Source organism: Echeneis naucrates, chromosome 24 (genome assembly GCF_900963305.1).
Source record: "Echeneis naucrates chromosome 24, fEcheNa1.1, whole genome shotgun sequence".
Lineage (NCBI taxonomy): Eukaryota > Metazoa > Chordata > Actinopteri > Carangiformes > Echeneidae > Echeneis > Echeneis naucrates.
The window spans coordinates 10,491,525-10,774,911 of NC_042534.1; the positions used below are offsets into that span (position 1 = coordinate 10,491,525).

A 283,387-nucleotide genomic window follows, 5' to 3' on the forward strand; every position below is an offset into this window, starting at 1 on the left:
CACAGCAATTAGGTGCAATTGGAGAAACTGTAGTAAGGGCAGTGGCACATAATTAAAGCAGCATGTATTCAGCAGCTTGACGGAAAAAAATCGCTGCACTTGGCTGTATACAGTAAGAGAATTATATAACCCTCCATGTTAAAGATGAAACTAAATACTGCAGATATTTAGGCATGCTCTTGAATGCACGTGCAGTGTGCACAGATTATTTGGTCATCGCACACCTGCTCTAAGAACACAGAGAAACCATTGAGAAAAGTAAGGACATATACACCCTCTGAGAACCAAATCTCTCTAAGCCTGTAATTTCCTTGCCGCACGTGCTGAAACACAGACTGGCCTCGAGACGACATCTTGACTGAGTTATTCCTATCTGCACCGCTGTGCTAACACAGTGTAAGAAACTAAACAAATCTCTGGCAATGGTATGTCACGTTTTCTATATACAAAGTTGCACATTTTAATAACTCTACTGCAGTTTTAATAAAAGCCCCATGTAAAAGAAATTACCCCCGGTGAATGTTTTGTGGTATTTCCCAATAGACTTTTTTTTTTTTTTTTTTTCAAAGCTGTGAGCTGCTCCAGAGGTATGTGGAAAATGGTTCGTCCCAGGTGGTTGGCTGTGAATGTGCCCTGCAGAAGGAAATTTCCCAAACAGAGGTTTTGGAGGTTTGTGTGCAGCATCTTCCAGCAAAAGCTGCAAGAAAATTTATCTCCGATTGAATGCTTTGGGGACTAGAAAACAGATGGCTACAGCACATTCTCTTTGGAAGCCGTTAAATGTATACCTGCTTGAAAATGGGATTGTCAGATGTAAAATGAAATATGAAGACTATAAATAATGATAAAGTAAGTAACAGAGAGTAACATTAAAATCCCCAAAGGTGCACTACATAGAAACATTGTGAATTTAAAAGAAGGAAAGAGAACCTGAACAAGAATAACAATTTAGATTTAAAAAAAAAAGCTCAGACAAAGAAAACAGGAAGTTCAGACACTAGCACGTGACACTTAAACTTTACTATTAAGCCACTTTGATGCGAACAGACCAAAGCGCTCATCAGATACTGAAAGAGGCAGTAGAAGAAGCATTAGCTGGCTTTGTTGTAACTACCACTTTATTAAGTCTGTAAATGTTGCCAGTTCTTTTTACCATGAGAATCAAAACTCTGTGGTAATACAACACACATGCTTCCCTAATGGTAGTATTGAAAACGGATGCAGCGCTTGTTTGCCTTTAAACAATTCAAATGAAACAGTGTCCCTGGTGCACTTCCCTTTAATGAAGGGACTTTACATTCAGCTTAGCCTTGTCTACTCTTTCTATGTCTCGTCAAACTAATCCTAACATTAGTATTTACTTTTAGTTTCTGGTTTGTTTGGGTTTTTTTTTTTTTTTTTGGCCATTCTATTCACTCTGAATTGCTAAACTTGTCCTCTCTGGTTCATGATGTTTTCTTTTGTCTACATAAAGATCTGGAATTATGAGTTTACAAATGATACTAGATCTTTACTTTTCAATAACTTGAAATATGTCAAGAACGTTATGCCAACACCACAAACTGAACAGCCACAACTCAGCAGGATTCTGGTAAGAGCAGTGCCTCTTTACGCAGAAAATCTGCCTTTCTGTAATAAAACAAGAGTTGTTAGTGGACTATTCCCTGCTGTTCTAATATTAAATGCATTTATTCAGCATGCAATACACAACCAGTCCAATTGTCCAGGCTATACTCCTGTGGTTGGTGGAAATACCGACCAGTAGTTATGATATTTTCTTATTATAGGGCCTCTAGGCTGACTCCTTAGAGTTCTGCATATTTCACATTGTTATAAGTAAAATCAGCCACCTAGGATTAGCTCCAGATAAGCAGCTGAAAATAAAATAAAAACTGTGTAAAACCGAAGTGGTAAAAGGCCCAAATAGATATAAAAAGTGTGAATAAGAGGAGAAGTGTCCAGTCCGACAGGTAAATCTCATAACACTGTGTGCTCAACATCAGTATACAGAAGGCTGCAAACTCTCACCACGGAGGAGCTGGGTGGTCATGGTCAGACCAGATCTACACATGCCAACTTGCACCATCTAAAGGATGGAAAAGTAACACCAGAAGTGGGTTGACCAGCAGGTACAGACCCGCTAACGTCACACACATAACTGATGTACAGGCTGCATTTGGCCTGTGTATTGCACATGCTAACGTCTTTAAATTAAAATAAGTTCTGTTCTAAATAAGAACAGACTGCAGGAAGGTCTTGTGCCATTTGAAGTCAGCGAGGTTCATTCGTAAACACAGAGATTATCAGCCAACAGAAACTGCATCTATGAGACAGCCTGAATTCTTCCTTGATGCCAAATCAAAACGCTTCCTTGCTCATCCTCAGGCAGGAATGGCGAGGACACTTATGGGGCGGTCAATTACAGAAATGAAAGGTTTTCCATTGCCTGAACAAATAACTACAAGTACCATAATTACAGTGCAATTACAGTCATGAAATGAACCATCAAGAAGAATGGAGAAAAAATGATGAGGAGAAATGTTTCTCCTACATTTTTGCAGTGTGCAAATAGAAATTGCTTTTACTTTTTCGTAACTTTATTGATGCTGAATTAGGAGACTTGATGTCTTTCAGCCGTTCGTAGCATTTATAAACTGAGAATACATATGTGAGCTTTCATGTGTAATATATCTGTTTTGCATCAGTGAAAATATGATATCACACTGTATGTTCAGGTTATTGGTGCCATGCTCACAGTCTGTAATCTCTGAAATATACCAGTGTCTTGTCTTGCTTTATTTTTTTAAATATTATATTTATGTGATTTGGTTTAATGCACGTGTCCATGTACCGAATTACATTTAGTCCTCAGCAGGATTCATGGGATTGATTTATGCCTCAGATTTGTGGGGAAATTAGAAAAATGTGCTCTCTAAATCACCAGTACATCTTCTTATACACACAGAGACACAACAGAGACACAACACAAACATGCAGGTTAGAGCCTTCCAGCTGGATCTTTCACTGTGCCAAATGGAAAAAGCAAAATAACAGAGCAAATCCATAAACATCACTGACAAAGGGGAAACTGAGGGGCTTTTTTCAAACAAACCCGTGGCTTAAAGATGTGACACTAAATCTTGCTGATAAACTGACTGATAAAAGTGAACACCACACATGAGCCTCAGGGATCTACGCCTACACACAGTGTTTGGCTGTGCCAAATAACAGTAATGCACTGACAGTGACATATTGCAAAACGAACAGGGCGAATTAGAAATGACATATCTCAGCTGTGCTATGTGGCTTCAAGAATGTTTTCTGCAGGAAAGCGTGTATTTACAGACAACAGGTGACTTCGGGCCCCAACCACAGCTCGACAGCGCCATCTGGTGGGAGAGCCCAGGCAGGGACCCCAAGATCCTCAGAGCGGTTCCCCGCAGAGACAAAGTGGATGGACGTCTCGGGGCGACTGCGGGCCAAAGTGTGTGCCACTGTCAGCCGAAACTGGAATCGCTCAATGGTGTATGCGTCCCGTGCACGCAAGGATATTGAACAACGAGGATGAGCATGGGAAATAACGGGCACGAGCTCCCAGGAGCGCGCGCACGAGGCACGAGAGGGAAGTCCCGCATGCGCAAAAAAAAGCCGCCGGCTGCTCTGCGCTCAGGAGGTTGGAGGAAGATGATGCGGCTGAGCGTGCACGGACCGGGTGCATAACTGGCCCAACCTTAGTCATAGATTCCCGTTTGCCTTGTGCAGTTTATTGCCAAATTGTTATTTAATGTCGAACTACAGCCGGAGCGGCGTGGAGACTGCTTAAGTGGTGACGGAAGAAGAAGGAGAAGGAGGAGGAGGAGAAGAAGAAGAAGAGGAGGAGGAGGAGGAGGAGGAGGACGAAGGAGAAGAGCAGCGGAGCAGCAGCTGAGAGGAGCGGGGCATCAGATTGCACCGGATGTCATTACACGCTCTTAAATATCAAGGAAGTGAGTAGCTGCGTCCTTTTCCAGCACTGACTGTGTCACCAAGGCCTTATTTCTTAGCAACACTTGAAATCACCTGTGTTATAGTTTGCTGTTTAATCTGATCCCTGCCCAGTGCAGCAGCCCACCTGTTCAGCCATGGCTGCAGCCAAATATTTTATCGGCCGTTAAATATTTTAAAGCGGAGCTTTTCTGTGAAGTGTTTTTCATTTATTATCTGGTGGCTTGTGAAAATAACAGAAAGTGCTGTTCCTGCAGCGTGGCGGGTTTATTCTCATGCACTCGCCGTGAACGGGGGCTTTTTTGTATCGCGCCACAGATAACCATCACACGGGCTTGTGGGTCGTAGGGCATTTGTACTTACAGGCCTCCATCTAAGCTCGTTGATCAATTGAATTTAAGCCTCTTGAGCGATCCGAGCGAAACCTGCTGACACACGCGCCCCTGTGTTTTTGTGTGCGCACAAACCCGGTTAACCCTCCTCGGCCGAGCTCCCTCTGCAACTCCAAACTGCGCTTCTCGTATTATAAGAAGGGCCTGCAAAATAAATCAGTGGAATGCAAATACATGCTTCACTGTCGTTACTGCGTGCACGGCTGGTAAATATTTGAAAGGGCAGTTGATCTGACGCATCGGATTAATTATAGATTAATATGGAGACACAAGCTCTCAGGTGGTTAAGAAGTTTTGTTAGGTAACTGTGTGCGCACATTTCTATCTCTTGGTTTGCAACATACTAACTTAAAGCTTTTTTTCCCCCCAGTAACTATCTATCTGTGTAAAAAAAAAAAAAAAAAAGATGCCTAATATCATCCATACCATTTTCTCTAATTATGTCAGACTGTTGTAAAGGCCCAGCTATCGTAACAATGAATAACGTTACCATACTGTTCCAAAGAGGGCCGTGACAAAAGGCCGAGTGTGCTCAGTGAGGATGTTCATAGCCTGCTGGAAAGCTTTGTCCGTGCATTTATTATGCACAGAGTGTGACAAAGCATCATGCAAGCCCCAGAACTAAATGGCTCTTACTCTCTGTTCTTAATATTCTGTCTGCCAAGAGGAAATAAACCTAACAGGTCATTAACCCTTTAATGTCCTCACTAAGAAAAAAGCAAAGGAAAATGTATTTCTTAGCATTTTTTATTTCCTTTGGGAAATAATAGCATCAAAATAAAAAATAAAAAAAATTACGTTTTTAAAATATAGACCTCTAACCAATGGTTGAGATGACACCTCATGGTAAATGTATTAAAATACATACAAACACCAAAATGTGCTCTTCCAAACAGTTGAGCAGGACGTTAAAGGGTTAAAATGCCTGAGGTTTTCATCCATTTCATCATTGAACAGTATTTGGGCGGAGTAATGGATATAGAGTGCACAAAAATACTAAGAAGTGACACTCCTCATCCAATTTGCTGCGCCTGTCATTTCATTTGGGTGGTCCTGACTGACATAGACTCTCCTGTCGTCTGCCTCTCTCTCCCTTTGCACCGCAGTATAATCAAGACCAAAGCAGAGCCATGGAAGCTGTAACACATTTTGTGAATGACACTGCAGAATTTTACAAATGGAGCCTTACTATAGCAGGTAAGACCTTGACAGTCACTTCACTCTAAAGTACACGAGCGTACCACTTCAGATGGATGTCGGTCGCAGACTAAGACATCTCTCTTTAACACTGGTTGCATAATGTCCATCATTTTATTGCCTTTAATCCAAAACTTTGGATTTAACAAGAACTTTTTGTTAAACTGTCTAACTTATCTGGTATATAGCTCACCTGGTACAGTTGCGTTGCAATACTGTGCGGGGGAGTTGATTTTGGTTGTATGTTGTGTAGATGTGAGGTTAAATGCTGGCGGTTAGCTTTAAACTGTCGTACAGTTGTTACTGTATACTCTTTACAGTTCTGTTGCTTTCAGCTTGCTTCTGTAATTTTTCCCCGCTGACATTAACCTGTCCTTCCTCCAGACAAGAGGGTGCAGAACTGGCCGATGATGGCATCTCCCCTCCCTACACTGGCCATCAGCTGCCTGTACCTGCTCTTCCTGTGGGCGGGGCCTAGATACATGCAGGACCGCCAGCCCTACACACTGAGGAGGACCCTCATAGTCTACAACTTCAGTATGGTGGTCCTCAACTTCTACATCGCCAAAGAGGTTAGTTCCACTGTGAGCAATGACTGGTTACAGACTGCAACTGCCTATAAGACTTAACTTCAGCTTCCCTGTCACACTGCACTGAAATAATAACATCTGCCAAACAATTCAGTAGATGTTAGATTCAGTCCTTGCCAAAATTCTTTTTAGCAAACTGCATGTTGAAAGAACCTCAGCCCATTGCTCTGTGATTTTGCTCGCCATACTGCGATGCACTAAATAAAGATTCGAACAATGATCTCTGATCCTGTGAAAGTTCAATACAGATGGACATTTTACATGATATAACTTGCTTAGTCATGGTGTCAACATGCATATTTGGAAGGAGATGAGTGAGCAGGTATGAGTTGTGTTTGGGGTAAATTGCAATTGGGGTAAATTCTCTCAACCATTTCACAACGCTGTGGCTTCTCATCAGCTCCTAATAGCCACGAGAGCAGCTGGGTACAGCTACCTCTGTCAGCCTGTCAACTACTCCAATGATGTCAATGAAGTCAGGGTAAGCCATCCACACACACACGCACACGTACACACGCGCACACACGCGCACACGCACACTAGCAGACCAGGATCCAACATCTCATGCCAGAACACATGCTTATTGTGGAAATGTAGCATACTGTTGACGTTAAAATCTATTTTTTCCCCAGTGTATTTAGTCAGTGTGTTGTTAGTCACTAAAGGAAAAAAATAAACTGAGGGCGGATTTAGAGGTAAAAGTTTATATCCAGGACACAGTGGGTGGAGCTTTACACTCAGGGAGGCAGGAGTAATCAGTCTCCCCACTCTTAAGCTCCGCCTCCAGATCAGGCCATCTTCTCACATGATTTGGAGATCAATAAACTGGCATCTTATCATGTGATATTTGTCCGTAACAACAATATTGATAAGGCATTGGATTTGTTTCATTGGTTGTTACTTCATTATACTTCTTATGTTATTTTCTTTGCTATTATGCCTTATTCACAGCTGTAATTACGAAAAAAGCTCTCTGAAGCAGGATAAATATTAGCAGTCTGGAAAGAGATCAATGGGACCTTAACTAAATTGAACAGTGTCTACAGAAATTTCTCTAAATTGTATCCAGATACTTAAGTTGTCATCCATTAAAGATGCCATCAGACACAGCAGTTTTGTTGACGAACATCACCACCACAGTGACTCACTCTGCTCTGGTTTATGTCTTCAGATAGCATCTGCTCTTTGGTGGTACTACATTTCCAAAGGAGTGGAGTTCTTGGATACAGTCTTTTTCATCCTGAGGAAGAAGTTCAACCAGGTCAGCTTCCTCCACGTCTACCATCACTGCACCATGTTCATCCTCTGGTGGATTGGCATCAAGTGGGTCCCTGGTGGACAAGGTGAAAGATCTCTTTTTTCTTCTTCTTCTTCTTCTTCTTCTTCTTTTTGATAACCAGCTGTTAAATGAGCTAAATCAATCTTGTTTTTGATCCTAAATCTTCCTACTTCAGGTTTATGAAGAGCTACCCTGTATTGCATGCTAACCATTTATAAACATGACTGCCATCACATCTGACACAAATTTAACACTTTCCACAGCATTTTTTGGTGCAACCATCAACTCTTCCATCCACGTCGTCATGTACGGTTACTATGGCCTCGCAGCCTTGGGACCTCAGATGCAGAAGTACCTCTGGTGGAAGAAATACCTCACCATTATTCAGATGGTGGGTATCTTTATGGATTTATTATTATTGCATTTTGGGGGCATTCTAAAAACTGGCAGATGCGCATTTTTGTACTTTGTCTTTGTACTGTAGATAAGCTTTTGGAACAATTTGAAGCATTAGAAGAAGTGAAATGAATTGGATCGTACTAAAGGTTATTGTTTGGTTCGTCTTAAGAATACACAAATGTAACTGTTAAGATTATGGGACCCTTTTTAAGTTGCCACTGATTTTTTGCTCATATAAATGGTAAATTATACACAATATCTTTTCAAAAACAAAATACCCACCGGAGAAAATTGAAGGATAAACTAACATGAAATGAAACACTTCATAGCACCAGAACAGCTTCAGAGCTTCTCTGTATTCATTCTACAAATCTATGATCTAGTGACTGTGTGATTCACATTTCCATCCTCATTTATTTATCATTGACCTATGGATGACGCCACCGTTATCCTGGGAGAGACCACTCCCATCAGGATAGAAATGTTTAATCTATGTGATCGCTTGGAACAACATTCTCCACGGGATCAAACCATGCCAGCAAATCCTTTCCACAGATCCCCTCACTGCACGGGTCAAGCATTCAGACCCGTGCCAGTCCATGCATATCGCATCAGATCTAATAGCCCTATTAACTGACGTCTTTCCCACAGGTCCAAATGCAGATGTCATTCATTCACTGTTCCTATGGAAACACAATCCAGTTTTGCGCTCTTTTCTTACTCAAGCTCTTTCCCAACAATTAACCCTCTTTCAGAGATCTCCTCTTGCCATACGGACTCTAAATTAGAATAAACTGGGCCTGATCAGCATTTTTATTCCACAGAGCGTGACTGGACACATTGTCCTTTAACTTGTCCCTCTGACTGTGTTTTCATTAACACATGGTCACACCAAAACTTTGATGTCATTCATGTGGTGTATTCTGCCAGTTTATTGTATATTAACGGCGTTTTAGATATTTGCAAAATCAAACTTAGATGTCTCCTTTTTGTCTGTTACACAGATCCAGTTCCACGTGACCATCGGCCATGCTGGTCACTCCCTCTACACTGGCTGCCCGTTCCCCTGCTGGATGCAGTGGGCTCTGATCGGCTACGCTGTCACCTTCATCATCCTCTTCGCTAACTTCTACTACCACGCTTACCGTGGCAAACCTTCCTCCTCACATAAAGGAGGCAAGCATGTCACAAACGGCACTTCTGTGGTCACTAACGGTCATAGCAAATTGGAGGAAGTAGAGGATAATGGAAAAAGGCAAAGGAAAGGACGAGCAAAAAGGGAGTAAAGAAGGAAATAGGGGCTTGCTTGGTAAGACACAGAGCAGTTGTTTTAAGGGCCAGAGAAGGAAAGGAATAAACAGAGAGGTCAATCCAGACGACCATCCCAGCAAATTATGTAGACAGATGGGTTTTGTCACCAACTTCAGAGGGTGAATGAGTAGCAGTGTGTATCTGTGGGTGTGTCTGTAATTCTGGGTTCTGGGTTTGAAGGAATAGAGGGGTGTTGGTTTTCTCCATAACTTTTTTTTTTTTTAATAAATAAATAAAAAAAAAAAACGCTGACCATGTAGGCTCTGTGCTCTTCTGCCCAACTGTGGACCATAATAGGACCAAAATATTAAAGCACTTAACCTACTCAGCATCCAGTATCAACCAAAATTCACCTCCGACTTTTTGTACTCTGGATAACAGTGAGATTTTAACTGAAAGCTTCAATAGTCTTTTAACATACTGATTTATTTTCTAGTGCTCTTAAAGAGTTTTGATGGTTTTAACTATCTCCAAAAAAAAAAAAAATGCTGCGGTTTATACCAAAGGCTTTCCTCCCGGTTACAGGTGAAATTTTTGTTTACGATTAGTTAGTTAGTTAAGATTAGCAAATTCCAAATAAATAAATATCCCCTTATAATTTTTTTCACATCTGCCATCTGCTGGATTCCATTACTTCTACCAGTCCAACATGTTATGGACTTTCATTTCATTGCTGTCAAACTGATACAACTGTGCTGCATTTACGTATTGACAAGCTATTTTCTTTGTGTTCACTGTGGATTAAAAATGGTTTAATTTGGGGAAGGGAGTTGATTATAGTTTATTTTAGAATTTATGCACATTTGTTGGTATCTTTGTTATAATACATATTTTTTGTGGGTCCCCTTGATTTATTCTATTTTTGCTGTGCAATGTAGCAGAGGTGCAAGAATAAGAGCTTGAAGTCCAGCTCAGTATTATGTCACTGCCACGTAGGACTGAAGGGAAAATCATCCTGATACTGTTTTTAAGAAAAACAAATGGTAATTATATTGTCTTATCAAAAACCAAAGCAAAACAGCTACTGGCTGCACATAACTGAAATAAAGACCAGCACCCCATAAATTATGTTTGAGTGTTTTTGTTAGTTTTTGGTGTGAGCAAGTGTGAGCAAATCTGCGAATCACTTGTAAATCAACTACCTCACAGCAAAAGCAGTGACATATATAGCATGTAAAATCAAGATATAACTCATGAAGCATCTAATCTCAAACCAAGTTATTTCCATTTTCTCTCCTCGTTCTTTCTTCCATCCTGGGGCTCTGCAGGATGTAAAGATCTATCATAGGTGTGAGTGTGTGAGAGAGAGGCAGAAATAAGGCTGTGCCTTTGCCTTGTCCAGACAGATCTGCCCTAATCTTTGGGGGTAAATTGGCTTTAGCTCCAAAAGAGCTTATTTCCACGTCACCCCATGAGTTACTCGGGAAAGCAGGTCACTGGAAGAGAAGCCTCCACTAATCTGCCATCAGGTTGGTACTGCTCTCAAACTGTATGGATTACTTAACATTTGGCCTTTGTGGAGTGCTGATTTACTTTACTGTACAATAAGTGTACTTCCATTTGATAAAAGTGGGGAAAAATGTCCTGAAGATTCTGGCTGTTAATATCAGTAAATGTGAGACAGTCTTCTGTGCAAGAAGCAACTGTCCCACTTTCCCAAAACAGTTTTTTTCCACAATTGCCACCTTCAGTTGCCTATGACAAACATATCTATATATGTGTGTACAGAACTTTGTGCTTTGAAGATTATCTGCTTTTTCTCCTCAGTTCCTCAGCTGACACACATTCCTCACCTTCCACTCTCCATCCTCCTATACACGCACTACTTCATATGCCTCTGTCTTACCCTGGTGCACCACCACCTGTCTCCTTCCACCCATGACATTACAACAGAGATGGAGGGGGGAGATGTGAATGATTGACTGGGTAATATGAGGTGTATTTGTCCTCCTGAGGGACACTGGGGGATCTAAGCCAGGGAGTAAGAGGATTGCAAAAGGCTGAGGCTTTTCTATCAAAGACGTTTGGCACAGGTCACAATAACCTGCATCCCTGCAGCTGCTGCTGGAACGTGTACACACAAACCTCGGACACACTGACCGTGGACTTTGTTTTATTTAACTTGTGGGTGTATTTTGACACTGAATTGCATTCCAATGTATTATTTTTTGCACTAAAACAAAATCTGCCCGGTCTTTGGAGCGGGCCAGCCTGTTGGCGGGTGAAGGGTCAGTTTGCAGGGGTTAAATCCTTGCAAACCCAACCCGTCACTTACTCATCTCATTAGCAATTATATGACTAAGGAGCTCATTCTAGCCTAACAGAGTGGAATCAGTCAGCGTTTTAATGGCTCTCCGTCTGTGTGGGACAGATTGACTTCAGAGCTTGTGCTGAGGCTGCTCTTATGTGTGGAGGCCTCCCTCTGCTGGGCCTGAATTTACTCCCTGTAGGGGTTACACAGAATGTGATGTATGCATAAGGTGGGGGAGCTATGGACTTGGGAGCTTTAAACAATATTATCAATAAACAGGACATTTACTCCTCAAATTTTAAACATTATAAAAGCTTGGACAATTGACTTTGGATGTCTCTGAAAAAAAAAAAAACGTAACTGTTTGGTTAAAAAAACAAATGAAAGCTAAAAGTTGAGGCTAAAGGCTTCAGTAACTTTAGGAATACTCTTTTACTACCATTGTGCTTTTTGTTATCTTCTCAGATGATCAGAACAAAATAAAGCGGCCAGAAAAAGAGACGAATGAGGCTATTATCAGATTTTAAAATAAACTACACGTCACAGTAAAAAATAACAGACCCAGTGTGTCAGTGATCAGTGCAGAAAGTCAGAAAGTAGAATGAATTAAATCCTCCGCCCCGGTTGGATGGGGGGGGGGGTACTTCCTAGTATGACGTACATCCAACGTCATATGGCCTGTGTGCCCTGCAGTGCCTGGTGGTTCCCTGTGTCAGCGACTCTCCACAGGGATGCGGTAAGGAATCGCCCTTTGCGGGGAAAACTGTCTGTCAAAACGCACTTTCCTGTTTTTGGACTTTGCATATTTCCGTATGCTCTTTTAAAATGCAGTCTTAACGGCAAAACAAGTAAACCTGCACCCCTCTGCTGAAGTCCACAAAGTCCTGGAGGAAAGCGGCATCTAGTGGCTGAGCTCCTACAAAGTAAAGTTTTTGTTTTCTTTGGGAATATTTCAAGTCGGCCGAGGCTCTAATGTTTAGAAAAAATGGCGCTTTTTACAGAAGGTTAATATATATATATGTATATATATTACTTTGCATTCAAAACTGTGTGTTTGGAGTCCATCGCGATGGACCAGAGGATTAAATCAGCCGCCAGTGGCGCTGCAGATCCTCCACCATCATCACCATCATCATCATCATCATCATCCTCCTCCTCAGCAGCAGCAGCAGCAGCAGCAGCAGGGAGGAGGAGGCAGAACCGGCCTCTCTCATCGGCCAGAGCTCAGGAAGGGACCAGCAGGCGAGCTCCGAGACCGCCGGGCAGGTGCAGGTCTCCGCTCCCCGCAGGAAGGAGCAGGACCGCCGGCGTCAGGGAGAGGGAGCCCGAGAGCCGCGGCGGAGCGACCGTCCACCCGGACGGTGCTGAGGCTGGGACCGATCCCGGCAGAGCCAACAGGGCGGATGCTGTCGGGGAACATCCGACACATCCATCAGCACCGCCGCGTCGCTCCACATCGCGCTTGCCCTGCTTCAACCATCGCCTGCTGCCCGGCAGGAGCTCATCTGCCTCTTCGGTGAAAGTGAAAGAAAAGACACCGGAGGAGGAGCGCAGATACGGGGAGCGGAGCGGAGCGGGCCTCGGTTTGGGTCTGTGCAGAGGGGGATGCTTACAGACTGAGCTGATCCACTTCCATCTGCAGAGGAGACTCAGGAGAAGCGCTGCAAAGATGCAAACCGAGACGACCGACGCGGAGAGAGAGGAGGCCGCTCGGGGGGAGCCGGAGCCGGCTGCAGAGGCGGGGTCCGTGACACAGCAGGACCAGGCCTTTGAGGACGAGATGGAGAGGCTGCTGGAGGAAAACGAAGACCTCAAGGTGCGATGCATTTTTGGTTTCACCCCACACGGGTATTATTCGTTTACTATTTGCAGGGAATAAAGATGCAACGTGTCACCTCACAAGAGGTGAGGCAGAACATTTTTGGATTTATTCTTGTATTTTAGGCGAACTGAAAGACACAAATACACAGCAGCTGATCGGTGTGAATATAAAGCCCAGGCTAAAACTGAAAATAGGTTAGATCCATAGGCTGATAACTAATTGGACCATTGATCTGGTATGTTTAACGATATATAGTGTCCAGAAGGGATTTGCATTGAATGTATGTGTCACTGACAGGAAATTGTAGAGCTTGCTGTACATTCTGACAAAAAATAAATAAATAAATAAATCAGACATCTACAGTTAATCGTTCAACTCATGTCCCAAACACCCTTTGCTCCATATGTAGAGTTAAAATACAGATTTAAATGCAAAAACTGTGAAGATGGTCCACAGATATCCATCACATATAGGTCCGACACACACAGTAACATCTGCTGTGATTCCTACAGTGTGAGATTGAAGAGATGAGGACCGAGATGGACGAGATGCGGGACACCTTCTATGAAGAAGACACCTGTCAGCTTCAGGAGATGAGGCGTGAGCTAGAGCGGGCCAATAAAAACTGCCGAATCCTGCAGTACAGACTGAGGAAGGCTGAGAGGAAGAGGCTGCGCTATGCTCAGGCAGGAGAGATCGATGAGGAGCTGCTCAGGAGTCTGGAGCAGGACCTGAAGGTGCAGATGGGAGGGGAAGCTGCTGGATTGTGTTTGTTTTGATGCAATTCAGAAAGCATTTGTATTTGTAGGTGGGAAGGTTTGAAATGGCTAATGTTTTAGGGTTGTAACATAAATAGCTATAGTACATAAATGCAGCTTCTCAGTGAGATCACATAATACCAACTGCAGGTAGCAAAGGATGTGTCTGTGAGGCTGCACCATGAGCTGGAAAAAGTGGAGGAGAAACGCACAAAGACAGAAGAGGAGAATGAAAAACTACGGCAAAAACTTATTGAGGTGGAGGTGACCAAGCAAGCTCTGCAAAATGAACTGGACAAAACCAAAGAGGTAAGTAAACACACACACAATTTTTTGTCTAAAAAGGCTATAAACCCTCCAAAAAAATCTCACTTTAAAAATGAACCAGAAATTCAAATGTTCTTTCAATTTACTGCCCTCCAATAGTCTCAAAAGAGGAGAGGAAGCAAGGACATCCAGAAGACAGATAAGAAAGCAGCACAGACTCCGACTGAGGTGAGATATAAAAATTGTTTTGTTTTTTTTTTTGCTCTTTTTCTCAGATTTTCTGAAGAAACTGGAAGAATCGTTATCTTATTACATCTCAAATCACATTTGTGAAGCATTGTGAAGGATGTGTATACATTTGATCTAACAAAATACACGTTTAGCTCACATCCTGGTGTAATACACTTAGGTTAGATATTTTGTTGTCGGCTTAAAGTCATTTGAAAGAAAAGAGTATGTCACTGAAAAGACAACTTCATCTCCGGCAGTAACTTTGCGTCAAACATCCTCTTAGTCCCATGGTAGATAACGTTTGAGTCTGAATCTCTCTGGTACAAAATCTTCTCTCTAATCTTAAATCTCTCCGTCTTTATGTCTTATTGCTGAGAGGAACTTGCTGAACTTTAGGATTACGTTTTACCCTTTACTGCTTAAAAGCACATTTGTATTTACGCTCTGCACTACAGGAAGATAATGAAGACCTTAAGTGCCAGCTAGCATTTATCAAAGAGGAAGCTGTGCTTATGAGAAAGAAGACAGCCAAGATTGACAAAGAGAAGGACCGCCTAGAACAAGAGCTGCAGAAGTATCGCTCCTTCTACGGAGAGCTGGACAGCACCCATCCCAAAGGGGAGGCTGGGGGGCCACCCACCACCCGCGAGTCTGAGCTAAAGCTGCGTCTCCGCCTGGTAGAAGAGGAAGCCAACATACTGGGAAGGAAGATAGTTGAGTTGGAGGTAAGAAGGGCTGACTGTCTTACATAAATACATGGATGTGATGTGATTTTTGAGCTGTAATCCATCTTTCCCACAGGTTGAGAACCGAGGCCTGAGGGCCGAGCTCGATGACCTCCGTGGCGAAGGAGAAGGAGCTGGAAGCTCTGGCTCTGGAGCGATGGGCGGGGCAGGAACAGGGCGAGGCCTGGGGGACGATCTGACGGAGCTCCGGCAGCAGTTGCAGCTGGTGGAGGATGAGGCAGAGCTTCTGAGGAGGAACCTTGCTGATGCCGAAGAACAGAACAAGAGGGTGACCGCAGAGCTGAACAAGTTACGGTTCAAAGCCGGCACCCACGAGGGAGGCGCCCGGCATGGAGGCCCGGGGACAGGAGGTGCAGGGATAGATGGAGCAAAGGCAGAAGCCCTGCAGGAGGAGCTGAAGGCGGCAAGGCTACAGATCAATGACCTAAGTGGAAAGGTGTGCAAAAATCACAGAATATATTGACTGATTTAATCATTTTGTTTTGATAGTGAGCTAACAGTGAGGAAAATATTCTGCACTAAATACATAGAAACCTAAATCTGAGGCTCTGGGAATCTCATTAGTTTTGCACGTTCTTATAAACTGAAGTATTAAGCAAGTTTAAGATTTGGCCAGATGACTGTGGAGTTCATCCTTTGGGGAGCATAAATGAATGTATAAAAAAAACAAAACATACATGCAAAGAGAAAAGTGCCAGAGAGGTGGACCGGAAAAATACGAAAAAATACACATCTTCTGCTTTGTAAAATTCTTTTTACAAAATGTTGTTTCTGTACTTCCTTTCTTTATTTAGGTGATGCAGCTGCAGTACGAGAACCGTGTGCTCCTCTCCAACATGCAGCGTTATGACCTGGCCTCCCACCTGTCCCTGCGGCCCAGTCCCCGGGACAGTGACGCGGAGAGCGATGCTGGGGGTGCGACAAGCGGCCGTCGTGAGAGCGACGAAGACTCCACTTCTTCCCGCCTGCTCCCACCTCACCGAAAGCGCGAGGGCCCAGTAGGTGGGGAAAGTGACTCCGATGAAGTCAGAAACAATAATGGCAGCAGTCATTGCCTGACCCCCACGCGAGGCCTCTATACCCCAACTGGACCAGAAGGCGCCGCCTCCTCCGCACTGTCCCGCCTGCTGCCCAGTGGCCGATGCAGCCTCCGCGAAAGGCAGCAAATGATTGACATCCGCGTGGAAGCGGAGAGGCTTGTTCGGACCATCGACCGGCTCATCGCTGACACAGCCACCATCATCTCAGAGGCAAGGGTCTTCGTTTCCAACGGTGAACTGATGCTCGGGAGAGGAGGGGAGGATGGCGGAGAGGATGATGGAAGCAGGATCAGGGAACATGAGCTGCTGTATCGCATTAACGCCCAGATGAAGGCCTTCAGAAAAGAGCTGCAGGCCTTTATAGACAGACTGGAAGTGCCAAGGCTGGAGGACAGAGATACCGAGGAGCCGCTGTCGGTGAGAAACAGATCAGAAATGTGGATGAGGTTCATGGTGGCGTATGACATGTCTGATAATGCTAACTCTGTCTTCCTTTTTCTCACTCAACCCCATTTTCTCTCATCCGTTATGGGTTGGTCGGTCACCAGATGTTCCAGCCCATAATTTTGCTCATCCTCATTCTTGTGTTATTCTCATCCCTCTCCTATGCCACCATCTTTAAACTAGTCTTTCTCTTTACTCTTTTCTTTGTTCTGTGATGTACGCTTCCCTTAATTACATTATCCCTCGTCTATTTTTCTTTTTTTGCTCTCTTCACCCACCCTCCGCCCCACATCATTTGTTGCCAGGGTAACCAAAAGCACAGAAGAAAACTCAGCACTTGCCATTGCTGCACGACCTGTGGCTGGATTCAACACTGGAGTCTTCATTACCCATAACACATCACTGTCTGCGTCAGTCTCTGGAGAAGGTGATGAGCACTAAAGTCCAAAAGACCCTAGTTCTAAAAATGTTTTAGTTTTTTTCTGCTACATTTTAACAGATAAACAAAAAAAAGTACATCTGATTGGTTAAGTGATGTTAAAGCCCGCCTGGTCGCTGAGGACAGCTTATGTCAAGCAACAAACACAAAGAACTAAGTGCTTAAACTTTACACATACTACACTACATATAGTTCACTCAGATAGATTCTCCACAATTCACTGTTCAGTTCACTTTTGCTACAATCATCACTCAATAACTGATTAAAATCAGATTGTTAGACATAAATAAGCAAGAAATGGCCATTAGTCCCTACCCTTCAAATGTGAAGTCTGGTTGTCTTCCTCAATTATTTGTAGATCATTGGTCTGAGCTGAGCTGTGAATGCTGCTGTTTGAAATCCACTGCAGACACTTGGCCACCAACATCATCTTTTTTAATTCTTTTGGAGGCTCTACAAACTTCTGGGTGACATATCGCCACCTTCAGTCAGATTGGATATATATCAGCATATCAGATAGATTAAAGTGAATATTATGAAGACTAATCCTCTATGATGTGCAAAATTTTTTCAGATTCTGTGGTTAACAGAGAAAGAAAACTAATTGGTGAACTTTTATATTGAGGCATTGTGTTTATACACTGCATACTCTAATACATGTGTTTCATAATGAAAAATAAAGTCAACTAAAAATAATGTGATCAGAAAAGCTGCAGTATGAAAAATAAACAGTTTAAAACGGGAGGTCATGCTGGGTTTATATGGAGTTGAATGTTGAAGGGTGTAGTGGAGGAAACCTAAATCTCCTCACCGTTCTGCTTTATGCTGCTTTACGTCCTGGTTTAACCTTGCTTCTAAATATATTTTCTCTTGTAACAGGTTTTAACAGCGTTTCTGACCTCTTCATTATCCCCTGTGCTATCTGTGCTGTGGTCCCCTCAAGGTAGGTAAGGACAGCATTTGTTTTTATCCCTGTCCCCAAATCCTGAAGGATTTTGACATTTACTGAGAAACACAACAGGTGTGGAAAAGATGGTGATGATCCAAGCGCTTCAAACAGGAAGAAATCAAGTTGAGTGCCAGATCATGTACAGGGGCTGCAAAATTCCCAGCAGGGCCTGTGATTTGGTACAGCAATTAGTAATTAATGGTGTGACAGATGAACAGTAGCAACTGTTTTCAGATGTCACTGCAGCAGAAGGCCTCCAGAACAGTCACAGGTTAAGGTTACTCCCGAACATTTGGTGAAATGTAACATATTTACAATAAACAAAGCCTGTGTTGATTGTAACACTAGAGTATCCTTTTCAATTTAAAATTAAAAAATAAAATTAAACAAAACCTGTGACCACATAAAATTTACCACAAATAAATAAATAAATAAAAACGGAAAAATGAAAAGCAGCTAAACAATTTTTGCCAGTCAAGCCAGGCCTCCAATCAGCTGCCTCTTTATTATTCCTTTTTTTATGACCATCTTCAATAAAGATATTATTTACCAGGACACATTATTACACACTGTGTCACCCACACCCATTTGGTATCCCACGGAAAAATAATTTACATCAGAGGCATGGTCACAAGACAGAATCTGCCCAAGCATCCTAAAGCAGAGTAGCAACAGAGAAGCCCATTGGCCAAGAGATGGCAACAGCTGAAATAGCTATGTAAACACTTTCCCTCTCTGTGTGAAATCCAGTAATTATAGCCAGGATGCTGGTGACGACAGTTGTCCCATCGAGACTTCAAATGCTGGAACAAATTTGACATTATGATATTTGATCCCAGCTCCAAAGGCGTACCCACGTAAACACTAGGGAGGAGTATAAAGCCTGGGGAACCTGGCTGGAGGCTGTTTACCCTTTAGCCTGACGCTCTGGACTTAACCTCGAGGAAGGGGGGGGGGGCGTGACCAGCAGAAAGGGCCCCTTTAAATCCAGTCAGTGGGGTTTTACGTAACACAGTGGAGGAAAAAGCGAGAGGGAAGCGCTGAGGTGACAGGACTGTATCTGTTAGACTGAGGCACACAGGAGCGCCTGAACTAGACCGGGCTGAGGATTTATACTGGAGGAAAGGGAAAGCATCTGTGTAGATAAAGGTAAGATGATGTTAGGTCTTAGTGGCAGCTGGAATATCAGTGTGATGCCATATAGGATGATATCATTATCAAATTAATAGTCTAGACCTTAAAAATTATAAGTAGGGCAGCATGAATAGAAAGCATATCTAAATAAACTGTTGTCATGTTTAAGTGCATTTTTTCTCCTCATATTTTTAACTGAGCTTTTATTTAAGGCGTAATGTACATATATTTTATTCATCTTTGCGTCTGACATACATTCATTCGTTCTGTCTGTGTCACAACCACACAGACAGTCCAGCCATGTTACTATGCATAGTTACAAGATTATTAATATATCCACTCTTACATCACAGGTGGCAGGGAAGTGACTGGTGCACTTTCAACCAGCGTACTTGTCATATTTAATGAGAACAACAACAACATACCTGGCTTTCTGAGGTTTAGTCGATTAGAAGTGCAACAATCCCAGTTAGGGAAAGATTATGGAGAAGATGATAAATGTTTGACTGTGTATTTTCAACAAATGTTGCCAACGGTCAAATAGGCGGCAAAAAAAAAAAAAAAAAAAAAGTAGATGTTCCATTTTAAATCAATGGTCAGGAGCCACAAAGCCAAAACGTAGGCCTGAAATTTTGGTTGTAAATAGTATCATATAGCTGCAGCACCATGCCTTCATGCAAATCCAGCTGAGGCCATGTGCACACTACTGGGTCAGGTTCCAAGAAGATGACCACCTCTGTGCATGCTTGACATTTTTTTTGTTGTACGTGTGTGTGTTTGTCGCAAGGCCCAATACTCGAAACACTTACAGTGCCGTCATGCAACACTCTTGTCCACACGTGCATATAGGTAGGCTTACATGCCTGTGAATTTTAGACAAGAATGTGAAAGGAGAGGGCCATAAATATCTGACCTCTGTGACAGCAGAAAGTTTCCAACATTACAAGCCATTCAAGCAGTTGAGACAAGACAAAACAATTCAATATAAAATGGTTTCCCATGCTCTGGTTTAACCTCAGGTCGGATTCGTTTTTCACTTATAAAACCTAATGGCTATTTTTTCTTTTATCTCTATTCTTCCCTGTTTTCTTTTTTTAGTTTATCAAGGTCATCGTTCCTTCTGTCCCTCACTGCGAACAGTATAGTGACCTCTGATAGAAAAGCAAAAGGAGAAATTGCCATTTCAAAGGGCCTCTGGGAACTGAGCGGCCTGCGTCATGGCAGCCATTGATCTGGAACGCGGGCTGGAGCACAGCGGCCGGGGCTGGGGGCAAGAGAGGCCAGAGCTAATGGACAACTTTGACTCGGAGATGCAGGAGTGGGAGGACCAGCTACAGGACATCCAGAGGAAAATCGAAGAGGTAAAGATGGAAATCTCAATCAGCCATTTGCCCTAAAATCTCTGCCGACACACATTGTACTGGAATGATGACACAAAAGATGGAGCGATACAGTGGACAGTTTTTTTTGTTGTTTTTTTTTTTTTAAATAAATGTTTTGAGCAGTAGGTCGTCGTCCCACCGTGTCTCTAATCCTGAACATCATTCTGTCATCTGCGATACAATGCTGTACATACTGAAATAGAAATAGAGCGGTAAAATTCTGTAGCCTGTTGTCACAGTTATAATGGTCTCCATCTTTAACTACAGAATGAAATTATTTTCATCTTTACCAAAACGATGAAGAAATTCAGTTGCATAGACTATTTGACTTAATTTGATTCAACACAGATCCTCAAATGTGACACACTTGTCTCACATATGCGATGTGGGTGAACATGCTAACGGATATGCTGTTTCCGCAATACTTAGAGTTTGTGCTACTTTGTATAATTAGTGTACATGTATTGTGTGCGTGAGTGAGTGAGTGAGCATGTGAGTGTGTGCTTGTGCTCCATAATAAACTTCTGGCAGCACTTGGACTCGCATAACCTCATGGCCTTCTCTGAGCGATGATACAGACAAATGTTAACAAACTAATTAACATGTGATGTGCGGACGGATATGTTGATCACACATACAGTGTCCCCCTCGCTCAAGACAGACACACACACACAGTCTGAAAGTGGATACTAAATGCAGTATAAAACGTTGTTATGGGAAGCAGATGCTTGTGCAAAGCAGAACAGCATGTGCTGAACATAAATATAGTTAGGTTGGGTTGTGTAATGGTTTTGTGATAATTATAAGACCTGTTTGCTGTGTAAACACAGTTTGTCTCGTTGCTCATGTTTCCTTCTGTTTTCTTTTTCCAGTTGTACAATGAAGTTCAGGCCCGCAGAGGAACAAACGATATCACTGCTGACAACCAGAAAAATGGCGGCGAGATTGAGTGTGGCCTGAGACACCATGGCAGTGGGCTTTTTGCGCCCAGCCATCACAGCAAGAATCACCCTGGAGCCATAACTGTACCACATCACTATAGAAATGGCTGTAAATATAACCCCAATGGGTACAGCAACCCTATGAGTCATCAGAATGGCTACGGATACTGCCACACCAACGGCGTCTCAGAGATTGGAGACCTATTGCAGGATTATTTGGGACAGGGGAAACCAATGAGCCGGAAGAACAATGGCGCTCGCCACGTGGTGAGTAAGAAAAACGTTTTTCTGATCATTTCCCTGTCTTGCGCTTCATTCAGTTGGCATTTGCACATCTCAGGAAACCAGATAGGAGACATGATATGACTCAAAGCTGGAGCTCAGTCAGGAACATATTGATTACAGTAAGATCATTCCCTAAAGTGACTGACAGTTTACCACACAGGAGTTAGTTTCACATACTTTCACCCAACTTCTGCACTTCTCTAGTAGCTACTTGAGCAATCCACTAGAAAGCCAAGATATTAAAGTGCTGGTCCACGTGAAACACCACATGTTCTGGCAATATTAAAATACAGCAGATGAGAATAGTTTTGGATGCGCTATATCCAGCAATGATGAATGGTCAGTTGAGTTTCAGTTTTGGTAAGGTACAGAGAGGGGAACCCTGCCAATGATGTGGAACTAGCACACTCTAAATTAAAGCTATCAAAAATAGTACACAGTGATTAATGTGAACCTTTTTAATAAACATTTTTTCCATCTGTGTTAGCACTTCAGTGACACAATCAAGGTGAGCCAGGACGACCCAGCATACCAGGATGAGATCAGAGGAAGAATTGGAGATGACAGGTATGAGGTGACCTACTTGAGTCATCTAAAAAAAATAATACACCTCAAGCTTATTTTGTCTCTGTCTGATTTGCTTTAACATCTATCTTTGGCTAGGCTCGGTCAAGATCCGTTTCTGAAGAGCTTCGAGGGGACTGAAAACTGGAAAAACAGACTGTCTCATATGAAGAGCTCCCCCCACAGAGAGAGTTCTCCCAACAAAGAAAACACAGGTACCAAGCCTCCTCTCGGACAAAGAGATGCTCCTGCTGTACAGCCACGCTCCCAGCTTGCAGTGACAGCCGGGGAATCTCCCGCTCTGGACAGGAAATCCTTCAGTTCAGGCGTCTTGGGAGATAGGAAGTGCAGCAGCCCTTCTGTGCTCAGGAAGTTTGGGGCCATGCTGCAGGAAAATGAGGGCAAAACGCTGACAGAATCTGGAGTTGTGACCCATCAGGGACTGGCCCCAGAGCCAAAATGCCCCACTCCCATCTGTCAGCGCAGAGCTCTGGGAGCCAGCGTGGCCGCCAGCAAGGCACCTGTGCGGGTGTCTGCCCAGAAATGCCTAGCAGATTCCGACGTGATGACAGCAGAGATAGCTCCAGGCCAAGAGTGGGTGTTAGGATCAGACTCAGCCAGACAGAACCACAGGGATCAAAGAGGAGGCTACAGTGGTTCTAAAGGGTCTCAGCCCAGTCCCCAGCAGTCCCAGAGGCGATCACATGTGGTGGGCAGCCCAAAGGTTAGACCAAGGGCGAACAGCGAGGCAGACAGAGATGGAGGAAGGAAGTCTGCACCACAACATGTGGAGCCTAAAATGGACTATAGGGTGTCAAGTGCTTCCTCTGGAACTCAGAGGATTCATAGAGGTGGCTTATTGGGACAGGAGTCACCTAACTGTGGCCGGGTGAGGGATGAAGGACTTATTGAGCTGCTGGACATGCTGGACATCCAGCATGAGTACAACTCCAGTCCCAGAACAGGACACACGGCTTACAGACAAGAGCCACAGCAGGTAGGACCTGTTCTGCTTCATGGTTTCATCAAGTCCAATATCAGGAGCTTCATTTCTCCAGTTTGTACAAACAGGTGAAGAACATAAATGCTGACATGTGTCTCTCCAGGTAAACCCAGCTGAGCTGTCTCCAGTGAAGTCTAAGAGAAGCTTCTCTCGTCCTGCACGGCCAGCAAACCAGCGACCCCCATCCAGATGGGCCAGCCACACCCCGACTGCCAGGATCACTGCCCCGTCAGGCCCAATGTACCGCCCTCCAAGCCCCCTCACCCGCCCCCCAAGCCCCATGACCAGAACCCCAAGTCCAGCCCTGAAGCCCCGGCCTCCCGTCTCCTACTCTCTTCAGACTGAGACGGTCATTATGTGATAGTTTCCCACTTCAATAAAGCTTGATCCCTTCTCAGGAGGAACCCCTGAGTGGTTGCCAAACACCCTTTTTCTGTAAATAGTAAGGACTGCTCTGGTTAAGTGCTTCACGAGAGTTGCTCAGAAATGCTTCATTTCATCTCAACGCCTTGTTGAGCATAAAACCCATCCACCACATTCTCCAGTGTTGCCGTGGCTTTTTGCTTCTTCTGTGCCTGACACTCGCCAATGAATCAACTCATTGCTTTGTTGCTGACGCCCCGACAGCCTCATAATCCCCTTCCCCCTCTTTTGTATTGAATTTCAGGTGTTTTCTGTATAAAGAGATTTAGCATGCAGCCCTAGTCGGAGGGTGCATGCTCATGTGTTTAATCCTCATGGTTGCCATCTTGAATCAAATTCACCATGGCTGCCAGTGAGAGTGGATTAAGTTGCAACTGTGCTCTCAGCAGCAAACTGCTAACTGTCAACAACAGTGTGTTTTACTGTATCATATTGTCAAAGTAATATATTTAAGATGTTCAAACAACAGCTGTGACAAATGACTATAATATGCCTTTAATGTATTTTTTTTTCTTGATAATAAATATGACAGTGCTTTGACATAAAGACTCTGTTTCTCTCTCGGAGCTTTGTTTCATTAACAATGTTGATTTACTGCATCTTCTTTCTATGGACATCTGATACCGGCAGGTCTCTGCATGCCAGTGTAATGGCAGCTTAAGGAGCACTGGTTGCTAACTGTCCACCGACTTGTACACATCAACTGCTGCAAACTGAGCTGGGGAGCAATATGCATGATAAAATGTGACAGCCTACAGATTATACAGAATAATAAAATGATATATTTTATTATTTATTTATAATAATTCTATGTATGCTGTAGTCTTTGAGGTGCAGGTCCTGGACATGCAGTGTGTAGCTCAGACGCATAGATTACGTACAATGAGAGATCAGTTTTCATACTCGCTGTTTCTCGCCTGCACCAACAGGCTTTGGATTCCCCGACACCTCTTTCTCTGAGGAAGGTGAGGAAACACGTTCACACACTCTCAGGTTCTCTCACACACACACACACACACACACACACACACGCACAAAGAATTAAAGTTCAGCTAGACTAGAATAGCCCCCCCCCAACAGAGTAAACAATTTCTGAGCACATGTGCGCGCACACACACAAACATACACTCCTGGCAAAGGTAGTTAAATTGTGAAATGTCACAAAGATTGGACAGCAGTGCGGAAGTCCCTTGGCCCATAATGCCTCAGCCCTGTCACCCAACCTCTCAGTGCTATGTTGCACCTCAAACAGAAATAGCAAGCGTGACGTATGTTTTGGTGCCAGAAATCTTAGCCTGCTGTCTTTGGGGGTATAAATAAAGAGAGGGAGGTGGTCATTGGTTCATCTCTCTTTCTCTGTAGGTCTGTTTCTGTTATCTTCCTCCTGGACGTTTCTGCCTCCCACTCCAAATGTGCAATGAGAAACACAAGGTTTCAAATTAGGGATTTAAGGTGGCCACTCAAGAAGACAACATCGTCCTACCTGCATCTCCTATCTATGAGCTTTTTTCTTAAACTTTTTATTTTTGTGTCAAAGCATGGCCCCCCCCCCCATTTTTACACCTACTCTCACTAGATTCTCACAGTTCCATTCCCTATTTGTTACCACAATGTGTCTACTCTCGGTCTGTGTCCGTATGTGTGTGTGTAAATGAGAGCCCATCTTACAGGTTGGCACCTCTTTGGCAGCATGAGGGTATTTTAACAAGGCATTCTGTTGGCCATCACTCCTCTGTCCTCATTAGCTCTCTCACCCCCCCTCCACTCTTAGAAAGCTCCTTCCTGTATCATCTAACTCTTCTAGCACACATCCACTGTATAAAGTGAAAGATACCGCTCTATGCTTCCCTGTTCAACTGAGGACACTCCCAGCAGACAGGCACAACATGGTAGACCTCGGCACGGTATGTACTCCGCTGGGCAGGCTATTCATGAGAGCGGGGACAGACAGATGACAGAGACAGAAAGACAGGGAACACAGGAGCAGACAGCTGGACTGTAGTCATGGCTGTAGTCATGGCTCCCCTGACGTCAGAAGTCATCACACCCATCAAAAAATTGTTTTGCTTTTCAGCAGGAGGGTTTTCCGACACTTACTACATGCTTTTGTCGTGGTATGTTTTAGATAATTATTCAGCACAAATATACACTCAAACATGTCCTCTATGAAAATAAAGCATCATCTGTATATACTGCTGTAGCCTCTGCACTCATAGCTTTGGTCGTGCTAACAGTGCCCTTATGACCATGTTTAGATGGTGTGCATATAAATGTGTATGAACATGTCTGAGTGTGTATTCACATCATTTACAGAACAGTTTGCAGCATAACTGCGTGTGTGTTTCCCATGAAGTCAGCAAAGACTCCAACCAATAAAAGAGATGTTCATCTCATCAGTTATTGATTTTTACTATCGAGACACCGAAGTACAACAGGCATGAATCCCTGAACAGTATTACATGTCAGCACACAGTGCCGATTATGTATTATGCAGCAGATTTTTATGCACAGTGACTGCACACAATTTTAGAAAATTGGGGGGAAAAAAACAAAAACAGCTCTTTGTCTGTTAAGAGTTGACATAGTACTCACTTAATAAAGCTTAACATTGTATGAAACCAGCTCCAAATTCATGATATCTTTGACTCTAAATGACAAGCTAGAGGCTCCCATGAACAGATTTTCTGACTTGGCTGGTGAAAACTACCATATAACATATATAAAATACATGAAGTGAATGTAGCATTACTGGGAGTCAAAGTTTTTGTTTGTTTTTGTTGGCCCTGTTGGACCTGATATATAAATATGGGCAATTTAAGCATTAACAAATAAATGCGCCCAAAAATAAACATGTATTTTTCTGTAAATGAATTGATATTTAACAGAAATCTGTTCAAAATCACTTCACAAAATTTAGCAAATGCTTCTCTCCGGTGATCTGATCTGACAGATCATATATGAAAACCTCTGATATCATAAGATCAGATCAAGTATGTTTCAGAGGAGAAGAAAAGTCTGGTCATTCCCATTTTCATTAAATTACCTTCATCAGCTTTTCCATAAACACCCTCAGGTAGATATCACTGTGATAAAATTGTGTGTTTCGTAAAAGAAAATATTAACATTGTGTATAACGGATGCTCTAGAGTGTTTTAAAATTCTCTTAATAACTAATTCAGTTTCATTTGAATGAGGCATGAGTATTATCATCAATATTTCATCGCATGTGAATATAGGCTTTATTCTGACAGCGAACGTTTCTTTGATGGAGACAGACTGTCTGCTCTGGTGGCTTGGCATATACTGTGTCGTCCATACATGCGTGATTATGGGTTTAACATGCATCTCAATGGGCCTCTGGTGGCTGACATAATGTCTTCATGGCTGTTTTGAGCACGTGGGAATCTCACACTCTTTCCTGCTTACACACCTCTTCCACGCACCTGTCCCCTATCCTGCGCCCTCTGCCCTCTGCGATCCATCTCAGCCTCGCAAAGTCTTTCATTCATTGGAGTGGGGCACCGGGGTCCACACTGACATCCTCAGCATGTGTCAGTGACAGAACTCAAAAATAGATGGTTCACAGCCACTTGCCTGAGTGTGTGTGTGTGTGATCGTGTCTTACAAAAATGTGAATGGAAGAGTGGCAGGACCACCCTGTTTGTGGGCGTTAAACATAAGCTGAGATGTTTTATAGTTGTTTTACAGGATTCTCAAAACACTCTCTGAGCACTATACATTACGCTTTCTCTTGTTAAAGTCTGACGGAAAAAATACATTTGCATATCTCAAACGACATGCATTTCAATGCATTGTCAAGCTCTCCGGTGTTTACATTTTTGCTCCTCTTTACAAGGATGTCCCCTTGTTGGCATCCACCTGCAGCACGTGAGAGCACGTGGCTTGACAAACGAGCTGGAGAGGTGGACACCTGTTTTCCAGTCATACTGTGATCTTTGAGTGTTGAATGGACTTTTTGTACTTTTAGAAGCTAAGGACACAGCTGTGATGCAGATGAAGAACATTTAAAGTCATCTCAGACACCATGGAAATTGTGTGCGGTACAGTCTTTTGATATGTAAGGTATTCAGTACATTTTTGACAGTTAGTGACCTGCGACAATCACACAGTTTCAGTAGTTGCTGAGTCTATTCCTCCTAAATGTCTTATATCAATAACATGCATAAGATGGATAAGCTGTTGTGCATCTCCAGGAGCTCATAACATTTGAATTATGAATTCAGGGGTCAACTGTTAAACTGTAGGTGTAATTTCAAATCCCACCACTCTACACTACATTTTTCACCCACTTTATCAACAAAGAGCAAAATGTCCCATGTGCTGGACTGGAGGCAGTGTCACAATCAAAGCCGACTCTGTCTTCGTCCACCTGTCCGAACTGTCAGTGTGTCTGCAGCCGTCCATTGAAACTACCATCTCAACTGCCCAACGATGAGTGTGGTACAAGGACCCAAAAGAGTTCTTGAGGATTTAAGGCCTCTCCATTAAAATAGAATGGGGCCCATATATCTTCCCTTTGAAAGACAACCCATGAGGCTCACCTTTCAAAACAAGAGGGGTGCTGTCGTAGGATTTAGCTGGTGTTGCCCGGCAGAGGTGACTATAGTGGACTACTTATCTTGTGGCGAATGACCAATTTGAATTAGTATTGAATGGAATAGTCAGCTCGGAGCGAGTGTAGGCCTAGTGTTGGTTCTGTCACACACACTGGCAAGAAAATGAACTGCATTAAATAAGAGACTGGAGCCAAGCTAAGAGCTCTGCGAGGCAACATCAGCATCAGCAATACATTGACAACGACCCACCCACACACTTAATTATATTTGATGGTCAAAGACAAAAAGGCACTCTTTCTGTATTTAATGCTCAGTACATGAGGTAAAAGATAAACTGAAGCAGTCTGTGGTATGCTCACGGTTGAAAACGGGGGACCAACATACAAATACTTCTACATTGTCCTCACTCTACATGAAGGACTGGCCGAGCGCTGTTCTGTTTACTATGTTTAGTAAACTTGCTAAAAATCTTGCACTCTAACAGCTCTGCCATGAATCACACTATTAAGGATAATGCTGTAGTTCTGCATGATGCTGCATATCATGTCATTTCTTAATATTGTAATAAACACTTAATATTATAAACATTTGTGTAACTATCGACCATGCCCTTGATATTGCATTTGTAGTCTCTCTTTCTTCTAAATGATGCAGCCATATCCTAAAATAACATTATGTACATATTAGTATTCACTGGATGGCAAGAATGACAGAATACACCCCCCTCTCAAAAAAAGAAAGAGAGACTACACAATGATATGCTACTGCATTTAGAAATAGAGAATGTCCAGAATACAAACTTTATGATTTCAGAAGTCATCATAGTAATGACATGATGCGTCGCTCTTATAAATGGTTCAGTAGCACCAGGCTTAGCAAGGCATGTCACTTGATAGGCTCTAATGGTGTTAGGTCGATGATGGTTATAGTAGGAGTGAGGTCATTCTGGCTCCTGTATGAGTGAGATACCCTGTCTGTGAATCTTAGTGTTATGCTCAGAAATTGTGATGACATACTGTAGATAAACGTGTAAACACAACATGCACAATCAGTACGATTCAACCCAAATACTCAGATTTTAAAACAATGCCACACTTTCTTACACAGTAAACTCTTTGCATTTTAAAAATAGGTTTATGAGAACGCCTTCAGATGATGGACACCACCAGTTAAACTTGTTCAACGAAAACAAGGTCATAAATAATCCACATGAGAACAATGCTCTTCTGTGGGCCTCGGGGGTGGCGAGAGATGTGGGTTTGACTGGACTATTTGTGGAGGGATTGGAGACGGTGTGTGTATTTTCTGTCGTGTGAAGAGTTAAGCTACAGAAGACATTTGAGCAGGCTAAGAAAACATGTATGAGGGAGCTGAAGTGCAACTATGTGAGTGAAATCATATAGAAGTGTTGTCTCCTGTCTGTCTGCCTGCCTGCCAGCGTGACAGTGTGGATGATATGTCTGGCCCTATCGTATAGAGGATGCTCAGACCACAAGTTGTCATGCCCTGTTATGGAGAATGGGAAAAGAAACTCAGTTCTTTCCAGTAGAAAATTTCATTGTTCTCTTGTCAACATCATCTTCTCCACAGTATGTGTGAACTCTTTTGTTGTCTTTCGCGCCAGCACTGTCTTTTGTCTCTGTGTGTCCTCTACAAGAAGCCGATACAACCATGTTCAGTATAAAAACAGTGTGTTTCCACACAATCTCTATTATAGCACCAACTAAGGCCATGAGCTACACCATATATAACATATTCCTGATGTATCTGTGGCCAGCGTAGCATGCAAACACTGCCGCTGAATATCATAACAGAAAAAGATCTCTCTCACACACAGAAAATAAAGCCAGAAGCTATGCTGCTATTTTAGACAACACTGAAATGAGTGATTGCTTAACACATCGATGAAAATAAAGCATACGTTTGAACTAAATTGATACCATCACCATAACTTTGTTTGCCAGGCTACGGGGGGGGGGGGGGTATTGTATTAAAGGATTTTATAAAAGTCTTTTACCAGTCCATATCTTTGATTTTTCAGTTCTATGAAAGCTCTGAAAAGACACCAGCCAAAGTTTGGCTCATTAAACGTTGTTTCTAATTCAAGTCACAGTCAGATTGCACACAATGATCCTGTGGTTTCCTTCAGTTGGCAGATGCTGCTGCTCAGCTGCATTGGACGCAGGGGTCTTGTTATTCGTAACATTTCATCATCACACTAACCAGAAACAAACTAGCACATTCAGAAGTGCATACACCAACGTGCAATGATCCCTGTGCAGCAAGGAGCCAGATCGTACCATGACTCAGGAAAGGTTAAGACAAAAGTAACGCCCAAAGACTGTTTAAAAAAATAAAGAAAAGTTGTTTAAAGAAGTAACTGACTTCCATATATTGTTACAAAATTACATTATCTAGTTAGTTTGAACAATTAAATGTATAATGGAGACGTTTACCCTCAGCCTTTGTTACTGATACTGTTTTATATGTACTGCAAACATAACCAAGTCATTCCTATCAAGTGCAGTTACAATCACAACTGTTGTGATCTTAAAAAAATGGGAATATAAAATCTGGCTAAAATGGCTAAATGAACAAACGTGAGCACAGTTGGCATAATACAAATAAAGAATATATTCCGATGTATGCAAATTTGTGTGCATTTACAGCAGTCAGATCAACACACAAACCAACCAACTGGTCAAGACAAATGATATAGTTTGTTTGGGCCACACAATTCATTCCTTTCCACCTTTTATGATTGTATGTCTTTGTGTTGAATTATGTAAAAGAGGAAAAACAACATCAAAAACAATTATTAAATAGATTAGAATAGAATAGACTTTAAATTGACACGTTATATTAAGGGTTACTTAGGACAACAACAGCCTCTTTGACTTGAGCTCACAGGTTTCTTTGGGGCATTTTTACAGCTGCTTAACCTCTCTGGACCTTCTCAAATGGTCCTCAAAAACAGCTTAGCTAAGTGCCATTTAATTTGTGTAACAGCTCCATCCTGTGGACTGCATTTGGACTAAAAGCCTTTAGAAATGTTGCAAACAAGCCTGTTGTCAAGTGCTATTTCTGTTTTCAGCCCCCCCAAAGAAATCATTGATATATCCCACTTGATATTATAAGAAAATCAGTAAACATGTGATTTAAATCATACATCAACACTTTAATAACTTGACAAAAACACCACTGGGGTTACACCACACACAGACACACAGATAATTTGGACAATATACTAACTTTGAAAAGTCAACAGTTAAAATAGCAGCTGGAGCAAAAGGATGGGGGGGGGGGGGTGCAACTCATCGAAGTACATGTCAATAGCAGCGCTTTGATAGTAGCACTATGACAAGAAATAGAAACACAAATGTCTCTCTACATAGACAGCCTCATACTTTCCAGTGGTTCTGCCAGTACCTTTTCAGCACCCAACATCACAAATAGACATCATTAATAAAACAAGACTATCACACTAAAACAAAGAATACACAAGGTCTCACACCCTTTGTAAATTTACACACACACACACACACACACTGTAGTTTAAAATGATTAGGTCCTGACTGAAACTTCAACACCTCAAAAAAACCTAATCAACAAAGCTGTGAGAGAATTTTTAGCCATCAGTAACTGGTGTACAAGGTGCTACATTTAAGCTTGATTTTACACTCCAAATGGTAATAAAAAAATGAACCATGACCTCAAAAATGAGAAAATAAAGATTTGGATGGATTTGTTTATTTTCATTGATGTTGTATTGCACTGTCACAGACTGATGTAGGGGCGGTGACAGATTGTTGGTTTTTTGACAGCATTGCTCAAAAGTTGCCACAGATCATCAAAGCATTTATATGGCCTGGCGGTTGGTGAGAGTGATGAGGATTACCATTGCTTCACATTGTTGGCTAGACTAGCTGTAGAAGTCTAAAAGAAGACATGTTAAAGGTCCCCTGAAATGGATTTCATATTTTGACAGTTTTCTGGATGAAGCACAACATTTGGTGGACGGCTCTGTCAGGCAGAGGACAGTAAAGAAAACCACGGGCATTTTCTTTGCTACTACTGCCAGGTATCTGTCTGGACCTGCAGGCTTCGGAAAAAAGTTTACAATCAACTGGATATAGAGCTTTAGTCTAAAAAAATAAATAGTGCATTAGAATCACATTGGGCACATGACCAAAGGCAGGGGACATTCATCCAATAACAGCTCAATAAAGGGATTTATCATTTCGTGGGACCTTTAAATGATGCATACACTTTTTTGCTGAACTGATAATAATTTAAAGACCTGTCATCTGGAGGAGAGACGCTACTGTCACACTTCGGTCACAGTGCACTGCCCATCAGGACTACGTGAGCGGAGGGTGAGTGCTGAGTCGAAGCGCCTGCCACTTGGAGACATTCTGGCTGACTGGCTCTCTCGTTGTGGCCTTGGTCTGTGCCTTCTCTGCGGCATCGATTCTGCTCTCACTCTCTCTGTCTCCTTTTCCTCCTCACTCTCACTGTTGCCTGATGTGTACTCATACATCTGGAGTTCATCGTCTCCTTCCACTTCTCCCCCTTCTGGCTGGCTGATGACAAGCTGGGAGAAAGATTCCTCCAGGGTTGAGGGTGAAGGAGACAAAGGACTGGCAAGATGTCGCCCCAGGATTATTGGAGGTCTAATTGGGGGAAGAGACACTATCCCAAATGACGAAGGCTGCGACTGGCCTGCAGTGTCTGCTCCATCAGCTGAGTTGACACGTTCTATTGCAGATGAGGGTGCCACTGACAAAGCAGGGGTGGCTGCAGGTTCAGGGTCTAGCCTCAGTCCTGCCACTCCCTTCTTGGGGATATCTACAGCGTCCCGCTTTATCTTGCGTCTGCGGCCATGCTCATTCCGGCGATATTGCACTAAATTTTCCAGGTCGGCCACATAAAGAAATCCTGCAATAAGCATCTCTGTGCTTTTCCTGCCCTTGGCAAAGGCCTCCTCCAGCTCATGGCTGGTCCTCTCATCATACTGCCACCAGCCGTTACGCCCCTCATAGTACCATGCATAGTCTCCCCAGGTACCACCCGACGTCCCTCCACTTCGGCTCACCCCTGCAGCCGCTGCCTTCAGTTCTTCAAGTGAGAGGAGGACTGGCCGCTCAAGGAAGTCCTCTGGGACCTCTTGTCGGCACAGAGCGCAGCGCTTGCTGTGCCAGGAAGCCCCTTTCACGCACAGGAAACAGAAGACATGGCAGCACGGGAGCCGCACAGGGTGGATGCAGCTCTGCAGGCAGATGGCACACTCCAGGGTGGCGGTGGAGCTCACGTCTGAGGCACAATGATCTCCAACCTCTTCCATCAGCTTGGAGGGAGTGAGCTCAGTCAGGGAGCGGTCCACTTCTCTACAGCCTGCCATGCTGCACAGACAAACAGCGGGGTCAGAGGGGTGGGGCTGACAACACGTGGGGTGCTGGATTAGACTGTCAGACATCAGTGCACCCTCATTCACTTCCTGTCCGGGTGAAAACAACAGGAGCAGCTTTCGGTGCCGCCCCTCCTTCAACATGCGCTGCTCTGTTGACAGTTTCAGACACGCCCTCGTTTATAAAGCACAAAGTTGTTGCTGTTGTTTTGCTTATATGGTGAAATAAATATTACAGATTACTCGATTAAATATCTGAAACCGACCAACAGAGGTATAATGTAGCAAACAGTATGTACCCCCCCACCTCCTGTCCGACAGGTCATGTTATCCACCTAACTGATAGCTAACGCTAACGTTAGCTCCTTCGGTAACCTGCTAGCAGCAGTAGCTGTTATTTTATTTTACTTTAAGTCTCCTCTCCTCACACTAACCTTTTCAGCTGGCCTGGTGACAGTCAGTCTGTGGTTCGTACATTTCACAGCTCAGGTCGAGCCTTCTGCTAATGTTTTACTACAGCTGTGTAGCTAGCCTGTTAGCGCGTCCTGTGCATTTCCCCTCTCCGGTAATAAACTCACCCGAGCTTTGGGCGCCTCTATAAGCTCTTTTTGCAGAGATGCAGACGCGGATCTCGACCGAGCTGCATTTAAATGCAGTTACAAAGTTGCGCAGGCCGAGAAATGACCGCGTTGCAGCTGGAGCTCAGCTCCGGCCAAGCCCGTCAGACTTCACTGCGCCTGGAGCGGCGTCACGTCGCTCCCACCGCCGATCTACATGATCTGTAGATCTCCGGCGTAAAAAAAAAAAAGCTCAGAGGGACGACAGAGTTTCTGAATAAATCACAGCCCCATTGTATAGTTTTATATTTTCTCTACGTCATAAACTTATCCGATCAACGCATGCAAGCTCACACATATTAGTATTGCATTAGTTTTTAATTTCTAAATTTCTTTCTCTGAATTAAATTGTTTTTACGTTCAAGGGTGTCGACCTGCATTACAGGTAAGCTTTCACTTAACTGCAGACGAATGACATTATTAGTGTTGTTTATTTACTGTGTGGGTTGTGGGACTGATTCCAGCACACAAGACCTGTTATATGACATGCACAGGTGTTCCTAATAACATTAGCGATGGCTCCCAGTGGGCCATGACAGTGTGAGGGGGAAATCAACATGCTCTGTGCCAGGGCCTCGAAACGAAATCAGCTAAATGGAATTCAGCTATTATAAATTTCAATTATTTTCACATGTGGTTTTCTTTCTGAAAAATGCCAAAATGTCTCCGGTGCAAATAATAATAATAAAAAAAAAAAAACTTAACTTTATTGCTCCATACTTGTGTAACTGTTGTCTATAGCTTAAAAAAAAACCAAAACAAACAAACAGGATTTCATGACCCAAACATTTTTTCTTAAGTTTTATTGCAAGCAAAATAACACTGCAGAGGAGTTGTGGAAATGAGACACAAAATGAGTCGCAGTCACATGAGGAAACTATCAAAATGTAAAAACAAAGAAGTACCTTTACTACGATTGGACGTATGATTGCAATTTATATTAATGTCCCTCATTCAGCAAATGTCCAAATAAGGCTGGGTGTTGAATTTATAGCCCCAAAGGATCTGTATCAAAGATCCTCATACACATCCCACTCATTAATTTATTGCGAACAGTTTTGCACTTTTGCGTTTGTACAATTTACAATAAATTCCTCCCTGTAATTACCAGCCAGTAAGACATGCAATGCTCTCAGCTCACTACAGCATTCTTCGATTCTGTCTCTTTTTAATCATACACCTCCTGAACTCTGAGACATGTGGACAGGGGTCACCAGAGACACTAGGGGACTGCAGAACTTGTCTGGTACGCGTCTCCTCGCCCTTCCTGCAGGCCCGCATACTCCTTTTCTGACAGCATGGACCCCATTCACTCCATTCCCCAACCTTACAGTGCACTAGAGATCAGCAGCAGCAGATAATTAATACAAGGTAGGAGGAAAGAGAATATAAAAATCAGAAGTGCATGGTGGACGGTAGAGAAAGGGAATACCTCTCACCTTGGAGGATGCACTGCATGTGCTGTACGTCAGGCTCAAATCCACGTGGGCAAACGGGATGGCACTGGCCGTGGAGAGAGTATAAATCTGCCCTACACTTCACACACATGTTCCTCCTCACACACAACTCACAGCCCAGAGGGCACTCTGAGATAGAGGGACAAACATTTTACAATGTGCTGATATCAAGAAAAAGCCGTTACACGGGTATCACATGAACGACATGCAGCGGTGATGGTGTCTCACCTGTGCATTCTCGCAGTGCTGTGTTCGCCATCAGCCCATCTGGACATCTATTGTCACATTTACCTTGTAATAGAAAGTGGCCCTTATGGCAACGCGTGCAGAAATTTTCATTGAAGCAGAAAGCGCAGTCCTTGTTGCACCCTGCAATGGGAGTGAACCTCAGTCAGTGCAGAGCGGCCAGTGTCAGGACATCAAGAGATGTTGCTCTTTGCTTAGTCAGAGCTTCAAGCTTCCGAGAGTTCTGAACCAAATCAGCCAGCCAGCTGTTAGCAAACTGTGGCATCAATAACCAGGATCCCCACCAATGGTTCAATAAAATAATTTAATTGAGTCTTGTCTCCCTCAAGCTTTAGCAAATATTATTTAAAACATCCTTGCACCACTCCTACATGTGTGCACTGGTACCTACTGGTACAGGTGTTGAAGTGTGGTGAACGCACGCCATAGTGACCCCGTGGACAGGAGGACAAACAGGTGCCCCACTGCCTCATCCCATCCAACTCCAGGTGGAAGAAGAGGCGAGGTTTACAGGACAGACAACCATTCAGGGCTGAGCATGATGCACAGCCTGATGGACAGAGTCTGCTCACCGGAGAGCTACCTGCCAGAGGTAAATAAAGACATGAAGTGTGTGTGTGTGTGTGTGTGTGTGTGTGTGTGCGCGCGCGCAAGCATGTGCATGGGGGAGTCTGGCTACAGTGGAGCTGAGTGAATTTTATATTGTTCTTATTGTTGTGCAAATGAAATACTTCATATTCCATCTAAACAACAGACAGAGCCAATTAAATTTGAAGTGCACAAGTGGGTAAAATAAACTGAAATCTATGACCACATTGTTCCCGAAAGGAACACACTGATTGTCTCCACATGGAGCGTCTGTCTAGTGTAAGGCATATTTACAATAATCACATCAATACGTTGTAGTGTAGAAGTGGAGAAGACAAGTTCTGCTTGAATACTTACGCCTGCGTCGTAGATTGTTGGTGTTGTCTAGGCCTAATGGAAGATTCACAAAGTGTAGAATCCAAATTAATAATGGCATCCTCATTTTCCTTCACTGTCAGTATAACATTGATTGAGTCAGCAGGGACACCGTGCATCACATTCCAAATCCCCTGAAGTATATATTTTTTTAAATAAATAAATGAATATGAACTTCTCCACAAAGCTCATTCAGCTGGACCCATGTAGAGACTCCACTCCTGGTGAGACAGCAGTTGGGCGCACAAATATTCTCTCGAGAAAAAACCCCATGTGCATTCCATGAGATCACTCAAGCCGGCAGAACGCCACGAAGAATGCAAACAGAGGAGAAACCATCATGACAGTCGACACAGAAAACTGACATAAAGTTTGTTTGGGGAGCTGCTGTGAGATTGTCCGCTTCCACACTGACAAACACTCCCACGCTCCTCTTCTTTCTTGACCCTCCTCCTCATCCATTATCACATCCAGTCTCTTGCTCTTCACCAGCACACAGATTAGAAACTGACATGCGACTGATATGACACATTGAATTTTCCACGATGATATGATTGATTGAAAACCATGTAGTTTTTATCTAAAATTGAATCTTATAATTTTGTCCTTTATTAAAGGATGTCGCCACTGAAAGTTTTCAAAGAGTGAGCAACAGATGTACTTTTAAGAGTTGACTGAGTGACTGCACTTGACTGATATAAAAATTAGACTGTAAATTAAAATTCTCAAAAAGAAATCAAATTTTTTTGTTAAAAACATTCATTAATTTTTCATGCTTTGAGGATTTTTTTTTACTATTCAATACATTCCTTACTTTACACAATCTTCAGTGTCATCCACTGAAATGAAACAATCTGCCACAACAACAAGTGGTTGGTTCATAGTTCATATTTGAGGTGAGAACAGAACATTGCGCAAACCCCTCGCATCCTGGCACGGCCCAGAGGGCAAGTGTGTGACTGTGAAAACAAAATTTCTCATTTTTTCCAAAAAAAAAAAGAAAAAAGGAAAAAAAAAAAATGACTGAGCTTTTAAACCATGAAATCACAACATCAACTTTTTAGAATCTTGTCACACAAGTGGGATGAAATCCCAATGATGGAATATCTTAATAGAGCATCCAGTAAAGAAAAACTGAAACTTCCATGTACAATCACTTTCCCAGTTTAGTTTAAGATTCAAATTTGAATGTTTTCAATTAACACGAGTTCATGAAATGAAAACCAAAAATATCGAGGGATTTCACCACCCCTGAAGCAAGAAACAAAATTGGGGGCCTAGATGTGTCAGAAAGAGTCAATGATTCCAAAAAAACCACCACAAGGTGTTGAAAGCTTAAGTTCTCCAGAGGATTTGTTGTTTGGCATCCTGCTGCGCACTACCGCCTGTTATGGGAACTTTCTGGTTCTTCATCCGTTTCTCCAAAAACACATTTGAACTCTACAGTGTCCCCCCTTTTCATGCTGAAAACTTTTCCTGGAATTGGTTTTCCACTGCGATTCATGAACCTGTGGTCCAAAAGGTTTTCAGATTCAATCAGCTCTTATAGCATCAAAGATTCCTCGATTGGCAAAAGGGCCAAATTTAGTGATATTTCTGCAGCTCCCTTCTAAATGACTTTTCTGTAGAAAGAAATGAACAGACACAATAGCGCACACTTGAAACCGAAGAAACCATGTGCTCCTTATTATGAGAGGCACAGTGAGCTAACAAAATACCATCTCTGCCAAAGTGGACAGCCGTGCTTTCTTATTTCTTGGCTTGTCTGGAAAAATGTCAAAAGAGAAGTCAGCAGGAGATTTGCAGTGGGATAGGATTTTGCACTGGAGCTGATTTATCTGAGAGAGTCAGAGTTAGAAGGCACAATGTCAGACAAAGGAGTTGGACAGGCCCGCGCAGGCTGGTTTAAATTGTCAACAGGTGCTGTATAAGCGCACAAAGACTGAGCGGACGAAGCTAAGTGAAGAAGAGTTTTTCTCGTATACCTCAAAAACAAGAGTAAACCTAGGAGGGTAAAGAAACACCTCAGAGGAGCATTTGGACATGTAACTGTTGAAGAACAATATCTTCCATCAATCAACACCCAACAGATTTATAGATAAGATTGTGCCAGCAAAACACTTATCTTCAATGGGGGAGTGTGAAAAAGTTTAACTCTCTCCTCACTGAAAAGGACCACCTGGTATCTAGAGGGGAAACAGTTCAAACTTTGAGATTTTAAAGTATATGAAGAAGCATTATGAAATGTTAGAAGGCTCAATGATAACAACCCCCCCCCCCCAAAAAAAAGCCCCGAGTAGAGAATAGCTGGATAAAGTGTGATGAGAAAGGTGTGGGCAGGTCAGAATGGGGAAGGGCTCCACAGATCCAGTAACAGCCCCACAATCTGACTGCAAACATTAATATAGAAGCTCAGTTGCTAGGGGGCCAGATTAGATTCTTGACAAAAACAACATTAGAGATTATAGAATGTCTTTTCTGCCAAAAGGAAAGAGAAAATGTAAAACGAAACAGCAAAGTAAGCAAAGAACATAAGAGAATAGCAAGCAATGTGACCATGTATCTGTAATTGCATTCACATGAAACCATCTGAAAATTCTAATTCAACCACTGAAATCATACATTTTTGTATTAAAACATTTAATTGGCTGTTTCCTTTACAGATCACTCATATGTAAGTTGACTATAATACAAACCAGAAAGCAAGTCTTAACCAAGATCATAAAAATTTTGCACACTGTGTCACAAGGAAATTTAATAATCTCAATTATATCTTTCACATCTCACAAAAAAAGGCAAAATTCTTGCTGTGAAGAATCGAGTAGTGATGAGGAACGTTACTGAGAGTTCTTATGTTACCAACAACAACAACAACAGAAACAGATAACGCATGCAGAGGACTGAATGCAAGGATGACAGCAGAACCGACAGCGACAGACATAGTAAGCTGCAGTTTATATGATTGAAAGGGAAACTGTCTCTGTGCTCCTCATGGCCCTAATCACTGTATTTTAACTGCCAAGCCACCTCTTATATGTTCACAAGTCATAAGGCATGAATAGGATAGCATCAGAGTGCGCAGAAAATCTATGTAGTATTAAAAAAATGTGGAATTTGAAAGGAGACTAAGCCCACACTCAGCGAAGAAGCCCCCAGAGTATGCAGCTCAGAAAACTGAGCATGATGGATGACGAATTGAAATGGGATATCAAGAGATCTGAAAGTAGTAATGTTCTGTGAAACAGAACATTACACTTCAGAGCTTAAAATTCTCAAGATATGATAAATGTCTGCCTTTTTTTTGTTTTATGGTAAAAGTTCTTTCATCCAGTCTCAGATCCACAGAGGTTTTTCATGTCAGCTTTACGATGGCGGCAGCAGCCATGATTGTTTTAGTATGAGACAGAATTTCAAGTAAGTCTGATGCATTATAAGACTGATTATAAGTTTCTGAAGAATTTAATGAAGAACAGAGAGCAATTATGACGGGAAAAGACAGAAGCTGAGTATTTCCTTGCACGAGGAAAACAAGAACAAACAGGTAAATTTAGTAAAAAAAAAAAAAAATGCTGCTGGTGTCAGTAAGAATAATGTTCATACAAACGACAATGTTTAACTTCATTGTCTTCATCCTCTGGCTTTTTTCAGCACTTTCTATAAAAAAAGAAAGGGGGGGGCTTTTAGAAATTCCATTCCTTTTCAAAGTTGTAAGAACCAATAAGACATTTTATACTGATACTTATTTATACTTTTAAAATATAAATGTGAAATTAACCTGTACTTTATTTTAATTGAAAAAGAGGACCAGGGCCTGAATAAGCATCTCTAGCAAACAACATGAGGACTCAACTTCACTACTTTTCACCAGGATCTAATAATCTAATTAATACACCCTCTAAATTTATAGAGAAGAATTTGTGAGCACAGTTTGTTTCAGCACTCACTGATTACTTGAAAAAGAAAAATATACATGTTGGCTGCCGGTGGCATTTGCCTACAGGATATAATTCCCAGATATTTCCCATTTCTCTCATACACATCTAGCAGACTTTCCCAAGAACACTGTCAATTTATCAAGGAGGCATGAGCATGTCAAAGGATAGAAACGGTATGATAGTGGTATGCCTCAGTTAGTTGTAACAAAAGATCAGCAGAAACCTCTGGACTGAAATAACCACTGCGAAACACAGCAGTATAGTCAGTTCATCCAAAGGTTTTAGCTACTTAAATGAAACCCTTTGGATAGCTCACCGAACAAAATGAGCACATTATTGATCAAAGATCGTTGAGATATTTACCACCATGACCGATTTTTCAGCACACGCCAATAAAATATATTGGAATCAGGTGGTAATTTGTGGTTTTCTTAAGATACACCTGAGACATTTGACGCAACGTATTCGAGTTGTTTAACTCCAACCCGAAATGAATAACAACACAGTTAATTCGAGCCGCCTGTGAACTAACCTTGGAGACTGCTCTCACATGCTGAGCTCTGATCGTTGCAGACTTTTCTTCAAAAGCTTTGGCCTTCGCCTCCTCTGCCAGGCTGTTCAGAAACAATAATGTCAGCAGCTCAAGCTGTGGAAAAACACAGTCGACCCGATTGTTATTAAAAGTGACTAGCTTAGCAGCATTATGCGTAACCACGGTACTCAAATTCTTTGGGACGGTTTCTTACCATCGCTTCCGACGGCGATCCCACATTCATGTTCCTCTTCGTTTTGGTTTTCACGATACGTTTCAACTTCGGTGCCTTGTTCAACATTTTTGGCAGCTCCTCGGCACCTTCTTCTCTTCCCGGGAGACCAAAAAGTGTGTTTAGGTTTTCCAATTTCCCGCTTCTATGACTTCCGGTGTTTCTTCTTCGAGGCTTTTCTTTTCGCCTACGTCACCGCTTGTTGCGTTGCTGCCATCTGGAGTCGTTCTTATTTACCTGCTGTTGGTGAAGAAATTGTGCTGTGGCGTCCACGCCGATGACAAAATAATGTCCAGAAAATTTTTACTTCCACGAACAAATAAAAAAACTAGCTAAGAAAAATCTACCAAGGAGTATTTCAGCGGTGTGTCTCTGGGGGTGGTGTTTATAGTGTCCCCGAGCGGCCGGGGGCGGTATTACAGCGGCGGCGGACTGTAATGGCGACCTCGGTGAAGGCTGCAGCCGGTAACAGCAACATGCTGAAATTCATGAAACTAATCGGCCAACTTAAAGTAAGATCGGTTTCCTTCGGTTTCACACATCAAATTACGAATTAACTCTGGACCTTGACGGAATTCAGTTTGCCATCACAAAAGAAAAGGAAGAGTAAATGTTTCGGATTGTTTGTTGTGTGTTTTTTCACCTGCAGAGGGTCCCACGGACCGGCTGGGTGTACAACAACGTGAAGAAACCAGAGAGTGTGTCAGACCACATGTACCGCATGGCCATGATGTCGCTGACCATCACCGACCCCACAGTGGACAAAGACAGGTGAGTCACACCACTGTGTTATTTCATTTAACAACGTCTGAGGGAAGCTATTAAGTGCATAATCACAAAGAAGTTATTACCTACTGATATCATCTACCTCCCACTGAGCAAACGGTTGTTTAGCCGCTCCCTGTGTAATTATTAACATCCTTGAAGCCCTGACACTCTGTCTATGTACATCTTTAATCTCAGGTGTATAAGGATGGCCCTGGTTCACGACATGGCAGAGTGCATTGTGGGAGATATTGCGCCATCAGACAATGTACCGAAGGCAGAGAAGCATAGAAGGGAAGAGGTAAGAGACCAGCAGCACTGGTTATATCTACAGTCTTCTATGTTAACTTCATGAGTAAATTCAGCAATGCGTGTGATACATCTAATGTATTTCTGTATTTTTGTTTGGTGAATTAAACCTAAACATGGTCAAGAGTAACCATAACCATGTGTGAACAATGATGAAGGGGAAACAAATGCAGGAGATGGTTTATAGAAAAAAGACATTGCTGTGTTTAACCCTCTCACACCTTCTCTTTTAGGAAGCGATGACACATCTAACAAGTCAGCTGCCAGAGGAGCTCAAACAGGAGATTTTTGGGCTGTGGGAGGTAACAAGTTAAACTAATCTAACAGCAAAACTGAGATGAATTCAATTGAATGTTCTTGTATAACACACATGTATTGTATTTGTAGGAATATGAAACCCAGAGCAGTCCAGAGGCCAGGTTAGTGAAACAGTTTGACCTTCTTGAGATGGTCCTGCAGGCTTATGAGTATGAGGAGTTGGAGGGAACGCCTGGAAGACTTCAGGAGTTCTTTGACTCCACCAACGGTAAGTCTGTGGCCTGTCGCGTTTTTTCTTCTTAAATCAGCTTCTTTCATCTTCTCCATTTGTTCAATTGACATTTTAGTCATGACTTAAAGCTATGCAACTGTACTTACTCATTCTCAGGCCATTTCCATCACCCAGACGTGCTCCAGCTGGTGAGCTCTTTGAATGAAGAAAGGGGACGACACATGAATAAAACTGAAAACGTAAAAAATTCTGGGAACTCGCAAACAACTGGTGCAACATCTGTGCACACATTGCAACAGTAGCACACACATGCATACACACACTATAAGTCAGTGGATGGACAAGGATAATGGACTGGAGGGCCGCAGGGTCATGTGACCTGACAAGTGAGTGGATATGGGGCTTTGATTGTTGTCTGCAGTCGTTTTGTTTTTCTGGTTCACCTCAGTGTGTGCGTTAGATAAGTTCAGTGCTAATGGAGATGTAAGTACATTGTCCTGAGGTTTAATCAATGTTGTCCTGGAAAGTACAGTATCACTATCTACCATCATCTGCGCTGAAGACGCTGACAGTAACTAATGTAAAAACGGACTGATAGAGTACCAAGATAATACTGTTAAATGTTTCTAAAATGGACTGCAAATGAAGTCAAACCTTTCCAGATAAGTCTAACATATAATCACATCAGGATTAGTAATTAATGAACTATGCCATCATTTTCTATACATAAATCTTTATTGAATGTTTAAAATCCACTGACAAACATGAATTATATGGCCAGTATTACATGCAGGGGTTATCCACCAAAAAACTTTGCTGCTGCACCATCAGACCTTACTGTAGGAGCATTGTCCTACTTCCAATAGTGTCAGTCATTTTTTCCCATGCCATCTTATTGTACAGCATGTAAGAAATATCAATTGTTGATGGTGGTAAAAAAAAAAATGGCATTCTCAACTCACAGCTGCTGCTGAGAAAATGCCCAACATTATTATAAGTCATTTTTAAACCACAATTTCAAGACGTTTGACGTTCAGTTGTGTATTATTACTGTACTGTTTCAGTGGATCAGGATCTGTGATAGTTTTTTCATTATATAAACATCACTTCAGTTTTAATGTATTTTATATTGATACATTGGCCATACGTGATTTATAATGCTGTGTAATTAACTGTATGAATGCAGGTGAACCTGGGAAACAGTTATTTTATTTGAATGTCACAGTTTATTGTTTTGTTAGTTTGAGTAAAAGCTTTTGTGGTAAATACAATTTGATTTAAAGCCAACATGTATAAAGCCGAAACATGAACAAATATATTTTCCAATGGCAGACCATTTATTCAGCATTTGCTCTGAGCTGACGGTGTTTTCTTGCAAAATCTTTCAGTTATTTGACTGTCAAGATGAAAATACATTTCAAGGACAAACTAAATTAAACAAGTAGTGATCTAGGTTACCCTCTTTCACTGAATCGAGGTCATCTAGTTCTTGTCGCAGTTGTCTTATTGTCTGCAGAGAAAAGTGTGTACAACTGTATTTCTTTTTTCTATTTCCAGCATCAGATTGTTATTAGGTAGACAGTAACAAGGAAAATTTCATTACATTTATACAAAATGTTGGTTTGGACACAGAGCACCTTTTACACACTAGTTCCATATTGTGAATGTACTGACTGAAAATAATTGCCATTTGTGTAATCCAACATTATTTTAGCTTTTCAAAACCTGCAGACTCCCAGTTAGAGCAAGATGTCCTGTCTTTGTGTAAAATCATTTAAACAATTATTTCACTCAGGAGATAAGATTGGGTTTTCAACATCATGCCATGTTTAAACAAGTAAGAGGTTGAGTATGTAACGAAAAAATTATCAAACATGTTTCTAATAACATAAAATTGTAGTTTTGTAATTTTTGGTATGAAAGTTAAGAGTAACAGTGTGACACTATGGCTTGGATTACTGTAAAATGAGTTGAACATCTACCAAGTTTCCACATCCTAAGAATTTGCAAAGTGAAAGAAGGAATCAATAACCTGTTTTCTGTATGAGAGATTCCAGCTGGGTCTTTCTCTTGTGATGACAGGAAAGCAACACAAGCCAACACTCATCACAAGTGACAGAGATATAGAGCAGAAACAATGGGGATTGGTTCTTCCTGCCTCCTGGACCTGATTTTAAATATTTTCAATCCTGCTTTCATGCAATTATTTTTTGACTAAGACTTTGCTGATTGTCCACTCAAACCTTTTCTGATCAACAGTGGTGTGGTCTGTGGTGCCAAAGGATGGCAGGTGACATTTGTCTGTCTTGAAAATCCACTAAGATATGAGCAGAGCCCTTCAGTAACAGAAATAAACCAGCTATAAACATGGCATGGTTTTCATCATCTAGGATTAAGATTTTAGGGGTTATAGGAAATCTCATCAATGTGTTAGTAATTTTGATAGTATATTTAGAATCGTTTGCAAAACATGTCTCCACAATTTCAAATAAAAGTATTCTGTAACAGTTTCAGGTGGGTATATGACAAGTCACTGTAATACAGCAGTGATAGAGGTCCCGTTTCTCAGTCCTGCCTTGTCGTCCGGATACAACTAACACGGTCTCTCAGATGTGTCCATCAAGTTGTTTGTGGGCATGTCCTGAGAGCTGGCATTCGCTGCAGATGAGAGGACTTCTTCAAAGCTGCCGCTGCTCGCTGTATTTCCAACTTTTGTCTGATAGAACATAAAAAATAAAAAAAATAAAAAGTAGCACAACAATCTCAAATCACTTTCATCACCAACAAATGTGTCATTATCCTGGCTGCACCACCATTATGCTGAGAAAAGACTCAAGGTGGCAGAGTTTTATAGACCAACACTGTCAGGCATACACACAAACAGATATATACTGTTTACCTTGATAGTGGACACTGTGTTCTCTACTTTCTCCTCAAAAGATTTGAAGCTGGGTGAGTTTCTGTGGAGGGAAAAAAACAAAAACAAAACTTTACTATTTAAGAACCTTTCACTTACTTTCTAAAACACACAGATCAACAACATGTGCCAGGCATTTTAATTCTCATTGTTTTATCAGTGTCAAGAGAGCCACATGATTACAATTTAATAAAAAGCCAGTCATTAAATAAACATTAACAAAAACAGCACATTAATCTATACAAGCAATGTCATTTAAGTTGATGTGGATTCATATTAAACTTGATGTATTGTATAAAAAAAACAGCATTGCACATGGAAAAGCATTCAAAGTCGCAGATATACACACAGTACGACACACAGGAAACACATGCTGGTTACCTCATGGTGGGCATACTCATAGAGTGTCTCACAGAGTAGCTGTTCCCAGAGAGTGCAGTAAGAGAGGAGTTAATGATTAGCACAATGATGGAATGAGAGACAAAGCTAAAGAGGAAGGACAAAGCAGCAGGTACAAACTAGTTGTGTGAGGAATCTGAGTGTAGCTAACAAACTGGTTCTGTGAGGAATCTGACTGTATCAGCTTCAACACTGACCCAGACATTACGATGCTACATCTTTGGTATGATACAAAACAGAAACTAACAGTTCATTTCAATCAGCTTCATCAGTCTCAAGTATCAAGGAATGAGTTGTTTAAAAAAAAAAATAAAAAAAAAATCAGTTAAGACTATTAACTTAGCTAATGGAATTTCCAACTTAAGGAAAGTTTAATGACACCTTGTTCACATGATTAACTGAGACTATTTATTTTTCTGACGTTACACAGACCAAAATCTATTCGTAATGTAATTCTGTGCTGACTGAGTACTGCAGTTGAGCACGACAGCAACACCTACTCAGCAGGACTCAGCTGACTGATCTACACTGCACCAACCACTTAGAAATCTACTGAGATAAGGAACAACTAATCAGACATAATCAGCTGTGAGTCTTACCCTATGGAGGTAGACCTTGGAAAGCATGGAGGAAGATGGTAAACAATTCAATTCACTTTCAATTCATTCATGCCATTTCTGTTAGTAATACTAACTTAATTGCCACTGATACGAATGCAACTTATACAGTTTATCAGTATAGGTCACCACAGGGAAGAAGCCCCATCTGTTAGAGGAAGTAAACTCGAAAAAGGGAACAACAATACTATGATCCTGGCTGTAATCATTTTACTGAACACCACCACACAAAAACAAAAAAAAAAATCTTCCTTCACATTTCAGGAAAACTCTAAACTGCGCGCACACACACACACACACAGCAAAGATGAAGAAAAGATGAAGTTGTTGCAATAAAATAAATTACACAAATTAACACAACACAAACACTGTTGGGAAACACAGCGGCATAGTGGCACTGTTGCCCCACTGTTGCCCCACAACAAGAGGGTCACGGGTTCGGTTCCCAGGGCTGGGGCTTTTCTGTGTGGAGTTTGCATGTTCTCCCCGTGCATGCGTGGGCTTCCTACAACTACTCCCACTGTCCAAATACATGGATTTTTGGGTTAATTGTTGACTATAAATTGTCTGCAGGTCTGAGTGTGAGTTGTTGTTTGTCTCTGCATTTTGGCCCTTTGATGGACTGGCGTTCTTTCCAGGGTGTAAACCGCCCTCATCCAATGCTTGCTGGGATTGGCGCCAGCACCCCCCGTGATCCGGAATCAGATAAGCGTTATAAGATGAATGAATGAGAAACACTGTTTCAGATTTTTCACTGCAAAATGATGACAATATTTCATCTTTATGGTTACTTTGTGCATGAAAAATTTGTCAAATGAGTCGGATATTTATAAATTGTTGCACAAATAATGCGATTATTATCATGAATTGTTCACTGATAATAAAACCAAAATATATAGCAGGATAGTGGAATAAAGACATGTTTAGGCAGTCTGCTACTGTTTCCTTTGAGAATCAAACTTGAGACAAAATCAAAATGGTTCAGCGGTTCAATATTGGAAACAGTTACTGATGAAAAAATATCACATGCAAGAATACACTGCAAGCATATCCACAGAAGGAATTTCAAACATGTTCACTGTATACAAACCAAGCACACATACCTTCGTGGGAACAGTAACTCTAGACCAACCATGCTGGAACACATCAAAGATAATGCATTGTGCTTCCTCACCATTATCCACATACCAAAAAAACACAATAAGCCATAGTTTATCAGGAATTGTCAAGGCACATTTCATCTTTTAAAATAAACCCAACATCGAACCAGTCACAGTCTTTCTAGGTCAATGCTGAAAGCAGCACTGTCACTATAAATAACAGCCTTGAAGTAATTATAAAAATGATGTGCGATTTTAAACACAACAGAAAAAGATGAGCTAGCATTCCCTGTATGTTTCTCCCCTCAGCTTTGTTCCCAGACCTCTCCTGCACATGCTGGACACACACTGCCACGTGCAGGGCCAATTTGACACATAACAAGTCACTTGCGCCCACATTGTGCTGCTTTCTCTTGTCACCAAACACACAAATGCTCTTTTCATCTCACACAGAACAATACAGACACGTGCCCAATTTGTTTTGTCAGTGTCTCCAAGAGAAAACACAGAACATTAGAGAGTGAGATGGTGACAGGGGAGGTATTCTTTGCCACAGAAAGAGGCTTTAAGTGGTCATGCATAATCTGGAGACTATCTGGAGAGAGTCAAGAGTCAAAACTCAAGGGTGGACGGCACAAATTAAAAATGTCTGTGTGCTGGATAAAAAAAAAACAAAAAAAAAAAAAAAACGGGCTTCCAAAAGTGTTCGGTGGGTGGATTGTCTTGAACTGGTTTGGCAGATAAGTTGGAAAAGGAAAATTCACAGCCAGAGTTTCAAACACATGTGCGGGGTTAAATGATGTTTGAAAGACTCTGGGACTCTGGCCACAAGGGCACAGATGATAATTAAGAGATTCAAGAAGCATTTATAGTATGCGTGTGAAGGAAAAGAGTCAAAAACAGAAGCAATTAGTGCGTTACGGAAATTGAGGTTTGCTTTAGATTAATTATCCTAAAAAATCTAAAATAATCTTGTTAATGTAACGCAACACAGACGGACTGCTGACATTAGTAAAAAGGTCAATCTGTGAGGAAATGATGATATTTTGCACCTCATGTCTCCGAACTTCCTGGTGATGGCGGTGCCCAGGGTGCTGAAGGCTGCTGAGGTTTTCTGTCCTGCTGTGGACAGTGTCTCTGATGTCTTCTTGTATCTGACGAAGACAAACAAAGGTGCATTACGCATTACGCAGTTAACCTGCTCTAATTCAGCATTAGAGCAGTATGTGTGCAGATGCACATGAATGGCACAAACAAACAAACCTACAATATTTTTTGCCTCAGCAAAAATCTGTGTAAATTTGGGTGAGTTGCTGCACAATTGCATTTCTTTGTTAACCATCACTCTCATTAGAGATGATTAAGCCCAAGCAACTTGTTTCATCTCTTATGATCACTCTGCATCAAATTTGATGGTTTCATCAGCTTTTCAACTATACGTCGTTAATACTAATATATTACAGAAAGTCACATTTCAAGAAAAAAATCTATTCTTCTGTTTTACTAAACATGATGCCTGATTTACCTTTATCACTAGTATCATTATTATTTTTACACCTAAAAATATAATCCCCTGTCCCTTCAACACTTTGCATCTGGGTCATAAACTGCAACTTTAGCCAATGATGACTCTGTATCACTCCAGCTTCTTGCTCTCCTGTGGTCACACTGGTTCATTATAGATGAGGATGGAGGCTGAGTGTGTAAAAAGATCTTCAGGCTCAAGTGTAACAGGATAAGAAAGGAGGCGTGCAGAGACGATCCTCTTGCTCTTCTCTCGTCTCTGTGTCAGGACAAGAGCTCAGTACTGACTGCCAATTCAGACAATTTTATTATTTATCTTTCTAGATTAAAACATATTAACTCTTCAAATAAGTCCCATCCTGAAATATGCCTCTGTAATGTAATGCAATACATCACAATAATAGATGTCCAATTTTATGTAGTTCTTTTGAATTTAGCATGAAAAAGTGAAGCTGTTCAATAACTTGTTGGTCTGCTTGGTTTCAAAATGAAAATGTAGAGAGAGGACTGGGGACAGCATGTGAAGCTAATTATGCTGTCAGGCCAAAAGTAGCCTTTAGCGTTGTTTGGTATGTTTTTAATCAGATTCATGGTGTCTGTTACAGTAAACAACACAGTGATAACAACTTGCTTCTGTGCTGCTTATGCCTTTTTAATTGGATTTTCTGTCTCTGTTCCTCGGTTTGTACAACAATTTTATAGATAAATAAAATACTTTACTTTCTGCGAGTCCTTTCAAAGGGCATCTAGGTTGACTACAACTGCTGCTGCTTTTACCAGCACTCCCGTACCAATGGACACAAATGCACAATTTGTCCTTTTCACTTAAAGCCTGGAGACTCATCTTTTGTCTTGAAGCTGTGTCATGCAGGTCCACTCTCATTTTCTCACACAAACTCGCACGCAGTTACTTACGCCGTGGAGCTCTGCATGTCCTGCCAGCCTCTGCTGAAGTTGCTTTTCAGCTCACTCAGAGGAGTGATGCCCAGTTTCTGCCTGAGTTCTATGTGCTGCTTCTCTTTGGATGACAAAACCTGCTTCAGTGTGTTGATCTCCTCTTCTAGCTGGACACACACGGGAAAAACACAGAGCTTCTCAAGTGGCACTTATCCTTTTTATGCCTTTGTACTGTGTGAATGTGTTAGTGTGTATTCATACTTTAGCCAGTTCTTGCTGGATTGCTTCTCTCTCTTCCTCTGTCATGATGGGGTTGTTTAGGTTGACCTCTGACGCCAAATCCTCTTCGGCTTCTTGCAGTGGCTCAGAGTCCAGAAAACCTGCACAAAATATTTACACACAAGTTGAGATATTCATTAAAGTACACGTGAAGGAATGGGGGACACTGACATAAAAAGAACCTGGATGAAAACGATCATTTGATGTGGAAAAAAAAAAAGGTTTTTGGTTTTTATTGAGATGTCCTTGATACAGATTTCATGTTTACAGAGAGGGATGGTTGTACAGTCAAATGCTTCTCCTCCAACGAGCATCTACATCAGTAAAGTGGCACTTCAGAGAAAAGATTTATTTTCTTTTCTGATAGTCCCTGTATTTCTTGTGTGTGTGTGTGTGTGTGTGTGTGTGTGTGTGTGTGTGAGTGAGAGAGAGACTGCTTCTGTTGACACTTATGTAATCTGTGGCTGCAGCCTGTAGGGCTCTAATCTGGATTAACTGATGTGGATTATCTTGCTTTAACTCTACTGACTGACACTACACACAGCCACACACATACACACTAACTCACAAACACAAATAAAGAAAGATGCTTTCCGATGTCTGACAGCAGTGTAGAATTAGTTTTTGCAGTAATTGATTTTAGTGGTTTTCTTGGGAATAAAGGGAACTTCAAGGGAAATGGAGGCTGTTACGTAAAACTAGAGTTTGTTTTCATGTAGAGTCTGAAGATTTAGGAAATCAAAGATCCAATTTATGCAAATTAACATATACAAATGAAATAAATCCAGTCAGCATCAGAAATTCTTGTAAAACATGTTTTATGAAAAAAGAAAGCTTTAGAAAAGAAATCTTAAGAAATAGCTTGTTGTTGCCTCTTACAGAAAGTTTGTGTGAATTACACTCTATACTTAAATCTCCTACATTCAATATCTCTCACACAAATTACACTACCATACCCACAAACACAGCCCACATTAATTTGCTGTTGATCCACCATTACAAACCCAATTCAAACAGAGATAATCCAAGTGTCTCTATGAATGAAAGTGAACCCTGACGCTTGTATACTGTCAGCTGCCTCTCATACATGATGCAGTAGATGCATGCAGAAGCTGTCATAGAGATTATTAGAACACCTACAGACTGAATAATGATCCACCAGCACACACCAGTGAGATAGGACTGAAACCAAAACAATAACATGAAGGCAACTCATCTTCTATGTGATTAGCCTGATGTTTTCGTCAGACAGGCACCACATAAACCGGGAAATGCAAATACATGAAGCCCATAATGTCAGCGTAGTTGCAGTGGACCTGTAAAAGTCTTTGCATGCTACATAAATTATCCCACAACACTCATAAGAGATATGAACATCTACTGTACCTGCTGTGAACCGTCCCCTATCTTGATGAGGCCGCATTATAAGACGGGAGAGGACAGAGGAAGGTTAGCAAAGACAATTTGGTAATATCAAAGCAGACACTAGTTTGGAATCTAAGGTTAAAAGAGGCTCAGCAGCACCACATGTTAAAGACACACAGTCAGCACAACTGCAGTTAATAGCACTTAACCCAAGCACAGCATGCAGCGACACAAGTCAGATCTGTCTATAGCAGGGGGCTACTTCTGCCTGAGCTACACAGCAGCAGCACAATCTGATTTTCTAAACCCCTGCAGCTCAGATGGAAGCTTTTCAAGTCTAAGTGCACTGAGAAATCTGATTATTTGTCCATGTCCACACAGCCATGAGGACCTGAAAAATGTCACGAAGAGCACCGATTTAAATGTTTTCTTCCCCAGTACATTCAGTGTTCAGCCTTCATTGAGTGTCAGACAGAAAGGTTTTTGAGAGTCACATGTGTTATAGTTTGTCATTTTTGGAAACAAAAGGCACACTGTGTGAGTGAACATACAAGAGGTCATGGTTAGTTTTTAAATGTCATTCGCACTCTTATGATGAATAGTGGCCACTTTGATGGTATGAGAAGAATGCTGAACAATAACTTAACCCAATACAGGTCAACTAGATTTTTAAAGAAGGACACAAAGTGAGCCACGGTCCTGAGATTGTGCAACTTTCTGTATCACAAATACATATAACGGCTCTCTACTACACTGCAGGGATGGGGTCAGTCAAAGCTTAATTCTAAAGCACTGCGGAAATCTACAGTTCAGACTCTTACTATTGTACAAAACATCAGGTCTGACACTAGCCACATTGGACTATAATATGCCCACAGTGTGTTTGCAGATTCTTGAACTGCAGTGTTTAATTCCTGCAGGTTGCCAGGAATTGACGTCTGTGTCTTCAGTGGCAGCTGTAGCTGTAATGTGGCTAGAAGTTCCTACAGAAGTCAGTCATGATGTCTGACCAGAGTTATAGATTGTCTACTCTATGGGCTCTATTCTTGTTCCTCTTCACCTGTGCTGTCCAGCTGCATATCCCAAGTAGTGGACATATACCAGTTGTCAGAGTTGGACATTGATGTTTGACCCCAGCGATCCTCCCATGGTGGTGAAGTTTTACCCCATTCTGTGAGGTTTTCCCTGTTTTGGACCTCAGGAGTCGAGTCATTCCCATACGAGTTCCGTTTAACCGACTCCTCATCAGAGGGGAAAAGTATACCCTGATTCAAACCTGAGCATAGTAACAGTTAAATACATTTTCAACAAAATAGAAACAGCTGGCTTCATGATATTTTTCAAGCTAAGAGTTCATGTGAGCTCATGTGAAACTGGATTTACAGCAAATAGGAAGTTTCAGTTAACAGGGAGAGTAAAACCTGGTTGATAGGAGAAAAAGCTCAGCTGCTGGAAATCTGTGGCTGACTTTGTACAAAGAAAAATAAAATCAGCCTCCATCAGTCATTACATAGTAGTCTCCAACATAACAAGCCAATCATATTTATATACCTGACTTTAATCTGCACAAAGCTATTTTTAGGTAGTAAACAAAGTGCAAACACAACACAGCCATACAGTACCAGGTTATCACATTACAGAGTCAATGTGGTGAACATGCAAATTGTTGGTAATTTACGGGCATGCAGCACACAAACACAGCAACAATCAGCAACTTTAACACTGATATTTAGTGTGATATTTAGTGTGATATTAGAGTGATCTAAATGGGTTTCTATATACTTTTGACTGGCTAGTTGTTAACTCATGTCCTATATTTATGAAACACGTGGCCATAAAAACATTTGGTGCTGGTAATGCACACTGGAGGCATCTGGGATTTTTCACTGATGGCAGCGGCTTACTGCAGAGGGAAGCTTGGATGAGAACAGAGAACTTCTTTGTCAGTCAAAGGATGGCAAATATCAATAAAACACCTGCTTTTATGTCACTGCCCGTAATGTGGTCAGCAGCGGTTTTCTGCTTCACACCGTTCAGTGTGGATCTGTAGGTTTTTTTTTTTCCCTGATCTGGGAGTTAGTCTTACCCTGCTCTCCCTTGCGTGTGGTTGAGTTAACCCATTCCTCTCCAGGACCCGTGCTGCCCCAGTCCACCACTGCTTCACTCAGCACACTAGAGTACAACTCTGCAGCAGAGCAAGCCAGCAGGGCAAGAGGAGACAAGAACAGTGGTTATATTATATACTGCCACACGATCTGGAGTTGAGTCACTGTCCACTCCAGCCCTGCCAGTAAATTGAAAATAGTTGAGTCTATTTTTTTCAGGAGTTTTGTCGCAGGCAGCTTCTCCAAGTCTGCACTTCCACAGGAAGAGGAAATCTGATGTTTGACCCTCTGTTGCACTGAACTGAACTTCTTTGAGCTCTTCAAAGATTTTTCAATTCTTGTAAATTAAAAAGCCTGGTAGCAGATTTGTGCATCTCAGCGTTAACAATGAGATCTTTTGTACCTTTAAAGCAACTAAGCAAAAAATATTCAAGGTTATTGAGCAATCTAAATACTTTGGAAACTGATGACATCTCACTATACCATACTGCTGCCCTGCATGAGGAAGCAGACCAGAATCACCCCTGTGTTTTTTCAGCAGTAGTCATTTCCTTCTACTTCCATAACTTCACTTGTGGGGCAGTAAACAGCTTTCAATGTCAAACATGGGCATGAGATCATTAAGTCAATATCATTAAAGTGACAGGTTTGTATATATTCAAGAAACACCATGCCTCAGACTCCATAGCACCTTCACTTTCTTAGGACCTTCAAGGGTTTATTTCTGGGAGACTCTTAAATGACACTCTGGTCTTTTTCTCAGACTGGTTTGCAGTTTACACACTGGAAGGAGGCTTAACAACTATTCTTAATGTCTCAGAAATCCCAGTCTTTTGCTTTCCTTCCTGGGTCTTCCCCTCTTCCTTTTGTCCAGGCTGAAATACCTTAGGTCACAAGATTCCCATTTAGCCCAGTGGTCATGTGGCTATGCTAAATCAGAGGCCTAGGGACTGTCATATGGCTGTAAAATCAATCCGAGCTAAATTGAAGGCGAAGCTGCCTGCAGTATGGCCTAATGGTACGAAAACTGTACATATTATAGAGACACCTTTTTAGATAGTACACTGTTGCTTTTTTTTTTTTTTTAAGAGTTTTTTTGTGCTGCTTCATCACTGGTCTCAAAGCCTCACACCTCCCTGATGGCTATAACAGGTACCCATTCAAGACTTGGAGTGCAAATTGAAGCAATTTACTGCCTGTACAAATATTTTCTTCACTGACTTCACCCATTTAGAGCTACTCGAAACATTTGTAAATAATCATTCTAAGTCAAAAAACATTGGGTGAACCACAGTGCAATAAACTCAAACAAGAATGTCACTGTTCTGAAAATCAAGACAATGCATACAAAATTAGTACCATTTCACAAATAATCTAACTAAATCCAAATCAAGATAAACAGATTACATGTTCATAAAGTCCCTTTACAATTAAAACATTTTTTACAAAGGCAATTGATGAGATATCTTAATCAAATTTGTTCAATGTCCTCGGTGGTTATCAGAGTTTTTAAATCACATTGCATTTTTGTATTTCAGGTACCTTGTTGATGAAATAGTTAGCAATAAATGAACCCCTAAAAAATGGCTACTCCTCAAGAGAAGGCGCAATGAGTATTGTGGTTTAATTGAAACAAAATCAGATACGCAGACTCAGCAAAACTACAGAATTAAGTATGGAAGATCATGGTGGGCTGCATGTTTGTGGGTTCCCAAATCAAACATTCCCAGACCGGTGGATTGGAAGGGATGGCCCGATTCCCTGGCCACCTCATTCACTCCCCTGGACTTCTTTCTGTGGGGTTATGCTAAAGATATCTAAACTGACCTAAAGCAAGAGATCACTGATGGTGTTGACGAGGTGATGTTACAGTGAACATGGCAAGAAATCAAGTGTCGTCTTGATGTGCTTCGTGCAACTAATGGTGCCCATGTAGAGGTGTATTCAAATATGCAAAGAACAACAACAAAATAAACCATTCAAAATCTACTAATTTTGGAATAATTTCCACGTACTTGTCATTGTTCATTTGCTTTTGTAATACATTTTTTAAGTTGTAAAGAGATCTGATGGACGCCCTGTATGACTTAAAGGTCAAGCCTTCTGGCTCCTCATTTAGAAGAACAATGCTTGTGGTAAAGGGAAGCTTTTCATCAATAAAAGACACAAATAGATCACATAGTGTCTGAAGGCTTTAAAGGCAGTGGCCGTGTGTGTGTGTGTGTGTGTGTGTGTGTGTGTGTGTTGAGGGGGGGTTAACTGATTTCTGGGTGTTTGGAAAACTGGAAAACTTTGCTGACACATTAAACCAGCAGGCAGCCCCTGAACCAGGAAACAGTTTCCTCTGTGCTGCCTTCAGTAAAACAGAAAAACACACCAACTACACAAACACCGGCTGTGTTGATGCATGAAACATTAAGGAGGACAACACTTTCAGGTTTAAACGGCTGTAGTCAACACAGACCCTAACAACAACAAATTCTCACCACCAATACGCTTATTTTTCCTCCCAGTATTTAAATTCGTTCGGTCCAGCCTCCGTTTAAATGGAGCCGACACTCAACAGCTCATTATCAGATCAACAGCGGACAGACGAGCCCGGCACCGACCGACTCCTCAGTGGGGAAGCACAAGTTTCCTGTCGGGCGTTGACGGACAGGCACTCACCTGGTCGGCTCTCCATCGGCGGCGGGCAGGTGAGCTTCCCCCTCCGGAGCTCGCGGGACTCAACGGGCTCGGTGGCGCTCGAGGCACCGCTCCTCAGGTCGGTGCGCACTGACCCGGGAGTCCTCCAATGTCACGCGCCCGTCCGGCTCCGTGGGCGGAGCCTACTGAGAGCACGCGCCGGTGAAGCCTGCGCTGTTTGGCGGGCTGATTCGCGTCGTTAACAAACTGGACGTATTTCATGTAAACAGCGGAAAAAGCCTCTCGTAATTCCTTTCCACTGAACTTCAGACAGCAAAAATAAATGTCAGCGGTGGAGGTGAAATGTCTTTTGAACAAAAACGCCATTGGACCACATACGAACAATAAAAGGGACGTTTCAAAAGTTCCGTTTTTCTTTCGCTGATTGGGATTATGCAATAATGAGTATGTATATGTATATATGCAAGGTTTTCATTGTTGAATTTTTTTCCAAGTTTTTTTTTTATATAAAAACGAATTCTCTGTGCTATTTTAATGAATGTGGTGATATCAAAATAATTTACAGGCTGGGTTGGCAATATTCCCAGTCCCCATCAAGTTGATGGGATGGGGGCAGTAATATCAGGTTAATATCAGCAGGGGTCATAAGAGTGCCACAGGAACCAGAAACACACAGACTATCAGCTTGATGGAGACTGGGTTTCTGTGGCACTCTTATGACCCCTGCTGATATCAAACTGTTGTCACAACTGCTGTTGAAGAGAGAAACAGGTTCTCACGCTCTCACACACCAGGAGACATTTGTACAGAACATCACAAGGACTCGGTTTGGCATGTAACCCAGTTGAATTTATTCTCTGTCTGATCCTCAGATGAAGTCATTTTTTGTGGCTAAGTGAACAATGATAATATCAGCAGACATGTCTAACTGTGGCAGCAGGTGGAGTTGTTGGTGCAAACAAATGTAACATTTCTTTGAATAGAAATATCACTGAAAACAAAGCTGCGTGTACATATACATATGCTGCCATTTTCCCAGTGAGTACACATCTAGATAAGGAGCCCTATCCTGATGTTACTCATAATAAACCACAATCAAGCAAACCGAATATCCACAGATCTCCTGGAGTGAAATAACCTATTTGTACCATCCCTAACTATACAATGACACATCCTGTTGGTATACTCACCTTCATCTACAATTGAATAAGTGAGCTTAGTTTGACACAGTGTCAGTTTAACTTCTGAAAAATATTATCTGTATGTATCTAATACAGTATCTGGAATGTACTGAATATACCTAATTGTCGTACTTGTACACTTTAAAATTTGGTTTAATCTTTTAAACTCTACCAAAAACAGAAGTATGGCTCTACTGCCTCCCCTGCGCATTGGGGTAACAGACCCACAGCAGTGGTTCAATATACTTTCCTCCGTGTGTATGGGTTCTATCTTCCAATTTTTATGCTTTGCCTTGGCTTTTCAAAGACATAGGTAGATCAGGGATGCTCTGATTTTACTCCTTCTTGGTGGAGTCACAGAGGGGCCTTGAACCACAGGATGGAAAACCCTGATCTATTGTGGCTGTGAAGGCACCATTGCATATTTTTGCTAGTATCACTGGGAGAGTAATACAAATAAAAAAGGCCAGGAGCATTAGCCAGCCAATACACCACAGCAAAGAAAGATCAATGGTTAAATAACTTTCATATCACAGACTGAGTTAATATGAAACATTTTTTGCATGTAAAGCTTGAACCAAATAGTTTAAGGTTTAGATAAATGTCAGCAATATGCAGTAATGCGGCAGTGAGACAAAGAAGTAATGGCATTTGAAATGTCTTTACATTGCAGCACGTGAATAAAAGGGTAAAATCAGATATTCATGAATAACTGTGACTAACAACACCCCATTAGAAAAGTCATTTAGTAGCTAAACAGATGGAACCGATTCATATTGAGGTTACTATGTCAGAGCCAAATTGTCAAATAAATCTGACTATAAACTTGTGCTTCCAAGAAGCCTCTTGCATAACGCAACCAAACATTAGGTATCTGATGAAAAATGTGAATGATTAATCAATTATCAAAGACATTTGGCAATAATCGAAAGATCAGTCATTTCAGCAGTGATAAACTACACACTACAGGGCAGCTTAATATATTGTTGCAAATATGTGTTCATATCATGGAGAAAAACATCCTGTAGTACATACACCTAAATTCACTCTGCTGATACACTTCTCTTTGCCAAGGACAAATATCCGTCACACTTTTGTCAATAGAGCAGAGAATTAGGCATTCAACATCTCAGTGTAGAACTAGCTGAGCAGTAAGATAAATATGTATGTGATGAAATATTGTCAGTCAACATTGATTTCAAAATTTTTGTTTGGCGCATAAAATACACATTCAATATCCCAGTGTGGATTCATTGACACATATTTTTTCTTCCCAGAGTCAACCCCTCACCTCCACAGAGGGTTTACAGCATAGCTGAGTGAGGCTGGAAAATGCAGACAGCATTTGCAACACTGAGATATTTGGACCTCTTTTGAGACTCCAGTGTCCTTTATTTCCTGGGATTAAACATGGTTGCTAAGCAGCTGTGGGCAAATGTGTCAGGAAGCATTTTGAATCAGCAGTGCTTTTCAGCAATATCTGTGGCACAGCTCATGTAGTAGAAGAGCTCTGGGTACAGTGAAGAGGAAATAAGAGTCCCTGAGAGTGCATTTAAACCCAGATTCAGGACTTCTTATGGCTACTGAAATCAGTGTGTCCTTAAGGAAACTTGTGAGCAGTTGACTGTATTTGACAGTTGTTGTTTAGGTTTTTTTTTATTACTCCAGGTGCAAAAAAAAGTTTCAGATCCCTGGGATAAGGCCAGGCTAATCACTTTGCTCTCCAACATGTCCCACATGCATGAACATCAACATCTTAAATCCTGGATCTAGCAAAGCTTCAGTGATGAAACGTGCCGTGATGAAACCCTCAGTTTATACATTCCACTGGTAAGTGCAATGGATTTAAAAATGCGCTGACATGAACAATCTACAGATGACCCCTTTAAACATTCATTATTCTATCATTCCATATCTTGTCTTCACTCTGCTGTGACATTCCTCATGTGCCGACAAATTGTGCTTTTCCTTATCTTTTTGATTTCCAACAGCCTCACCATGAAAATGTCTTTGCCAATCCTTCATGAAAGAGCAACATAAGAAAAAACAGCTCCATAAGTGGGATGGTAAAACAAAATATCTGTGACTGATGTACTTGACCACAGTGTGCACCACAGATAGCTCTGTGTTATTTTCATAGATCAGAGGCTCATCAAGTCTCGGTGGCTTTTCATGGCTGAGTGGCAATCACTGCTCCTATGGATGTTGTTAGTCCACCTATATTTGAAACTAAATCTTTTTGCACTGTTACTGTCAGCTTCTCCACCTCCGCTCCCAGCTGAGGTCAGAGGGCTGCAAATCCAGTAAATGTAAATGTATTTATGTACATTCCCAGCTAACACAAGATGTTTGAGCAAAGTGAGAGTTCAGAGGATGGAAAAAAGCAACAAATAAAATTGGGGCACGGCAGCTGGGAGGAGAGGATAGAGGGATAAAGCTAGGACAGCGAGCTGGCAGCTGCCAGGTGACGACCTTTAAAGCTCTTGTAAAGCTCCTGTTCCCTGGAACCATGCCAACATGTGTGATTTCTTATGTGCTAGTGTAAATGAGTTGAGAGGGAGTGGCTGTATGCCTGTGTTTAGACCACTATGTCCCTAATATGCAAAGTCTCAAACAGCAAGAAATCTTAATCCAGTAAAAACATAAAACAAAACCAAAATCTTGATAATTCTTGAAAAAATTCACCTTATAACTTAAAGCCAAACCCAATATACCACATATTCAGTGTACAGCAACTGGATGATAAATTCTGAGAAGTTTTTAAAAAGTCTAGCATCATGTTTAGCTTTTTGGCACACCACCACCCACACTACAACAACACGCAAAGTTCAAACTTTTGCTTCTCTGCAGGGACCATTTGCAACACTATGTTCAGTCATCCGAAGTCTTAGCATTTGCATAAGCACTTCTGAGTGGTGTCTAACCGTGCCATGCATAATTATGCCAACAACCTGCATAACCTTTTGCAGACTCCACAGCACAGTGAGAGCACCACCGCCTAACTCACTGCCAAAGGGAACCCCCAATACCAATAACAGAAAATTAACAAAGGATGAAATGTCTGTCCTGCCACACTCATTGTTTTGTTTTGGCACAATTACCCTTCAGCAGTTTTTTTTTTTTTTTTTTGATGATGCAGATATTGGCATACAGTATGTGGCCACAGCAGAGAGGAGGGTGTATGTACATGTGTTTGTGTGTGTGTAAGTGGATGTGCAAGCCACCATCCAGCGACCAGATAGGATGAGGAGGAGCAGTGGGAAGACAGACAAATAGAAGGAGTAGATGGAAAATATCAAACGAAAACAATGAAGGCTCGCTAAGATTATACTGGTGTTTTCCAATATTTCATTCAGAGGTGAGTGCGCTGAGTGTGTGTTCACAAAAGGTCATTGTTAAGACACACTATCCAAGCTTAGAGTCAGCATTAGTCAGGGTAGCCAAGAACAGCATCATCTATCAAGTTCAGTCTGTTCCAAATACACAAATCGCAGTGGAAATTTTCAATATTCGGTGAAAACTGCACTGAATAAAATCGATATCCAGGTCTTGTATCAGTGAGAATTCATTTTCCATCATGGCTTGTTCCCAATGCAGCCTCCATGCTACCTGCAGCATGAGAATGTTTCGCAAACGAGGACAGCTTTATTTCCTCAAATTTCCACACTGTTCACCTGTGAATTCCTCCAGTCAATGTTCCTTGTAAGATTTTTCTGGTATCCAACACTGTCAAATCCTCTTGTCTACAAAATCCAGATGTTGCAGGATCTAACGTGTGGACTCCCAATTTCCTCTCAAATCTGGGTGTAAACAAACTGCGCTAAAATTGGATTATTGGATTAAATATTACACTGCTGATACTTTCTCTAATGCGTCTGAGACAAGGGTGGATCAGTCGGAAAGTCGAGACAGCTGTGAAATGTGGTGAAGTTTCAGGGGGTTCAAACACTCACTATCCATTATGTGAGCAGCACAGTACAAAACAGTGGTTCCATCGGAATTCAGCGGGGGTTCTGTGTCCTTTTCAGCTCAAATGTTCAAGTTGTGTTCATTTCTGATGTTCCTCTCAAACTTTTGTGATGACTCAGTCTGGCACGTCTGTCCCTGAGGAAATGTAGTGCAGAGCGGGTGTCAGATCCACCTTCCAGAGCCCTGAGTGCGCTGCTTCTTCCTTCTCTTACACACATAGTAGACTGGGAAAACTACCAGACCTGCAGAAAAAAAAAAGTGGGAGTGGGAGAGATGGATTAAACCAACATCATTGTATCTGGTGATACTGATTGACTAGGATCTCATGATATCTCTACACTAATTTGAATTGATTATTGCATTTTATAGGACACTGTAAACAAAATTGGCATTTGTGAAACTAATTGAGCTGAAAAGAGAGGATTGGAGGCACTGATGCCATTCGTGATGAAAATAAATATGAATTTGCTATCACGGCATGTTTGTCTGCAGTGGATCATCTGTCAGACATACAGACACAGGAAAGAGATTAACTCTAATTACTGTTCAGCTGAGGTATCAATAGTTCACTATACTGTCTGACGGGCGGTTCAGTGAGTCTGTATTTGGATGATGATACTCGCATATGTAGTTCTAGGAAGTAAAATTCAGTCATCCAAAGAGTGAGAGTCTGCATCTACAGCTTTGTATTTTTCAGTGGCATAGTTTGATTCCCTTTCATATGAAACTCGCAGAGATGCCCACAATGTCACTGAGAGTGCAGCAGATTTGCTGCATGGAAGGAAATATTTGTAATGGAGCCAAACCATTTAGCTGTTATCTGTTTACTGCTCTCCTCTAGAGCTTCACCCTGATTAATGCGCAAGTGTATTCATGTGTATAATTATGTTACCTATCACCAGCGCAAGAGCTCCAAGCACCACGACCAGCAGAATGACCACAGGAGCTATCAGCACCTTAGTAGCTTGAGAGAAACACAGAGAAAAGAAAATCATCCATTATGAATAACTGCTCTTTCAGACAGCCTGACAATAGCATGGTTCAAATTTAATGGTTTGTTCTGTTGCATTGTGAATAAAACTTTAATGCCTCCCTGCAGAAAATTTAAGAGGTTTAGACACCAGCATGTAGTTATGTAAGTTACTTAATGTAGAACAGATTTTACAGAAAATGATCAGCTTTATCAACAGTTAAATGTTTTACATTGAATCCAATTGTTGTTGTGCTAACAGTCCATGGCATGAGAACTGTGATTTGAGCTGTAATGAGTAAATGGCTCCTGTTAAGGGACAAATCAACTCCCAGTCCGACAGGCTCCCTGCTGATATAACTGGTTATAGCTGTCATGGAGAGCAGACTCAAACAAGCCTATTGGAGGGGTCGGACTTCCTGGAGGCAGGCTAATGCACAAGTGTGAATGGATAATTATGGCTAACCCCATCTGATATGTGATGTTTTCACACTTGCAGAGGGATCTGCATAGTCTCTCAGATTTAATAGTCATTCACAACACAGTCAGAAGGTATATCTTTTTTTTTCTTTCAGTCTTTTCAGAGGTGCGTCTCTATGGGCAGGAAATGATTATCTGTGTTAGGGTCTGTCCGCGACTGTCTTCTGCAGCCATCACTTAACTGTTAGCAAGTTAACATGCTGAATGAAGAGAATGAACATATTAAAAATTCTGCTTTGAATCAGCACATTAAAATTGTCATTTAGCTCCAAGGTGTTGCTGTGTCTGAGGGCTCACTGAACTGTTAGCAGACTGTTTTTATCTAACACAGAACAAGGAAAAAAAAAAACTACAATATTGTATGAATATCGTTCACTCGGGCTTTACTTCACAGTCATAATCCTGGTCTGACTGCAAAGTCATTGGTTTTGAGTCATACTGAACAGAACTACATTAAAAAAAACAGAATGAAGAAGGTCATATATCAACAACAGTTTATTGCCACATCAACTACATCAGCTACACTGACTATAGTCCTTTGTCCTAACCCTAAACTACTGCATTTATAAATCTACATTTTAATGACAGCATGCTGAGAGAAAAAAACACAATGAATAGGGATCAGAAACCTCATTGGTGTCTGAAGAAGATTCAACTCTGCTACATATCAACGTACCACAGACGGACCCTCTAATGAGCCGTCTCAGATGAGGTTTATCAGGCAGGTAGCGATACTTGCAGCCAAACACGCTGAGGTTGGAGGTGTGGTCCCCAAAAAATCTGCCAACAGTGAAATAACAGTGAAAGATTAAATCAGAGCTGCAGGAAAACAGACAGCTGCAGAAAAAAAAGCAGAAGATTCTAACCTTAGGTGTCGGTAACGCTCTCCACAGCGGTAACAGAAGTTAGTGTTACACTGTGCACAAGTCATATGGTCACATCCCTCTGTCCGCTGAATGTGGATCTAAAAGCAGGAAGAGGAAAAAACAGAGACATATAACAGTTTTCTGCCACCAAATTCTGTATTCAACACACAGACAAAAGCCTGGGTACATTATCTCAAAAGTCAGACTTCCAATTTGAATGCATCCTTATAATAACCGAGTTCTGCCAGCTAAGTTTATTTTGAAAGAAATACAATTCCACAATGTCAAATTTAAATGCAACACTGGCAGAGGGTTCCCGTCTCTCACATTAAAATCTATAAGAATTCGGTTCAGCATTGAATATTGGCAAAGCAATATGCATTCAGCAGTGCGGTTAATGGATCTTTGCTACTTGGCTGCTGTAGCAGTGAGCAGTCTTCCCATAATGCAGACATTAAGTTCAGCTGCTCTCAGCTTCTTTTCAGGCGAAACACAGCATGACACCAATTTGTTGGCTTCACAGTCAAACGCGATCCTCTCACCCAGTTCCCAGAACAGAATTTCAGAGACACGGAGCAGCAGTGTGACAAACACAGATGGTAAGCATTTGCTGCTGTGAGCAAACATTTCCCATACACCGGTAATTAGCTTAATTTATGTCTTCCTTTAGTCATCTTCTGACAGTCAAATTAGATACTGTGTAGACTAACTTGGTTGCAATGAGACTGACAGATAAGACCTGGCTGGGTTCATGACTGTGAGTGTCTACCAGATTTTGTGCAGCGCACTCATTTTTGCTTTCAATATGTTTACTATGTATGTTTCTCTAATCTGTTGTAACACACATACTTTAAATCTGTGCATCCATCTAGCTTCCCTATAGCTCCCCATCCATCATCCCTCCCTGCTTTAATGCTTCCTTACCTTCATTGATTTATTCTTCTACATTGATTCTACGCTCCATCAGTCAAATCCCTTTCCATTTACCCACACTGGCCTTATAATGTAGCCAAAGCCAGAAATCCTCAGACTTACTAAAGTGCTCTTCAGCCTTTCCCAGTTCTTACCTTGCACTGTGGACATTTCTGGGCATTTCTTTGTCCATGTTCTATGACACTTGCCCAGGTTCGTAGCAGCTTGTCTCCTTTTCTGTAGTCACGGCATTTGAGGCCATTGTGCCAAGGAGCGTGGCATTTAAAGCACCACACAAACTGGCAGTTGCTACACTGGATCTACATTAAGAATCAGAGACAGTACTAATAACTAATGTTTCATTGGTAGTGTATATCAACTGTAAGTGACATTTTATTTAATGTATTTTACTGAATATTGCTGCAAAACATTCTATTTTTTTTCTCAGGTTCTGGTTCACAGGGCAGCAACTGGAGGCTTGTGTAGCCACACTGTCATCTTACCTTGTACTTGTGCTCAGAGTGGTTGGGGTTGTGCTTCTTTAGAGAAGTGAAGTGACTGCATTGTGGGCAGGGCTTGGTGCTGGAATCCAACTGATTCAACTCTAGAAAATACCGATATTTTGCCAGGTCCTCATTGGCCAAATGGGAAATCACCATGCCGTCATCCAGGCTACCACTGCACTCCGGGATTGGACAGCTGATGTAAGGCTTGCCCACTCGCACCTGGGAAACATGGAGAATGACAGTCAATTGTTGAAAAACTTTTTACCGTTTATATGTAAATTAATAGGACACCAGCTAAATGTCTGTGTCTGTATGCTTCAAGCATGCTGTGTGTTTGTGCACACTTGGTTTACTTTTGTGGGGAGCGCCTCTTATACACCAATGGACCACCAATACCAAATCTACATATGGAACATTTGGAAATAGTTAATTGACAACACGCCCGCACATACACACGCACACACGCACTGACAGACACTTAAATCTGAGCACCTGGCAGCCACTTGCCAGTAATATTAAGTGGAACTTATTCACACATTAATTACAATGCCTCATCATCAAGGCAAACGCTTAATTTAAAACACGGGTAGGCAGAAACACACAAGATATAAGGATTAAATTTAGCAACATCAAGGGGTTTGCGCACTTTAGTTCTGGCTTCTCAAGATATGACAGACTCACACATGAAACATGAAACTACATTTGACACAGTGGTTTACATCCTAAAGGCCACGTTGATACATCTATGTATTTATAGTATCAAAAAACCAAAAAAAAAAAAAAAAACTACATACGTATTTGAAAGAACACAGATCTTCTGTGATCTCCAAAGCACTAAAACAAAATCATCTCATCTTACTCTACGTATCAAAGCACTATGATACACTATGCCCTCTCATTTGTTTTCTGCCATTTCATGCCTAATGGTCCTATTTAGTTTTCCATTTGTGCCTCCTTGTCCTGTAGTTCCTCCTCCTTTGCTTCCTTATACCCTTATATTCCTTATATCAAGTCTCTTCCAATACTTACAGTCCATCAAAGCCAGTGAGGCCTATTGTGCCACTGACACAGGATAACTGTATATTTTCAGTGTGTCTGTGAATAGGCGTGTGAAACCACAACAGACACAAAACAAAGAACAATAGCATCAGGCTCTGACAGTGTTACACTTACCATCCCCTGCAGCATGTACACACACAGACTACAAACCTATTACATGATTATGAAAATGTGTTCTCTGCAGGCAAAGAACTGATGTGTTGGGATTGTTGCCACAACACTCACACTGCCCCTGCCTGACTGGTTGGACAGGTTTGGTGCACGGCTGCGGTATTCGTACATATACATGCATGCATGTGTGCAGAGTATTTAAAAGCATGGAGGATTTTCTTCTAAGTTTGTACTGTATGATTTAGGGTAAAACACGATCCAGCATATAGTCATACAAATGATTAAAAGACTACATAAGCATATAAGAAAGTAAATGCAGTCACATTATATTTTGGCACAGTTGTCCAAATTGTAGTGTTGTAGACTTTGATTATATGATCACAAAATAAGTTTACATTTTTGTGACATTGGTGAAATTGTAGAGCTGGACAAGGGGAAAAAACAAAAACACAGAAAGGATCGATGCCGATGTTTACAATATGACCAATAAACTTGAATTAAGATTCTTTTAAAACTAGCGAAGCACGTTAAAAGTCACTGATGAACAATTTAAAGAGTTGGCCAAAGTTTGTGAATAAACAATTTCAGTAGTAAATAATTGGGGGCACTTTCATATAAAAGGTTATTATATGAAATATATACCCAGGCTACATTACCAACAAATAAATGGTACCTGCCTGTACATGTGCCCTGAAGAGAGGTACTGAATCTCCTCAAGGGGTCCTTTCTAAGTGATCTTTTTGACATAATGCTAGCTGTAGCAACTGATGGTTAACACCAAGCCTTTGTTCTTCCCAAAGTGTGCTGTAGATTCATGGAAACAAATTCCAGCCATTCAGGATCGTTTACATGACCCTTATCTCACTCTCAGCTAAATTATCAGTCAGCTTGTGTCCATGGGGTTTATTGTTATTCGTGCCCTGTTAACAAAGAAAGATAACTGTGTGTATAGGGTAGTCGATACAAATGATAACAACTTTTATCAAAACAAATTAAAGCAGATGAAGGCTTCAGTAACAAGGTGCCAAAGATCGTAACTTATCCCCAACTTGCAAAGTATCAGTAAAAGAAGCTGACAAAGTTTTTTTTTTATCAAAGATGGAATTATATTCAGAGGGTTGCTTACTGGCACCAGCTCATGAACAAGGCACTTAAAAGACTTAAAAAAAAAAAAAATCCATCATGAGACACTTTCGCCTTGGCAAGAGGCAGTGCCTATTTCCATGGCAGCTCCACTGTAGAATAATGGAAGTAAATGTTTCACCTATAAATTATTAATTTTCTGGATAAATCAATTTTGAATAACCACCAGGATCAATAAATAAGATCTCTGACCAGACGCTTTACTCTGAATCAATACTCAAAATGTCAAAGAGAAAATCTATGAAGAACACACTGCTGAGACAGTGTCCTCTATAGTGACTCTATTTTGTTTGACCCTTAAGTTGCTTCTGTAAATCTTACAGAATGAAGTGCTGCTAGATAAAAAAAAAAAACTAAACAAAACATCAATGCACAAAGTATGCTATTGTGAAAAAGCAGCGATGCGCAGGTCCCAGTTTTAGTGCCAACTGTGTCAGTGACCCACATTCACATAAAAAAAGCTGTAATCACAAGATGAGGAGACCTGTGGCTGTTGAGATGTGACAATTTTATAATAATTTAATTAGAGAATTTCCTAATTAACTTTAGCCCTAAAGTTCCCTGCTCTTCTCACTTGGGTGGGGGAGATGCCTGAAGACACAAAAAAAGTGTGATGGACAAAATGTTTGTGTGTGTTTGTCTTGCTGATTGGGTTCACTGCTGACTGACCCAGTGACCACCACCCACCAACCTGGGAGCTGACGTAGAACTTCAGACACTCGTCACACACGGCCTTCCTGCAGCAGGGCAGAGGTGCGATGGTTTTGTCTTCCAGGCACACCCGGCAGCTGTGTATCACGCTCTCCGCGCCGTGCTGGTCTCTGTACAGCTGGTGGTAAATATCCCCGAACGGATCCACCAAGTCATCCACGGTGTACAGAGCCGGTTCGGGACTCGAACCCGCTTCCCGTTCGGTTTCCGGGTCCAATTCTGGTGCGTCAGAGGGGACCGCTTCATCGTGGCGGTGCGTGGTCTGTCCGTCCTTCGGACGACTGTCCCCGGCGATGCAGTACACGGTGCAGTAGACGTGCTCCTTGACACCGGAGGACTCGTTACTGTCACTGTCGCACACGCGATGACACTGGGCCACAGGGGCGTCCGGGGACGTTACCCCGTGCAGGGTCGGCTCGTTTTGCGCCGCGGCTTCGTCCGTTTCTCGGCCCCACTCTCGTCCATGGCGGTGAGTAACGTCGCTGTTACGGCGGGTGTCCCGCTCGGCTTGCCGCTGCATCCGGCTGTCCGTGTTCAGGCAGAGAGACGGAGACTTGGTCACCGCCAGGTTCCTCCTCAAAATCTCCACGGCGCTCGCCCTCCTCCTTCTCTCCCCTCCGCCGTTGCAGTTGTTGTTGTTGTTGCCCTCCGCATCCCTCTGCCCCGGCTCCCCGGGCTCCCCCTCTCCTCCGGCCGCCGAGTCGGATCCGGTGACGCGTCGGTTCAAATCTCTGACCGGCCGCTCAACTTTAGCGTCCACGAAGGAAGTTTCCGTCGAGAGGTTGCGGGACAGTTTCGCCTTCCCCTCCTCGAAGCTGCTGATAAACCCCGGCATTTCACAGGCGTCAGTTACCGGTCCGTCATCTTCCATCCCCGGTTTGTCTCTCCCCATCTTCGGGGCGGCTCTCCCTCCTCCGGACGGACGGACCTCCGCCTGACTCAACTCCGGCGACCAAAACAAAACAAAGCGCAGGCCGGCGCTTCCGGGTTCTGACGTCAGCACGCGGGAGAGCAGCGATAGGCCGAGGGGAAGCCCAGCGGTAAGCCCTGTCCAGCTGCCGGACCAGGACCGGGCTGTGACCGGAAGCAGCTGACCCCACAGGACTCCCGGGACCCCCAGATTTAACTGAGAAATTGAAATATCATCTGTGGGAAAAAAACAAAACAAAACAATAAACTAAACAAACAGAGTTCACACTGGAACTCCCATCCATGTGTCACAAGTTCCTAAACAATGTAAACATGTCCTTCATTATTGTGGTGAAACTGCGTGACTACCACCAGGCAGGAAAACTGCTCTCTCTGCACCAGGAGTGACGGAAAGGTGGCAGCAGAGCAGCCCCCTTCTCGTCCCAGCTGGGTCCCTGTAGGTTAATCTGGCTGTTGGTGGGAAGGTGATGATTGTTATTGTCTTCAGTGAAGCAGCTGCTCATTATTCAAATCATCCGTTATTCAACTGTGCAGTAAGCTATTAAGGTGCCACTAAAGGACTTCAACTATAGACCCAAATGCATTCGCACACTGATAACCAGAGACATTCCAATGACTGTGGTTATTAAGGACCGGAGGACAAACAGTGACACATGATGAGCTCTGTACTTATCACAGTATTAAAGTATGAAAATACACCCCACATAGTAATAAGAAAATAAAAATACTTTAACAGGTTTAACTGTCCTCTGATAAAGACCATGACATTGTAAATTCCAATGAGTCATATGAATGAAACACCATTCTCATTTAAGACACTGAATCCATCATGTTTAAATGTGCTGATCTGCTGCAGGGAATGTGTGGAATTGCATTTTGCTTTCATTATTTTCATTTTCAATGTTGTTATACCAAGCGATCCAGCAAGTTAGTCCCCGACTACAGTCTTCGAAATACCCATTATTGTTCCTTGCATCACACATACACACACTATTCCCATCTACAGAAAGCCCCCCTCTAACCAGAACTCATTTCATTTTGATGAGGAAAGTCACAACTGAACACTGAAGAACAAAATTAATTTGGACAGTCATCTTTTTAGTTCAGCACTGTTGGCACAATTTTCAAATAAACCTAGCTGGGGCGCCTGTAAAATGGGTTGTTAGCTCTCTTACAATTCCTCATTAATGCTACACGGCGCAAGTCACAGTAATTAGTTTGCTTGTCCTTGCTGTGCCCAATTGGTTTTAGTGGAGAATGCCAGGAACGTTAAGGAGCTTTTACAAGTGCCAGTCTCAGTTTATTACATAAAGCCAGAAAAGCCATCAGACGTTTTCCAGAGTGCGTAGCCCCTCATTATACAGGTCTAAAGTGGGGACGGAGTGTAGTCCATAAATACATCTTTAAACTACTTCCAACCTTTAGCTCTTACTCCATCAGAAACCCAGCCAAATGCATCTTTAAAACGTGGCTCAACACTCAATAGTGTTTCAGCCTTAATTCAGCACTTTTTTTTCTGTTTTCATTCAACACTCTTTATTTTCAGGACATTTAATTTACCTTAAAGCACTGATGTACTTGCTTCCTGGCAATGAGATTGTGTTTGTGTGTAAGTAAAGGACGATCTGTTGTGAATCGGGGTAGGACAGGATAGGAGAACAGGTCTTGTTTAACCTAGAAATAAACCCTCAACCCTAAAAAAATAACCCAGTCTGTGAATAATTTGTCATTTGAAAGCACCTTGTAGCAGATATACATAATCTGGGTACAAAATAATGTTGAGACTTCTCAGGGAACAGAGGACACATTAGAGACTTCCTTCACTGTCTACTTTATTCCCAAAACCACCAGAAGAGAGGGAGTCAAACCAACATAGATGGTTCTAGTCAGTGGTGAACGTTAACAAATCAACCCAGAGCCACACAGACAGATGGGACATTTTCTTCCCACCTGCAGTGAGTGTCATGTTCCTGCTACTGACTACTACTGACAGTGTGGTGGTTTCTTAATGTAATACAAGTGTGTGTTATTGCACTCTCAGAGCTCCTTTAAATTAATTTCAGATTAAATAATAGCAAAGGCAACTTCAGAGGATTGGACGAATGCATTTTTACTGTCTAAAATATACAGTAACTGGGTGATGGAGGCCCAGCTCCAGGAATGCCGCCTCCCCCGGAAACACGGTAGAAAATGAATGATTATCTCAACGTTCTGTCAAGGGCTCCTATACTTTTCACTTGCCTGGTAATTGATATAATGGTCATTAAAGAAGCTGAGAATTTAGGCTCGTTCACTTAGTGCTCGGGTCCAGAGTTTCAACAAAGTTAAAATAAAATTCATGTTCCAACTGCAAGATTTATCGAGATATGTTGTTTGAACCGTTTGAAGGGGTTGGGCTCACCTGGTACCTCACCTTTGATTGTTTCTCATTCACTTATAATATTTAAGACTTGAATTCTTTTTGAGGCTTTCAACTGTAAAAGCACCATGACACAAGCTATGAAGCCGGCAATGAGGAATTCATTTTAGAAAATGCTCTTTTCTTTTCAGAATTTTTGAAAACTGGCCAGAGACTTTTTTCCATTAAATTCACTCAATACCATACTGATATCCGTAGCTGTATGCTCGTGCCATTAAGCATTAAACATTTCAGAATGGAGTAGTTAGATGGTAGGAAAGATCATGTAGCGCTGCAATGTCTTTATTGACACCACTCACCCATTTTTATTTATTTTTTTTATTATTTTAGCAAGGAAATGCCTTTTTACAACCTACATACAAAAGCTCAGTTGAAAGTTACAAAGTCTAAATGAGATCAAGCAACTCTGGAGATAAATTATCTGCGTGGATTTTGTTTTTATTGTTGTTACTATAATAAAATATATTATAGTTGTCGTTATTGCTGTTTATTAACAATCTTTATTGAGCTCTACCTTTTATTGTGATCTGTGTTCAATTCAGAGCAGGTTGTGGCTTTTGGAGGTTCTGGGTTAAAAGCCATTCAGTTCACCATGACACAAAATACAACATACTGTTGTCTTTCACACAGTATGTGTGAAACACACACTCACACACACACACATATATATATATATATATATATATAGTTATATGTGTGTATATATGTTCGATTCACATTATATATCTGAAATTCTTTCTGTTTCCGTGCATATTTGCCTCACTTTGTTTAATTTGGGATGTAAGTTGACATTGATTCCACACTGCCACATTATATTAAACCAATCCATGAAGACAAATAGACAAATTATTCACTTTCATTTCAAATGGTTTCATTTGCTAAGGACACAACCAATTATGCTTTTAAATTTTGGATATGTGGCTCTTTTCACAGTTTCTGATTTGAATGACCTAAAAGGACCTTTTTATTTGCAATGAATTTAATCCTGAAAACCTGTAAGCAGCTGAAATGTAAATAAAAAATAATGTAAAGTTAATTATGTGCAGAAGTGAAAGTGAATTTCCAGCCTTTACAGAATGTTTAATGAAAGAATTATAGACTATAGTGCAACTAATTTTCTTTCTTCCCATCTCCTCTTACTCTCTCATTTCAAATACACTGTACAATTAGAAGAAATAAAACATAGTAGTCCCACTTGTACACAACATCATACATTAGTAGTCAACTAGAAAAAACAGTAAACACGGCCACGTGATTAAAAAACGTCAAGAAGTTCAAAGTTACATTTCATCGTTTTACATTGTAGTAGCTATTTTTCTCCTTTACTTGGCAGACATTTCAGACTGTGTTATTGATAGAAAAATCACAAAGTTCACATTTAGGAGTTGAGGAGCATTCAACAAACCAAACAGTTCCCATTTTAAGAAGCTAGTTAGTGACACGCAGCATGAGATTAAATATGCAATAGTTTGGAAACACCTCATGCAAACACACAAAATGTTGTCTTTGTCCTCCAGAGTGAGGGTCAGTGGAGCCGTGTGGGGCTGCGACTCTGAACGCAACCACCAGTTTTGTTAAAAAACAAACAAACAGATAAACTGCTGCAGATTACTGGGGTGTGGGTGGGGTTGTAGGTGGACTTTGAACGCAGTTTTTAGAGTGAAACTGTCTGTTAGTCCATCCTATAAAGAGAAGCCACTATTCCCGCGCCAACCTTCCACCTAAAAAATGTTCGATTTACAGGGAAGGCCTCAAGCGTTTGGTCCACAGATAGCAACCAAAGTGTAACATGTTTAGCCACATTTCCAGAAAGAATCAGCTGTTGTTGTTTGTTTTTTGTTTTTTTACATTGAGAAAAATAAAATCTGAAGTCTTGCTGCCAATGGGATTTTTCAATCTAATTGTGATATCTTTGCTATTTTTTCTTACATGGGAACCAGAGAAAAGTAAACCTGAGCCCCATTAGGTTTTGGTCCCAGTCTGTGGCATTCAGAAAACAGGCTTTTACAGCTGTCCATGTGGTGATTCAGTTGGCACTTTCAGCATAAAAATTTAAATAGCGAGGTGTAAGGGGGAAGCTGCTATGTCTCGGGCCTTCCTCTGGTAACATTTTTCTCCTCGTTAGTCTGCAGATGAAGGAGGATGCTTTCAGCACCGGCCTCTCTTTTGTTTTCCTTTTTCTCACCAAGCTATTAGTAGTTTGAGTAGCAACACATAAAGAATAATTCTTTTTAAAAATCAAATAATAGTCGAAATTAAAGGCTTCTCTGTTCCCACACTATTTTTCATCATTTCTTATGATATAAAAATGCCAATCCATGACAAGATTCAGGCCACTTTGACTGTGATTGTCATCTCTTTAAAGGGTCTCTTTTCCCTATGTGTAAGCATTGCCTCGGGAAGATCCGGACTGCTTTTGTATTATTCTTGTTATTAAAAAGAACTAGTTGCTGCAGACGATAAGGCTGATTGGGCTCTTTATCTAGCTTCCAGCATTTTTGCCCTCAATTTAATTTTTTCTTAAAAAAAAAAGAAAAAAAGAAAAAGAAAAAGCTTGCCTGCTGAAAACGATGGCCGTGGTATCTGTTAGAGGACTGAGGTGGATGGGATACTGTTGCCTGACCTCAATCAGTCTTCGGTTATTATCTCTGTCATGTTCTGTCTCTATCTCCCTTTACGTGTCTGTCTTGGATGGAAGACAAAATATTTAGACAGCAAGAGACCAAAGAAACACACCCACAACCAGTGTCTTTCTATATTAATATGGAAGAAAAGTTCCCATGGTCTTTGGGAAGCTGCAGCTAGAAAGTATCTCTTAGGTTTCCTCTCTGTCTCATCGTCTGCCTGTCTGTCTACCTCTTGCACCTGTCAGTCAAGTCTTCAGTCTTCCTGTCTGACATACAGGATTCCTGTTGTAAACATTGTTAAGATTCACATTAATAGTAAAAAAGTTAGGTGGTTGTAGGCCTATTATATGTATGTGTATGTGTGTGTGTGTGTGTGTGTGTGTGCGCGCGCGTGTGCGTATTCACATGTGCATTTCCTAATGACTGCATCTGCTTCCTGTACATATGGAATTATGTAATGATAATATGCAAATCTACACACAACACTGTTATTTAACATTCAGAGGATTTTTTTTTTTTTTTTTTTTTTTTTTTTTATGAAAGAACATGATAAATGTGTAGCATGTACTTGTGTTTCAGTCCCATCTACTTTTATCAGGCCTCCGTCTTTGCTCTTGCTCTTACCCAAACGCAACATAAAGAAATCTTAGAGAAATGAAGTCTGACATTCCTTGATCGGTCGTCTTGATCGGAGATGCTTGGTCAGTTCGGTTAAAGTTGGGTCTCGGTCAGGCACAATGAGCAATAGAGTTCCAGAGACAGTTAAACAGGCTGTATTGTGTACACACAGATGTGTCTCTGGTCTTTGGTCAGGCATATCTGCACTTGAGAGCTTTTTGATACCACAGCACTTGAGAAAGCAACTTATTTTCTGCAGAAATGTGAAGCAACAGGGCTCCGTGTTAACATTTCCCTGATGGCAGGGATCCCCTTTGGTTTGCTTCACAATGTATACACCCAACAGCACAAGTAGAAGAGCGAGTCATTGTCCAGATTGTGTCCTTCGGAGTCAGATAAAAGCATATGTCCTGCAGTTACCAAGTTCAACCACACAAGGCCAGTGTTTCACCAAGAACACACAGAACTGCATTAAAAAAACGACAGACATGCAGACCGGGAAAGCCTTCAAATTGAGTACTGGGGATATTTTTAGGTTGAATATTTTAGTGCCTTCTATCCTGCCAAGTAGTCTGTGTTTCAGTTGTTGTTAGTAAAAAAACAGTTGGAACGGTAAAAGCAGGATGGTAAGCAGTGGTGGTTGGTAAGGCAGCACTCCTGGAGTAAATCCTGGGTTTACTTTGACCTGGAGAGGAGAGAGCAAAGGAGAGGGTTATTCATAATTCTCCCAAAACTACTTTTTTTGTTCATTTAGTAAACAGTGGAACTTGAATGATTAAGTTAACTGGCAGCGTTATTTAAGTGCATGCGGCACAGCGACTTTGAAGAACACAGACTTTATGCGGCACTGTCACACATTAGATTTTAACAACCTTTTTTTATTTAACTACAGAACCACTTCAAAAAAATCGAGCTAGAAGGACAGGAGGTTATTGATAAAATGAAAACAGATCATTTGCTCCACATTGTCACTGATAAAGTAATTCACCGCAAAACATAATATTGCTCGATGAGAACATCAGAGGCACTTGTATGGTGTGCTTTATGAAAGATAATAACACTCAAGAGACAGATTAACACACTCATGGGCATAGTGGCTTTTTGATACACCCTTTTGATACTTTTGTTACACGCGTGACAGGAAAAGAAATCAGGAGAAGCAAGAGAAGATGAGAACAGTTTGTTTGGTTACCAAGACAATTTAAATCAAAAATTGTTGAAACAGTAAAAAAGACAGTTAAAGTTAGACCATTTACCTCTTTAGAGAGGAAACAGCACACTGCCCCTCTTACAAATCAAAGGTATATTCAGAATAAAAGAGATATAGAACACTGTGATGTCTCTTATTTTGATATTTCAGTTTTTTCAGCTCAGTATTTTTTAGTAGTTATGAATTTGCTTCTGAGAATTAGTGGCTGTCGTTTAGCATTTAGCAACTTAACTTCTTTCCTCACGGGCTGCTGTTCAGCAAACATTGCATTTTGTTGTTATAAGGGAACTGAGAGCAATCTATCACTTTTTTCAGTTTAAAGCCCAGATTTCCTCTCTTTATGATATCAAGGTTTTGCTCTTTGAATTAATCAGATAACAATTTAATTAGTTATAGGGATAATACAAATAAAATAACAGTAATAGAATATTTATTGCTGATGCATAATGTTTCCTTGGTGTATCATCATCATTAGTAATAAAAAAATGTATGTTGTGTTATCCTGCTTTTGGAATGAAGCCTAACTGTTGTACTCTCATTACGATGTAACAAATCACCTCATTGGTAAAAAAAAAGATAAATAGTTGTTTTATTTTCCAAAGAGATTTAAAAGTCTGGAGGCGGTAGTTATGATCTTTTATGTGTGTGTGTGGGGGGCAGAAGCAGGGTGTGGGGTTCCTTTGGGGTGGTGCAGCTGATGCTTTTTTTTATTGGTTCCTCTGTCCAGGGCTAATAAACACTAAAGCAAAGGGACAACAGCTGGGGAACAATGATAGCATATTGATGATGTTTGTGCGTGCGTGTGTGCACATTTACATGCGTATACATTAATGTGTATATAAGGACAAGCTGTCCATCAGCACTTTCACTGTGTGTGATGGGATGTTCGTGGGACCGACACACATCTTCAATGTGTATGTGCTCCTAAGTGCTTTTGTGTATGTGTGTGTGTGTGCATAGTGGTGGACTTGCTTGTGTGTGCGTTTTTCTGCGTTTGTGCAGCCATTATCTTGGGGGTCGATGATTTATGATCTGTGTTATGGCTTGCACAAGGGACGTATAAAACTACAGAATGGTCCTTTATTGCATTTCTTCTTTGTTTAGTCCCATGTTTCATCCATCATTGTGTTTCTCATCTTCTTCTTTCTCCCTTTCTCTCTCTCCACCATTCTCTCGCCCATCTTGATCTCAATTCCTCTTTGTCCATCTCTCTCTCTCTCCGTCCATCTGCAGCTCCCTCTAATTCACTCCAGCTCTTCTCTCTAATAAAAACAGTTATTGATAACCTGTCGGCTGCACATCAGTGGAATCACCATTATTCTGCCTTGTTGTTTGTTTAAGTGCTGTAGTTTTTGTTGCATTGCTTGGTTGCTTTCTAGAGGACAAAGTGAGGCCGTAAGACTGATGCAGTGCAGTTGTGTTATTCTATTGGCTCATCGACCAAGGAATAGCTTAAGATCTTGATGAAGCTGATGAAGGTCTGAGAAAAACAATACTCAGTTTCAGGAAATCACCATCATGATATAAAAGAAAAGCTTTCGAAACACCAAAATCCACTTCATAACACAACAATAATGCTTAAGACGACCTTTCCCGTTCGCTGAGGATAAATGGCTGACAGGCAATTATGAAAATCAGTGTCAGCGTGAATGACATGAAGGATAAGATGGCTTTCATCACATGCCTCACCTTTATTGGCAACATGTGAGGTGGGTGATGAAAGCGCTACGGCAGTGACAACTGATGAGACCTTGTGCTGATAAATGATAAGACCTTATGCTGATGCAGCAGGGATGTGCTTATATCATTCCATGCAGACCTCAAGATATCAAACACAGATGAAGATTACTCCATAACACAGCTTGCTGTTGACAGCAGGGCTGGATTTAAGACTGTGAGACCTGTCAGCCTCCAAGTTGCAAACTAAAACATTTCCTAGCTTTTAGAAAGATTTAAGAAAGAGAGGAATACAAACTGTTTTTTTGTTTTTCGTAATGTTGAGCAAAACACAACTATATTTATATCTACATGTTGTGTATGTGTGTGTGTGTATTAAAAACCCCTTAAAGTAACTATACTTACATGTACATGGGCTGTAGTTGAAGGTGGGAGGTCTTCTGAGGCCCCTGGTAACCATATGAGTCAAATCCTCCTATAAAATCAACTGCAGAAAAAAAAAAAAAAAAATACAAATCACCAATTAGACGAAGAGTATACCCAATAGGGAACCTTCCCACCACAGATGATTCATTTCATTAACTTCTCGCCACCCTAGATTCCTCAACAGCACATTTTGCTCAAGAAACACTGTGACTGTCAATGTTTTTACTGCTAATCAGAGTTGTAGGAATAAAACTGTTTCGATTGAAGTTTTGCTCTAAACTGTATAAAAATCCTGCAATGCAAATGTAGATCTATTTATAGGGAGAGGACTGAGACGTATGCAGCAATATATATTTATGCCTTGAGAATACTCTTAACGCCTAAATTATCTAGGATAGCTGCACAGATTCACAGAGTGAGGCGCTGCCAGCAGGTGGTTGCTTTCCTCAGACTGAGGCAGAGTGCATGGACTTTTCACGAGGGGGAGCCATGATATTTTTTTTTTACTTTGATGTTGGAGAGCTCATAAAAGGGTCTTCCTTGCCTTGATCAGCAGCATACTTCCTTATTTATTCAGAGAGCTTTCCAAATATTAAGCACAATGTGGAATCTGGCTGTTGCTGCAGAGATGAAAGAAGCTCAAAGTTTACCTTCAGTCTGCAATAAGGAGGGATATACAGAAAGTCCAACTATCATGCTCGAGCCAATAAGGTCAGTTGCGTTTGATTTCCAGCGAATATACAGACTACTGCAGCTGACCTGGATGTCAAAAAGCTGTAAAGCTTTGATTGTTGCCATGGTAATTGAAATCCAAATCTTTATTCAATGTATGAAAGCGGCTTTTTTGGCTGTTTGTTTTTGAATTAACGATTCTTATATATCTTATGTACATTACCACAAAAATCACATATAGTTCAAGGACGAAATAGTAATCAAACATTACTCAGAACAATCAGCATTAATTGCCATTGGTCGCTCTCAAACAAGGACATTTTATAGTAATCAACTTTGTGCATTATAGTTCTTGTCTAACAGATCCTGTATCAAGTATCACATGACCATGTGACAGGCCAACATATCACAACATTCCCATGATGTAAAAAGCCAAGAACCTGAAATAAATTTGAACTTTGTAAGGATGACAAAAAAAAAAAGTAGAAAGCCAAAATAAACAGGCCCATCACATCAGTTGATGACAACTTTGGCAGATCAGCTGAAAACTCTAGTGACCACTTTAGCCATAAGGAAGAAGGTTTGGATACCCTTTCCTGTTCCAATGAAAAGGAAAGGATGTCCAAATCTTTTGACTGGTAACATATTTCTGCATATCTGTAAAGGTGCCTGTCCTCACCTTCCTCTCTTCTTTTAATTCTGTCTGATTTTTTGAAACGCAATTATTACAAGTCACCACATCTTTCTCACACCTTTCCCTTAATCCCCTCAATGTATGCATGTGAAATTTTGATTATACCACGCAATGGGGCAACAGATGATCTTCTTTGTCTATCAGCAGTTTCCCAGGATTGCAGCAATATGGTGATGTTTTATGATCATTCAGGTCATTACTGTCGTTCCCTCAGACAATGCAGAGCCATCGCCTGCGCCTCATGCGCCATTTCTTTGTGTGGATCCTTTTGTGGAAGAATAGCCTGGTGTGAACGCTAAGGTTTTCCTGCTGATTCATGCTGCAGTCAAATAGTCTCAGCAGAGCTTGTGCCGTGCAAGACCTTTTGAACACAAGAGGAAATGGAGCCCCTAACCTTGTCAGTGTGCTGCCTATCAGGTGGTAGTACACACATGAACATGAAGTCTCTTGTAAGGACAGATTTTCTAAATTTTTACAATCAAACTGATTTACTTTATCGTGACATTCCGTTATTTTATTTCTTTTTTTTTTTTTTTTTAGAAATGTTTGGAATTGGCTTAAGATCCATATCTTACACAAAGGCGGATTATACAACTGCTTCAGTAATCTTAATGTGTGTGTGTGTGTGTGTGTTACTCCTGTGCGTTTCATAAGAATCTGTCACACACACATTTGAGTAGCTGTGAGACAACTAAGACCGACTATAATGATTAATCTCCTCTCTCACTCACACACACACACACACACACACACACAGAATAATTATCAGAGTAATTAGCTTTCTCAGCAACTCAAAATCTTCATTGGTCCTCTGTGAGTATTAGTGTCTTCACCCAAGGCGCTTTTCCCTACTAAGCTCCCTGATTATAGTTTAGTCTTCCAGAATGCATTATTGTGCAGCTACATTCAGGACTTAAGGCTCAGCAACATGATTATTACAATGGATACCAGAATTATTGTGGAGAAAATGATCTTTTCCTTATGTGAAAACGTAGTATTTGACATGGCGTTGCCATCCATGCATATTCATTAGGCCTTATTAGTGGCCTGAAACCTCAATTTGAGTCCTGATTCCTTCTGATAACATTTATCCCATGAGAGGCAATTTGAAGAAAGACTCATGTAGCTTATTATCGCTCATCTGTGTAGTGTGAATGTCAGCCACTTGTCTGTGTGGGTTCCTGTTTCTTCCCACTGTCCAAAGACTCACAATTTAGTCAGAGGGCATCTCTGTGTTACACATACGTGTTGATGAAAATGTGAATGTGTCGGTCAGTGTGTCCTTCTTGTAAGATATTGTAAGCACAAAACCATCTCTAAGAAGCATTTTAAAAAATGATGAACAGATGGTCAGCATATATTGTACAGAGCTGAAAATTTTCCTGAATTCGTTAAAGCCACTGATAACTTTTTCTAAAACCTTAAATATTCATGACTAATTAAGAAAACAATGTAGCAGAAGAGAAAAGTTCTCAGCATTGTTTGTGACGTCTGACGGTGCCAACAAACACAACTGCCCCAAAACTGCCACTGCGTCTGACTCAATTGTTGCTGCACTGATTGGTGCATGGAAATACTGTACATTGAGTCATAATCGTCCAAAAACTTCAATTTATATTAGTGAAAAAGAAACTTGGGAAAAAGCGGTGAAGTAGTTTCCTGCCATCACAAAAAAATTCACAAAACTAAAATTATTTGTTACCAAATCATATCACAAAATAAACCCAGAAACTTAATTATTCTCCATAAAATGGGACTCTGAACTGCTCTTCAACGTTAAGCAACAGATGATTCAATATTTAACGGTGACCTCAATGAACACAGGGTGTTTATCACTGCAGAAACACTGGCAGGCATTGAGGCAAGGCTCACCTAGAGTTATACGTTTTCTGCTGTTTTGGAAAAAAAAAAAAAAAAAAAAAAACACAAGACAAAACATAAAAATAAAATAATAATAAACATCCTCCGCCAATCTCAATCTTCAGCTTGCTTAAGGCAAGAAGGCAAGCAGGCCAACCTGTCTGCACTCAGGTCTTCAAACTCCACTGTTCCAGCCTGCATTTATTGCCTATCAATATTTATGTTGTAGCAAACGGCTTCCTCAGTCCAGTGTTGAATAAGACATGCTTGGGTACTGATCCTTCAGCAAAACAGCTGCATCTGCTTTAATAGAATAATAAAAATGATTGGCTCAGGTAAATGGGCTAATTCAGCTTAATGCTCACAGAAAGATGTTGCACTTAAAATACAACAATCATTGAATTAACATGCTGATTGGCTTTATTTTTCTTGCTCTTACCACCGTCACACCAGCTATTTTATCTGTCAAAATGATGTCACTTTAGCCTTGTACTGTACAAATTGCGCACTTCCCAATCAACATAGTTGTGCTGATGAACTGCTGTAAATTTAAAAGGCTGAATAGAGAAGAAGATGTTTTAATGAACGGGTTCATGCTTTTTCTTGCTCCCTGAGTATCTAGTCTTCGTCTTGACTCGTGACTGTTTGGTGATGGTGCCTGAAAGCGGTAAGTTTGTGGGGAGTCGTAAGAAACACTTTCATCAGCTTGTATCTACATATATCTTTTCTTCGTCAACTCTCTCAGTCTCTCGTTGCTGTGACACCTCAGCATTGATAACTGCCCAATCGTCAGCGAAGCCACCTGCCTTGGATGGCGTAACACATGCCTGTTGCCTTAGTGAGAGGCAGGAATGGGGGATGGAGATAAACAGAAGCATCAGTTTACTTGATTTCTGGACTCAGAAGTACCAGCTGCATGAACTTCAAGCACCAAGACCTACTTATACAAATATATTTCATGTCCCAGACTCACTCACATCCCTTCACTAAGTAGTGACTTTCCAGTTATAAATGGAGCACCTCTGCCAAACTTTGGCTTTCTTCTCATATTGAAAAGGACAGGTGTGCAGGGTGCTGCAGTAAGTGTGCTACAGACATCAGCAGTTTGGAGGGTGGTGAGTTGTTTTAACCTTTTTGAAACTTGGAACACAAGCACAAAAGTACAAAAGTGCAAGATGAAGACAGCATTTTTAGATGTTTCCAACACAATCTGCAACTAACTAATGAAGGCCAAGGAAGAAATTGCTGTAGCTGCTCTAAGTACCTATGTCGAGGGTGAAAGTTATCCAGGTCAACTAAATATATGAGAAATTTTTATCAAAAACTTTACAATGAGACCTTTGTTGTGTACAAGGACTAACTACATTTGCAGGAAAATACTTGTGAATATATGTAAACTTTTTGTATATTACTTGATGTGAGTATATATGTATGGCTGGGTACTTACAGCTATCCTCCTCTTCAGAAATGAGTTTGACCACATAGCAGGCGTAGATAAACCCCACCAACTACAAATAAAGAGAAAATAAAACATGAGTTAAGTGCAGACAGATAAGCAGGCAGGCAACAGAGGTATGGTGTAAGTTGAGCAGAGCACCGCTGTGGTATTTTGCTTCAAAATAGAGCACTTGAATCAGTGGCGCCACACACACACACACACACACACACACTTGTTTCACCAGCTTTGGGTGGAGAGCTAATCAACATAATGTGTACCCTTCACCTTAACCATCACCTCAACCAGTGCCTAAGCCTAACTCCACAGTCCAATTCCACCGGGACCTCAGTTTGTGTTCCCACAGTAACCGTCCCCATGAGTTGGTGACGATAAAAGCAAACACGCAATGAATATCTGGCAGAAATACAAAAATAAAGCACTGTCACAACCTGCGCCTGTTCTCACAGAAGTGAGACAGCGATCATTGAATTTCCATCCCCTCCAATGATTCTGGTTATTCAGTGTCATAGCAGATAGTTCAGTATTTGTCACTTCCGACAAAATGAAAACCTTACACCGCCATCCGCGCTTGAATGGGTGTTGTTGTTAGATGTACCTCAGTTTGTTCTACTTCATCTGTTTGAGGCCGTTCATAAACCTGAAAACATCAAGGGGTTACACAATTATGTTCTTTTCGTGACTGATACAAAACAGGTGTGCGCGCACGTGTGTGTTTTTAAACAGGGATGCAGCAGTCCACATTAACAGAGCATCTTTAATCTGAACTCTCATTGGTCGTCTGTTTCCTAGGCAACCTCTAGGAGGTAGCTCATAGGAGCAAGGATGCAAGAAGTTGCCACACATTAGAGCATAGATGGGCCAACTTAGGGTCAGCATTTCAGTGACCTTACTACCCTGCAAACAAGGAGGAGAGAGAGAAAGAGAAAAGAATTGTGTGACGAGACGAACACACAGACAACAAAAGGTGTAGGTTGAGCTACAATATGTGTTTTTGTGAGGCATTACAATAACATATTAACCCGAATAAGGTAGCCTTATTGTTCAAATAAGGCTTCAAGTCCAAGAAAAATGACATTGACCTTCTTAGTATTCCACTGACTGCATAGACACACACAAACACACACACTCAGACGCACACATGCAGTGATGCACAGGCACGTAAACACACGGCAAGGTGCAAATGTGGGCAACTACATTTGCAATTCAGCGTATATCTCAAGGTCTTGACCTCATTTAGTCTAAATAATGTTTAGCTCCCTAAGCTCCTCTCCTTCATCCGTTTCTCATGCTCTCTCCACACACTCACTATTTCCTTCTCCCCCTTCCTCTCCTTCGCCTTACATCAGTATTTCCTTCCTTGACCCATTCCTTATTTCTCTCCCTTTCTCTCCTCTCCTGCCTTTGACAAGTAAATGAGTCATACATTTACAGTGTTTTGCTCAGTGGGGGAGAAATTTACTTTAAGCTGAGCCAAATGCTGGAAGTAGACAATGCTGCCAGCATCAGCACAGGGATGAACAGTGATGAGAAAATCAATTTGGATAACATGAGGCTGCATGTGGCAGGGTGCCTTGAAAAATCACCACTGCTCAAACACTTGCTGGCTAGAAAATCTGAGTTGCCACTACCACTGACACGAGTTAAGCAGAATACCTTTATGTTAAATTAAGATTGCCTTGGTCAAACCACTGACTGCCTCCCCCGTCTGCTGCCAAAGATTTATTATGACTATTCATTTTAAAGAGGACCTTAAATGCCACAAAGTTAAAATGTTGTTTAAAAGACTTTCAAGAGCTTGGGGATGTTGAGTAAAAGCTGATCTGGAGTCTGTTCCGTCGTCTGAAGGCTCATTGCCTCTGAAAATGACTTGGGTGCAGTTTTGTTTGCACCGCTGCACAGTGAAGAGAGCAGTGCCCACTCAGCAATGGAGAACATTTGATCAGTTTTGACAGACTGTGTTTCTCTGCACATCAATATCCTGTTAATATTCTGGATACTCAAGGATTCTGTTTTGGTGTTGCTGCGTGTAAACATAATATCCTGTTTACAATAACCCTGATTATATCTTCTCCCGGTAACCAGGATGCACCAACATAATCTATGACGGGTTTGCTCCTTATCGCATTTATTACTGGAGTTCGGGGGTCTGTGTTGGGTTTGCATATGTGGTTGAATTTGGACTGTCCAGCTCAGCAAACTTCGAATTCAAGATTTTCGAGTTTTGCAGGATTTTAAAAAAGTTACCAAAAACACATTTTATACCTAGTCGTAGAGAACACACTCTCCAAGAACAGTTGCAGCTCTGACTAATAAGTTAGATCAAAATAAATTCCCACCAACAGTCCACATCTCTTAGCCCACAATGGTGTATTGAGACAACATTGACGTTCTCCTTGAGGGTAACTTCATTTCTTCTTTAGTATATTTTACTCCCAGTGAGTCATACAATATGGTCACAGCGTCCAGATTGTTATGTTGCTGCAAAGCAAAGCGGGAAAACAAGTTTGAATCACTGATTCCGAACTCATGTGCCCTCCTGCTTTCAGAGTTAAGATGTCAGCTTCAGTTGTACACTCCCAGTCAAAAGTTTGGACACATTTGAATGAGAACGTGTATGTTATCTGACGTCACCTTCTTTTAGCCTTTAACTGTTTCAGATGTTGCCCTTATGTGTTATATCAGTGCCTGAACACCTACATTTCGCTTCTATTTGTATATGTTTTGATGTGCTAATGAACTATTAACAGAGAGGTAAAGGTGTCATATTTCTTCCCTGGTTTGCAGCTTCTGTCTGAATTTAGATGCAGCAAATTAAAGTGAGCTGCTTACCAGTTTTCCAACAGAGACACTCCAAATTTTTCATTCTGTCTGTAGAAAAATGAAGGAAGTTGGGTGAGATGAGTGAAAATGAAAACAGCATCACTTCAGAATGGACAGGATCCATGACCTGATAGGCCTAGCAAGCAATAACTTGAACGAATTCACTACTTCACCTCACGGAAGCTTGTACCTCATTTGAACGCAGGAACCATTTCCATGGCATTTTATGTACACGTCGCATGCTATTCCAGGAGGCAGGAAGACAGTCTTTCTTCTATTTCTCAAACGTACTGTGCAGCAGGGGCTTGTTGCCATGGTAAACACAGCAAATGTAGATAGTTATGCAACAGTAAGTCAGCAAAACAAAGTGGCATTATCTTAAAGGAAAGGGAGAGCAATGGTGTGGGTAATAAACTGTCAAATGTACATGTTCCTGCCTCTCCACAATTGTTGACTTTGACATCTTTTACCTTCGGAGCTTGAACAGGCTGTTCCGAATAAGTGTTTTTAATGATGATGACTCAAAAGAGCACTGCATACGCACCCTCTAGTAGCCCACATTTGGCCAATTTCTACTCACGCCTAGTGCCATGGTTTGGATTTTTATCCTTAAGTTTATCTCCAGTTTCTTGGGAAGTGTAATTGTGGCATCAATTCAGTCCTATTATCAGATCTGTCTCTCTAAGTCTGATAATGAAGTGAATTAGTATGAAATGAAAGTGAAACCGGGTCTTCCAGTAGTATGAGCTATTACATCATAGTGCTGTCCTGGGTTTGAACTTGCCTGATAAGGTCTCAAAAGACATTCGAGTTGGCGTCGATGCATTGGTGTGATTGTTAGTGTCAACGGCTGCCTATGTTTATTTGTCTGTTGTGTGGTACACTGCTGGCCCGTCCAGGGTGTACCCTGCCTCTTGCCAAATGGTCAGCAGGAACTTGAAACTCCCTGATCAGGGCACTGTCTGGGGAATACCATCTGCTATTTTGTGCTGAGGATAATTCTTTTCGCCTCTGGGTCATAACGACTGAGCTCCCCAAACAGTGCTTGGCGATGAGTAAGATGGACTGGAAGAAAAGCAAGGTTAGTCAATGTTAGTCACGCGAGTCATGTTAATGTGTTCAGCAGGTTTCAATTTAACCACCGGCACTAAACACACAGTACATCTGAGACTGACGGTAATGTGAAGTTTTGTAGGTATTTGGTAATAAACCAAAGAGCAATGTGGTGGGCTGACAACCATCACCAACATGGTTAGAAAAAACTATGCAAAAAAAAATCTAAATTATTCAAGGTTAAATGGTCACTTTGTATTTGATTTGAGTTTATTGGAAATAATTGAATTTATCAATCAATGCAATAAATACAGTAAGATTTTGATTTATTTATTTACTTACTTATTTTCAGAATAGAAGAAGAATTCAGCCTTAAGTGTCAAGATATTTACATTTCCCAGTTTGGGATCAATAAAGTGTCTATCTATTTTAGTACTAGCATTCATGTATACATTTTTGATTTATTAGTAGATTTCACTGTCATCTGGCAGACACAAAATTTGCCCTCAAACGTTACAAGTAACACTGTAGCTGAAAAGATCAAGAGTCCCATTAATGTGTGGGACCATCATTACTCAAGTGGAAATAAAATATCATTAAACTAGTAAACATAACTGAATCATCATTCTTTCCTACAATAATCTAGTCCTAAATGTTCCCTTAGCAGAGGTTTTGAGAACACCTGCAAGTTTTGAAAGGAGCTCAGGGAGAAATTAGTTGAATGTCAAACAGCTGGTGTTCGATAAGGAAGGCAAAACCTGCACCGTGTTCTGCATAGCACGAGACCAAAAATCCAGGGAAGCATCAGGGGAGGAAACCTTTTAGAAGAGCAAGGACAGATGCCAGGGGAAGACAGCTATAGGTCACTTACTCAGCGATGCAGATTATCCTCCAGCAAGGAGGAAGGTGAGATTTCATTTAGCCAAAACAATCAAAGGTGAGAGTGCTGACGCCGCTAAATCATACCCCTCAAGGTCTGTAAAACTTGTACATCTGAATCAGCTCACAGGCTGATATATGACCAACATTTCAGGAGATGATGGCAATATTGAGTTCCATGATGAATCCTGTCCTTCGGCTCCACAACCTTCCTTGTTGATGAAGCCTCGTTGTCGTCTATGTGTTTGATAATCTTGCTTTGTACTGAATGCATTACTCTGTGATGAAAACGTATTCATCTCAAATGAATGAATTCATGACTGCTGCCCCATCACCCTGCAAATAAACTGTGCTGTGATGAAGGGGTCTCATCTGTTGGATTAAATCAGTTTATGTGCTAATAATGGCTGCTTATACTCAAACCAATGTTTTGCACCAGTGTCTTCCCCAACCGCTCTCTGTAAATCATTTGTGATGAAAATATTGTTCTCGCAGATCAGAGCTGCAATGAGAAATTGTTGTAATACCACAATCGATAATTATGTCTAATCACCTAGATTTGTTTTTGTCATTTGACACTAGTTTAAAATGGTGCACATGTTAGAGCAACAACAAAAACAAATCATGAAGTTTGAGTAAACTACACGATCAACCTTGTACTCTAACAAAGGACGCTTTATCTAACAGCTCTTGTATGGAGCAATTTTGCAGCTGCCACCTACCTTTCTCTTCTGGAAGCTCTTATTTAATTGATTTAAGAATTTCAGTATTACCTGTCTTAGTCGGAAAAAACAAAGGCAAACACAAAAAGGAGAGCTTTTACTTATTCTGCAAATATTCGGATTAGTGCTGCAGAGCACAGCAGTTGCTTTGGTTGACTGACATTCAATTCTAACACCATTGTTCTTTGTCTTCCCTTCCTCTTCACTGATCTTTGAACAACTGCATCTATGAAAACCAATTTGATTCCAGTGTCGCTTCCGTGAATATATTCTGACCCTGACTGGACATCATTGTCTGATGTCAATAACAACAATGTCACATTCATTCAGTCAGTAAAAAATGAAAACAAAAACAACACTTCATGTACTAAACTCTCAATTTCCTGCTTTCCAAATGATGAAAAAGAAACACTAAAAACAGTTTCACTCACTTTTCCATAGAATTCTTTTCATATAAATATATAATACAATACAATATACACACACACACACACACACACACACACACACACACATATATATATATATATATATATATAATGTGTGAACCCAGAGTATGTTTCCTTTTGTTTTGGCCATGGCTGCTATCTTTCTCATCATTGTTACAAAATAGACCTTAGGTTGTCTGTCTTCTATATGAGAACTGGACCTGATAGTTCACATGAGTAATAGTGAGCAGTCAGGATTTCACTTTGTTTTTTTAATGACCTTCCAATGTTGATACTGTCAGCTCGTTCCGTGCTATTTTTACAGAACAACTGCAACAATTTAGATTTTTACATCAGAAATATGTCAAGGACATGAGCCAATTTGGAGCATAGCATACTTGACAATGGCTGTTGATAGTGTTGGGTATTTAGTTTGAAGTGAAGGTAAGTAGTACACATTCGTAGCAGACAGCGGCAGACATTCGTGCTATACTTTTCATCAAGTGAGCTTGATGAAAGGTATAGCATGCAAACAAGCAGGCAGAGCTAATGAAAATATTCTTCATGGGAACAAATAACACATCATAGTCAAGGTCATTTGACTGCGCAGTGGAAGGCTGAGTGCTGAAAACAACAGTTGGTGAATTTGCTTATTAGTTCCTCCACTCTGGCTGAAGATATGTTGATCACTTAAATTACTTGCTGGCATGCACTCTAGACCACTGAGCCAGCAGGAAGCCTCATCTCTGACGTTTTCTTTACTGAAATCATTTAATCACTGCTATCTGTGCTATGAGGCAGGTAGAATAAAACTACATAAAAAAAACTTGGAATCACAGATCTTTTGAACGCTTTCCGCTATTTTGCTAGAGTTTGGCAGTGATGACACCGTCTATACTTCACAAAAGGCGGTCTGGGGTATCCCTGGAGAAGATTAATGCTCAGTTTCAGCTCAGACATTAATACTGTGCACCAAATTGTAAAGAGGTCAGAGTCTGTTAATTCTTAAAAATACCAAGTCATTTGTTCAAACAGTCAGACAGCAAACCAGTCATTTCCCATCTGTTAATCAGTTAACAATTCAACATGTAAACAATAGGCAGTGATGAATGCCTGAAGGAGCTAGATGCGAAAGGCCATTTTCTGCTCGGATAAATGCTCTTCTCTCATGCTGAATAAAAAAGGAATAAATAACTTGGTGAGATTTGGTGTGGAACTTATTCAACATACCAGCTTGTGACTCAGTAAGCCAGAAACAAAATCTGATGGTCAGTGAGCCATTATTCAGTCTGTCATGCGCTGAACTGACAGCCCAGCCAAACAAAAACATTCCCTACCAAAGAGCTTAACAAGAGCGCACGCCTCTGTGGCTGTTCTGACTTTCACACTATTCCGACACATCTTCATTAAAGTTTTCCTTTTTAATCTTGTCCAACACAGAGTGCCTTGATTTGTGGTAAACATCCATCCCACTGGTCAATTGTTCTACTTCTTCTTCAGTCGTACTGTTAACCATCCAGCACATCAGTAAATTATGCACACAACCTTCCCTTTAGTGCCCAGCACGACCATACCCTCGCCTCTCACTTAGTCGGCCAGTCGTTGTGTAACGTCTGTTATTAAGCACCCTGACAGTGTTTCCACCAATTACAGTAAACCAGACAGCCAGTCAGCCAGTAGACCGGTTAGACTGTTGAGTGTGTGCTCATGAAGCATGACAGTTTTCCACACACCAATTACAGCCAGACTGTGGTACAACTGCGTGGTGGCTTGGCACTCAGCCACACTATAAGTACCACTATCGACTGACAGAGACGCAGAGATTGCATGTGGAGAGCGGACCAGAGAGACAGTCATACTAAGTGAGTGAGGAAGATGCTGAATGGAAAATAAAAGAGTGAAGCTCCCAGTCTCTGTCCCTCTCTGTAATAGTGTAATGATGCATGCAGTCTCATTCAAGAGTCAGTTTGTGTATGTGTCTATAATCATATGTATGCGTAGAATTGGGAAAAAAAAAAAAAAAGCCAACAATGGTACAGAGGAGTCTCAGATAAGAGGTGACAGGCCTCCCCCATTCTTGCTCTTGATTTCTCTGTCTGCCGTCTCCTCTGATTCTACTAATTATCACAGTTTGACAGAGCAGAAGAGGAAGAAATACAGAGGGCAAGGATGTGTTAGAGACAGCAAGAAGAAATCAGAAAGAATAATATTGTTTTTGCACCAATGAAATAAGAATGAGACAAAAAATCCTTCGATATGGAGGGAAAGTCTCCAAAACAGCAACCCAGCCCGTTCTTTGTTCATGGGGGTATGTAGTTATTGACTTAACGGGGCCTAGATGTTTTATTTTCCTCTAAAAAAAAAAGGATACCAGAAAGCTGTGGAAGCATTCAGTGACCAAATGCAAACGATAAAGAAGTTGGATTTATTGCAGCACACATTAAACCCAGTGTGCTACTGAGTTTATGTAACTTACATCAGGTTTCATCAACTGTAACACTAACCAGTGGGCTGATGCTCAGAGGGGAAACATTTAAGATCAGCCTGTTGCTCTACATCTCCAACTACCATTGGACTGAGTCATTATTGTTTTCCACCTGCCTTTATTCTTTAAGCGAATTAGAATAAAAACCATGACTCCAGGTTAACTTTAACTGTATCTTATCAGAACAATATACAACTTTCCAAACACATAATTTCTATCTCACACACTCCTTCATTAGTTAGAAGGATAATTAAAGCCATCAACGTAGATGTGACTATTATATTTAGGTGCTTGGGTGTGAAATTGCAGTGCGTGCTGGTACTTATTTAGCTGAAGTACTTACAGCCAGGAGTATCTGCAGCGAGGAGTGAGCCACCTCTATGAACTGAAAATCCATCAGACAGCCAGATATAGATATATATCGGTGGTCTTCGGGTGCCCAGGAAGGGGGAGGGGTGATTGGTGTCACCCTGCACCCTGGGCCATTCTCCATCCACCAGGAGCGATGCATGGATAGGTTGAAAGTCAGCACAAGGTCAGAGTCCTGGCAAGGCAGAGGGGGACAGACAAGAGAGACAGAAAGTGAGCTGAATTACATCATCTAGCAGAAGGCAGACACAGGCTGGGTGTCAGGGCAGACTGGAACCAAGTTTAAATTACAACCACTCTGTCATAGCAGGCAGACGATAGATAGATAGACAGATAGACAGAGAGGTAGACAGACAGACAGATAGATAGACAGACGATAGATAGATAGACAGACGATAGATAGATAGACAGACAGATAGATAGATAGACAGACAGATAGACAGACAGACAGATAGATAGATAGACAGACAGGTAGATAGACAGACGATAGATAGATAGATAGACAGACGGATAGATAGATAGATAGACAGACGATAGCTAGATAGACAGACAGACAGATAGATAGATAGATAGATAGATAGATAGATAGATCGATAGACAGAGAGGTAGACAGACAGACAGATAGATAGATAGACAGACGACAGACAGATATATAGACAGACAGACAGACAGATAGATTGATAGATAGACAGACAGACAGATAGATTGATAGATAGATAGACAGACGATAGATAGATAGATAGACAGACGATAGATAGACAGACAGACAGACAGATAGACAGATAGATAGACAGATAGACAGATAGACAGATAGATAGATAGATAGAAGGGAGGAGAGAGGCTTTGCTCGAGCTAAAAATAGAGCTCAGCTGGATAATTGTGATGATCTGGGCTCGCTCAGAATAGCCGTGTATCATACACATGCAGGGTTAGGATGAGGACAATGTGTGAGGGAGAAAGATGAATGATGGAGGGAGGCCAGAGAGAGAAAAACAAGAAGCTGGGTTTTGATTTAGTGCTTCCTTATGCAAAAAAGTAGCATAAGAGTTGTGGGGTCATGGAAGGGTTAGTAATGAAAGCGATGCTGTTACTTTATGATATTTTAGGCAACATATTTACAATTTGGTCTGAGAACAGTCCTGCAAACCTGAGACATTAAAGCTAAGAGGCAACATTACTGAGAGGTTTATAATACACTAGCAGCAAGTCAGGTAATTTACCACTTTGAAGATTGAGCTTTTTATATCTGAAGAAATACTAGAAGAATTGTTAAGGTAACAAATACTAAATGTATTGTTGATATGTGGTGTAAATACAATGACATTTTGTAAAGTAAATCACTATTCCCAGACAGTGAATTTTTACTTTAATACTTTATTATAATGCTGGCATTGTGTTCAACTCTTCTCCATTAGCTACATAAAGGATTGGCATTAAATATAGCTCAGAAATTCAGGTTCAAAATGATCTGTAATAGTTCTAGTGATCTGCGGACTTGTACTTGGCTCCACATTAAGTACAGACTCTCTCTTTCAGATTCTCTCTTTAATTGCTATGTTTGTCCCCCAGCATGAACAGCCCAATTGCTGAGAGAAATAAAGTAACGCTACTGCTAAAGAATAACACAACTGACATCTAATGAATGAATAAACATTTTCAGTTCCCCACTGATTCAGTTCTACTTCACAGCAGCAGCAAAAAAAGACCACACATCGCAGCAATGGCCCCTGCAGTTACAGTGAGTATCTGCTTTGGTTCCTCTTCAATTCTTCTAAGAGCCTGAGAGTTGCACAATAAATAAGTTATGATAGACATCTCGGTTTGAATAATGCACATATTAACGGCTCCACTTAGTAAGGAGCGACATAGATCATTCATCAGACCATGCAAATGGCCCCAACACACACACATCCACACACCTCCAAATTGGCAAACACACACGCTGGCTCTTTTGCTGCATTGTCATTAGTCAAATGAAATGCTCCTTTAGAGAAGGCTAAAAGCAACTAAATAACAGCTCACTCACTAATTTAACTTTTTTTTTCTCTTTTTGCCAAAAAACTGACTGGAATATGAATTGTGTGATTTACTTGTGTCTGTCCGGCACTGTCCCATTAGTTTTCATTCTTTGAAAGGTGTGTATCCCTGTGGTTACCTTACCGAAATAGTGCTCAACAACAAGAATATCAGCTTTACCCACTACAGCTTATTAAAATGGACAGGACAGTATTCATGTAAAGACAGGGAAACAATATTGTCTTTTTCCACACTGTATATACCCCTTTATCTTGAATGTGACCTGTACCATCCTCACCCACATTCAAACTAAACTGTCACCTCTCTCCACACTCTTAATTAATTTTTTTCCCCTTTCCTCCTTCTCTATTCATTTATATAGTCCTCTCACTTACCTCTCTCCCTGCTTCCCATTTTCTCTCCTCTTTCTTTTCTTTGGCCCCTCTCTATTTCACTGTAATGAGTAAATGCCTCATTAGCACAGAGCTCTGATTAATGCCATTTCCTCTTGTTGTGCTCCTCTTTTTAATGAGTAAAATCTCTTGAAAATTTTCTGTTGCTCACTGTCTGCCACTGTGCTCACTCCATCTGTCTCTTACAAATCTTTCACCATCTCTTCTTCTCTCTTTTGTATACACCTATTCACCACTCTTCTTTATTTCATTTTATTTATTAATTTTTGTGTTTCACTGCTCTAACCCTTTCTTTTTCACTCTTGGGGGAGAGAGAGAGAAATTGGGTTGGGGGTGGCATGATAATTATTTCAGTACAGTCTGTATCAGTACTTTACTAATGAGCCTCTTGAAAACACACACACACACACGCACACAAACACAAAAGTAATTATCAGCGAAAAGCTGAATTTGGAAAAATTGCATCCAAAACCAAGCAGGATAAAATGCGACTAATTCTGCAACTAACATTCTCCCGTTTTATGAAGGCTGTAAAAAAGGGGCATAACATGAGGAAGAACGTGCCTGAATTCAGGAGTTGGCCGTGCTGACCACTTGCAGATTATGCAAAACAGGCATCAGCTGCATAACTCATAAATGTAAACATGGTTTGGATGGAAACAGCACAAAAACAAACAATAAAATTAATGCAAATTTGCCAAAAAAAGAAAATGGAACAGAAAGTAGAAAAAATCAGTTGCGGTTGGCTAGTAAGATTCAATCTGATTCAATTCAATTCATTCATCTTCTACCGCTTATCCATTTCTGGATTACAGGGAGCGGATCCCAGTTCGTACTGGGCAAGGGTGAGATACACGCTGTCAGTCCATCACAGGGCCAACACACAGAGAGACAAAGACCAACAACCACTCACTCAGACCTACAGACAATTACAGTCACTAATTAACCCAAACATGAAGTTTTTGGACGGTGGGAGGAAACCAGAATACCCGGAGGAATCCCACATAGGCACAGGGAGAACATGCAAACTCCACACAGAAAGGCCCCAGGCTGGGAACTGAACACACAAACACATTGTGGGGTAGCAGTGCTAACCACTATGTCGCCGTGCATATTTTTAAAAAATTAAATGAAATAGGAAGCTTGATGTCACTCTAATATCTGTAGTGTTAATATGAAGCTTGAGCCAGAATCTGTTAGCACGCTTAATGTAAAAATGTTAGCCTGGCTCTGTCCAAAGCTATCATAATTCATCTGTGCATGTCACAGCTAAAGTGGCTGTTTTCCAGCCTGAATGCAAATCTAAGGTAGCTGTCTCCTCTGAGTGCCTTTGTGTCTGCGCTGAAGCAACATCAACGTGAATGCCATAACATCTTTGCACTTACATTTTTCAACATCAACACAAAAACATCATATTTAACAAAAAGAGACTTAGAGCAGCAGGGGAGACCTTTGTGTTTTTGTTTTCCATTGCACTGTGTATAAAGATCCTGTGCCAGTGCATGATTCTGAGGTTACAGGGTCAGTAAAATACATTGAAACTAGACTAAAAAAAACCCAAAACACTTCATCCAGCTGCAGTATGCCACCACAAAAGCCTCCCCCTACACTGATGGAGCAAATGTGATATATTTTTATTCAAAATTAAGCTTTTTTTTTTCTGAAGAAAGTATGGTACAAGTGTTTGGAGATAAGGTTTTTATATGAACAAATAATCCAAATATCCTGCACAAAGGATTTAGAGGCAAAATACTCATCTGTGAAATACAGAAAAAATTAATTGCGAGTCCACTGATGAATTTATTTATTGAACATTGTTGTATTAATCCGCTCAGATGAAGCCATAGCTCCAGGATTATTTTGATATTGATCGTCCATGGGATATCACTCTGTGGGGAGAAATAGCCTGTTTGGTGTTGGACCTCAAATGGAAAAATATTGGCTTGACTTGTATTAATATTTCTGTGTGCATGTTAGCACCATTTCTGAAGTCTTAACATATTTTTATTGTGTCTCTCTGCTCTCTTGTTATCCCCCTAACTGCCCCTCACTCACATGCACACACACAGGGTGCTAGTTGAGGATCATGCACTCGTGCTCTCAGGTCTTTGTCTCTGACTGCAGGCTGGTGCTGCTTCAGTGAGCCACATATGTTATTCCTCTGCATTTCTCTACATCCCTCCTTTTGATTCTGCCTCCGCCCTTCTCTCTCCATCTTTCACTCACTGCCTTGATTTTTCCTCAAACCCCCACCTCTCTATTCCTTTGTCTCCCAATTCCAAGAGATGAAGGAATGGAGAGGGAAAAGACCACTTTGAGACCACTTCTTCTAATGGTCTGATAGTCTGCAAGGGTAGTTTAACATTCATTCATTTTCAAACACTTTATCCATTTCTGGGTTGCGGGGCTGCTGGAGCCAATCCCAGCTCACTTTGGGCGAGGGGCACCCTGGACAGGTGTTCCAAAGATAAACAGAGACAAACAACCACTGATGCTCGCATTTACACCTACGGTCAATTTAGAGTCACCAGTTAACACAGACATGCATGTCTTTGGACGGTGGGAGGAAACCCACACAGACCATGCAAACTCCAGACAGAAAGGATCCAAGCCAGGAACCGAACCCACGACCTTCTTATTTGACGTGAGGCACCAGCACTAACCACTACGCCGCCATGCTGCCCACTAGTTTAACAGTTCAAATAAAAACAGGCAATAAAAAAAGGCTTTGCAGACAGTGTGTACATACAGTGTATATTCGTGCTGTCCAGTCCAGTCCTTGGATTGGACTGGATAGTCAGAGCTATTTTGCATAAACATAAATTCTAGCAGGATGGATGGATAGATGGACAGAGTGCCACGACCACATCCATTGATACTCAAGAATCTTTACATACACTGAACTTACAAGCTCCATAGATTCTCCAGTCAGACAGAGGATATACACAATAATGAAGCTGACATTCTGACACAGTCAGTTCAGCCCATCCAGTAAGCAGCCACAAAGACCAGCAGATCATCAAACCAAAGGGCAGAAAATCAGAAATGGGACAATATTAGCTCTATTCTCTCCAAAGTCAATTTTTCACTCTATTTAACTAAACCGCCATCTCTATCTGTGGCTTCGCCTCCTTTTCTATTATTTTCTGTCTGTCTCTCTCTCTCTCTCTCTCGCTATGTCACTCTCTCTGTTATTTCACACCAATATCATCAGTCACGGTGCATCTCACTACATTGTTTTGCTGTGATTTCCCATGGGTGTTAGATGGGGCCTTAACCCATAATGCCTAAGGCACTTTTCTCCTATCAGATTGGTAGGGACTGTTTGGGAATTGTTTGCATGTGTGTGTTTGTGTATGTGGTGTGGGAAGGGTGTTGTGTCAAGAAAGAGTCCAGATCATAACCCTGCCTTAACTATACGAGTCCCATTAGCAAGTCTAAGCAAAGCCCCCACCCACCCATATTAATCCAAACTATAATAAATCAGGGCTAGTGTGAAAACATGTACTTTGCTACTTTGGAAAGTTGACAATAAGAATAGTGGAACTAATGTAGGTTACAACAATCAATATGTGTATGTTAACAATGGATCCTTATTGGACAGTAAAGAAGTCCAATAAGGCAAATAAGGCAAGAGCCATGGCCTGTCAGAAAGTCATAAAAATTTCATGAACCCCCCAGGGTCAGGCAAAAGTAGCCAAAAAATGAAATAAATAAATAATGTGATAGGAAAAAGGCTCTAATGTAAACATCCATCATCTACTTTCTGTTTTTTTAAATCCCTTTCTTTCTCCTTTATGAAGAACCTCATCCAACAAAACTTAAAAACAAGCACTACCAATATCACAGACAGGCTGAATACATTACAATCAAGGCTTAAAATGAAAGCTAGCCACCACCTGAACCCAAGAGAAGGTTTGACTTTAGCAATCATGTCAATCAAATCCATGATGTACTGTGGCGTGTCGTAAAGGCAGTCTCTGCTGAATAAGCTTGTCCCATTAGAACAAGTAAAAAGTAAGCCATTGCACGTGAAACTATTGCGTTAGGATGAATAATCAAAACATATCGCCAGTAGTAATAGCTCAGGGTCCAAATAATAAAAATGGCTGGCGTGAATGTCCCACTAGAGACACACTGGTGTGAAAAAAAAAAAGAAAAAAAAAAGAGGCAATTTCATGCCATGATTTCAACAAATGCATCCATTGATCAAACACAGTCAGAGTTGATGCATTAACTCAGAGAAATAGGGTGGAGGTTTTAACTAGAACGTCTATGATTAAAAGTGTGGGATCCTCTCATTCATCATCTCAATTGGTGGTGAATGAATACTGAGGGAAGTAAAATTAAGTGACTATTAGCATTCAAACTGGCCGAGGCAATCTGTTTCTTCTACTCTCTTTGGGGATAAATTTGGTGGTTTGCAGTCTGATTTATTGTCACATTTCTCCTACAATTCATACTGCAGTAAAACGCTCTCCCTGCACTGACAACAGCAGCTATTGATGTTGATATGAAATGTATACGAGAGGGACATGCTTGATTTTCTTCTGTGAGATAAGTGATCCTATCTTCAGAGGCTTGTTGCTCTAACTTTCTCGTTTCTACTTCTTTTTCCCTTTGCCCCCTCTCGCTGATTCACATGTGGCCTCATTTCATAGCATGTATATAACTCCAATCATACCTTCGCCTGTCTGAACCTCTCTGTCCCTGACTTCTGTGATGCCCATATTCTCTTTTCGGATTTTTTCATTATTCTTTCCTTTGTCCCATTTCTACCTTTCATTCTACCACTTTCCATGCGGCCACTCCTTTTTCCCACCATCATGGCTCCATTGTGTCTTTGTGGATCAAGTGTCTATCCGTCTGGATTTGGTGCACGCGCCTACTCTATGCAAGCGTGTGTGTCTCCCATGTTTTCTTGTGACTCGTATTATGAATGACAGGCACTCCCAATGCTGGCAGAGCAAACAAACACCAACACATGCACACTCGCACACAGCCAGACACACGTTTTCACATGTACAATATGCAAAAATGCATGCGGGATATCCCTCCCACGCAGCACCCCACCTCCTCAGTAAATGACTGACAGCTGAGCACGGTGTGTGTATATATCTGTGTGTCTGTATCTGTGTGCCATCTGACGCCCAGAGGGTGGCTGCAGCTTTTATATGACACAGTGGACGACTGACAGTTAGCTGTCTAAGACTGTGTGTGAGACAACTGATGCAAACATACAAGTGAGTGTGTGTGTGTGTGTGTGTGCGTGCGTGCGTGCGCATGTTTGCAACATAGCGACAGTTCTCTCTCCACAGGCTCCTCTCTAAATCTGTCAGGGATGCCACATCAGAAAATCTTTTTAAAGATTAATTTTATGGCATTGCTGCTATATTAGATAGTGCAGTAGCAAGTGACAGGAAGGATGGGAGTATGACAGACTGATATATGGTATGAATCTTGGGCTTAAACTCAAATTACTGTCAAGACAGGATATACACCTTATCTTGCCTCTGGGGCTCTGCAGGGGCCATATTGGAGGTAAAGATACACATTTGATAGAGAGTTTTATCAAACACACAATCAGTTGAAAAGGCAAATGTGTCAACAAGACTGGTTAAAGGAATGTATTTCATTTTTTCGCTCAGTTGTTGTAAAAGCCAGTCGTACAACATCATCAACTCTATGGGTCAGATGTGTTTATTACCAAACTAGCTCATACAATATGTAGTCTACTTCGAAGGGTGACACTCAAAGGCATGGCGAAACATATTCTTGTTAAAAATCACAATTTGCATCGCACGGTTTTCGGTCCCATCCCTAAATTTTGGCGGTTCAACAAAAAGTCAACTAAGCAGCTGTGTAAAAAGAGAGCCGTTCAAATCCAGCCCGCTTTCACACCTTCGTACACGTAGCCGACCTAAATCTGAAGTGGGCATATTTGTTTTCTTTCAACAAAGTTGCATAGATTTTTCACAGTTGGTCCAAATTAAACCTGAGAAGGTGAATGGTTTCTCTCACGCTGCTCGGCCATCTGCCGAGCATTTCAGTCTAAGTCACTCCTCCACTCCACACTGTATTTTAGGTGTTGAGGAAGGGGTGCTTAGGATATAATTTTGGTCTGTAGACCAAAAGCACCCCTGTGTTAACTCATTTATTGTTATTTGTGATATTCTTCACACCAAAGATTGGCTGTCTGTTGTTTCCAAGATGCTCAATATTTAGTAACAATCACACAATACAACACTCTTATGGTGTGTCTGTTATAGAGGGATTAGACCGTGAAAACGGGGTCATTTTGGAGATAGCATTGCAGACACTGACATTTATGGACAGCCTAAACATCTTTAGCTTTAACTACTCTGTTACTACTGTTTAAACTCTTGAACAATCTGCCAACCTCAAAATAATAATAATAAAAAAAGCAACTCAGAGTCAGAGCCCTCATGTAGGCGTAGGACCATGTCAGCAACTCATCACTGACATCCAACATGCTCTTTGCAATTTCCTGTTACCGCTGTGAGATGACGTCTCATTGAACCCACTTTCGCATTATCTCAACTGTGTGTTCCTCTGACGTCTGTCCAAGCTACCCACCTCCCTTCTGGACTTCAACCTGTGCTGACAAACGCTGGTACAATCCCCCTCCTTGCTGTCTTTCCTACCTTTCCACCCCCTGTCTCAGATTTCCTTTCCTTATTAAGAAGAAATGTCATAGGTGTTTGGCAGACCTTTACAGCCCTAATCTTTCTGACTCCCCTGCCACATGGGATACTTGCTGTTCCTCTGCCCAACATCAACTGGTGTGTGCGGAGACGCCTGCGCTTAAACCGATGCATTGCAACAAAACACAAACATGTCCGTCAAGATGAATTTAAATGGATTTGTTGTCATCGCTTGCAAAATCTCCTGTTTTTCTCTGTGATGAAAACATTATCACGCTCATTTATAGCGTGAGGACAGGCTTATGTATCCACTTATTTCACTGACAGTCTGATCATTCTTGTAATAAACCTACACTTCTGGCACGGAGGATGCACCATCTGGATATTAGGTCTACTCTGGGATAAAACAGGGTGTTAGCACTGTAAAATTACATCAAAGCTGCAGTACAGATCCAAGAGTCACTGCACAGCATGGAATAAATCAAAGTGAGGGTGATTTGCTGTCGCTTTCATACACAGAAAGATGTCTGATCACTTTAATGAAGAAAAATGGAGTCAGTCACAATCACTCTTGTCCTGTGACCCCAAATGTAATGGTCTGAGTGGATAAAGTAACGCATTAAATTGGCACAGTACTGTGTAATATATAAAACCCCATACTATGAATTCATATTGACCATAAATAGCAGTGCGTTCTTGACATGAGCACATTTCCTCAGGTCTTGACATTGAAGTACAGAGGAAAAGAGTGAATGAAACGGAGCCAAGAAGGTGAAGAAGACAAGAGCGGAAGAAGCGGAGGACACATTCACATGGCACTATGCAAAACAACATGAAAAAGACTTGATTATAGGGAGCGCAGAAGGAGAGGAGCAATGAATTACATGGAGATGAAGAGAGTGAGGCACAGGAGGGAGGGAGGGCGAGCGGGTGGAGGGGGACCAAGACAGAGAGAGGCGGCATCAAAAAGCAGACGGAGATTCAGAGATTTTCATTTCTGTAGCAGCATTCTTAAAGCACAGAGCACACCACCGTAATTCTGACCAAATAACAAGAAGGTTTCTGATCTGGAAGGCAAGAAACACAAAAAGAAGTGAAGCTAAGGAGGGAAACATGTCACTGTGGTGTATTCTCATCTTACTTTTTAGTATCTAGCAAAACCATGCATTTCTGACCCCGTTGCAAATCCTAACGCATGGCACCTCTTGTCTTTGACGAACGCAACAGTAAATTATTTGAGCCTATTTCGTTCTCTCTGCGACCTGTTCGGGATGTTCTCCACCTCACAGTGTCTGGGCCTTGTCACCATCTTAGTGCTGCACAGTTGCCATTAAGACAAATATTCTTGTCTACTTTGTGGTTTAGTATTTCCCACTAATAAGGTTTAGCTTGAGGCAAGAAGCTGAAGCATTAGTGCCACTGCTACTAGAAATTAGCCAAATTAACTGAAATGGGCCCCATCTGCATCCATATCCCTCGTTCTCTCAGCTCATGATCTCAGAAATAAATAGCCACCAAATATTCACAACCAAAATGAAGAGACACTATACTAACAGACATAACACAGCAAATTTTGACTTTGAGAGTAAATCTAGTTTTCTCACATTTCGGGGGGCGTGGCAACATTCATTGCCGTACCTGTGTTACATGTGGTCTAGCGTAATAATAGCCCTCAGGTCAGTAAACAAGCCATGGAATGGCATGTGATGGATTCGTATCTCACACAACAGCTGGTGAATCTGGGGAGGAGGGAGTTGGGGGCGTTTGTGGCTCCCTGCTCCCTCAGAAACTGGGTCAAGGTTGAGATGCCCTTGAGCGAGCCACACGAAAACTGGTGTGGTCATGAAAACCGACTGTTTGGCATCTAGCACCTGATTGGTCAGCTGGTAATTTATGAAGGTGTGCTTAATTACATTGCCGCCTTGTTAGAAACTGATGTGTTGAATTGGGTCAGGAAGGCTATGGCCTTGAAAATGTTTTTCTTTCTTTTTTTCTGATAAAATGAGAGTAACATTAGACTTGTATAATTCTGTAATAAACTCTAAATGTGGTGGTATAATGTATTTGATCCAATAATGAACATTTGACCAATTTATATGCTGCTTTTCCAGATGTTCCTGACTCACACTCTAGTCTCCTCGAGCATAAGGGCTTGTGTTTTCAGCATGAAAAACACAAACCCACACAGCAAATCTACAGTAGACGGTGTAACAAGACCTTGGGGGCGATGAAAGATGTAAATATCATTAAAATCAGAGATCAATGGCGATGAAGACAGTAGGGATTGTATACAACTGTTGACTCACTGTACAACTTGTGGCTCTCGAATGGATGGCAAAAAAATTAACAAGGCTCTGGGTATGTGTATGTGTGTGCAGGACACACTGACGAGTGTGACAGGGGGAAACCAGCTGAAGATTATGTATCAATTATGCAGTGGTAAAAAAACTAGCACTATTTTGCGGAATCCCAATAAGGTGAGGATATGGGAGGCTTACTGTGATTTTGTTTGATTTATCAAAGGCATAGCAGACGTGTTCCATAAGTGTCCAATAGAACCGGTAATTTACTGCAAATTGGTAGGAAAAGTAGACGTTAGTCAACACCAACCCACAGGATATAATCAGCCACAATCAGCACGGCCAGTAACTGATTTCTTCCATTTATGGAAACACAGATTGGCCCTAATTAATTTTCAAAGTTGATCATTTGTATTCAAAGTAAAAATTTTACTGCAAAAAACTTTTCCGGAGACTTTAACAACCTCAATTTCATGCTTATGCATATCTTTGTCAGTGTATATCGCCAACAGCAAAACAACCTGACTTGCTCTCCAACACCACTGCAAATCAGCTGCCGAGAATTTATTCCAAACCACTTCATACAACTTAGCCGAATCACACATGGATCTGTATGTGTGAAGTGAAGTGCGAGCGGAAAGGTGGAAAGGAATCGGCCTTTCCAAGGTGCAAACTTAATCTTTACTCCTCTTGTGTGTAATTGCATCTGGAAGGGGTCTGAGGCTGAAGCCAGTAACAAGGCCCTGGCCTTGTGATTATGGGGGTTGACTTTGAGCTAAAATTACACTGAAATTAACTGACCCTGCTTGTCACAAGGGACACGGGGAAAGTCTTCTCTTGGAGTTCAGTGCTTACGGTCTTGGTAGGGATATTGTTCTACAGTCTTTTACAAAGAAACCGTGCAACACACCTTGCACTTCGTATGCGAGATGCTATCTACTTATTTCAGAGAGCTAAGGAGAGGTATGAGGGAGTGCATGTGAAGACATTATCTTCGTTTCTGATGAAGGCTGTTCTCAAAACTACACTGTGCTCCCAATCAACATCTTAAAAAAAAAACAAAAAAAAAAAAACAACAGGTCAGAAAAATATAGCATTAAAGGCCATTTCCGCTGCAGAATAACACACACTGGATGCACTAGTCAGTATTAATGAAAGCAGGATGGTGTATGTGGGATTGACTGAAAATAGACTACAGTTCCCATATATATGGTAATGAGGAACCAAGTCACTCAGAGCAACAGTCCAGCTTATTGGAGTGTTTTTAATAGTTTTTGGACAACAATGGTAGTAATAGGAACAGAGGAGTACGCTATATCAGGCCTTAGTGTCACAGACAGTGCTTGTTAGTAGGAGATGGTCTGCTGCTCTTGGTGTTTCCATGGGATTTGTGGGCTAAAAGGAAAATATAGGACATTATGAGTCTTATTCTTGAGTCTGGACTTTGACAAATACAAACTTAAATGCAATGTTGTTTTGATACTATAATACCCGCTCCAGATATCCAGCTGGTTATTGTTACCCTGGACATGTACGACCAGAGATCTGACAGAGATGCAGAAATATTACAAGAAAATAGTTTCTTACCCTGGACAGATCCCCAACTTCCAGGTAAAAACAGATGATGAAAACATTCCAGGTCATCCACACTACGAGCCAGGCTGCATACTGCCGAGAGATAGAGAGAGAGCGAGACAGGGAAGAAGAGCAAGTGAGAAGCACATAAAACTTGACAGGCCTTTGCTGGAAAATTAAAAAAAAAAAAAAAGCCTGTTTTCTTCTTATATTCAGAGTGAGCAAGAGGGAGTGAAAAGACAAAGGGTAGCTTCACCTTTGATGTTGTTAAGATTTAGTGAAACAAAAACAACAGCAAAGAGAGCAACTGATCACCTGGATCAAACCAGGGAAGGAGAGAAACTGGATGGCAGATCTACCGTTATGTATGTGTGTGTGTGCAAAGGCAGAAGAGAATGAATCTCCAATGGGAGGTAGGAGGGCAGAATTGAAAGCTTGAATCATACTTTCATTCTTTTTTAATTATCTGAATTGTCTCACTGAATATTCTCTCTCTCAGTGTAAGGTCTTTGGTAGGGGGTGGTGGGCTGCATGGAGCCTTGTATCCCCTGTGTGAACCAGACAGTTTCCTGAAATATAAATTATGTTATCGACAGCTACAAGAAAGAGAAAAGCGCAACACATAACTCCACTTGGCATGATATTCTCCCTCCCACACCGTATTGCTCTTTTATCTATCTAACCTATTATTTACCACATACATAATATATTCTAATTGACATTGTCTTTCTTCACACTTGGTCCCAGCAGTCAAAAGAATTGAATAATTAAGGAAGACTGAGTCATGGCCCTTGTAAAGAACTGTTGGCTCTAGCTTTGAATTAATTGTTTTCAACATAGGATAAATTCTTAATCTGTGACGCATCATATTTAACAGTGTGCTGTACACACAGCGCAGTTATGATATAGTTCTCATAGATGAATGCAATGCAATGGAATATAAAAATACCAAATCCCATTCAGATAGATAAGAGGCTATTGCTGAAAGGACATGTTAAGTGGCTTTTTCTACACAGGGTGTTTGTGTGTGTATGAGTAAGCGCAGTCAACCCACCCCGGTAACATATCTCGGCCTGAACTGAATCGTGCCGAACAGGCCCAGGATGACGACGATGATGTGGAGGAAGTTGGTCAGGATGGGAGCCCACTGGTAGCCAAGGAAATCAATCACCTGACGCTCCAGTACACTGACCTGAGAGGAGGAGGGAAAGTTTCAGTACATTTTCAAGCAAAGAGAGAAGATAGGAATATACGACTGTTCTTTCTATTATATCGTAATTTAGGTCACACACAGTCAACTTTTAGAATTAATCTCCCTGAATAACCAGGAGTACTCAATAATCATAACTTCATTACATTAACTCAACATTATTACATCAGTCAGTCTCAGGCAGAACATGAATCTTTGACGGTGGTCTTCATTTTGATTTAAACTACATGCTTCTGACTCACAGGCTGAAAACAATAGCAGCGACGGACCGGTGCTTAACAATGCTGTCGCTGCTGGAAATCACTTTTTATCATACAATATTGAGCTTGTTGTTTGAATCTATTTTACAAAATAGACTATCCATTTAGTCTATTTTACAAAACATAATATTAATTACAGTTCAAATTATGGACACATCTTTTTCATAACAGTGGACTTACTAAACACAGGGTTAAAGGGGATGCATTCACTAAATAATCACAATGAGGTAAACATTAATCAGTTATCTGTGCATTTGTATTCGGTTCCCAGGGCTGTGTGTGTGAGGTTATTGTCATTCAGTCACTGGAGCTTCATGCTGAGATGCGTAGCTAATGAAGTCAGCACAGTGTATGATATGGTTTTGCTACGTTTATTAACACACACACACACACATATACCAACTGAGGGGAAGAGAACAGGAGAGAGGGGGAGGAAAAGATAGACAGATAATTAGTGTTATTTAGAGAAGACGCTGCCATTGACTGCTGTAGACTGTGAATGAGATGTGTTTAAAGACCAACAGCTTCTGTCATGTGAAATCATGAGCTTTATACTCTGTAATTCTCACTACACACATGGCACACACGCACACACACCCACACACACACACACACATTTCTGGATGGCTGAGTTTAGAGTGCCCTAATGTGAGACCATATGGCGACACTACAGCCTATCACAGCCAGAAAACAGGCACACACATAAATACACACCTAATAACACACACATTGACAGTAACCTTGTATTGAATGAATCTATCCAACATTAGTTTTAAATATGAGAACATTTATTGGATGTGAGTTGTACTTCTGTACGAAAGTGTGTAGTGAGCTAACATATGTGCATTCACCCATGTGTGTGTGTGTGTGTGTGTGTGTTTCCATGTCAGGGCAGGTCTGCTTTGCTTGCACTTGACAGCACCTGCTGTTATTAGACGCACTGGGCTCAGCTGGTATCACAATGTGTGAGTGTGAATGTGTGTGCATTACTGTGTGGGAGACATTGTGTTTCTTTGTCTTTTGATAGACTCCATCTCTCGTCATATATGTGTGTGTGCTTGTGTGTCGCTTTGTGTATTAGCTTTGTTTTATTATGTAAAAGTGTGTCCTGCCATTGACAATTATATAGTGCTGCAAATGTGCCTCTCATACTAACGCACACACATAGACACACACAAGCTATTATAAGAAGTCAGAGGCCTCCCAGCCCATTACAGAGGCCCCTGGGGGCCCCTCTTTCATCACCAATAATATAAACAGTCTTCACTCCAGCTGGGACACACAGGCACTCCCCCAAAAAGGCACAAAACAAATCACACAAACAGAAATGGAGGGGGAATATTTGATAGGAAGAACAAAGCATTTGTTATGCCAACATTTGGTTTGTCGTGATTATTACAAGACACATCCTTAACGGTCAATGAGCAAAAACTAACCTTGGTTTTATGGGTCTTTATTGTCCTAAAGTGAGTTAATATAGAAACCAATAAAGAGCAATATTCAAAACCAGACCATCTGTTCTCCCACACAACACCCACCTTTCGATGTCAAATGCTCATTAATTCGGCTCAGCTGCAAAACAACGAACCTTTAAAGACAACGCATGATTACAAGCTCTTGCGGCCTTATTCCCAGCATCCTTTGTATGCGACAGACACTTTGAATATGGCATGAAGTCGCCCAGCTTTCAACAGCTATGACTCTGGGGGGGGGGGGTGCACGGAGCAATATCATATCTTAGCAGATATGGCAGTTTTGTGATATGTGCAGCTGATGAAAGCATCACCATTGTACAGGTGGGGCTTCAAGCTGGCTAGCCAGGTCCTCTGGGATCTGCTGCGACAGGCTTTGATGCTGCCAACAGAGATGTTTATTTCAGCGCGGCTGCTTAAAGCACAGGGGCAGAGGCACGTTCAGATTCAGCTGGTCTGGAGTGGTATATACCACACTGTGAATCCACCTGTTGACCAGCACATTCAGCATTAGTCCAATTTTCAATAGAACTGATCCCCCTGGGGAGAGATTTCTACCTGATTCAGAACCAAGCAAATACTGAAGTTTGCAGTAAATGCCCTTAAACGATTGATGAATGCTGTTCATTATCTATCTGTGTGTGTGTGTGTTTGTGTGTGCTTCATAAAACATAGAAAACAAGTTGCTAGGCAGTCTTCTTTCAATCTGTTTAATACCAGCACGCAAACCCTCAAGGACCAAGAATGTTTATTCCTCCTACTGATCTGTTTGCATAGACTGATGTTGTACTCTTTGCAAAACTAAAGTTTCACAAATGCAGAAGTTATCTGAGCGAGTGAGTAAAAAGCTTCAGTGGATTCATCCCTCTCCAGTTGTGGCACCGAAAAAAAAAAAGAAAAAAGAAAAAGAATTTGCACTGCTCAGTTTAAAGTTTAAATAGGAAATATATTTGAAATTTGTGTTACTTAGGAGAATTTGTTTGCTTTTACATGAAAAATTTCATTTGCTAATCCAAAGGGCTGCCATTTCACCTAATGAACAGTTGTGAACAGGCCTAACAGTTTCTCACCAGCTGCAAGGAAAATGACTCTAGCTTTACCCAGCTATTGCTGATGAACACTGATTCTGTGTGTCTGGTTGGCAAACTCTTTGAATGCTGTAGTCCCACTTGTTAGACAAAAACAGAGTTCAGAAGAACACAGTGGTGGGTTTGCGTCGCATCAGTTTCAGACAGAAAGTGAGTGTGGCGTTGATCGTTTCTATGACACGTTGACTTGTCTCGCAGACATAAATGTGAAATTACATTTTTTAGCACATCATATTGCTAATTACCTTAAAAGCTCTGACTCAAGAGCTCCATAACTCAGTGCTATGAAACAGTAAGCTATAGCTGTCTGTAATCGTTTCCATAACTGTAATGCAACTTCTGATTGGCATAATTCTATTTTAATGTGACTGCATAATGCTAACTATATTACTGATGTAATATTGCTGCAAATTACAATAAATGTAAAAATCTGTGAATTGTACAGAACCCTTGAAAAGTTTACTTAGACACTGAACCTTCTCTGAATGGTTTAAAACTCGGGAGGACTTTAAATGTTTGCTGAAGCTTCCTGGGTTGAATGCAGGTTGGAAGTTTCGAGCTTGATTCTCCCCTAAGCACATCAAGACTGTAGAAAGTGCAGCTATAACCAATGCAAACAGTGATATCACCGCATACTGACACAGCCTGAACTACACGTCTTCATCACTGCACCATGGTGAGATTATAAAGCAGTGGAGCTCAGCAAAAGTACGATTTCTGGTAGGTGGTAAATTTCTTTTTAGCTGAACGGTGAGGGCAGAATTAAAAAGAAAAAAAAAAAGAAAAACTACACCAAGAACAAACTGCCCACAAAGACAGAGAGGCAGATAAAGTGATAGAGAAAGACAGTCAGTCAAACACTTATAGTATGGATCAGCAGTTGAAAAAAAGAGGGGGTGGTGATGAAAGGGATAGTAGGGAGAAGCAGAGAAGACCATTTTCAGTGAGTTTGAGAAAGATTTTGGTCTATTTGATAATGAAAGATAGAATGATATCAAAGAATTATTATTGCCAGGCAGACAGGGAGACAGCTGCACTCCGTGACCATTATGAGACACTGCAGAGTGATAAAAGTCTCTTTTATCTTAACAAAAGAAGAGGACGGAGGAGAGGAGAAGAGAGAGAATAAGACAAGGGGGACAGAGAGAGACAGGTTAAAAAAATTGGATGAGTAGGCCTGAAGGATCAGAGAGGTGATTAAGATCTGACAGAGCCGAAAAAGAGAGTGGGTGAGAAAAGTGAAATTGTCTCGTCTTCTGTCACTCTGTCACTCCATTCCTCCCTCCTCTTCCCTCCACCGCCCACTGTTCCCTAACTCGACTAATCTTCCCTCATATTCTCATTTCCTGCCTACCTCTTTTTTTCTCTCATTGTCGCACCCTGCTCTCAATCCTCTCATTCTTCTCCTACATATTTAATATGCATTCATCTGTTACCAGTTCTGTTGCCATAAAACAGCAAATTACCTCATCTGCCTCTTTTCGTTTGTCTCCTCCCTTCGTTGCTGTAATACCTTCCACTTCCTGTTCCTCTTTTCTTCGCCTTCTCTGCCTCTATTGTATCCATGTGCACCTTCTGTTCCCCCTCCATGTGGTGCTTGCCTCTCTAACTCTCCCTTCCTTTGCTCCCATGACTCTGCCAGCTTGTTATCTCTCCTGCTCGCCGCCGCCCTTCCTCAATCTCACCCTTCCCTCCCTTCTTCCCTTGGCGCTTTGGCTGAGAGTTTTCGCTTGGTTCTGTGACCTTTAAAAAACTGCTGATCAAATTCTGCTGCTCATCCCATTATGGGCGACAGGGAGGGAGGAAGAGGGGGGAAAGGATGAAGTGAAGGAGCCGAGGTCAGACAGGGTAGGATGAGATAGACAGAGAGACATGGTGGGCTGAGCAGGAGTATGGGAAGCTACAAAGGATGGAGGAGAGAAAAACAGTCAGAGGCAAAAAGAAACTATCCAACACCTTGTGAGTCAGACAGCGAGCATCATGACTTGAGTAGCAACATCCAAGAAAATCAGACACACATTGAGGTAAATATACGGCTGTGTTTGTCCCTCATTGGCTTCCATTCTGAAGCCATAACTTTTTTTCTCTGTAATCATCATAAACTTTATTCTCCTAATAAAACTCTGAAGCAATCATGGTTTACTGTTAACTTAATTAAGGCCGCCTGCCTGTGCAGTGTCCCACTGTGTACAGCAAAAGCAATCTCCTATCGATTCAGTTCACACAACGATCAATTCATCTCCATTGGAGGCTATTAGGGACCATTTGTGGCTACTTAGGGCTCAGAGAGAGAGAGGAAAGATGGCAGGGAAGAAGGGGTGAGCAAAGCGAGGGAAGGGGAGAGATAAAACGATGTAGCTAAGTACTGGCAAAGGAAAGAGGAAGAAGAATGGAATGTGGAAAGAAACAACGTTGATCAAAGGTGAAATTCTCCTCATTAAATATCCAGTTCCCCCTTCAGGCCCACTCATTTTCATCATAACTGTTTAGTCATTGCTGATATTGCCTTAACAGCCTCAGTGACACACTATAGACGGTGCAGACTGTGTGCCACTAAACTCTTTATCCCTTTCAAAAGAAAATTTCCAAATACTTGAGGTTCCACCTAAAGTTGCAGTCACAAACAGCTTTCATCACGCAGGTGAATTCGCATTTTCTGACTGATATAAGGTGATGTGCTCCCCTTTCATGACTTGGCTGAATTTTCAGTGCTGTGTTAAGCTCTTTCTGAGCCTTGAGGTGCACCTTTCAAATTTTCCAGTCGTAAGTGTGCCCAATGTCGTTAAAGGACATTATCAATTCAATATATCGTGGACATATATAGTGATAGGATTTCATCATATAGCTCAGAGACTTGCTGAAGTGGGGTTCAGAAAACACCCACACTAATCTGGGTCTTTGAAACATGAGTCTGGGAAAATGCACAAGTTTTGGGGATGGATCTTTAAATTGTGTCAGATGTATTTGATTCAATGACTATTGAAACTATTCCGACAAGAATATCATTTAGCTTTTCTAAAGATGACCTAGGGATAGATGGTTAGTTTAAAGAGAGACACTTTAAAGGTCGAGTTTCCTTTAGTTTAGGAGCAAACAAGTTTTAATTAGGCGATCTGATGTACTGATGTAGAGATGTAGTGGTATAAAGCTGATGGATAGCTCTCATTTGGAAAGAGTGCAGAAAACGATGATAAAACGACTGAATCTAAATTTGACTGGAGGCCAACGCAAAGAGATCAAGATCAGTGTGATATGAGATATTGAAGCACACGGTCGTGTTTGAAAAGGCTGTGCGCTGTCATCCATCCAGCAAAAATGTTTCAGCTATTCTGAAGGGTCATACTGGAAGAGAAGGTGAAAATCTAACCCTCTATCGATGGGTAGGCTTCCATCCAAATGTCAAGAGTTTAAAAAAAGAGAGAAAGTAAAAAGTGAATAAATTACAACCACAAGGCATGAGCAGCATTAAAAATGCATTAATCTCTCATTTCAATCTTTTTTTCTACATTTCTAAGTAAAAAAGTTTGCCGTATATGGACATCTGTCCACTGAGATTAGCAAGTAGTGAACAAACAGTAATAAGAAGAGAACAAACAATTGTTTAGATATGTCCACACAGCTGGCCAATCATTGGATGAAGTGGGTGTGAAGTTCAGATTGTTGGGCTTTGGAAGGTACATATTGACTCAGGGCTTTGTACGACAAGCCACATTCATTCATGCAGTACTTTTCTGTCTATATATATAACTTTTCTATATTCAGCATGTTCCCTATATTGCTCTGTAGAACATTAATCACACACCAATGATATGGGGGTTTTAGGGCTCAGGATTTTGCCCAAGGACATTTCAACATGAACAACTGAAGTACAGGGGCCTGGAACCGAACCACGACCTTTTCCACCTCCTGTTCTCCAGCTGCCTCTGATCAAAAGCTTTCCAGAGGAGTTTTTGATTACTTGTAAACAACCTGGCCCAGAGGTGAAAAGGGATTTATTGTTGTCTAGGCAGGACGCAATAAGCCATTATATTCTTTAGCTGGAAAAAGTAGGGATGAATCAAACCTCACTTCACGTGTTGAGCGGGAGAGCAGTGCGTCCAAGATGAACCCCCATAAAGCAATCACATGTGTAGCAGTTTTTCTCTGGACTGTATGGCAGAAGATCTACAACATCTAAGTCTTCTATGACATCACATTTTTTCTCTATACGTTCATGTTATAAATGAAATGGTAACTGTAATGAACAGTTTAGCTCACAAACTCTCACAAAACCAAACATAGGAGACTAAATAAATGATCAGAAAAAACTCTAGAGGTCAAAATTTGCATGGCATGTTTAACAATGATCTACAAACACAGTTAGGTCAAAATGTGTGGAGGCAACCAAAAGTTCCCCGGACCATTGCAAGAGATTCAAGATGGTGACTTCAGGCGGTTTATGCACAGTTCAAATGCCACTGATTTGGCCCGGCAAAACAAACTAAAGTAGAACTGTACACGCTCCAGGGTTCAGCTCATTTAATGCTCTGTGCTAATCTACCCAGATCGCCATGAAATTCAAACTTGAAAACTTATTTACACTACATGGCCCCATGTGACAGCTGCATATGCTTACTCATCAATCGCTTCAGTGTTTCAGGACACATGATTGCCTCTACATTAGGAGGACTGTTTAAAAATGTCATTTAACAATGCATGCAATTGATACAATATGCATACATATGGAGGACTGTGTGTATGTAGCTGCCAGAGAGGACCATTAGGTATAATAACAGTGCATAATATCTCATATCAAGGTATTGGTCCATCATACTGTATCAGTCTAACGCAACACTTGTCACACCAGATATATAATCTGGACAGGAATCATTTGGATAATCAGTTTGACTATTTTGTAATGTCAGATTTTATACTTCCCACTGCCATGGCTTCTCGACAGATGGAAAGAGAGGACGGAAGCAGTGTTACCCAGTTAGGAACACCCTGTAAGTACCCTGATGTGTCATGTGGAACAACTGAGATGGATCGAGATGGCAGCGAGTTAATGAAGGCTGAGCTGTGGAGATGATGAGCAAAACTGGCCCACAGGCAAAATCCAGTTTGTGGCCTAATTTGCAATAATAACCCTCAGCACCTGAACAAATTGTAACTACAATTTAGATCCCATGGACGTCTGACACGTTTAAACAGAGTGTCAGTGGAAAGGCAGACAGTTAAGACCTTACGTAAGCCTCATTTCTATTACCTCGCCAGAAAGGCCACATAAGGAATTCCCTTTCTTAGCTACTGCGGCTGTTTGTCTTTTTCCCGTCCTTTTGTCAATTTCCCCTCTCAGCTTGAAACTGGAATGCCGCTGCCAAAGCTCTTCAATGCAGGAACATGCTCAGGGTTTTCTCACCTCAAACAACAACAAGCACATCACAGTGCTGCATGCTAAGAAGCAGTTTCAGCCCAGCAGTGGCGATAGAGACATTGTAAGGTAGACAACACGATTTCACCTATTAACTCAATGGACTGTGCTCATGTTCGGCCCATTGATTTAAAAGATGACATTGTCAGAGGTTTCATTTTACACCAGAGATAACCTACTGTACGCGCAGACATTTGCATTCCTACAAGGGATGAAAGCCATTAAATAAATGGTATTTTTTTATGTGTTATCATGGCTGGGTGAACACCACTGGGTTTAGTGGGTCATTAACATATCTGCATCTGTCTCTGATAATAAAGAAGGACAAGACTTATGGCAGAATTATAATAATAATAACTCAGCTAACCATATAAACATACACTAGTTCTGGTTTTTGTGTTATTCTCATTAATATCAATAGCACAGTTTTCTGCCAAAGCTCCCTATGCATTTGTCCTTCACTGCCTCATCCCTCGTCCCAAGAGCACCATAGATCCATTTCACATCTCCTTGTGAATTAACTAAAGTGATTAATATTCCTAGGAAACATTTCTTTATGTAAACGTGGCATTTAAATGTCAGAAACCCCAACTAATCAGTTTGGTATTTCAACAGATCTTCCCTCTCTGTATGTGTCTGTCCATCTGTCTGTCTCTGTATCTTTTTCTGCCAAGGCTCTTTTGTTTTCTGTCAGCTGGATTCTGCTCTCTCTGCCTGGAAACAACAAAGAAAAACAAAAGTTTGGGACGAAGTCTGTTTTTGTAACTGTAAATCTGTTGCTGCTACTAGTGAGCGTTTCTGGTTTTTCGTCCCTGTTACGAGTTGCATTTGATTTTTGATTGATCATTATTAAGTCAAATAGGGCGTGTTGAAAAACAACATTTCAACAAAATGCTTACAGTAGACATTTAAAAGACAGTTACATCATCATCAAGCAAGTGGGAATAAAAGAATTTTACAATGACATTAAAATTTAAAGGGGAACAAAGATACAATGAATGATATGAAGCGGGTCACAAGACAGAATTTTAGTGTTGGAAGTAACTGATCATCACTAGTGAGACAGGGAAGTAATAAAAGCATGTAAAAAGAAGGAAAATGTTTTATCTTTGCCATCGATGATATGTGGAAAAAGATACTGCTAATGAAAGTATTAAATTTTAATGCATTCAAAGGTATCACGTACACTTCTGGCATGTGAATTGAGATTTGGGGAAATAGAAGCACCCAGACAAGAAAACGATCTGAACAGATGATAAAAAATTTTTAATAAACTAAAAACAGCTTAAGAGGAACTGATTATAACTAAGTTTCAGAAAGAACTACAGCTGCATATCACCACCATAGCAGTGATAAGGAACATAGAATTTCCTAAAAACAGGAGTGGCCAAATATAAAATACACAATACTGAACAGTGACTGACAAAAACTGATTACTGCAAACACGGACTATGCGATTTTAGCTGCTACCTTATGTGACTAAAGTATCATTCATGGGATCCAATTATCTGCAGCTTGTCAAAGAAGATTTGAGCAACACCCCAAACTATGAAGCACAATTAATGACATGTCCTCATTTCAATATGCAGACAGAGGGAGGGTTATTTATAGCAGTGGCATCTGAATGGCGTTCACACAATAGCATACCCACACAGATTCACATCTACACAAATCCAAATGTACACGGTTTAGCGCACACTCAAAACAAACCAGGACAACGTAGATACATAGAAAGGCGCACATCCAGAGCTGGAGGACATTCTCTCTGTGCAGACTGTCAATCAGATAACATTAGACTCCCTCGAACAAGAAAACGTGCGTGTGCATGCATGCTGGAGTGTGCATCTGTGCGTGTCTGCCCTTTTTCTCATGCTGAGCTGAATGTGTCATGAGTAATAGGCTATTTACAGTCATTTGGTATGATTGGCCAACTTATTTCGTTTAATATTGCAGATTCTCCAAGAAATGCACCTGTCTTCTTCTCACCGCCTCGTCTCCTTTCTTTCTTTTTTTCTGTTTCTTTGTCTCTGCTACCTTGCTCCCTTCCTTCTGATGCTCGGTCTCTGCCTTATTGCTCACGCGTTGTAGTAACAAATTTCATGTCTTTGATTGGAGGCATGTCCATCTGTTTGTCTGCCTCTATCCGTCAGATTGTGTTTTTATTTATTTTTTTTGCCTGTGATCCGGCCAGCAAAGAAAAACACTGACACTATCACAGGAAAGCAGAAAAAGTGAAATGCCTGGCTTTGTTTCGGTATGTTTTATTTGCTCTGTCGCTTTGATCTAAACTGGACTGATTCTGGCAAATCAGATAAGAAGACAATAGAGGCAGAGAAAACTCACGCAGGCTATTGTTTGGGTTTAGGTTTTTTAAAAATGTCATGTTTCTGATACACAGATGAAAAGCTCATGGGTGATTTTTCTGCTGTTGGAGATCAAATCTTTTCAGGTTGTGGTGTGTACATGCAAGAAATTGTAAATATTGGGAGTTATGCATTTTGTGCAAATGGATTTCTTTTGCCTTTCATTTCGTGGATACTTAATGGCTCCGACTCCCTGCGCTTGTTGCCTTATCTCTTCTTTATCTTTCAACGCTTCCTGTGGCATCCCCTGTCTCTCTTCTTCCCTTTATCAAAAACCTGTCACTTTTCATTTCTCTCTTCTTTTGCTCTCCAGTTCTTTTGGATTTTGTCTTTCTTTCTCCCTTCCTACTTCTTAATTTATTTCTCTCCTCTTGATCTTCAGTTGCTAGGAGCCTTTTTCCTATCTCTGTCTCCTTCGTGTCTTTGCTTCTATTATCTTTCCTTCCCTGTCTCTCCTCCTCTCACCCCATGATTCCATCCTTCCCTTCCGCACTTAATAGGTTTCTGTGTTACTATCCACAACACACACACACACACACTAAAATTATCCCTCCTCAGTCAGTCTGTAAATGAATTATCAGTCCACCAATGGTTTTTTCTTCGTACACTGCTATATCTTAATGGCCGATCTATGCAGGCAGTGCTTTTATGAGAATAAAATGTGTGTGTTTGAGCGCGTATGTGTGTATGCTGGTAAGAAAGGTGGGGGGGTTCAACTGCTGCATGATGAATAGGAAGTATTAGGAAGCACCTCTATTGTACCCAGAGGCTTTTGCTTTGTTTGTGTGTGCATGCGCGTGTTAAGCACATGAGATTGTATAAGGTGTGTCTCTTCATTTATCTGTACACAATTTAATGATTCTGCGTGTGTGTGTTTAGTTTAGTTAGTATTTTGACTCTGTGTGTGTGTGTGTGTGTATGTGCGAAGTAGGGGGATATGTAGAGTGGAAATGACACCAGGCAAACCCACAGATGGACGCCCAGCGGGCTAAGAAACATTAAGATTGCACAAAACACATTAACACACATTAATACACTTAATACACACACACCCACACACACAAATGGTAAGTTGATACTGGCCTCTCCCTCTCTCGGAACAACCCCATGGGAACCAAATGAAATCAACCACATCATTAGTGGTTGTGGTGTGTGCATCTGTATATATATATATATATATATATATATATATATATATATATATATATATATATATATATATATATACACAAGTGATAGGTTCTGCATAATTTGAGCTTTTTGAAAATAAAAAGAACAATTTTGACTCAATAAATGAAATGAAACATGAAAGGGTGTTCTCTCGTTAGTTTATTGTATCTGAGAACTGAGTGCTGCATTAAAACAGTCAGGAAGACTTTTGAAACACAAGCTGTTTCCCAAAATGTTTAGCTTCCTCAGTAAATCAGGAGACAATAACATCAGTGTGGGTTTTTTTTTCTTTCTGGGTCCCAGGCCAAGATTAAATTAACTTTGCGTCCTGGGCTGAAAAGGGAGACATGAAAAGAACCTGTGGTGTCGTGGCTGACAATGAACTGCCGGCCAACTTTGTCACCTTATTTAAATGAGCTTCATTGTGCTCGCAGCGCTCATAGCATCAATGTGCGCTGGGCCCTTTATTTCCTCCTGCTCACTATTATGAAGCAGAAAATGTGGCTATATTTCCATAATATTACTCTCGGTGCTATCGCTGAAGCCACATTGTTGATCAGCCATTCACTGTGAGTGGAGCACATGCAGCCAGCACTTCCTCCCAGTGCATATGGACATGAAGGTTCGCCTGTATGTTTACTACAAAAACGCCCACAAGCAGATTCCACTTAAGCCAATTATGACACTGTGAATCTGGAAGCGTCTGCATCTTTTCCATCAGCATCAATACTTACCTGTCCCCATAGGCCAAACACAAAGGAGTTTCCAATCAGGCCAAACATGTTCTCAATTCAGGGAAAAAAAAAAACAAACAAACAAAATTGCTGGTGATTGAATGAATTAATAAATAAATAATTATGTGTGTTATGTTGCCAGAATGGCTACCCAGAACACTGTTTGTGTGCTCCTCCAAATGCTTTTACTGTAATGTGATTTATCAGCCTCTTCAATACATTAAGTATATTTCTAAGTCTGGAGTGTGTGTGTGTGTGTGTGGGTGTGAGCATCAGTGCCTGTGTCTATCCTCCCAAAGATATTGCAAACACCAAAATCCCAGCTTCAGCATTGCCGGCCACACAAAAGCTCTGCCAATTTCTCTATAGATTCTTTCTTCTCTCTCTACACAGAGGAGAACAGAGGGGCAAGTGTAAGTCAGCATGTGTGCTTTTGTGTCTCGACAAGTTCTTCATTATGATAATGGAATGACAAGCAAACCAGTAATTCAGTGTGGAGGACATTTGGGTGATGTGTTTGTGAACCTATTTAAAATTAACTTAATTATTATTATTCTTTAAATCTTTACTTTTTGGGCAGAGTTTAGCAGAGTCTATGTTGCTACACAGTCTCGCTCCTGCATCACAGTGCCTGCTAACTCAGTTTCCTCGATTAATAACGATAATAAGTTTGAATCACCAATGTATTATTCCGCTAAGCAATTGGGCAAAACGTTTATTAAATGAAAATATCATTAACGCTAAACTGTACGCACACAGAACATAGATCTGAGAGCTATAAAAGGCTCAGAGGAAATCTTGTATGTTCTCCATTAGACTACTTGACTAATCTTTTCCTTTCTGTCGCGAATAAAAATTAGAGCCAATATAAACTCACAGCAGATTTAAATCATGTTAAATTCATTCTAAAGAATGGCAATAAAAAAAACAAGAGTTATCTCAAGTCTGATGATACACATTAGTATTCAGTTAGACAAATCAACTATTGCTTCATAGAAAAAGTGCTTCTGTTTTTACTGACATATACACTGTGACTGACTTGACAAATCACATACAAGACACAGAAATCTTGTACATCTGGATGTCACCCAGACACAGATGGGTACACACAGTGACCAAAGATGAATTTTATCTTGTTAAAGTGTAAAATATGGCTCAAATGTTATTACTGGGCCAGATAAATTCTACTGTGCAATACGCAAACGTTTCCCAAATCACTGAAGATAAAGATAACTGCACTGCAAAGCAAACCATGGCAAACTTACTTTGGTATTGATATTTCATTTCAAGATGCAGTATGGGGTTCTTCATTTGCACTGCGAAAGTTTCAAAGATGCAATTTATTTTCCTGAAAAGTGGAAGTTACAAGCTAGGGAATTCTTTCTGTGGAGCTGCTTGATCCCTGCCACACTAGTTCTGTTAGAAGAAAAGAAAAAAAAGATTGAAAAATGCACTGCTTTGAGTTCGCAAACACAATTTTTTGCAACCATACAGACCTATAATTCATATCGATGCATGGATTTCCTCTGATTGAAAATATTCTTAACACTTCAAAAACGATACTGTTTTGTCAAAGGGATTGACCAAATTCACTTTGGTCCTGCTGATGTTCAGGTAACAAAAATTACCATTGGCCAATAACAAGGTGTCTTTCCAGTGCCAATGTATATATGCTCTGTTTCAGGATACACTGCTCCACCAAACAACAATGGTTGGCAGAGTGTTAATGGGACTGGAGTTAAAGGCACAAGTAAAATTTTTAACAAATTATATCTTTATTCTTCAATTGGTGAACAAGTTAAGCTGACAAGCAAACAAAACTGCCAACTGATTTCTTTTTTTGGACAAAATGCCAGGAGAGAGGAAAGAGAAGCACAGAAAGAAAACTGTTAGAAATTCCTCAGCTACAGCCATGTATTAAATAGCCCACCAGTTATTGTCAATGTCTCACCAATCCCCTAGAAGCAAATATTTCACAGAGACATGCAGATTCATTTCATCGCACCACTTTCTCTTTCAGTTTAATTACCAACAGGAATAAAAAAGCAACACGCCCACGCTTCTGCACCAGCACTCCAGTACAGCAGCGTGGCTTTGTCCCAAGGTTTGAACGTACAGGTGGCTGTACGCTGTATATCATGGCCACCACGCAAGGATCTGGGGAGTCATTGACCTGTCAGTCATACTTACTCACGCACAGATACACATTAGTCAAGTGGCAGCTCACCCATCCTGCTGTGTCCTCTTGACTCTGCTGAAGATCACACACATAAACACACCATCCTCCATTAGCCTGCTGTTTGCCCTGTCACTGACCCTGCATCCGAAACCACAAACACAGAAACATGACCGCACACGTACACACCCTGGAGCCCACACTCATAAACACACAGTGTACACAGTGAAAAAAAACACGCGTTTGCCAAATCCTTGTTGATACAGTAGTGCGCAAACACACACGCGCGCACACACTCGTTTCATTCCTCGCAATTACTTTGAGGTCATAATTAGCATTTTTAATAATAAAAAGGGGACCTAAAATAACTTGTGTGTTTGGGTGTTTGTAAAAACTCAAGCAGTATCTTTCGCACTCTCATTATTCAGAGACAGCTGTAATGACAAACAAGAACAAGGTGAGTACGACTTTTTATTGTTTTTTTTCTTTTTAGAATTTGGACCTTGAATTATTAAATATTAAATATTTTGAAATGAATTTGAAGTTTTAGAGCTATAATAAAAACAGAACTTAGTCAGTGTGTTTTGGTGGGAGCAGAGATCTGTCCTGCTTCAAGAAGTGAATCATTCTGGCTGAGCCACACGATAACACTTTCTTTCCTCTTGGTGGAAACAAAGAAAGTGAAACTGTGCCATGCCATTGTGCTTACTACAGCGTATGTTGACACACTGAGCCATTAGATTAAGAGCTAAAGCAGCTACACTTTTTCACAGAGGTGTCTGTGATTAGAGAAGGCTACTGCAAGGCAGATCAAAGGAGCACCCTGACATTTTGGAAAAATATGTGTATTCGCTTTCTTGTCGAGAGCTATGTGAGAAGATTAAACCCACTCTTATATCTGTCTGTTGCATATGAGGCTGAGGCCATCATCCAGGGCTCTGTGAAAAACTATTTCTCGGATGGGTGAAAAACAGCAGCTTGTTTTTACACTTGTCAGTGATACTGATGTATTAGTTTGTGAGTTTGATAAGAGAGGTGCTGATAAGTAAAGACGTTACTGAAATCTAGCAGCCATAGAAGTGTTGTTGTGGGGGTGGACAGGTACTCAAGCACATTTCAAACAGGTATTCGAAGTAGTTTTGTTGTTATATGGCCACAATCACTCCCCAACCTTAACTATGTCTATTTTATGTTAAAAAAAAAACCCAACTCATTATGTTTACCAAAACCTAACCAATTAGTTTTTATGTCTTGAACGAACCAAACGTTAACCACAATGACATCACATTACTCCTGCATCAACACTGATTTCTGATTGGACTAAGCACAGACAAAGTAGTTTGACAAATTATGTACTTTGTTGTTTGTTGTGACAGTAAACATAGAACTTGATTTCTGGTAATAAAAGCCCAACTTAAAAAAAAAACAAAACAAAACACCAAGACATGAAATTATGTTTTTGTATTTCAGTGGGTGATTTGTTCACTTTTTGCTTGTCAAAACAAGTGGTAACTGCAGCACTTGTACATAATGCATTCACAAAGTTGTTCCACCATCAGCTCCTATCCCAGCTTCTTCCTTCCTGTCTCCATTTGCCCTATTTATTCCCTTCTTCCCCACCTTACTGTGTCTTATCTGTACAACCATCTATACAAAACCCATCTCTCCATCTTTGCTCAAATGTCACAACTTCTCCCTCCGTCCCTCTATTTTGAATCCATCCTTTCCTTCCTTCCTTCCCTCCTTAACCATCGCTTCCTCCTCTTCTCACTACCTTGTCTCTATCTACTGCAGCTTTATGTAACTATCCATCCACCCATCCATCCATCCTCCACATCTTTAATATTTTTCTCAGATTTTGGTGCACATTTATTTTTCTCCCCCTCCGATGCTTCCCCTCAACCCCTCCTCCCTCCATCTATCCCTTTTTTCTACATCCTCACTTGTCCTTCACTGCTTCCCCCCCCTGTTTCAGTCCCACACTGACACCCCTAGCACTCAGATTTCCACAGCAGCACACTAGTACAATCAAATGTGGACAGACTGCACCTTCACCTTTACGCACATACTCTCACACAAATGCATGCAAGCAAGCGGCTGCTCAGCACTGTAATCAACCCCACACATGCAGACTCACACACAGACAACCCTGCTGTAGCTCTCTTGTTCCTGTCTCTCTCTCTCTCTCTCACACACACATGCACGCACACCCTCTCAGATGTAATCACCGTGAGTGCTGAGAGTGCAGTGCAGAGGTGTGAGACTTGAAACTTGACTAAATGCTACTCTGTGCCATCAATCATAAAATCCTTTCTGGGGATTGGACAGCTGACACTGTCGGCATTACGCATCGTCTCCCTTTATTTCAATCAATCATGTCCTCCGCATTGCAAAAGGTCCACAGATTGCAAAATTATATTGGCTTGCTATCATCCGTCTCGCTATTGAGTGATTATGTTGGATTGAGAGGATAGGCTCACTTTTTGTTCATGTTTGTTCAGGCTATGTGTTTGAATTTGAATTTTGTTCGCCAAGTATAATAACAGTAGACAGGTAGAGCCGTCGTGCTGGTATATGGATTTCACTAGTATAGAAAGGATTTGAAAGGTCATACCACAAAGTGCAGCTGCTGATACAGCCAATGTCACTGATAAACCGATAAAAACCAAGCCAGTTTGGCTCTGGCTTGGTTTTAAAACTTAAATGTGCTATTATCTGCAGACTAAAGAGCAACAGTTGTTGCCAGAGGCTGAAACAAGCAACCTCTTCTATACACTCAAAGAAATGTAGCTACAAGCATGAAGTAAATGTAAGAAAGCCACATTAATAAGTATATATAGGCCTTGGGGGTGTTGAAACCAAATTTGAACCTCTTTCAATAACTTAATCTTGCTCATCTCGGCCAGTTAGTTCAGCTAATGCGTTTGTTAATGAGCATCTCCCTTTAAAAAGTAGCAACTTCTGTTCAATCCCATGCCTCCGGCTTGTCCATTAACCTGCTCTCCCTCAATATGAAATTGAGCGCATCATACACTGAGGTTCAACAAGCTTGTATCTGAAATGAAAGCCATGTCCAGCTTTCCGAAATATTTTGACTTCAGTGAAAACGAGACTGAGTACAGCGCTCAAAAGAATAAAGACGCCAGTGCTGCCATAGCAGCAGAGAGATGATAAAAAATCATGGCTGCAGTAAACATAAGCTGGTTCAATGATAATTTTTAAGAATTCGAAGATCTGTTCATTACAAACACACATATCATGAAGAGTGCTGGTAAAAATAAATGAAACGGTCAAAGTTATGCTGTTGATATTAAAATGTATTGACTCAATTCTAAGTGTCAAACGGGTATTGAGAAAAATGCAGGAAAACATTCCACCTTAAAAGCAAGCTTATCTGCATTTTCATCGTGCAGCCAGTTAGCTTGGCTTGACCTCTCTCTGCACTTGTCTGATGCTGTATCATATTCATATTCAACTCATAATGATCAAACTGTTCATATAGTTATTCTCAAATCTTTCAGTATGATCATAGTTGACTGATGGACATTGATGTCATCATCAGTTTGTAGGACCTTCAAAATGGGCCACAACTTAACTGTGAGCATGTGCTGAAGGCATAGGTGCCCTGCAGGTCTTAAACAAATAGCATGACATCACTACAGAAGGGCCACAGTGATTGTACATTAATCATAACAGAATTGAAGGGTTAAAGCAAGCTTGATATTGATTTGAAGGCATATTACTTTGCTTTATGTGTGTGGTTCTTGTTTTGAATGCTGGAGGCAAAATTGGAGTGTGATGTACAACTGCAATTATAGTCAGCTACTTAGTAAGATTTATTTATAGGACAGAAAAACTCCACTGCACTATACTGTACGTGTAATATAATGAATAGTTTCAAATTTGTGGTATTTTTAGTTAGTGTCATAAATGCGTCCAGTTTTCAGCCAAGTGACTACATGCTCAGATACACATACACACACAAATACAGTGCCACATTACTACATTCAGAAACTGTGCTTCTATTTTAGTGCATCGTGCCACCACAGTTTAGCTGATATGCTGATATGGAGCTGAGCTGAAAGCTGAGACTGCATCCGTATCTCACTTTAGCTGCTGTATTCAAAAATACAAGAGATTGCCGGATCTGATTACTGTGTCTGCGTGTGTTTGTGTATGTCTGAGTATGAGAGAGAGCGCAAGTGGAAAAAATAGAAGGCGGTACTTGGTACGTGTGTGTCTATGTGAGAGCCGGAGATAAGAGTAGAGCCAAACCAGAGGGCAGGTGTGTAAGGTAATAAGACTAAATAAATTCATACTGAGAGAGAGGAGAGGAGCGAGGGGCATGAGAGAGGGATGAGTGGTGGAGGAGAAACGATTACAGCTGAAGATGAAAGTGTGATGTTGAACTCTTTCTGCTCTCACACATCAACCAATAACTTCACTGGCCCTTAAAGGGATTCAAAACTGAAACAAAACTCGTCTTCATTGGTGCCTCCAGGGAGCACACAAAGGGAAGAGAATTCTCCGGATTCATTTTGCAAGATATCAGAGCAGGGAGCAGCAGGGCTGCACCTTCATGTCAACACACACACGTCTAACAGTGCAAGGACGTGAATTTTATGATTTCAAGAATATTTATTTGTCATACGTGAACGTACAAGTACACTTGCAATGAAGTGCATAGCAATGGATGCGACTGAGGAGGGAAAGAAAAAAATAAAAGCAAAAATAATAATTTAAAACATCTATAAACATCCAAATCTAAATAAGGTGAGAGAGAAGTCCAGAGTGAGCTATGTACATTATCATGTATAAATATACAAAGATAAGAGTTACACCCCGCCCCCAAAAAAAAAAGAACTTGTACATTACGTAATATTTATGTATGTGACTGAGAGAAAGAGAGACAGAACAAATTTCCAAGTAATATATTTATAGATCAAAATAATGACAGCTTTTGGAGAAGCGACAGGGGACCTTGGCAAGCAGCAGTGAAGGTGTGACCCATCAAAAATGAAAAAGCTCCCGTCAAAACAGACTTTTGTTACTTTTTCAAATGGAGAGGTTAACGGCTATCAGTACTTTAAAATTTTGTGCTTTGTTTTCTGTTTTCAAAATACAGATGAACTCGCCAAAGTAGGGTCCATCTACATGCCTGCTTAATGTCCCCATTAAAACATCTTAGAAATATAAAAAAACAGAAAAACCTTTTGGTACTCTTGTATTTTAGCAGTGGAAAAGGGATTACTGCCATAATAATTAGATGATTATTTAATTTTATTTTATTTTTTTTTAGATTTCTTTCATTTAGGTCAATTAATAAGCAAAACTTATGTCTGTGAAGCCAGTGCCATTAGTGATTATATTGGTTTAGCATAAGGACTTGTAGCTTGGAATCCTGCAAAGTTTAACTGTTAGTCTCTCCAGGATTGTCACTGCACATGGCTGCTGTTAACACGAAAACAAAGCATTTCACTTCCCATGAATTACAACCTGCTCTTTTTAATATTCCTGTCCCCGGTCCTCATGATGAACTAAGCTAATCACCTACTGGCTCCAGATTTATTCATGACACACAGCTATCTAATTGGTATCTTATCTAACTCTCGGGCAAGGAGGAAAATAATAACGGCAATTCCAGTTGTGTTGAAGTGTTTCTGTTAAACCAAGCTACTTATCTACTTGTGTTGGTGAAATACAATCTATTATATTGCACAGGGGAAGGCGTGGTGGACCAAGCAGACACCAGAGGGAAAGTAGTTTAAAAAGGAGAGGATGATGCTAGACTGTGGGTGAAGGGCACGTGGGGAGAAATTGGATTCTAATGCTGCATAAAAGTGTAGAGGAAAAAAACTATGGCGAGTTAAGGATGAGCTGTTTTCCCAGGAAAGGTTCGATATGTAACAATGAAAGGGAAACATGTCTTTCTCTGGATATTTCTGGCAACACATTGAGCAAACCCTTTATTGCGCCAGCAGGCCAAATGTGTTGGGCACAAACAGTCTCTACATCTATCTATAATTCATTCTATAGTCCCACTTGAGGGTCTTTTTGGCCTAAATATGACAAGTTTAGTTGTAAAAACTTGAGCAGTCTATGGGCCAGATGTTTTGAGGTTTGAGCAGTGGTTTTTGGCATAACCTAGCCCAGAAACACTTGACATAAATATCAAAACAGCTGGGAGATTTCAAAGATCTTTTCAGCTATTTAGAAAGACATTTGTGAAGTATTTGTGATGATATCATAAAAATGAAGAAGTTTAAATAAATTAAAACCACCACATTTGTAAAAATCTGCTCGTTTGCATTATGAATTTGTACTAAATCTTTAAAAAAAAAATAAAATTCTCACCGCAGATTCAGCCTAAATGTCCATCCCTGATCTACTGCTGTTACAAATATGATGCAGTCCTGCAGTTTGCAGCCTCAGTAAGAGGGAAAATGCACACAAGTTATCCTGCTAATTATTATAGAAGTGATGATCAGAACTTTTGGAGCATAAATAATTTTCAAAAGATTAGAAGAGGAAATACGGCCAGTGAGTTGGGTATTATCAGATTATTCATTGGTTTACTACTTTCTCCTCTTTCCTCCCACAACAAATTTGAAGTGATATCTTATTTCTTGGAGTGATTATGGAATCTTCCCTCCTGTTGTTGAAGGCATCCAAATGCTTATTACTGCACTTAACAGCACTCATTGTCAAAAGTATTCATCAGGAAATGAATGCGTGTTTGTTTGTTGTATACTCATGAGTTCATGAAATGATTGAGACATTTGCAGAAGGACCGAAAGCTCAGCTTCAGCACAGGATCTGTGCTCCGACAGCTGTAATCAGCCAACTGCAGTTTCTTCTTGTTTCAGTAGTCACAGATGGACAGTGTCAAGGTTCAACAGCAGATCTTTGATCCTTGTGTGAACCAAACCTTGGGATCTGAGAAAGAGACTTTATTGACCAACTGTCAGTAAATCTTTAATAAATAAATCAATTAAGGTCAAACACCATATTGACCAGTAATTTTTCCATTAAAATAACATTTAATCATTGGCCAAGATTAAATGTGTGACAATGTGTGAAAATGTGTCATGAACTCTTTGACATAAATATCTCTGGAAAATCACCACAGATCTCTACAACAAAAGTAAAAGTGCTTTTTTCTTCTTTCTCCCTTTATTTTGTTCTGATGCAGCAGTACCCATTTCATCAATCACTTGAAAAATATAATAGGATAGTGATAAGCATTTTTTTTTCTTTACAATTTTACCATTACAGAAATTTCTCTCAAATTATTCCGTATACAAGTGTGTGACTCAGCGAAACACTTCACCAGCCATATTCACCATGCGTCTGGAGAAATATCAGATAATGAAGAAGATGCAGCTCGATGGAAGAAAAGATAGCAAATGTTATTTTCAATATCCAGTTCCTAAAGAAATGTGCATTTTTAATAAAAGCCCATAATGCAACAATATCAAATCCACATGTGGAGATTAAGACTAGTGGAGTCTGTAAGATAAGATAAAATTGTGTGTGCAACTGTTTGACAAGAATAGCACCAAGAACAGGGAATCTTAGATGGTAGTGGCCATCGTCTTACGTTAGCCCAAACCAAAGCATACCCTTCACCCGCCATAGGTAGGAGGAGCCTGTGAGCCTGTGTCCTGTAGTGGTCTTACTTCCTGGATTTGGTGGTCTGTCTCTTGTAAGAATACAGCAAAGATTTTTTGACCACTGCCATCAAGTCAACACCCAACATATTTGGCTCTCTCCGCTTCCAGCCATCTATGGTCATTACTGATAACTCTGCTGTGTTAACTGACCCCTTTGCCCATTAATCATCTGTTCATCCATACATCTTCGGTATCTATCCATCATCAATCCATCCTCTCTTGTTATCATCTGCCCCTCCTCTTCTTCCCCAACTCATCTTCTCCAGTCCTCTCTCCATTTATTCATACAAATCTCGATCCCTCCATCATAATATCGATCCACACACACATTCATCTATTCTCTAAGAATATATCTATCCAACCGTCCATTCTTCCCTTGCTCCCTTGGCTCCATATCCCAGTTGAAGGGCTTCTACAGCAAGACACGCTCCACTACCTCCGCTGTCCCTGCACGTGAACACACACACACACACACACACACAAAGGCAGCATGCCAACGTAAAGACACACAGACATCGTTTTCACGGCTCTTCACAGCTCCCTGAGCAACTCAAATGGCCCGGGAGTGACTGTGCAGGGTAGCGAAAGAGAGAAGAAAGAACAAGTGAGCCTGAGAGAAAGATTGAAAGATTGAAAAGACGCAGAAAGAAAAATTACAAGGCAACAAGGGCAACAATCACAGGGAAAAGAATGATGGGGTTGTATCAGAAACCAAAGATAATAAAGATGATGAATAGAATGTAACATTGCATCTCAGAAATGCACTGTTTTCTGAGCGTGTTTGTGACTGTTGACAAACTGCTTAGAATACCTAACATGTTATATCATGTTAAAAAAAAAAGGAAAACAGGCTCATAGTTAGTAGAGTACGTCTGTATAAAACAGCTAGATTACATTTTATGACTGCTCGCTCATAAGAACATTATAACGCATATCTCTTACTTTTTCAGCTAAAGCAAATAAAGACTTGATGACTTTATGCTCCTTTCTGAGCATCAGCATCACTCTGAAAATATTGTGGTTCCTCTCCAGATAGGAGGTGCTCATCTGACAACAGTCAAATCTCCATCTCATAATTATGTGTAATGAAGCCTGAGGCATTGCTTTGCAGTCACTCGCCATTATAATTCAAGCACTCCTTTGATGTTATAAGATCAAAACGAGTGTGCAGGCGGAATATCAGGATTCACAGCAACAACAATAGCAACAACTACATCAACAGGATACGAGTTCTCAGAGAACAATAGAGGAGTGTTTCACCTTGAGGGGTAAATAACAACAGCAGGAAGCAACAGAAAGTCAGTGCCACAGCAGTCCCATAGTGTACTAAAATTAAACCTGAATGTGTGTTGGTATGTCTGTCTGTCTGTCCAACTTTTATGCCAGACTGCCTGTTGTGGCCAGGTGTACGTATTGAAGCAACAGTATTTGGGCTTGTCGATCGGCATTGATTACACTCAAGGTCAGCTTCCAGCACTGTTGCTACACATCTTAGAAGCTCAGCCAGCACTTGTGCTCTTTGATATGACCTTTGTTGTGAGTCATCGCCTCACTTTTCTCACACTCTCCACAGCCAAGTGTCAATACAAAGCCGCCAGCGATTCTCAGAGATGGGGTCAGGACTTGGGAATATGATGCAGGAAGATTGAAATTGGTGACTAGATTGCTCTGAAGAAACAAGCCTGTTAGAATCTAAAAGCCTGAAGCAGTTCATTCTGTGCCCTTCACAGATGCAGAGAAAAATAAAAGCTCTTTAAAATTTGGGGGGAAGTGGTGAAGATTTCTTTAAAAATTTAGATCTTTAAAAACACTCAAAAATGACAAAAACCGACGATACCTTTGGGAGCGTCAAAACATTGTTAAGTACAATTTTAAACTTTTTGGTTGTTTGTTTTCCTCCTATTCAAGAAGATCTACACCACACTCCCATGCACATTCCCTCCTCATGAAATGGAAAAAAATAAGAAAATCAAGAGAGGCTGTGGGCACTAATGGTTTATACTTTCAGGTAAGTCTCATTTATTTTCTCACTAGACAATATGAAATTCTCTGTTGACTCATCAGTGAAAAAAATAAATAATTATGGTAGAAAACATCTGGTTCTTTGATAGCAAAGGTTAAATGTACATAAAAAAAACACAATGTGAGTTGTTAACTACAACTCCCCAAGGGGAATGTTCTCTTCTCCTCCTCTTCACTCAACTCTGACGCTAACAGTTCTCTTAGAAAACCTTTTATCTTTCTCAATACTTTATGAGCGAAGAGCAACAGAAAACATGAAATGTTAGATCAACTGTAGCTAAATAAGAACAATTCTTATGGCCAAAACAAAAGGTTCCACTGTTCTCTGGAGCTGATGTCTGTATCCAGACAGAGTTTTATGATAAAAAGAGATAAGGGTGTCTGTCAACTGTCAACTTCTCAACCAACAAAAGGTAGTCAGAAGTCTTTGAGCTTTATTTATCCTTTCTCGATAGCTTTCACTTAGTTCCAAATGTGACTTTAACATTGGAGTTTCATTTTGATAAAAACCTCTGACTAAAAGTGACTTTTCCAGCTGAATAAAGTGTTATAAAGTGTTATAAATTCTGAGATGACTACAGACTTTGCCAAACATGAAAATAATTTAGACTGACAGACTTCTGTGTGCTTCTGCTGAGTGATTGAGGATAACAGTAAAGGGAATTTAGAGCAGAGAAAAACATTTTCAGAATCAAGTGCTTCTCCAGCTTGTAAGATGCAAGCAGAGACTGTGCCAACTGTGGTTTGAATGCAAATCTGGACAAAGAAGCACATACAAAGCCTGGCCTGCCCTAAACCAATGCCTTATCTATATAAACAAATTGAGTATTTACACGTTCACACTATGTATTTGCTGTTAGATAACATTGTATGCGACAAGCCAGTCTTGTGCAGCACATTCACAACAGCAGCCCTGACAGTGGATGTGATTCCACACTGTTTGCATGTATCATTAGGAATATAGAACAAATAGTCCAACTGTCTAAAGGTTTGATTCTCAGCCACTGAGCTCTGGAGGAATATATATTGAGCCAGCTTTTCTGACTTGAATAAAAAGATTTAATTTTCTTACTGATTCCACTTTTTCACAGTTCTAAAGCCTGTTCTTTGATGAAAGCGTGAGTTGATAGCGTATCGCAGTTTTGCACCCTTTCTGTGAGCCTCTGAATGCTTTTAAAGGACGTGTGACAATCTCAACTGGGAGAAATACTTGTTCTGTTTTTACAAAAAAAAAAAAACCATCTACAGTGGAATATTGCAGTTTATGAGAAAGCTCTCCAAAAAAGGGAGGGCCTGCTATTTCTGAACAGGTCTTCTGAGAATAGATTACATCAAAAGGTTCTTCAACTTTGCACCCAACGGAACATTCATATTTTCCAAAGGGGTCAAACTGTATGAAAATACCCTGCATCTGTTGCCTTCCCTGAGTGTGTCACAAGAAATTGTTTGTCCTCTTTTGAGTTCTGCTTATAATTCAAAATAGCCAAAGACGTCCATACAGACAGACATGGGAGCAGAAAAACTAGTCTACAAATATCCTATTTTTAATGCCAGCAGGGTGATGTGATTTTTCATTTTATTTCATGACTGCATACAGCATGTCAATGCAATAGGAAAATGAAGAAATAATAACTGAATTTCATGCTGGATCACAGTATAGGCTGCTCTACCAGATCGGTGGTGACAAAAATACATGAATAAGTGGGTCCTCATGACTATCAGTGGATGACCATAAAATCAGACCTGTAAAATCTTTGATGATCCACTAAAATTTAGCAAGCTGTTATTAGCTGAACAACTGCTGACACAGGCTAGAGAAGGTGGGGGGGACTAATTGACTTAAATATGATACCAGCAGCTAAGAGTTACCTGGACAAATACACACTTCCGTTATTGTAGCTGAGACATCAGAGATCAATCGGTGACGGGTCACATGAAGGAAGCTCTGTCACCTCCAGATATTTAGTGATCCACATCGCCATTCAGCAGCAGCAGCCAAACATCCTGGCTGGGTCACGCTCTACCAGCCTTCTGCTAATCCCTTCAACACAATAAATAAATAGAAACTACACGTCTTAAAAATTATAATGTTCAAAATTGAACATATCCCATTCCCTCCAAGACCCATGCCTAGACCCTTTGTGCACATTTCTTCTGTACTTGTTGCATATTTCTACTTTTCCAGACACTGTATTTTATTGCCAGCTAAAATGCAGCAAAGCGTGATCTCTTATTCATCAAAAATAACCTGAACAATATGAATGCAGCTCATATTCATCTACGAGGAGCTTTATTTGGCACGATGGAACTAGTGCAACTGGAGCAGTGGGTGAACATTTGTTTTGTGTGCACAGGGAATGACTTCAGAGTGAAATCCGTGGCCGAAGTGTGATGGTTTAGTTTCCAAAAGCCAAGACAGGAAGAGAGAGGGCATGGAGACCAATAAAGAAATGGAAAGGACCGAACGGACATACACTGAGTAGGCATACATAAAAAGTCCAGGGGGTAGAGAGACTAATTCGAGACTGAAAAAAAGAAAGGGAGACAGAAAATGTATAGAATCAGAGTGCAGAGATAGTGTGTGGCCCCTGTTGAAAGCAGCAGTGTACAGCAGGAAATCCTTTCTATCTCACAGAGTTGTGGCGATGAGGAAGGTAGTTGAAGGATAATGTTTGCTGCCAGAATACAAGAATTAAAATCACCTTCAACTCAAAAAGACTCTACAAGTGGATTTGTTCAAAATACTAGAATGATAAAAACGCAAGGGGGCTGCATATTTCAGAATACGTGACCGGATTTCACTAAAAAAGGTGATATGGGAGTTGAGCAAGAGCCAGAATCTGAGTCCAACTTCAGAGGTGGAGGGCTTTTTTTTGTTTGTTTTTTAAATATGAAACATATACAAATTCAAATTGTGAATTTATGCCCAGTTGTAAATCACTTCATCCGAAATGATTAAACAAATGTCACCAGTCAATATTTTCTATTTCATTTTAAGTTGTAGAAATTGATGCTTTGCCAATAAAACAGTCAATGTTTTACAATCAGGCAACACCTGCAGAGGTAGCATTTCTGCATTCAAGTTGCCGCTTCCATGTGGTAAATTATTCATTATGTCATTCAGGGGTGGAAATGTCACAGCAATGTGCTGCAACAGGCACAAAAACTGGTTCTCAGATAGCTTATGGTTGCTATATATCTTCCGCCTTGTTGCAGTGCACAATTTTTAAATTTACAACAATTCAGGAAACAAATGTTTCTGAATTTTTGCGGGGAAAAAGGGTACCACAATAATTTTTGCTAAATAATTCTCTGACTGTCCGTCCTATTTTTTGGTGTTTATTTCTTGAAAGATTAATTATTATACTAGATTAGGAATCATCATTTCACTGTGACTGTGTACAGCATTGAATTAGAAAGGTTATAATTCAGCTCCATTCACGCTATTCAATTAACTTACACACCAACAACATAATTAACACTCCATCTACATTCACACCCACCCAGCGTCCGCACAAGACTCTTTTAACTAGCCAATGGAGCGAGGCCACCAGTTTCCATCCTGTTACCTATCACGCCATTGGATGATTTAGTCATCATCTTTGCCTCAGCAGCTGGTGGGTGTTTAGACTGATATAGCAACAAGGACCACAACCATTGCCACAGTAAGTGAGTCACCAGTGGCATATGTGTTTCTGTGTATGTGTGTGTATGCAGGCGTGTTCAAAAGGTGTTGGTAAAAACAACATCTGATCTGCTATAAACTGTTTGCTCTTTTCTGTTCTGTACCATCCAACTTTATAATCCTCCCCTCTGTTCTGCTCACCACACTATGATACCGGCTTCACATGATGCATGTGTTTCATATTTGCATAATAATGAATAATAAACAAATTTGTCATTGTTATTTCCCGACTCAAGTTCAAAATTGTCTGCTTGTTTATCAAGAGTAATGAGATGTCTGTATCAGATCTTTTTCGGTTAATTGTGTAGGACTATTTCTTGGCCAGGCACAGTGATTTGTTGGCATTTCCTGTAGTTGTCTCCTAATTACATGACAGCAGAAAGTGACTGTTATTTGCCAAAAATTAGTGTAGCACACATCTGACTGTAAATCTGTAACATGATGGGTTTGGGTTTTTTTTTTTTTTTCACATTTTTTATCCTCAAGCTTGTTTCAGGGCTTAGAACTAAGATAGCCAGCTACATGCATCTGTATACTGCAGCATACAAATATTAAACAGAGTAACATTGATCTGTTGAAGAAGGCAAATATGTGCATTTGCAGATACATTACCTATATGTATATCTATATGTATAATTAATGATATTTACTTTTATTTGGCCAATAAATCCTCAGGGATGCAGACATTTAAAGTTAAAGTGCCAGAGCTATGTAAATTATCTAAAAAAACACTGCGTTTTCAAGAGATTAATAATGATGTCATTTTTCAAGCAGAAGGACCAGCCTTATGAGGATTGGCTTCTTGAGTTTTGCTTGTGTGGGAGTAAGCTCAATAAGACAAATTTCTTTGCATTGTTTTCCAGACTAAATGAATAGAATCCTAGCCTAAGCTTAAGGAGCATTTGTAATTATTGTCTTGACATATAATATATTCAGTCTTGAAAAGATGAATTGGAAAAGTAATTGGCAGATTAACTAATAATGAGAACAAAGAATTACTTGCTGCTCTAGTTTCAAATGTCAGAAGAACTTTATCCAACACCACTGGCTGTTGAAGGACAGCAGAAAACAATTCTTTTAACCTTATGGATGATGATGGAGCAAGTGCACATGAGCACACCACATTTAGACTGATAAGAACCAGACAATTTTTCACCTGGTGGTACTGACTGCACTTGGTACATGGTGATGTCAGCTGTGAAGTAGACAAATCTCCAATCTGGATCATTGATTGCTACTCAGCTTTAGCGACATTGGCTATCTCAGCAATTAGCGTAGCTAATGAAGCAGGAGAGAAACAGCTGCTAAGAGTTAAATAAGATATCAGTTCCACTACATAAGACACACTGACCAGCATTGTTTCCACCTCTGCGAGGTCAGCCATTAGATGGGCAATCAAATAGCAAATGCAGTTGCATCAGATAGGGGAGGGGGGTCTCAGGCACGAAGAAAGGCTGTCTTTTCATTTGTGGTCAAGTAAGAAGCTTTTAATAATGAGGACTGAGAGCTATGTGGTTTCCAGTGAATAACCCCAGAACGCATCACTACATTCTGGCAGTGCGAGGAGTTTGTGCTTTTTGTGAAAACAAGGATTTCACCATCAAGCTGCTTGCGTCTGAAGGGCTTCAACTATAACTGAGCTAACTATGCATGGCCAAGCTGGAACATGTAGTAATCTTAGACCTCCAGCTCAGCTAGTGGCGGTATCAGTCGGCTTAGCTATTACAACAGTTAGCAGAGCAAAACATGTTGTTGACTATGGCATAGCATTAGTTCCACTGCATTAGACACAATGACTATCACTGTGACAGCATCTCATTCATGAGCACCAGCACACAAGCACACACAGACGCTCCCTCTATTTCACCTACGGAAACACCCATCACCCAGATTTACAGCACAATAGCATGTTTGACACATGTACAGCACAATGTGGCAATCTCTTTGGCATTCTACTGTACACGTGAACTTAAACAGCTGTGCTCCCTTTTCTGAAAGAGAGCAATGCTCATTTTCGCAGCACAATGGGCCTTCTACAACCACTCACTTGCACAAAACTGGTCATCCACGTTGATATCCCACGGTGAATTAGGCACATTTCATACACAGTTTGTACTAAATACAACCGCACACATGCATGTCGAGACACACAGGGTATTATGCCATGAACAGTGCTCGATTCAAGATGGCAATAAGGCTTCAGTCTGCACATCCATGAGCTGATAACACCACAGCAGAAGCACTTCTATTCATGTTTGTGTATCTTTGTACATGCATTCAGTGCTCCATTCTATAATACAATGTGCTTTCAATTTCTACACACACTTCCAGGAAACCTCCACCCTAAAATCCTCTTGCACTGCTATACATCATGAGCCTGTGAGGTTTAAAGAAATTCAGCATATATTTTGAGATGACTGGCACCACTTTGCCCAAACCCCTCTCCTCTGCTTGTTCTTAAGTTAGCTTTTTTTCCTTCATTTCCCAGAGCAGCCTCTGGAGAACGCTGCCTGGACTTATTGCTCGGCTGTAGCTGTCAGTCTCGCTGATACAATGTACATTAATAATGCACCTTTGGTTTTACAAGATGAAGAGCTTTGTAATGATCGCAGTAGTCACAGCAAGCAACCAAATTTGTCAGGAGGGAAATAGTGCAGCCGTGCACCTCAGTCAAAATGTCTTCTGAGTCATCTAATGAGTCTGAGAGTTGCATTTAGTTTTATTAAAGCAGCACAAACAACTGTGTGCCATTGAATTGTTGCAACAAACCAACAACCAAATCTGCACCCATGTCTGCAACCCTCCAATTGTACAAAGTAATTTGGTGCCTCTCAGGCCATTGTCTTAGGCCCACTGTGTTTGTTCCGGTTCACTCTATGATTATGGGTTTCTGCAGTACCATATGGCCATTGAGAGTAAAGACTGGTCATTTAACTGTACATTAACTGGCCTGTATCAAAAATGAATAAGAATGGGTTGGCGAGTTGCCAGTGAGCATTTCAGACCACTTAGGATCTGAGTGCCAAAGTTTAAAAGAGCATAAGCTATTGGAATTAAATTTGGACAGTGAGAAGAAGATAATTCTAAATGAATGCAAATGTTGTTAATGTTCCACACATATGCAAATGCCTGCTAGCAAGTTCGTCCATAAAATTTAAAGACTGTCACTATAACTTTATACCTTCAGAACCCCCCCCCCCCCATACACACACACACACACACACACACACACACACACACACACAAATAATGCTTTTAACTTCTCAAGTTATCTGTGATGGATTGATGATGATGGACTGGTCACAGAATCAAAATGTTTCAAATGAAAATTTCTTTAAAATGCATTGTTCAACAGCTCTCCTTGGAATGTATGGAAATTGCAGAAAATTACCTACATTCTGGTATTTTTTCTGTAGAAATCAAAAGGGAGCCACTAAAGTGCCATTTGGTGCCTCATATCATTGTTACTATTTTTGTGTGAGTCTCCCTTCTATAATTAGGAAATCTCCAAGACAGAACTAATGAAATAATTTGTGTTCCTTCTTGCACATCCTTAGATGAATGTGCACACAGTCATCTACAGACCCATCCCTCTCTCCCTGTTGTCTTGCCTGGCACCAGTTTCCATTGACACAGATGGTGATGGGAGGAAGAAAGATACAAAGAGACAGGCACAGGGAGAGAATAGCAGCAGCTGATACAATGAGTTTGTATCATGTGTAATCCTCCATTTCCACGAATCCATACATTTATCTCCCTAAATTACATACCTGCTCAATACATCTACCTCACTGCCACCCTTCCCTCCTTTTTCTCCAGTCTCAATTTATTACTCCTTATCTCCATCTATCCATTAGCACTCTCAGTACAGTCTTAGAGCTCCTACCAGCAGCTATTCATCCAGCCAGTCCGCCTATTCTTCAGCCCAAAATCCTACCTTGTATCATGGCCTTTTACACACCTATTAACTTCTGAAGCCTCGCCTCTCAATCATCCACCTTTTTCCCCACATCCACCCATTGCTCTACCCAGATATAACTTGATTTTTTTTTGTTGTTGTTGTTGAAATCTTACAAGACCAAATATATATATGTGTGTGTGTTTTCTTCCTTCCGCCTGACTGATCCTCCCATTCAGCCACCATCTCACAGGATCAATAGCAATCTTCACACTTACCAGCTGCATGCCACAGATGAAGGCCAAGGTACATCTGCCACTACAGCAACCCATGGTGTCCGCCTCCCTCTCTCCGCGCTCCACGTGGTGAACCAACTCTGGGTAACTCCCAAATCTTTCGCCGGCCCTTCAAAATCCAAAAGCCCCCCGGAGGGCCGTCTGGCTGGCTGGGAGCCCAGGTAGAGTCGCTCGCTGCTCAGCCTAAGAGAACAGAGCACAGAGCACAGCCCCCTGTACTCACTGGAGCTCAGGGGAATGAAAGGCTACTACTTCATTCAAATTGGGGAGCTGCTGACAGGTTTAAGAGTCTGAAATGTGGTCCCTGGGTTTCCAACACACATGGGGATCAGGGATCAAAGATGGAAGGTGGGCCTTGGTGATGATTCAAGTCCACAAATAGTCCTCGATGTATCCACGGAGCTCGGTCATGTAGGCAAACCCTTCCCAAGCCTCTCCAACTAAAGACAGTTGAGTAGTCCAATAAATCAGATGCTGTGGTGCATTTTTAAAAAACACTGAACGAAGTCCGATTTTTAATAGCGTTGGTCTCAGATGGACCTGACTGGTCTTAAAACAGGATTGAACAAAGGTCATGCAGTTATGTCCAAGAAGGGTCCACTAGTCCAGTCCAAGATCGCCTGGATGGGCAGCATCTTTGGTCCAGTACAGAAGTCCGTGACTGAAAGATTTAAAAAGCAAAACAAAAAAACAAAGCAAACAGAGTGGTGTGATTAGGAGATTAGATGGATATATTCACCACATTAGATGAATCCAGTAAGGACACACTTGGATTGGTCTGACTGAAGTAGCCTGGTTTGTTTAAGGGTGGAGGAAACAAGTGAAAGTGGTCCCAGACCAGCTCCTCTGCTCTCAGGGGAAGTCACGGGCATGTAGCGGCAACATCCTCCACTCCTCCTTCACACCCTCAACAAAACTGCCTCTTTTTTTTTTTTAATCCCCAGATCCAGCCGTTTTTCCTCCCGGATTATCCCCCCCCACCCACCCCCGGCGAGTCAAAACCGATGCGAGGACGCTGCGATATGTCAGCAGCCACCCGGAGCTGCTCTTCGGCGTGTTTGGCTAGGAAGTCCTCCTCCTCCGGTTCATCTCCCCATCAGCCCCACAACACAGCCCCTCCGTCGGCCGTCAGTCGGTCCATTCACCGCCTCCGCCGAAACTGAGAAGAAACATCTACTGTGCTGAGAAAATTGTAAAAAAAAAATAAAAACAAATAACAAATAAAAAACACGAGGGACCGAAAAACACGTCCACGCTTGGATCACAGAGGGACGGAGTGATATTTCAGGTCGAGGGAAGTATCTCAACGTGACCTACAGGCGCCGATGTGGACGGAAGAGAAGGGCCGAGTTTGGTTGTTGTCCTGCGGGCTTGTCTTCGAGCAGTGAGGAGGGGAAGACAATGGGGACCGGGATGGACCGGCGGACCGAGGGGAGAGAGAGGGACTCTCACAGCCGACAGGAGCGTCTCTCCACCGCCATCAGTCAAGGCAAACACCCGGCAGCAACATGCCTGTTCCGGAAGGGACTTCCAAAATAAAAGCGTCGTTCAATCGTCAACAGGGCACGAATAGAAAACTCACTTCAATTTTTTAAAGGTGTTAGATTTTCCAGTTTTAGATCCATTTTCTTTCTTTCTTTTTTTTACTTGAAAAGCCAATTGAATAGCATACTTCAGTTGGCTCCCTTTTTGCTAAATTTGGTCCCTAACATAACAATGTTGTGTTGTTGGTGTTTTGACTCTTCGATTTCTGTGATGAGAGAAATTCATCTATTATCATACATATCATTCATTGTATATATATGATGTTATGTGCTCGTTGGATCAGCCAGGATCAGCTCCTGGGTTGCTGGTTCTGGCAGGACCCAGATCAGCAGATTGAGTTCAGATTTATAGGTCATAGAGATCTGACATGTGCATGTCTGCCATGATGTCTAAAATGTGAGTGGATCCATGTTGACTGACTTCTGTGATGGTATCTTTTCTTTTTATGAGACTATTTGGCCAGATTTATGAATTGTGTTTTATTTTCCTGGCGCTGTTTCAAATTGAGTGTAACAGTTTTCATGTGATTAAAATGTATACAGTCAGTCCCCAAAGTCTGATAAAACTTCTGTAATTTCTTTTTAAGGAACACAACAAAAAGCATGTATTAGTCTCGTGAATGGATCACAAAATTTTGGCTATATTTAGCTGACAAATTTATGATCATTCTTACTTGATTTCCTGGATTAGTAGTTGGACAGAGGCATATTCTGTGCTTTTATTTTGAGGGCAAATGGGCCCAACAGCTATCCTTGTTGCAGCTGCCTCTGGTTGACTTGATGGAGCTGATGTTCCGCTCAGCAGGGGAGCGGCAGGGCTCCTTTCATTCACTGAAACACACAAACAGAGACAGAAGGAAATGTGGCTTTGGTCGGAGAGCAGCTGCTTGAGAACATGGCCTTCAACCACCATCAAGCATTGTGACGAATGACACTCCGCTCTCTCTCCTTCTTGGTGGGGTGTCCTGTCTGAGTTGTCAAGATAGTAATCATTTTTATCCTTATTTCTCATTCACTTAATTGAAGGCTGAAGGGTTTGCTGATAACCTTCTATTAAGGCTGAATATTTAAATCACAAAAGGGTGGGAGGGGAATTGTGTGGGCAGTGTCTTTAAAATTTTCATTTAGCATATTACACTTGCTCACAAATGCTATCCATCACTTATTGGAAGGAGCCTGGGCAAAAACCTCAGAGGGTGATTGTCTCATTTGCGAAAGGCACTTCATTCTGTGGAGGCATCGCAGCAGCAGACTGCTGCCAAATTAAGCAACAAAAAGCTCCTGAAAACAAGCAGCTTCCCTCCAAAGGTGGGGTAATCTGTGATTGTGTGTGTATGTCTTATAGGGTAACTTGTGCCACGCCTATAAAATGGCCAGCAGTTTAAACAGACATAGAGGTGTAGAGGCTATCACTGCTTAAGCTATACAACATAATGGCCTTCCTTCCCCTCACCATCAATCTCTGTCACAGCCTACCCCTCCCATACACACCCAGGAAAACAACACACGCATTCAGATTCACACACGCATCCACAAACAAATGCCCCTGCATGCACACACACACATTCAGAACCACACACAGTGCGACAGGAGTTTAATTATGCCGCTAATCTTGAGTGACAGTGGCGTGTATAATGGCTGATTCCCCGGGGCTGTGTGTCAAAGTACCCACCCATTCATCCATCCATCTCTTCCTCTATTTATCATCTTACCTACTCAGTCATCCATCCATTGCCCTATCTGCCCATCTTTCCACGCAACTTCTTCCTTTTTTCTATCTTGAACATCCTCCACCTTTCTTTTCACTCCCTGCTTAACCCTCTTTTATCAGCCCCCCATTTATGATATCTATGCGCCCTTCTCATACTTGCTCAAAAATTCTGCCCTTTTAATGATGTCCTTTGTGGCACATCATCTGCTTTTTCACAAAGGTCGCTGACAGGGCCAGTTGGTCCTCTGCTTAGGGACCTCTGACCAATTGGACCTTGGACCCTCAGTCTTTGTTCACCTAAAAGAGAGGCCCCTGCTTGGTCAGAGGCTTCTTGGTTTAAAGATGGAGATCACAAAGCTGTTTACAAACAGTAAGTCTGGTGAACTATTGGAAGAGTCTGAAACTCAAAAACAGCTGAAGGTAAGACACATACCTTCTTTTTTTTTTCACAAATTATAAATGGAAGTACATTTAAACCAAACATTTCCTGCTATGTGCTTGCCAAAAATGTTCTTTTCTTTGTTCTCTGTGATCATTAATATCAAATGATCTGGTTGGACAAAACAACAAGCAAATGTCATTGTGACTGTGAGATGTGATTTGAGAAATTGACAAAGAATGAATTTATGCTACAAAGAGTTTTTCACATAAAAAGACTCAAGAGCAGGAATTACAATTAACCTCCTGAGACCCAAACTTTTTTTTTTGGTATGCATGTTGGTGGGAATTGTGGGACATTTTGATTGTACACTGATCACTGTAATGTGCTTTGGCGACCACAAGATGACAGACACACGTGTCCAGAAATGAGGCTCACAGATCTAAGTTAAGCTAAATTAAGTATAGGGGCAAAGAGAACCCAAAATGTAGAGTCTTAGGTGGTTAGTCTCAAAAATATTGACAGTAAAAACTGACTCAAAACTCACCACATGGTCCAATTTAGAGCTCTCATTTTAGAATGAGATCTTCCTCAGTAGATGGAGTTTTCCAGCTTGCTCAAAAATAGAAGATATATGTTCATTAAGTCATTATTGTACAAGTACTTGTTTCACTAGTAAATTGCAGTTAATTATTTAAGAGACCCATGAACATAAAGAAACGTGAGAAAGGGAAGAGGAAAAGACGGCAACTTCGAGAGATATAGGAGAATTAAAACCAGACCACAATGCATTGTTGCTGATTGACTTCTAACTACACGTTAGCGTTCATTCATTGCTATCTACTCACTGACCATATTTGATAGATTGAGCTGCTTTTTTTGTATATGCTGTGTCTTTGCAGTTATGTCATGATTATATAATAAATGATTTTGACAGAGAGAAAAGATGACAAAAAGAGTGAAGGGGTGACAGACAGATAGTTAGATAGACAGACAGAGAGAGAGCGAGAGATACAGGGAGAGTGAGAGATAGAGAGGCTGCACCTCTTTCAAGATAGTGAGATAGCATGTGTTTATTACTTTATCTGTCTGGACCAGATGTCACCAGATGCCTGCTGCTGCTGCTGCCAGCCTATCTCAGCCCACACTTAGACACACACACACACACACACACACACACACAAAGAAAACAGACTCTCTGCCTCTCTGACATGCTATACCTCCTACTCCCTGTCCTACCTGAAAACAATCTAACAGCACAGCAAGATAGTTGAAAATATCCTATATGAATGTGAAATAGCACTTACAGCGACTGAGGCACTGAAGACTTGCGTGCACTATTTACCCCGTGTAAAACTGAAGATGGACAGAATCAAGGTTTGAGTCGACAAAGCGAAGGAGAGGGAGAGCAAGAGACAAAAAGAGATTGTTGGAGTGACAAAATGACAAAAGGGTAAGGAGGGAAAGTAAAGCACAAGGGGATAATGTGCTGTGGAGAAAATGAAAACTCTGTGTTAAAGCTTTTCTTGTGAAATATAGAGGGGAGAATACAGATCATTGCAGCATGAGCATGCACACTGAGTAATGTTAAAGTTTCCTAGGAGTGGACAGATAGCTGCGGTAAAAAGAAAATTATGGCTGTGGCACACATTGCTGCTATTGAGAAACAATTAAAACAATGGTTATACTATCAGTGGTGAGAAGAGCACGTAAAACTAAAATAGAAGTCCTTTGTTTGACTGTTTTACTAACGATTGAAGAAGTGATCAAAGGAACAATTTGTAAGTTTAGCTTTTGCTATTAGCCAATATAAGCATTAACAAATGTTTACAACTTGCCGGTCGTATAATAAGACCGCCGAGATGCGCTGCTCCCTTGGGACTGATTGGATACTACATTGGATCTGTATCAAAAAGGAAGAGGACAGACCAAAAGGGTCAGAGCTACCTGATCAGCATGTGAACTGCAGTATGACAAATGAAGGGATAGAAATAGAAGCAAAACATGCTTTGGTGCTGTGTTGGTACAAAGAACCAATGTTGTGGCTGAAAATGACACTTTGAGAGAAGTGATACTTCACAAAAGGAATAAAGTTGGTTATTTGGAAAACTAAAACATGTAGGTGAAAGAAACTAAAGGGAAACTCCTGGGTGACAATTCACCAAACCACATTCCACAAAAAAATTGTGGTTTAGAGAATTACAGTTACACATCCTGCTGATTTTCTAATTGCACCATAACAACATAACTGTAGGGTACACTATAAGCACTGTGTTTCTATATCTATCTATCTAATTGAGCAAAAAAAACCTCATTAGTTGAAAGTGAAGTTCCTGTTTGAAGAATACTAATAAGAAAAAGGCTACTCAGCGCTATTCATCAAGAAAATGAATAAACATATTTACCAAAATTTGAACCACTCCTTGAAGCGTCACCTGTAGCAACACATTTTTGGAATATTTGAACTTTTTTTTTGGTACACATAGTGACTATTAGTTATTGCTAATGGGAGCATTGTGAGGGCAAGAAAAGCACGGTTGAAAAATCAAGCACACTAGAGTAAAAGGCAACTAAGAATTCAGTGTTTGTAATAAATTTTAGTTTCAGATTATAACCAATTCAAGCATCTGCGTTTGTGTACAGAGAGAAAACATCACATACGAGGGCATGTGTAACTCACACGATTTTTATTTTATTATAATTGAGCCTGGACTAATGGTGGCTGAAGGTAAGATAACGTCCAGCATCTTGACAGACATCTCTTCATTTTTTGATGTACTTGTGCAGCAACAGAGAAGCTTTTAGCTGTTGGCTCAGCACCACCACTCTGTCGGACAGTCACTGACATTGACGGCAGCAGGCACCATAAAGTTCATGTTGCTTTTCAGGAGACAGGCATAAATGATGGTGCCCAAAAAAATCTGTACCCTTGGGATTGAAGATAGTTCAGTGGCTGATTAAGATCCAATTCACATGCTTTATTAGCATTTTAATTTTCAGTGCCGTCAAAGCAACACTTGAAAAGTTCAGGAAAATGCTTTCAAACTGAAAAATGGATTCTTTTTTTCATGCCTGTGCATCTACTAAGACCACACAAAACTATAAATTTAATTATTATAAATCTTTTGCAACAAAATTCACCTGTTCAGGCCTTAAAAATTCAAAACATGTTAATGTTTAAAAAAAAAAATATGTTGTCACACAGTATGAGTAACTGTGACCCCAAAATGAATGAATACATAAACCTGTGCAGTGCAGAAAATGCACAAGTCATCAGTTATCTGAGTCATCAATTTAATTGATTTCTCTTTCTAATGTTCCAATCAATTGCCTTAGTTGTAATTTAATTTAACAATATTTTATCATTTGCAATGAAACAACGCACTGTATAAAATGTATATAAATACATTACTCATCTTTGATTTCCACTTTGTGAAATGTAATCTAATTAACATCCCTTTTAAACCTGATCTTAATGAACAAAATCTTCAGTTATAGTGAAGCAATGTTTCAGGTTATGCAACATGATCGTTATTAGTTTCACCATTGGGATGGTTTTTCTTGCTATTCAGTATATTCCTGATTGAGCCAGCAGCCAGCGTATATTTACACCTCTAATTAGTCCAGCATGGTGATTACAGCAAGGTTCAGCCCACCACTTTTTCTGTTCATGCCCATATTTCCTGTTAGGTCTGAGGTGACAAATTCCATTGACCAAGCAAAATTATCCAACCAAAAGAAATTAGTCTATTTAAAACAGCAGCCCTCTACATTTACTTGGTTTCCCTCTGTGAAGAGGAGGAGTAAAACTGCTTTACAACAACAACTGCACTGAACACTATTAGAAATCTCCTTAAGCAATCCAGTATTCTAAGGTACAGTGCAAATGTAGATGCTGTGCATGTAAGAAAAAAAAAAAAAAGAAAGGCTTCTGGGTCTGTTTTCACTTGTGTCGCCTACTTAAATACTGTATATAAATGTAATATATCTCACGTTAATTCAGTGTTATTTGTCTCTGAAGAAATATTTTACCTTATAAAGCATGTGTGCATGTGTGTGTAGCTGTGAGTGTGTGTAGACGTGTATTCATCCGTGTACTCTATCATGTGTGTGTGCCTGGAGGCAGAACTCTAAATGCCACGAGATGTGGATATTGTAGCTGTAGCTCACAGGAACTCGGTGCAATTCAAAGCGTTTGTCATTTTCATCAAGTGTATGATGTAAATCACAACTAGCTTTAAGTCCTTTTATCAAATCCAGCCCTGGGTCAGTTTCTTCTTAATACATTTAGCTCCACAGATTCCACTTTCTTTTTTTTAACAGCAGAATATATTAATATATTACCTTTGCTCTCCCATCTACATTTGCCATCTCTGTAGCTTCACTTCAAAACAGGAGATGGATAGCCCACCATATATAGTAACAAGAAAGCTACTGCTAAATGTATATTAGTTTTTGCTCAATGAATCAAACGGGTACTTGCACTACAATATGTACATTTGCCTGAATTACACTAAACAAACCCACCTTGCTCGTTGTGTTATGTAGCCTGGGTTTGTTGTCTGCGTCATCTGACGCAGTGTTAAGATTTCAGTCTCAGTATTCAATAGCATTGAATACTGAGACTGAAATCTTGAGTATTGAATAGCATTCAATACATTCTATGGATGACAAAGGTGATTTACTAATCCTCAAATCATTAGTTATATTATTGTGTTAAATCACATTTTGATCACATGAACAAGCCTATTTTTATCACATGAAATTGGACAAAGGAAGACAAACCTATCTGAATATTGGGTGCAGAGGATATATCTTCTTTTGCTGTATTTATTTATTTTTTTGTAACAAAACCAAATTCTTTATACTTTTTGTACTATATCTTAATGGGGCTGGATTGTTGGAGCCACTGAATGCCGACATGTCTATGCACCCAGTCTGGGGTCAGGTCCTTGCTCAGAGGGACCATACTCTTATACTAATTAAGATAAAATGAATCCTGAGAGATAAGTTCCAAAGTTAGTCAAATGTGGAAGGGCATTTACAGACCCAGTCTTTAATGTTAAAATGAAACGGGGCATCAAGACAGTGGGGGAAGACAAGGAGAACACAAAGAGTGATTGGAGCATAAAAAACAAAGACTGAGAGGAAGAGCAGCTGAAGGACAAAAGAGAAGAAGAGACGACTGCTTGGCTAAAGAGAAAGATGATAGAGATGAGACAAATTAATAAACTTCAGCCATTCAAGGAGAAACGGTGACAGGGAGAAAAGAAGAGAAAACAATTACAGTACATAAGCGTGGAAGGACAGGAAGCAAAGGACAGAGACAGAGGCAGAGAGAAATAGAGAGATAGATGGAGGAGGAGAAAGATGTAGAAAAGCGGATATTGATTGGTTAAAAATGCATGAGGTGTCTGGTGCACAGCTCCTCATTTCTAATGCCTTCTGACCAGACAGTCTGAAGCTAAAACATTCTTTCCTTCAGCGAATTCATTTAATCGCTGTTTTTATATAATTTCTGCACCAAATAAGACAGACAGCCGCTCAAATGAAAATATAGAGTAATTCAGTGAGTTTAGATTAGTTTCCAGGCTTCAACGTGATCGGTAAGTAAATTCATCTCCATCTTCAGTCATGCAGGAGCGGACTACACATGATTGAGAGGAGGACACCTGGAACCTTCAGTGGTGAAACACATAGTCAACTGTTGTGTCCCAAAGTGGTTGGCTCCATGCTTCCCCGTCTCTGTTCTCACAGATGGACTGAAAGAGAACCCGTAAGTAGAATAGGTAAATAAATGCATGTCTGTCTGGCTAAAAGCTCCCTCAGCAGAACCAAGGCTGGATGGTACTGGCTCACTGGTTCTTTACACAACTGTTAAATGGGAAGCTTGGGGTGCTTGGCCCTCTTTCTATTCAGCCTTCTCCTAATGTCACTGTCACTTAGGCTACTTTTATCAGCTTCGGTCAAAACAAAAAACGTGTTTTACCCATGACCATTACTTTTTTGGTCCCTGGAAAGTATTTTGTAGTCATTCTCTGTGAGGCACAGCTAAACTAAATCATTATAGAGTGAAAATTCTGCCTGGTAGTGGCACTAATTGAGAATTTAAGTGATTAGTACTCCCTTAACACAAAAAGAAAATTGCAGTATGTACATGTTTGGTTTTAGACAAACTGACTTACATACAAATAGACAATTTACAATAGTTGAATATTTTTTTATATTAAAATATAAAAAAGTTAGAGATGGAAAGCTGAAATAATTTTGCTTGCGGACGCTATCTCGTCATACTTTTCTTATCCTTTAACTTTTATCTATGTCCATGTTAGTAAGCTTATCAGACGTATGACATCTAATCGTTGTGTTATGTCATTCAACTGGTAAGTCACAAAACTAGACGTTGTATTTTCTCTGTAATTAGTGCACATTACGGTACTGTAGGCGTACAGATGTTTTATAGGATCGGTGACATGAAAAGTCAGGGAACCAATAACCAAGTCATTGGCTTCATCATCAGGAAACCATGAAAATCTTTAACCTATGACACTGTGACAATCCATCTAGTAATTACTGAGATATTTCAGTCGGTGCTGAACTGACAGTATATAGTTAAAATGATAAGCAATATTTAGTCTGGCAGTATATGTAATATTAATCCCTGAGCTCTAATTGTTCTTCCTGACACTGTGACTTTAATTTCGATTTCCTCCCTGCTCTCTGCTGTCTTTCCATCTGTCTGGTCAGCCTGTGCCAATAGTGTGTTTGACAGCTTGTGTGTGGATGCGTGCGAATGTGTGTTTACTGTATACTCTCCAGTACATTTCCATGTCTGTGAACTCGTATCAAGACACAGCGTGGTTTGGCCGCTGCGCTCACCGAGTGCCAGTATGACGGAAATGGCCTGCTGCCCGACAGATCAGAGTTAAGATGAGACGACTTTCACTTCAGGCCGTGACTCAACGCCAAAATTACTACAGAAGCTTACAGGGCATTCAGGTACGTGTTGGGAACATGGACCTGGCCTGCTTTTCCATCAGTCTGTTTCCTGTGAATTGCTGTTCACAGCCCAGTAAGTTTGTTTTTTTGTTTTTCTGTTTTAAGCTGACGTGGACGGCACAGTCAGGCACCAATATATATTTCAAGATAACATATTATCTTGAAATCTTTGAGAAAGCTCCCCACTGTTCCTGGCTTCACACTCTTTACTGTCAGCTTTAAGTTTTATGACGACACATTAATATTGGAAATGCCCTTATCGCACGTATAACACCCCATCGAAGTCTCAAAACATTTGTGTCAAACCGGCAGCCTTTCAGTTGCAGGTTATGTCAACAGTAATTTTCCATCTCTCACTCATAAGTTCAGATACTAATTTTGCATGATTGCTGTTCTGTTCTGTTCTCTTCTGCTCTGTTCTGTTCTGTTCTGTTCTGTTCTGTTCTACACTAACAGAGTGTCACTCTGACAGATATAGTAAGCCCCAGGCCCATTGGATTTCGCACATTTGGTGCTAATATGCACATCAATTCCACTGGCTGACATAATCATCTGAAACGGCAAGAAATTTTTCCAAGCCAGCATACTGTGTGGAAGTGTATGCGTGTATGTGTGTGTGGATATGTGTGGGTGTGTCTTATCCTATCAGTAGTATAGCTTTTGGCTGGTTTACATTTGCATAATGAAGTCAATAACACTGGCCTCCCAGGAGGAACATGGTGACATTATTACTAATTTAATAATAAGAAATGAGTAGGTGCATGGACGTGTGTGTGTGTGTGTGTGGGTAGAGAGGGAAGGTAGGAAAACAAAGACACGAGGGGAAAGAGAAAATATTTAGGTCCAGGAGATGAAAAAGAAAAAAGGAAGACGGACAGGGAGGTAAAATGTTCAGGGGCAAAGAGGTAAGGAAATGACTGGATGGGCAAAGTAGGAAGAGAGGTGGACAAAGACGTGAAGGTGAAAGAAGGATACAGAGTTAGAGTAGCAAGAGAGAAGTGTGGAGGAAGAAGAGAAAGGTGCGGGAGAGGGGAAGGACAGAAAAAGACAACATATGGAGTCAGGCAGTAATGGAGAGGCACAGAGTGTCTTGGGGAGACCGAGGTGTGCGGCTGATGTGTGACCGCTGTGTTCTTCACTTCCGCCTTAATCACTGACTTGGTGTACTTGCTGTCCTGTCCTGGCGATAGGCCTGTAGCTGTCTGCGCATGGAAAACAGGTAGCTCTGGCTCTGTGGCAGCATCACTAAGACAACACACAGTGCTTGAGCCAGCCTGGGGAGTCCATTCTATACCAAATAAAACTCATTACTGTGGACAACAATACTTGTTGGTAATTACGTAAATATTTACAGAGTCTCACTAGATAGTTAATGATGCACATAATTCGTTCTCTAATCCTCCTATTGTTGTTATGCTTTTGTACTTATTGTCTTCTGACCTGTGAAAGCAAGATAATAGTTAATAGTTTTACTATTTACGGAGCTCTTTGACATTTGAAGATGCCACAGTCCCAAAGGTTGTATTTATTCTGGTGAGTTTGAATTGAAGTGTGGCAGAGCTGCAATTTTGCAACTTAATCCGCCAATATTGATAAATGTGTAATCTACAGGTACAATAAAAATAACAGAGAATATTCTGAGCAGATATATAATATGTCAGGACACCCACTGAAAGATAAAAGAAGACAAGAAAATATCTGCCATGCAAAGACAAATTTCCCTAAGGAGGCAATAAAGAATATCATATCGTAATGTAAAAGTCACATGGGGAGAATACTTAGAACCTAGACAGATAAATAATAAAGCCTGAAAAGTCAACATTTGCACTCCTGTTTTGGAAAATTCTTCAGTGAAGAATTCCATTTCTAATGAACAGTTGTGGGTTAAAGCTTGATTTCATTAACAATCATCTCTTTCACTGAGTGTATCTTATTCATCTGGGCCACAATTCAAACAAAGAAGTTATTTTTGTACTGAAATCATACTGTCATACTGTTACACTGGCTGACCTTTAAATACAATGGACATGTCCGCCTGGAATGAATGGACTTGGAATGGCTGAGTTGTTTTGACAGCATCCTATCCTGAGACGCATATTTGCTTATAGCAACGAAAAAAAAGTAATTTGTTCATAAACTGTGTTACAGAAAATATGTAAGACTGGATATATGACTAGACAAAAGTTAAGAGCTAGATTTAGATATAGATATAGACAACAGTGACCAAGATGGTTCCAGTCCAGCTTCTCTGTGTCTTACGATGAACGCGAAGAGGCACAACCAGAACCAGAACTTGGAAAGCTCTTTAGGCGTGTGATGCTTGGAACAAAAGTCTCAGAGTAACAAAGGCGTTTCTGCTTTCCTTATTTGGTTTTTTTTTATCCCCTCAATAACTGCAGTTACAGATTGAAGGAAGAATAATTCAGGATTTATTAATGTACACTCACTCACCATGACGCAGAGTGCTGTAGGGAAGACATGAGGGTTGTTCCTGTTGATTGCTGTTAGTTTCACCAGATTTACTTTGGATGGTTGGTTTCATCAGAACATCTCTCGTAATTACAAAGAAAGATTGTAACCATTTTCTCAGGTGTTAGAGATGGAGTCATGGAACCAGCACGAACATCAGAGCAACTGGGAATTGTGCGGCTGTTTTTCTTTGTTAGTTTGTCTTTTTACAAGGTGAAATTTACTTTTGACTCTTGCATAACTGCAACAAATATGCCGGTGTTCGTTGAAGGCGGTTGGGTTATAGCGTGGATATCCTGTTTTCTTATTAGCATGAAGGTATGTAAACAGAAAGCTGATAAAGAACAAGGAGAGTCCGGGAGGATTTTACTGACAACCATAAGATGGCAATCCTGATTCTTTTCCACGCTTTTATTTGTCCCTGCTCCAGTCACAATCAGCTATCAGCTTTGCAGGAAGTTATGCCCACGTTTGGAAAACCAAAAAATCCTTCTCATGATCGGTGTCATGTCTCATATTTTGTTATAACAAGGGAATTTTACATTCTAATGCACAAATATACACCTCTTCCAATCCTACATATATAATTGAATTGGAATATTCAACACTATAGTAGTTAAACATGAAGTTTTATCACCTCGCTACCCTAAGAGTGTGTGTTGTGTTTCCCCAGTCCTCAGCCCCCTCTGTGCGCCCTACATATAAAGCAGTCCAGTCCAGTGTTAACACCAGCTGCTGTCTGTATCTCTAATTATAGCTGCTGCAGTGCAGGCTCCCAGGGCAAGACTGGGGGTCAGGTTACTCATTCCCACTGCTCTCTTGCGTCGACTTGCACACGCCCTCCTTAAAACTAGGCCTCAAAAACAGGTTATGACATGGCTTAAAAACTCACATGGGGCTCAATGAGATATTTATTTGCTTATTTACTGCTCTCACTTCGACCTCTGTTTGACAAGGTGGGGCGCTTCGGAGGAAATACGTTTCCTTGGGAGGAACGTGCAGGAAGTGGTTTGAAGACTTGAAAGTTTCAAGTACATTTTATTGCTGAAGTCTGAAGCTGAAGGACACAAAGGGAATAAGTTTTTGTTCAAGGTCTTGATAAAACTCCCAGGGCTTTTGTTGGAGCGACCAATAATGACTTAATATTATCAAACAGTGATGAAACACTACAGGTGTGAGGGGATTGTTATCGAGAACAGGACAGAGGTCGTTAATGGAATAATGGGCCTCTCCACTGGTGTAACAGCTGTTGGCTGATTCTGTCCACATTATTAAAACGTAATTAATAAGCTCTGTGTTTCTGAGACACAGCACAGGAGATTTATAGACCTTCATCTCCCCACTTTGTTCTTTCCTCCATTCTCTTTCACCCCTCCCTCCTTTGATCTTTTGTCCTCATCTTGTTGGTTGTCCTATCCCTTCCTCCCTTCTTTTTAAAACTCTGCTTCCCCCCCCCCCTTCCTCTATTTCTTTATCTCTCTATTTTGGACCCTTGGAGGGGGCCAATGACTCAGTGGGTCAACCTCGCTGCTTCTCTCTGACTCTCCCTCTGCTTCGCTCTCTTCACCAGCAAGCAACGGGATCCCGTAAAACTTTTCCTGAAGAATTCCTTGGACACATATTTGAAACCTTCAAGAACTTTGAAAATACCAAGAACAATATAAGCATTTATGAAAAGGTTGTTCACCGGATTTTCTTCAATTTTCTCCTGTGGAAAAGGTTTGAGAGTATTTTTAGACTCTGATGCGATCCATTTTCTTGCTGCTGGATTTGAGTGTTACCTCCATTATCTTTTCTCACATTCATCTGGCGCCAAAAAGGATTTAACGAAGGAATTGCTTACTTGTTTCTATGGTAACACTGCATTTTCCTGGCCTTTTTAAGAACTGAAGGTTATCACTGAACGTCCCGCAATTCCAAGGTATGGTAGAAATCCACTACACTGAATGGATTGGGTGAACTTTTTAACAATGATCTGATGGTCGTTTATTGAATGCAAGAGGTTAATGCAGTGATTTGTTCTGATTTTTCACTTTAAATACATTTATATGACAGAAAACTGTCGGAATGTGAGTGGCCATGTAAGCCACAAATAATGACGGTTTCCACGATAAGCTAAACTACTTCAATATGAGCCATCAAATCATGTAAAAATATCATATCATAACATTCACTTTTTGCAGCTGATACAGGAGGGCTGTTCTCAAAACTTCACACAAAATCCATTCAATTGAACTTTTTAAAAATGAATGATTTATCAGCTTAACTTGACAGAAAAGCCAACAATTTTAGTGCCAGGCCCTGGCTTGGAGCCTACAATCCACTCTTTTCTTATTATTATTATTATGGATTTGTTATAATAGACGTGTGATTTCTATTCTGTTTGGCTTGTGAGCCCTTAAAATGAAGCAATATCTGCATGTCCCGCATAGTCAGGAATCCTGAAGAGTTGGAAGTGTCCTGTATCAAAAAGGTATACATCACTTTATTTTACCTTATACCATCCTGGGATCTCTGCTGTGCTTTGGGACTGCAGGTTTAGATTGGAAAACAGTTGTTCTAATATTGAGACAATCATCTTTTTTTTTTTTTTTTCTCTGTCACCAGGTAATTGCTAAAGGACTGCTTTCATTACGTGGACATAAACTTCTGTATACAGACATGAGCACATACTGAGTTTCTGACTAATTATTTCTTTTTCTGTTAAGAAAAAACATTCAGTATATATAGAGAGATAAATCTCTGGTCACAGGATAAATCTAAAGTGTGATATGATGAATAATTGGAGAAGGACAAAAAACAAAGGACTCAACAAATGTGTACTCTTTGTATCTCAGCCTTTCTCCACAAGCTTTTGCTAAATATTTGCTTTTCTCTTTGAGCTTCGGAGGGGGTATGTAGAAAAAACAATTACAGAAGTTCAGAAGAGAATTCTGTCCTGCTTCTTTGCGAGGGCTCACAGGCATAGATGTTGCTATTAACTGTGGCAATATCGTATTTTATAAATGTAATGTGCTCTGAATATTTAATTGTGAATATAACTTACTAGTTAATTGGGACAATCAATAAAAGCAGATACCACAACATGTATCACTTGCAAACTGGTAACCTTAGCCAATGAAAAAGTGCCCCATAGGCAGCGCAATGTTTGTTTGTTTCTCAGAAAGTTTGTGTACCGATAACAAGGATGCATTTAATGGTTCACCGTCTGGACTGAGCCTTTGTCACCTTCTGTCTGCCCTCAAATGTCACTTCATAGCCTTCACCCACATAGTTCGAATTCTATCCATTGCTCTGGTGCGGAGGAGGAGCTGGCAGCTGCAGTTGTTGTCCTTTGTGCATGTGTGTGTTAAGATCAGCTCAGCACTTGATCGCAGCACCAGGTGGGCTGGGTCAGCTGCTGTGTGCGAGCAAGAGCTCTGACACGTAAGGCAAACATTTCTGCCCACTGTGACTGCCTCTTTGATCAAACATAAGAGAACCGTGGCTTGGCGAAGAATGGTGAAGTGGTGAGGTACTATCTGCTGTGGGACATTTCCGCTGCGCTCCGTTCGTCTGTCATTGTAACATCGTGACTATTTCACCTGCTGTGGATCAATACACCGGTCCAACCAGCCGCTGCCAGAGCTTCACTAGATCAATGGCTTTTATATCATACGCACACACAAGCACACTTGGCTCTGCCTCTGAATCGACGCACAGACATATTGTTGTCGGATCAATGGTTAGCTTTCTTGAGTCAAACACATAAATGCACGTTTGAGTGTGTGTGGACAGAATTATGTTAAATTGATCTTGTAGTTTGTTATCTGAATGCAGCAAGAGAAAGGTCAGTCTGAGACGAGCTCCTGAATGAAAACACATCAATATTTCACATTAGAGTGTTATCCCGGGCGCCGTATATCCTGGTCATTCAATAGATAGATAGACGGATGGATGGATGGATGGATGGATGGATGGATGGATGGATGGATGGATGTTCCATGTTAACCCAGTCCTACCTGCATGCTCTTGCTTATTGAATGGTGTTCCCCAACTTGTTGCTATATTCACGGTTTAATAGTCAGCAGGCCAGCACACTTTCCTTTGGCTGCAGAGCAAACATGCTATAGTGTTTCCAATTATCTCTGATGACCGAGTTTTACTCACAGGTTGAGGTGATTTATTATATAATGAGAAGTCAGAAGAACAATGTCGCTAATCTACAGTGAGTTTCCAATAATTGGCAGCGGAGACAGGGCCATCAGACTCAAAAACACTTAATTCTGTCAACCAGCCTGTCATAATGAATGGGGTTAAACACTTCAGCTGGACGAGCAAAAAGCATGCAGGACTCAAGTGGCTCTGCAGCCCCCGGGGCCTTTTTAATACTCTTAGAAGGACATATTTCTTCCAAATGAGCAATTGCTGTTTTAATTCAAAACTCCACACCAGACCAGAGTAAATATATCTCTCTCCATTTGCAGATAAGATTCATGAGAGGCAGGCAGTGAAACACAAGGAAGAATAAATGGTCTCTAGCGTTCCATCACATCATGCCACGTAATGAACACAAACAACCTGACGCAGGCATGTAACCATGTTACGGCACACAGCCCCGCCGCCATACAAGGACTAAAACTTTCTTCAGAGAAGTCGTTTGTCAAAGTGAGATGGAATTTAATCTCCTCGTCACCTCTGGTAATCGCTTTCTGCCTCCCTCTCTCCTTGCGCGCTCTAACTCACCCCCACCTTGCTCATCTCCTTCCCCTCGCATCCTCTGACGAAAATGAAAATAACAGAACATAAATAAATAGCTGCTGTGTGCATCTATCAAGGGAATTAGTGTCATGAACGCAAAAGACATACCTGTTGTGCTGGAGATATTATTATCACATAATGTTTCACAAATCAGACTCACAGAGGTGAATTCATGATACCAAATGCCTGAACCCTCAACTTCCCCAAGAGTACCAATATTTCTGTTGTTAATATGTGTTTTTACAGTATGTGGGCTGACTGTGTCCTCATGGTACAGAGACCTATTGTCAATCCCAGACTTTCTGATGCACATTCTTCAGATATATCCCCAAATATCACTGTCAATAAAATGAAATAGAGAGAGAAAGTAAGCTCCCCCTTTTCCCGCAGAGTTTTGAGAGAGGCATTAACTTTATTTATGGAGGTCAGCAACTGTGAAAAAAATAAGGCCGTTTCAAAAGTACATACTTTGGGATCTTTGTCATTTCATGGACGGCAGGGACAAGTTGATGTTAAAGTTAAAACGGCATATTGTCAAGAGATAATGGCTACACACTCACATATATTCCACTGAACTTTTAAGAGGGTATTGCAAAAACTGTACGCTTAAAGGTCAGTTTAGTCATCATGGGGACAATTGCTCACCCTGGTCTAATCTTCCTCTGCTCTAATTTATTTTCCCCATTAAGTTGTGATGGGAGAAGTTATTGCTGTCTGGATTGAGTTCACAGGCAGAGAAGTGAGCGCCACATTTTTTGCACCACACAGGCAACAGGGAGGAATTTGTGGTTGAAGCCAGGGGTTCCTTGACTTTCACCTTCTCAGCTGAGTGTCATGAGTCTTTGGGGTCCTTATTTCAGGTCGCCACGGCAAGTCCGCTCTGTCACTTGCATGACTGATTTTTGGGTTTTCCTGCTGCAACCCTCCGCATTTACCCAAGCGTGGAAATGGCACAAGCCTACTGCTGGTTTGCGTCGTGGCTGGGGTTAAAACCCGGGGCCTCTCCATGCAAAGCATGCACTCTACCACTGACCTATGTCCCGGGGAATGTGCTTTTACTTTACTGGTAATGCATTGAATGAAAACATTGTGTTGGTTGGTACTACAATGATCAGTGGATTGTTCTTTTTTAATTATCAAACCCAGATGACAATCGGTCCCTCTGGGTTAAGTTAAGTGCTGTGAGAATTTAAACATAACCATTAGCAGGTGAATTCAGCTGTTGCCACTGCAAGCGGATATTACAGCGGACTACAGATGTGGATGAGATAACGTGGCAAATAAATTCAATACCGACATTGTGCAACATTTTTGATAGGTTCATTAACAAAGTTTCCCTCAGCGGGGCAGCTGAGGCGTAGGTGGAAGAGCAGCTCCTCCACTGACTGGAAGGTTGTTGGTTCGATGTGAACTCCCTCCACTCGGACTGTCCTTGGGCAAAAATACTGAACCTAAACTTTGCACTTTGGTTTGTCAGTGTGAGAAAAGCTGCATTTATGTCATTATCATTTATGCGAATAGGTGAATGTAGCTTCTTTTAAAAAGTGCCTTGAGTGGTTGATAAGACCAGGGAGGTGCCATATAAGTTCAGTCTATTTTTCATTCTTTGTTAATAAAAAAAACAAACAAAAAAAAAAAACATATCTTCGGGCAGCGTTATGTTTCCCTTAAAACATATTTGCTTTTTGCAGATTAGTACCATATAAACATAAGTTCTAGGAGACAGGGCTGCTGGAGGAGCTCTACATAACCCTGGGCTTGACAATGCTGAATACATAGCAGGAAAGCCTCGTTATAAATGCAGATCATAAAGAGCAAGCTCACTAAATCATTGATTAAATCTGTGAGTTCAATGGTGCTTTTATTTTTGAAAAAAATTGCCTTGGTTAAAGCTTGGTCTAGTTCTGCATTTTATTTTGTTAAAAATTGGAGAGCATTTCCTTTACTGTGTGTCTTCTCTAATTCGCTCCCTTCCTTCCCTTCTCTCGTCTCTCCAGCTCACTTCAGCGATGAGCAGTCAGGCCAACGGCAGGGAGGCGGCCCCTTCGGCTCGGAGCAGTCAGAGGACATTTTTGGATGATGTCATTTTAACCTTTAGTTCGCCAATGGCCTGGCTGCTGGTTGTGGCGCTGATCATCACATGGTCAGCTGTAGCCATTGTTCTGTTTGATCTCCTTGATTATAAAACCCTATCAGGTAACAAGAAATCATATTTTAATTGTTTTTTTTTTGTTTTTTTTTTTTGGGGTGGGGGTTGCACTGCATTTAATTTTTCACATTGTTATTATAATACATTTCACCATACCACAATGATTATAATTCCATGAAAATGTAATTATAATATGCTTTCTCTTTCCACTCATGCATTACCCATTTTCACATTTCACTCGCACGTCCATATTTCATCTGAGGATTTTCCGACAGCCTTTCAGACATTTTTGAAGCAGACTTCAAAACTGGACGCGCTCTCGTGAAGGTCGTCATTTTCAACAATATCCATATGTGATCACAGGACACACGTCCTGTCATTTTTACATATTTGGATAATGCTGTGACGTCTCAGCATCTGCCCTGCTTCAACACTCCTGTTGAAAATAGCACATGGTGTGTTTTGGGCCACTTGACAGACAAACTGTCTTGAAAATGACATATTGTCTTTGGGGGAACATTTTCATACTCTCATTGATTCACTTCAGATCTCCTGCTGAGATCTGTCCATTCCTCTTCCTTTTCATCATGCACTTAAGGAGTGCATCGAAAGGGCACTTCCTGGTGTTAACATGCACACTAATAACAGAGTCACAGGGGTTAATCAGCCCTCATATCAATTAAAACATTACGTAGTTTGACGCTAGATGATTTCTGCTACAAACTTCTTTAAAATGTTTTCCACTGACTGCCACTGCTCCGAGTTTGTTTCCTCATATATTTTTAATCCTATTATCTCCAGTCCATGACTTAATTGTCTTCAGTGATCAAATTTCATTCTCTCTGATCGCACTTTAATTACTTCATTGTCACGAGATAACAGAGAATGAATTTCCCTGAGATCACAACTGGGATACTGATTTATTTTGGAAAATTCAGCAGTCAGGATCTTCAGTACTGCTGAAGACCGCCTGCTTGCAGGCAACATGATCAGGATCACAAAGCTCTACAAACCCAGCAAGTTATATCTTGAGGTAATGGGGAACGTCTGTTTGTAGCATAACAACACGAAAAATAAAGAGGAACAGCAGCACTCTGACAAATTCCTCCATGCTGGAGCTACTGCAGATTGCTACTCTTGTAAACGTTACATCTGAGTTGATTTCCTGGGTTGGGCTGTGCAAATGTGAATTTGCAGTAGTTATTAAGACTTTAAATGACCCAGACTAAGGAGCTGCAAGGAGATTACTGCTGTATATTTAAATGACAGTTGCAACAGATGATCTATTGCTTCAACTGAGCTATCGCAGTCGGAACAAGTTATTAGTTTGCATGTTAACAGTTTCATCGTGAAAACTCTGAAAACAGATACTGTATATTTGAAATTATTATAGAATGAGGCATTTAAAGAAGCCAACTTGAACTTGTTGTTGCAGCTGTAACCTGCATTAGCATTAACAGCTGCTTAATTACCAGTGGAGACACTATGAGTTCGTCATCGAACGGCTTTCCCGTACAAGAAATCGTTTTCTTTTCTTGTACTTGCATTGAAGTTAGCATGCTGACCAGCTTGCCTCGGCCCAGGTTGATTACAGTATCCATTTCCCATACTGAGTCTTTGTAGTATGAAGTCTGAGTCCCTGAAGAAATAGGTCTTCTTGGCGGTGTAGTATAAATTTGTAAATGCAAAAATGGCTGCAGCTTCTGCCAAGACTGGTGAGTCAACACCTGTTAATGTTAACGGTGGCTACAGAGCAAAACCAAAATTAAAAATAGCCTCCTTTACTCTAAACTGTGAAAGGAAGATAGGTCACAGTTTCCCCCTTAATTTATGTTATTTGGGTCACATTTTCACAATTAAATTCTTAAATTTAATGGACTTAGTCCAGATTAGTCCACAAGTCAACTGAACATGCCAAATTTGTGACATTTGTCCATTGGCCTGTATTTCAATATAAAATACATGAGATAAAATAATTTACAACCATTTATATGGGTTTTTTCTTTCATCCTTGTTTTCCCTGTACAAAAAGTAAAACATTGTTTACTTTTTTCCTCTTTTGGAAAATTCTAAAAAAAAAAAAAAAAGCTTCATTATGAGCGTGACTGTAAAACAGCATTGCATCATGGTGATCTAAATAGATCTGACTCACAAAGGTCAAACTGTCACAAACCCTCCAATCACAGAATCACAGAAATGTAAATCAATCACTTTGATTTTGTCACGGAGCTGGTGTATTTCGGTGCTCAGTTAATTTACTGTAATAACGTCCTTTCTGTCACTTCTGCTCATATCTGTTCTTTGTCACTCCCACCACTCTCACAACTACAAATCCACATGTACTCAGACTATCCTACAGTGCAAGGATAGTCTGCCTCACACGTCTAGTACATTCATCTTTTCTTTAACACTTCTCCTCACTCTCCTCCTTTCTTCACCCCCCCCACCCCCCCACCTCCACCCAACTTCTCCATCATCATGCTGTCAATCACCTGCCATCCCATCCAAAGAGTACACCTCATACTGTGACGACCCCGTGTGTGTATATCCTGGTAAAATAAATAAATAAATACATTTAACAGTTTAACTGCACTGCTTGCTTATAGCACCATAATGCCTTTGACAGAGCAGTGACCATGGATTTGAAATTGTGACACTCAGCACTTAATTTTTTTCGAGGGTAAATCAACATTAAATCCCAACGAAACCAAGTTCACTCCTTTTGTTGAAACCTCCCACGGTACCTGCAAATGCTTTACACCAGTTGTCAAAAGATAAGAATCTGATGTAATCTACCGCCAATGACAAGAGCAGTGTAGCAACACTTTTCCACCTGGCTGTGGACAGTTTTTACCCTTTCATGCTTGAAAATCCTTCTCGAAAGACCACACATTGGATAACATCCGTAGCAAAGTCTGCACAAACTATCTGGAAAACTTGTTAGATGTAGCAGGTGTTTTTCTATCTAGAGTGGATAGCCATTCTTGACCTTGGTGGAACGAACTCGTTCAGTGTGATGATTCAGTGTTGATACGCCCTTTGAGAATTGTTTCCTAATATCAAGCTTTCCATAATTAACTTTTTCACTATAATGACTTGTTGTTCTGATCTGCTCTATGCTGCCTGTGTTTCTCATGCCTCCTGGCTACAGATGGATGGCAAATTAATGGCAAAACAGCATTAAGTCTAGAAAGATATTTGGCCCCACAAGCCTCCAGGACAGCAATGCTTTGATCCTACAAGCCTTTGGTGGACTTCCAGGGGGGCTCAGCAGCATTTTTCAAAACAATTCCCCTAATTTGGTCTTTAGAGCAGTGGCGTCTGACACATCGGTCTAAATTGGTCCAAACCATTCAGGTGTGTAGCTGTGTGAAGCTGAGTGACACATAGCTTGGAAGCATAAGAGTATTTGTGCTGCATTACTGTGTGGAACTGCATGGGTATCTGTATTTTCTAGCATGTTCTCAGTAACAAACATTGGGTGCTAAAGAGACTCAAAATAGACATCTAAGGATGAGCTCTAACTGGGTCTCATGACAGCAGTAAATTTAGCCACAAAGGATTTCAGATTCAATCATTTGTGCAATCTTGTAGATTGATTGCCTTGTGACCACTGACAGTGACAAATGCATTTAAGTTGATTTGGCTAACACGATAATCCAAGAAAACATAGATATGGAATACGGAGTCCCTGAGACTGATTCGTTTATATCCCAGATACCATGCAGAGTTATAAATGAAAGTCAGTCAAGGAAACATTCATCCCAGGGGTAAAGATGGTGCTGAACTGAGGAGGTAAGGCACACCCTCTGCACTGTGCAGTTATCTTCCATTTCCTGAAGCAAATATTTGCAACTGGACAATGATGAAATGCTGGGCTGCATTTTTAATCACAAAGCTTTTCTCCCAACCCGACAGTTTAATAAAGGCCAGTGTGTTTAAATGAAACTACAAAGAGACAATTTTGGACAATGATGAAGAATTGTAATTCTCCTTGTTGTAGCGGAGCACAGATAGAGTTGTTTTTTTGTATATGTGTGTGTTTGGGGGAATAGACAGGCATTGTTGTATAAGGAAACGATACAGATATGAAAACAGAGAGACATACAGACACAATGTGCAGAAAATTTCAGTAATTCAGACGAGATAAAAGCAGATTGAGCGGAAAGCAGTAGGAAGAAATGCAGAGTTGTCAGAGAGAGGAGGCCAAAATTCAGCACTTAAATCAGTAAGCATATCAAAGTGTTCATCTCAGAGTTCTTCTCTGACAGACACACAGGCTCAAATGTTAAAAGGAAAACTACCCAGATTGAGACAGATGGAAATGTTGCTGGTCAGTCATAAATCAGACTTCAGAAGCATCTAAAACAGAAGAGGAAGAAAGAAGAGCGAACAGGAAGAGGAAAGAAAGGACGAATGGTAGGGAGGGGATGACTATACAAAAGGATGAAGGAAGTGAGGAAAACAGGTACGGGAAGAAGAAAAGACAGACGGAAATAGATTTAGGAAGAAGAAGGTGCCTCTGGGAAGTAAAGAAGGATGTAGGGAAGGAAGGAAGGAAATAAGAGGAAATAAGCTGTGTATTATTTAGCTTCTCTTATCAACCTCAGATACAGCACTTCTAGCTGCTTTTCCCTCTTTTCTTCTGAAAGGATTTTCAGAGCCCCTTGGGTGTGGGTTTCTTTTTTTTTTTTTTTTTTTTTGGTTTTTATCTACACAATAATGAAAAACAAAGGAATAAAGGTAAATATGGAAAAGAAGAGCAACATGGGATGAGGACATGGAAGTAAGACTGGGGAGAAAATAGATTTAAAGGAAGAAGAGAAGAAAAGGGACATGGTAGAGATTAAAAGAAAGATGAGATGGAGGCTGGAGGATGGGGGGGGTGTTGCCTTCTATTCCTGGTGTCCCTGGCTCTGTGTCTGGAGTACCAATCAAAGAAAAGCATTAAATGAGCCAGTTGCTTAGGAGGATCCTTGAAGTGACTCCTCCACACTGGGCAACAAACAGACAGAAAGCTGGGAGAGGGAAAATGAAATAGATCCTCTGAGGCCCCCAAAACTATGCATTTAGTACTTGAGAGTCAGGAGCCATCATTCAGAGGAGTGATGAATGTGCAGATTCACGTGTTCCTGAGAGACAAATGCAAAACACCTGCGCTGACCAGCAGCTATACGGCCAGTTTGCTGATGATGCTGAGAGCCTTTTGTTCCACGGCCAGAACAGCTTGAAGTTATCACCTGCTTTATTCCAGAATTAAAGGCGTAGCCAAACATTTGGGCAGCACAGCAGCTCAGCAGAATGCCAAAAAAAAAAAAAAAAACCCAAAACAAAACGGTGGACACCATTAAAGTTCAAGTACGTCACACCTTACTGTGTGCACACTGCATCAACTAAATGAAAAACTGTAACACCTCTGTAAGTCAAGCTGACGTGAAACAGCTATAGCGGCAGTTCGTTTTTCACAAACTCTTGAGGAAACTGCGACACACAACTGGACATCGAGGAAAACAAACAAACAAAAAAAAAAAAGGTTTCAGAAGACCTGAGAGCAGTCACAGGGACAAATCCAAATCCACAGAGGGGTCAAAGAACAAAAGACACACACAGCGTAATGATGATCATTTTCGTTCTAATTGTCTTGCTGCAAGGCTTTAAAATGCCTCATTTACCAGCTCTGACTTTGTTAGCCAGTGAACCCTGACTTCACCTGTCTGCTGCAGTGTGTTCAACACCTGTGCTCTGGAGTAAGTCTGCAGAGATGTCTGTGCAAGTGGTGCTACAAAACGCACAACACTGTTTGTGCAGCTCTCGCATGACTCCCCCTCTATAAAGGCATCGAAAGTGACAGCTTTGGCCCCATTATTGCTCAGTTATAGATTATTTAAGTCATTAAAAAGAATAACAGTCATGTTATTAATTAATCACAAAGAAAGGCCACGTCCTAATTAGTGAGGTCTGTAGTTTTGGGCATAGTGTTGATGAGTTGTCAATGTGTCACAGCTTCCTCGCTATTTAAAATGCCAACAGCAACGGCTGGCAATTCATTTAAATCAAATTATATGTACAATTTAGACCACATTCTAATGTGAACAACTTGTCAGTGAATTTGCTCCATCCTAAATGTTCTGTAGCTGAAGGTCAGAGGTCAAACGGTCCACTGGTGCATTGCTCTTTCTGATGTGTCGGGAAAGCTGGTTTGGGTTGTTTTGCTGTGTTCTCATTCAGCACGTCCTCTGCATTGTCAAGCGATATGTCCTAACACGTTCTGTATGAAGTGTGATGTGTGATCTTTCCCTTTTTATCATATTTGCGGCCTACGATACATAAATCTAAAGTTGTGTCTGGCTGTGAAGGAAAACATAAAATATGCAGTAAGATGAAGGTGACTGATAATTCTTGTTGTGGTTGAATTTATAGCTTTATGTATGTTTTCCTCTCTTATGTGTCATTTCCCTCCACCTTGTCTGTGCAGTCCCCCTTTTTCCTTTTTCTCTCCCAGCCGTAACCTTCACATCACACTGTCTCTGTTAATGTTCATGTGTCTCGCCGACAGGCCTCCCTCCTCCTCCTGCTGTCGCTAAGAGAGTTTTGAGGACTAAAGGCAAGAAGAAACTGTCACACTGTTCACAGTCACCTTTACTCCTTCATATTGACTTTGACTTTGTTTGTCTCTCTGTCATGCTGCTGAAACCTGCAGTTCACATTGTGTGTGTGATCTCTAACAGCTGCTTGGGGCGGAGGAAAAAACACAAACACCTAGACATGCATTTGATCAATTTTCATGATATTAATGTATGTTACATAAACACTATATGACATGTCAGGTTTGGGAACCTTATTTTCTTTATGCTAAAACTCTGCGCGCAGCTAAGGATCCTAATACCATTTGTACTTGATGAAATATCTTTCGCCTAACTTTCTTTTATTAACCACAAGATTTTGCTCTGTTGTGTTGCGTTTCTTTTATTTGTTTTTCCTGCTCTATTCAGGTAGTAGTCGGCCAATTAGAACAAGCCCTGCTGCAGTCCCTCAGGAGAGCACTGATTGGTTGGGGATGTTATGGACTTTTGCTGCCAGTTTGGTAGCTCCTGATGATGACGAGGAAGGTATTCATCAGCTAACTGAAACCCTGACATGTAAGAAAACATCCCCTCACGCTAATCAGCCATCTCTTAACAAAAGTGATATCTAGAATAACATATAAAAATAACTGCACTGATGGATTATTGAAAGGCCTCTCACGTCTCATTATTCATCCATGTTTATCCTACTGAACATCTTCAGAAATTACATTTATTTGCATTTAATCATGATTGAAACTTCTATTATTCTGAACCTAAGGCGTAATAATCAGCAAAAATAATGTAGATGCATGAAAAAAGAAAAAACCAGGCCAGGTGTTTTAATAGCAGATGCTAACGGTGGTAACCCAGGCCATGAAGATAATTGCCATGATGGAGCTGTCAGAATGTAATCACTCCCTGACCAAGTTATAATGAACACGATGACCGTTCTAACTCGCCAGATTGTGGGAATACATTGACAGACAAAATAAACTTCTCATCTTATTGTCTTTATTCAATCATTAAAAGCATTCTGCCGTGAGAAATACTGGTAATGAACTGTATGTAACTGTAAGTTTTAATTTGGCTTCTTCACAGCAGTGGTTCTCACTCAGGCAGACAGAAAGATGTGTTGGTCAAATTAATTCTGGGGGGAAAAAAAAAAACAGCAGATGCTATTTCAGTTCAAGGCCACAACATCACTGCACCTTAGACAGACAATAATGAGAAAAGAAATCCTTCCTTCACATAAACAGCTCAATACTACTAGGTTCAGTAATATCCTCCATGCTGTTTAATGTAGCATGCTCTCTCTGTAGTTGCAGTCAGTAGTTTGCATGTGTCAGTTTTCCATCCCTAATATTTGTACCTGCACTAAGTACGATTGATGAATTACACTGGGGCTGACAAACGTCTGATTTTCTCTTTCATTTAGCTTTCCACTCCGAGGAACTCTGAAAGACAAGTGTGACGACAGGACAAAAAGAGACAAGTCGCTGGAGGAGCGGGAGAGTAGACGAGAAGGCAAGAAGAGATGTGTGTCTGACAAATGTGAACGAGAGAAGACAAAAAGAGGATTAGGCTGAACAGCGATATTTTTTCTGGCGCTAACTAGAATTTGACAAATAAAAATGAACAACTTGGTGAGTTGGAGCATTACTATACTTTCCGCATGTTGAAAACGTACATTGGTATAATGATTTATCTGAGGTGATGAATGACTAAGAGGCCCCCACGTCGACACTGGCCACACTGTTATCAGCATCCGCCTGGCAGGAGGATGAACAGTTATGCCAGGAGGAAGCAGACATGGAGAAGATTAGGACCTCCCTCTCAATGGTGGGCTCCTCCAGTATCAGACAGGGTGAATCAGCTTGAATATAAGAAGGACATCATGGTGGGTTACAGAGAGAGAGCGAGAGAGAGAGAAGGTACACTGCAATTTGAGATAGGACTTCATATTTAATGTAAGGAAATAGAAATAAAAGATGGGAAAATAAGAAATACACTTGTTAAGTCTGCACGTGAGATCACAAGCAAGATGTATGAATGCCTTCAGTCTCACATAAGTGCAGCAATTCAACATGCATCCAGAGCAAAACCGTGACTACAAATGATTAGAGTGGGAGGCTTTGAAATGCCGACTATAGCTGGCGTTCCTTCAAGCAGGATGCAGAGATGGAAGATGGAAGAAAAGAAGACACTTTTCGCCATTTGCATTACTATAAACAGGGCCGAAAGCGAGGAGACACACCGGCTTGGCTGCCAGCATATTGCTTAGCCAACATTCAGTCAGACGTTTTCACAACATTGGACAATTTAGTCTTTCCATTTCGCACAACCTGGGTGTGTGTGGGCTCTGAAGAATCAGTAGCCAGAAAGAGAACATGCAGGCTCCAGGGTGTGACTTTTATGCATATATGCATAAATATAGAAATACATACATTCATACACACAAATATGGACTATGCTTTCTTCTTCTATACACATTTTTCAAGAAAACATCAGTGACATGTTATAGCAAGTTGTAGTTTTTTCAAATCCGGCCACAATCCAATTCAGTCTACAGGGTGGCAGTTGATCTTCTACAAAACATCACTGAAGTTTTCATTTAATGTCAGGAATCATCCTCAGGGATTGACACAAGAAGCCCACTTCTTGTTACTGACAGTGTCTTATAACCTCTGTCTGAATAACTAATGTGTACATTGGCACAGCCAAGCAGAGGGGAGATCGTTGTCGTCATTGCCCTCCAATGCTTCTTTCTTTGTGTTTTAAATTCCCAGCTATAACCACGCTCTACTTGCTATTTTGAAATTTTATGTACATGCGGTGTGATATTTTCTGAGGCTGCATGAAGAGCAGCATTTTATCATCTTTCTAACCTGATTAAAAACCCATGTAAAAGACTGAGACAAGCATTAGATCCCACTGAATGCTGAGCACCTCCCCGACTATCACGCCTCCATTTTTAGACCTTTTTAGTCCTTCTTCCCTGATTATCGTCACTGTTGTCTGCAGGTTGTAATAGATGCATTGGTATAATTTACAAAATGTAAAAAGGGTACATTAGATTTTAATTAAAATGAGCTGGCTTGCAATCAGTATTGTGGGACTGTGTTGCTGGCGTAATTAAATTAACATGAAATGAAAATGAAATAACTTTATTACAGCTCTAATGGATTTTGAACATAGTGTGGCGGAAAATCTCTGACTGTACTGAGAGATGATTCAGTAAATTAACTTACATTATACATCTTCATCTGCTTATCGGCATATTTTAATTGAAATCATCAGGCAACTTTTCATATTACTGAAGATTTCTACTGATGAAAGGCAAGAGAAAAAGCCTATTAACCATCAAACCATGTACGTCTTAATACAACCTGAGTGACCAGACAACAGCGCCTCAGATGTGAGGATAAAATCTCCCTCCTTTCTGATCCATCTGAAAAATATCAAAGATTTACTATCATATTCTATCACGGAAAAAAACGACCTAAAGCGTATTGTAATTAAAATCACTTTGGACAATCTTAACTAAAATTGGCACAAATGCGCAATAACAAAAAGAAAACTGCACAATAACGCTGCAAGTCACCTTTTAGATGCAAATCCAAACAGAACGAGCCCAAAAGTACGGTGGCCGACAAGGGCCACACGCGCTGCAACGGGAGAGAGCAGCTCCAGGTACAGAAAAGATGCAAATTCACAAACTCAAGCACAAGTCTAAACGAAGTACAAAAAGAGAAACGTGGTGCAAATGACAAAAACATGCTGCAAAAAAAAAAAACAAAAAAAAAAACACAAAAAAAAAACACAAAAAACAAAGGCAGATGCATCATCATCAGACGCGCCGCAAATAGCGAAACGATGCAAACCATCTGCAAACGCAAAACACGGCATAACCGGTCGCTACAAACGGAAAATACAACAACACGAACGTCACGCAATGTGCAGCGTTGTACAGCGATATAAACACAACATGTAAATCTAATCAAGTAAAGGTCACATTACCGTTCCCGCTGTGTGTTCAAACACCGTGGTTCAGTCAGCTGTTCGCTCTCTCCGTCACGCTGAGAGCGCCCCCTGCAGGTTTGGAGCACTTCCGTTTGCAGTGACCGGTCGTTGCAGTGCTTCGCGTTTGCGGATGGTTTCTTGGTTTCCTGGTTTCCATCGTTTCTCTCTTTGCAGCACGTTTGATGATGGTGCGTCTGTCTTAGTTTTTTGCAGCAATATTTTTCTTTATTTGCACCACGTTCCTCGTTTTGTACCTCGTTTATTCTTGTGTTTGAGTTTGTGAATTAGCATCGTTTCTGTTGTTGAAGCTAACTGACACACATTCGGTCGTCGCAGTGATTTTGGCCCTTGTCGGCCACCGTACAAAAGACTGGTCAGAACAGCAACAACAAAAAAATCCTGCATATTTGTTTTGGGTTTTTGTTTGTCCTTTATCTTATTGTCTTATGTAATGTTTTACAGGCTCAGTAGACACTAATTTCCCCCCACTGGCCTCGTACACATCAGTAACATGAGTTACATTGGATATGTGCCAAAGTAGACACACGTCTAGTTATCACGTGTAATTTTTACTCTGGCTTTATTGTTAAATCATTGATGCTACAGTAATTACTGAGCATCAAAGTGGAAAACTAGTGATGGATGCAGCAGCAGATGCTAAGATTTTTTAATACATTTACTTGAAAGCCTTTTTTTTTATGAAAATGAATACTTTATCTTTATGCTTGAGCCAGTAAAAACTACAAATGGTGAAGCAGAGACGCAATGGTGCAGCCATGTGCACAGAAGGTTCCTGTGCTGACTGCACGCTGGGTGAGATCCTTGCACTGGCCAGGACGTGCTGGCAGAATTATTGCTCATCTGACCTGGAAAGACCGCTACAGCCCTCCTGTGTAGCAGCACTTCCCTACTGTTATACTTTTCAAATGCGTGTTTTTACCTCCGTTTTTTTTTTCAGGAAAAGCATTCAACCTCCCGAAAAAAATCTTCAAATTAGATGTTGAAGGTTAAAAGGTTTTGTGCGCTGGATTGTGGCCAGAATCTCTCTATTCACTGCACAAGGAGGATGAAGATCAACATCCATTGTTGTGGTTTTCAGTGCTGGTATCAAAATGTAAATGGTATTCAATTTCACAGAGAAGATAATATGATGAGGTAGGGCCAGTTAATTTTTTGAATAATTGACAAAAACTGTTACTAATATATACAGACAAAAACACGTGCAGTCGCATGCACTCTCCCTCTCTCACACAAACGCACACACATACACACTTGCCTTTAGATTCCCGGCAGTAAGAGCCATGAATAATGGATCCTAGTTTTCCCTAGCCTGAGGGAGAAGCTTTTAAACATAATTTGTTGCTTTAATTTATTTACACAACCTGGTAACCCTAGCCCTCAGGCTTGGTGCATAACACAGAACTGAACCATGCATACACACGCACACGCACACACACACACGCAAATGCTTGATAAATGATAAAGCACAGATGACACATACGCACTCCCCCCCACACACACACATCTGCGCCAGGTGTAACACAATATATCTAAGGTGTGCAAATTGAAATTCAGACATAAACTTTCTGTCTCTTACCTTTGCAAAGAAACCATGTTGGTGAATGTAAATATACAGTGAAGTGATATCAGATGTCAGGCTTAGTCTGCCATCGTTCCACTGTCTGTCGCCAGGAGGTTCAGTTTTGCAGCAGTTAATAGATAACCTTATGTTTCATTTCCACCAGAAAAAGAAAACACTGAAAGAAGAGTAGAGATTCATTTATACAGCAGCACTTTGGTGAAGAGATTACTTTTTGTTGAGTTTCAAGAAACGTCCTGAGTAATGATAAATACAGAGAACAAGGTTATTGGGTTGAACAGAAGAAGTTGTTACATGACAGCTATAGCGCTGACACTCAGACTTTGTGAGAAGATGATTCAGGACCACTAACTGTGATGCTGCTGTGGCAGACGACAGCACATCTTCAACTGGTCATCCTGCTGGAGACAAATAGAAAAGGAGAAATAATAACTTGAACCGCCTGATGAATATGTTAAATTGTGATGACATGAATTCATGGGGTGAATTTAAATCACAGTGTCCTTCACGCTATGTCCCTGAGGTCAGTGAGACAAATGGCAGGTAGCAGTTATAAGTGCAGCATGGGTATAGATAGAAAAACCTCTGAATTCCCATTTTCAAACAAAATAAATATATATTTCCTTTTTCAAAAAAAGGAGCTGAGTGCTGTCTCCTCTCCCCTCCTATCTCTGAAAGATAAAGGGCTGATTACGTGGAAATAACAAGTGATAACTTCAGCAATGGGGTTAACATAAGAAGAGCGAATCAATACTGAAACCCTGATAATATCAAAGAGTAAATGGAAGCATATCTTCCTGAATGTGCATGGTCACCACTAATGTCTCTCATCCTCTGTGTGGAAGTTAAACAAGGCGCTGGAGAGTGGTGGAGGTCAAAATAAATAAATAACCTCAGCATTCAGATGAAGATTTGATGACTATGGCTTTTGATATTTACAGATTATTAATAATTAACTATTTTAACAGTGATCAGAGAAAATCAGACCTTTCATACAAGAGATATTCACCACAGAAGGAGTTTGGAATAATAAATTAGGTTAAAAATATGTTTATGTTGTGAGAAGTGAGAAGGTTCCCAGTTCATGCCATCTCATCTTGGTCTGGATTTCATTCTTTCCAAAAAAAAAAACAAATGAGAAACAGCGGTAGCAGTGACTGAAACATTGTAAAATAAGATTGATTTAGAGTTTATATTTTCATATAAGATAAAAACTGACTTATGCCACTAAAGCCAATACATTTTTCCAGAGTGGTGACATTAATAGCAACATTAACTGTAGTTCATTAAACATTCATGCCATGATTGATCATAATGTCATATCAAGAGAGAACTAAGGCTCAATCAACATAACATATTTAACAGCGTGCTGAGTCTTAGTGATGTTACAAAGAAAAGAAAATCTTTATTTAAAAGTTCAAACATCTTTGCTCACCGGTTTCTGTCCTTCACAACATGATTATCAACCTGTCTTCTGCTGGCTGCTCCATTTAGGTGGCAAATAGGTGTTTCTATCCTCTCTAGTGTGTCCTTCCTGCTAGTGTGCCTCTCATTCCTCACTCGGAATCTGAGGCTCGATGTGAACTGGTGAGAAGCCAGTGACATGAAATAAAGTGTGTGCGTTTGTGGCTCACATTCCACCTTATTTGTTACCGTAAAGAAGAATGAAGAAATGGCTTCACATCTGACTCTTTCAGGTGAGCTACTCTCTTCGGGGCAGAGCTCTCCGTGTCTTCACTATAATTTCCACCATGTCGGACACAGAGGCCTGCGCAAAGAAGTAAAGGGAGGTTTAACAGTGTTGGCCATAAACTACTTCTGTGCCCGTGTTTATCTGTGTTTCCCTGTGTGTGTGTGTGTCTGTCTGTCTGTGGGCAGAGCTTACGTCTCCTAGCTCTGGCAGGTCTACATATCAGCCTTTTACCTACAACTGAAGTATCAGTATTTCCCTCCACTGAGCATTAATCTTACAAACAAACTGTTTTAAAACTACACTATTCACGCCTTAGCCAACCATAAACCCGGCATATTAGATATTTTCCTGCATGGCTACATGGACGTGAGTGCAGATGCTGCCAGGCACTCCTGGTCTGATCCCTTTTGCTAATCTACCCGAGGCAACCACACAAGCATGTTCAGTCACATTTAAAAGACTTCACTGAAGGCCTGCAAGTCCAAAATTGACTGCTGAACCGTGTAGATGTTGAATTGACCAAAAGCGAAAGAAGGTCAAAGCATCAAAAAGCCCTCAGGTCCTCCAGGGACTACTGGATGTCCTGGCTTGCTCATGAGGAATATTGGACCATCCGATCACACGATTAGGCCCTTCTTTGGTGGCGTCAGACTGCTGCTGTCCTTTCTCTTTGTCCCCTGGTTGAGGTCTGGAATGTCAATGTGTCCATCTGCTCTGCAGTCGCTCACTCTCCGGCGGTTCACTACACAGGGGGAGAGGACACTGCCTCACCATCCCACTGCATGTGTCGTACACAGTTTCTGTGGTTCGACCTCAAGTCTTTCACAGGAAGAAGTCAGCATTCAGGGCAGAGAGAACAGAGCTGAGGGCCGCAGCATCATAGGAGACGATGTCCCTTCACCTGGCTGAAGGAAGTGCCCTCCTCACGTGAAGGCAAGGCTTCTTTGTGCGGAGTAAAAAGTTTTAGCCTGTGATGAGGATGTAATACAAGATGAAGCTCTACTCCCTCGTGGTATGGAGCGTTTTGCTGCTCTGCCATCAGGACTTTTCACGGCTGAAGCAGATAAGGTAAGAGGATCACATGAAACAGAAATCTTTAATCACACTAATCAGGATAACACAATGGGACTAATTAAAGTCTGAATTGATTCATCTAAATCAGTTGCTGTTATGAATTTGAAGCACAATTCACATCATTCAAAAGATTTAAAAACATTATTAAGGCAGTTCAAAGCCAGCATTAACCATTTGAGGTCTTCTCTGTATCGCACAATAGAGATATATATTTATAGATATGTAGGAAAATAACATTTAAATTAGAGATTGTTTTCAGATAAGAGGCGACATGAAAGAGCTGTGTATCCAGTCCAAGATCTGTTTGCGAACACTAAGCTTTTCATTTTTAAAAAAAGATTTTGGCTTTTGGGAGAAATGTAATATAAATAAAACACGATCCCAACATCTTTGAGAGGGACTGCCTCGCTCCCTCTATCAAAACAAAAATGGAACAGATTGTATTTGTTTCATCATGAAAATGATGAAAATGCCTCACTCACAGGGAGACTGCTGTCATGCCCCAGACTTATTCAATAATCAGTAATCTACTAATTGGAAGTTAAGAAGCCCAAAAATCTATTTCTTGATCGATTCTCTGCACAGATTGAAATTATCTTTGCAGACATTTAAGAATAACTGCTGCTCTGCGTTTCATGCAGGCTGGCACTGCAGCTCCTGCTGGATTCTTATAAATTGTTACAGGTTTTTATTTACTTACCATACATGGACGCAGCATGGTGGTAATGATGAAACTGAGGGACTCAAAATTTTGCATTTTTTATAGTCTGTTAGTATGGTTGTATCGTGTAGTCTGTTTCCCACATTAACAGTGTAAAGGACTGCAATGACACTAGTCCTAATATTTTCCTGACTCCTCAAAGGTAACCAAAGTTCAGTCGCATACCTGCCGCCGTATTCATGTATATAAATATTTCATGAGAAACTCCTTTGAGATGTGAGTTCTAATAAACGCAACAATGCTTTTCATACTGACCAAATCGGCACCTTCTGATCACACAAACATCTGGAATTTTGAGCACATCTGTTTTCACAGCTTTCACAGTTGATCCTTCTCCCTCAACTTTATGTTAAGAGGATTAAATACCAGACAGACGCTCCAAGTGCTCCATTACCCAGACCCCTTAGGACAGAAGTATGATATATCTATATTATTGATCATAATCCGTCAGGACTGGGAACACTTCAAAGTTATGAAGGTCATTGTCTAACTTTTCTGGTAAAACCTGCCTCTAAATTCAGTTGCTCTGATCTCCAGGTGCCTCCTTCAGGGAATGTATGCCCACATCAGACAGTTAATTCACACCAGCTTTAACAGGCTGAACAAGTTCCCACTGTGGTTTGAGCCAGCCAGAATTTATGGACTCAGTGGTCTAAGTGCTCCGGATATATTTCAGTCCGGTGTTAACAGTGAAAACATGCTGTTGGAGTCAGACACAAGGTAGTTTTTCAAGCTGATGACTGATTCTGTAGTCATCCAGATACAAATCCAAGCACCATCCCCATTGTGTGTCTGAGGCATGAGTGACAAATACAACTATCACCAATTTGTGCGGCGGGGCCTGCTTACCATCTTTGCCCAGTTTTTTGAATATTAAACTTCAAAAGACCCACTTCAGAAAGTATTAGGGCCCATAACCTTCTGATGACAGCATTGCATGGGTTGATGTTAGCAAATCAATATTTTTCCAAGAACCCACAGCGATGTTGTCCGACATTCTCAGAGAACGTTGTATCTGAAACAGCAGATGCTGTATTGTCACAATCCAGCTATATTTTTGTGCAACATGACGTTATCGATCTATAATTTCCTGCCTGGATAAAAATGGATGAAAGCTGTTAAACCAAAAGATCAACACACAGTTCAGAAATAATAAGGGTAAGGTCAGATATTTTCACACTCAGCAGCTGCGCAAACAACTTACAAACCCTCTGATGAAAGCTGTACCACTGATCTAACAACATGGAGCATACTTCCTCCTCTAGTTCTTTTGGGTTGCCAGATTTAGTTCTTAACCCCTGCCCCATGCTAACAACATCAGACATCAGCAGCTGTTGAGGGCTTGTTTGGTTGCCAGGTCCAAACTGCCACGTAACATGTGGCAGAGGGTCCTGGCTTCTGATGAGAGCTTCACAATCAGTTTGTGTGTGTGTGAGTCGTCATTGAAATCTCTGAACTCTCCACTCAACACAACTGTCAAGAATCAGCACAGTGATATATTTTTCATAATTCCTCATCCTCCTCATGTGCATAAAATAAACATTTAACATATGGTATGTATATTTTAGACTCTCAGTTCTGGGTTCCAGTTATGTTTTGAGACAGCAACCCCTATTTAATGTGTGCTATCTCTTACCCAGGGCATCTCATAAATCCTAAACAGATTTCAGGATCAGCAGTGCCACCAGCCTTTGATCACCCTCACCACATGATGAATTTCTCATTGCCAAAAGTCTCGAGTGTTTCGACAGCACTCCGGTTAGTTGCCCATGATTCCGCTGAGTTCTTATTCACAATAAGCTGTTTACTGTATGCATCTTTATATACCCATCATTAATAACTGTTTGGATGTTAATACTGCGGAGAACACAAAGAAAGCCAAAGCCAACATTTGACTGGGGGATGAGTGAGTAGGAGGCTGCACATTGGCCCGGCGTTGGATTAGAGATGCTGCCTCTGTCATTTCTGTGCATTTCGAACCAAGACTGCTTTCTCCACATTATTGCAGTAAAAGACACAAATCTAGATTTGAGTTTAATATCAGTACGAGTGTGAAATGCCCTGTTGTCTGATATGGAGCTGCCTGCCGTGACACAAAGCGCTTGTTACCAGGCCTTACGGTGACAAGGTGACTGCCAACAAAGGCAGTTTTGTGTCCATTATAAAACACCGTAAACTACAATCCATCAAAATTTTTAATGGAGCAGGTGAACATATTCACAGCTTACTGTCCCTCTTGTTGAGAATTAGATGGTCAACAGCCCTCACACGTCTGTTTGCTGAATACAGGTTTACCACCAGCAGGCTTTTTTTTTTTTTTTTTCCAAGCATAAAATCAGTCATGCTGCAACAAATGTCACTCTGTAAAATCACAACCTGCCTTGTTTGCATGTTAGTTATCGTGCAGATTAAACAAAACTGTTGCGTTAATGAGTGCATTTTGAAGTTTCATCTGTTATTTCTTTCAAGGGAAGTTATTTCTTTCGGACTTTATGCTAAGTTGAGATAACCAGCTGTTGGCTCCAGCTCTATACTGAGTGTGCAGATATGAGTTTAGTAACAGTCTGCTCATCTCACTGTCAGCATGAAAGCAAATAAAGCAAATCTCCCAAAATGTCAAGCTACCTCTTTAGAGGGGCAGAGAAATGTTGGGAAAACTAACACTTTAGGAAAGGCTGACACTGAAGAGATGATGAGAAGATGCTATTTTTAGAGTGGAGGGGACTTTTACAGACGTGTGTTCATTTGTGTGCATGTGTGTGAGAGAAGGGGTTTATATTTCACCATATTTTGAGGCAGCACAATTAACGTGTTGTAGTAAAACATAGGACAGCCATTCTGATGCAGTGACACTCTCTCAAAGCAGACGGCATACTGCACACACTGAACTGTTGAACGGGGAAATAACACCTATGTCATTTCTTTTTCTTGAAAAATCTGTTATTTTCTTTCAAGCGTCCCTGTGCAAAATCAATTCAAATGTGTGTAGCGTGCTATTTAAATTGAAGGGATTGGAAACATTTTGGTAGTATCAGAAAAACACAATTTTTATAATGTAAATCATAATTTTCCGGTCAGCAATTCTTGTTTTACATCAATACTTTAGAGGTCGATTCCAGTCTTCTCGCAGCTGGATCTGACATGTGGTGCAATCTGTTTAAAAGCAGCACAAAGATCAGATAGCTCAGCACAACACTGCACTGCATTTGCTTATTTGTTTTTTTTTTTTGTTTTTTTTTTTGCCCAGAGAAATTGAATAATAAGAGAGATATTGTCACATCACTTAGCATTATATTCAAAGACAAATTCAATCTGACTCCACATACAACTCCTGTAGCCCAGTGTTTGTCAGTGAGATGAGGAGGATATTAAATTTGCTGCTGAGGTTTGTCAACCTGAGAGCACTTTTCTGTCATCGCAGCAGTGAAAGGTAATCTGTTTCTCCATGCTGCTGTTGTGATCAAAGGAATCACTCTCCCAAGACTATCGCACACACCAACCCACACAGACACATGCAAAGACACAATGAGGCACATGGACACACCGGCATCGTTCAAACACAGGCTTGCAACAGTATAACAGACAGACAAAAATCCTGCATGTGTGCTGTTACGAAGACCAACACCGCCACTCACATTCAACCAAACCTCTCTCTCACACACACACATTGATGAATGCACATCAGAACTATCAGAACTCAAAAGAACTGCGCAGCAGAATCTAGCAAGAGTAGGTGATTGGTTGAAGCTCGGATATAATCGAGATTGCAGTGAGAGAGAAAAATTATTGTTTTCATTTTTTAGTACTTTGGGGCAAACACGAAGATTTGTAAATCTAATATTGCTTAAAATGTCTTAAACTTCAGCAAAGCCGCGGCTCCAGTATGGTTTCAAAATGTACACATCTGATGGTCGGAAATATTCAGCAATGGTGGATTTTTTGAGGGCAGCAAAATATATATATATATATATATTTTTTTTTTTTCAGAGGCATTGGAGTGACCTGAAAACTACAGCTCAGCCATCGAAAACATGAGGAGATGGTTGAATGTTGGTGGCTACTTCAAGGTCATTTTCAAGCTGCATGTTCGCGCAGATTTTTGCTCTGAAGATGTGCTGTACCACCTTTATCAGAAATATCTTGCAGAAGGGTTTGTAGTCTACACCATGCACTGTACCAAACCCCCACCACTCCCCTCGCTGGGGACTTTAACCAACCCTCCTTTCATGCTTTAGTCACTCTGCCTGGGCTGCTGCAACATCCCTGCTGGCTCCACTCCCAAAGCACTCTTTAGCCCTTACATCCAGATTTCTCCCCGAACCACACACACACACACACACACACACACACACACACACACACACACACATCCTGCAGTCCCTCTGCTGTCTCCACAAGGCTGTTTGTACCGAATACAAAATTCTGGTGCTCAAACCTTCAGGCCACAGTCTAGTTGTGCACGTCAGCCTGTGATCTGCATTCTGTCGTTACCTGCCACTTAGCTTCCCTCTCCCTGCAGCAGGCTGGTTATCACCCCCACCGCTACACGGAGACACACAAATATGCGCACACACGCACGCACATACACACACACACACATTCATCCTCTTCTCTAAAGGTGGAATGACTTCAAACCATTCAACAATCACTCCCTATTTTCCATCATAACCCCCTCCCCCCAAAAAATGTCTCTTCAATAGATACATCACGTCACCTCTGACTTACATCTCCTTTTTCTCTGACTCTTTCTTCCTCCCCCCATTTGTATTTTATATAAATGCATTGGGGAGATGGCATGATTTACCGATTGTGTTTGTTGTAAAAGAGATAAAATTGCTCTGGCAGGTAAAGATTGAAGTGATTCAACTCTTCATCTGTAAAAAAAAAAAAAAAAACTTCCTTCCTGGTGATTCAGTCAGAGGGAAACAGAGGCTTCTGCAGTATGAGTGAGCACCAAAGAAAATTGGAAAACGCATGAGAGAGAGAGATAATGAAGAAGAGCAACGTTGAGGCAGTCAGGAACGACACAGAGAAAGGTAAATGGTTTCTAAAATGAACTATACAGACCTGCACGACGTCCTGTGGTGCACAAGTGCTTCAATAAAAGTTACATAATCATGCTCAGTAAAATATATGCACAAATTATGTATTAATTGTCTGGCAGGCGAGATTTATTTAATTTAGATTTAATTACATTTCCTTTGAGATTAATAAAGTATCAATCTGTCCATCTATCTATCTAGCTATTTTGAAATTGTGCTCCATAAACAAGTCAAGCATCTATATTTCAGATGAAACCAATTCAAACCACGTATGACAGTAACTAATGAGCATTCTGATAATAAATTATCAGATTATCCTCAATCAATCACTTCATTGTTATTATTTTCTATCAGTTGACTTATCATTTCAGCCACTGTTGCTCATGTTGTCCTTTCCTTGTGCAGTTCCACGTACAGTGACTTTGACTTTAGGTGAGGTGCTGTGAGTCATTCAAATTAGTATGTTTGGAACTTGTTTTGAAAAGCAATTCCCTCTCAGCAATTTTCTAATTTTCTCTGGATCATAGACAGTCGGTGGTTTGGATTTATGCAGAATGAAGCCCATGCTAATTTTGCAAACATAGTTAAGCATAATTAAAAAGTATTGCAGCATTGTGCATTACCCTGTGAATGGACAACAATAGACGCCAAACAGGCTGAGAACGAGCCACCTCTGTGTTTTTCTGCTGCTGCTCAACTCCCCACCCCCTGCAGCCCAACTCAGCAAGTGAGGGGAGAGGGGATCTATTTAATCAGAAAAACTGTCACATTAATTCAGACAAATTCAAGCAATCTAGTTTTCTAATAAAGCTGTCATATTTGCATCCGGTGACTTACACTCGCCATCGTTTTAGATTAATTCCCGTCACAACCTTTTGATTTATGAATGCATAATAACTGAGGGCAATGTCTGTGACTGTGATCAAGAGTGTGTATGTATATATGTGTGTGTGAATGTGCATGTGTGTGTCTGTGATTATGAATGTGTTCAAGTTTGCGCACAAGAATTTGTGTCTACAAAGCCTTGACTTTTAATCTAACATGTTGCTTCTGCCTAGATGAGAGAGAATCATATTTTGCTATAATTGAGCATGTTAAGAGGGAAAGATCAGACATCTGGTGCGCAGGAGCACGAGTTGCATCACTGGTTCTGCGTTTCACAGCAGCTACTCATCTTTCCTTATCTTGTTGCTGTTCAAATCAAAGGGCTAAATGCATTAGTATCCACTTGACATAGTGTTTCCATATTCATCCTTTGTATATAATCCAAAGGTCAACATCTGCCCTATTCACTGCGCCGACATTACAAAAAATTCATTCCTGTAACTGGTTTTGGTTTTTCTTCATTTTGTGGCAGCCAAGCAAGAAAATTGTTAAGTATAAGATGCATTTTAATTATCTTGAGGATTTTATTGACAGTTGTTGGTTTTTCTTAAATTAGTTTTCCACATTTTATCGACTTAATATTATCTAAAAAATATAAATGCATTTTCACACTTTGATTCTCTATTTCTTCCTTCCTATTGTTAAACTGTCTTGCAAGGCAATCCCATCTCCCCGAAGGAATATTATTAGGTAGACATTAATCTGCTCTACTCTCTCATCTCATTTGGTTCTGCCAAAAGACCTGAGGTGTTGCCTGAATTGAGCATTGTCATAGAAAAACACACACACCTGTTCCATTATTTGACTAGACACTATTGTTTTCACTTTGCGGCTGGTGAGAAAAGTTAACTGAAGTGTGCACATGGGGCTTTGCCTCAATATAATCCTGTTCTCATGACTCAATCCAAACTAAATGAGAGTCTCATATTCCAGATCACCTCAGAGAGGTCTAAGCTGATCTGCAAACATTTCTGCGGAGTCAGTTTGCGTCGCATTCACCTTTGTGTTCCAGCATCCAGAGTCAGTCCTGAACAATGCACAGCAGATGCTGGAGCAGGCTGAAAGGACAATATTGAGTAAATAAACAGCGTGGGGTCTAAAACCAGAGCAGTTCTGCTTGAGGATCTGTGCTGTCAGTTGTACGCTGCTATTTATATCACTTCTCATGAGTCTTGGCAGATTTGGCCGAATGTGAATCTTGACAATTTTAATGATCAGCCAGTCGTTTCTCGAAGGAAACACAAAAGTTTCTCCACACCACAAAACGTCATCATCAAAAATATTCTTTATACATATTTTAAAAATACAATCTACAGTATTTTAGTCAGCCTGTAAATCTCTCTACTAAGCTTCCTGAATTTGGCATATCTATATATTTTACTCCAAGATGCCACCGAGGAGGCTTCACAGCCTGAATATCAGATCACCACCTCAGCTGCTTGGGTATGAGTTGTGGAAGGAGTAGTCACATTCTCACCATCGCAAACAGACTTTGCATGTCATTTGACACAGAGAGTGCTATGCCACACAGAAAGATCTACTCGGAAGCTGTCTTTTACTCCACCATCAAACATGTGAACAAGACCAGACACAAGCATCTGAAGCTGTCTGCCCTCTTGCAGAAAGTCTGATATGGGAGTGGACAACACTTTCCCTCTCCTGAAATGGCCCCAGGATGAAAGCCAGCTTCTTCTGGCACTTGCAAACACAAACTGACAAATGACATCGGGCACCACAAAAACTAAATCACAGCTGTTTTTATTTTTTTTTATTGTCTTAAGAAAAAACATGCTGTTTACTGAGGGAACTTCATCCAGGATAGAATTGAATTATTTGTTGTGAGGTGACACACACATAAACGTAAATAGTCACACACACACACACACACACACACTAAACAGTAGACTGTTCAGTCTTAGTTTGCACTTAGATTGTAATGTTTACCTAAAAGGAACCATTCCATTTTACAATTTTTAATTCATGCTCAGTTTGCACATCACACTAATTAGTTTGGTGAAGCTTCAATGAAACACAAGCATAACATTTTAACTTCTTTAAAATCAGCAAAAACTTTAATGAACCGAGACTATCTTTCTTCAACTGTTCTAGCTTGGATTTGAAATGTCTTCTGAGTAATGAAACTCCAGGTTGTCGTGTCCAGAAGTGGCTTCCTAGTGTATCAGTGCATGAATACATATATAGATGATGTAGAATATGAACGCAGCACACTTTGCTTTCATTTATAGTGCAAATTGTTGTAGTGCAATAATAAAAATTGTACAGTGCTGCTCCCTGCTGGTTTTATTATACATATCAAGGCAGTGGAAATATGTGAAAACTGGAAAAAGGTGTTGTTTTTAATGTTTTTAAAAGAATTTATGGTGAAAAAGCACTGCTAATCAACCAGCTCTACTGGAATGAACCAAAGAGGGAAATCTCGGCTTCCCTCACCAGAGCGGTGATGTGTAACATACTGCACCCCCCAGTCACTCAAATGGAGCGGCTCACTGTGGTCTAAACTCCCTTACGTGAATGTGTGTCACTGTGTGAATATATGAACTGGAGTGTCATCTAATGTATGCCATCCATCACTCTTCCTGTTTCTGATAATCACAAACAACTTGTTAATCAGCAGTTTTCGGTGCACTTTTTTTACATTTTATTTATCTAAATTTTGTATATGTATATTCAATCTTTCATCTTCTATTGCTTATCACTTTCTGGCTCATGGGGCCTGGGGCCTCTCTGGCGGACCCGTGACCTGTCCACGGTGTACCCCGCCCTCACCCAATGTGAGCTGGAATTGACTCCAGCACCCCACATAGCCGAGAAACGGATAAGCTGTAGAAAATGGATGAATGAATGGAATATCAATTAATATTTATTTATTATTATCTTATTGTGTGAAAAAAATAAAAGTCGGAAAGAGGGCGGGACTGGGCGTGTGTTAATCACTCTGCGGACCAATGATCGTTCGACGCGTCACAGCAAAAAAAACATAACAAAAAAAAAAGTCTTGGTTTCGCTTTCTGTTAACTGCAAACTGAAAGCATCCATGTGCATATACTACCTCGAACAGAAAAATCGCTAGAAAAGAACGATCAGGAATAGACATTTTTACTCGGAGGAAGTAAGTAACCGCTGGCTGGAGTAACCTCTGCCATTCCTGCCGTCCTTCCTTACGTCGCATTACAACTCATCTGTCTGCCTTCAGCCGTCCTTCCACAGGCGGGGTGTGTTTTTTTTTTTTCAGGCTTCTTCAGGTTTGTATCAAAAGAAGAACAGTAACTCTCTAACACATTGTGGCTCCTACAGACAAACTAAATGTCCTAAAACTCCTGCCTGTCTTCTATTGTCTTTGTCCAGGTCAAACAATGGCAAATTTTTGGCCTTGGCACAGCAAGCAGCAGGCTGCACCACAGGGTGGGTCCCTGTTACTGTATGTCACCAAGTACAGCAAATAGCATGACATGAACTGAATTTGAGTCAAATGTTTGCATTTTCTTCAACAAGCTACTCTCTTTACGCTGTTTTTTTTTTCCCCCAAGATTTTTATAGTTTGTACCCAGAGATTTTTAGCACATCCATACAGACAAACTAAATGTAATGAATCTCCAGCCTGTCTTAAGTCTCTGGTGTTTTCCCAGGTGAACCCAATAAATCGTTACTGGAAGAAGTCCGAGAGTATGACAAGGACGCAGCTGAAGTACTGAAACGTAAAAACTGTTTATTCTACCTATTCTACAAGTACAGATGGATGTTTTTACCTTCTTACTGCACACCATCGCATTGCAAATGAAATGAGATGAACTACATTTGAATCAAACTGTGCCTTTAACCACTCTTGTCCTCTCAGGAGCAGACTTGTGCTCTAACGCTGACCTACAGTCACTGACTCAGCAAGATCTGCACGAGCTTTTTCCAGAAGTTAAGAACTTCAAGCTGAGAAGGAAAATCTTTCAAACTATAAAAAAACGGGTAAGCAAATTAAGAGTTGAAATCTGAAGACCTGGTTTGAGAGAGATCGAAACACAGATAAAGCAGCTGTGTAGAAACTACATAGTTAGAAACAATGAAAGGGAAAAATGCTCTATATGTACTCTGTGTTCTATATTTTGTTTTTTCAGAAGTCAATCAATGATGTCCTAAAGGAAATGAAAGAACTTGTCCCACATGAATATCTCAAATGTATGTACAAATTTTCCAGCATATAAAATATTTATTGCATTGTAACAGTTTTGTCATCAAGTCTAATAGACACCACCTCTCCCTTCAGCTTCTCTAACCGCCAGTGGGGTGTTGGTTGACTACCTTCATATCCTGAAGGACTTAAAGACCCAAATGGATTGTGTGCAGACCTTCATTAATGCTCATATTGATATCCTGGAGAACATAAAACAAACTCCGCCAGGTCCAAGTGACTTGTCCTGCAGAGCTGAGTTAAGCAAAACCGGAAGCGTTTCAAAAAAGAGTAATTTTCATTTTAGTCCATTTCAAATTTTCTAAGTTTTGCTCTATAGTGTTCATACTGGTGACAGTAGACAGGGATTATGACTTTTTGAAAGGTTTTTTCATTTGAATGTTTTTATTTGTGGTTTATTCCACTAAATATGACAAATGTCTGTCCACACAGCAGTTACTACTTATAGAACTCTTCCATACTATTGAGACTGGAATGAAATTTCTCTTTGCTAATTTAGCTTCAAGCATTTTAGTTGTTTTATCAACAAGCTTTAAAACACTTTTTGAAAAGGATTTTTTGATACTAATATACTTAATATAAACAAGTTTTGTGAGGTTTTCTAAATATCCAGAAATCGGACTCTGATTGCTAAAGACTGATCATTGATGATGAATGTTGTCTTTTTCTTCAGCTACCTCCCTCCCCACAACACCACAACAGGAAGGTAGGTAAAGTTTATAATAATTAGATATTAGACAGTAAAATGTTTTGCTGTTATGCGGAAGATTCCCTCTGTGAATACAACTTTTTTTCTGTCTGTGACGATAGTGAAATACAAGATGCTTGTCAGCGGTAAAACCTTTGATGCCCATCTCCAGCTGATGCAACACGTCAAGCGTGAGCCTCATCTTGATGTGATTTTGCTGACTGAAAATGATGAGCATTTCCAAGTTACAATTGTCTTCTGCCCAATCATTTCACGGGCTGGCTCAGATATTGAGGTGGCAATGGCTGAGGTTCAAGGTAACAGAATGTTTATTGAACTGAACACTTGATAAAATTTGTATCAGATTTTTTTCACAAGGTTCTTCTAATCTGTATTATCAGTATTACGCTATCAACGTATTGATACGTTGGTTAATGAGAATCTTACGTAGTATAAAGCTTTGTTTATCATATTACCACTCTGATGCTCATTTGCAATTTTGGAAATATGCTGTTTCATACTCTTCCCTCTCTTTTGTGTTCACAGATAAGAAGCCTGTCATTCTGGTAGTGATGCATCATGAGCGTGAGGCAAGGAACGAAATGAATGCGAGATACATGGAGAAACATGCCGAAAATGTTCTGATAATGGTCAATGTTTTCTTCCATGAAACAATGCATGGACTAGTGAAGTGTAAAGAAAACGATGACGCTGCTTATCAGATTAGGCAACAATTACTCAAAATACAGTTATCAGAGAAAAAGCATTACCCGTAAAGGATATAAGTAGGGTTTGGGCAATGAAAGTGGTAGGAGTGGGTCTACTCTTACTGGAAAAACCCCGGAATGATCATTTATACTTCATTCCATGAAGTACCGTATTTTCCGCATTATAAGGCGCTACAGTAGAGGCTGGGGTTACGTTACGTTACGTTACGTTATGCGTTAATGTCCATATTCACAATATGACCAACCTTATTCAACTGTAAACACACAAAAGAAACACGTAAAGCTCACTTTATCAGTTAATTCCTCATCTATCAATCCCTCGAATTCTTCTTCTTCAGTGTCCGAATTGAACAGCTGGGCGAATGCGGCATCCAACACGCCCGGCTCCGTCTCATCAAAGTCATTAATCGAGTCAGTGTCGCTGTTGTTGTCTGGCAGTTCAGTGACAATTCCTGCCTTCCTGAAAGCTCGGACCACAGTTGAGACTGATATATCAGCCCAGGCATTTACGATCCACTGGCAGATATATATATGGATCAATATCAATATTGATCCATATATAAGGCGCATGGTCAGCTTTTGAAAAAATTGAAGGCTCTTAGGTGCGCCTTATAGTGCGGAAAATACGGTACATGTAAATAAATCATGACAATATCTGTGATTTTGACGGTAGTAATAATGGTATTATTTTTCATGAAAACATGCAATTGTAAGGAATTATAGCAACTAAAGGTTTAGAAACAGGATTTCTGCGAAAACAAAGCACTGACGGATCTTGATTTGTATTTATCAAACCCAATCATTAATACAAATATGGCATGTTTCTTCACATCTGCAAATTTTCTACAACCATAATGATGTAATATGTTGGGTCATTATATACATTATGTCTGTTTGGGTTATCAGATTTTAAATGTGTAAGGCAAAAATATTTATTTTCTTGATTGGCACATTTTACTCATTTAGATTATGATTGCACTATTACTTGTTTAAAAAATGTTTGGTGCAGTCCATGACATTGAGCAATTATGCTGCTAATAAGTTTATGGAAGCTTTTTTCAGAGAAACAAGTCTATTAAACCTGTCTTTACTTTTCATATACAGTATAGTAATATTTATATATAACAGTATAGAGGCTGCAAGTGGAAAAGATAAATGAAGGTAATTATCAGTAGACGCAAATTATTTTCTTTGATTTCATGTACATCTTGCTGTGGCTGCTTAAACCAATAAATGTCTTCAAAAGCTTATGAGATGTGTAAGTTTTAGTTGTCAGACTTTCAACAAATGTAAATTATGTTTTTGATCGTAATGATTGAATGCTACTTTAGATGTTAGTCTCATATCTGATGTGATCTGTAGAAACATAATAAAAAAGCATAAAGTACGTCACTTCATATGTACTTTAGTACACCCAGTACTTTGCAGTAGTCCTGTATGAGTGGAGTTCTTCAGTATGGGTAATTTATAGGCCATCAGGCTTGTGAATAAACATAATTTACACTGTTTACTGATACTGCTGCTGTTCAGTGATATTCATTGCAACTGTGCTCACACCCTCTTCCCCCAGGCCATCAGGACACCCTCTCCCCTCCACGCACACACACTCACTCCTCCTTTATGTTAATTGTGTGTATAATTTTATTCTTTTTTTCCTTTACTGTTAGTTTTCTGTGTTTTATATTATTATTAAGCTATGCAGTTTGGACATTGGTGCTTGTACGGAAGTACATTTCAAATAAAGACTCTTGAATCTTGAATCCCCACTTCATCCGATGCCAATTCAGTGATAGTCACTGTTTACTTTTGCTTACTTTTGCTTTTATTGCTTGCTTTTGATTTTTACCCCCTTATGCTACATCTTTAGTAATAGTTATTGTTCCTGTTATATTATTATTGTCATTGTTACATTGTTAACAATTTTTTGCTCTATTTTCTTATGTTTTATCTTAATGTAGATCATTGCACAAATATAATACGCACGATTGTCCCACTTACCTCTGACTCCTTGTCTGGTGTGGACCGTACGGATTTCACTGTGTGGTTTAACTGCTGAGTTTTAGGACAATAAACGTCCTGACTCTTGAATGTTGAAAAAGTCAAACCGGAAGGTCGACATTGTTTACAAACAGAATCAGCTTCCGGTTCGTGCTCCGCGTTTTAGCTCGTGCGGTTAAATTGTCATTTTCCGTTATTTGTCTCGACCTCTTCTGGGAAGGAGTGTTACTGGTTACATTTCTACACCAGCGACACAAAGGCAGTCAACGAAAAACACGATGTTCCAGTCAGTTTTGTCCATTAGCGGCGGGGTAACAGTAGGCTAACTGTGCTAGCTCAGCAGACGAGCAGCATGGCAGTGCTTCGGTCCAACAGGTGTTAGCTGCGTGTGAGCTTCGCTGTTAAATTAGCTGCTCGAAGGGACTGCTCGCACGTTTTCTTAAGTTTTCCACACTCATGCCATGCTCCTCAGTCGCCTCCTGTTAAGCACCAGGTCGACGAGTTCACGAGTTGCTTGTTTGCAGAAGATATTTGCGGTCGATGAAGTTTCAATTCGGAGGCTGCATCGCATCTCCAGCCGCCACTGCCGAGAAGTAAGCTGCTCAGGGCAATGACAGAAAGCTCGTCCTGCCTTTACACCGCTGAACTGGCCATCTTTCCTCTGTGTTTTAGACCTTAGCGCAGCTCTGTCTGTATGATATGCAGCCGGTCAGCACCTCCTACGGCAAAGGGACCCCTGGTGATGATGATGATGACGATGAGGAGGAGGTTGGTGATGCTGGCGAAGGTGTAGCTGGACCGGACAGGGTGCAAGGAAATGAAAAATTAACGAAGACTCCGCTGACCTCAGATCAGGTGGACGCAGTCGGCATGGAGGTCCAGCATGGGCCCACTGACGCTGGGTACACTGCGGCCGGTGAGTGGGCCTGCCTACCTCAGGTGATATCTGGGTTTGGGAAAAATCGTGCTGATGTGGTGACACCTTCTGATGGATGTTATGCGGTTTCCAAATAACTTAAAATCAGCATGCACATTGTCCCAACTGCTTGATAAACAGCAGTAACCAGTAAACACATTGTTGACATGTTTATATTCAGGCATTGGGGAATTTCCCAGTGTTTGTAAAATGATAAACCCCAGGATCTGAAAACATGGGACACCCTCATATGCAACCAAGAGACATTAATTTTTTTTGTATTACAGCACTTTGTGAAAATATGGCATAATATGTCTTTCACCTAACGTGCAATACAACGCCTGTGTAGTAGTCTACCTTTTTAGTGAACATATCAGCATTATAAGGGATTAGCCACTGAGCTGTGAGAAGGTGGTTTAGTAAACCATGCCCATCAGCTGTACATGTACAAGTGTGCTTTTGTGTCCATGTCTCGACAGAAACATTACACATGCTGTTGAATCGTCATTATTTTTTTCCTTGGCAGCTCCTACAGGATCAAATGTGAAGAAGGCAAAGAGGAAAAGGAGGGAGAAGAAGTTGATGAAGAATAAACTGAACACCGCTGATACTTCAGAAAATTTAATGTCCGAGCTCCCGTTTTCCCTAACCAGCCCTACCACATGGAAAGAGCTAGGATGTATGTATGACTATTTTTTATCAATTATTCTTTGACTTAAATATTTTTTTTCAGCCAGTGTCACAATAGAGACTAATAGCTCTCACTTAAACACTAATAAAGTTGTGCTACAAGCTTGAAGTCAGTTGCCTAGTTTTGATGACCTGACCCTTGATTTCAGTTTCATTAATGCCCATCCTCTGTAGTCAGCAACCCAGAGTCAACCCAGAGGAAGAGGAAGAGAGGGAACAGTGGAGGGCGAGTGGACAGTGAAGAGGATGGAGACAAAAAGAAAAAGAAGAAAGACAGCAAACGCCCCAATTACTTTGTCTCGATCCCTATCACTAACTCACAGGTAATTACTGCACTACAGTTACCTCTGCACAACATGCTTGAGTACTTTAAGGACCATGTTGGCATGTGTCAATCTTTTATCCTTTTTATTACAAAACAAAATTGTGGGTACTTTTGTTGAAGAGTTAACCAAATAACACACACACACACGTGTATGTGTGCATGCACACACACCCAAAGACACACTAGTATGACCTTTCATCAAATTCCTGCCAGTTCAGCCAACAATAAGCGTGATAGTATTACTTTTGTCATCTGACCATCTGCTTACGTTCTGCTATTAAAGCTCTTCTTTGTTTTTTGTGAAACTGATAAAATCTGTCCTTGGTTTAGCTACTCACACTTTAAGTTTTCATGACCCAGAAGCAGATGACTATCAACCTTGTTGTCTCCTTATATGTTGGCAGTGGATGAGAAAAGTTGTTTCAGAAACCCTTTGTTCTTCTTTTTTGAGGAAGACTTCAACCTGTTGTCTTTAGAGCATTTTTGTTTTCAGTGTTTAACACATTCAATTGTGGTTGATGTGCTTTAATCTGTACAAGCTCTAAATCACTTAAGGACAAAGTTTTCAGGATTCAGTTAACTGTCAGCTGTCACAGAAGTCATATTGCTTACTTGCCAAAATACTCCTCTTAAGTAGCATTGATTTACCTCATAGTGATCATGTATTGACATCTGTAATGTTGAATTGCAGAAGCTGCTTCTGTTTTCTACTCTGTTCCATTTTATTAGTTTCACCTTAGGTCTTCTGCTATTTCATACAATACTTTTTCTTCTTGTTTTCTTTCACCTATAGTAGTGTGGGTGGTGAGGGAGCAGAGGAATAGGGATTCGATGTGATGGGGTCTGTCTTACTCTTACTGCTGATGACTGAATGTAAATTTGTTCACTGACAGATAAGCTCTGTGGTGGCTGAGGTCCAAGAAGCGGTGCTTCAGCAGGAGCCTCATTTGGCCAAAGCCATGATCCCCATTCCAACTCTGCACATCACACTGCTAGTCACCCATCTCGCCAATCAGGAGCAAGTAGACCTGTGAGTGGATGCACAAACGGAACTATCCACAAATATACAACTAAAATGAACACATCCATTATAACAAGTTCACATGTAAAAATCTTGAAAAACATCATAATTTTTAATTCATAATGTGAATGGTATTGCAGCAGAAACAGCTGTGTTTGATCTGTGTAACATAAGGGGAAAAGCAGACATTGCAACATATACAGATTACAAACTTTTAGTTGTACAGTTTTTTTTTTTTAAATGTACAAAATTGCGCTCAATTGGATCCAAACAGCCCATTAGCTGGCAAAAGCTGAGCTACCAGATGGTGGTGTTCAAACAAAACAAAATCCAATATTTGTGCCAGTATATCCCTGGAATTGATTTCAAGACATAATTTTACAACATACATGTATTACACTATTGATTTCCCCAATGCATCCAGTTATCTACATATATGAAGAAAAAAACTGATCAACTCTTTGGAATACAGGCACACATATGGAAAACTCTGCTCTACATACTGTCACAACAGTCACTGGTTGTTACACCTTGTGTCTAATGTGTAATTAAGGATAAAATAGAATCAAATCGCTGCTTGCTCCTGCATTGTCCATTTTCCACACTGCTCACAGCTAAAGTGTTGAATAGAGTCATGCTTTCTCATTCTCTCTGTAATACAGTACATTATCTTTGCATCAGAGATGAACTAGCCTCTTGTCTTGTTGCAGTTGTGAATGAAAAGAGTTCTTAAAGTAAAGGATGCAATTCTCTGCGGTGATTAATTATCTCTGTGCCACATTACACGTAGCTTCTGTTCTATCTCTTCCTCTCTGCACTTCCAGGGAAACGCAGTTTTCCGCTTCATGTTTCCATAATGAGCCTTGAAAATACTGTTGAGTGGTGAGACACTGAGCATTTAATTCCAAGAAACAATTAACTATCAAACAAGTTTGTTAAAATAAAGTTTTTCATTCTCAAATTAATTTCACATTCTACCATTTGTCTTGTTAATGGTCTTTTTAATTGGATTTTAGTTCTGAATTATCTATACTCAATAATATAAACATAAAACATCTCAACCATCATATTGTTCATACTGATTTGTTAGGATAAAAAGTTTTATCGAACCCACGCATGCTGACTCAAACTAGTGCTGGAAAATTTAATAAATTTTAGTCGAATCGAAACAAATATCACCCATATTCATTTAGAGACGGTGCAAGGAAATGTATATTTTAGAAGGAAGTTATCCTTCTAACATTTCATGGAAGAGCTGGGTATGAGAGAGCTGTGCAGCGTGATGATTTGCTTAATCTGCAAAAGACTGTGACATTATTAATCACCATTCTCGTGTTATGTAATATGAGATGGAGTGAGGGAGGGAAGCAGCGAGGGAAAGGATTAAGTTGTGAATTGGTGTGCGTGTGCGTCACTGTGTGTATTCATGTGTATATTTCCTTTTAGAGCAGCAACCGTGCTGTCCCAGGTCAAGCTGTCATTGGCTGAGCTGCTGGGTGGGCAGGACCTGGTATTGCCCTTCTCAGGCATCGGTCATTTCAAGAAGGAGGTGGTGTTTGTTGGACTGGCCCCCGGACATCACAGACACACACTGGATAGCTTGGCAGGTCAGTGACCAAGGTTTACCTCTTCACCCTGCTGTCATCATCCTACACCTCTGTGAGTCTTTGTTACATTACGTACACACAGTTATTGCATATTTTTGAGTGGTTTTCGTGCAGTAGTTTGCTAGAAGTAAAATCGCATTAATGATTGTTATTGTGGTACCTTTCTTTTCCTTTTGTGTTCATGTGAAGGGAGCTCTAACCTTGAGGTCATTTGAGGAGACGATAGCTGGTTGGAGGGCTTAGTGTCTTTCTTAAGGACACTTCTTCAACTTGTTATCCAGGGGGCTTTACTATGAGAGGTCACAGATTAGACAGCTTTAGGCTATGAGGCTACCTCTATAAGAAATAAGCAACAAATAAGATTGTAAAAATGTAGTCTAGGTCCAGTTTGAGTATTTAACTGAAAATGAAATAGCGAGACATCTAGTGTGCAGATGTATGCACAGTAACCTCATGTAGTGTGATTCAATGTAAGTATCTCCTCTCATAAACTGATGTGTGCCAATTTGGTGAACTGATCTGATTACTTGCGTCCTTTTCTTTTGCTGCTCCTTTTAATTTTCGTTGATGTGTTGTGCATGTATAATACATCAATTTGTGCTGTTACATTTGTCGTCTTACATCATTATCCTTGACTTGTGGTGAGAGCTGAGGCATTTGTGTGAATGTTTTTGTGTTGTGCCTGAGGCAACAACGTTAAGCCAACATTTTTAAAAGGATTTTCACTCACACCAACACACACATATACAAAAACAAAGCACATATTTGCTAATTGTTATGTATTTCCACTCAAAACATCAGTAAAATAAGAAGTATGTGGTATGCAGTGATTTTTGGATGTAAACACATTGATTTGTGCACATGCACTACATTTGGTGATTAGTGGTGGCAAATCTTAATAAAAACCAATGCAGTCAGAGTTTGTTTTCACCTCAACCCTTCTCTCTTCAATAAAGTTAGCTATTTTAATTTCATCTAGATTTTTTAAATTGGTGTTCATGCATAAAACCAAAGATGAACCTTTCACACTAAATTGCCAGAGAGGGCTGTAGTGGCGGTGGGTGTGCCCCTCCTACTTAAAGACATGCAATTTACAGCCTCTAATTGGATTTACTTTTCTCCATCAAGGTTGCTACGCCTCTCAGCAGACATGAGAGGCAGACCCTAAATAATCGGCCCTGTCAAAACCTAATCACCCCTAAACTTTGAGTGATTAAGTATATTAAGAAGTCAATCTGAAATGTGTTGGGAAAATATTAATAGAAACAGTTTTGCTTAAATGCTCATTATATCTTGGCATTTAGGGAAAGAATATTTGCTTGAGTGCTTCAAATGAAATATGACTACATATGACAGTTTGGCTCTAAGACAGCCCAAAGCCACAGAAATACAGCTGTGTATGGCCTGAGCACACTCTTGAGCTGCTAAAGACAGATCACTGGCAATAAGTTGAAGTTTGCAGTTGTTTGTCCTCTGAAATTCAAATTCAACGCATCTTTTGCGTACGCATCTCAATTTTTGTTACATGAAGCGATATTTAATCAATGGCATAGAAACCGTGAAGATTTTTTTTTACATTTATTTATTGTTTGACTATTTAAAATGTATTCAGTTGAAGTAAAGTATCCAAAGATCATTAATAAAAAATGGTGCTTCCTTTTCACAAGTTAAAATTACGATGTGTGTTGTTATTGGAAGAGTAAAATAAGAATGAGCCAGGAAGTCAGACCCGCCATCCTCTCGTCTGCTCTCTCCACCACTGTTATTGATTATATACTAACCTTTCTCTCCCCCCTACAGCTCTTCTTCTAAAAATACCTCTATGGTTTCCTCTAAACCTCATCAGGTGATGTGTGGGTCTTTGTTCGTCTGTGTCTGTCCTTGGAGGTTTTCTGTCTGCCATTGCTTGTGCTCTTGTTTGTGTATCTGTCTTTCTCAGTGTGATTGAATGATTCAGCAAAGTTCAGCAAAACTTTTTGTTTCCTCCCATCCTCTCACATATTCTTCCCAGTTTTGTTAAACTGTTTGTGTCTCCAGTTACAGCTTTACCATAAACTGAAATGGTTAATTGAGAGGAAATACTTCTTGTTGTTATGAGTTTGAATTCATGTTTTCTTTCACCTCCTTCCTTTTGCTCTATACACTTCTTTCAGCATAGCAGCTTGATGCCTTTATTCATAGATAATTTTTTTACCTTTTGATGTGTTTTTTTTTTTTTTTTGTTAACTTTGTGTTGCTTTGTTGCAGAGTTGTTGAGAAGCCGTTTTGCAGAGCAGGGGCTTTTGCAAGGAGACAGTCGTGGGTTTGAACCCCACCTCACCATTATGAAGCTGTCAAGGGCATCAAAACTACGATACCAGGTATGTACACCTGCACTGACACACAATTAGGTCATGAAAAAGCGTGTATAGCAATGTTCAATATATTAGCAATACGTCAAGTGTTGTCAATCAGGTATGAGCATATCTTTTTACTAGATTGTTCCAATTTTGAAAATGAGAACGAAATCACGGTTGAATACACGGTTGATACACAATCTCCTGCTGTGATACCAGAACACAGGAACACAGGAAATAATCTATTAGCTCAAAATGGGTAATGTTGATCTTGAGATCGTAGAGTAAAGTCAAAGTCAACAATGTCAGAGCATTTTGGATATTCCCCTTTTAAAAGAAAAAAAAAAAAGAGTCATGAACTCAACCTTGGATTCACAGGAAATTGCCACAACCTGTCAGGTCACTTTTATGCTCCAGTTTCAATACTTGAACATATTTAACCCATTAATTTTGTTTTATTTTACACTAATATTACTGATTCTTCTCCCTATACGAAGGGAAACATTGCTTGTACCTCCAAATCGTGATGTCAGCATAAACAACTAACTTGTGACAGATCCACTGTACAAAGAAAATGCACAATATGTGGAAAAAGCTCATGGGTTTTAGTTACCAAGTCAGCGTATGAATTATATTATATATTCTCTAATTGCTGTATTTAAAAATAATGTAATACTATGCTTGCATACTCGAGCATTAATGGATAAAAAACACATTTATTTGGTGAAACATGAATCACTTTTGTGTTTTTCTTTTCCTAACCCAACATTATCTTAGTTAGTTGTAACAATACAGCTGCAGTGTTACATCTCTGTCCTCAGCCAGTTAACCTATCAGCAGCTGTAAAATGTCTCAACCAGTAGTTAGATTCTAAATTATTGCTGCAGAGAAAAGTACTGGTGGGAATATCATACCTACTGTGGTGCCAATTTCAGAGATAATTGACTGTATGTAATTTCATTGTTTATGATGTCCAGCTAAGAGCCACCTGTTACATCGAGATGGATTATGGCAAGATCTGAGGGAGGGAAAGGAAAAATAGTGGTGTGTGACTAGGGGAGTGTGTACGAAAAGGAAAAAGATATATAAATAAGAGGGAGGAATGAGCGGAAAGGACTGACATATAGAGATGAGCAGTGGCCAGGAGGGGAGAGACAGAGGAAGGATAGCATCTATCTTTTGTCCCCTTTTGACACTGAAAGACATTTTATCCTGTCTGGCGCCCGACTGGCTGCATTCTTGTCCTGTCCTTGTCTGTGTGTGTATATGTATGCGAAGAGTTGTGTGTCTCAAGGATGATTGTGCACATCTTTGAATTCATAAACAGCTTTTTTTCCTGTGTCTCTCAGGGTATAAAACGTGTGGATCCAGCCCTTTATTCCAACTATACGAACAAGTAGGTGCTTAGTATTTCATCCAACTAGCAAAGTAGAAAGATAAAGTATGATGACAAATGTTTTCAGGGCCAATACCCTACAACAAGTGCTGTGGGATACTTTTGAGTCAAAACATAGTAATATGATGTAATATTATTGTTTTTATACTTTTCATGTTGCAGAATGTTTGGTTACAGTTTTATAGCTTTTAGGATGAAAATACACATCGCCCAAGTACACTGCTCCATGCACTTAGATTTGTTTTGAGTGATCATTGCTTTACAGTTGCAGGGTTTAACATGTGCCTGTTATATCTGCTGAAGGCATCAAAACGCCATCGTTTGGCTTTTAAATTCTCTTACTCACTTGGTCTCTGTCACTCAGGTTTTTTGGAGACCAGACAGTCGAGCGGGTGGATCTTTGTTCAATGCTGAAAAAGAAGCAACAAGACGGATATTATCACACCGAGACTTCACTACAACTAGGTTAGTGCACACACAAACCTCGCCATATTTAATTTGAGTGATTGTTTGTAAGTGTGTGTGAGTGTGTGAACTGGTTGCTAATTAAAGTTTCTTTATGGCAATTTAAACATGAGTTTGGAACAGCAAACTTTTTGGGTCATACATTTTTTTTTATAATTTTCATCTTTGTGAACTCGAAGGGAAGGCACATATTTAGTCTTTGTCTTTCAAGAGGACGTCTCAAGTTTATGTAGATTTATTTTGGAATTCTATTGTTCATACTTGAAAAAATAAGTCTGGCATAGTAGTTTTATGACTTCAGGATCATATTTTTGCGCAAGTTTTTGTGATGCCATTAAAATTTCTTTTGCCTGCAACAAATATGTGTATGGATGGGCAGAATCAAACACCCGAACACAAACTCATTTCCATTTTCCAACACCACCATGCTGGTGTATTTATTAATGACCTCTAATGAAGACTTTCTTATATACATCGGTGAAGTATACACATTTTTTTCCTGGAGTTTGTAGATTCCTTTTGACTTTTCACTAAAGAGGCTTGTTTTCTTCGTCTACAGTTATAGAAGACAAAATATAAGAACTACTCAGATCACTGAGACCAGTGTGGTCTATAATGTGCAAAGGAATAGATCAATTTGGCACTGATTAAATTTTTCAGGTTTGTATGTTGTCTTCTGTGCTGGCGTGTTGCAAAGCGTTTATTATGCTGTTGTGTAGCCCGACATGAACTAGAGATGGCGCTGTTGATCACTGTGGGACTTGGGCTGTAGCCATGGGGAATTGAATCTATAGGACAAAACAAACTGTTGGAGGGTCATTTTATGAATCTGTAGTTTTTGTTTGTTCAGTTAAAAAAAAAAACTTCTCCATAGAGCATTTTGATCTGCCATTTGAACAGATCATTACCTTATATATGTTTTCTTAGTTTCGTAGCATGATGCTCTCAGGTTGGATGAAGTAGTGGCTGCATTTTCAGGGTCTGTCCTTTTGTGTAAAAATTAAAATAGGATGTTTGCTATCTACTTTGTTTGAATGTAGTGACATGAAATCAGTCACTGTGTCTAGCCCAGAAAAGCCTGACTGGAGACTCACTTCTTTGAACCACTAACTAGCTTGGTCTGTGATTATATTCAAACCAGCAATGATGTTCACAAACACAACACAGAACACGTTAGTATTCAAACTGTGGCCAAAAATAAGCCCCATCCTCTACCTCAATGATTTAAAATTGGCTTTAATTTAACCAGACATGATTGTGCATTGGTCTTTCAGGATCACGAATAGCCACATAAACATACATTAAGAAATTATTGCATTGTTTCCATGGAATTCAAAGATTAGTGTATACTCCTGAGTACGCATAAGCACAGTGAATGTGTACATAGAGTACACAGACAGGGACACGCAAAGTCCCACTGTCAGATATTTATACTGATTTATATAGGGGGGTGTGTGTGCACACTTGTGTGTTTAAAAGCTGTCACCATGAAAGGGACTGGGCTGTCATAATGTTTTGCGGATCATTGGGCTGACTGACGAGACAAAGAGCGACAATGTATGAGAGCAAGAGACAGAGCAGGGGGATGTTTACCTCACACCTCTCATCATTAAAAAAGCTTGTGCATATTTCAAGTATTTATTACATTAGTACATTAGTATTTAAAATGCAAAAATTCAGAGCACTACATCCACTTCTCTGATCTTACAATCTGTGAGTGAAGTTATTGGTTTCGCCCCTACAACCTTTTTGGTCTAGTACTTTATGGTGGCTATTTTTTAGCATGTATCTGACATTACTAAGTTAGTTTGTTAACTTTGACTTTAATTTGTAGCTGTGCTACTTGATAGTCCTCTCAACATGTCTTATGTTTTAAGGATAATAACAAAGCAGTTACAACTGCAGAATGTGAGATTATTCTGCAGTTGCTACTTCACACAGTCTTGGTTTAAACCTTTACATCTCTTAGCTTTAATAATGTATGTTTGTGATGGATTATCTGTTTCATGAGTACAATTCTTTTCAATTTGACCTACACAATACCAACAGGGATGTAAACAGCAAAAGTGTTGAGGGTCGCACATTCATTAATTCTATAGACATGTATGATATGACAGATATCGCTTATGGAAAGGCCAACATCCACACTAGGGCTTCTATTTAATTTAATCTGTCATATTTTCCACTGGCAAGCAATTAGTCAGCCAACACACAGCAGTCTTACTGGTGATTGTAGACAATGATGCAGTGGAATATAAATAATAGACTTTTCATGTAACAAATCAACTGGTTTGGCAAGAATCACCGATTTTTATGACCAAGCAGCTTTTTTGCACACTAATTGCTAATTTCCAATAACTCCAACTCCGACTCTGCCATCAATCACTGTGCCCTCCCCGTTGGTGCACAGGGGTCAGTCTCCAGCTTCATGTGGGCATACTTTAATCCTACAATCTATACTACAACATAATCCACTACAAACCCTCTGACACACAGCTCAGCAGGGTGTGTTTGTGTGTGGGGATCAAGGATGAGGCCAGAATATACAAGCAGTGATAGAAGGGTGAAAAGACAAGATGCTTCTTGCATAGATATGTTCTCTTGATTTAAGGTCAGGTCCCAAATCTCTGAGGGAAGCGATTACTCCTTGAGCACTAAATGTCAGAAACAGAAGAGCAACTGTTATTATTATTATTATTATTATTATTATTATTATTATTTATTTATTTATTTATTTATTTATTTTTATAGAAGCTCATGTTGTTTTAACATGAACAGCAAAATCAATGGTGGTTAGACAAAACTTATCAAAAGTAATTATGGATTAGAGCTGCGACTCCCTATTATTTTCCTTCATTAAATAGTTTGACTGATTGTTTTCCCAATTATAACTGTTAATTATTTTATTTCTGAAATGTCACTGTAGTGAAAAATGCTTTCATGATTTTACGTCCAGCTATTTGTCTAACCAGCTATTTTCAACTCTAAAACGTTCCCTGCATAAAGATACTAATCACATCCTTACTTCTGAGTAGCTTTGACCAGAAATTATTTGACACCTTTGTTTACAAAATTACTGAATTAAAAAAAGTCCAATATTAATCCTGTAAACTCTAATTTCTCCAACCTCTGAGCGAACTATCTTGATTCGTAGTAGCTAAATCCTTCACCTGTCTTCGCAGCTCATCATTAAATGTTTCTTCTGTTGAGCAGGTAATGAACAGGAGCTTTATGGAGCTTTTCATTTGAAACCAATTCCTGCTGTGAACAGTGAACCAGACAGTGACAACACGGATAAAAATTTGACCTAAATTCACTGAATTCCATAAAATTTAAATTCAGTTGCAGGTTTACATTGTCAGTTGACACAATGTTATAAATATCTTGATTATATAGTTGAAGTAACAAAATAGGATTCCTTTCTGCTTTTTTTCTTTCTCCTCTGGAAGGGACTTGACATGTTGTGCTCCCCGGTCTACTTTTGTTTAAACGGATGAGTTTCGATTACTCTGAACAAGGTTGCTGCACTGTTGGAATGTGACGTTAATGTAAGCAAAAGGATGTGTGTGTATATGAGAAGGATGGTCATCATGACTCATCGTGTCAGTGCAGAAGAGATACGTTGGGAAATTTGCGATGAATGTTAAAAATATTTTCATTTTAGTTTGCACCAGAATGATTTTGCTGAAAGTGGGCATTTGGTAAAAAAATTTATAAATAAATCAAAAAAATAAAAATCATGGCTTAACAAACACATTATCTTAGTCATACACAGAAAATAAGTTATTGTGATGTATAAAGTGGAGATAATGCTCTTTGAGTGAACTGGTAGGATCTTGATCTATTGGCATTTACAGTGTAACACAAACCTACAGTACACCCACAGCTTTACATACAGAAACATACATAAAGGCTTCAGTACATACATACAGAAGCCCACAGATACAAATGCACAACATCACACATGTGTAGCACTCAAAGAGGACAAATGAATGTGGATTGTTTCTCCATGACCTTTTGGTATTTTATTGAGATAAGGTCACTCACTTCAGTAATGACTGTGCTGCAAGCCTTTTTCTATGAAATAAGCCTTCAGCAGTTCTTATTTTCTGGGCACCTGCCATGTGTGTCAGACAAAGAAGAGTTACATGGAATTGGGATAATTTCACTCAGAAATAGAGTCACAAAATTGCAACATTTAATGGGTCTAGGGTTGAAGAGGGCAGTGTTTTTTTCCCCCCCCCCCCACAGTATTCAAGGATTATTGGTGGCTTAAACATAAATAGTAGTGTGCAGTTACCAAATTGAAGTTAATGTTTTTGTACGTTTTGGTTTACAGAGGCCGTATCTAAACATAGGTCTGCTCAAAGATCAATCATACAAAAATATGCATGAAAAATAAATGTAAAAATAAAATTTTAAATGCAAATACCTTTTAACAGGTGAGCAGGCCATTTGTGAAGAAGCAGGAAGTAACAACTAATAAACATTTAAAAAATGAATCAAATGAAAAGAAAAACGTGCATGCTGTGCGGCGAAGGCTCTGTCTGCAATTGCTTCAAGGAATTGGAAAGATTTGCACATCACCACTGGCTCTGTTTCTAAAATTTAATGATATTAGGTAGACTTAACTTTTGAATCTCTAGTTTCCCTCTCACCCTAATTTATGAGAGTGCGAGAGAATCTGATTTTCTAATTCATTAGAGAGGCCATCTTAATAAGGTTTCAGGGTTCAAGTTGCGAAAAGTTTCAAAAGACATAATTATAAAATTGCAGAAAGTTGTTGGTGAGGGGTGGAAATATGGGTGGCAATCCAACAGCCACAAAGCTCTTGAAAGAGCTTTGATTAAATGTGCACTGCAGCAAACGACTTCTGATGGCTGGTTTAGAGCATAAGTTTGAGACTCAGTTTATTTTCACTGTCTTATGCACTGCTAAAAATACATGCCACTGCCAAAGTTACTAAATTATGCTATTTTGAGCTTTTGTTGCCATCTATATCCCCTATTCAAGTCATGCTGAGAGTTTTAAACTATACGACAGAAAGACCTTGGTTGAGCTAACTGGGACCAGCACCTTTGGTACCTCACAAGGTTCTGCTATTCCTTCTGGAATATTGTAAAGCAACACCATTATGTCCTTGTGTGGTATCTCATGATATCATCTAAATCTGCATTGAGTGGAGCAATCAGTGAACACCTGACAACTCAGCGCTTTCAGGAGTGAATATTAAGAGGATAGAAGGAGGGCTGGAGTGAGATTAAGTGGATAAGGGAAGACGGGACAGAAGGGAGACAGAATAAGGAGAGAGCAGCAAATACAGCAGCAGTGAATAAGTAGACAGAAGGACATGTGAGATAGACCCAAGAGGATAGAGCATGGAATGAGGGAGATTTAAAAAAGTACAATAAATGAGTATGGGAAGAGAAAGGAGGAATGAGGGAGAGGGGAATTGACTTTTGCAGAAGCAGTGGAATTTAGCAGATAGAGAGGATGAGAGGGGATGATAGCTTGGCCAGACAGAAGGCAAGAGAAAAAGAGAGTTTGAGTCAAGGCGACATTAAATAGACAAGTGAATTCGAAGTTTGATATTGAATTGAGGCTGGGGGGTGTCGAGTGAGGAAGAAGGCAGAGGGGAACGATAGAATACAGTGACAGGTGGAGGAAGATATTGGATTGGAGCTTCAGAGAGGATGAAAGTGATGTGATGAAAGTGTACCCAAACCAGCTAAAAAAATGGTTTACCTAACTATATGGCTGGCTATACATATTTTATTATAGTGCAGGTTTGTTTGAAGAATACAAAGATAAATCCTGTCAAACATTTTAATAGAAGCTAATTAGCCTTTTGAGACACCACATCCACTATCAGGGAACATGATCTTTTTACAAAAACATTACTTATAATAATTCTCTGAACTGGTTCTTAAATGTACTCACAATGTTTAAATTGGAGCAAATAAGATAATATTCATTGCAATCTATATTTTGATAACACAATATGGATATTAAATGTACAGTTTAATGTGAAGTTTTGTGTTTACACCTGATTACATTCACTTCAAACCCAGGCCATGACTGAACTTTATCCCTAATGGTCCAAAAAAATCTCCTGTAGAAACGCTAGGCATGTTGCACACAGTCTCAATGTTATTCATAACTTACACTCAGGTGCTTGTTTTTGTTCTTGGACATTATGGAGTGTGCATTGCTTGCTTCTCTTTATCCATATAAATCTTATGATAAGCAGTAAGCCTTATCACAAAGTCTGTGCTGTTCTTGTGTTTGCAATCCGTCTTGTGACTACTGAAGCACCATGAGCCGACCTTTGGCTATACAAAGTCAACACTGTTGCTTTGTTTTTTTTAAGTGTTTCTCTCCATTGTAAACCAAGTCTGGCTCTTCAACAGAGACACTTAAAGTAGTACATGATGGTATATCTCATAGTTTTGACTTTCTTACAGCTCAGTTAAGTAGCGTCTAAACTGTTATAAACTTTCAGAACAGAAATTTTATGAGGTGATTATCTGTGTGTCTACATGGATGATCACTGTGTTCATTAACTTATGGGCACTGTATAATTGATGCTTAATAGCAGTTTGTCTTCATCAGTGACTATACTTAAGCTGCACAAATAGCAGCTATCATTAGTGTGTGCGTGAGATGGAGATGGAGTGTTTGTGTGTAATGTAGCAGCTGTGTGCTGATGCTGTTCTTGGAGACAGGGCTCCACTGTGTACCCACACAGCTGAGCTCAGTGCCTCACACACCACAATACATGTGGTGTGTTTGTGTGTGTGGTTATTTGTTTTAACACCCCACCTGGCTCTTACTCATGCCCCCTTACCTTGTGTTTGCAATCCCCAATGTTAGCCTTGAAGAGAGATGTGCTTTTAACTAACTGTCTGTTTTTGTGCATGGAGCTTAAAAAAAAAAAAAAGCTTCTCCAAGGCTGGTGGAGATTCATTGTTGTACTTAGGGGCTCATCAGCAATTCAATAGAAGCATGCGAGAGAGAACTGATCAGGAATACCCAACTGTGGACCGATGCATGGCTGCTGCAGAAGACTGACTTTGTGTTCCCTCCTTATGTGATGCTCTCCAGTGTTTTCACAGCGTCAAGTGTCATGAACCCTGTTTGACACTCAAAACAAAGAGCAAGTGAAAGATGTCTCCTAAATAAGCTTGGCCAGGTCTTTTGAGGTCAGCTTGATGAGAAGTATTTTGATATTTTTATTAACATACGGGAAATAAAAATGTTAAAGCTAGACCTGACAGCTAATATCATTGATGATAAACGGAGGATATTAAAATTAAACATTGTTTATATCCAAGCTCTAGAAACTTGGAGTAGCTATTATACCTCACATTCAAAATATTTTTTAACAATAGAATAAGAGCTAATATAAATGAAATTGAATACACATAGGGAACAGCTGATAATCCCCGCAAGTCTACATATTCCCTTGACATTTCACAATGTCAATCTTTACTGCTCACCATCGCCTTAACTGTAATCCATACTTAACCTTGGATATCAACAGCCTATCCTGTGTTTGGAATCTGGAAATGATAGATTTTTCACGCCGTATTTGGAATAGTTCTTTTCTCTGAGGATATGTGTCCCGCTCAAATTAACATTATATCTCTCATGAACAACATAGATACATGTAATCACAGGCTGCAGCTGCCGGCCATTCAACAACAACAACCATTATTCAAGCTACAGTGAGAAGGGTAGGTGGGGCTTGTAACCTCCCTCCCCCCCTCCACACACACACACGCATAGACAGTCTGCTCTCTCCTCATATATACCGCTCCCTTTTTCTCGTCCGTACACTTGAGTGTGTTCACCCTCTTTTTTCAATATATACTTACTCCAGCTTGCTCAAACAGCGTGCCCCTCTTCCTCTGCCCGCTTCTAGTTGCACACTTAAATGCACACACAAACACTTGTCTTCTCATATATACACGTTTCTCCGCCACTTTTCCCCACTCAACACACATGCATTTGTCTTTCTGCCTCCTACACACTCTCCAGCTCTCCCATTCAATCTCTATCTTCCTCCCTGTGTTGCTCTCTCTCTCTCTCTGTCTCACTCTGACACACAGACTCTCACACCCCTCCTCCCTGTGTCAGTGCAAAGTAGAGCGAGAGCAAGGAGCCACTCGTTCATTTTTTTCATTGTCTCCTGTCCTGCTCCGTGTTCTTCGAGGGCTGCACACAAAAAGAGGGAGGGTTTTTTTCTTTTAAATACCTCCATCCTCACTAGGTCTGTTTTGTCGTTTGAGCAGGGGGAAAGGAGTGACACAGAAAGGAAAAGAGAGGGAGATAAAGAGTGGGAGAGACAGGAGAAGAAACTGGATTTTTGCTCCATTTGTTTGTCTTAGAACAAGGGGAAAAGGAAAAAGAGGGGTAGCAGCAGGGAGAAGGGAACAGGAGGAGAGGGAAGGAGGCGCCATGGGTCAATTGTGCTGCTTCCCTTTCTCCCAAACCGAGGAGAAAATCAGTAAGTGTCTCCTCCTCTTGAGTCCATGCGTGGGTGTGGGTTGTGAAGAGACTGTGTGCATGTAGTGTAGAAATATAATGCATGTTGTATGTGTGTTGCTCTCTGTCTGCTGTGTGAGTTACATCCATGATTGTATGTGTCCCAGAGATGACAATGGAACACATGCATGTATGAGAGTGTGATTGTGCACTCATCATTTTGTGCAATTTAGCATTTTACATTTGTAAAGTGATATTCTGGTTAGTGATTAGAAAAACCTCTGCAACAAGATGAAATTGAGTTACTGATAAGTCCCCTTATAGTCCACTTACTGCAAATATCCACTTCAATGTAATGGGCATTCTCAAACATTGTAAAAACTGTATAAATTCATGAGCTGTGTAGACCATTCATGTAAACAAGCAAAGTTATGTTTAGATCAAATGATTCATTTTGAATTTTTTATGGCTGAAAGAAACACTGTTGAGTGCATTTCCTTCCTGATGAAAATATTTCACTGCCAATTCTTTAACATTAACCAATACTCTAAACCAAACATTGTTGGCAGTTGTCTTCTTCACAGCATTTTTAATGCCTCTTTGTACCTCACCGCCACCAGCTGTCAATGAGTGGAATGGCCTGGAATGTTTGTATAATGCTCCCAAGTTATACATGCATACAAGTTACTGATACAAAACATGTAATGTGCTTGAAAAAAATATCATTTCATTTTACCATTTGTGGCCAAACCTTCACATTATATCACATTCACTCATTTTGCAGATGTTTTTGTTCAAGTGAGGGAGAACTTTTAAGCTGCAGTGCAGCAGAAGACCTTGGTGTCCATAATAAGTAGTACATCTATTCAACATGTGTAAGGGCATCAGAGAAAGAGGCACTCTGAATAGAAAGAGGTAGTTTTGCATCTGAGGATTTTAAAGTGCTAGGAGGGAAGATGCTGGACGCCCGGCTCTCATCAACCACAGAGGAATGTCTAATGTGCATGGATGACAATGCCTGATGATATTTTTTGGAGGAGCACAGTGGCTGAAAAGAAACAGAAGGCTGTGATGTGGGTGAAGACCAAAAGTCACTCTGAGGGCTAGCATTACTGACTTGAACTTGATTGGGCCATCCATGGGTAGCCAGTGTAGGTCAAAGGGTAGCAGAGTGGCATGTCCTTTTTAGACTAATGGAAGAGCTGCTTCATTCTGGGCCATCTGCAAGGGTTTTCACTGTGCATGCAGAGAAGGACATACATATGCCCTTAAAGCATACATGAATGGTTAGTTATTTATGAAGGACAATAACTTTCTGTTCCAGTGCATGTTGCTATATTTTAGATGTCCTTGTGTGAATAATAAGCATGCATTACTTTTTCATCAGGATTTTCAGCATCGTTATGTCTGGGGAACCGACATGAAATTATCTATATCAGTGACCCATCAGTGAAATGAGATCCAGGGTAACATAGAGAAATGTGTGAATTTCAAAAAAGCCTTCTGGCTTCTTTATCATTTTGAAAAATGATGCTCAAAAGCAAATGTAACATTGAAAAAACACATTGTGAGTAGAGAGGGACTTTCAAATGAGGTCCACAACTCTCCACCTGTATATGACCATGTGGTGCAGATTAGCTGGATATCTCATCATCTCCACAACCACAACCTTCTCTGGATGACTAGTTTGAGTGTAGATGATATCTACATGACAACATTGAGTTAAAGGAAAAAGTACAGATTTTCCACTAGATGACAGAGATAGAGTGGAAACTCTCTGCTCTGCTTAAGATCCTATAGAATGAAATGAGCTCTAGAGGATATTCACTGATCCAGCTTGCAATTTGATTAAAGCTTTCCTTTCACTTATGGTTCTGTAGCAGCTGTATCAGGTTTAGCTTTGGTTGCTCAACCTCTTTTGGGACAGAATACCATCTGGGAAATGTTTTGTACTGGTAACTTATTTAATGCTGAAACAAGATGGCAGCTACATTAAATTAAACTAACTTTTTTTCCTTCAAATTATTATTATTATTATTATTATTATTATTATTTTCCAGATTAGCTATAGTTAAAGGAAGGCTTCAGTGTCCATAGCTCAACTCAAACTTTCCTTTTTAGTGTCATTTAGTTCAATAGTTTCTTGTTTTCTTCCAGTTTTCATCCTCTTGCAAAAAAAAAAAAAAAAAAAAAAGTAGAGTGCCTTCATATTGCTATTGCTGCATAGCTGTCTGTTTGATTAATGATCAAACAGTAACACGTAGTCATAAAATGATCCAGTGATTTGTGGCCTGTGTGTGGGAACTGGATGTAGGAATGTAAGATGCTGCTTCTGTCATAAATCCAGACTTGACACTGGCTGAAATGGTGAGATCTGTGTGTGTGATGTGTGCTCTTCTGAAGCACTGTACTGGAAAGGACAGAAGTATTGAAATATGTTGCCTGCACACACTTCTATGTGCTCTGTTTTCCTGCTTTCCTTCCTCCCTTCTGTGTTTTCCCCCTGTCTCCCCTCTCTCCCTCTCGTTCTTTCTCCTTCCCTGGCTTGCAGCTGCATTGCTATAAACAGTGGAGCCACTGTGCCCTACTTCTGAGTGAAAGAGATGGAGGGAGAAGGGGAAAGCGATGCAGGGTATGAAGACTAATGAGGGGAATGGAGGAAATGGGCTTAAAGAGAAATGATGATGATGAGACAAAGACCAAGGAGGAGGCAAGGAGAAGGAGACAGACAAACAGTGTGTGTACTGTCGGTCAGATGCTACCCCTGTGATGCCGTTACTGTCATCCTCGTGAGCACAGCAAGACACGTGCATGCGCTGTATGTGATAGGGTCTGCAGTGTGTGTGCATGTGAATCAACCGTGACCAATATGACGAGGTGTCACAGTCATGTTAACAGTCCCTGTAGGTGAAAATCACACAAACGCACACCATCTCACAGCAACCTACCAGATACACAAACACAAACCCTAAGGCCTTAAGCAAAATTACTTCATTTGTTTGAAACACGTCTGATGATTGCGGTGAGGACCATGAATTGTATGCTGTGGTCATGGTGCGCCGATTCCAGGATATTTTGCAGCATTGCTTATAGTTGTTGTGTTATTGTCAGGTTTTATTTGCTTCATTGAAATTTTGATAGATTACAAATCTATCAAAATTAAATGCTGATTTACAAACTATCAGCGTCAGCCTTAGTCAATGATTATATATGAACTATATGACACAATATATGAAATGTAGATAATGTCAGTTGAGTCTGACAAAAATATGGAGAATCCAAGAACATTCGATTTAGTTTATGAAAGCACCAAGGCTACAAATCTCAACATTTGAAAGTTGGAACTGACAGAAAATATATTGTTTGATTTAACAGCTGTAATGATTGTTTTTTTTCCATTTTACAACTAATCAATTATCAGTTAAACAGTCAAAGTAGTTCATAAAAGGCCACACAGGGGTGTGATCTACATCAAATCAATTCTCCATTGGCTTGTGGTCCAATTTTTTGTCACACTCATTTAAATGTGGCTTTTTAGATTTCAATCAGAAAAAGCGACGAACAGAACAGTTTTTTCATAAAGCTGCATTCAAAAGTTCAGCCCTAAACTTGTCTGGTAACACTGACATAAAGACTCAGTCATTGTTGCTCTTTCCAATGTTGTGACTATTTATTGCCACATCTCTGTTCTTGTATGTAACCTTCACGAGCAGCCTCCACGAAATGCAATTCACGACTGTAGGCTAAGACACAAAGTGTGGATGCCATGTTGCTCTTTTTTAACTAATGTGCAAACAAACAGCACCACACCCTTCACAGCATTACTTAACCTTTATCCCCCCTCTTATCATTATATTTCCCCCTCTAATAACAGTCAGATAAAGACAGCTTGACTCCTCACAGGGACACAGCTTGCTTGGAATAAGGTAATGAAGGGCAACTCAGGCTGCGATTGGCCATTACATGAGCTGTTCCATCTGCATTAACAAGACAACAGAACAGGAATGACCTTGATCAAACAAAAAGAATATTTTCCTTTCAACTTTCAAGGTTCACACAATAGTGGAATGCACAATTTAAAAAATGGCTCATGTGGTTGTATTGGAGGCACACACAGAGCAGAGATGCACAAAGAAAGATATCACTGGTGAAGACAAGCGAGACAACATGTGAGGAAGAGGGTAAGAAAGATTAGAACAGAAGAGGGAGGAGGATAAAAAGCCAACGAGGAAGCTGACAGTCAAGTGAAGAGATGCATGCAGGGCTGCTTAATTCATCCTCTTTTCTCCCATTCATTTACATCTGCCAAATCTTCCTCTTTCATTCTGGTGCATATCCGTATGAACTCTTTCTTGGTGCAGTCTCTTTTTCCCATAAGACGTTGAAACACTGACATTTTCGCATTCTTCCGAAATTTCCAGGTCTGTTTGAGACCCTGTATAAGTGCGGTTTCTGAAAGTCAATGACAGCTCTGTGAGCTGGGTCACTATGCAGAAAAAGCCAGCTGAATACTGACTGACTGCTTTTTTTCCATAGTCCAGTTTCAACACAGAGGAGGGAGGCATAGTTGGGTTTAAATTATGTCCTCCATGCCCTGAAGCTTGGCCTGGGGGGCTAAAGGTTTTGTTCCACACAGAGAAATGGACACAATGCGTCTGTGTCTGTGCAGTGCCTCTGTTTTCTTTAAAGGTACAATCAATAAGAGATAATCACTCTTGATTGATTGTGCTGAGGTTTTGACTGCATTACAGCCAGGCACTGTTTGAGATAGACATGTTTCTAACCAGAACAGTCACTGCTGTGCATGTTGTCAGTCACATATTCCCATATTAAAACAGCACTTGAGCTTGCTTTTGAAAACTGAAGCTACCTCATGTGGTTCCTTGTGTTGCTTTAATCTGAAGTGATTAAGACAAAAATGAGTCACGCCATTTGCACCTCACTATACCATTTTTAGTCCCGTGCTCATGGCTTGTTAAGTTGTATGTTTGCTAATGGACTAGGTGATCAGTTGACAGTATGACACCAGACTGAGAGACGTCAAAACAAAGCGTTTTACGTGTTGTCCCCTGTTGCCTGTTTGTGCTGGATAGGCCTGGCTCTTTGTTAGATCTACAGTCAACCAGTGTTCACCGGGTGACACACCTGTCCTGCTTTAATGTCTGCATCCCCTTTCAAAAATATTCAGTCATTTATTTATTTATTAATTTTTAAATCATAGATTAAAGGAATAGTAATTTTATTTTGATCCATTCTAGCTACCTGGTTCTGTGGATGCCAGTTTCAGTTGGTCATCCACCAATTTGGTCCCATCTAAAGTAATAATTAAACGGAATGTCATGCAATTTTCATGGTAGCTCTGTAGAGCTACCATGAGGGTGACATTTTGGGTTTATAAAAAAATAATTTGGCAGCTACCAGGTGATTTTGCCTCATGGTGCCTAGATAATGGCTTTCCTCCTTCAGGATGATATGGTGGGTTCAAAGTGAAAGGAACTGTCTCAGTAGCTATTGGATTTTTGGCAGTGAAATATCACCTGCATCATGGAATATAATCTTGGTGGTGATCCTCTTAACTGATTTTCTCCCACCATTAAATCCAAGTGTAATGTTTACTTTAGTGTATGACCATGTTAGTGAATGAAAAAATGCCATAGTGCTAAACTAAGACACCTGTTCAACAATTGTTGCTGTGAGTGTGTTAGCATTTAGCTCAGACCATCAGTGGGGCTGGGGTTAGGGGCTAAGGTTGCGCTAATTATCAGTGACTAAATGGCTCGTTTTCTGTGAACCGATTTTCTGAGATAACTCTTCCTTCACTGTCTTCCACTGTTAAATTGTTATCCTCTGCCCTTAATGCTGTGGATGGGTTTTTGCTGTCTGCCATGATGTCCATATAAGGGGGACAATGATTAAAATGAACTGATAGTGACTGTGTAAAATTAGTAACCGTGTTATTTCTGACTGGACGATATGTAGGCACAGCTTCAGGTAGCAGATCGCCTGCATATGCTATTTCCCACTCAGCCTCAATGCCTGCTTAATGTTCCCTCATCCTTTTTGCATTGTTTTGAAGATTCAAGTGTGAGAATAGCACTTTGATGATGTTCACTGTCTCAGTGGAAACAATCTTTCAGCCATGAAATTGTCAATCAGCCCTGTGGTGGAGAGTAAAGACTCACACACTTTTGGGCACCAACAACCTGTATCCCTGTATTGTTCTGGTACAAGGGAGAGATGTTGGAAAATGTACATTTTTTTTCTCTCGTGTTGAATTCAGCATAATGTAGGTAGATTAGGTGCTGATAGAATACATTGCAAAAAGTTGAGTTTATTTTTATATTACATGTATTAAAAGGTTTAACACAATGCCCTTCCTGGTGCATTAATGGGTCTAGTACCTTGGTCAAAGGCTGTATTGAGGACACAGAGCATTGTGGTGCCTTTCAAACATTCTCCAGCTAAAAACAGCTCAGGTTTATTGATATGACTGCACCTCTAGCCAAATGTTTAATTTCCTGAATTAATCTTTACTGAGCGTAAGAACATCAGTAATAAACAGTCTACCTGGCAAACAACTACAATGACACAGGCTTCCTAGAACAAAGTATAAACATAAGTTTGTTTAACTGGGCTGCAGTCAGTATCTCGTGTTTCAAAGTGTCTGGTATTTCCTGAGGAAACCACTCTACCATCAGCACTCTATCCCCACCTACCTTTCAGATCCAAAGCCTCTATATGCCCCTGTCCTTTTCCTAAACTCCTATATCAAGGCCTGTCGTTTATCGTTTCCCCTCCTTCTTCTCCTCCTATTCTGGTTTCCTGTGCTGTCCTTAAATACACCATCTCTCTTATTTTTTTCCCTTTGGCTTTGCTTTTTCATTTCTCATGCAAACCTCCATGAAGGAGGTGGCATGGCACAAATATGCTCAACCTCCTTTTCCTGGCATCGTGTACTGTGCTGTAGTCTTCCCCCTCCCATTCCCTCCTCCTCCTCATCGGCCCCTTGTTATTTCTTAATTCATCCTCCTCCTATTGTCAGATATTCTGCATAAAATGTCTGCCTAAGACTCTGCTAGAGCTTTCAGGAAATTAGTATTTCAAGAAGAAATTAGTCATAGCCACAAATTATTAGGCTGGGTGAGAACATAATTGTTTAGGCTGCTGTATCCATGAATTTAATTCATGTTTTTAATGGGATTGTGTATTTGTTGCATCCCCAGCAATAGCTACCATCAGTTGGATTCTAACATTATGAAGTGCTCCCTCCGTCATGGAAAGTATTAAAAACACCTAGCTAAACATTTTTAGCAGACTTCAGCAGCAGTGTCAGCTTTGATCCAACCAAGAAGTGGGCTATTAATTATTTGGGGGAAGTTGCTACAGAGCACGATAAATGGGGTTGCATGGAAGTTTGAACTAATGGTGTTAAAAGGTTCTTACATAGCACAAAATAAGCCAGTGTAGAGTTGTGACCAGGAAAAGAGAACACAAAAGAGCAGAGCTGTGACTTTTGGAATGAAATAAAAGCAAAGGCAAAACAGTAGTTGTCACTTGACATTGTACAGACATACAGCTCTCTGACGGTATACAGTTACAAAAAAGAAGGCATCTTTACACCAGCAATCTTTCAGTCTATCCACATTAGATAGATATTAGATAGACCTTTCAGTCTATGCTCATTAGAGAGACAGCAACATGGTGTGAAAGAGGAACTAAGTAAAAGTCCAAAGCAGGAGAGTAGACCTGAAATAAATAAATAATAAAAAAAAAAATGCTGAATACATGGGATAAATCATAATGTGATAGAAGTTGAGTTGATACTAACAATTACTTGTTTGCCATCTTAGTTTTGAACATAGCATGCACTAAATTAATACTTTGTGAAATAATAACTCCAGCCAAATTGAAAAAATAATGGTACAGATGTATTTAATATATTTTTTAATGAATTGTAATGCATCCCTTTGGGTTCAACTTCTTTAAGGTGGGTCTTTATTTTTGGTTGGACAAAATGAGACATTTGAGACCACCTTGATTTCTAGAAAATAGTAATGTAGAAAATGTTCAATGCTTAGTTTAGTTTAGTTTTTTTTCAGGGCTAACCAAGCTGGTAAACCAACTGATAGATCATGCAATGAAAACACAACCTTGCACACAACTGTCGTTTGATGGAAGACAACATATCCTGAACTAATTTCATTTCCACAAGAGGTTTAACCAAAACCTACTGAAGTAAGCTAATAATAACTGTCCACATTACTATTGCTCACCAGTTCAAGACACTAAATGGCTTGGTTTGCACCATATGGGAGTCTGTACCAATGATAAAAGGAATGCATTACATAATTCAGCGTTATTTCATTTTTAGTCATTCATTGAATTCCACTTATGAATTTTAATGTTGAATGTTCTCAGTGACTCATCTTTGCCTCATGGTTGTTTTTATGCTGAAACTACAGCTCCAGCATTTAGAGGCAAAAATAACAATATCAGGCCACAAACAAACTTCAATCGTTGTATTTGGCACAAATGGGAAGAGATTCCATTTAATCAGGGCGAAGATGACAAGGAGAAAGGCTGTGGGGCAAAGGAGGGAAAAAAAGAAGGACATGCCGATAAGATGAGGCCAAAGGTGAGGAGAGAGGACACTTAGAGAGTGAGAAAGAAAGAGTGAAACCAGATGGAAGTTGATAGACTCCGATGTTGTCAAAAGTTAAAGTGCTTGTCTGGTTCTCATCCTATCACCATGACAACTCTGCCAGCAAAAAAATAAAAGATCCAATGAGTGTGTGAGAGAGGAAAGTGGTATAGACGAAGGGAGGTTTGGAAAAGTTGCAATAAGAAGAGGAATGGAAGAGTTAGGAAAGAAGGAGAGAGAGAGTGAGAATAAGTTACAGAAACAAAGGCGTGTATAAGTGAGGATATGAGCCGTCAGAAGTTGTGGGTGCGCTGTGAGTGTGTGAGTGCAACAAGTGTTATCTGGTACAAAGAGCAGCTTTACTGCCATAACAAAGATGCTCATTTTGGCAGGGCAAAATTGAATAGGCAGATAAAGAGACTGTCTCACACACACACACACACGTGCCTCTTCAAACAAACAGGATTACAGTCAACAGAAGTATGTTTATATAAAGTCTGAAAGTTTTCTTAGTGTTAATAGTGACAATAGGAACAGATCTGAGAAGACAAAATGAGGGATTCAATCCCCACGTGCCATTAATCCTTCCATTTCGAAATCATCTCAAATGCTGCCTCATCTGAAACACACCGGAAACATTTTGTGCTTGCATTTCTTTTTCCCTTTTGGAAATAAAAAGGTTCTTGCACCCTATTTTTATGCTGCTGAGTCTTGCGGCTTTTGGCAGTACGACGCTCAGTGGATTTGGATAACAGTATTTCTTCAGAATGTTTGTGCATCTATTACAGTGATGCTATAGCCCAGGGGTCAAAACCAATTTTTTTCACTGCAGTGTAGCTCTGAAAGTATGTCCCTTGTGTGAACACACAAAGAGGCTTTTATGAGTGCACTGCTTCATGACGACATGAATCCACGAGACAACAAGATAAAATATCGTGGGGTTTTTCTGTGTGTGTGTGTGTCTTGCTTTAATATTTTATTTTTATGTTTGTGTTGCAGACTTGATTCAGGGTCCAGTCCATGCCAAACCCTCAAGTATGTGTCCTCCTTATGGTTCATTTGGTTCATTTGATACCTAATCTGCAAATGATTATCAGAAATACACTGCGAAGAATGATCAAAATGAGGTCTTGATGTGATTACTGACTTCTGGGTTATTGTTGATCACATTAAAAACTCACAACATAGTGTAAGCGCCTATTTCAATTACCTGTAGCATATCTAATCAGAGTTCAATCATGACATCACTTTATTTAAATTTATGGGTTTATTCTATTGCAACTAATCTTATGTTTTAATCATCAGTATTTTAGAAAATGAATCAGAAAGCGAATCAGTAAAACGTCATCTGAGAACATTTCCTAAATGTATTTCCTTATTTCTCCTCTGTAATCATTACATGTACAGTTTAAATTGAGTTAACCAGAAGCAGATTTTGTCTGTGTGCTTTCCAGCAGAGCAGGAAGTGATTAAGAAGTCTGTCCATTTTCTGCATTGCCAAGGAGCATGGCCTTGTGCCGAAGCTTCCTTGAGCAAGGCAGTTAAAGGGGTCTCTCAGTGACTGACCCTGTTCTGTGGAGTGCAATCATTTTTCTTCCAGAGATTTATACACTCTCACTTATATGCAACACCTTTACTCTCCAATATTTAACCTATTGTAATGTCTTTCTGTTTTGCACACAAAGATTTTATTACAGTAATAACGTTCTCCAGCACACAATAGAATATATGTAAATGAAGTATAAATCATGCAAACAAGGTAGAGGCCCTTGGTGGGTGTTGAGCTTGGAGTGGCTTTGTCGTGTTTACATCCAGCTGTGCCCTCACCCCCTTCAGCTGTTTAAACAAGCTACTTTCACTTTGGCTTCTTTTCTTTGCAATGTAGACCTCACAGCATTCCCAGGCCTGTGCCTACAAATGAGAAGGTGTTAAGCTGATGTTCAATGGCTATTTTCATGATTTATTTTTGCCCCAAGAACCAGTTTGAGTTACTCACAGCCATCCAGTGTCGGAAGAGCTGGGGTTTAGGCTGCCTTGGAATAAATTCAGTCTCCTGAGGTAAAAAATAATGCATCGGAAAGTGGTCAGAGGTGTGACTCACTCTACCTGACAGGCAGGGCATAGGTAATCAAATAGTTCCCCATTGCAACAATAGCAGGGCTTCTCAGAAAGCAAAACTCAATAAACCACGAAGTAGATGTACTTCAACAGAACATCATGTTAGGAACAAATCAAATCAGCAAAAAATAAAACAAAAAGTGAAGCTGATGTGAGTGCACGCTCACCATAATTGAATGTACTTGTGAATCAGTTATTCAAATAAGACAGAGACTGCCTGTGTCTTGAAGCTACCGTGTGGAGTTTTTCTGAAGCCAGGTTGTGTTTAATATTCAGGAAAAAGCCTATCTTAGACCCATAATATTTCCTCTAAGGAGGAAATATGGGAATATGCAAAAAGCAAAAGAACATTAACAGTAACACTAAGTTGGTAAGAAAGCCACTACAGAATGGAAGGAAGGAAGTTTACACATTGATGTGTGGATGACAGTCTGACCTCAGCAGTTGTCTCACTCCACTATCTGTCTTTTTCTGTAATGAATAATAGATAACCACACTGCTTTCCCGTATAAACAAACCTCTGGGCCCTGGAGGACTTTGTGGTATCAACGTTTAGCTCAGGGATTCTCTGTTTGTGTTTCATAATTAGATGTTGAGGTGGTTATAGTGCGTTTTGTGGACCACTGCAGTAGTGCGTTTGTGTATGCGTGTGTGCCTTGGGACTGGATGCTTTACTGATTCTTTCACTCTTTTTTCTGAATGGCTCAGTGCTGGCTGTCCATCTCACAGCCGCCCTGCCGAGCTGTCTTTCTATATGAATTATTGACTTTCTGCCCATCCTTTTTTTTTTTTTTTTTCCTCCTAACCAGCTTTATGTCTGTCTGTCTCCCCTTCTGTCTTGCTCTCTTTTTGTCTGCCATTTTGTCCATAGCAAAAGCAGGACCAGGGCTTTGATAGAGAGCTTTACTTTTGAAAGTATTAGCCTTTCAAAAAGCGCTGGAGGTAGATTAGATTAGAAATGCATGAACAGAAGACCTCATCTGTTATCAATGCAACACTGTCACATTTTTTTGTATTGTTGTCACATCCAATCTATTGTTGCTGTGTTTGCTCCAGAATGAGGGATTCTAAAATGATTTATTATTGCAAGATTAACAGCTCATCCTTGCTTGTCATTTTGAGCATACTGGAATAAATGTGAGACGAGCCCAGTCATATAAAAGGAGACCCAACACCACAGGAAGCAGCTCTGACCTGGTATCAAATCCACTGTAGAGTCTGAGACAGTAAATGTCACTGTAGTTGAATGTGACAATCTCAATATGTGATTCTTGTCAGACACTGGATTAGACCACCAGCTACTTGCATAACCTTAAAGGAAAATCCACGCTTTAATGATGGATTCCAATTCAAAAATGAATGGATCATGTGTTTATGTAAGTATGCTTGTTCAATTTTTAGAAATGGATTATTGCTAAATATTAAAAATTAAATATTACAGTTAAAGTAGTAAAAATCTGGTTCTGGCTTGTGAACAGTTTCTGATATCTTTAAAATTCTATTTTATCGGATAATATTCCTTATTTCACCAAAAGCTGCACAAATAATAATAATAATAAAAAATTTTACCTTCACACTGCAGAAATAAAACTGCTTGGTTAAAAAAAGAAAGACTTGCTCATAGTGACAAATTATTACGAAGCTTTTTGTTTCATCTTTCTCTTCTGTTGGCCGAGCTGCTTGTTACAGGTGTTTAGCACAAAAGCATAGCCAGGTAGTTTGCATATATGTGGGATATGTTTCTAAATGATGATATACAGAATGTTTTCCTGACTGCATATGGTCAGTGGATATCACATATGCTTCTGCTGTGTTTGCTCCATCCAGGTGGGCGTCGCCGGTCTGAGCCTGACGAGGCAGAGCTACTCAGGGTCAGCAGGAGATTGGTTGAAGATGCTGTCAATCGCGCCTTGCAACAATACAAACAGGAGACACTTCAAAATGGGGGCGGGCCGAATGCCACGGCCTCGCAGCTCCCCGGAAACACTGACGAAACTGCCACAAAGATAGACACTACAGCTAACTCCACCACAGACAACAGGAAGTGACGCGATTGGACTGCGGTACAGAGACTGAAAAACCAGCCGCCCATTAAAAGCATCAGCCAGGCCTGGCTAATCAGGAGAAGAGTAAATAAGCTCTGGGTCAGAAAGCCTGAACCAGCCAACCAGTCAGCCCAGTTTGCTGACTAACTAAACCAGCTAGCCAACCACAACTGCTAGCCAGTCATGCTAGATACCTGCCCGCCCAACCTAGCTTGACACAGTGCTAGTTATACAGACAATGCAGCTTAAGATCAGCGCTGTCCAGGTGACTGTCCCAACAGGCCAAATAGCCTGTTAGTTGACTTGCTAAAACAAGTTAAAACGAGTTAACTAACCACCTCACCCCCTGATCGTCACTCAGCTGTGGGGCCTTCGTGTTTTCGTCACTTGCCCACGCAGAGTTCACTGTGACCGCTCACTCAAAAACTGCCCTTTTTAGAATAGACAGATGTTTTGTTTTACTATGAACTGTACTTGAAAATGGCTGAATGCTCCCCCTGACTTAAACACTCCTTTTCCCTAGAGTTCATAGCTTCGGGGGAGGAAAATATTTTACTTTTCTTATGTTCATCTTAAAAATACGTGCTGACCTGATAGAAAAAACGATTACTCATCAGCTTATTCAGAAGAAGATGTGTGAAAAGAGCTGGTTTGACTGGTTGGATTCTTCAAACTTAAGTGTTAATTACAGTATGTTGGTCTCCGTTTTTGTTGTATTTTGTCACGAAGCTGTGTTCAAAGCACTTTATCCACTTTGCAAACCTGCAGTTGTGTCTTTATCCTGAGTTGTTAGCAGAAAGTGGCAGCAGCTATGCTTGAAGTATTATACCGTTGTCACGCTGAGGCTACACTGAGACAATCATTGATTCAAGAGGAATCCAGATCTAAACAGAAACCAGCTTTTAAAAACCCAATCCGGACACCTCTGCCGAGTCCATAAACACACTGAGACAAACTGCACACACAGCACGTTAATTTATTTCCAGTATTGGGACTACATTTTCCAAAAGATGTCAGGCGAATTGGAGACACTAAATATGGGATGCCCAGAAAACATATACCACTACGACATCACACTACAAGCTGCCACAAAAGAGTTTTTACTCCATTAATGATTAGGGTGCTTGTCTCAATGGAAAATTCTTCCCATGGCAGGCTGTTGTTACTATTAGACAAAAGCATTAATCACATATATCAGTTCCTGTCTGATCACACATATATGTAACACTTCTTTGTTTGCAGACTATATTGCTAGCTTTTGTGTGTGTGTGTGTGAAATTAGCTTTCCAGTGATTTATTATTTGCTTGCCTTTTAAACCCATGCTTGTTGTTTTTTTTGTTTTTGAGGCTCAGTGTTTACTGGGAACATTTATGCTGATCTGAGGAGCTTTTATTCCCCAGTGCTGCACATGGAAGAGCCAAGCCGCTATTCAAATGGTGATGTCAAGGGAAGTCAACTCAGACAATCACTGCTGTCAGCTAAAAACCCTCTTTGTGTCGTTTTCTGTAAAACAATAGCGGGAAATCGGCCTATCCCCACATCTCATCAAATCAATTCAGAAACGGAGTGTGAAAGGGAGCTTGTCAATGTTTAAAAAAAAAAAAAAAAAGGAGAAATTAGGGTTTTAATTGACAGTGAAATTCTCATATAGATATTTTATTTGGTCCTTTTTAACTTTATCTGCTTTGTGTTTGCAGCAGATGAGCTGTCTTCTCTGTTAGAGAATTGATTTTCATGGGGAAACATTTTTATTTTAAACTGAGAAAAAGAGCCCCCTGCCAAAAAAAGCACAAAATGTCCATCTCTTTTGTTTTTAATTGTCCTGTTTCCAGAGAGCAGGTAACTATGTACGTGCTGGTAAATGAGACCACCTCTGTTCAAAGTGGCTTTTAGTCACGGAAACATGTTGGTGTGATTTTTGTTTAACTGTAAGTGCTCAAGGTGACAATGCGTAGCGCTTTTCGCTGAGGTCAATGATCGTATAATGATGGTTCATTTTGCTGTGAAATTTGCCAAAGTCTTAGATGTTAGCCTGTGGCTAAAAGTTAAATGTTAACATAGGTCCACCTGCTCCTGACAGAATTCATGTCATCCCTGTCAGTAGCTGAATTAGTTTCTGTGCCCACGTATATAGCATATAAAGAGAATCTATTTGCCAGGTCAGATTTTCAGCCACAAGGTGTATTTCCCTCCAGCGTGAAGAGGTTTGAGCAAAATCCACTCAAGTCCTGTTATTATGGGCTCACCGAAACATCAAAAACAAAGGTGAATTCTGTCTTCAGGTGGACTGAGAGCATTTTCATTTTGATCTTCTTCTGTCACCAGATCCTTAATCTCCTTAAAACCCCCTTTAATATACAACTTGTCCTGTTGGTCTGTATGATTTTTGTGTTTCTCCATCTCTTGAGAGAGAGAGTGTGTGTGTGTGTGTGTGTGTGTGTGTGTGTGTGTTGGCGTGCTTGAGTTAATAAGGTGACTGTGTTTGATAAGCAGCTCCCCAGAGAAATTGTTGTCTCTATCGATCATGGCAGCTCGCAGCTGTGTGAAATCTGTGTGAACATCTCTCCAAATTTGCCTTTTCTGTTTGTCTTTCCATTAGTTCGAGTGTGTCTGACTGTGCGGCTGTGTTGTTTGTGTTGTGTTGTATATCTTGTTTTGCCATATTTGAACAATAAAACAGGATATGAGGTTCAAAACCAATATCCTCCTCTCCGTCTCCTGATTTCAGTCCAGTTGTCCAGGTGGTCCAGATTGTGAGTATGTTGTGTATCTACAATAGGTTTACATCAATATAGAAATCAAGACTGTCGTATTGTTCTCCAAGAGTGGTCTGGGCTTTGTAAACATGTTGGACTGTCCCCACTTCTAGAAGGGTTGCACGATTAGTGAGGAACGTAAAAGCAAAGAGGAAGTTTTCATAAAAGCATTTCCCAGAGGAGCTTAGATTGATCATGCAATATTTGTTATTGTTTTATGTGCAAATGTCTCAAGGTGAATCTAAACAGCAGCACAGTAACAATGTACAGTGCTTTTTTTGCCAATAAGAGAGAGGGCACATTATGAAGTATCATTATAAATAATAATAAAAACTGTTGAAACAAAGTGCGATTTTAACATCCACAGACTGACCCAATGTTTTCATTTGGCATTTGGCAGACACTTTTATACAAAACAAGTTCCAAGCTTTGTGTTGTGGCAATGTTTTTTTTTTTTTTTTTTGTGTGATTTATTGTTTAGACGTCATCTCAGGATTATACCAGCCTGCTTCAACATTTGTCTCTGCTATTTATATAAATATTCAAATAGTATTCAACACCACTTTTGTGTTGGGCGTGCTCTTATTAGATCCTCCTCAGCTCCACCTTATTATCTGAATATCGTTTCAGAAATATCAAGATGACAGCAGTTGTGCATGCATGCAGCAGTTGACAAATGGACGTGAAGGGCCCTGTTTTTCTCCTTGGGGGGGGTAAGTAGCCTGAAACAAGGATAGTGTGGAATGAAACATTGCTGCTGAGAGGACACAGTGATGATCCTGCTGCGGTAGGATATCTAGAGGAAATGATCTGAATCTCTGGCAGGGGCCATATAGGTGAAAACTGCGTGATGAATGGATGTTTTGGCCCACATCTATAAATTAAATCCGGACAGTGGACAGAATTGAATGCAGTTTTAAACAAGCAGGATAAGAGCAGCTAATTCTATTGACATTCACCATGATGAACCATTAGCCAAACGATGATGATCTCCCTCTTTCTAGACCAGGACATAAGGAGGCAGCCTCATACCTAATGCGCTAATGGAAATGGAGTGAAATGATGAGAAAATATAAAGCACAGGAAATGAAAGATCAGCTCAATATTAGCTTTTACATAAATGAAGAGAAATCGGTGTGAGCTGTGTGAAATGGGTTCATCGGGGTGTTGCCAATATGCTGCCTCTTTAATCTCCCACTTTCCCCTCATAATTTCAGAATATATTCCAACTGGTGTAGTAATGCTGCATATCCTATCCTGTGATTTAGCCGTCAGCTGACCTGAGTGTGCTGTAGCGCTGTGACGGGTGCAGATTCGCTGTGATTCATTGGCACTCGTGGAGAAGTAACAGCTTGCCAACGGTGGCTGTTAAAGACATTGTGATATAACCAGAGCCAGAGTGAATGAGTGAATGATATTGATCTCATTGTCCGAAGCTTGTCATGTTTGAATTTTCTCTACAACCGTCAGAAATCATTGAGGCCTGTGATAGGACCAGATGTTTCTTCTTCTGAAAAAATCTGAAACTGAATACTAATCTATTCATTTAGGTGGAACATTTGAGCTGTTTATTGTCCATTTAAGTTTGAATAGTCCTAGAACGTCGTCTGGTTCTCTAGACAGATTAAATAGCAGGCAGTTCCTCCCGTTTGTAACGGTGAGAGTACTCTGTATTAGTCATGTTACTGTATATTTTCAAACTAGAATTATCATGTCAACACTTCAAATCAGCTATGAATCAGCGGGATCATCAGGCTAGAGTATGCCCCTTTCTTAAAGGTCAGAGTGCTTAACAACGGATTTTCTCCCAGCTCCCCTATCACGTTGCACTTTGGGAACAAAATCTGTTAATATTTTATAGTTTTCTTTATCAGACAGGTTTTTCAGTTGTTGTTTTTTTTTTTATGTCGGTAACTTTGCAGTGGAAAATATTCAGGTCTGTTGATGATCCAACTTAAATTCCAAAACACAAACACAACCATGAAGTCCTTTAGACGACAGTCGACAGTGGGTGGCTGTCAAAAGTAGGAGGAGACAGAATTGCTTTAAATTTACATTTCAAAGATGATTTCTCTTTAAAATCAAGTGATCCTCAAAAAGAAAGCAGACAAAACTGTACAAGAAAGTGAGAAAACTTGGCCGGCATCCCTTTAGCTGAGTGTATGGGTGCGTTGTGAAGTTTGTGCACATGTGGGTCTGTGTGTGTGTGTGTGTGTGTGAAGCCCACAGGGTTGTTCTCTGCTTTGGCTCTGAAAAACAAAGTATCCACATTTTTCCTCTTACTCTCTTCTCTCTGTCTATTTTAGTCTTAGTTCACGGCACCATCTGCCTTAGTGAGCACAAGCGTTTTTCAATGTGTGTGTGTTTGAGAAAGAAGCTGTGAGTGAGTAAGTCTGCTCTGTGTTTTATATGTGTGCCTGGTCGTCTTACTATGCTTACCACCTCTCAGACTACACTCTTTTTTTTTTTTTCCCCCTCCCGTTTCAGTCGAAATATGTAGCATAGAGTGACACACACGTTATAAATAATATACTTTTGTAAATAGAAAACAATCTCACTGAGGGTGTGGGCAGAGAGCTGGTAACTATCACAATAATAATTTGGAGAGATGAAAGGACAGAGGGAGAGGGAGTAAGAGTGTGACGAAGAGCTTTGACTGCGAGGTGACTCAAACATGACTGGAATATGAACTAGTTACCTCCCCCCGCCACACACACACACACACACACCCCCCCTCACTGCTCACCCACATGGAGATACAGTGAATCTATCAGGAAGAATGATGCCCTAACCCTACACCAAAGGAAAGGACAAATTACAGCCCTTTTAAATGCCTGTAGGAACTCACATTTCCTTTCATCTAAGCAAACATGACGCTTCAAGGCTGATAGGATACAATAATTGGAGCCTGAGAGTTTTTGGATTTCTGTGCTTAAAACCGTTTATCTGAGTCTCTGAGTGCTTCCCCCTCAGACATGTAGACAGACATGTTCCCATTTGAACATGAAAGTAAACAGAGACACGCTAATGGGCCAAACTGACATAAATGGACATAAACAACTATAATGAGTTCTTTTCTGCCCTCTGAAAAAGTTTGATTGGTTAAATAATCTATAATGGAAATGATAAAGTAGTTAAAATGAACCAAAAACATTTTGTACATTTCACTATCACTGTAATGTGTATATATTTTTACCTGACTAATAATTTAAGTGCCGGGTATGTTTGTTCACTGTCAGGGTTACTTTGATGTCCATCCTATAAAAGTTACTGTATCATGTGCCATTACAATCTTGGCACTTCCTGTAATTGCTTCAAATTAAAAGCCCTCCCCCACTCAGAGTGTAGCAGCGTAGGCCGAAGACTGGCATCCATGTAGTCTTATTTCCAGTGTATATAGTAAATATGATTTTCAATCAGATTTTAGGGTACACCTCGAAATTCTCGACAAGCCAAATCAGCTTTGTGCATGTCCTCAACAGCAACGCTGACAAATCCTGAGCTCCTTCTCTCAGAGAATCTGTCTCTGAGGAGACGACTGGCTCCACATCAGCCTCAAGATTCGAGTTCAGGGTTAGTGATAACACAAACACAGCTCCTGTAGTTTTGTCTCAGCTCACCCTCCATCACCCACTGAGGGAACAACACACACACACACACAGTAAATTAAACATAAAAAGCACAGCGGTGAGAGCATAATGTGGGTCTTGACCGACAGTACTCATTTTAACTCTCTGAGTTTTCATACAGCGGAGGGAAAAGGCTGTTTTTGAAGCAGGCCCTTGTGTGTGAGCAGGGAGCTACACTGCAGAGAGATGAGCACAAGTGGAACAGATCAGGGTGTGGGCGAGGCCACTGGGGTCAGGAGTGTCCGTTTGCCTGAGCTGTTTCAGAAGGAGGATGTGAGGATGCACACAGTGACAGCTAACTAAGACTGGAGGAGGATGTCAGAACTGAAGGGCTTTTTGGATTATTAGTCGAAAGGAAGCCTTCGTTAAGATTTCTCAAGATGCACTCTAACAGAAAAGGTTTTCTGTGGATTAAGGAAATGTAGGATTTTGTGTTTGGGGCAGTTACATAGATCTTCTCCGTAACAATCAGCTTTACGCTGCAGGATGCTGGGCCGTTACGTCACATTCATATTAAAAATATCGATACACGTCAGATTGCATCGCTGAAATTCTCCAACCCCCGGAACACTATAATCCTTAATACCACATTCTTTTCACTGCGTGCACTGGCCACCCAAGATATTTTGCATTCTGCCTTTGTCATTGAACGAATAATTCATTTTTATGGTGCTGTGGGAAAAATCCCATGTGGATGAAGCTTTCTGAGCTCAGCACAGACATGAGGCCCTATAAATAAACACATTCTTATGCCTGACATGCTTTTAGACCACCTACAGTTTTCACATAGGATGCACCGATGACGGTGAGAATCATCACCAGTAATAGAAACACAGGAAGCGGGGCACACAGCATCAAAGATAAGCTCCCATTACCTTTAAACCCAGTGAACAGCAGGAATTATCATTATCATTATTAACAGCTTAAAGAAATGATGCAGATTTTCAACGTGTAGCTGAGTAAAGTGCGCAGTACAATATAATTCTGTATCATCTAACCGAGACTTGAGCCCTGTTCTGTAGCTTTAGTTGTCAGTATGCACCTGCAACAGTATTGTTCATCCCAATTTAGTAATCTGAGACTCAAAAGGCAGAGTAATGAATCACTTCACAGAAAGGACGTCTATAAACAAAGTATTTGGTTCATGCAACTTTCAAAAAAAAAAAAAAAAAAAAAAAAAAAAAAAGCATTTGACATGAATGGTCCCCTTAGATGAGGATGATGATCATTAAATCTCTCCGAGCTGTCTCGGGCTGTACTGTACAGATTTACCCCCCCTGCGGTCAATACACATTTCATTTTCAACTGAACGCCACCATCTGCAACACACTGATCTGAAAACTCAGAGAAAGTTTTTATTTGTGTTCCTAAAAGAGCAGTCAAAGCTTTACTGGTCTCATTCAGCTGTGGCTAATAATGTCAATCAGGTAGCATCTTGCGTTTCTGGTCGGAAGCCAACTTTCAAGTCTTGCATGTTTAAAAGTCCTGCGTCCTTTTGAATCCATCATGACATGAGTTTTGAAGCACCCTGTGGCTGCATAATCAAAGCAGGATTATGTAACGCTGACAGGAGATGTATGTTTGCTGTGATGGTTTGCTTATTTGAAGAAATTTTAGAAACTCTGCATCGCAATTGCGTTGCCTGGATGGAAATGGAGCCAAACCTGCACCACACTTTGGAAAATGGTGGGCAGTAATCTGTAATATAAATAATTCTGTGTAAATTATCCCAGATTTATTGTAACCGACTCTCTTTGTTCAGGGTGTAGCTGGTTTTGCATTTGTTTGTGGTCATTGTGGCTTTATGGGATTTGGAGTGAGTGAAGGTAGAAAGGTGTCGACATAGAAGGAGGGAGCTGAAGATTTATGGAGGACTCTCTTTTTGACTCGCGTTGTCTGTCAGAGATTGGGCGTCTCACGGCCTTGCCTTTGTCCTGCCGCTCTCAAACCTTGGATGCATGTCGGTTCTGTTTTCATAAACGATGCATTTTCCATGGCAGGGAAATGTCACCAGCAAACGGCTCTGTGTTGTGTCTGTGGGTGACTGGAAGTGAGTGTGTGCGTGAGCAGGCGTGTCAAACACCATTAATCACAACAGACACTGAAAGAACTGAGTCGTCAAGTCAAATGTTCCTCTTTTTGATTGGTTATGGATTTGTTTTTGAAGGTCTCGGGGTTTGTGGTTTTTTTTATGAAAATTCGGTTTACTTTGTACTGACATGAAAGACTGAGCTGAGATAATCCCTCATCAGGAAAAAGTCAGTGTGACTGGAACTCAGATTGGTAAAACATGCGCAAAGATTTTTGTCCTTATTAGCAAGACTCACACTTTCAAATGTGCCAAACATTCCCTCCCACATATTACACTCACGCACACACTATGAACAAATAGAAGCTGCTGTTTGTTGACACTTAAGAAAAAAACCAACAAAGCTGCAAATGGGCAAAAGTGCACCGACAGCCGATGACCAGTCCAGGCTAGTTCACGTTCACGTGCAGACATGTGCACGTGTGCGCACGCACCAGCTGGTGCAGCCAAGTGAGCCGAACCTCCTCTGAACAGATAATCACATCCCACTGCGCCTGTGAAATATGTCCGGACTTCATTTTGGCCAAAAGGAGGCTCATCAATCAATCTTCTAATGAAGCGCTCCAGTTTTCCATAAACACAGATCTCACTGTCCTCTAACAATCCAAATCCCTTTGTCTTCGAGGTGGAGTTAGCGTAGCGATACCAGCAGAGGATCACTGAGGATGTTTTTTTTTTTTTTGACTCTCTTCATCATCAATGACGAAGATGAGTATGTCGTCCACTCCCATCATCATCGCAATTCAGACTACCATCTGGCCAATGAGCCGGTTGATCTCATTCAAAGTGTATTTAAAATAGTTTACAGTCACCAGCTCTTGCTTGAGTGAACCCTGAGTAATAATAATAATAATAATAATAATAATAATAATAATAATAATAATTAGTATTGCGCGTTCTTTTTAAGTTTCTGCTGGGCCCAGATGGAAATGTGCAGTACGTACGTCCAGCTAAAGCTCCTCTTTTGTTCTTCAGTCCCTCCTCCACTCTATTCATCCCTCAGATTCGTAATTGGGATAATTTAATGCTGAAATAGGTTTTTTTTGTTTGTTTGTTTTTTACCAGCATCAGTCCAATGATAACAACACCCAGGGGTTCTCTCATGAAGTGGTTGGAAAGCTTTTATCAGCTGGAAAAACTGCTCTGGCAATGATCCATCTGCAGCACACAGCAGTTTGACCTCAGTGCAGCTGCAGCTGAGGTGCTTTTGTGTGGAAATCACAGACTGCGGTCGCTGATTTGTATATTCACTGATTCCACTGTCACAAACAGAAACATGAAATCTGTAATAGTCCTGTTTGATAAAATAGAAGCCAAAATGAAGTCATCAACTGTAGACATAGCTTGATCAACCGACAAATTCCATGTTGTATTATTTCAATTTAAGAGGTTTGACTAGTCTAGTTCACGCAGTAAATATAGTGGAAGACAGATGGAAGTCGTAGTAGTAGAACTATGTGGCCCATTTATTTTGGATATGGCCTTTTTGCAGACAGTATTCTTCTTGTCCCTCCTGATCTGTCTCTGCCCTCCTAATTGCCGCGTGCTAAATGATAATCATGCCACTGATTGCCTCCTCCTTGGCACCGTTGTACACGCTGCGTTCTTCAAATGCTTGGTCACTTGACTGTGTGATTAATCCCACTTTCATCTTGTTGCTACGCTGATATGAGACTTTGTTTGACTTTGTGTCTGGAATGTAAAAATCATCAGCCAACACTTCCTGTCATTTCTGCCAATCTGCCTCTCTTCTCTGCACCTTTCCTTCTCACCTCTGACCTCTCCCCATCACCCTCCCATCATCCCTTCCTCCCATCCTCTCCCCTTCACCCTCCCATCACCTTCCCATCCTCCCTTCATCCTCCCTTCCCCCTCCCATCCTCTCCCCTTCACCTTCCCATCACCCTCCCATCACCCTCCCATCCTCTCCCCTTCACCCTCCCATCACCCTCCCATCACCTTCCCATCCTCTCCCCATCACCCTCCCATCACCCTCCCATCACCCTCCCATCCTCTCCCCTTCACCCTCCCATCACCTTCCCATCCTCTCCCCTTCACCCTCCCATCACCTTCCCATCCTCTCCCCTTCACCCTCCCATCACCTTCCCATCCTCTCCCCTTCACCCTCCCATCACTCTCCCATCCTCCCATCACCTTCCCATCCTCTCCCCTTCACCCTCCCATCCTCTCCCCTTCACCCTCCCATCCTCTCCCCTTCACCCTCCCATCCTCTCCCCATCACCCTCCCTTCCTCTGTTGTTGCTCTGCTTCCTGTCAAACAAATAAGATTTTCAGATGAGATGCAGAGTGTCAGGTTTATAAGATCATCACTCAACTACTCGCTGTCTCTAATACACTTTAAAATCAGGGGCAAGCAAAAGTCAGGAATACATTTTCTCCCCCCCCCCCCGAATCACGAGGTTACCATGGCAACTCTAGATAAGGAAATTGACTGCACTCTGTCTGTTTCCGCACGTGTTTAGCTCTGAGCTTTTGATTTACTCGTGAATGAACATGAAGGAGGAAAGACATGAGTCTCCAATAGTATGTGCACTTGTGTGTGTGTGTGCGTGCGCTTTTGAAGGAAGAGAAACACAAAAAAGATCAAAGACAGAATCTCTTGATGGAAAACAATGAGTAGGAGCAAAGGGGAAGTGTGTAACTGAGACCTTTGTATCAAAGACAGAACTGTTATTAAGAAGGTGATGATACATGTACACAAGAATATATATATATAAAAAAAACCAGCTGTACAGTAACTGACCTGAATCCATCTTTGGTCTGTCCAAGAGATTAACTTGAGTCACCAGCTCCTGGTCTGGCAGGAGTTCGCTACCAGCTGTGAGGCTTATGTAGTCACAGCAATGCTCGGCGTTTAATGGGTATTAATTACCTTGTTTAGCACCATTGTTCAGTATGAATTCATATGGGGGACTTCCAGCTCTGCAGGTTTAGTTTGATGCATTACACTGTATATGTGATAGGATAAATCCTACCAAGTGCACTGGAAGACATCTTGGATGAGTTCATTAAAAAAACACTCAGCTTGTAATCTAGATAGAGCTCATTCTGTTTCACAAAGGGTTTCTGCAAACTGATTGAATTTTGGCATTGCTCTTTGTTTCTCTTTTGTTTGCGTGATTTCTTCCTCCATAATTTAGTTGAAAATTAAGAGCAATTTAGGTAGTGAAACCTTGAGAGGGTTCAAAGCCTGTCCAGAATAGAGGATGACACATCTCTTCTCGCTGTCCACCAGCCCATCTGCAGCTCATAACGCTTATATACTGCCCGACTAAATTTAAACCTGGGCTTCCCACGCGACAAAAGCAGAGCTGAAACAGAAACACACATATGCAGCGACAGCTTCACCCGAACACGCTGTGATATCAAACTCCCTGTGCATTCCCGCTGCCACGTTACATTTAGGTCCACAGGCACAGCAGCCAAACCCTGACCTACATATCAGACCATATAGGAAAATGGGATGACACACGCGCACACACACACACACACACGAAGAAGACAGGGATTAAACGCCTGGAGAACAGGGCATCAGTTGTGTTGTGATTAATTCATGGTCAACCTACTGTATATGAAATTCAAATGAAACGGAGCAGGTCGCAGATCTCATGTCTGGGAAAAGTAAAATGAATATTTCCCAACAACTACAAGTGAGGGAGACTAAGAGTTGAATTTACATCGGCATCATGGTGAAAAATCACAATAGATGCTCAGCTCTCTAATGTAATTAAGCATGAGCTTGCACTAACTCGATGTGATACAGTTAGAGCCGACCTTGAGAGGAGGTAATGCAATTGAGTATGGATAAGTAGGAGTGATTTATTCTTGATCTTTGCCTTTTATTTGTGTCAGCATTTCCTCTGGATTCAAATATCATGCTGAGGGGAATAAGGACGCTCATCAACAGATAATAACATCCGTGGCAGTTTGGCCTGTGTAAAGATCTCACAAATGTGAACCATGAACCTCAAAAAAAAAAAAAAATAAATAAAAAATTAAACAGATACAGGCCAGTAAACACGCACTGACGTCCAAATTAACGTGGTTGTCTGAATAGTCTTATGTTGATAATATTTCTAGCTACACCAACTATGTGACCTGAGGGATTCTTTTGGCATCATCAGCTCAAATTTTCTAATTTCTCTCAATTTGCCTAAGTGCTCAATCAAGCACTGAAATCAAGTTGGCACCTTTTTTTTTTTTTTTTTTTTTTTTTTTTAAATTGATGATTACACAGTAGTGGAGGTGACAACCACCAGGCATGGTGCTGGTCAGGTGAAGTAAAAGACTTTTCAGAAAACAGAATTTTGGCATTTATCTTTTCTTTAAAAAGTGTCATTTCCTCGTGATGATACAAATTCATTATTGTTGCCGACAAGACGACAACTTGACATTCCAGCAGATCTTGGAAAAATACATTTTTAATGCTGAACATACGTGACAGAGCGAGACTGCAAAGCATCATCAGTGTTTCCCTTCTCCAGCCTGATGTAATGCCCAAAGGCACCACTTTAATTATAAGTTGATTTGCTGACCCAACAAATACACCCTCAGGATTTAGGATTTGGAATCGTCTTTCGCTCACCATTAGTTTCATTGCCAATTGTAAAATGGCAACAATCCCAGATAGAGCTCATAGCCAAAATGTTCTGGTCATGTCCAAGTGATCTTGGCACAAAGCTGGGATTTCCAAAATGTAATGGATGTCTCACATGTTCTTGAGATTGTGAAGAAACAGTAGAAAAAAAAATCAAATGGGACTGCAATGGTCTTGAGGGTCTCTCTCTCTCTCTCTCTCTGGTTTAGAAAAAAAAAAAAAAAGGTATGACTGAAGGCAAATTATGGACTGCTCCCCCTACTGTCTGGATCATATAATTATATTGAACCTTTTATGGTACAGTGAATTTTCACGTGGCACTCAGTAACAGAGTGACTCACCTGGAGAAAGTATTTCTCCAGGTGAGTCACATACTTTCTCTCTGGAGAAAGTATTTCTCCAGAGAGCTGGAGAGATGGTGTGATATTTACACCCAAGAAAACACCAGTTTTAACTCCAACAGACGTACATCCAAGGGTTTCTGGGTGGGTGAATCAAAAAGGGACGAATGATGGTGGACTGGACTCTGTACATAGAAAGCTCAGATCACAGTTACATCTTAAAAGAAAAGCTGAGACTGGAATACCAAAATCATTTTTAATGAAGTAGTAATAATAATATACATTATAAAAAGGACTGCAGACAAAAATAAAAAATGTCTTTGCAGGAAGAAGAGATGCTGTTTCGTTGCGACGAAACTGAACAATGCCTGGGGAATATCGGACAGTTTGACTCCTCATCTGTGTTTTGCCAAAGATCCTTCAGTTTATCAAAATATTGTATCTCTTAATTTTGTCAAAGTGATTCATGTACAGTTTCCTGGGCGGCTTGTTTTTTTCCCCACTTTGCATCAAGTTAAGTTTAAGGAAAAAGAAGATTCAGGATCTGGACAGGAAACCAACTCTCCGGGCAAGTACTATAAACATGTATGATCCACACTGAGTTAAAAAAAAAAACAAAGAACGGTTTCAAAAACTGTCTGTCCTCCTGATTGTGTTTACCTTGGCTGCCTACATAGGCGTGTGTGTGTGCTGTGTGGAGGAGGGCGAGGCTGCAGCCGAGGATGATGACAGCGAGGAAGGAGGCGGCTGAGGGGTGGTGGAGGAGGAGGAGGGGGTGGAGGCGGAGGTGGCAGCAGCAGCTGATGACGAAGTCTCTATCAAGCTGCTGTGCGTGACGAAGCGCAGACGCAGCTTCATGGCCGGTCGCAGAGTCATGATGATTTTCTCCACCTTGAGAAAGATGGGACACAAACAACACCACAAGAAGGGTCATAGACAGTGATGAGCAATGGGGAAAGATAGGAAAATAATAAATACCACAAATATCATGCTGTTAGTTTCACTTAATCTGTATACTTGTTTCTCTGAAGCAGGAGAAAGATACAGTTGAGCTACCAATTCAGCACATTTAATTCACTCATTAGGAAAGAACATAGCTTGGATAAAGACTGCTCTCAATGTTCAACTGTGGCTTTGTCCATTAAAAGGATTTAAAAAGCTGATGATACATTTGTCTAACGTGAAGCTGCATTTTCAGCTCCTCTTATTGAATCCTGGCTGTGCACGGGTGACAGGTTCAAACTAAAAACAGAAAATTGAATCAAAATGGTCTCCTGAGGAGAAGTGTGCTCAGAGATGCCGTCTTACTTGAAAGGTGGGTGGTCATTTGTCTCACTTAATAGTGTTTTCACCAGCTATGCTTTGATTTTTTTTTTTTTATTGTCTACTGTTGAGTTCAAAACAATGTTCTTGTGCATTTGAGTAGAAAGCTATATAGGCAAAATAAGTTATTTGTTTGAAAGTTGATCAGTAATTTTCTAGTCGGACCTACCTGCTCTTTCACACTGTCTCCAGTGTACATGTATTTTATGTGATAGAGGAAATCACAGATTGGGTCCATGTAGCTGAGATGTTGGCAGTGTTGGTCGACTGCCTGGAGCATTTCATAGAAGGCCACACCAATCTGGAACACGCAGGAAGATACATCAAATTAAGACCTTTTTATTTTAAAAACTTGCAACCATTTTTGGTCCTCTTAGAATCATCTGTGACGCGTGTGTACCTCTAACATGCACCGCGTCCTCTCCTGCTGGAAGCGCTGCAGGAACGGCCCCACCAGGTGATACACGTAAAGTAACTGAAACTCTGTCTGGACGATGGGCTTCAGAGTCTCTGACAGGAATCTACACACAGAGACAGCAGGTCACAGAGGATCCAAGTAACAATACACTGACCAAAGAGTGCGGCTGTAGTCCGCTCCTTACTTGGGAATCAGAGACAGTTGTCCGATGGATGAGTGATGCCAGACAGCGTGTGCTAACGCCAGCACGTAGCTGCAGTTCATTTCGCTGTAGCTTTGGTGGCAGGCTGTGAAGTCCAGCAGGGCAAAGGGAAAGCCCGCCCACTCCGTCTCTGACCTCAGGGCCGGAGAGCCAATTACAGACACGATGCGGTCGTGGAGAACGATCCAGTAGGGCTCCTGACAAAGGAGAGCAGAGGTGGTGAAAGCGAACAAACTCAATGTAACTGTATGAATGATCTGGAGGGGAGCGTTGTTCTTACAGGAAGTGCAGTGATCACAAGACCAATGGCATTCATCCAGGCTGTGATGTTCTCTCTGGGAACCAGGGGTTGGCTAGAAGGTAAAAGGAAACTGATGCTTTCACAGATAATTCCCGTCTGTTTCGCTGTTTGAACATGACATGCTGATCGTCGACTTTACCTCTTCAACACAACATTGAGCAGAGCGTTCCCGACATCTTTCCCCGGCACGGCCAACGCCATCAGCTCCACGCAGGTGACATGTAGGGCGTGGGCGGCAGGGTTGGGGAACTCATTGAACCTCCAGTCGCAGTTGGGGAAGGGTCCAGGCGACTTTCCTGCCATTGGTGAGAAACAGTTAAGGAGGAATAGACGTCACAGGAGAGAGCAACAAGGTTTGACAGCAGCAGGGAAACACGTCTGTTCTCTGATGTTTGCCTGTATACAGGTGAGCCACTGAGCCTAGAAGAGTTCACTCACCCTTTTCTACAGTAATGACACCGCTGGCTGCATTAAAATAAACGTAATAAAATTTTATTAACTACAGATGTACGAACAGTTATTGACTCACATTAAAAAGGAGGTATTATGAAAGAACTGGCAGTAAAAATGTACATATTATCTAGGTACACAGAAGCCTGTGACTTTCTGCCTCACCATAAATTTACAGAGAACAGCGGAACATGCAGATGAATGCTTACAGGTTGTACTGATATTCAGCATTTATATGGCAGGTACACTGCATCTTTGGCTTTCTTCCAAAGTACCCATTTTCTGATTGAAACACGTAGGATGTGTCAATATTACTTAGGTTTTAGCAGCTCAGCTGAGATTTTATGAGAGTTTGTGACAAAAGGGCCCTCTTGTCCCTTTATAGTTTACTGCATCGTACAAAACAAACACGGCTACTTTGTAAAGCTGGGGTAAAGATGTTTTCAGAAAAGAAACACCTTTTCTGGGCAGAGAAATTAATGTGCCTATTTATACTTTATACTATATATTATATCAACCAGTTTTTGCATATGACCAAATATCTGACAAATTATGCCTTTAATCCAAGTATGGACATTAGACATGGAAAAACTTGAAGATTTTGTTAATCCAAACATGAAAAGAAAGAGACTGATGAAGGATATTGTCCACCAGGCGTCCAATCAGCTTGCAGTAGTAAGTATCATCAGGGATCCACACAATGTCCTCTCTGGGATTCATACCAAACTTCAGATAGGTCTCACTAAGACACCAACCTGGGGTCCGGTTGTCCTATAAAAACATTAAAGAAATACTACTGCCCAAAAAATACATAGTAATGATATACAGAAAAAAATATATGAAAATGCATGTATAGTTGAAATATATAACATGATATATTGATTATATACATTTGGGTGCATGTGTGTGTTCCCTCTGCATACCTTCAGTGAAGACATGATGGCGTGCACCAGTTTTCTCTTCAGGTTGGTTCTGTCTCTCAGGTGTCGTTCGTAGTAGTGAAGTGTGTTGTACAGGTAGGTCACTGGGCGATCTGCACGCCATCACAACAGTGAACCCAGTTCAGTTAAAACAACCAACGTCTTACAAATTCCAATCCCAGGCGATGGCCTCTCATCCCTTTGTCATACTTCATCCATATATGTATGCTGACTTTCTACACAGCTCTACATTTTTAGATAGCCTTACACACCATGGAACTTGTACAGCCCTCCCAGATGATCCAGCAGTGTTTCTAAAGACTTGGAGACAGGAAGAAGCTCCAGGAAGCGATGGATGACGATGTCAAAGACTGGCAAGAAGCGCAGACACACGTTACCAAAGTAGATTGGAAGGTACTGAGGCTGGAGCTGCATGGGAGGGTTGACCTGGTCTGCAAGACCCTCAAAATACAGCTTCTCTGGGTATTTCTGGTAGAAATGCAACAAAAAATACCTTTTGAGTACATCATCAAAATTGTCCATATATTTCTTTTACTACTTTAACTTCACATAGCGGTCCAAAAGTGCGTTTTTGGCACACGTACCTTGTGGTAGCTCATGTGTTTGTTGTGCCAGTCACTCTGCAGCCAGTGCTCAGGGGCATTCTCTTTGACAAAATCACTGACTCGGTTTCTGAAGTCATTGGGCTTCAGCAGCAGCAGCTGGATAATGAAGTAGCAAACCTGAGCCTCATTGCCCTCATGGCTACGCATCGCCTGAGGGGAGACAGACAACCAGAGAGACAAACGGCCTTGTCATGGAATCAGGGGAACTAAGGAGGAGTATAAGTGATGCAATATGTTAGAAATAACTCCATATTTTAAGGAAGTTTGTCCTTACCAGACACAGAATGAGTCTATCCAGTGTGACTATGTTGTATTTCCAGACCATGTCATTAAGTATTTCAATGCATTTGTTGAGCTGCTGTCCGCCAGCCGAGGTCGAGAACTCATAAACAAGGAAGTCCGCAAATGTGCGTACATGAGCCACAAGTGCACGAGCACCAATACGCTCCAAGACCCTGAGGAACACAGAGTCAAGCTACAGCTCATCAAACCACAACAACAGCTCAACATCAGTACAAACTTCTCACCGATAACTGTGAATCTATAATGCCTCAACATCCGTAGTGAGGTGCATCATTAACATGTCATACACTCAGCAAGAAACACTGAGTGTAACACCGAAATATGATCAGAGTCATTGCCATTACTTTCACTGGCACTGCAATAAAGAACAAACTAAAAAGGAAATAGATGTTTGTATATAATCACTAAACGATTAACTGCTGTTTATTAACATAGGGACGCAAAATAATCAGTCCACCTGAAGCCTATCTGGTTAATGTGGTCTGTCTCCAGCAGCATCTTCCACAGCAGACAGAGGAAGAGTGGGGGCGAACCCTGCATGGAGAAGTGGGTGATGATGTCATTCTCGTTAGCCATGGACTTCCATTTCCTGTACTCCTCTTCCACGTTCTTCTTCAGGTTAAACCGAGACTCTTGAGGAACATTGTTCTGCTTGAAGAATGCCTAAAATAGAGGGATTGGAGTCATTTCAACAGGATTAAGAAGAAAAAGTGAAATTGCAGTTGGAGTTTGTCACCAAAGCGACCATTTCGGAACCTGAAGTGGAGCAGGGAAGCAGGACAGTGTGTGCGAGGCCCAGTTATGAGGTGTGAAGGTCATGATGGTCTGGAGAATATCTTTACACCAAGTCCCATGGATGGAGTCAGACCCTGTGAAAAAGTCTAGACACAAACACAAAGTGGCTGAGCATATAGCATAAGAAACAGGGACAGACAAGTCACCTAAAGGTTTTAAATATGTTAAATCAGTAAATCCAGAGTGAGCGCTACCTGTGACGTGTGTTGCTCTGGCCAGGGTGAGGATCAGGGCTCGGTTCAGTTCCTCAGACTCAGCTGACAGAACTGTCTTTGGGTCGTTAAGGAAGCGTGTGAACTGGGGTTGTACCTCTGAACTCCCCAATGCTGTGATGAGCCGCAGAGCCGTGCTTTCAACACTAAAGTGCGACACAAAGACATAAGACAAACTGAAGAAGCCATCGGCGCCATTTTGTCTTTCAAAACCATCTTCAGCTGTGATTCACAGGAGGTGAACACAATAAAAAAAAGGCCTATCCATACTGTAGCAAGGAGTTGTGCTATCTCTGTATTTTGGGCTGTTTCTATCTGGCATTTGCTTGTTACATAATTATCATGTTCATTATGGTAACAAATGTGGTAATTGTCACTGGAACTGTTAGCAAAAACAGTAACTGTCCTTAATTATATAGTGCCTGGGGATTCAAATTCAAAGTCTGTTACACACAAGTGGAAACAATCTTATTCTGTTTTTACAAATGTCCTGCTGCTTCTACAGCACGTTGGAGACGTGTGAATGTGTGTCTGCGCATTACCACAGATGCAGCTGATTCTGGTTGGTCTGGGGTACGGCAGCCAGGCTGTGCAGATGACTCAGTAGCTGGACTCTGTAGTGTGGTTGGATGTGATGCATCCTGTAGCTAAACATCTCCAGCAAAGTGTGAAGGATTCCCCACGCGTGAGACTTAAAGACATTGGGCAACAGCTGGCCTGATCAGATGGATGGAAGGACGCAAATATTGTTACGGTTTCAGTGACAGTCAAAAACAACTGGTGTTAATATATTTGTGAGTTCCCCTGATTTAAAATGCACTAACTGATGAATCCTTTGATGCCCAATGACTCGATCTCCATATAGACCAACAATCTGCTGTATGTTTCTACCAGTGCAGGGGCCAGGGCAGTGCTGGATTTAGCATGGGCCAACTTAATCACCCGTGTGGCAATGCTGTGGATCAGACTGGAGACACACAAGCAGACTTCACTTACAAAGCTATTAGGAAAATAACTGCATGAAGCATCCCTTTTTCCCTCACTACCACCTTCTCCCTACCTCATCTTTGCATGTACTGTGAGTGAATCCAGCAGGTTCATGGGCAGCGGTGTGACAGATCCTGATGCCATACAGTTGGTGCCAGGCAGGTTGATCCTCATAGAGCCATTCCCATAGATGGTTTCCACTAGGACGCCCATGGGCAGGGTAAAGCACTCTGAGTTTGTGCTGTAGGCGTTACACAGCAGGGCGATCTTATAGTCGGACATCCCCAGAGTCTTGTTCCGCAGCGACTGCTGCAGAAACCTAACAGAGAATGGATAGAGGCCAGGTCATGGTGTTACACAGCAGGTCCATGATTTTTGTCTCATGGGTAGCTTGGTTTTCTATTATCTACTATGTAGATTTGTGGTTCACCACAGTATTAAAAGTAACATACTCATGATGCAGTTTCAGAGAATGGGGGATCGGGATCTGCAGCTTGGAGTTGTCATTCTGCGCTTTGCGGTTCAGGTGGATCCAGATGCAGGTCATGGCAAAGGAATGTGTTGACTGAGGCTTGTTAATGTCAGGAACCGGGATGCACTAAATGGGAATATGAGAAAAAACTAACACTTAAAAAAAGACTGAGTAAAAAGACAGGATGTAAGAAAAGTTCTGAAAATATGAACCTCTTTTTCTGGGTAAAGCAGGTCAAAGAGCTTCATGACAGGGAGGAAGTCAGCCAAGGCGTTCTTCTGAATGCTTCCTGATATGAACTGTAGCAAGACCCACATGAGGTGATCTCTCCCTTTGATAAGGCCTCTTCCCGCAAGCTGCAGCAGAAAGAAAGAATCAAGCATCAAGGAATACTTATTGGACACATGATTTCCAGGAATTGGAAGTAATTACTCCAAATAAATGGAGTAATTCTGATATTGCTGCCTGAGAACTGCTTGACATGCAGTAAGACCAGACATATTGTACATTTACACGGCTGAAAATGTGTTTTTGGTCCGTGTGACTTTAATCCAGCTGTTTATTAGTGGGTTCATGAGCCTCCCTGTCTCCCATCTTCCTCCTCACCTTTTGATGTAATGACAGCACCATATGTGGGAAGCTTGCAAATTGAAACAACACAAAGAAGATGAGTTGAGAGGAGAGGTGCTGCCACAATAGTTGGCTAGTTCCTCCGATGTCTGCATCAAAGTGCTCCTCGGTCTCGGAGCGCTCCATGGCATACACCACCAGGTCCACCAGTTGCTCCTCTAACACTGGGCAACGCTGCTTGTGCTGGCAGGGGAGGAGGGGAGTGTTAGAGGATACAGAGAACAGTGAGCCGGAAAGAGAGGAGGTTAAACAGAGGAAGGGAGGGAAAGATGTCCAAGACAGAGAGTGGAATGGGTGAAGGAATCATGTAAAGACAGAGGGAAAGAAGGGGAGAAGAAAGACAGAAAGACAGAGGGAGGGAGAGAATAAAAGAAAGGTCATCATCAGTTCACTTCAAATACAAACCTTAACGGAAATAAATGCTTGAGCAAATGTTAGAAATTGATTATTATAACCTCTTCTCATCTTTTGCATGCAAGACTGCATCTCCATCCTGCCTGACCCTTTTCCATTTACTTTCATGTGCAGATAATGTTGCGAAGTTCCTGTGATGTTATGTAGGAGCGACAGCTAGACTTGACGTAGGGATCTTCTAATATCTGATCATGTGTATTGGCTGATCCTCTACTGTGCTAGTAGTATGTTGCCAATACTAAGTATGTGTTAGTGTTGCGTCACATGGCATGTAAAACTCTGAAATATGAACAGATATAGGAATGCCATAGAAATGCTCTTTTATTGCCTAATATACCCAACGTATGACTTTAGGGTGGAAGAGTTTGCCAAACTGCTGATATATTGTTAACATTTCACTACTTACAGGAAAGCAATTCTTTTCCTGCTGAAAGGCTTACCAGTGGAAACACAGCACATTTTCCTGTGAAAATTACAGTTGCAGAGCAGCAAAATAGAATTTATATTTCTGGGAAGACAAATGTTGGGTAAGAAGTCTAACTAATGCAGTCAGCTTATTAACAAGTTATGAGGCGTCAGACGGGGCATAGGATCTCTGCATAGCACTTGCCTATACCTGACAACATTTCACGCACCACTTGGGACATTTCTGGTAGTTGCATCAGAAAAAATCTGATTTGTTGTCTTCAGCTACAGCTCCAGCTTGCAAAAGGGTGCAGCTCTCTAATATGAAAGTTTTACACAGACTGAGTGAGAAGTGAGTGACTGAGTGAGTGAGAAAAATGTTGTTTTAACACATCAGATTCAGCCAATCAGTATTTCTCAGCATACATGGGTCAAATTAAATCCATGCAACTAATGAGTAAACTTGGGCATTGCAACAAGGCTACTGCCAATTTTTTCTGTCTCATCAAAGGACTGCAGAATAAAATTAACTGCGTACTTAACAGCATATTTGTAAACATGTTGATGACTTGGATTGTCCTTTCTGTAATAAATAAAGAGAATAAACTACGCTAAAGCAATAAGAACAATGCTAATGCCACAACTGAGCTCAGTTGAACTCTTGTGGAAGTGATAAGTGATACTTATGAACCTAACTGGGGTATCTAAACTGGTGTGAGTGCCATGTGTACAAGAGACTTGAAATGAAAAACAGGAGAAGAAAGCAAAGAGGGGAAGGGAGTCGGGAGAAAGCATTCAAAATTGCTGGAGAAAAGCAGGCAGGTAACAAGATATTTAAGCCCAAAGGCCATGAAATACAGTGCTCACATGTGGGCCGAGTTCATTCTCCGGCGTGGGATAGAGTTGGCATATAATGTAGAAGAGTGCGGACATGGCTCTATAAACCAATACTGGACTGAAGCCCTGTGTACCTCAGTTATTACATTTCATGGAGCAACAAACTTCACCCAGTAGTGACAGTGCAGGACTGAGGATCTCTGCCCTTTGGCTTAACAGAGACCTTTTCATACAACTGGGAAAACTGGGCATGGCAAGGGACTGAACAGCACAGCACAGAGCAGGACAAAATGGCAAAGAGCAGCGCAGCACAGCACCAAACACCGAACCAAACAGTGCAGCACATTCCTGCATGCATGCTATGAGGATCGGGGAAGGTGGGCAGACGTGTGATTGGGAAGACGAAGAGGAGCTATGAGGCTGACGCAATTTCTCTCCCCCTGCTTCAAAACACACACATGCTCATGTAAAAAAAAAAAAAGGAAAAAAGAGAAAAGGCAAGAAAGAGATGGAGGGAAAGAGTCCAAAGCAACAATCAGCCAAACATTTTTCCAAGTTACATTCAAACACCAGCCTCAACCGACACAAACAACATTTGTTTCTGCTGTATAATCCCACCTATCACCACCTCACTGGGAACCAGATTTATTCTAGTCTCTAACAAGCTAAAACAGATCACCACATCTGTGCAATACAATACAATGAAACAATATCCACAATAGATCATTTTCCTCTATAAGGGTATCAGTCAGCCTCTGCTAGTAATCACTGCCGGTAATTGTTTGGAAATCACATAAATGTGCCATCTATGTGCTGCTGTCAGTCCATGTCTGACTCTTGTGCTCAGAATTTAACAGCACTATTTATAGCAGGAAGACGAGAGCTTTGTACGCTTTGTCAGGTCATCAACCACAGAAAAACAAGTAATTACATTTTGGATAATATCTGGGTGTCTGCATGACAGGTTGTGACATTTGAATATTGAACAACAACTCTGCAATTGCAATAAGTCACTGTGACTTCCACTGCTCATCCAGGGAGCTCTTTTCCAAAGAATCGAATTTTCTATAATGATTCTGATAATGTAACTTCAGTACTCCAAGCTGAGAACAACATGTCTTGTATGGTGAGCTTCGCTGCATCTGTCATGCAATGGGAACCATCCATGCATATTTAACTTTTTATGAGCATTCATTTCCACATTTTATCCTATTTATCACTATAGGGCTGTGTTTGTGCCTAACATCAGTGCATTTGTCACAAGGGTTATATTGTTGTTATTATAATTATTATTACTATCATCATGGAATAATGAATCATTGTCTACAAGGGAGTAATTATGGCTGAAAGAAAAAAAAATCTCCCTCATGTTTGCAGTTGCACTGGTTGCAACCTGAGGTTAATAATCACCAATGCACAAACAAACTATAAAGCAAAAATCCTGAAAAAACTTTGATTCTTTAATTAACACGCATCAGTAACCTGTGAACATCATGCAACACATGCCAGAGTTCACTCATCCAGTCAGACAACCAATCAGAATCACTCATCGGCCGACCTGGGCAAAACATGAGCCAACCACTTAATAAACAAAAATGAAACTGACCAACTGACCCTAACCCTGATACTGCTTTGTGAATTACACTTTGCCATGTCTTCTTTTTATTTATTTATTTATTTTCATTCATATGCTGATGTTGTCAAAGATGGAAACGCTTTATTAACTACAGCCTCCCATCAGAGACTAAGAGCTTTGCTTTGGACAGGAAGTGATTCTATGGAGAAGAGGTGTTTGCATGACTTACAAATTATAAACCTGGATCATTTTTGATGGATGCAATTAGATGTGCTAATGTTGAGCAAATACAAAGCATCAAGCATCTGCTTAGACAGAACGTGGAAGACATGTCAGTGAGACAAAATCATTTTCAATATCCACCAAAAACAAACAACAACAACAAAAAAAAACAAGACTTATTAAGCCAGTCCCGATTGTAATAAATTGACCCGTACATTCTGTTGATGATCTTCACAGTGAATAGTTCAGATATGACTGATGTCTAGCTACTGCACTATCCTTCTTTAGATATTATTCAATATGCTAGAAAGGCCTATGCCATATCGGTAGAAGTGTCTTCATTCTCAAGAATATTTTCATCTTATTCATGTGATTACAAAATGATAACACTTATAACATATCTTGGTGCCCTAGACCAGACCCCTGATTAGTTAAAATAGTGTAGTTTTGCCCAGGTCAGTGAAACAGAAGTAGCAGCAAGAGGTCAGGCATGAGTGGACCTTGCTAACAACAGGCACAGACCAGACTACATCTATACATGCAGTGCAGCAGGACTTGAAATGTCAACAGCAGGGGTTAAAGTACCAAATACTTAACATAAGATTATCAGATGGAACCATCGACTAAAATGGCTGAGACTAAATACAAAGAGTAGTCCAGCAAATCTATAAATGGAATTCAAGATACCATCAGTTTAATGAATCCAGAGTTGTAGAATATATGATCTATAAAAAGCCTATACCTTCAGAAGTGTAGGAGCAACTACTTTCATTGAGATATCAAACATTTACAGAAAATATTGGCCATCTGTGGCGTAAATCAAGTTATTTTATTGCTGCCATATTATAAGCAGAGATAAGGCAGCATGCAAAATGGGACAGGAAACAATTTCCTTATCACCATCTGGCCAGCTGAACAAATCATCCATGGGTAATAATCCATAAACAGCCTGCATCTCCATCGAGGTACCTGCTGCTGCCTTTTCATCATACTTTATATACCTGTTTGTCTGTGTACATCTCCAGTATTTATATGGCCACAAGTCTCTACGATGTATACCTCAATGAAACCATGCTGTGACCATTTCAAGCTCTGTGCCATTTCGCTTTACTTAATTTCAAGTTTAGGGGCTTTTTTTTTTTTCCCCTCTTTCCGCTCCACCTTTCCACTTCCAGAAAGTAAGTGTGCCTAAAAAGCTATGAGTCCAATGGTCTGGTTAGCTGGTAGGTCAGGTGACCAGGAGGACGAACAACGACATACCTGGGCAATGTTCAGAGTCTAGAGAGCGCATGGCAGAGAGACAGACAAACACAACACAAAAGGGGGGAAAAAAGGAGAGAAAGAGAGAAAGTGGTGACTAAGCTAGGTCGTTCACTGTCCGTTCAGCACAGTTAGGATCAACTCAGCCGATTCAAACATGCCAACCAGTTTCTGGTTTATTTGTCCATAGTTACAATACAAAGAAGAATGTGTTGCTTGGTTTTCGCAATAAACTAACTGGACACAATAGTAAGTGGTCAAACTGTAAAGATGGCTGCAATCAGTGATGTGGGCTGAGTTGAAACTGCTTGAACACAACTGGGCAACCTATTATCAATGCATTATGGGTGAAGCTCATAGCATCGGCTTGCTTTACATGATCTTCGCAGCTGTGTTACGACAGTAACGAGAGAGTAGGGGGGTCCAAGAGTGAAAACGATAAAAGGACAAGGAGAAATAAAGGCAGAAAAATGCATATGAAGAAAAGAGTTGAGTAAAGAAGAACAAAACCAGCAACCTAAGATATAAAAATAATGAAAGAGAGAAAAAACAGACAATGGGCAGCAGAGGAGACAAAAATAAAAAAAGAGGAGGGAGAGTATGGGTTGGCGAAAATAATAAAAAAGTAGAGAATCGGTAGAAAGTGAAGGGGACAGTAAAATTGAAGGCAGGCCGAGGACCTGGTTTGGCTGTGGAAGCAAAGGAGCACAAGCAGTAGGAGAGGATGTTTTACCTGTTTGTTGAGTCCCAACATGTTGCACACCATCTCTCTTGAGTACGGCTGTTCTAGTACATAGCGCAGTAAACCTGTCTGGGGCTCAAATAGGTCCTGGATATAAAAAGAAAAATGAATAATTGCCGCTTCTGGGGATGTGTGCACAGGTGTGGGAAACGTGTGCTTATACAAATGTTACCTTGTCAAAAGGCAGCATGCCTCTCAGGGGGAAGCGGAGAGTCGTGGGATCTAGTTTCCAGGAGTTACAGATAGCCCCACTATTATTAACTACTGGTAAGAGGCTGCACCGTCCTGTGGATACACACATTCACACATCAAATGGCCCATGACATACAGTGAGTCGAGTTAGCAACAGAGTCCTCAGTAGAAATGGCTTAAATGCATCTTTGTCTTTTCACAGTCATTTATTTTCTACCGCGTTTCCTCAAAAAGGAATGGATGACATCTAAGCATCATCAAAGCATGAAAATGGGAAAGACTTGAGCGGCAAAAATGAAAAAATATTTGGTGGACTTCTAATATGTGTGTTTATGTGTTTCTCACCACAGATAGAGTTGATTCTGGCTGTGGGTCTGAAACTGTCCACAAAGTCTGATATCAAACTACCAAGAAGCTACAAATGTGGGAGAGAGACAAAAAAAAGAGTGGGCAGAAGACAAAATAAGACAGTGTGTTAAATACATACATAGCTATACTGATAAATACATAACAGCACACAAAGGCACAACACAATACAAGTCTACATTTACCCAGTGTGACAGCTGTCCCTCTGGATACAGCTTTCTGATTTCTGTGATGGCGAGATAGGCTGGCAGGAGGCAGGCATTTCTGTCCAGGATATACTCTACTACCTAAAACGCACACAAACATTTAAACAGCAGAACATTTTGTGTGCTGCCAAAAATAAAAACATAAAAATGTAATCCTCTTTTAAAACGTTGAATAACGGGTACCTCTCTAGCAGCCAGAAGCTGCTGGACTATAGCTGAGCTGACTGTGGTAGGAATGGTCTGAATTTTATCCAGGACAGTTTTCAAGAGGTCCCTGACACCCTGAAACAACAACAAACACACACTGAAGTTAGATTTCACTTAAACGAGTGTCTGTTCAGAAAGCTCAACGTGCAGAGGATTCTTTCTTAATGTTTGATGAGGGCAATGAGTCTCGAGGAAATTTGGGGTTTGCATAATGGATTTTTTTTTTTTTGATTAATCTATAACATCTGATTAAACATTTTCCATTGTTTGACAGCTTGGAATTTCCTGGCATAACTGTCTCAAAATAGAGTCAACAGAAATTGTTGTATTTAGAAAGTGAGCTGTTGTACCGTCAGCATGACCTCCAGCAGACAAGACAAGAAATGTTCACTACACATGACCACTGAAATACAGTGTTGAGGCTGAAGTTCTAACAGTGTCAAAAAAGGTGATAAATAAACAGGAATGTTACTCAAGGTCCTCATCAATTAACTTGATTTGTCTTAGTTTCACTAGTGTGTGTGTGTGTGTGTGTGTCAGAGACCTTGTAATCCACCCCTCCAATGATCTTGCGAAACAATTTGAAAGTTAATGCCCATAACTGAGTCCTGTCCCACTCTAAACTCTCTGAGCTTATCAGAGCTACACACACCATCCTGTAAACAGACAAAGAGATTCATTAGACAGACGATGACAATAGTACACTATGTGCTTGTGTTAAACAGAATCCGAATAATTAAGACAACTGTTTATGAGACTGTACATATGAAATAAATCAATGGTAATGTTTTGAGTTTTGGTATAATTATAAATGAAGGCTGTTAATCTATTTTGATTATATAAGCAGCATGTGTTGCACCCTAAATAAAACCACAGCAAATATTAACAATTTAACTGAGTAATGGTAGATGCAACTTAATCAGTCAGTTTACTCCAGAGTGCTTGCAAGTGCATGTGAATGGCTCTTTACCTAGGTGACAGCAAGCTGGTCTCAACAGCCATTGCAAGGCAGTCGTAGAGGAAGGAGATTCGTTTGGGGCTGTGCTGGCTGTGTATAAACCGCACTATCCACTGTACACACTGTTCATGAGACTCCTGCAGACAGACCAGGAGGTGGTTACAAGGTAAAATCCTGCTAATTATTCAATATACAAACATGTATGTGCTTCTTCCTGTGTGTGCAAGTACCTGTGGCAGTGTCCCCCAGTATTGTCTGAAGGCTCCAAGACAACTGATCAGTTTAGTCCTCTCGTCTTCCGGAGTGTCCATAAACATCCTAAATCATGGATGAGACAACAACATTTATTCATATCATAGTTAATAATTCTTTTGTCATTCTGCTGTTGGAACTACCGATTTGAACTGCCAGTATAAAACAGCACCCAATTTAACTAAATGATAACAGTCAGGATAAGTATGAGAGTTAGAGTCATCTTACCCAGCAAAGGCCTCCTCGATCATCTCAGTTTTCTGAGAGAAGAATGAAGAAGCATCATGGATAAAACATTTCGTGGAAGACGTGACATTTACAGTATGTCCTAGATCTTCTCCTTAGTTTCATCTTTCTTTCTCATCATACTAACTTGATAGTGAAACAAGTTCCTTTATTGGTAAGTAAAACAAATTCAAAAGCCACTTTGAAGTCAATAAAAATATCTTGAAAAAATTACTGAGTTTCACACTGTTCCATGGTGTAATTTCCACACATCCATCTGCACACAGTAACCCAAGATGAAATGGGGAAATACATTCAGCCTTTTTTTTTTTTTTTGAGGGGGGGCTTTTGCACTAAAAATCATAAAATGGCATCTCTATTTACAAAACCCTTTCTCGCTCGAAATTGTGTCCACTATCTCCCCTCTCACTGTCTCTTTTCCTTGTTCAGGTGCATAACCTCTGCTTTAATTCAGCTTTGGATACAACATAACTGGAGTCTCCCAATCAGAAATAGACAGTATCAGGCTGAATGTGTAACATCAGCAGGGGCTTGTGTTTCTAAATACAGAATGTGGTCTAAGTGAAGATGCAGCAGCAGAGATATAAGCTATAAACATGGCTATGTGTTTGGGGAATATTACTTCCTTTAACACTTCTTCTCACTGCGTCTTTGCACCATAAACATACTTCACATGTAGATCCTTCTTTACTGAATATAGTGATATAAACGGATGATTGGTAGAAACGTCAACAAATAAAACTGAACCGCAAACAATAACTCCAATTCCACATGTCGTACTTTTTTTGGCTTCTTTTTCAGAAGAAAACAGTCAAAGCATGAAAATGTGTACTGAAAACTTTTCAAGAAAGTGAATTTATATACATATCGGCACAATGCACCAAGTCTTGAGCTTCCATTGTTTTGAAGCGTTAGCCTGGTTTTACTGAGGAAAAAGCTACAATAGCAGCTGAACTCACTGAATTAAGTAACTTCACACAAAACAAACTCTATCTCATGCTGCTGATCTGATTCATGTGCAAAACCAGCTAATGGGTGAGTTAATAAAAGACGCTATCGCCGTCTGAGATGCTAACAAATGTTAGCTTTAATAGCTGTTTTAAAAAAAAAATGCAAATTACCACAACATCTTCAAAGATGCTCTGGAGCTGCGTCTCCATCGAAAGCGCCATCTCTGCATTAAGATGGAGACAATTTTTTTATTTTTAGCGAAGCATCACAAAAGTTGCCGCTTTCAGCGAGCACAGACCAGCCTGTCAACAAGCTAAATGCTAACAGGCACCGGAATGAATGCGCCGTGACAGGTGCAACAGCAAAAACAGTTCGGAGACAAATCAGAGACGTAAGAAGCAAAGTTCCGCTTCCTTTATTCATTTATTCATTTGTTTCTGTAGGTTACATGTCGACTGTGTAATGATATGTATGATATTTACACACATGATATTAATTGAATGATCATAGTACTCACAAGTGTTATAGCAAAGGTTTGATTAACAAGGTGTGTCATTGTTTGTGAACTGCTGATAATGTCAGTGTTGGCACATACAGGCCCGCAGAGGTCACTGTAAGAGTGTGTTAAAACATATATATTTTTTTTTTACATCAGGAAAATTAATTGTAACAAAGATATAGTGCTTCTCCTTGTACCTGATACATGAACATAATTACACAGGGTTTTTTTATGTTCTTGTAAATGCTGTGTATCTGACAAAACCACTGCGCATGTTTCCAAAAGTTAAATGTAAAGGAGTAAGTACAATAAAAATAACTAATTAACTTAATTTATAATAACTTAATAAGTTGTCATAGTTTCACAGTTTAATCTTGGTGAACATTGTAGTTGGTGTAAAGTGCCAACGCTTACTGTAAAGTTATACTTTCCGTCATTTAGTTTGAAATTATTTGATTTTTTACTTGCTTACAAAAATCTAGCAATTGTTAAGATTACGTTTTTGTACATACATACAGTTTTTAAAAAGATGGCTGAGTCAAACACATTTACCATATACGATCATCTAAATGAATTCACGATTTCAAGTTTATTGATGGTGTATATAGTAAAAATGAAATAGCCTGTCATGTCGCCCTAAGGTTATAAATGATAACTAATCCCAATAGTATTTCCAGAGTGAGTGTTTACTCAGTACTACTTCAGCCTCATTGCAGAGGTTTGTTTTCACTAGTTGACTTAATCCACTGAATGACAGAAAATTCACTTGCAGCTAGACCTAAAAGTGACTTTTGGAGGCGAAATCTAAACAATAGTATCACTTGACTGGGTGACAGAGAAAATGGTACCTACATAAATTGTTACTGTGCTTTAATTTTTTTACTGGCATGGTTTATGTCTGAGGAGATCAGTCTGGCCGGAATCATTATCTAAATATTCAACAGACTTAGTCATTCGGTTTAGTGACGATCATTATGCCTCATTATCTTATTTTGACCTGAGGAATCTTGGCAGATTACAGAAGTGCTGTTAATCAAAATAAAGCCCATTATGTCACTTCATTCATCTCCAGCCCAGGCGTCCTTTCTACTTTCTACCTTATTGTTGTTGTTTTCATAGCCTGTCACCGCTAACGCCTCCACACACACACACACACACACACACACACACACACACACACACACACACACCATGTACCTGTCCCAGTGTAAGGTGCGTACACTAGTCAGGTCACATTCCTTCGTGTTGGGCGGAAACATATCAAATAAATTCTGAGCCGTCGATGATTAACCGGTTATTCGCTTTCCAGACACCAAGCTTCACTCGCCTTTGACTTTTAATGTTTAGCTCCTTGTGTTTTTCCCCCTGGTGTGTGTTCGTGTGTGTGATTTTTTTAATAGGGAAGGGGGGGGGGTCGGGCTGTGGGCAGGTGGAGAGGAGCAGAAGACTGACCGGCCGTGAAAACATGAGTGCTCCATACAGACATGTGGACCCTGTTCATGTTCCTCAGCCTGGGGCTTCTTCACTGCACAGGTACGAAACCACGAAACTAGCACTGCCAACATATTCTTCTTTCTTTCTTTCTTTTTTCCATTGATTTGGGTCGTCGGGTCTATTTCCAGTCGAAATTTCGGTTTCTATTAATGAGCAACGAAACGGAGGACGCGCGCACGCTTAGACGCGACAAACGGTGAAAGAGTTACCGCGATTTAAGCTTTCCATCAAATCACAAGGGAATTATATTTTAGTTAGCTTCCAAGTTATTACAGGCACAGGCATGGCATCAATCACTTTCATCAGTATCCTATATGAAGAAATGGTTCAGTGTACTCTGGATCAGTCAATCAGATTGTAAGATAAAGAAATTGGAGAAAATCTGCTCCAAATGTCACATTAGCATTATAAAGTCAAGAATAAGGCAATGCTTCATATATGTCTGGTGTCTCTCTCAACCTCAACTTTCTGATCTGTTTCTCCACAGTCTCCTCATCTCCCCCCAGTCCCATCAACATTGTCTTCTCCTCAGAGAATCTCAGGAATCTAGTGTCATGGACACCAGGAAATGGCACACAGGAGGGCACGCTCTTCACAGTGCAGTACGCAATGTAAGTTTAGATTTGAATAAAGTACACAGAAGTTATGTGATTTGAACTTAAGTTGCCCCCTGGGCACACATATTATTATTAGCTGATCATAATGTAATATCTTGGGCTTTATCTATTCCAAGTAAAAGATAATGTTTTAGCTTCTTGCAGCAAATCCCAAATGAATTTTCATAGGAAAAAGCCCCTGAGAAAAGCTGGCGGGCCAAAACAAAAGATGAGCTTAACTTGATCTGTCAGATGACCTGAAGTTCCTGGTTTGAGGTTGTATTTGTGTACTCTTTCTTTCCCAGCTATGGGGACAGTGTGAAAGGAAGCAAAGGAAGACGGGTAAACTGGAGGGTGGTGCACCATTGCACTAATATAGGGCAGACATGGTGCGACCTAAGCAACGAGACTTGGGATCAAGAGCAGGGATACTACGCCAAAGTTCGTGCTGTGGGCAGGAGAGAATCTTCTAAATGGTCCTTGACAGGGAGAAGATTTGATCCAAAGTCAGACAGTAAGTTAAAGTGATATTTATATATTTGCTAACTTGACATATTGATGCATTAACTTGAAATATTTTAAACCTGACAAAATGCAAACATATTTGTTTACCTCTACAGCTAGTTTTGGTCCGCCGCTGGTTTCTGTGGAGGTTGAGGGTAGAAATGCCATCATCACCCTCAAGGGACCTTTGAGATATCAGCCCAGCAACCACACCCCAGTCATTCCCATGGCAACGCTATACCCCCAAATGACTTACAGTCTCTTAATCCAGAATTCCCATCACAACCAGATAGTGAGTAGAACTACATAAAAGTATGAGATTTTTCTGCCTTCCCGGGGTATTAAAATCAAGCATTAGTGTTCTTCTGTACTGCTAAACAATTTATTAATTGTGTGTTTTTATGTGTGCAGCATGATTTCCCAGTGGTTTCAAGTCCATACAAATATCAGCTGATGCAACATTCAACAGAGTACTGCTTCAGTGCCAGGGCAAGATTGGTTTCTATGCCCATCCTATGCAAGTCCTCAGCATGGCACTGCATAACCACGCCCAAAGGTATGTTAAGATCACACAGGCAGGCAACACAGGATATGTTACTGTTTGACAGGTGGAGAGGAATGTCACTTAACATGATTTGGAGAAATGTAAGAAAGATTGATGATTCTGTCTCTGAGACATATGATTTGTGAGAGGGCTATTTACAAAATACTTCTGGATTGATGTTACTGCATTTTTTCTGCTAATGAAACCTGAATCAGATTATCTAGAGAGTCTTATACATAAAACTTCAAACACATATATGTATTTGTTTGTGTGATTCCTGTCTCCTCTCAGATCCTGTGTCTGGCCAGCTGCAGAAAGTGGTTTCGTGTATTGTTGTTCCGTGTTTGTGCATCTGTATCTTTGCGCTGGTTGGATACTTTCTCCATAACTACCTGATGGGGAAAGGACAGAAAAAACCACATATGCTGGTAATGTGAAACCACACGCACACTGGGGAGTGAAATACTTCCTCCATAAATTTTTAAGTAATTAATTTTGTCATGCATTATGGTTTCTATGCTATATAAAACAGTTTTACTTTATTTTTGGTAATAATGGTTCATAACCCCCCCCCCTCCTTTGTGTCTGAGGAGGAACTGTATCATTTCTGTGAAAATAACCCAGATCTTGTCATCACCATGTTTATCCCAACTGGGATGCATAAAACCAAATTTTAGGATGAGAAGCCTGTTACAGACTGTGACTAAACATGATATATAAACAAAGAGAAAGTAGAATTTAAAAGATATAGCCAATTACCAGGGAGCATTGGTCCGACCAAAGGACTCAATTTGGGTGCACTATTGACAGTATAGCTTGACTGTCACATTTTACAGTATTAAATAACTTGATGAGTCCTTTTAAAAACAAATGTAATTCAGTATTTCCATATCAGCAATGTATGTGATAAATAAATAGTGAATAATGTGGATTTTAATAATTGAGTAAGTTAAAAAAAATATTTCTCAATCCGTCAACACTATGCTCCCTCTCTTTTCGATCTCCAGAACCAACTTTCATTTCACCCTGCCCCTCTGGCTTTCCCTCCTGAGAAGCTCAACCTCATCCTCATCGGTGTCACCGGCGACGAGTCACCATCAAGTCCTTGCAACACCATATCAGGCCTTGGATTTCCCAAGCAACAGATCACAGGACCCCCTCCGAGATACTCCACTCGCAGACATGACACAACCACTGAGCATGATGAGTCATCCGTGGAATATGACTTTGTTGGAATAGCTCCTGAAATTGATCGAGAAGAGGAAGCAAGAATGGGGTGGCGTGACAGAGGAGAAGATGACAATGGTCGTTCTGTTGGCGCTTACTCTCCTCAGGCAAGGTCCTCCTTCTTGCAGAAAGCAGCCCACACATGCATGCAAACACAAATGCAGATGCACTCACAGACATATGCCCATAGGGAGGTGAGTACCCTTTCACAGGCACATGCATGGACTGGTTTAATAGGCCAGATACGGGGGTCATTACCATCTTCTAAGGAGGCACCTAAGGGTGAGGCAGACAAAGAGAAGGTGGGGAGAGAGTGCCCAAGTTTATTTCTGAACAAAAACCTCCAAACAGGCTGCATCCACATTCCTTTGAATGTACAAACAAATGAGGAAGGGATGGAAGAAGAAATGGATGGAACAGTCACAGTAAAAACTAATCAAAAGATAGATGGATCCAAAGAGCAAGGGAGCGGGAGTGAAAGGGTATTCCTCATTTCTGCTTATGCTTCACAGAATGTCAGCAACAACGTCATGTCCCACAATGACCAATCGGATTACCTACCATGTGACTATAGTGCTCTTTGTGTAACTACAGCTCATGGTGCAGAGGAAGCTGAAAACAAGGAGGACCAGGGAACTAATATTATTGACTGGGATCCTGAAACTAGGAAAATAATGCTTCCAGAGATTGAGATGAAGCTCAACAAAGAGGGAGTCTTAGATGGGTTAATGCAAGGGGAGGAAGGGAGTGAGGATGGGATGAGAGGAGAGGAGGACAGGAATACCATGAGGAGCGAGTTGAAGTTGGAAAATGTGTTTGTTACACAAAGTTCAGGGGATGAGGCAGAGGCACTGAGGGAGATGGAGGGAGTGGGGGAAACAGATGATATTCTGACCAAATGGGATCTGGTGATCTTACTTGACTAGATATGTTCATCAATATGTTCAATTTTCTTTCCTTTTTTTTCTTTCTTTTTTGGAAAAAAAAAATTCTCCTGCACGTAAATTTGAAAACAAAGTGCTTGTAGATCATACAGGACTGGTGTCTGACTCATAATGAGCCACCATCAAAGTATGTATCTTATTGGATTTGTGTGTGTGTGTGTGTTTTCAGTTTGTCTTGTAGTGACATCAAGTTGTTCCTGTCATTTCAGGAACAAAAACCCTATGAAGAAACTTTACCTTGTTGTTTTCTTTTTACTTTTTCGATACATCTTGAGATTGTATGTGATCACAACTTACTACAAATACGTATGTGTCTTTAGTGACTTGATAACACTGATTAACAGTAGTGGCAGTGGAAAGGTCTGGTATTGGTTTAGGTTTAGCGTCATTCTGTCCCTGTTTTTGTTCCACATAAAGCACTTCAGTTGTTTTGATTTGAACAACTTTGGACTGTATACCTCGTTTCACAGGAGCATTCACACTCAGTAATGATCATCTGTCACTGTATGAAGGAAATGCAGATGGTCAGAGAAATGCATATACACATAAATACACAGTTACCTCTCTTCTTTTATCTAGCATAGGTGTCACATGAGTAATACATATGCCTGATGTGTTATTTTTCTACAATCAGTTATTTCTTGCCTGTGATTTTGCCTTACATTTTGTTTCTTCTTTGGACTTGTGTGTACATGTGTGTACACTTGTTACTCAAAATCATGTTTCAGTCATGTTTGTGGCATTGGAGCAATGAAGGAAATCATTAGAGTCATTATATGTGTTAATGTTTTTCCTCTTTTGCCTCTTGGTAGTTTTATCCGCACAATTACATTTGTATTGAAGATGATGTATATACTGTATTGTAACAGTGTCCACCTAGCAGTCATTTAATTATTTCATAGTGTCATGAAAATTCAGTTAAAATCTCTTCCTGTACACTGGTAACCCACAGGTACCCAGAGCCACGTTTGTATAAAGTTGTATCTTTTTAGTTTAAAGTATTTCTCCCCGGGGGAATAAAAATCTGATATCTGATATCAATTTTGTATGTTTTATGATTACAACAAAGAAATCTGATTAAAGTTAATAGTGTTCTACATTCTGTTTGGTCTTCTGCTCTATGTTTATGAAAGGGGCAGTACAGGGGTGTAGTAATTGGTACAGCGGGGAAGTTCTGCATTCAAGTCCTGGGCCTGGAGCCTTTCCGCATGGTGTTTGTATGTGTACCCAGCGGCTGTGTGGTTCCCTCTGGGCACTTTGGCTTCCTCTCCTGCGCAAAAAAAAATAAAAAAAAATAACAACATGCACATTTGTAAAAACTGGTGACTTTAAAGTGCCCATACATGTGAGAGCAAGTGTGAATGTTTTGTGTGTATATGTCCTGTGGTGGCACCCATTCCCCATCTTTATATACACTACTTTTTCTATTTCAACAGTTTTTTCTCCTCTTTGTACCAATAGCACTGCCAGCTTCAAAAATCTCAAACTGATACCGGCCTATTGTAAATTGAAATAATTATGGAAATACGGACATCTAGTGGTTAAATAGCAAACTGCCACCAAGAGATTTACAGAAGGAGCCAAATCATGATGTAATTTTTAATGTGTAGCCACACACAATAATAGATCATCGGCTAACTGAGGATGAGGGTCTTTTCAATAGGTCAATAGGTCTCCAGAAAAATAAATGTAAAGTCTCCATTCGTAAATTACTAACTACATTACAAACATTTATGAATTGTGGTTGAATTAAGGTTGTGTCAGGTTTTTTCCAGACTTCATCAGAATATGATAGAAAGTAGACTGAATTATTCAAGTAAAACTGTACATGTTATGTGGAAAAATTAGGCACATGCATCTCAGACCCCCCCCCCAAAAAAAAAAAAAATGTCCCTCCAAATAAGACTAAGAATTTAATTGAGAGAGGCGGTGAGCTGTTCCATGTCTGGACCTGTAGGTGGCAGGGTGTCATTCCTCTGCGGCTGCTCCAGCTCTCCCTCCATCCATCATGGCGCCGCCCGGCCCGGCTTCAGCTCCGTCCTCATCGGGGCGGGACCGCGGCGGGTCGGCCTGCCAGCCTTTGGGCACTTCCGCCGGGCTCGGGTTTCTTTCGCCTCGGCATTTAAATTGAGCTGCAGAGCATCAGCTGCTGCTGCAAACAGGCAGATAAGAAGCCGAAGCGCCGGCCCGGGCAAATCTACAGATATATTTATTTGTATGGGTTGTTTTTTTTTTTGGGTTTGTTTGTTTGTTTTCTTGTGAGCAGGGGACCCAGAGAGCCTGAACAATAACCGGGGAGGCTGAGCCGTGACAGCAGCTCGGTGCATCATCTCTGCCGGCTCCCGGACCAAACTCAGGTCGCGGTAACGTGATGTTGTGCATGGACAGAATGATCTAGGAATTTTTGTTTGTTTGTTCGTTTGTTTGTTTACTGAGCCGAATTGGCAAACAAAATCAAAGTCACTGAATGTGGTGTCTTGTCGGCCCAGGCGCATTAAGTGGCCTGGACTTGGAGGACTGATGGACTCGTTGATGAGAGAGTACATGAAGGATTAGACTTAACCTAAATCACCTGAAGTACATTAAACAAATAGGAGTTATCCTCATTGTAGACAAGAAAAGAGAAAAAGAAATCTTAAGTAGCCTGCCTGGACTGATTATTACATCAGGCCAAACATTAATATTGACATCAAGTGCGCACAGCAGGAATCAAATATCTCTTCTTTAAAATAACATTTCTGCTTAAAAGGCTTTAAAATAAGATTTTCTGGAAATATAGCCTGTGGAAAAGTATAGGCTATATCAATATTTTATTGCATTCATTATTTTGGTTTGGACTTTAAAGGTTGACCCACAGTTATTGTTTTTTTTTTTTTTAAGGCTAAGACAAATATCTCTGCCCTCAAGGACATAGTAAATTTGTAGAAAACGATCAACATCATCTTTGAGCAGTTATACATTTTGGGGGCTTTGCTAGTCCAATAATAGACAACCAGCAACCATGTTTAGCTGGCTTGGAACCGACGACAGGAGGAAGAAGGAGCCAGAAGTCTTTCAGACGGTCAGCGATGGACTGAAGAAACTTTACAAAACCAAACTCCTGCCGCTGGAGGAGAGCTACAAGTTCCATGAATTCCACTCCCCGGCTCTGGAGGATGCTGACTTTGACAACAAGCCCATGGTCCTACTGGTGGGGCAGTACTCCACGGGCAAGACGAGCTTCATACGGTGAGAACACAGCACGTACCATCACACACAAACGCCAAGTTTCAAATTGGACGGGGAATCACACAAGCACATGAATCAGGGGCCCTCAGACAGATAGAAAGGGAGAGGCCGACACACCCAAACTGACTTGTCCAAGCGCTCATCATCAGCAGCAGCAGCAGCAGCAGAGAGGAGTGGAGTCATTGTAGGATAAAGTTAATTTAAACAAAATTAAACTGATGTGGCAAAGAAACAATTTTAAATATATCACACATATAAAGACAACTTGACTGCAAGGCGCCACACCTCTGCAAGCTGTAATGAATCCATAAAAAGTTTATATGACAGCCAGCGTAGCAAACACACACACACACACACACACACACACAGCCTTGATGCATATGGAGGCAGCACTGCCTGGCACAGCACCCTTCCCTGATGACGTGTGTATATACACATTTATGCCCGTGTGTGGATGATCAGAAAGATAGATGGGCATGTTACAGCTCAGGGTGCCTTAAAATAAAAGTATTTTAACTAAAGGTCATGAGCGATATGTTTTTTAGGCTGACAATCCATTGAATTGAGTGAAATAAAATATTAAAGACCTATTGCTTAAACCAACAGTGTGTGGTTACTTATCACAGAAGCTCTGAGTGGACGCTGGAGGCTGAGGTGAAAGAAGTCTTGGGGTCCTGGAAAAACACCAAACCTGGGTCAACTGCTTGCCTAAATTTATACATATTCAGTTTGTTCTTCAAATTACCTTCAACTGTAACTTATTTGCAGTCAAAAACTAATTTATATACTGAATAAATACAGACCTGGCCTGGAGTATTTCAAGTAGTGGTGTGTGTGTCGGGGGAGTGAGAGATTTTAGCATCTGGGTGATGGCCCTCTCCGACTGCAGGACTTCTGACATCTTGCGTTTCTGACACTCACAAACACACAACTACAAAGTCACAAATACTCACAGAGCCTTGTGGGTAATAAGTTCAAAGAGGATGCTGTTAATGACTTCCTGCTGGTAGACAAGACTGCGCAGACATCCCTCCTCTCTCTCACTTTCTCTATCGCTCTCTCTTGCTCCTCTTCCTCTCCTGTCTCTGAATTTTTTTTTTTTAATAATCCTGCTTAGTTTTTTTGCCCTTTCACTGATGACAACACCCACAACTCAGCAGCCTCATCGTTCACCACTGACACTGTTACAGTGGGATGATGAATGCACAAATTGCTGAGTAACCCTCGGTCAGAGCTTCTGCAGGCACAGCATCTCTTTCACTTCACATCACAGGGTCTCATTGTGGATCTGTGAGTGGTGCAGGATGTGGCTGATGCTTTTCTAGCTTTGTTAATCTCACCTATAAAGCAAAAGAGTCAGATGTATCAGGCTCGGTTACAACAGCGATGACATTGCTGTGAATTTGAAAAGTAATATAAATGATTATATGTCTGGGGAAAAAAAGGGAATAATGATGCAGAGATGCTGATGGACAGTTTCTCTTCTTTGATTGTGAGACAGGGGTCAGTAATATGAGCCTTTCTTTGTATTTGGCATGAAATTACTGATCTTCCACTTTTGTCCCTGGTGACTGGGTACATTTTTGTGTGAAGCAGGCTTGTAAAAAAAATGCTGTGGTGACAAAAGTGACTGCACTCGTAATTCTCTATTCGCTTTGCTCAAGGATAGATTTGTACAGTGGTTCATGGCTTTTAACCTGATGATGCTTTGCTTTTTATAATTCTTTGTTTGTTTTATTTCTCTTCCAGCAGCTGATAAAGGGGACGTTATTCGTGTGGGCTGATGTGTATGTGAATTCCACACATATTCACAGCATCTATGCTACAAAACATACAATTTGATAGATGCACGTATGAGCAGCCCCTCATGAGATAGCTGACCAACAGGACAGGAGGTTCACACTAGCTGAATGCAGAGATGGCTCCACCAGGCACTGCTTGCTCCTGCTAAAAGGTGTATGTGTGTGTGGGATAGATGCACAAAAGACCCATCTTTACATCTGGCAGCAGTTAAAATGCATACATCTCCTACACACACACTCGACATTTATGGTCCTCTTTATCTCTAAATCTTTTTTTTATGGCCTCTCTTTGCACTGCTGTGGTTTTGAAACTCAACAGAAACACACTGTGTGATGAAACTGAAATATCAGCTCTAGAGTCAACCTTTCACACTTAAAACATATGAGAAGTAACTCAGCTGTATTGCCATGATTACAGAGGTCAAGAGTCAGCATCGGTTGTAAGTTGATGGAAAACGCAATTAGAAGTTTGACTTCTCTGCAATGTCTGTTGTAGGTCTAACAAAAAATGTGCTGAGTCCAACCCAAACATGCATAAAATCTCCATCTGATTGCCTGTCCCTTTAAACCTTTCCACCCGAGTCAGCTGTTTTTGATCATCAGTGAGCAAACCAGTCTGTGGCAAGGTCGTATATGTGACCCTCAAACTGAAAGAAAGACTTCTGCCTTGAGAATGCCCCTGTGGGTTTGTCTAAGATTTGAGTTTCTTCTCTTTATCATGTACACTTTCTGCAACTCAGAGTTCACATTGTAACAACAACTTCACAATCACGTGAAGTCCCTCCACTCTCCCAAGGAACCGAGGGAGGAAAAATTTGACTGACATGTCTACTTTTTTCTTCTCATGTGATAACAAAACCTTCCTTCAGAGGGAACCTCCTTGTTTTTAACAAGAAATTCAATTCTGCTTATTTCAGAGCCAGCTAATGGCAGCCATCCAGGCTGTGATGTAACTCCCCTAATCTTTGTTCCAGCAGCTTCTAATTCAAGACAGGCTACCTTTCTGGATATTTCCAAATTGATCCTTAGCATCCAGACCAATTTCCTTTGAGTGTAATCGCTATGAAATGCCATGTGGTGGTTCTTTCAAATACAGAGCTGCAGATGTAGCACACATCAGTCCTGTTGCCTACAGATGAATCTTATGATTCAATCGTAATATTAACTATGTAAAGATTCTAAAATATGCGTACAACTGTGGAAGTGGAGAATGGTAGTGATTGCTTCATACATTTACAATAATAACAAAATTAACTAAGTGTTAAAATTTTGATAACTGACAGTCTCCACAAAAGTTTTAAATTTGCAACGTCGCGTCATGCTACACATTGTCCTGTGTGTTAATGCCATGTAGCATTTTTTTGAAAAATTACATCATCCTAACAAAAAAGCCTCTATCCCAAATAATTTTTACAGGGTGTGCATCTCTTATTGTTTGTTTACATTTCAACGCCATATTTTACAATCTTGCTTCCAGCTACCTGTTGGAGCAGGATTTTCCTGGAATGCGTATTGGCCCTGAACCTACCACGGATTCCTTCATCGCGGTGATGCACGGCGACACAGAGGGAGTCATTCCCGGGAATGCTTTGGTGGTTGACCCCAAGAAGCCATTCAGAAAGCTGAATGCGTTTGGAAACGCATTCCTCAACAGGTAAACACTTGCACACATTGGCACACTAAAATGCAGTTGAAACCCACTGGTGGCACATGTTTGCTGATGTCTTTGGAAGTGTGTCTGCTGGAAGGAAAAAATGTTTTACCAAGGTGAAGTATATAAATGCAGATGGAAAGATCACGGATGAGAGTGGACAAGAGAGTGAGAATCGACACCACAGCTCCACATTCCTGTGTGATTGAATTTCCCTCTGCTCAGTGGTCAGGCTTTCCTCTGCTAACGCTGTGTGTGTGTGTGTGTGTGTGTGTGTGTGGGAGAGAGAGTAATGTTTGCAGAGTCATCCTTCTGGAAAGGGGAAAATCAGCCAAAAATGCTCTACTCTTGCTCTTGCAGTAGTGTCCACACTGTGAAGGCCCACCACAGCTGAAAGGCGACAGCACTGACTGTCAGTGGAGGGTGTTTTTTTTTTTTTTTTTTTTTTTAGGGGGGGGGGTCATTGGGAGAAAGTCCACTAACCTGTTTGTGTTTTTTCAGCTGGAGGGAAAAAATAGAGGGGGAGCAGAGAGAGAGGAGAATAAGGAGAGAAGAGAAAGTTAAAAGTCTTGTTGTTAAAATGTTTTACACTTCTGTCTTCATGCATTTGTCTCCTCTCCTGTGTGTGTGTGTGTGTGTGTGTGTGTGTGTGTGTGTAGGTTTGTGTGTGCCCAGCTGCCCAACCCAGTGCTGGAAAGCATCAGTGTGATTGACACCCCAGGGATTCTGTCTGGAGAGAAACAGAGAATCAGTCGAGGTAAGACCCCATACTGGAGATGCTCACACTTGTATCTTTGTCAGTTTGTGTGCTTGTGTGTGTCCGTGTGAATTCGCTGGACCCATTCAGCTGCAGCCCCCTAGTCCCACTGAACTCTGAACAACAATGTCAGCATTTCCTTTGGAGGCGCTCTTGAGTGTGATTTTAGCTTTTAACAATCAGGAGGATTACAAGACGTTCATTTCAAAGAACAGGAAGCTGTAACAAAAACGACAAGCTTTGAAACGCACTCTCTTAAAACACAAGTGCCGATAGTTCCGTTTTAGCATTTTGAGCACAGCACAGTTCTCTCACAGTATTCAGGTACTTTCATGCATTGAACTTAGATGATGTCTGAGCTGAATAGAGCTCAGGAAAAAAAAATATATAGAGAAAAAAAAAGAAGTGACATGTTTTAGATTTGGCTTGCAAAGAAAATCTGGTACCAACTGCCAACCAAAGGAAGAACAGATGTTTTTCCCTTGTTAGTTATAACAATTCTTCATTTGCACTTGTCACTTTGCTTAAACTTTGCTTCTTACCTAGCTCTTGGTACTCTGTTCTGGTCTGTCCATGTGGATTGAATCCTAAATCAGAAGGTAAAATTGTAGTTCTTATCTACATTTTGAGTCGCGTTGAAGCTGCCATGTGTGGTGCTGCCCTAAAATGTAAACACGGAGACTCTAATGGGAAGAGAAGTTTAGGTTTTAGAGGCTTATAAGGAATCTTCTCAGCTTTCTAAAAGGTTGACGGGTGTGTGTGGCATTCCCGGCATTCCTAAAGCTAAAAACTGGCATCACCATACCAACACAACACGACATTAACAAAAGAGCTAAGACAATTAAAGACGGCTATAATTCAGGCTTTCACATATTCCTTCACTCCCTCTTCTGCCTTTCTTTCTTTGCTTTACTCCCTCCTTCCCTTTCTCTGTCCATTACCTCTATTGTTTGTTCTCTTGAAAGAAGCAGAAGCATTTTGTCCTGTTTTCTTAAGATGGGCTGCTCCACTGTAGATATTTATAATATATGACTGTCATCACAATGCATGCTCATAATTTGCAGCGTTTATGACTATAAAGTAACAGTTTATAAAGATTAGTATTTGGTTCGAGGGCTTCACTGCAAACAGAGTAAAAATCCTTTCCAAATTAAGATGAATTATCTGCACTGCACAATGGCAGTTCTCTTTGATATTGATTGTATTGGGAAATTCAGGGCGTTGACATGATAAAATATCCACGAACACACATGCAGTTTCAAAAGCTAAACAAAAACACGGATCATTGGGTTCAACACATTACTTCATAACAGGGTTGGGTCTGCTGGAATCTGGATTTTCCTCAGAACTTGAACAGGGAAATAACATTTTTGAAGAGTATAGTTGTCTGCAGTGTTTCCATTAAAAAGTAAGAGAGAGTCAACAGCTAGACAGCACAGAGTTCATCATTTTTTTATATTTGGAAGTAGTTTAGATCCAAAGCTTACTGTCTTACTGTTTGTTTGGTTTTTTTTTTCACGAGTTCCCCTTGAATGTGTTGTCAAGACAAATAAACTGCACCGAGATGTATGACCTTGCCATCGTTTTTTTTAGATTTAACAAAAAAATACAGGCTAAACTTAACCTGTGCTGAGTCAGCACAGCTGTGTTTTCTCTGGAGACAAAGTAAGTGTGTGTGCGTGTGTGTGTGTGTGTGTGTATGTATGTATGAAAGTGTGTGGATCAGTTTTTATTCGTGTCTATCCTTATTTTTATTTTCTTGGTCATTCACTTACTTTCTATCCACTTCATTATTATACATGTTTCCATGTTTCATTTGTCTGAGTCACATTTGTATGCCATGTCTAATCTGTTTCATAATTTTATCATTGTCTTAATTAATTTGTGTGTGTGTGTGTCCAGATGAGCAGTTGTCAGGCTATAGCTGCCTACGTAGATGTCCATATGGAGGTACTGTAGAAAACAAATCTGGGCATCAACCAGCTTCAAGAGGCAAATAAAAATGATATTTTGACTTTAAAGGCTGTGGACTGTGCCATGTTCTTCACCAGACTCTTGTAACATGATTTAGGAATAAAATATGAGCTATTATGTCTGTTATTTTAGCCGGATTCTTCTATTTTATTTAATTTTTTGCGTCAGGTTTTTCTTGTTGGTCATTGGAGAAATATGTGGACTGGAGTTTTTAATCTAGTTCAGGGCAGGGCCTTAAATTGGTGAGGACGGCTCATCTGTCAAAAGCCACTAGATGATATTTCAACACTTGCTTATCAGACATGTTTTTTAGGGGAATACTCGTTTTCCACAGGAAATTAATCCAAATTTTTTGGGCTCTGTGCCAAAAGTGCTCGGAAAGGGCAGAAAATGTGCTTGCACATATTTTAATACTTTACGAGCATTATTTTAACTACCATTTTCAGAATGAAATAAAAACTTTGTACACAAGTTCTGGGACGCTAACAGATCTTTGTAAAAGTCTACCACATTTGGCGCCAATGAAATTTCCACTGAAGTGAACAGTGCATCCTTAAGCTTATTGAATCAGAGCTTTATTTTTTTTCCCCAGGTCATGTGAAATATGTACTGTGTGAAGAACAAGGCACTAAAATTCAAAATATCAAGTTCTTAACTCTCCATAGCTTGAGTCAAGCAGCTGTGTGTCCTGTGTTTCCTCTCAACTGTGCTCATACGAAACAAAAAGACAGCTGAAACAGTTTCCACCGTTGACATGCTTATTGCTCCCACAGCTAAACTTTTGCTTACATCCCAGTGAGGAATTAATACTCAACCACTTTAATTTGTTCTGAAAGATGACCAGTTCGAAGCCTCATGACAGTGTTACCGTCAGTTTTATACAGACCTTGTAGAAATTACTCTTTTATTCCTGTACTGGGTGGAGCAGCAGTGCAGCCGCAGTGGCAATAGCAGCACTTTAGCAAGTGTGTAAAAGGGGGATTTTTAACTCAGCTATGTCTGTGAAGTGTCATTTTCTCCTGGTGAGAAGGAACGGTGTGTTTTCCAATATCACATATTTAGATGGGACTGCATTAAAATAATATGTGTAAAACCTGTGGTTAAAAGGACAAAATGTTTGAACAAACATAGCTCTTCAGAAAATCCATGTGAAATTCACTATATTAACATAACTTACCGCAAATGCCTCTCAGTTGCTATCCTGTAATCTATTCTGTAACAGCTCGACATCACTCGTGTCCTTCAGTGTTGCTTGTAAATTTTCGCCCACTTGTCCTTCGTCCTGTCCTTTGTTCTTTGTCCTTTTCTCATTTCCTGTGGAATTCCTCCAGGTAAGAGTCCTTAAACAGAGTCAGGAATGAATTCTTGTTGACAGACTCAGTCAATAATAGATTTATTAAAGCATTGATTAATGGACGGAGTAACTCATTCATTCGCTCTGTCATGCATTCATTCATTCAAAAGGCTTTGCAATTGTGCGAACAAAAAGGTAAAGATTTATCAAGCTGTTTTCCCCCATCATTCAGTTTTTAAAAGCCTCCTGGTTTTAACCTTGGCAGGACCATCCTCATCTGTAAACAGACCTCCTTTTGTCAACATGTTGTGATATGTCTGTCCGTGTCATTGTGTTCTCTATGACCTGAAGCTTTTGTAATGGGAAAATTGCAACATCACAATTGATATTCACAGTTCCTGGATAATAAACACAAACAGTTCTAATGTTTGAATTCAGCTCAATCTGCCAATTTTTCAAATGCCTCTCTTGACACTGGTATGTGATGGGAGCACAAACATTAGCGTGAAAATGAGTAAGAGAAAATGCACATCTTTCTGCCACAACCATCCCATCTTATCTGAAAGCTTATTCAAACGTATTTCACCCTGTAACCTCTCGTTTGGATTGTGTCTGCTCTCGTGCTCCTTCCTTTTTCTTTTCCTCATCCTCTTCCTCCTCTTAGGCTATGATTTTGCAGCTGTCCTGGAGTGGTTTGCAGAGCGAGTGGACAGGATCATATTACTGTTTGACGCCCACAAACTGGACATCTCTGACGAGTTCTCAGAGGTGATCAAGGCCCTGAAGAACCACGAAGATAAGATCCGGTACACAATCCACAACTGCTTGACTAAAGTCCTCTACAGCTAAAGCCCCACAAACTAGACATGTGTACATGCTCATTCTGTACATGGACATGCACCTTAACTTGGTGTTCATCATCTTTGTTGTCCTTGTGTTGTTCAGGGTTGTGCTGAACAAAGCCGATCAGATAGAAACACAGCAGTTGATGAGAGTCTACGGTGCCCTGATGTGGTCTCTTGGGAAAATAGTTAACACCCCTGAGGTATCATACTTCCATCACTTCTTCTATTTTTTTCCCTCTGAGTAAACAGATATGCGTTCAGTGATATCAATATTTAGTGAAAATGTGATCATATGGATACCTAATTATTGCTTTATATTGTCAAAAATTAGATTCAGTTTGCTTTTGTGTTTTCTTCTCCCTTGTTTGGTCCCATTGCCAGTCAATTCCCTCCCTGCCTCTGTCGCTGACAGGTAATCCGTGTCTACATCGGTTCATTTTGGTCCCACCCCCTGCTGATCCCTGACAACAGGAAGCTGTTTGAGGCAGAGGAGCAGGACTTGTTTAAGGACATTCAGTCTTTACCAAGAAATGCAGCACTCAGAAAGCTCAACGATCTGATCAAGAGAGCAAGACTAGCCAAGGTAAGGCACATGGGGAGGAAACGCTCTCACACCCACCCAGCTGATGAAGAATCTCGGTGTGGCTCAGTTGTAGCTACAGTACTATGGATTGTGTTTATTTTTCTTTTAATTTATTTAAACATTTGTAATAAGCAACAATGGCGTAGCTTCTAGTTTTACTTGACAGTGACAAATCTCATTTGTCAGTGCGTTTCCTATTTATTCTATACATCATTCACTCATCTTCTCCACCCTGTCCAGCTGTTTTCCTGAACTGGAACAGCTTGCCATTGTCAACGAACCAATAGAATCAGACAAATGAGGTTATTGCACTATTCCTGTTTCCTGTCTGGACAGGAAGTCAGGTGTGAGAGGCATCAGCTCACTGCGTGTTGTAGTTTGGGAAACGGAGAGGATGTACACATGTTCTCATTAAACAGTAGGATTGCATTTTTCCTGTTTGTCAGCTGATGGTGGCTGTGAGTGTGTGTACGTGGTGAGCATCAAGGACGCGAGAGATTCAGGGAAACAGAAATACACACTCACATACACACATTAGCACAGCAACCTAACACATATTAGGATTTTCCATTACTCATGCAAAGTTATGACTATTAAAAACAAATGTCCGGATTAAGATAATTTGGGAGATTTAGTGTATAATTAATGTGGCTAAAGGAGCATTGAGTGTCCCCAGACTCCAAAATCAATCCGATCCTTATTATGTTAGATTTAAACCAGCTATGAAAAGTTCTTTCCCAGAAATATTTCATTAAAATTACAAACAGGCAGTCATGCCATGTTTAAAGGTAATTTTAAGTTCTTAATTTTTTTCTTTTTGCCTATTCAAAGAGGAATAATAAAAAAAAAGCTGTTATTATTTGCATCTCCCTCTCAGTGTACATCTACAGCTTTCACATTACACATAGCAGAAGGGTGGGTCTTATAAAAATTCAGAAAAATTGAGCAGCTGGATTTGGGCATTTTGGAGAGGACGTATTTATGTCATCACATATCCAAGAAATTATTAAATTGCTTACAGCTTCATGTGCTGTTTGTCTTTTTGTGTTGTCTTTCGGACATATTAGCTTTTCAAAAATATTTAGCTTAGTGTTGAATAAACGCTTGATCTTAAGGATTTTATTTGAGGAGTTCATCTTGCTGCCTTAGTGAGTTTTTGGTGAGCACATGAAGCCCTTCCTCTCTCCTCACGCAGGTCCATGCCTACATCATCAGCTCACTGAAGAAAGAGATGCCCTCTGTGTTCGGGAAAGAGAACAAGAAGAAGGAACTAATCGGCAGTCTGGGAGATATTTATAAACGCATTGAAAGAGAGCATCAGATATCACCTGGAGATTTCCCAAATTTGAAGAAGATGCAGGTAGGGGAAAAAAGAGTGACTGCATGTAGATTCATAGATTGATGTTTATCGAAATAAGCCCTGAACTTGTGAAGTGATTGTCTTGTTTTCGTTCTTCAAGGATCAACTCCAGGCTCAGGACCTCACCAAGTTCCAGCCTCTGAAACCCAAACTCCTGGAGGCAGTCGATGACATGCTGGCCAACGACATCGCTAGCTTAATGGTCCTTGTCCGTCAGGAAGAAACCCAGCGCCCTAACCCAGTTGTGAAGGGAGGTGCGTTCGATGGCACTTTGGACGGCCCGTTTGGTCACGGGTACGGAGAAGGAGCTGGCGAAGGCATCGACGAAGCCGAGTGGGTCGTTGCACGTGACAAACCGGCTTATGATGAGATTTTCTACACATTATCTCCCGTCAATGGAAAGGTGACAGGAGCCAACGCCAAGAAGGAGATGGTGAAGTCAAAACTGCCCAACACAGTGCTGGGAAAGATCTGGAAGCTGGCAGATATCGACAAAGACGGGATGTTGGATGATGAGGAGTTTGCGCTGGCCAATCACCTGATAAAAGTCAAACTGGAAGGACATGAACTGCCATCAGACCTGCCTGCACACCTCGTGCCCCCATCCAAGAGGAAAATACCTGAGTAGATGTAAGATTACCTCTATCCCTGCTCCATAGCCTGTAAGTAGACCCGACCCCGAACCTCAGAGAAGATGATTCCCATCTAAACAGGAAGTTTCTTGTAGCATTATAGCCAGAAAACTGCAAAAATTAGACCACAATCGCACTGCTCACCCCGCCCCCCTTCCCTTTACATTCAAGAGACAAATATTAGAACAAAATATTCAGTTAAATTCAGCTCTTAGACAGGATTTTTACTTCGAAAAAGTGACGTGTTCAAGCTTTTTGATAAAGGTCAGATATGGAGGTAGGAAGGACAAGGCTTAGAGATGTTAAAACAACTTATACTTTGATAAGTAAGGAAAAACTTCAAGTCTGAAAACATAAACACTGGAATACAGAGAAAGATTAGTTGGTCTGGTCTACTGGAAAAAAAAAATGGAAGCGATACAACGATGCAAAGAGACAAAAGGAACAAAGGAGTTTTGTTGGCAGGATTGCCTTGGGTAGATTTAAAAATTGAGATAAACTGTTTATTCCTGTTAAGCCTTTAAGGAACATTTATGATATTATTATCTGTTACCAGCTTGGTAAACTCAAATACAGCGTCACATGATCACCACAACCTGATTTATTTTTGGCCACAGATGAGTATTTGAGCTTTTGTTTCTGCGACATATTAAACAACTACAAAGATTTCCTGACAAATGGCTCACAAACAAACGCATACTAAATGTGTGAAAGCACACAAGCACAAGAAGAGCACTATTTTGGGTTTGGATTTGTGACCAAACAGTGACAGTCAGCGGAGCACCTTCATTTAACAAAAAAAGAAAATAGTCTAAGTCCATGGCTAACTTTTAGATTTCAAATATGACGCGCAGATGTTAGTTAATGTGTGTGCAATGGAGTTTTTGGAAAGAAACTGAGAGGATCTTTTGCAATGAAGGAATGAAGAGGGAGATTGTTCGTGAACGGAAAACAAGCAGGAGATAAACAAAGAATGTTAAGGGGTTTGTCTCCTCAAGGGTTTATAAATCTGAATTTTATTAACATGTTTAAGGACACTGTGACTAGAATATGAAACCATACTATGGGTATTGTTCGGACACATGAGTGTGCTGACATTCTCGTTATCTGTGTTGTTGAATGTGCAGACGTTTATGGTTCTGTGTGGGCACATCCTGACTATTCTTTGTATGCGTATGAACACATGTATCAGTGTTATTATTTGTAGCATATATGTAGTAAGTCTGAAGGGCCGTACATGCTACTGATCTTGGATTATTCCTGTGGGTTGTTAACTCAAAATGGATTGATCATTTTTTGTGAACTAACCTTACTTTGCAGTCCAGAAAGTGATTACACAACTTTTTGCTTATTTTGTGATGATAACAAACACTTACTGACCCCCTTTTTCCCCAAAATGTTTCTTTTAGCTTTTCAAGGAAAAAAAAGAAAAAAGAAAAAAGGAAAAATTCAGGCTTTCTACTTCACGTATTCAAACTGTACACATGTAATAAATGTAATTCTTCTTTGAACTGTTACTGATGTATTACTGTAGCATGTATGCCAGTATATCTATGTATGCACCTTTGAGACCATCATTTTCATGAATCTCTATTCCTGATACAAACAACTAACAAAAATTGGATTTCCATGTAACAATTTCTCACTGTATTTTGTTTGAGACAGTATTTACCAATTTTGAGCTTTTGAAAGGATTTAACCGAAATTATTATTATTTTTTTTTTCAAGGCCACTAATGTCCCCCCCGTGCATCTCTGTGCTATTACTGTGAATATGATGTACATAGGAACACTGCTTCCATTCCGTGGACAGACTGCTTTATGCATTACTCGCTCAGACTTTACACAATAGATCAAACAATAAAATATTTGCTTGTTCAATATGGATTCTCTGCAACAAAGTCGTTGAACCTGCCTTGTTTGGATTCATACTGTGAGGGGATTGCAACATGAGAGCCTGCCTGGAGGTAAACATACTAAGTGGAAAACACTGGTGTTATGGTATTTTGTCTGTTATTGAGATAGTGATGCACTGTTTAATCTGTACTTCAATGCGTTCTAGTCAACATAAACTGTCTAGAAGTGTAATAAAATCCATTTACTCAACTTACTGCCCCTTTTCATGTGTTTTAGAATAGATGTAACATTCAGGGGAAAAAGAAAATCACATGCACTTCAGGTTTTATTGTAGATGCCATATTGTTATTATTCACTTTAATAACTTTATATTTTCACATAAATATTAACGCAATTATGGAATAAACATTTGAAAATGTAAATCTATAAGTAATTATTTTGATTTGATACCACTAATCTCCCACTAGGAGCCTCATACGATTCAAATAGTGTATTACAGTAAACATAAGGAACAAACAGCCTTTAATAAATGGAGAAAGGGGATTTTATTTTCAGCAAAACTCTGGGTGCTCCTAAAAAGAAATTAAAAAAAAAAAAAAAAAAGATGGATTTGATCATTTTGATGCAACCTCAAATCTCTTTATCAGTGAATTGCCACAGATGAGTTCTTTGTGTTTAGCTGTAATGGATGAAACGGGGGGTGGATTATATCATATGGTGGATTTAAAGAAAAGCAGAATTTTTGTGTTTGTTTTTGATATGAGTTGTTTGAGCTCTAACCGTAGGATGGGATGGTCATTTAAAACGTGAATTGTAAGTTGGTAAGTGTATTTGAGAGGGTGGTGGGAAGGGGAGTGGGGGCAGGAAGAGAAAGCATCCCCTTGGCCTGTGACTCAAAGACCTCTTTAACATAGACCCAACGGGAAGATTCAGGACTCCTCTCACACAGGAAGCTCTGTTCTTGTCCAGCACTTCCTGTCTGTCCCACTTTGACCCTCACACAGACATATACACACACAGACACGCACACCCTCCATCTTATACTGATGTTAAGGATTTGGACGCACATGCGTAATTTTTGCCGGAGTTGACTTTAATTTTGCATTTTATTTTATTCATCTCCAAGGCCTGGGGATGTAGCTCAATGGCAGAGTTCACCCTTTGCACCGAGGCCCTGGGCTCAAACCCCAGCCACCAGCTGCGCAGTTTTTAATGATACAGTAATGAAAAACAAATCTGTATTTACCGTCCTTAAGGATTAGATATCAACATTATCCTTGTTTTGTTTTTGTTTTTTTTAATTTTGAGAATAATAACATTACAGACTGGGCAGGCAACTTTTTCCAGTATGTGGGTGGATGACCGTCGTGGTGGTTGGTGTTCAAGGAGAAAATAAATTAGTAATAGGAAAAAGCAAGAAACTATTTTAAGTAAAGTATTTTAGTGTTTCCTGGAAGTTGTGCAGAAATGGGACAGAATGAGACCATCGAGGCCTGCAGGAACGTCACGCAGACAGACAGCGAGGCAGAAAGACGCACAGATAGAGGAAAGAGGAATTTAAATTTGGAGACAGCTGAAACACATTTGTCTCTGGGTTCAGTTCGTATCTTATCACTTCAGGGGATAACAGTGTGTGTATACAGTCAGCATGTCTGATGAATGTGTGTTTGCTTGGTGAAGGAAGCTATACATCATGATTAAATGTATACACCCAGGCACGCAAGGGAACGGGATGCACTCTCACACACACCCACAAACAAACACAAACACAAACACAAACACAAACACAAACACACAAGCGCTGTCAGAGGGACGCATGACTTTCATGACTGCTCTAAACACATGCTAATGTATGCCACAACTGCAATTAGAAAAGTAGCAAGAAATGTGAAAAAATGTTACACATAGTAGTTAACTCAAATCCCACTTGATGACCTTTGTGTTGAGTTTTCATTGTTGAGATCATCATTGATAAATACTTAAATTGTTATTTAAGACAGTATATTACCACCCAAAAGATTTACTTTTTAACGAGTATGGAAAAATATGTATCTACACAACTTCAGTTTCTATTCACTAACAACGAATCAGATAAATTATGACTATTATAATGTAAGTTTCCTAATGTATAAGTAAAATGTCCTGATATTTAATGTAATCTAAAGCATATATGCAAAAGTCAGTGTTGTTTATCTCTAAAACACTGGACTCTTCAGAGCTCAGTCCAAAAAAGTTTTTACTGTGATCCTTTTGGTCAGCGGACTGAACCTGTTTCAAACCGTCGTAGCTGAGGGAGCCAACACATCTACTCATGGCTCTCTCTGAGTCACAGTTCAACACCGTTTCAGCGGGTGTGTGTGCGTGTAAGGGTGGAGTGTTCACAAGCTCGACTGAATGGTGACACCAAGCTGTTAATTACTTTCTGTCCTCCATAGTGACAAAACCTGTGGCAGCAAACAAAACATTTTCTGACTCAAAAGTTTATTATTACTGAATTTTGCATGAATGTTCACACTGTAACCTAATCATCCCTAAAGTCACTCTTATTTACTTCAACATCAACAACACCAACGTTGTTCCTAGCTTATACTGGGAGTTCATTTACATTTCCTTCAATGACAGGTAATGTTACATCCCGAGGATAAATCTAATAATGACGGCAAAGGAAAGTAGACTAATAAATGCAATTGGTAATAGCTAAGACATAAATGCATTTATCGGAGTGTTTGTAACTGAAATCCCACAAACCTTTAAACGTGAAGATGATTGATTCCATTGTTTGAACAGTTTCAACTGGTTTCAGGTCATGTGTCTTTGCCATACTCGCATCCTGCGACTAAAGGAAACAATTATTGTGTTTCTGTGTGTCAAAAGTAGCTCCGGGTCCTGGTGGCCATTCCCTTAACCTCTTCCTGGCTTAAGCAGAGGTCATGGACACGGTCACCATCCGGAGAAAAAACCCACGCACATGTACAAACATAGGCACACATTGAAATCACTGAGCCCAGCTCACTTTTTAGACTCCTGCCGAACAGGTCTGTCCTTTGACCCTCAGAATAGAAGCATCATTATTTGGGAACCAGGAAGTATATCAGGTATGTATTTGATACCTGTGAACATCAGAATGCATTTAACAAGAGAGCTAACACAGTTTCAATAATAATAATCTCAATCTCACTCGATGATTCAGACTTCTGAGGGACAAAGAAAGCCAATAGTTTTTTGGTTTTTTTTAATTCTTATTATTGGGTTAGGGTTAGGGTTATATTACAATTTTTACTTCACATTAGTTGTTCTTACGTCTCTTGGAAAGCGTCCTATCAGCTTCAGTCAGAGGAATTGGTTATGTAAAAGCTTGTATGGAGATACAGTATCTCTGAGAAGAAAACAACAAAATATGTCCCATTCTTGTAACATTGAATGATTACACAACATATCCCACAATTGTGATCTAATATTTCCTCCACGTATCAAACCTGACAGCCTCCAGAATTTTGCTGTTCATTTTAGATAAAATGTCAAACCTAAGGTGAATTCAAGTTTAATTCTTATCAGACAAAGACAGACCTGTTAGAATCATTGCATTTTCCTATATGTTTTCTGACAAAGACATTTTCTTTTCCTATTATTGTCATAGTACTGCACAGGCCAGAAAACATTTCATGTTTAAATTTAAAAGTGCAGAAACATATTAAGATTAGCTCCCGTGCTAATCCCAACTCTCCAACAAGTATTTTTTGAAATTTATAGTCTCATCTGTAAACTGTCACGCACAATCCATATTCCCTCGGCTACAGCTCATCCTCAGTCTGTGTGTGCACGTGTGCGGTTGTATCAGTATGTGTGGAACAGAGTTTTCAGGAATGTTACATAAGACTTGTCAAAATGATGAATTCCCTGATATGTTATCGTAGTGCACCATGTTTTTTAGGGAGAACAGGCACCAGACCGGCTCAGCTGGAAGCAACAGGTCTCATTTCACGAGCAGTGACTAGTCCTTCTGATTTACAGCATGATATGGGTGTGTTGTGCTGTAATTGTAGTTATTTTGCTTCTTGTTATTCCTGCATTCAAGTTAGTCTCGAACCCTTAGCGGCCCATTACTCTGTAATAAAAACTGTCTCACTTTGATCAACGAGCATCTGTTATCTGAAGAGGTCAAGGGGTCAAGATGAGGAGAGGATGTGCAGAGTATAGAGGGCGGACATCTTCCTCTGGACAAAACAAAAGATGCATCCTCATACAAAGCTAACATGTAACATGTTCATGCACAGCATCATAAGTCACTACAGTTTTATTTAATAATGATGGAAGGACTTTCACACTGATGTGACATTCTGACACACAAAAAAGATTTCTCAATCCTAAAAATAAGTAAATATCTTATTTTGCCTGCTGTAAATATGACAAGTAAATAAATCGTATTTGCAGATGCTTGTATGAAACTGAAGTTTTTTTGTCACCAACAGCCACTCACACTCACACTCACACTAAGACTTACGGACAATTTAGACTCACTAATTGACTTAAACATGTCCTTTGACAGTGGGAAGAAACCAGAGTACCCTGGGGGGAAAAACCCAGGGGAGGGGAGAAGAAATTCCCCCAAACCTGGAAATCAAACCCACAGGCTTATTGTGAGGCAACAGCACTAATCACTATGTCACTAACATACCACACACTCTCTGTAATCAGGTAAGACAGGTGAACTTGTCTTTCTGGTGTTAAACGTAACAAATGCAGCTGCAAAAATAAGTTCGTTTACCAAGAACACTACTTAGTTGTAACTGGTATGAACACCCCCAAAAAAGAAGAAATGCACTTACCTCTTTTCATTTCACTCTGCTGCCACCAAGTGGTCACCGTTTTTCTGTCTTAGAACAACTAATTTGCAGTAAAAAAAGAAAAAGAAAAAGCAATCAATGTTTACTGGTAACATTTTCACAAGACATGTTAAATGCATTTTACTAGATCAAGTACATTTTTGTTTGTACAGCACTAATTCATCACACATGGGTTTTTAAAGTCAATACAATTTGAGAGTATGTCAGTAAGCTTACCTGCACAATGAAAGGTAAATAGCATTCATGACTGTTTTGAAATTAAGCAGTGATGTTCATAACCTCCAGCTTTGCAACGAAAATGTTTTCCCAGGGGACATTTTTCCTGGGGAGATTTCACAGCTCGATGCTCTACCTGTTCATGTGTTACAGGCACCCTGTCCACTGATTACATGTGTACAACTGGAGCCAGAAAAAGAATCAAAGGCAGGGAAGGATAGTTTGTGGTGATAATTTGCCGATGATGAGGTGGTTTCTTACCAGCATTGCAAACGACTACCTCCTCTTCTTTTCTAGCCCCAAACAGACTTTCCATATCAGACTTTCCAAACCAACCCGTATTGTACTCCGATGCTGTCTGTCATGTAATGTTTCCTAATCTCTTCATAGTTTCTTCCCAACCCACAGAAAACTTAAAACAACTCTCTGTAGCTGTATCTGTAGCTCTAATACTCAAATGGAACAGTCTTATTGTATTTATTTTTAAAAGTGCCGTAAAACTTTCCCACTGAGAGTAACAGATCGGATTAGACCTCTAATTGCCTTTAGTTTGAGTTTAAAAGCAGCAACAGCCAGCCAAGCAGTCTAAAACAGGTTACTATTGACATGTAATTTTAATGTTACAAGAACCAAAAAGAAGTCATGTTTCTATTACAAACTTTTAAATTAGCACTTTTTGGATTTTGATTTAACTTATATACAATTTCTTTTGGCTAAAGTCATTCTAAACAGATATCTTTGGTTATTTAGAAATGTTTTATTTTGTTAATTTACTTAATTTGCTTTTTCATAACCTTATATGTGCATTCTTATTGCCTTGTCCTGTACCCCTGACTCTGTAGCAAACCACAGCTTTCAGTTTGACTGAGCATCGGTTGCATCTCTGCTGTTGTCAGCATTTGGAAGTTTTGTGGTTTTGTGTGTGTGTGTGTGTGTCTCACACCTGCCTGCCTGCCTGTCTTACTATTGTAGAGTTGTAACAAGCTTAAAATATATTTCAATTTTAATTACAACAACAATTAGAATCACAATACAGTAAATTGTGCAAAGCATACATGTCTGTCCTGAACAGATCAGTCATCAGTTTGTGTCCTGTAACTGAGCAGATCTAACGGTTAAACATTTATCTAAGAATGAAGCCAGTGGTAAAAAGAAGATTGTAATCTGGCGTATTGTGGATTATTATTTTAGATATTGACCTAGAATGTGGTTTTCTATATATGTAACTCTGTGTGGTTGAGAAAATGAAACTATTTCTACTTATTGTGTGTGTACCTTGCTGAAACAGAGTGTAACAGGTGGGCAGGAGTGTTTCTGTGTGGTTTAGGGGGCTGTAGGGTGCTAACCTTAAACCACAGCATCCCAGTGCTTCCAAAGTAAGGGCCTCCCCCCGTCTCTGCTCCCCCACTTACTGTCATCATCAGCATCACAAAAACGCGTCAGACTGAAAAAGGCATAAAAATGAAAGATGTGTTAATCTATCGCGCTTAGAGTCTGTGTTGTTTAACTTACTCTTCCATTCTCTACCTGGTTAGTGAAGATTGGACTGCTTGAGGCTGTTGTTGGAAGACCCCTGAGTTTTTTATTTGCACTATTTAGCCAGTTTTAAACTTACCGTTAAATTATTCATTTTGAGGAGCATTTTGTGTCGTTTTGGCAGCTTGTGTACGAACTTTTCTTTTGCTATGGGATATTTTATTTGTCATTGAAACCAAAGGACATAAAGCAGCATCTGGGGTGGAGCCTAAGACCACAATGCATCTGCATACTGCACAAACACATAATGCACACATGCACAGTGACTAAGATGTTTTCTACTACATCAAGTCTGCTTGAACCCACAATGTCCCCTGTCGTCCACATCTCTCTACCCCGATCCTTCTTTACTCAGAAGCGCTGACCGCAGGCTTTTTGCAGACAGCGTAGTTTTCAGGTAAAACTCTTATTTGTCATGGAACCTGTTCTGTTACCCCCGCCTCATAGAGACACACACCCACACACACACACACACACACACACACACACACACACACACGGCTGGAAGCATGATAAAAGCGAGGGGCTGTGAGAGAAGCGGACAGAGAGACAAGACGCTGACAGAAAGCCACTCAGACGAGACAACGACGGTGATGATGATGATGATGATGATGAAGAATCCCGCTGTGCTGGTGCTGTGCACCGTGCTAATCTCATCCCTTGCTATCCTGGCAACCCAGAGTAAGCCGACAACACAGAACTTTCTCTTTTTTGGGGCATAAAAGAGAAATCTCTTTACTCATTGTGTCTCTTGGGGAACAGTAAATTGTTGTCTTGTCATATTGTATCATCTCATATTTTTATAGCAAGGGAAGATGTGAAATATTGTTTCCTATTTCAAAAGGTCAAGTGTAACACAATTAATTGTGTCTAATTTGTAAGTTTTAGTGTGAGAAGGGTGTAATGTGAATGTCGTGGCAACAGTTGTTCATTTAAAGTGAAAAGAGTAAGATAAAGACACCAATTTTATAAAATTCACCACCATGTACTTTTGTTTTAAATCCCACTTTGCCTCCCTCTCTGTTTTGCCTTGATCTGGGTTTCACAGGCACCGCCGGACCAGATAGTTGCTGTTTTCAGTTCATTGCCAAACCCCTGTCAAAGAAGAAGGTGGTGAGCTACACATACACGAATATGCTGTGTCCAGTCAAGGCTGTCGTGTGAGTGACTTCTCTATATCACTGTTAATGATCTTCTTTACTGAAACATACAAAACATTTCGTTGAAGTTTTGAGTAGGTCTCACAAAATTTCATCCTTACAACAAACACACAGTAAGAGTTAAATACGGACAACGCTGCACAAATCAAACACACATAAAGATGCAGTAACAGACATGAAAACAGATTTATCATCAACAAACGGTAACAGATACACAGCTCCGACACTAAGATCCTTATGTACATGTATGAAAATCAATCAATATTATTTTTAAGTAAGAAGATCAAACATATCTGTCACTGACAAGAATCTTTGTGTTTTAGCTTTAAGATGGCAAGCAACCATGAGATCTGTGCCGACCCGTCTCAGGAGTGGGTCAAGAGGATCACTGTCGTGAAAAAAGTGGGCAACAGAGAGTCCAACTGATGCTGATGCTTTTTTAAAAAAAATCCATGTTTAAAAATGTGGAACTTTGTGGTTTATCTTTGTTGCTCTCTATATTTTAAATACATTATTTTGTCTTAAAAACTAAATGTTAAAAAAAAGAAGACTTTTTTTCTTTCTTTCTTCCCCCCCCATTTTTATCCATTTTCAGGTGATGTGTTAGAAAGACTGTGGAAGATCTTTTCTGGTCAATGCTGTACTTAATGATTCTGATATTAAATAAAATATATGTATGAAGCCCATTTTCGTTTTTTCATTTACCATCCATGGATAAAAAAAACTATCTGAACGCAAATAATTATATTCCACTTTGTCATTCTGATTCAGTTCACAAATAGACAAAATATCTGTTATGTGAAACATCAGCGCTGATGTGGTTTCTGGTTGATAAAAGCCACAGGAAACTCAGATCTGCATCACAAGGTCTTAAAGTCAGACACAATCAGATTGAACATTTGAGACTTTGGGGAAGGTTTTTGAGAAGCCACCTAAATCCAATTTTTTTTTAAATCAGCATTAATGTCCGCCATCTGTCCTGTCTTCAGTTGAGTGTGTGATGTAGCTCCGTGGACAGCAGATGTCCCTGTTCTCTCCTTTTTTATAAAGTTCAAACATTTCTCTTATAAAATGAGGAAAATAATTGTTAGGTGAGTTTAAAGTACTCATGTATAAAGTCTATCAACTAAAATGTGACCAAGAAAACCCTTTGGAATTGTGACTGTTTGGGGGTCAATGCAAAAATGACACACTTAAAGGAAAACATTCCATATGAAAACTTTTCAGAACGTTTAAAGCAATTGATGCTCAGCAGGTAGAGCAAGTTGTCTGGCCTGCATGTCTCAGGATCTCTGAGCATGACGCTGAACCTGCTGCACATGATGATGCATGTCAGTATGTTAGTGTATTCGAGAAGCTGGATGTGTGTGTACATGTGACATTCGGGCTATTTCAAGAAAAACTGACCTGAAAATCACCTCTTGCCACAGAAAAACACCTCCGACGGCGATCCAGTGACAACATACCCGACTTCCTTTAAATAGATTCTGACCCATTTTCATGTCCCCCCAACCTCCATGACACTCGATACATGTATGTGAGTATATGCACAATTTTATGCGCACAATATGAGAAGCTTTATGATCAGGTGAGTCATAGAACACTTGGTCTGATTTGATGGGTGTAGGACCTTATTTTATAGATCTGCATAATGATAATGAAAATAACTAGACTGAAGAGGGGCCATTTTAGAGTTTTTGGTTGGTAATGTTGATTGTGTAATTATAGACAAATCAATATAGTCCGTGTTTAGCATATGAGGGGCTTAATGCCAAAATAAGAGACTGTGAACAAGATGAAAAGTCATATATCACTTAATCTTCTGCCATGTTTTTCATAAAATTAATGTGACCAAGAGAAGAGCCTCAGAGATGCCCTATTAAATTTGCATATGAGCGCGTCTGTCAGTGTGACCTTCCTGTAGCAGGATGAGATTAGGACACTCTTAACCTGAGGTTTTATCCTCACAAGTGGAAGGAGAAGTCTTCGGCCCCTTTAGAAAAACATACCAATGTGCTAATTTAAAAGTGCATTAGAAGTAAAAGCACTTCAATCAAAAAGCTATTTGTAAGTCACAAGTTCAGCATAAAACTTCACTTACTTATTTCACTTATTTGCTTCTATTTCTTTTCTTCATCTGAAGTTATTTTTCCAACCAGCCAGTCCCAGTCTGGCCAGACTGTCGTGCCACTTTCCAATAGTGAGTCACCGTCGCATCCAATGTGCCCTGAAGAAGTAGCCCTGGTGTATTATCACCTCCTGCTCTGTACAACGTGCAGCAGTGACTGAAACTGTTGGCGACTGACCATCACCACCACCTGCTCCAGGCAGGAAAGCATGTTTGGCGAGAGAGAAAATGGAGAGCAATGGAAAGTAAAAGCACTGTTATGTCTTCAGAAAAGTTACGGCTTTTAATACAGTTAGATAGTTCAGTTCAGAGTTTCACCAACCTGCATGTTTCTTTGTAGATCTAAATTTGCAGGCTGGGAAATTGAAAGGAGCCAGAATGAATAGAGATTGAACAGACCGCTCCTTGAACACAAACTTGCGTTTTTTTACTTTCTTGGGAAATAAAGGATATTTTGACTTCTTCTGGTGTCATATACACAAGTGAAGTCAACTGGACTAGATGTTCTGTAACAGTGGCATCTGTTACGCTTAGCATGTTTTGAATGAATAAGCAGGCCCAAGTACCAAAGTATTGAGATCAAGGACACAAAACTCGATGTACTAATAAAGCACAATGACCCACTGAAGTACAATGTATAATATTATGTCATTAAGTTGTAATTATTGATGCAATAATTACAATATTACAATGTTACAGTTTGTAAATTGGAGCTAACTTGAAGTATGTCCTGCTGGGTTGTTTGTTTTACATCATTACATCCTATTTTATTGATTATCTTACGAAGCAGCTGAATCCAACAAATCAATAAGTTACAAATATTTCCCTTCAAATTGAATTGAAGTCAGAAAATTAATTGGCAGAAGGTGACTTAATGCCATAGTAAATGTACTTCCTTACCTTTCATCACTGTGCCAACTGTCTCCATGCCACATTAGTCAGAAAGAGATATAGCAGATATAGATGAGATTCTTACCTTCTGTGCAGAGTTTGTCATGTTTGCTTCTGTCCGCCAACCAAAACGTGTTATTTTGTTAATCAAACGCTGAGGCAGACATTCGGCTGTGATTCAGATGAATGGGAAATTCATGTGGTGTTATCTTCAACAACATCATCATCATCGCCATCATCATTATCACCATCATCATCATCATCACCATCATCATTATCACCATCATCATCATCACCATCATCATCATCACCATCATCATCGTTATCACCATCATCATCATTATCACCATCATCACTATCCTCATCATCATCACCATCATCATCATCATCACCATCATCATCATCATCACCATCATCATCATCATCATCGCCATCATCATCATCACCACCATCATCATCATCATCATCATCATCGCCATCATCATCATCATCACCATCATCATCGCCATCATCATCACCATCATCATTATCACCATCATCATCATCACCATCATCATCATCGTTATCACCATCATCATCATTATCACCATCATCACTATCCTCATCATCATCACCATCATCATCATCATCATCATCACCATCATCATCGCCATCATAATCATCATCACCACCATCATCATCACCATCATCATCATCACCATCATCATCACCACCATCATCACTATCATCATCACTATCATCGCCATCGTCATTGTCGTCATCATCGTGTGGTGAAAGTGAGACTGAGAGAAACAAAGACAAAGAAAATGGGGAAACTTAAAAGCAAGTGAGAATCTGCAGATGAAAGGAGAGCATAAGGAGTGTGTCAACAGACATACACAGATAAACATATAAATAACTGGCGTGATATCAGCTTCTCCTGACGGATGGGAGGAATATAATTTGAACGAGAGAGAGAGCGAGACAGAGTGTGTGTGTGTGTGTGTGTGTGTGTGTCTGCAGCTGTAGGAGAGTGTTAAGGAAGAATCAAAAACATAGCACAAGTGTTGAGGTTCACACACTGTGCACAATGTGCAAGAACATTTTTTCAGCAAGTGTTTTTAGCAGTCTTACACACACACACAATCTCACCCACACACCCACACACATTCACTCACAGTCTCTCTCTCTCACACACACACACACACATTGACTCATAGTCTCTCTCTCTCTCTCTCACACACACACACACACACACATTTTGCTTCAGGTACAGAAATCAAATAAATTCCAAAGAGACAGCAATTACAGTCAATGAGAAAAAGCAAACAATAACAATTTTGAGATTTCTCATATCACATACTGCTGAAAATACACACACACACACACACACACACACACACCATTAAAGCCTTGTTAGGATGTTCACTGTTGAGGGAAATTTGGCTCTAAATCACCAGTCTAATATTGGTGACTCATTAGCGCTCGAACAGAGGTGAATTTCTCTGTCCCTGGTATAACTCACAACAAAAATGTCAGTGTAAGTGTGGCCGCCATTGAACTTTTTTTCTTGTGGGGTTGTCATGGTAATAGGCATCAGCGTTTATGCAGCATGCCTTTGGTTGAACAATCCAATGGTGATTAGATTGCAAGATTGCAATTTTTCCTGCACTGTCAGACAGGCGATAATGACAAAAAATAAATAAATAAAACTACCTTTTGCACCAGCTGAATCGTGTGTTCCACATTAAAGGGAAATTAAGAGTGAGAACTGAGCAGATTCTTTGAGAGTATGGGTGGAAAAAGGGAAAGTAGGTGTGGTTGGGGGGGGGGGGGCACCGAGAGATCAATATCTTCCTAATAATTACTTACAGCTTTCTGAGTTGCTAGGAGACAAAAAAGAGACGAGAGACAAGGAAAGGGAAGAGGAAGATGAGACAGACAGAGAGATAGGGGCTAACACAAAGGCTGGGAATGATGTCAGGGTTTTCAGTATTGAAGGGATCTTTGTTTTTAAACAGATCTCATGATGAAGAAGAGAAGGCAGAGAGGGGTACAGAGGAGAAGAGAGAGTGTAACGGGGCGGTTGGATGAATAATTACTGAGATATTGTCATTGCCTGCACCTTCATCTTGTAAACTCCTCCCCAACGCCCATCACCCAGACCCCCCTCTACTCATTTTTATCTTTAATTCGCTTTGTCCAAGCTTCCTTTTACTTCTCCCTCCTGCTCTTCTTCATTTATGTCTCCATTTTCTACTTTCTCTGCATCCCTTCCTCTTTCCATATATTTCTCTCCAAGTTAATCTTTACATTTTTTACAGACATGGGCCGGTTTATCTTCATCAGATGCGTGTTTACTTATGATAAATGGTTTGTGAAGGTATGAATGGATGGAATAAACGTGCATTTTTGTGCTGTCTTCCTACTCACCAATTTAAATGAGTTAAAGCGTTCAGCCATTCAGTGCATTAGCCTTGATTGATGCGCTAAATAATGGCTTGTTGAATGTGCACTCATCGAACAGACTTATTGATGCGCACTGTTCCTTTAAATGGAGAGTGAGGAGGGGAGTGCAGGGAGGGAGGGAGGGACGGAGAGAGAGGGAGATGACCTAGTAGAAAAGGGGGGGTGTTCTGTGCACTCTCTCTTCTCTGTCTTGTGGAGGTGTGTGGGCTGAGCGTGATTCCACAGAAAGAAAGAAAGTAAAAGATACTTCAGGGGGGAAATTTCTGAAAAGTGCTGAATATCTTTTTTGATTTTTTTGAAGGCTTTCAGACAATCTTAAGG

At 40.6% G+C, this 283,387-nt stretch overlaps 16 protein-coding genes across 33 annotated transcripts; 9 read left to right on the plus strand and 7 right to left on the minus strand.

Moving 5' to 3' along the window:
• The first annotated feature begins 3,685 nt into the window (after positions 1-3,685).
• On the plus strand, positions 3,686-10,205 carry LOC115037413 (elongation of very long chain fatty acids protein 4-like). Its single transcript, XM_029495937.1, has 7 exons — positions 3,686-3,986; positions 5,483-5,573; positions 5,958-6,145; positions 6,564-6,644; positions 7,335-7,506; positions 7,706-7,833; positions 8,846-10,205. The coding sequence occupies exons 2-7, from the start codon at positions 5,507-5,509 to the stop codon at positions 9,125-9,127; spliced, it is 918 nt and encodes a 305-aa protein (XP_029351797.1). The 5' UTR covers positions 3,686-3,986; positions 5,483-5,506; the 3' UTR covers positions 9,128-10,205.
• A 2,521-nt stretch (positions 10,206-12,726) lies between these two features.
• Positions 12,727-24,371, plus strand: LOC115037412 (protein SOGA3-like). Of its 4 annotated transcripts, none has more exons than XM_029495933.1 (10): positions 12,942-13,219; positions 13,738-13,962; positions 14,134-14,292; positions 14,410-14,478; positions 14,937-15,206; positions 15,283-15,663; positions 16,022-16,684; positions 17,017-17,138; positions 18,030-18,093; positions 20,332-20,444. In XM_029495933.1, the coding sequence occupies exons 1-8, from the start codon at positions 13,073-13,075 to the stop codon at positions 17,104-17,106; spliced, it is 2,004 nt and encodes a 667-aa protein (XP_029351793.1). In that variant the 5' UTR covers positions 12,942-13,072; the 3' UTR covers positions 17,107-17,138; positions 18,030-18,093; positions 20,332-20,444. The 4 variants fall into 4 exon arrangements, with proteins under 4 accessions (XP_029351795.1, XP_029351793.1, XP_029351794.1 ...); XM_029495934.1 differs by having other exon boundaries at positions 18,030-18,097; positions 20,332-20,440; XM_029495935.1 differs by lacking the exon at positions 20,332-20,444 and having other exon boundaries at positions 12,727-13,219; positions 16,816-17,138; positions 18,030-18,045.
• Positions 24,372-31,577: 7,206 nt separating this feature from the next.
• On the minus strand, positions 31,578-34,564 carry LOC115037820 (E3 ubiquitin-protein ligase rnf146-like). Of its 3 annotated transcripts, none has more exons than XM_029496570.1 (2): positions 34,394-34,564; positions 31,578-33,810 (listed from the first exon to the last, which is right to left on the minus strand). In XM_029496570.1, the coding sequence occupies exon 2, from the start codon at positions 33,807-33,809 to the stop codon at positions 32,736-32,738; it is 1,074 nt and encodes a 357-aa protein (XP_029352430.1). In that variant the 5' UTR covers position 33,810; positions 34,394-34,564; the 3' UTR covers positions 31,578-32,735. The 3 variants fall into 3 exon arrangements, with proteins under 3 accessions (XP_029352430.1, XP_029352431.1, XP_029352429.1); XM_029496571.1 differs by having other exon boundaries at positions 31,578-33,845; XM_029496569.1 differs by having other exon boundaries at positions 31,578-34,564.
• A 1,008-nt stretch (positions 34,565-35,572) lies between these two features.
• On the minus strand, positions 35,573-37,560 carry LOC115038239 (R-spondin-3-like). Its single transcript, XM_029497109.1, has 6 exons — positions 37,464-37,560; positions 37,081-37,113; positions 36,527-36,718; positions 36,118-36,258; positions 35,872-36,018; positions 35,573-35,769 (listed from the first exon to the last, which is right to left on the minus strand). The coding sequence occupies exons 1-6, from the start codon at positions 37,558-37,560 to the stop codon at positions 35,573-35,575; spliced, it is 807 nt and encodes a 268-aa protein (XP_029352969.1).
• A 2,176-nt stretch (positions 37,561-39,736) lies between these two features.
• Positions 39,737-41,949, minus strand: cenpw (centromere protein W). Its single transcript, XM_029496852.1, has 3 exons — positions 41,780-41,949; positions 41,566-41,679; positions 39,737-40,752 (listed from the first exon to the last, which is right to left on the minus strand). The coding sequence occupies exons 1-3, from the start codon at positions 41,864-41,866 to the stop codon at positions 40,726-40,728; spliced, it is 228 nt and encodes a 75-aa protein (XP_029352712.1). The 5' UTR covers positions 41,867-41,949; the 3' UTR covers positions 39,737-40,725.
• A 270-nt stretch (positions 41,950-42,219) lies between these two features.
• hddc2 (HD domain containing 2) lies at positions 42,220-45,752 on the plus strand. The gene is made up of 6 exons (XM_029496175.1): positions 42,220-42,309; positions 42,447-42,568; positions 42,761-42,863; positions 43,105-43,173; positions 43,259-43,397; positions 43,518-45,752. The coding sequence occupies exons 1-6, from the start codon at positions 42,235-42,237 to the stop codon at positions 43,661-43,663; spliced, it is 654 nt and encodes a 217-aa protein (XP_029352035.1). The 5' UTR covers positions 42,220-42,234; the 3' UTR covers positions 43,664-45,752.
• On the minus strand, positions 44,101-57,384 carry tpd52l1 (tpd52 like 1). Of its 2 annotated transcripts, XM_029496173.1 has the most exons (10): positions 57,232-57,384; positions 54,546-54,644; positions 52,481-52,501; positions 51,077-51,195; positions 50,834-50,982; positions 49,447-49,548; positions 47,277-47,291; positions 46,660-46,698; positions 46,261-46,321; positions 44,101-46,077 (listed from the first exon to the last, which is right to left on the minus strand). In XM_029496173.1, the coding sequence occupies exons 1-10, from the start codon at positions 57,245-57,247 to the stop codon at positions 45,955-45,957; spliced, it is 744 nt and encodes a 247-aa protein (XP_029352033.1). In that variant the 5' UTR covers positions 57,248-57,384; the 3' UTR covers positions 44,101-45,954. The 2 variants fall into 2 exon arrangements, with proteins under 2 accessions (XP_029352033.1, XP_029352034.1); XM_029496174.1 differs by lacking the exons at positions 46,660-46,698; positions 47,277-47,291; positions 52,481-52,501 and having other exon boundaries at positions 44,103-46,077.
• A 4,108-nt stretch (positions 57,385-61,492) lies between these two features.
• rnf217 (ring finger protein 217) lies at positions 61,493-70,083 on the minus strand. The gene is made up of 7 exons (XM_029496998.1): positions 69,099-70,083; positions 66,092-66,313; positions 65,744-65,908; positions 64,677-64,774; positions 64,487-64,590; positions 63,253-63,324; positions 61,493-62,602 (listed from the first exon to the last, which is right to left on the minus strand). Exons 1-7 carry the CDS (start codon positions 70,008-70,010, stop codon positions 62,523-62,525), a joined length of 1,653 nt encoding a protein of 550 aa, XP_029352858.1. The 5' UTR covers positions 70,011-70,083; the 3' UTR covers positions 61,493-62,522.
• Positions 70,084-75,601: 5,518 nt separating this feature from the next.
• Positions 75,602-139,173, minus strand: nkain2 (sodium/potassium transporting ATPase interacting 2). Of its 2 annotated transcripts, XM_029496604.1 has the most exons (7): positions 138,875-139,173; positions 106,490-106,627; positions 105,448-105,528; positions 92,441-92,641; positions 83,699-83,759; positions 79,005-79,086; positions 75,602-76,397 (listed from the first exon to the last, which is right to left on the minus strand). In XM_029496604.1, the coding sequence occupies exons 1-7, from the start codon at positions 138,926-138,928 to the stop codon at positions 76,388-76,390; spliced, it is 627 nt and encodes a 208-aa protein (XP_029352464.1). In that variant the 5' UTR covers positions 138,929-139,173; the 3' UTR covers positions 75,602-76,387. The 2 variants fall into 2 exon arrangements, with proteins under 2 accessions (XP_029352464.1, XP_029352465.1); XM_029496605.1 differs by lacking the exons at positions 75,602-76,397; positions 92,441-92,641 and having other exon boundaries at positions 79,001-79,086.
• Positions 139,174-149,377: 10,204 nt separating this feature from the next.
• trdn (triadin) lies at positions 149,378-167,092 on the plus strand. 6 transcript variants are annotated; one of them, XM_029497202.1, is made up of 6 exons: positions 149,378-149,525; positions 158,732-158,930; positions 161,394-161,435; positions 165,440-165,487; positions 165,876-166,022; positions 166,885-167,092. In XM_029497202.1, the coding sequence occupies exons 1-6, from the start codon at positions 149,457-149,459 to the stop codon at positions 166,905-166,907; spliced, it is 528 nt and encodes a 175-aa protein (XP_029353062.1). In that variant the 5' UTR covers positions 149,378-149,456; the 3' UTR covers positions 166,908-167,092. The 6 variants fall into 6 exon arrangements, with proteins under 6 accessions (XP_029353062.1, XP_029353063.1, XP_029353064.1 ...); XM_029497203.1 differs by having other exon boundaries at positions 165,876-165,992; XM_029497205.1 differs by lacking the exon at positions 149,378-149,525 and adding an exon at positions 153,513-153,915.
• Positions 167,093-177,285: 10,193 nt separating this feature from the next.
• Positions 177,286-219,787, plus strand: akap7 (A-kinase anchoring protein 7). 3 transcript variants are annotated; one of them, XR_003840503.1, is made up of 14 exons: positions 177,286-177,296; positions 178,956-178,958; positions 188,240-188,692; positions 188,772-189,015; positions 189,542-189,694; positions 189,880-190,028; positions 190,924-191,060; positions 192,498-192,658; positions 194,906-195,018; positions 196,344-196,390; positions 196,755-196,855; positions 214,983-215,018; positions 217,380-217,477; positions 217,929-218,060. XR_003840503.1 is itself a non-coding variant. In XM_029497197.1 (13 exons), exons 3-13 carry the CDS (start codon positions 188,561-188,563, stop codon positions 218,147-218,149), a joined length of 1,494 nt encoding a protein of 497 aa, XP_029353057.1. In that variant the 5' UTR covers positions 177,286-177,296; positions 178,956-178,958; positions 188,240-188,560; the 3' UTR covers positions 218,150-219,787. The 3 variants fall into 3 exon arrangements, 2 of the variants coding, with proteins under 2 accessions (XP_029353057.1, XP_029353058.1); XM_029497197.1 differs by lacking the exon at positions 217,380-217,477 and having other exon boundaries at positions 217,929-219,787; XM_029497198.1 differs by lacking the exons at positions 214,983-215,018; positions 217,380-217,477 and having other exon boundaries at positions 217,929-219,787.
• LOC115038318 (uncharacterized) lies at positions 183,520-186,370 on the plus strand. 3 transcript variants are annotated; one of them, XM_029497199.1, is made up of 9 exons: positions 183,520-183,747; positions 183,851-183,907; positions 184,132-184,200; positions 184,341-184,462; positions 184,612-184,672; positions 184,761-184,955; positions 185,359-185,391; positions 185,496-185,690; positions 185,920-186,370. In XM_029497199.1, the coding sequence occupies exons 2-9, from the start codon at positions 183,859-183,861 to the stop codon at positions 186,147-186,149; spliced, it is 954 nt and encodes a 317-aa protein (XP_029353059.1). In that variant the 5' UTR covers positions 183,520-183,747; positions 183,851-183,858; the 3' UTR covers positions 186,150-186,370. The 3 variants fall into 3 exon arrangements, with proteins under 3 accessions (XP_029353059.1, XP_029353061.1, XP_029353060.1); XM_029497201.1 differs by having other exon boundaries at positions 185,496-185,564; XM_029497200.1 differs by having other exon boundaries at positions 183,520-183,717.
• Positions 219,788-231,807: 12,020 nt separating the features above from the next.
• med23 (mediator complex subunit 23) lies at positions 231,808-248,373 on the minus strand. 2 transcript variants are annotated; one of them, XM_029496296.1, is made up of 31 exons: positions 248,224-248,373; positions 247,085-247,116; positions 246,835-246,922; positions 246,617-246,741; positions 246,191-246,302; positions 245,623-245,721; positions 245,419-245,520; positions 245,213-245,282; positions 244,848-244,960; positions 244,667-244,762; positions 243,934-243,951; positions 239,196-239,402; positions 238,802-238,945; positions 238,570-238,715; positions 238,191-238,436; positions 237,955-238,097; positions 237,673-237,847; positions 237,113-237,276; positions 236,880-237,004; positions 236,581-236,786; positions 236,095-236,275; positions 235,800-235,970; positions 235,467-235,683; positions 235,198-235,307; positions 234,919-235,045; positions 233,964-234,129; positions 233,804-233,876; positions 233,506-233,720; positions 233,304-233,424; positions 233,073-233,204; positions 231,808-232,471 (listed from the first exon to the last, which is right to left on the minus strand). In XM_029496296.1, exons 1-31 carry the CDS (start codon positions 248,272-248,274, stop codon positions 232,250-232,252), a joined length of 4,197 nt encoding a protein of 1,398 aa, XP_029352156.1. In that variant the 5' UTR covers positions 248,275-248,373; the 3' UTR covers positions 231,808-232,249. The 2 variants fall into 2 exon arrangements, with proteins under 2 accessions (XP_029352156.1, XP_029352155.1); XM_029496295.1 differs by lacking the exon at positions 243,934-243,951 and having other exon boundaries at positions 231,809-232,471.
• A 1,491-nt stretch (positions 248,374-249,864) lies between these two features.
• Positions 249,865-254,958, plus strand: il20ra (interleukin 20 receptor, alpha). Its single transcript, XM_029496496.1, has 7 exons — positions 249,865-250,085; positions 250,534-250,657; positions 250,948-251,156; positions 251,263-251,438; positions 251,558-251,702; positions 251,982-252,118; positions 252,698-254,958. The coding sequence occupies exons 1-7, from the start codon at positions 250,037-250,039 to the stop codon at positions 253,841-253,843; spliced, it is 1,986 nt and encodes a 661-aa protein (XP_029352356.1). The 5' UTR covers positions 249,865-250,036; the 3' UTR covers positions 253,844-254,958.
• A 1,072-nt stretch (positions 254,959-256,030) lies between these two features.
• ehd3 (EH-domain containing 3) lies at positions 256,031-269,414 on the plus strand. Its single transcript, XM_029496007.1, has 8 exons — positions 256,031-257,089; positions 260,369-260,545; positions 261,202-261,299; positions 265,232-265,373; positions 265,513-265,612; positions 265,825-265,995; positions 267,191-267,355; positions 267,456-269,414. The coding sequence occupies exons 1-8, from the start codon at positions 256,863-256,865 to the stop codon at positions 267,981-267,983; spliced, it is 1,608 nt and encodes a 535-aa protein (XP_029351867.1). The 5' UTR covers positions 256,031-256,862; the 3' UTR covers positions 267,984-269,414.
• Positions 269,415-276,981: 7,567 nt separating this feature from the next.
• On the plus strand, positions 276,982-278,285 carry LOC115037451 (monocyte chemotactic protein 1B-like). The gene is made up of 3 exons (XM_029496008.1): positions 276,982-277,120; positions 277,488-277,599; positions 277,923-278,285. The coding sequence occupies exons 1-3, from the start codon at positions 277,033-277,035 to the stop codon at positions 278,023-278,025; spliced, it is 303 nt and encodes a 100-aa protein (XP_029351868.1). The 5' UTR covers positions 276,982-277,032; the 3' UTR covers positions 278,026-278,285.
• The last annotated feature ends 5,102 nt before the right edge of the window (positions 278,286-283,387 follow it).

Coding starts and splice junctions, on each gene's coding strand:
- ehd3 (XM_029496007.1), top strand. CDS start 256,863: ATGTTTAGCTGGCTTGGAACCGACGACAGGAGGAAGAAGGAGCCAGAA. Junction 260,546..261,201: donor GGAAACGCATTCCTCAACAG/GTAAACACTTGC, acceptor GTGTGTGTGTAG/GTTTGTGTGTGCCCAGCTGC. Junction 265,374..265,512: donor AACCACGAAGATAAGATCCG/GTACACAATCCA, acceptor TGTGTTGTTCAG/GGTTGTGCTGAACAAAGCCG.
- LOC115037412 (XM_029495935.1), top strand. CDS start 13,073: ATGCAAACCGAGACGACCGACGCGGAGAGAGAGGAGGCCGCTCGGGGG. Junction 13,220..13,737: donor AGGAAAACGAAGACCTCAAG/GTGCGATGCATT, acceptor TGATTCCTACAG/TGTGAGATTGAAGAGATGAG. Junction 16,685..16,815: donor ATACCGAGGAGCCGCTGTCG/GTGAGAAACAGA, acceptor GTCGGTCACCAG/ATGTTCCAGCCCATAATTTT.
- akap7 (XM_029497197.1), top strand. CDS start 188,561: ATGCTCCTCAGTCGCCTCCTGTTAAGCACCAGGTCGACGAGTTCACGA. Junction 190,029..190,923: donor TCCCTATCACTAACTCACAG/GTAATTACTGCA, acceptor GTTCACTGACAG/ATAAGCTCTGTGGTGGCTGA. Junction 215,019..217,928: donor AGTCCATGCCAAACCCTCAA/GTATGTGTCCTC, acceptor TGCTCCATCCAG/GTGGGCGTCGCCGGTCTGAG.
- cenpw (XM_029496852.1), bottom strand. CDS start 41,866: ATGTTGAACAAGGCACCGAAGTTGAAACGTATCGTGAAAACCAAAACG. Junction 41,680..41,779: donor GATCGCCGTCGGAAGCGATG/GTAAGAAACCGT, acceptor GTTTTTCCACAG/CTTGAGCTGCTGACATTATT. Junction 40,753..41,565: donor ATGTGAGAGCAGTCTCCAAG/GTTAGTTCACAG, acceptor CTTTTTTTATAG/AAAGTGCTGAAAAAAGCCAG.
- med23 (XM_029496296.1), bottom strand. CDS start 248,274: ATGGCGCTTTCGATGGAGACGCAGCTCCAGAGCATCTTTGAAGATGTT. Junction 245,722..246,190: donor TTGGAGGGGTGGATTACAAG/GTCTCTGACACA, acceptor TTGTTGTTTCAG/GGTGTCAGGGACCTCTTGAA. Junction 232,472..233,072: donor GAGACAGTGTGAAAGAGCAG/GTAGGTCCGACT, acceptor ATCTTTCTCAAG/GTGGAGAAAATCATCATGAC.
- hddc2 (XM_029496175.1), top strand. CDS start 42,235: ATGGCGACCTCGGTGAAGGCTGCAGCCGGTAACAGCAACATGCTGAAA. Junction 42,310..42,446: donor AACTAATCGGCCAACTTAAA/GTAAGATCGGTT, acceptor TTTCACCTGCAG/AGGGTCCCACGGACCGGCTG. Junction 42,864..43,104: donor AGAAGCATAGAAGGGAAGAG/GTAAGAGACCAG, acceptor CTTCTCTTTTAG/GAAGCGATGACACATCTAAC.
- LOC115038318 (XM_029497199.1), top strand. CDS start 183,859: ATGGCAAATTTTTGGCCTTGGCACAGCAAGCAGCAGGCTGCACCACAG. Junction 184,956..185,358: donor CGGAAGCGTTTCAAAAAAGA/GTAATTTTCATT, acceptor CTTTTTCTTCAG/CTACCTCCCTCCCCACAACA. Junction 185,392..185,495: donor CACAACACCACAACAGGAAG/GTAGGTAAAGTT, acceptor CTGTGACGATAG/TGAAATACAAGATGCTTGTC.
- LOC115037451 (XM_029496008.1), top strand. CDS start 277,033: ATGATGATGATGATGATGATGAAGAATCCCGCTGTGCTGGTGCTGTGC. Junction 277,121..277,487: donor TGCTATCCTGGCAACCCAGA/GTAAGCCGACAA, acceptor TGGGTTTCACAG/GCACCGCCGGACCAGATAGT. Junction 277,600..277,922: donor TGTCCAGTCAAGGCTGTCGT/GTGAGTGACTTC, acceptor TTTGTGTTTTAG/CTTTAAGATGGCAAGCAACC.
- LOC115037413 (XM_029495937.1), top strand. CDS start 5,507: ATGGAAGCTGTAACACATTTTGTGAATGACACTGCAGAATTTTACAAA. Junction 5,574..5,957: donor ATGGAGCCTTACTATAGCAG/GTAAGACCTTGA, acceptor TCCTTCCTCCAG/ACAAGAGGGTGCAGAACTGG. Junction 6,645..7,334: donor ATGATGTCAATGAAGTCAGG/GTAAGCCATCCA, acceptor TTATGTCTTCAG/ATAGCATCTGCTCTTTGGTG.
- tpd52l1 (XM_029496173.1), bottom strand. Junction 51,196..52,480: donor TAGGGGACGGTTCACAGCAG/GTACAGTAGATG, acceptor TATTTTGTGCAG/GTTTTCTGGACTCTGAGCCA. Junction 49,549..50,833: donor GACATGCAGAGCTCCACGGC/GTAAGTAACTGC, acceptor TGTCTTCGTCAG/ATACAAGAAGACATCAGAGA.
- trdn (XM_029497202.1), top strand. CDS start 149,457: ATGAGACGACTTTCACTTCAGGCCGTGACTCAACGCCAAAATTACTAC. Junction 149,526..158,731: donor GAAGCTTACAGGGCATTCAG/GTACGTGTTGGG, acceptor TCGTCTCTCCAG/CTCACTTCAGCGATGAGCAG. Junction 166,023..166,884: donor GCTAACTGAAACCCTGACAT/GTAAGAAAACAT, acceptor TCTTTCATTTAG/CTTTCCACTCCGAGGAACTC.
- LOC115037820 (XM_029496569.1), bottom strand. CDS start 33,959: ATGTTGAAGGAGGGGCGGCACCGAAAGCTGCTCCTGTTGTTTTCACCC.
- rnf217 (XM_029496998.1), bottom strand. CDS start 70,010: ATGGGGAGAGACAAACCGGGGATGGAAGATGACGGACCGGTAACTGAC. Junction 65,909..66,091: donor ACTCTGAGCACAAGTACAAG/GTAAGATGACAG, acceptor TTCTTAATGTAG/ATCCAGTGTAGCAACTGCCA. Junction 62,603..63,252: donor AGCTCTTGCGCTGGTGATAG/GTAACATAATTA, acceptor TTTTTTCTGCAG/GTCTGGTAGTTTTCCCAGTC.
- nkain2 (XM_029496604.1), bottom strand. CDS start 138,928: ATGGGTTGCTGTAGTGGCAGATGTACCTTGGCCTTCATCTGTGGCATG. Junction 106,628..138,874: donor TCATCTGTGGCATGCAGCTG/GTAAGTGTGAAG, acceptor TCCTCCTCTCAG/GTCAGTGTACTGGAGCGTCA. Junction 83,760..92,440: donor CGCTGCAGATACTCCTGGCT/GTAAGTACTTCA, acceptor CTTTATTTGTAG/TTGGTGGGGTTTATCTACGC.
- LOC115038239 (XM_029497109.1), bottom strand. CDS start 37,560: ATGGATGAGGAGGAGGGTCAAGAAAGAAGAGGAGCGTGGGAGTGTTTG. Junction 36,019..36,117: donor AGCACTGCGAGAATGCACAG/GTGAGACACCAT, acceptor CCTCTATCTCAG/AGTGCCCTCTGGGCTGTGAG. Junction 35,770..35,871: donor CATGCAGTGCATCCTCCAAG/GTGAGAGGTATT, acceptor GCTGATCTCTAG/TGCACTGTAAGGTTGGGGAA.
- il20ra (XM_029496496.1), top strand. CDS start 250,037: ATGTGGACCCTGTTCATGTTCCTCAGCCTGGGGCTTCTTCACTGCACA. Junction 250,086..250,533: donor GGGGCTTCTTCACTGCACAG/GTACGAAACCAC, acceptor GTTTCTCCACAG/TCTCCTCATCTCCCCCCAGT. Junction 251,157..251,262: donor ATTTGATCCAAAGTCAGACA/GTAAGTTAAAGT, acceptor TTACCTCTACAG/CTAGTTTTGGTCCGCCGCTG.